This window comes from Genypterus blacodes, unplaced genomic scaffold (genome assembly GCF_046128005.1).
Source record: "Genypterus blacodes isolate CSIRO-AG114 ecotype Tasmania unplaced genomic scaffold, CSIRO-AGI_Gbla_v1 ptg000008l_1, whole genome shotgun sequence".
NCBI classification, from domain to species: Eukaryota; Metazoa; Chordata; class Actinopteri; order Ophidiiformes; family Ophidiidae; genus Genypterus; species Genypterus blacodes.
The window spans coordinates 526,415-814,772 of NW_027466822.1; the positions used below are offsets into that span (position 1 = coordinate 526,415).

At 44.2% G+C, this 288,358-nt stretch overlaps 12 protein-coding genes, 1 long non-coding RNA gene and 1 other non-coding gene across 22 annotated transcripts in view; 8 read left to right on the forward strand and 6 right to left on the reverse strand.

Annotated features, from left to right (window-relative positions):
• The first annotated feature begins 10,759 nt into the window (after positions 1 to 10,759).
• Positions 10,760 to 24,832, forward strand: ccdc80 (coiled-coil domain containing 80). Its single transcript, XM_076157009.1, has 10 exons — positions 10,760 to 12,106; positions 12,305 to 12,502; positions 13,232 to 13,794; positions 14,685 to 15,029; positions 16,340 to 16,496; positions 19,124 to 19,260; positions 20,331 to 20,482; positions 20,970 to 21,073; positions 23,322 to 23,405; positions 23,950 to 24,832. Exons 1-10 carry the CDS (start codon positions 11,467 to 11,469, stop codon positions 24,270 to 24,272), a joined length of 2,703 nt encoding a protein of 900 aa, XP_076013124.1. The 5' UTR covers positions 10,760 to 11,466; the 3' UTR covers positions 24,273 to 24,832.
• A 2,007-nt stretch (positions 24,833 to 26,839) lies between these two features.
• slc35a5 (solute carrier family 35 member A5) lies at positions 26,840 to 31,822 on the reverse strand. 2 transcript variants are annotated; one of them, XM_076157271.1, is made up of 10 exons: positions 31,746 to 31,822; positions 30,870 to 31,013; positions 30,435 to 30,533; positions 30,209 to 30,342; positions 29,916 to 29,983; positions 29,439 to 29,627; positions 29,031 to 29,231; positions 28,819 to 28,946; positions 28,264 to 28,532; positions 26,840 to 27,371 (listed from the first exon to the last, which is right to left on the reverse strand). In XM_076157271.1, exons 2-10 carry the CDS (start codon positions 30,973 to 30,975, stop codon positions 27,306 to 27,308), a joined length of 1,260 nt encoding a protein of 419 aa, XP_076013386.1. In that variant the 5' UTR covers positions 30,976 to 31,013; positions 31,746 to 31,822; the 3' UTR covers positions 26,840 to 27,305. The 2 variants fall into 2 exon arrangements, with proteins under 2 accessions (XP_076013386.1, XP_076013385.1); XM_076157270.1 differs by having other exon boundaries at positions 30,870 to 31,016; positions 31,746 to 31,821.
• A 975-nt stretch (positions 31,823 to 32,797) lies between these two features.
• On the forward strand, positions 32,798 to 46,544 carry f5 (coagulation factor V). Of its 2 annotated transcripts, XM_076155373.1 has the most exons (25): positions 32,798 to 33,021; positions 33,693 to 33,775; positions 34,463 to 34,585; positions 35,649 to 35,861; positions 36,853 to 37,008; positions 37,152 to 37,373; positions 37,477 to 37,642; positions 38,080 to 38,260; positions 38,508 to 38,604; positions 39,017 to 39,222; positions 39,434 to 39,581; positions 39,721 to 39,933; positions 40,045 to 42,550; positions 42,677 to 42,845; positions 42,986 to 43,222; positions 43,373 to 43,589; positions 43,685 to 43,864; positions 43,945 to 44,061; positions 44,171 to 44,242; positions 44,400 to 44,485; positions 44,613 to 44,768; positions 44,872 to 45,016; positions 45,110 to 45,261; positions 45,500 to 45,682; positions 45,807 to 46,544. In XM_076155373.1, exons 1-25 carry the CDS (start codon positions 32,867 to 32,869, stop codon positions 45,951 to 45,953), a joined length of 6,330 nt encoding a protein of 2,109 aa, XP_076011488.1. In that variant the 5' UTR covers positions 32,798 to 32,866; the 3' UTR covers positions 45,954 to 46,544. The 2 variants fall into 2 exon arrangements, with proteins under 2 accessions (XP_076011488.1, XP_076011480.1); XM_076155365.1 differs by lacking the exons at positions 32,798 to 33,021; positions 33,693 to 33,775; positions 34,463 to 34,585 and adding an exon at positions 35,049 to 35,129.
• A 1,637-nt stretch (positions 46,545 to 48,181) lies between these two features.
• Positions 48,182 to 53,201, forward strand: rgcc (regulator of cell cycle). Its single transcript, XM_076157272.1, has 5 exons — positions 48,182 to 48,345; positions 48,657 to 48,830; positions 51,224 to 51,331; positions 51,427 to 51,489; positions 52,439 to 53,201. Exons 1-5 carry the CDS (start codon positions 48,318 to 48,320, stop codon positions 52,444 to 52,446), a joined length of 381 nt encoding a protein of 126 aa, XP_076013387.1. The 5' UTR covers positions 48,182 to 48,317; the 3' UTR covers positions 52,447 to 53,201.
• A 15,145-nt stretch (positions 53,202 to 68,346) lies between these two features.
• vwa8 (von Willebrand factor A domain containing 8) lies at positions 68,347 to 120,917 on the reverse strand. Of its 2 annotated transcripts, none has more exons than XM_076155425.1 (45): positions 120,658 to 120,917; positions 118,586 to 118,663; positions 118,348 to 118,478; positions 118,150 to 118,260; positions 113,773 to 113,940; positions 113,377 to 113,541; positions 113,156 to 113,205; positions 112,940 to 113,048; positions 112,739 to 112,843; positions 112,199 to 112,327; positions 111,626 to 111,760; positions 111,465 to 111,542; positions 108,839 to 108,999; positions 108,448 to 108,561; positions 106,914 to 107,103; positions 106,611 to 106,688; positions 106,403 to 106,518; positions 106,194 to 106,294; positions 105,795 to 105,901; positions 105,107 to 105,178; positions 104,119 to 104,195; positions 100,904 to 100,979; positions 100,417 to 100,552; positions 99,794 to 99,913; positions 99,416 to 99,621; positions 96,020 to 96,171; positions 93,632 to 93,740; positions 93,261 to 93,399; positions 92,744 to 92,931; positions 90,412 to 90,531; positions 89,955 to 90,019; positions 89,725 to 89,850; positions 89,502 to 89,611; positions 88,604 to 88,752; positions 88,213 to 88,417; positions 88,039 to 88,120; positions 87,582 to 87,786; positions 82,035 to 82,143; positions 81,265 to 81,421; positions 77,043 to 77,151; positions 74,791 to 74,916; positions 74,154 to 74,312; positions 71,762 to 71,860; positions 71,400 to 71,638; positions 68,347 to 69,929 (listed from the first exon to the last, which is right to left on the reverse strand). In XM_076155425.1, exons 1-45 carry the CDS (start codon positions 120,797 to 120,799, stop codon positions 69,821 to 69,823), a joined length of 5,712 nt encoding a protein of 1,903 aa, XP_076011540.1. In that variant the 5' UTR covers positions 120,800 to 120,917; the 3' UTR covers positions 68,347 to 69,820. The 2 variants fall into 2 exon arrangements, with proteins under 2 accessions (XP_076011540.1, XP_076011533.1); XM_076155418.1 differs by having other exon boundaries at positions 88,604 to 88,755.
• A 681-nt stretch (positions 120,918 to 121,598) lies between these two features.
• dgkh (diacylglycerol kinase, eta) lies at positions 121,599 to 169,892 on the forward strand. 2 transcript variants are annotated; one of them, XM_076156972.1, is made up of 30 exons: positions 121,599 to 121,886; positions 123,020 to 123,184; positions 131,359 to 131,469; positions 135,232 to 135,312; positions 143,336 to 143,440; positions 145,510 to 145,642; positions 148,827 to 148,933; positions 149,115 to 149,240; positions 149,710 to 149,812; positions 151,293 to 151,455; positions 151,552 to 151,660; positions 152,861 to 153,082; positions 153,690 to 153,781; positions 154,103 to 154,202; positions 154,344 to 154,659; positions 155,308 to 155,439; positions 156,483 to 156,617; positions 157,190 to 157,307; positions 157,414 to 157,524; positions 157,970 to 158,066; positions 159,117 to 159,224; positions 160,398 to 160,511; positions 160,598 to 160,732; positions 161,219 to 161,379; positions 161,529 to 161,634; positions 161,881 to 161,973; positions 162,783 to 162,902; positions 163,102 to 163,207; positions 164,987 to 165,117; positions 167,585 to 169,892. In XM_076156972.1, the coding sequence occupies exons 1-30, from the start codon at positions 121,839 to 121,841 to the stop codon at positions 167,669 to 167,671; spliced, it is 3,735 nt and encodes a 1,244-aa protein (XP_076013087.1). In that variant the 5' UTR covers positions 121,599 to 121,838; the 3' UTR covers positions 167,672 to 169,892. The 2 variants fall into 2 exon arrangements, with proteins under 2 accessions (XP_076013087.1, XP_076013076.1); XM_076156961.1 differs by lacking the exon at positions 121,599 to 121,886 and having other exon boundaries at positions 122,924 to 123,184.
• trnas-aga (transfer RNA serine (anticodon AGA)) lies at positions 153,541 to 153,622 on the reverse strand. Its single transcript has one exon. It is a non-coding gene; the product is annotated as a tRNA-Ser (tRNA).
• Positions 169,893 to 173,622: 3,730 nt separating the features above from the next.
• Positions 173,623 to 193,060, forward strand: akap11 (A kinase (PRKA) anchor protein 11). Of its 5 annotated transcripts, none has more exons than XM_076155478.1 (12): positions 173,623 to 173,665; positions 177,105 to 177,209; positions 177,376 to 177,486; positions 177,566 to 177,619; positions 177,903 to 178,034; positions 179,222 to 179,489; positions 179,825 to 184,205; positions 184,538 to 184,678; positions 186,715 to 186,801; positions 189,446 to 189,492; positions 190,152 to 190,351; positions 190,857 to 193,060. In XM_076155478.1, exons 2-12 carry the CDS (start codon positions 177,147 to 177,149, stop codon positions 191,040 to 191,042), a joined length of 5,670 nt encoding a protein of 1,889 aa, XP_076011593.1. In that variant the 5' UTR covers positions 173,623 to 173,665; positions 177,105 to 177,146; the 3' UTR covers positions 191,043 to 193,060. The 5 variants fall into 5 exon arrangements, with proteins under 5 accessions (XP_076011593.1, XP_076011554.1, XP_076011563.1 ...); XM_076155439.1 differs by lacking the exon at positions 173,623 to 173,665 and adding an exon at positions 174,567 to 174,702; XM_076155448.1 differs by lacking the exon at positions 173,623 to 173,665 and adding an exon at positions 174,567 to 174,702 and having other exon boundaries at positions 186,718 to 186,801.
• An 11,359-nt stretch (positions 193,061 to 204,419) lies between these two features.
• On the forward strand, positions 204,420 to 213,426 carry tnfsf11 (TNF superfamily member 11). The gene is made up of 4 exons (XM_076155515.1): positions 204,420 to 204,988; positions 208,082 to 208,117; positions 211,072 to 211,198; positions 211,465 to 213,426. Exons 1-4 carry the CDS (start codon positions 204,788 to 204,790, stop codon positions 211,902 to 211,904), a joined length of 804 nt encoding a protein of 267 aa, XP_076011630.1. The 5' UTR covers positions 204,420 to 204,787; the 3' UTR covers positions 211,905 to 213,426.
• Positions 213,427 to 217,093: 3,667 nt separating this feature from the next.
• On the forward strand, positions 217,094 to 218,852 carry LOC143005655 (uncharacterized). The gene is made up of 3 exons (XR_012964078.1): positions 217,094 to 217,121; positions 217,994 to 218,081; positions 218,515 to 218,852. It is a non-coding gene; the product is annotated as an uncharacterized LOC143005655 (long non-coding RNA).
• Positions 218,853 to 234,039: 15,187 nt separating this feature from the next.
• On the reverse strand, positions 234,040 to 244,394 carry epsti1 (epithelial stromal interaction 1). Its single transcript, XM_076155503.1, has 10 exons — positions 244,116 to 244,394; positions 242,525 to 242,583; positions 242,337 to 242,420; positions 242,060 to 242,133; positions 241,802 to 241,885; positions 240,016 to 240,089; positions 239,052 to 239,136; positions 236,544 to 236,608; positions 235,896 to 236,092; positions 234,040 to 234,621 (listed from the first exon to the last, which is right to left on the reverse strand). Exons 1-10 carry the CDS (start codon positions 244,292 to 244,294, stop codon positions 234,500 to 234,502), a joined length of 1,023 nt encoding a protein of 340 aa, XP_076011618.1. The 5' UTR covers positions 244,295 to 244,394; the 3' UTR covers positions 234,040 to 234,499.
• A 576-nt stretch (positions 244,395 to 244,970) lies between these two features.
• Positions 244,971 to 250,865, reverse strand: idh1 (isocitrate dehydrogenase (NADP(+)) 1). The gene is made up of 9 exons (XM_076155491.1): positions 250,753 to 250,865; positions 249,708 to 249,837; positions 248,336 to 248,627; positions 247,027 to 247,129; positions 246,631 to 246,808; positions 246,357 to 246,508; positions 246,126 to 246,266; positions 245,846 to 246,008; positions 244,971 to 245,750 (listed from the first exon to the last, which is right to left on the reverse strand). Exons 2-9 carry the CDS (start codon positions 249,827 to 249,829, stop codon positions 245,657 to 245,659), a joined length of 1,245 nt encoding a protein of 414 aa, XP_076011606.1. The 5' UTR covers positions 249,830 to 249,837; positions 250,753 to 250,865; the 3' UTR covers positions 244,971 to 245,656.
• Positions 250,866 to 253,709: 2,844 nt separating this feature from the next.
• Positions 253,710 to 254,447, reverse strand: LOC143004018 (gap junction gamma-1 protein-like). Its single transcript, XM_076154860.1, has one exon. The coding sequence runs from the start codon at positions 254,445 to 254,447 to the stop codon at positions 253,710 to 253,712; it is 738 nt and encodes a 245-aa protein (XP_076010975.1).
• Positions 254,448 to 260,932: 6,485 nt separating this feature from the next.
• The window catches only part of kcnh3 (potassium voltage-gated channel, subfamily H (eag-related), member 3), a 95,219-nt gene continuing 67,793 nt past the window's right edge, over positions 260,933 to 288,358 (forward strand). Inside the window, exon 1 of the mRNA XM_076156027.1 lies at positions 260,933 to 261,008. Coding sequence (XP_076012142.1) covers positions 260,933 to 261,008 — 76 coding nt within the window. The remainder of the gene's footprint in view (positions 261,009 to 288,358) is intronic.

Genomic DNA, 288,358 nt, shown 5'->3' on the forward strand with positions numbered 1-288,358 from the left:
CTGAGGTCATAAAAAAAAGTTGTTCTGTAGGATCTATGGGGCAATTTCTCTGTGGTCGTTGGCTGTGCGTCCAGCTTTCACCGCTGACCTCTTTAGATCCACGTGTGTGTGCCGTCAAGTGTTTGCACAGGTGTGTGTGTGTGTGGTGTAGAGAGAGAGAGAGAGTTGGTGAGATTAAAGATGCCCGTGAAAGTGATCTTTTATTAGTACTTTAACCAGACACCAGGGGACTCACAGGGGCTTTGGCACAAGGAGATGCTGACTGGGGCAAGAGAGAGAGAGAGAGGGAGAGAGAGAGAGAGGGCTTTTGCCACGCTTGGTGATAGAGCAAACATTGGCATCCTTAATCCTCCCCAAAGTAAACTTAACCATCAGATTTGCTCAGGATACTGAGCAGCAGACAGGATGTTAGAGGCTCCAGATACGTAAATGGACTTCAGTGTCAAATTACCTCCTTCTGTTTGTTGGTAGGAGAACTCAGCCAAATTTGTCTAAACTTCAGGTTCTAAAGTTCCAGGAACTTGAACCATTACAAAAAAAAATATTTTTAGATGCTTGCTGTGCTATACTTAAAATAGTGGTAATTTGCTGCATTTAATCTTTCTTGTGACAAATAAAGCTTAACACTAACCGTCTTATTATTATATTTTTTAGTCATTTAATCAAAAACATGTGCTTCAGGTTCATTAATCCTGCCAATGCCCCTGAGCAAGGCACTTGGCTGTAGATCTGGAGCCCCTGTGGCTGCCCGCTGCTCCTCACAGTTAGAATGGATTCAAATGATTAGACATACAAATGATGTCTTTGGCCTTGGCAGAGGTTCTGTGTGCCTTCCAGCTCTGAATCGAACAAAGCTGTCAATCATTTACATCCATTTCTTTGACAAAGGCAAAATGTGAAATGAGGGAGATGAAATATAGGTATGAGAAGATCAACTGTATAGAAATCTGTGCTTGGAATTGTTGTTTGTGTGTGTGTGTGTGCCTTTTGTGTAGTGGAGATCCAATAATGGGAGCAGAGACAAACTAACACAACCAAGATGACCACAGCTGTTAATGTTTATGTTTATGTGCGTGTGCGTGTGTGTGTGTGTGTGTGTGTGTGTGTGTGTGTGTGTGTGTGTGTGTGTGTGTGTGTGTGTGTACAGGTACAGTGCGTGCACAGAGTGTATAAGTCTGGATCATTAGCTGATGGGATACTTGGTCTTATTTGTAGCAGAAGCTGTGTATGAGGTTAATGTTATTGTAAAGTCGGACTGTGGAATGTTCTATTCAAACACTGAGCCACACTGCTGCGTCCCTGAACACATCACAGCACCACCCATACAATCTATCACTGATATTGGCATATGAAAACATCAGACATCACACACAGACACACACACACACACACACACACACACACACACACACACACACACACACACACACACACACACACACACGCACGCACCATTAGCCTGTATACTGTACATGCTGGATCAGGAGCGTGGCTTGTTGTTTTCAGGGCCCACCTCTCAGTGCTGAAGATTTTTGGAGTTTTTTACATTCTTGTGAGAAGTTATTGCTTTGGCGACTGCTGGTCAGCTCAGACTGCTTGCTGCATGCTCACACACACCTACATCACACAAACAGAACAGAAAGCACATTATTTAGCAATAGTGGAAGAGAGTACTCAAGTAGTAATACAGCTGCTTAAATACAAAATCCTCTGTTAACTTTTGTACAGGAGTGAAAGTAGATAAAGAAATGCAAAAGAAAGAAAGAAATGCACTGATTGACTCATTTTGTAGTCGATTTATTTTAGTAAAGAAAATGTTCACTGACATTTATTTCCCAACAAATCAAAGCTGCTGTTTGACAGATTTGATTGATTAACAGGTCTTTAAACTTTGATCGTCACAGCTTGTGATGCACAGAATCTTGACCTCTAGGCTTTAGCCTGCGGTAAAGGTGTGTGTGTGTGTGTGTGTGTGTGTGTGTGTGTGTGTGTGTGTGTGTGTGTGTGTGTGTGATGGTGGGTCATCTGGACAGAGAACAGATGTTGGGTCATGCTGGATATCCAACAGCGACTGAAAGAGAAAAGGAATAGCTGAAGTGCACTCTGACCTTTGGCATCATGTAGGTACCTTATCTGTTTGCTTTCAATCATAACTTGAGTCCTCCTCCCCTCCAAAATCCAGAGGACGTGTGGACCCTCAGAGTATAGCTATGTACTGCACCCTTCTCTCACACTTACTGTATTTCAGTAAGACCTCCTCCCCTCACCCAGCGACCTCTCAGCTCTGCTCGGGGATGTTTAGTGAGCGCTCGCCCGACCATGACCATCGTTTACCCGCCCCCACCCTCCTACACAAACGAAAAAAGCGATTCATTCCTTAAGAGGCTCCCTTGGTATAGTCGTTAATAAACACATAGACAGACGACAGACAGTGAGATGACTTATCTGTCTGTAGTTCCCAGAGTTGTAGGCACAGACGCTGAGCACTTCAGGCAGGGGGGACAGATAAATGTGACCTACGGTTGTCTGGCTCATTATATTTCATAGAGACTAAAGATACTAAACTTTAGTTCGGATACAATAAGACAAATGTGCATCAGAGAGCTAATCTTCAATACAAATGGGATTTCAGACACTAACTGCTGAAATTGTTGAGACTAGAAGTTGGACACCAAGACAGAGATCAGAGTGCACTTTACTGGCAGCTTGGTGGTTTGGGCATCTGATGATAGCACGTCCAAGACCACAGGGCAAACCCAGAATACATTGGACAGATTGTGTGTCCCATCTGGCCTCAGGATCCTTCATTGCTATGAAATGGATAAGCAATGGAAAATGGATGGATTGATAGATGGAGACCAAGTTCACAGCTAAGTACTAATGTAAAGATGTACATTTATCCTTAACCAGTCGGCACCCACAGGACACTTTGTGGCAGCCAAATCCTCCCTGGAGTTAGAAAACCAAATCGCTTTAAAGGAGTGAACTCATCTGCTACGCTAACAAGCTGCTGCTAATGATCACACATCAACACACTCCCATGTGTCCCATCAAGTTCAAACATGAACCCCCTCACTCCTACAAGTTATTATTCACACGAGCATCTTAAATGCAGAGTCATGCCTCTCTGCTCAGAAGTGTAATGAGATCCTAACAGGACAAGTCTAACCTCGGGTATATTATTGGTGATGATCGTATAATATTGGTCAATGTTGTAGTTGATCAGTAGAATCTTTGTATTGGCAGCACAATGTATCCATGCAGACCAAAACTCAGGACATTGAGGTTGTTATAGAGTTGCTTTTGATTCCTGGAGTTAATACAAAGCATATTTTGGCACTATTTGGTACAATATATGTTGAAAGCATTCTAAAAACGTGGCTTGTAAATGTGAAACACTGAAATGTTGATGGGAAAGAATATGAATATTATCTTTTAAACATGCTGATACAGTTAATTATACAAACACTGAGGTATTAGGAAATCAAATTGAGGGCGAGGGACATTCCTTCCTTCCACTCAGTGTGTGTTGCAGACTAACACATGTACGGGCTTATTTAGATGCCAAATACAGTCAGGCTTAAAAAAAAACGTAACACAAACATTCAGCGTCCAAGCCCGGGTCTCACTGTCCTCTCAGGACCTCCACACGCAGCAGCAGCAGGGCCAGACTTCATCATCGTCATCTGTAGTCTATTAAAGATCAGCCTTTTCTTTCTAAGAGGCATAGGATTCATGTTTTGATATGGCTTTAGATTTGAAAATGGTGAATGTTGTGTGGGTGTGTGTGTCTGTGCATGTGTGTGTTCAAGGTTAATAGTCTCAGCGTGGAAGTCTGCTAGTCATTATCCAATCTGTGCTGCTGCATAACTACTAATGAGGCTCCTGAGTACAGATACACAGCACATACATAGATCATTTTCATATTTTGGGTATTTTTTTCAACGTACTTATTCCACATTCCGTTTACTTTGACTCAGTAGGTTCTATTCCTGTGTATTATTGTTCATTTTGTTCACTCTATAGGGCCTGTTTTTGAATATTCCATTTTAATTTGTTGCAGTTGAAGATAACTTTTACAACTCTGTGGTTTGACGTGGCAGGATTTAAGAAGAGTTGTGTGACTGCGACATCCACTGAGTGTGTTTGCAGATGAGTGTGAAGTGTTTGGGATGAAGATCAGGTGGCTTCATGATGCTGCATTTGCTTCACTACCTGTTGATCAAAAGAACATCCTGCAGGTTATCATCCAGTTGTTCTTGTTTATTCTTCTTGTTCAGCTGTCAGAAGGCAGCACATCTTGCTTGCATGAATGTGAAGCAATATGTGTTTACCCAGATGTTTTGATTTCATTCAGATTTGGCGTTCTGCTGGCAATGTTTTGCTTGGCCTAAATGATGACTTCAACCAGGAATGTGTCCCAATGCTGTCATAATTTCATCTAATCTAGTTACCCTCACTTCCTGTTTTGACGTTGTCGCTCCTGCCCCAAGACATTTCTGACCATGAGGCGATTGAGAGTTTTCACAAGGTTAACGTCCATATTGTTTGGACATTGCAATCTTTAGGTGCCGCTATAATACACCCCAAACAAACCTCCTTCTCTATTCTAAATTAATAAAGTGCAGGAATGTGTTTAGTCCCCGCTGAGTTTGACGATGCGGATCCCAACATTATTGCATAGAGCTCGACTATAAGTGCAGACACACTGACTGAACTGAATAACAGTATATTGCAGCTTTGACCCTGTGACCTCGCCTGAAACAGAACTTATTATATGCACAACTCAGAGGTGAAAGTTATGACATTTTCAAGAAATCCATTGCCCCGTGGTGGAATTATTAACATTTTGAGTCAGGATCTCGCCTCAGGATGCATCACAATTTAATTCCCATGTGTGATGCACATTATTGCTGTTTGCAATTCCACACACCCTTGCACTTTATGCATATAGTTTATCTTTATACAGTTTAACCAGAATATTGCTTGTAATATTGTGTATTGTATTGTTTACTGTATATTGTCTGTAAATAATGTGTACATAACAAGGGGGAGGGAGGAAGCAAAGATGAAATCAAACAAGGAAGGACGGAAGGAAGGAAGAAAGGAAGGAAGGAAGGAAGGAAGGAAGGTATATTGTCTGTTAATGTGTACATAACAAGGGGGAGGGAGGAAGCAAAGATGAAATCAAACAAGGAAGGAAGGAAGGAAGGGAGGAAGGATGGAAGGAAGGAAGGAAGGAAGGAAGGAAGGAAGGAAGGAAGGAAGGAAGGAAGGAAGGAAGGAAGGAAAAGGAAGGAAGGAGACAATGAAGGAGCAAAAAAAGTCAATGTTTGCTCTAATATTCACCTCTGAAAAGTTAGAATCTGAGCTGGGATATGGGATACGTTTGGGATACGTTTGGGATATGTTTGGGATATGTTTGGGATATGTTTGGGATATGTTCATCTCGTCCATTACTTCCTTCATCCCAATCTCCCCCCACTGACTAGTAAACAAATTATTCCTATAATATGTCTGCTGTGTGGTGCAGAGCAAACAGAACAAGTGGGACTTGATGGCTCCATATGTTAGGGTCATTAGCCGAGGAGCGGCGTCCTGAGTGGGACCATGTGGGGATTGAGTCATCGTCTGTCCTCCTACACCACAGACCTTCTATGGTGAAAGGCTCCCTATTGACACGGTGAACAGGCTCGGGCAGGAGGCGCTGGGCTCGGAGAAATGGAGTCATGGCTACGAGGTCATCAATCCCCAGCCTGGTTTACACGTGAACATAATCATCACACACATCCGTGGGTTAACACACTTACAGGCTACTTAACTGAGCAAACTTTCCTGAAGAATCTATTCACACGCGTGAATGGGCAGGCTGTCCGCCATGGAGGCTGATTTAAGTGAAGGCCGTTTCAGAATGCTGTCAGAAGATCCAACTGAGACTGAGGAGCAGCTGAATGTATTTCACTCTGTAGAAAGTAATAGGGCTCCAAGAGCATTTTCATTTCCAAGTTTTTTATGAATGTGGATATTTGTCAAATGGGATCACAGCTGAGTACGCCAATATTTTATATGAGTTTTCTTTCTGGATTTCATGCTCGCACACTGGACGGCTGAAGTGTCCTCTAAAGACCGAGGACATACTTAACACATGGCAGGAGTGGAGGAAATATGAAATATGAAGGCAGAAATCCGTGTCGGGGGCTCAAGAGAAGAGGATAAAGGATGGTTATGACAAAATGTACAGCTGCAAGGAAAGATTGGTGAATTATATTTAAGTCCCTGGATTTCTGCATGAGTTACACAGCAACTATGGTCCAAGTCACAACCACTATCTGCCTTGAATTACATAGACTTAGAATTGTACTTCCCTAGGCAATAGTGAATACAAGTTACATTTTTGGATATTTTAAATTTTTCCCCCAAGAGTGCTTCTACTGTTCTTCCTGTTCACGTGAATCATCTGATGATCAAAACAAAGTGAAGTGAACTGTGTGTGAACTATATGAAAAGCAGTGATCACGTATGACAGGTGCCCGCACAGGATACAGACTTAAGCTCCGCCTACTAATGGTCTTAAATTGAAATGAAAGTTTGTTCGACAGGAAACATTTGGTGGACGTTATTGCTGCTGAAGGTTCTACCAGGTATTACAACGTTCATATGCTTTTGAGTTAGAGTTTGAGTTTGAGTTATTATTACAAGCAGATTGTATTTGTATATTATTGTGAGTCAGATCAAGATTACAGCACATTTAAGGGGTAATTAATGCTGTAATCCATAAAGATCTCACAGCTAAATAGTCTCTGCTGTAATATGTAAACAAATAGCCATATTAAAAACAGTGAAAACAGGATATAAGTACTATAATTACTATTTAAAGACTTGCTGCTGCTGCTGCTATTACGAGCTGAGGTGCAACATTAACAGTTTGTCTGGTTAAGACTTTAGGAATTTCCCTCTGGCACCACCCAGCCCAGTCTGTCACTCAGCCAGGGTTCCATTTAGGCTGTTTGTAGAAGGTGTGCACAACAGGAGTGGACAGGGTCCTTGGGTCTCAGCAAAACACATGTGGCTAGGATTAAGCTCCGCACCCATGAAGCCATCAACGCACACATACACACACTTACAGTATGTCTGCATGCAGGTTTACGTACTCTCACGGCAGCTCTGTTTTCACGTGTAAAGCCGTGTTGCGTCCACTAGAAAGTGAGTGTGCAGGAGGAAGAAAGGAACACATCTGAACCTCTATACAAGCCGCCATCTGATTTGTATCAAACATTGCATATCGCTGCACAAACTGCTTTCATGTTCCGATCCTGCTAAGCTCTGCTAAATGATGACATGTGAAAATCATTAGGTTATTTTGGTCCAATGTAAGCGCTCTGCCCTTTTATTTCTAAACCCAGGCCCTCTCATGTTCTTCCAAGTTGCAAACCGTCCGGGGTCTACATGGTCAAGGAGTCTGCTTCAGAAGCGTGTAAGGGAGGGAAACACTCTGCTTACTGACAGACATTAAAAGCAGGCTCTTCATCTCTATAAGCAGAAAGTCAAATATTTTCTGTGCACAGTTTATTTCAGCTCAAATTGGCAAGTGTGCAGAGTTCTGGGTAAAGTGAATATGTGTGTTTGTTTCATGTACACCTGAGTACACAATCGTCTATGGAGACATTTTTACACATTTGTTTTTCATTAAATTTGTCGAAAGTGTAGAATTACAATCGGTTTTTGCAACTGAAACCAATTTTACACACATTCACAAATTCTTACAGGATCTTTTACCATCCTCTATTCAAATCCCATTAGGACTTCTTCATATAGTGACTCCCCCATTCATGTAACATCTGACGGGCTTTGCATCTCACCGACCCGTCAGACGTCTGATAAATCGGAAGAGAGAGTGCAGCGGTTACATTTAAAGGTCAAAGGTCATTTTCTTTATGAGTGGAAACCTGGACCAGAGGTGCTGGGTCAACAAAAAAATCATTTGGGTCAGGATGTCACTGTGGAGTGAGACAGTGTTTACCAAATGGACTCATGTTTCCACCAGGTTGGTCTGAAGTTGACACTCTGAGGAAATGTCCAAACTTCTGAATATAACCTCAGGAATCAAAGAGTCTGTCCGTGTGCTTCGTGTTTAGCTGTAACAGTGTGTATGGTTAATGATAAACATGTTTACTGTGAAAGTCAAAGAATCTGCTGTGGGTCAGGATCAAACACATCCTCTGAAGCCTTTAACTGAGGTTTGTAGCAGGCTGCTTCACTTTCATGCCCCACTAAGTGTTTTATATGGAATAGGAGAGAGAGACAATCAGGACCTTGACAGTTCAGTTTGACTTGCGGTCGCAAAAATCGGAGAAAGAACTCCAGTTTCAGACATATCACTCAACTCCAGAACGTCCTTTGAACACAACATGTGAAAAACACATGGCTGTGAAATGTGTGGGCTTTGTGAATGGTTTGATTCTAACAGGAGAGGGGTGATGCAGGAAATAAAACGCTTTCACGAAAGCAGATGTATCCGACTCTATGCCCAGGGTCGGCATGTTTCCTGTCCAACCAAATACTGCAACACAAAGGAAACTAAGCAGTGAATCCAGTTGGTGTGTTGGTTGGCTGGACTGACAACCTGCAGATTTTCAGCGCTATCTTGCAATGCAAAAACATCAGCTGCAATAACTAAAGTAAGCATCAGTGTGAGACTGCAGCAGACAGGAACATGCATGATATTGTCATCATATTAAAGCCTTAAAGCTACTTCTCTATGCAGGAGCAGGATCCTCTGAAGGCCACATTTGTTGTCTGAATATGTTGTTACAACGGCGAGACTTGTCCCAGTTCAAAGGCTCCAACAAATGCAGCCCAGAGATGTTGCTAGGGCTTCAGTTGGAGGAGGCAACCATCATATGCTGCACAATGGACAGCATGTTTGTGTTCGTTGTTGTCCTCAATCACTAGGAAATTCATATCAGAGAGAATATGTTGCGCTTATTAGCACCTGCACTGCCTGAACGCACCATCAGCTTTAAAAAGAAGTAAAAGAAACAAAGCTCTAACCTTCACTCTGTTGATGGACACTGTAATGTAAAAAGGAAATGGCGAAGCTACGCACAGGTGGAAATACTTATAACAAATGGCGGACAGTAGTGAGACAGCTCAGCTCCAGGAATACCAGGAAAGACTACAATAAAAGAAGTACTCCATCTTTGAAAAGTGTCTGTATGAAGGTTTCCGTCCTGCTATGTTTCTTTTTATCTCCCAGCTGCTGCCTGCTCCATAACCTGGAACATTGATAATAAGGTTTTAGACTAAATAAACACTTATCATTCCTGTTTGTGTTGCGCTCCGATCTGCAGCGTATACTGTGTGTGTGTGTGTGTATGAGTGTGGCACGCAAACATTTGCATGCAAGCATATGTTTTAAATCTCGTCTCTGAATCTGTCGCAGCTCACGCATCTGCTTCCCTCGTGCGACGGGCAGCATCTCCGTGTCTACGTGTAGATGCTCAGACCAGTTTATTGGCCTGTCTGAGCGTAATAAAGGTCTGTAATAAAAGTCTATCCGGATTGGAAGTCAAATATATTTCAGCCTGTGAAGGATCAGGATGCTGGTTTATTCTGACTGAACGCTCTCTTTAGTGGGCAGACGACTCCTGTGATTTTGCACGGAGAACGTAATTACAGAGTGAGTTGTGAAGACCTCTGTGGACTTTTGGATTTTCAGAATAGCACACAAGCAGCAATCAGTGCCCTGTAGAAATGTGACGGTACAATTAGAGTGACAAATTGAACATAAGCAGCCTTGACTACCCGGCGTGGCAGGAGCTCAGGCGCCGTCCGCTGTTTGACTTCCACACTAAAATGCTCAAATCACGTAAACATTAGTTGGTGATCTTCATGCAAGTTGCACCAGTCTGAACCCAGCAGAGATCAAAACCGAGCCGTGCCTCCCATCATGCACCTCGTCCACACCCAGAGGGTCGAAATACACCTGCATTCCCTCTATTTCTAGATAAATGATCTTACTGTGAACTGATGAACACCCTTTAAGTGCATCTTACTTTTAAAGGGATCGCTTACATGTGCAGCTCTTTCCTCAGAAGCTTTACAACACAAACCCGCAATTTTAATCTCATCTGTCTTCAAATAGCTTTTAGAGAATCATTAAACAAGAGATGCACTTACTTTTTAAACCTAGATGGCGATAGTTTGGATTGTTAAGCAAAGTGCTGACATGAACAAGTACAATTTGGGCTTATCAATAATGATTCAGTAACCTTTTCTTGCTTTCTTGATCACTTGTTTTCATGGACAGCAGCTGTATACTGGGCAGTGGCGGCACAGCTCGACATAACTCACTTTTAGCGGTTTACTTTTCTCAACTTAGGCACTAATTAGGGACCGAACTGGAAAATGCAACTGCTTTCTTTGGAGGAAATGGAAACAGATCTTGAGCCGAAACGAGCCGTCATAAAAGAGCAGTAAACAACGCAAAGACAACATTTAAGGTCATGTTTGCTTCTTCAGAAACAGTTAGTGGGTGATCAGCTTCGGCAGTTTAAACATCACCCGCAGCTGTGTTTCCCTCTGGTGCACCGAACCGAGGCAGCTGGAGGTGTATGGGAGCATGCATGGAGTCTGTTTGGAGAGAATCAGAGAATCAGAGAGTAAAGAGGGAGGGGATTGGGGGGGGGCGTCACTCTATTGGTTTTATAGGAGGATCTTGTCTCACTGTGTGGTGGTCACTCATCTTCTCAAAGGCTGCATGTGTCTAGTTTAGGAGGGCAGGATGTTTAACTTCTCTTACATATCTGAAATTAACCTTCATAAAATGTGAAACACTCCAAACAAGGGAATACAAAACTTGAGTTCGGGTTTTTTTTTGTTGAGTAAAAAAGGGGGTGTTTCAGATTCAACTGGCAGCGGATCATCCAGGGGCAGGACCAGGACCTGCCACAAGTCTGGAGGCAGGAGGTTCGTGTGTTTGTGTGTGTGTGTGTGGAAAACCTCCAGAGCTCAGATTGGCTACAGAGAGGAGAAGATCACCTCACAGCTCACTGGATTAGATCACTACACGATGCTACAGGATGATTAGAAGTTTAGTAGCGCTCCGAATTTGTGCGTGTTTGGAAATGAAGTGTTTGCCAGCTGCCTTCATCAGGGATTATTGCCAAATTGTGGATGTATAACGGAGATCATGTTTACGTGCTCGCTGCCTCGCTGGGATGATATCTGAGGATTCTGGATCTATAACTGTTGAAGAGCAACACACTCTGCTCTCTTGTTCGTTGAGGTTGATTTCCTGAGCAGGAGTCATGCTATGAACAGATTATTGTGCACCGATCAGCATTTCTTCATCTGGAATAAATTGGTTAACCACCCCCAATGCGCTAAAGACGCATCTGGATCCCGGGTCCCTACTGGATCTTTATCTTTAGTTTCACCGACTTTACATCTTGACATCTCGCCAGAATGCGGGGAGCTTTTGTACTCAGTTTAACTCTTACGTGTCTGTTAATCTGGACAGGCGAGGCCGACAAACAAACTCGCTTTACGCGGACCAGACCCGGGCTTACCCAGCTGGGCGGTTTGCGCTCCGGATCCCGGGCAGCGAGCTCAGTGGAGGAGGGCGTGCAGGCTGATGAGGCTTTGCCCAGCAGGACAGACACGACGCACGGCAGCGCACCGAGGGGTCACGGTGCCCAGGCGCCCAGGAGGAGGTTGGCCGGTCAAGTTGGCTCACCGCGCCGGGCGCACATGCTCCAGGACGATGGGGCTCCCGGACCCGGGGCCACTAGGTCCAGGGTCGCCCGCATGCCCAGCAGCGCCGGCTCGCCAAATCTGCTGGCGAGCTTCGCGGGGAAGAATCGCGTCCTGGTGATCTCCGCCCCGCACGACTCAGATAGTTACTACCGGCTGATGATGTCGCTCCTGAAGCCCGACGTGTACTGCGAGCTGGCCGAGAGGCACGTCCATCAGATCGTCATGTTCCACCAAGAGGGAGAGATGGGGGGCAAGGTGAGGAGGATCACCACGGAGGGCAAGGTGATGGAGGAGCCGCTGGATACCGCGCTCATCCCCAGACTCATGAGCTTCCTCAAGCTGGAGAAAGGTGAGGATGATTGTATTGTCCCTTCTCTATAATGTCATTGATGATGATGATGATGATGATGATGATGATGATGATGAAGAAGAAGAAGAAGAAGAAGAAGAAGAAGAAGAAGAAGAAGATGATGATGATGATGATGATGATGATGATGATGATGATGATGATGGGGCATGACTGTATCTCATGTGTTGTCACCTGTAGGTAAGTTTGGGATGGTGCTGCTGAAGAAGACCCTGCAGGTGCAGGAGAGGTACCCGTACCCTGTGAGGCTGGAGGCCATGTATGAGGTGATAGACCAGTCACCCATGAGGAAGGTGGAGAAGATGCGGCAGAAAGGCTTCGTCCAGAAGTGCAAAGTAGCTGGGGTGGAGGGCCAGGTGGAGCAGGGAGCAGCCACAGGTGAGAGGAGGCGCCAGAGCGTTTAAATGTGTGTGTGGGACACAACATGTGGCATATGTGAAGATGTCCTTTAATAAAGTATAAGAGGACTTTGAGAGTTGATTGATAAGTTCAGACCCTGTTACACAAGAAACTCAGCATGAGCTGTAATATTCTTTATTCATGTGATGTCATTTCTTCTTTGCTTTTGCACATTAACATGAGCTCATGATTTTGTTTTTCCACGTTACAATGAGCTGGTTGCTATCCATGGTGTTGAACTAGCAACCATTCTTCTCACCTGATTTGACCCCTCCTACTTTCACCTCTTAAAAACATGAAACATATTTGGAAACTGTTTTTCTTTAGATTATGGCTTCACATCAACTGTTGAGACCAGGATAAAATCTCTCCAGCATTGTTGGCAGAAGTGCGTTGAGTTGGAAGGAGGTTAAAGAGAAATTATTCGCAATTGCAACACCCGAGTTACATATCTGCTAAAAGATCTCTGAACTTATCAGTCAACCAGTATATTACTTCAAAAGTATATTCAAAATATTCAGTGACTTATTAAATACACAGAGTTTCATATTGGGACACGAATACATTTCAAACAAAACGGTTTGAATTGTTAAAGCTAAGCTACGCATCTGTACAAAATGCTCTCGCTCTCTCTCTCTCTCTCTCTCTCTCTTTCTCTCTCTCTCTCTCTCTCTCTCTCTCTCTCTCTCTCTCTCTCTCCCTTCCTAGGTGGACCAGTGGAAACACCAGTAGAAAGAAAACCAGATCGTAAGGAGGTCCCAAGGAAGCCGTTCAGGAGGCCCACACACACTACAACAACCACCTCTGCCCCAACAACCACCACAGCAACAACAACAACACGGCCAACCACCACAACCACCGCCACCACCACTACCACCACAACCAAACCCACTACAACTACGACCCGGCCCACCACTACCACAACCAGAGCTACGACCACCACCACCAAAGCCACCACTACCACCACACGAAGAATCACCACTACCACCACAAGACGAACCACCACCTCTCGCCCCGCCACCACCACCACCACCACCCAGAGGTCCACCCGGGCTCACGCCACCTCCCTCTGGCTGCCGGTACCCAGGACCACGGCCGACCCCGACTATGACCACCGCAGAGAGAGGGAGAGGTACCCACCCAAGACCACCCCAGCTGGGGATAACCGCACCGATAAGAACGGCAGAGACCCCCACAGTCGCAAGCTGGTGCCCACCACACATAAGCCCACCAGGATAAAGCCCACCAAGAAGAAGAATGGAGGAGAGAGGGTGATTCATTTATATTTTCACTGTACTGTCACTTGTACTTTGTTTCCAAGAGTCAAAGCTGGATTTTGGGGATAGAACATTTCTTAGTTTGTTAGAGTTGTGAGCAAAGACGTGTGGAGGAAGGAGAGTGAAAGTAAATGGAACTGTAAAGTAACAGCACAGTTCACAGGAAGTTATTTTAAGTCCTACAGATAACTCATAATCTCATCCCACTCTGGCACACTTGCACACTGTGATGGATGGATTTTATCCCAGAGTCCTATTTTGCTGATTTGTCAAGTCAAGTTCGTTTGTATAGCCCGATATCACATACGGTGTCTCAAAGGGCTGTATAGGAAGAAAAAGGAGAAAAAACTGTCCAAATAAACAAGTGAGGAAGGGACATGGAAGAAACCTTGGCAGAGGGAATTCATGAAGCGATTCCATCTCTTAAAATGTGCCAGGTGTGAAATAGGAGCCGAAGGTGGAAAGAGACAGAACAGATGTAAAAATAGAGGAAAATCAAATGGATACAACACTTGAGTCCAGAGGAGGATCTCAAGACGACAAAGATGTGGTCAATATGAAGATTTTAAAGTCAGTGAGACAGAGAGAGAGGGAGGGAGAGAGAGAGGGGAATGGGGATTGAGGAGGATACTGTACCTTTACAACCTGACTTATAGAATTGCAATGAATGCAGATGATGCACACAACTCCTGTTGCTTCATCTGTCATTTGCTTATGTGTCAAATTTATCATCATCAGTCAGCTTTTTTGCACATTTGGACTCACTTTAAGGATAGAACTTATAAGCCAAGCATGGTTCACACTATTGGCCTGCTGATCTGATGTAGATTCTGTTGTATGTAGGCTAATATGAATGATGAACCTCTCTGTCTCCATCCTTGTAGGTGATGACTAACGAGTATGAAGACAAGTACGAACCCAGCAATGTGCCCAGCAAGCCGACAGTGAGTGATCCTGAGGAGACCTTCACTGACGTCAGCCCCACTAAAAAGGGCAGGAGTAAGCACGACAAGCATGACAAGAAGAAGAAAAAGAACGACAAAGCTGCCAAAAAAGCAGAGAGGAGAGGAGGAAAGGTGGCAAAGACCGGAGGAAAGAAAAATGGAAAGAGGCTGTTAAAGTACAACGAGAAAGAAGAGTACCAGAAGCCCACCAAGAGGCCAACACCTCCTCCAAAGGGTTCCCTGGCCTCCTTCTTGGACTACTTTGAGAACAGGAGGCGTCTGCTGGTGAGAGATGCCATAACATATCACAGCTCATTAGACGCTGCCAGCTGCCTCTCTTACCTGGCAGAGCTCCTGTGTTTGCCGTCGGTCAGAGGAAACCGTCATTACTCACGTAGTGTTACCACATTACACACACACACTCTATTAACGCTCAGAAAAGGTGAAGTACATTTGTGCCTTTTGGGGTATAAATGTTGTTTGATTCCCCCAGCATTTGCATGTTAAACAGTGCATTCGGGTATCACAAGTACTTGTACCACAAACGGTAAACCATAATAATTTAGTTGCAGCTGTTCCTGTTTTTGTTTTCGCCCTCTTAACTTCCAGTTTGGATTTCCGCTGCAAAACAAAGTTGTTAAGCTCTGAAATTAGATTGGAATGTATTGAGGGAACCTGTTTCTAGAACTACCTGAGGTCTTTCTTGTTCCTTGCTTGCATTCTCCTCGTCTGCAAAAATAGACAAAAGGGCTTGCACCTCGTCTCTCCGCAGTTTCCTGTAGTTTTCCATCCTCCTTGATAATCTTGAAACCTCATGTATGCTGTTTCTCTGTGTACGCAAACAAGCAAAGAAATATTAGTTGCCTGACAGGTGGAGCTGGGAGAAGCTTGTGTCTGACCTATCAGAGCTCCATACAGCTGTTTTTGAACCATAGGAGAAAACCTATGAACGGTACAGGAACTATATTTGACGTACCAAACTTATACATTAAAGTGCCTCATTTAGTTTAGGATGTCTTGCGATGAGCCCTCATAACTGAAATGTGTTAGCCGTGCTTGACATGACACCACAATGATAGGTGACTGGAATACCTTGGAACATTTAGCCAGGAATTCATTTTCCAAAACAGAATGGAGGCTGGAAAGTTTGATGTCAGAGATCTCTGCACCTGGGTTTGTAATCAGTGACTAATTTATACTGGCAAACAATGCTGGACTTCCCCCTGCACATTTTGCGCGATGAGAGCAAAACTTCCACTTCTTCCCTTGCTGTTTTACCTACAATATTATCCACGGGTTTAAACTCACACTTAGATGGTATGTTATAGGAAAAGGCATCAAATATGAGGATCAGTGCTCTGCTGTCCTGCACAGCTGTGTGCTGACAGACTGTGTGTCTCTGTTTTGCAGCCAGTGTAGATTCTTATCACAGTAGTGCTGTGGGCGGAGTGGGAAAATATGCCCACCATCCCCTGCCTGCAGGTTAATGTAAACACAACCTCTGCTCACACCGGCAGTGTGTGTGTGTGTATACGTGTGTATGTGTGTGTTTGGCTTGCATATAGACATGGCTCTGACCTCCTGTCTCCCTCCAGCTGATCACCTCCCCCGGTGAGGAGAGCAACATGTATATTCAGCAGAGGGACGAGTACCTGGAGACTGTGTGTGAGATGGCCATCAGGAGAGTTTCCATCATCACCATCTTTGGCTCCTTAACCAATTCGACCATGAAAATTGATCACTACCAACTGGGTAAGTAGCTGATAGAGCTGCACACAGACTCTATCAGCTCTCTCAGACTCACTTATTGTTGTGTTTAATACATTGTTGACATTGTTAAACTGGGACGCTCTCTTGAATATTCAGAATTAATGTATGAATATATTTAAATAAGAAATAGGTGATGTAGTCACAAAGATATGCTTGATAAGTTATTCATGCAGCTCAGAGTTTTAGAGACCTGAGTCATATTTTCATAAAGCCTCTACAGTGCATCTCCAGCAGATCCATCTTTTTCCATTTTTGTGCATTTTCCCAAGACAAGTACCAAGTTCTCCCTGAACATTCCTCCATCAGTAATACCCTCACCCCTTGTTGCCCACTCCAGCAACACAACAGAAAGAAGTTGGACTGTGGAACTCTGTTGTGTTGCCACGTCTGTTATCCTTAAAGCTTTAACAGTAAACTGTCGCTGGCCCTCTAACACACTGAATATACACTGACGGTGCCAAAGCCTCAGCATTGTGCGCTGCTCTGTGTAGATGAGAGCAGGCAGCGCTGACTTCTGTGTCCACTGATCTTAGGTTCTGTGCGCTGACTTTGCCGTGGATGTAATCATGTGGTGCTCACAGTGTATTTAGATGTAGACTTATTTTTTAACTTAATTGAACGATGTTAGTGGAAATTGCTTCGGAACTAGGTCACGGACATTTCTGTGTTTTTTTGCCGCATTTTGGCAAAATGGGGCCTCACTGATCAGATCCGTACGCAAGATATGCACGCAATAACAAAAAGCTTATCTTCCGGCTACCCAAATAGAACTGTGTTACGCAATAATAACAGAAACGCCTCGTAAAAACCACATTTCTATGCTATTTTTCCTTACAATACCCTGCATGTATATCTTCACCACATTCATTATGTGGTGATTACTCGTTATGGGACAACTTTGCACAAGCTGTCAGATGATATGAGAGGACACCTGGGAGTTAGTATAGAAAATTCATTATTTCAGGGTAGATTTCATGGGAAAACAATGAGGCAACAGTGAACACATTTGTTTCTGTAACTTCATGTTCTATGTTTTCCATACATAGTGTACTGTGATTCCATGAAAGTCCATTCTACAGATTACAATACTATGAATGCCAAATAATCACCAAAAATACTCCAACTTTGGACGTAACTTTCCCAATCACAAACTGCTGCAAAATCGCTGGAGTATCTCTTAGAAGTATGGACCAACTCCATTTTCAGCATTGCGCTCTGTCAGTAAGAATAGTTTGTATATTGTTGTTCCAGTGAGACATCTGTGCTCTCATACAAACAGAATGTGGTAGAAAGGGCTGAATAGTGCACATGCCTTCCTGGTGGTATCACACCAAGCAGGGGGGTGAAATCTGCCTCCTGATGATGAAGCTGGAGACAGTTAATTCATTACGCCCACATCCACATATGGTTTCCTGACATAATTACAAAAGTGTTTGAAAGACTCTTTTATTAAACCACTCACAGCCACTTGTTCAAAAGGAACAGTAACTCTGCTGTGTTTACGAGATGTGCTTTGTCATTTGTGTTTTGGCAGTCCCTTCATATTTTGAGACATTTTATAGCCGTCTAGAACCCAACTGGGGTTATTGCGTGTTAATGTCAGGAGACGCAAACCCATTTTGAACAACTTTATGAGTCTGTCACTCCGCATGACAACAAGCTTTTATCCAGACGGAATGCTGGAAAGAGTTCTGAGGTGAGGTCACCCGCCCACGCTGTGCCAAGACTCACGCTTCGTTCCACTTACCGGCCGGTGTGTGTGTGTCAATCTGTGTGTGTATGTATACAAAAAACCCCCCTCCCTATTTCTAGAGTGACCTCATAGTGTGTCGTGTTGTGTGTATACAGTTTGAGTCTGTCTCCCTCAGTAAGTGTTGGGGTATTCCTGATATAATTGCACAAACACATTCCATAGCACAAACAAAATGGAGAAACAACCATCAGCAAACACGCTTGTCTGGTTTATGTGTGTGTGTGTGTGTGTGTGTGTGTGTGTGTGTGTGTGTGTAGGGAGTGGTGATTAAAGTCTTTTTTGCTTTGCCTTGTATAAATAGCAGCTACAGTAACTTTCTGAGTGGGGCTGAATAAGAGCTGCTCTTTGTGGATGCTGAATGCGTCCCTTAGTCACTCTGCATGTTTCCATCGTGTCTTCCCTCCACACTTTCAGTCCACTGTCATCGTTTTTTCTGAGGAAATGTGGTTTTGAGCTCGGTTATGGATAACATATGCTGCGCTTAACGTTTTAAACACTCACATTGTTATAGTTTACGCAACGGGAAACTGTAAACACGCGAGCCTGACCCGTGCACTGTACGACAGATAAATCAATATTGCATAGATATCAGCAGATATACAAATGCAAACAATGTGTGAGACTGGCAAGCGTTTGGCCTGCATCCATGTTTCATAGACAGAACTTTTGTGAAGATGCCAAAGTACTTAGTACAGTACCCAAAACGTCCAGTTTTCACTCAGTGTGTACAGTGCTGCAGCAGCAAGGACTGAAAGTGAATCAATGAGTTGCACTGCATATAAAACATAACAGATGAATCTTAGTGTTCCCAGAATTCCTCCGATGATGTCTGACCCGTGTGTGTTGCTTCCTCCAGAGAATGATAAGCCCATGAAGGGTCTTCGTCAGGAGGACCTGGTGAACCAGGATCTGATCACTGAGCTGAGGAAGGAGTTCGGCATGACGCATGAGGACTTCTACATGGTTCTGACTGACACCGACATGAGAGTCAAGGTAGGGACTCTGACGAAGAGGCCGTACAATGTTTCACCCATCTGAACAGGATTTTCATCAAAGTGTCCCTATAAGGTCAAAGTAATAACTCATTTTGATTTTGTGGAGCTTCATTTAATCCACCAAAATCAGCCTTCTATTTCTGTTTTACTAGCCCGTGGGCACAGCCTCTGCTTTTCCTTACACACACTCTAACTCCCTCTCCATTTAAAGGTAAACTAGCCCACACTTTCATCTCCCTGCCATGTCCACTGACCTGTCCTTGTGCTGCCAACACGCTGCCTTCACCAAAACACTGTTCTAATTCACGCAACATGACGTTTGCCCAACAGCTGTGTGTATAAACGTGTGTAAGTGCCAGGGTAAATCGTCAGGCTGTTTTCAGACAGGAGTCATCAAAGAGGCCAGTGTTCGGCCCGGTGCTGACACAGGCACAGACGGGCGGGTCTGTTAAAGCACAGGGAGCAGGAGGTGGGTACGGGACAGGAGAGAGCCAGAGGGGTAGAGAAAGGTGTGGATGAGTTACAACGAGCTGTGCAGCAAATTCTGCAGATTCAGAATTCGTAGGTTCTGTCTGGCAATTTGCCCAAAAATGAGTTAAGCACGTAGACTTGTTCGCTTCCTGGTGGGGTTATTTTTGTTTCTAATTTAAACAAGTAAGAAGTTGTAAATTTACTCTGAAAATGCCTCTGGGGTGGACAGAACCTTATAACACAAAGGTCGTGATTTATTCCATTTTCTAGAGGAGGCTTTTCATGCTGTGAATGCCCAGAATGCAGTCATTTAAACAGGATCCTGGTTTATGTTTAACCGACATGCTTTGTGTTGCTTCCCAGTTACTTATTATCAGGAATACGTGGGTATGGCAAAGGAGACACCACAACAAGAAACACACTCCATGTTTCTCTTTCAACACAGTTTTCCTATTGTTTGAAGCGATTATATTCCCAGCCTGTTTCTTTCACTTATGCGTTTTTCCCCCAGATTTCCACCCACAAGCATGCAGATGTGTTTATTTTGTGGCCTCGCCGTGTTGATCATTTCATTTCAAGGCCTGGCTCTCTTGACAGCAATCGTACGAGGTTCCCATCGCCATGAAGGCCGTGTTCGACTACGTTGACACCTTCTCGTCTCGCATCAGAGAGATGGAGCAGCAGAAGAGAGACGGGGTGGTGTGTAAGAAGGAGGACAAGCCCAGATCATTGGAGAACTTCCTCTCCAGGTACGGCTGCTCGCTAAATAGGCTCCTCTGTTTAGTTTCGGATCACTAACGGTTTGGAAAAACAGCTAGTGGTCAGAATGAAGGGGTGGTCACCATATTTTCCCACCCATTAAACCTAATTTGCTTCACCTAATTATCAGCTGGACCACAATTTACATTTACATTGCATTTATGAGCATTGCTTGATAGATTGACTGTTTATGTGTGTGGGTAAGTCCGTGTATGTCACACAAATTAAAGCAACATTAATCCTCAGCTGTTCCTCATGGTTGATTCACGGCACTCGATTATTTTCCAACATGTCATACTCTCTGTTGTTACCATGGAGACCTGGATTCCATTTTGATCACAGCGTGCAGAGATCTGGCACGATTTTGACCATAATTCGGGGTTGTCACTCTCTGGAGTGTCTTAATAGGGAACTTTCCCCATCCTGAGCCACAGTGCCACTTAAAATCCAGAATAACAGCAGCGCCTGTGATTGTAGGTTCCGCTGGAGACGTCGCCTGTTCGTCATCTCCGCCCCCAACGACGAGGAGTGGGCCTATCAGCAGCAGCTCTACGCCCTGACCAGCCAGGCCTGCAACCTGGGTGAGTCACGGCAAAGTAACCAGTCACCTCAGGATGCTATAGTCGATACCAGCGGTGGAATTAAGTGTGTACAAGAGTAAAAGTGTAGATGTCTCTCACAACTCACAACTTGACAACTCACCCACTCAAAGGATTAAAGTAAAAGTAAAATTAATCTAGTATAACTCAGTGCTTAACTCTATCTCTACGTATCACTCATCAGTAGGAATGCCAAAAAATCTTTGTTTTTCTGTTGTTTGAGACAATGATCTCAGCCCTGTTTGTCTGTGTGTTTGTGAGCAAATCACCAACAGACTTCAATGTAATTTGGTGGAAAATTAAACCAAGAGCCAAGGAACAAATGCAGATCTACAGTACAGCACCATGTGTAGACACTTTGTAATTTGGCTCACAACACATTTGGCACATGCTTTTTATCTGTTTTTCTTCTGGATTTATATAGTTTGAGGGCAAATCAGTACCAGCTTCATGTTGAAATATACTGTATCTTTCTGTCTTTTTCATTCTGACAGGGAAGTACTCAAAATAATAGATGTACTTTGAAATATGAGTGCTAGAAATTTTAACTAATTGCATGAGGTGCAAGTAGGGGAGTGACTAAAGATGACTTGTCCTAAAACTCTGGTTGTTGAGATCTTTGAGATTAAGGTGAATGTTTCCTTTTGTGATACAGGCTAATCATATTTGAGTAACTGTGGAAAGGCTGAAAACGTGTGCGAAGTAAAAGAGCACACACACACACACACACACACACACACACACACACACACACACACACACACACACACACACACACACACACACACATACACACACACACAGGTGCACTGACAACACTCGAAATCAACTTCATGTGATTAGCATGTTGAGACTAACAGCACCCGGAAATGTCAATTATTTCAATGAAAATTACCATTATTGGCACTTGGGAGGGAGCCGATCTTTCAGATGCAATCATCCGATTGGCTGATGGCAGCTGTGACTCTGCAGGGACATTATAATTGTATTATATTTAAGGAAACGGCCTTAATCTTGCACCCCGTTAAGCTTTCCTCAGCAGCACGTCTCCTTAATCAGCTCATGCCTCTTGCCAGTTCTGTCTCCAGGAACTGTTTGGATTTTGTTGCTCCAGCCCCCACATTTCTCAAGTGGACTTTGTTGATACAGGCATTGTTGAAATTCTTCATTGCGAAACCAAAACTAATAGTAAATACAACGAATAAGGTAAATTTGTCCAATGATTGGGTATTAAAAACCTCCATCTGTTTAGGAATTGTTCAATTTATTCCACAGCTGCACTCACTCAGTAAATTTATGTGCACTTTCAAACTTTGATTATACTCTGATTAGGGCAATAAATCCTCTTTTTTGCCATGTAAATGTGCTCAAATCAATTCAGATTGATTCAAATACCAAATATTATTAACTAGATTATTGTAAATTATTTTTTTAGCCACGTAAAAACGACTTAATCTGAGTGTAAAGCCTCCACGCTGGTTTCTACAATGGGCAGACTCTCCTCATACTGCAATTATGCAAACATTATCATGTTTACCTGGAGGAAAACTGAATCCTATTCCATCCTTGCATGTAAGCCTATGGCTCAAACACATTTTTATCTTGAATTGCATCGCATTGAGTATTGAGTGCATGTAGACGTATGTAAGATTAAACAGAGATGTCAGTCTGGACGTGTAAATCTGTCCACTGTTTATCCATGAGTGCATCAGGGGACCATGACCTCCTGCTGTAGCTTATCAGCTGGCCCGGCTCAGGTCCTGTGAGGCCTTCTTCTTCTCATGTGTTGCTCTTGGCCAGGTCACAGCTGTACGTGGTTGCTTCCCTCCCCCTCTGTCCCAGTCCCGCCTGTCCTGCAGACTGTCTGAGCGCCGCAGAGGTTTGATGCTGGTATTCAGCACTTGGCTCTCACATAGTAAAGCCAGCGTTCTCATGTGCTTGATGTGGGCTCTCTCGCTTCAGAGGAAGCAGCTTTTTGGCCCGACGCCTCAGATCACCACGCTCCGCTTCCTTCACCTAGAAACCAATTCTAGGATGGTTCCAATAATAAACAACTCAAAGTGAAATCAGCTTGGATAAGCAGAAAGATGGATGGATAAGAAACAGCTGGTCAGCATATTGAAGACTGTATGTGCTTGTTTTGAAGCCTCTCTGATTCTTGCATTTCTAAGATATTTCTTTTCTCTGTTTGTGTTGTCAATGTGTTCCATGTGTTTCCATGGCAACATAGGTCTGAGGCACATTGCCATTCTGAAGTTGGTTGGCATGGAGGCGCAGGATATGGGCGGAGTCCTGGAACTATACCCCATCAATGGTAAGGAATTTCTTTTATGAAATATATGTGAGCATTAACAGCATGTCTGCAGGATTCAAGCCCAGATATCTCTTTCAAATACCTTTATGTCCCTCAAATACAAGGCAGAAATGTAAGCACTCCTGATTCAAAGCCAGAACCCTAACTGGTACTGAAATGTCCCAGCCCAGCCCAGCGTCTCTATATCCTGCTCAGCCCTGCTCAGCATTCCACCATGTTCTCTCAGGAACACAGAACCAGAGACAGATGATCTACATACATCCTCACAGCTGCATGCCGAGCATACTGCTGCTGCTGCTGCTGCTGCTGTGAGGGGGGAGTTCATGTTCCTGTTCATGTGACTTGGTGGATATGACACTTTAGAGCTCTCGAGAGGACTTTTTTTTATCAAGCAGGGTGGGGGCTTTCCCTGGAAAAAGATGGGGGAGTTCTGCTTACTCCACACTGTAAAGGCTGGAGTTATTCCCAGTTCTCAGGGAAACTGTTGAAGATCTGTTTTTGACACACATTCATTCCTCTCTTCCTCCCTTTCTGGCCCATCCAGGCAGTGCTACAGTGGAGCGCGAGGGCCTTTCAGCCTCTCTGGTGAAGGACATCAGGAACTACTTCCAGACCAGTCCAGAATACTTCTCCATGCTGTTGGTGGGTAAAGACGGCAACGTGAAGTCTTGGTACCCCTCACCCATGTGGTCCATGGCCATCATCTATGACCTGGTGGACTCTATGCAGCTACGCAGACAGGAGATGGCCATCCAGCAGTCTCTAGGCATGCGCTGCCCCGAGGACGAATACGGCGGCTATGGCTACCATCAACACGGATACGAACACGGTTATCAGGATGCTTATCACCAGGGTTACAGATACTAACGTGTGCTGAATAAGTATGTGTGACCTGTTGCGTTGGCGCCATGCAGCTGCTGCTTGGTGCTTTCAGTGCTGTTTTCCTTTGACCCCTTAACCTTCTCCTCTATCCTCCCCATCCTCCCCCAGGCACTTGACTCGGTAGAAGTGAGGTCCTTGAATGTTTTGTAGCACTTAGTGAAAGCCTCAGTTGTTGTTTTCACCTATCTGGTTCTTTGATGCAGTATAGCACGGCATGCTGAGAGGAAACAGTAAGGGACAAGAGGCCTCGATCAGACCTGCATCCTTAAAGAAATGACGGGCGCTGTACTCTTGACTGGTTTGCGCGTTGCATTATCTGTCTCCTTCACAACTTTACACCCTCACATACTCAGTGCAGATCTTTGTTTTGTAGATAACTGGCTAAAATGAGACATATATGTATTTATTGGATGTCCAAAGTAGTTATCCATTACTTCATGGAGGAAAGCTGCCACAATATTTCTCTTTTGTAAAGTTTCTATTGCTATACAACGTTATTATTTATACTCCATTGTGCTATATGAGAAATAAACATTTGTTTATTACCAGGAGTGGGCTAAGTTCTTTTTGCACAGAATATCAACGAGTCTAAACTTTACCTGCTGAAATATCTTTTGAGCAACAGCTCCTCCTGCTGGCCCAAGACTGTTTAGGTAAATTGAGCATTTTCATTTTGTGAGACTTCCCACTTTTCCTCAGTTCAGGGGGAAATACAAACATATTTGTCGAGATCAAACACTCAAAAACACTTCTTACCTGTGAAGTTCCACTGAAATCATTCTTCTTTCACAAACATGGAACAGCAGCATGCAGGATGCTCACAGATGTTTTTTTGTTTACCTGAAAGAGAAGAAGACGGAGAGGAGCAGTGAATGAGTAACACAATGGAAACAAGTATAATAACTACACTACTACACTACTACATGAAATCAGGCAGTATTGTTTTTACTCCTATTTATCTACAGCTGTTACACACACACAGACGTTGATGTGAGTCTTGCAGAGAAATAAAGTTACTCTCATTCCAGATCTACACAGTTTTCCCAGAGGAATTTTGGAGGATGTCCTTCCTTTGCAGCCCAAAATATCCTCCACAGCCTTTTTGGTGGAACGAGGTTAAAGTCTGAATGCTCTAAATTATGTGAGTAGGTTCCGACACTGATCTCTTCCAACACCGCCTTGTCCTTTTCATCTGACACATCCAAGCGGATCTCTGGTACTTGTGCATTATAAACCGTAGAAAAAAGTATATGACATCCCAAAAAATAGGAATATATTTTACTTTTACCACAAAAACACAACCTTTTTTGTAGCAGGTCAGCTATACATACAGGTGCAGCTCAATGACTTAGAATATTGTGGAAAAGCTCATTTATTTCAGTAATTCAATTCAAAGAGTGAAAGTCTCATATATTATAGATTCATTACACACAAAGTGAAATATTTCAAGCCTTTATTTATTTTAATTTGGATGATTGTGGCTTACAGCTCATGAAAACCCCAAGTTCTGTACCTCAGAAAATGTTAATATTGTGAAAAAGTAGTAGCCTCACATTGTCACACTCAATCAGCTCATTAACTCAAATCACCTGCTGAGGTTTCCTGAGCCTTTAAGTTGTCTCTCAGTCTGGTTCAGTAGGCGACACAATCATGGGCAAGACTACCATATTCTAATTTATTGAGCTGTACCTGTATTATTACTGCACTGATGACTAATGACACTGATAATACAGCTCTGTGTCGGGCTGATCAGCACCCACAAGTGCCTAACTTATTTTCAAAAATGATAATTACATTACATGAACGTGATGACCCTGATGTCAGTAACAACCCATGACCACGTGGTGGCAGTATATGCTCAGAGACAGCTGAACTCTATTTGCTCTTTGCCAGTCAGTTCCACAAAATGTGTATGACTCCACCTATGAGCTTTTATGCTTCTTACAGATGGAGGGTCATTATCCATAGAGGGATAGATGATGACTGTCGGCTCATTGTCTTGATTTGTGCATCAAACACGCATCCACGACTACACTACAGATAATGCAGAGAGCAACTGTTGGCTTGATATGAGTACCGCTCTTCCACCAACCAACCATTCAACACCGCTGTGATGAAATTCCTCTGCGTTTGGCTCATGTGAAGTACTTTGGAAACTTCACACAGAAAGAGGCCAGCTCAGATTTTGAACCCAGGAACTTCTGGCTGTTATTCATAAGAAAAACGAGTCGGACGTTCCTTTTTTTTTTTTTTGCAGTTTCAGGCATTTATGAAACACTTTAAGCCACACCCGTTGAACTTTGGCACACGTTTGGCCACACCCGTTGAACTTTGGCAGCCAACCACAGCAAAACGGTAAGAAATATGCAAAAAAACAAACTTGTCCAGCTTGGTCTGGTAAACCTTCATAGCTTTCCACTCCTTCCTCTTCCCTTCATCCTCTTTGTAACACCCAGTCTCTTCTCCCTCCACTTTCTACTACCATGTCTCATCCATCTCCCATTTCTTGATGCAAGTGTAAAATGATCAGAAAACAAAATAAGTTAAAAAAGTTCATGTTCAAAAGTTTATTTAAGACAACTCCATCTCTCATACAGAACCTGTTAAGATGTTATGGCACAAACAACATGCTAATGGTAAAGGGAAACATGATTCACGCAGCACAGATCACCAGCCATGTCGGAAAGAAACTGGATCATGATTAAAATACTGAACCCAGAGCCAGTTTGTTGTGCTTATACGTTAAAAGAAAAATCTGATACTGAATTAATTCCCTCATTCGCGTTAAGTACAGCACTTGAACACAGACAGGCACATTACCATCAGAATTATGTACAATCAAGAAAAGTGCAATTTCCAGCAAAATTCACAGGATATGAACACAACGCTGTCAGTCGCTGACAGCTTTTCAGATAAAACGCTGAGAGACAATGTCTGTGGCGACGTGTCAGACGGAATGCACCCGTCAGGTGGTGGACAAAAAAAATGATTGACAGTTACGCTGCCACAATGCTGCACTTACAAGGAGTCCTCAGATTCACTGTCTGTGTTGGCCTTTGTCAGATGTTGCAGCTCCTCGCCATCCTACAACACAAAACACATCCCACAGCGTATTAGAACAAATGGAGAGAAGTTGATTTGTATTGATTGTAAACTTGTTTTTGCGACAGTGGAGATGAGGCGCCTTAAAAACACAGAGGGGAAATACCTTGGTTAGTCCAGCTTATTAACTGTCTTGGCTAAAAGATGTCTCGGTTGCAGAGATTCAGGCTGTTTCTTTGTTCTTTGTGAACCTTTGTCTTTTCTACCTCTGACACCTCCTCTTGCAAATTGTCGGTATATCACTTGGCTGCTGTGTCACTGGTCAGGAGCCAGCGGGTAAAGCTTGACTTTTGTTTTGGTCGAATCACTTCCTCCATCTTCTCACTGCTTTGATTGAGAAGATAAAGGAATCTTCTCCATCTTCTTTGCTTTCTTTTCAGACTGCTAAGTAAACTTTACAGTAGTCACAGCCAACTTGTCTATCTATCCGTTTTAAGGCTTTACAATACTTCACACCTCTCACCTTTCCTAAAGCAGGACAAGGGATCAACTATTTCATGAAACGACCATATAGGCCTTCAGGACCGGACTCCAGGGCAAAGTCCTTACAAAGCCTCCACAGAGACCTACTCAGTCTCATAACTTCCTCTTTCAAAATCCAATAGACTACATTGACCTAATGAGATTATGTGAGGTAAGGCACCAGTGGGAGACTCAACGCTATTTTCATTGCAGGGAATCAGGTTTCTTCAAGCAACTAAGAAATCACATTACAGGAAAATGAGAGCCACGTTTCCTAAAACAGAACGCGGTCTGTGTATGTGTGTGAATGGAAATGGGTAGGGAGGGGGGGGGGGTGAAGGATGCTGTCGAGGAAAAGGGATGTGAGGGCCCATGTGCATGACTAGTGTAGCTTAGAGGTTTTGAGCCGTACCCCTCTGAGCCTCTCGAACACCTCGCCGTTGACGACCCGCAGCTTTTCCTGCTGCAGGCTGTACTCCGGGTCCTTGGGCCGGCTGGCGTTGTAGATAAAGATGGCCAGCAGCACCATGGGCGCCTGGAGGAAGAAGTCAAGTGACGGGCGGAAGTCGAAGAGGAAGAGGGAGAGGGCTGTGACCAGAACAGTGGTGATCTGGCCTGTCAGCACGTGGAACATGTTGTCTCTGAATTTCAAAATGAAGGCCACAGACAAACCCAGAGCCGCTGTGAAGAAGACAAATGACAAATATAACCACGGTCGCTTAAATGAATTTATTTATATTTCAATATTTTCAGTTTAGCTTTCTTTTTTAGGTTGACTGACTCCTTTATTTATTTTTAATGTAATTTAGTTTTAGAGGCACCAAAAAGTCAGAACAACAACAGTAGGGCTCATCTAGTAGGGCTAATGGAATCATGTATAATTGTATAATAGAAGAGCTTTCCTTTAATACAATATTGATTAAAGCTTTTAATGAGTTATTTAGTGGTGAATAAAGGTGTTACTCACCAGTGACCAGCACCAGGCCCAGGGAGAAGACGTTGTGTCCATAGAGGAGGCCACAGTGCATGGTGAGACCTCGCGCTTCGCTGCCAAAGCCAAGGGTCAGACCGTTAAAGAGCAGACCAAAGGCATACCTGGAACACCACACGGGGAAGGACGGAGATCAGAGCTGAACAGATTTATCATCAGAGTCGTTTGTCCGGCTGTCAGCTTCTTACAATTTACTGTTCTGGATGAAGATGCTCTCGGTGAGCTGGTCTCCTTCTTTGAGGATCTTCTCGTTGTAGATGTTGGCCATGGCGGAGATGAAGCACTGGAGGAGGAGCAGGATGTGACCCACACCCAGAGTGCGAAGCTTCTCCACTACCCTGTTCCTCCAGGCCTGACCCGGCAGGGACGAGACCCACGATTCACTAGAACTAGAGTAAGAGCGAACAGAGAATTAGAATTAGAACAGTGTAGATAAATAATAAATAATTGTCTTTAAATGGTGACATTAAGTTAAGGATTGTCTGCATCTACACAACAATACAATGGCTCGTTGGATATAAAGTTATTTGTCCCATATGATAGAAGAATATGAAGTCATTCCTTCATCATTGACCTGCGTTGTGTTCTGAAGTTACCTGCTGTTCCTCATCTGCTCCAGCAGCTGTGTGTAGAGCAGGCAGGAGTTGGACGGGGTGGTCAGGGTGCTGGAGTGGGCGCCTGCAATAGCTATGGCATGCTGGCTGGCCCCTGACCCAGTTGTCAAGGAGACAATGGCCAGGAAGAGAATTATCAAAGCTGCCCACTGAACCCAGGACAGGCGCCTCCTGGAGGAGGGAGGGAGAAATAGAGATTGAGGAGCGACAGTGGCTAAGTGATGGCAACGAGAAGGTCTTGGATTTGTGTAAATGGGTCAAAAAATTACAAAACAGGCCACACAAGATGACATTGGCTGTGGAAAAGCATCAGAGACTGAGATACGGTGTAGACTGCTGAAATTTCACAGTCCCCATCTGCATTATCTCCCATCAGATTCTACATTCAACGTCAGAACAGCGTACGGAATATCATTGCAAAGGACAGAACATGACAGAGTTAGTGATTGAGCCTCTTACTTAAGAACAAGTCTGAAGAGCACCGCTGTGGTCAGGATGACAAAGTTGGAGAACAGCACTGCCATAACCTGAGAGGGATATAGATAAAAGAGAGATAGTGATGGCAGAGCTGGAATAACCGTATCAAACACCAAGATTAAACACAAGGACGTTTGAGTAAAAGCTGGTGAGCTGGTCTGGATTCAGACTCCTTGGCTTTAATAATATGTATGACAGTTATGAGCATTTGTGAGATTCCAGGTTATGGTCAAAACATGATTGTGTCTTAGGGTTAGAGAGAATAAGAAACTAACAGGCTGCAGGTAGGTCATCACATAAAAGATGATCAAGTTGTCCAGGAAGTAGAGGAAGGCAGGGACGGACCACTTAAGGGAACTGACGAGGGAAGAGGCGGTGGAACAGGCCGGATCCCTGCACGACCGGCCCTCTGAAAAACAAACCAGAGCGGGTTTAGAGGTCACCGCAGCGTACACAAACACGAGCAGGCACACAGCTGTGTCTTCAGTCTGTGACGTTTACCTCGGACTATGACCCTGATGGACATGGCCAGACAGACCAGCAGTTTGAGCGCCTCAGCAAGGAGGTTGACAGATGCGGGGAGGAAGTCATACTTGTTCTCTGTGAAGGGACAAAGAAAAGAAATCTGTCAAAGCAATATTCATATGCAGAAGCTTTAATGCAGAAGCTTATGGGGATCCGATAAAAGACAAAATGAAGTTGTTGTTTTTTCCAGAGACAAGATTATTATTATTATTATTATTATCTCATAAAATAGAACATTGTTTTTCGGAGATCACACAACATATAAATCCCTCCGTTTACATTAGAACCACACCAAGATGGATAGGTGGTCTGGGTTTGATTGATTCTGTCATCTTAGGAAAACAACTGCTATGTATAGAATACTGCTAATATGTCATATCCGTATCATATATATCTCTCAGAGAAATTCACCAGCGTTTGCGGAGTATTTGAGCAGTAGGATGCGACTGGTTCCCAGGGTGACGAAGCCAAGACCCAGGGCCAGAGTGTACACCGACGAGCGGGAGCACCACGCCATGGCTCAATGGCTCAGGCAGGAAGGGGACAGGGTCAGTGCTGCTGGTGTATTCACACAACAAACACAAACAGACACACAATTAGAACATCAAACAAAGGAAAGAATGAATCCCCACTGCTTATTGGTTTGAATTATGAGTATATGCACTGCTAGATGATGTTTGATGATTAATGCAAATGTGTTTATTAATTCATATGGTGCCTTTGTTTGTCTTTACACCTGCTTTGTTTTATGTTAGTATTTGCCTAATCTGCCGTCCTGCCACGTCAACCCAAAACAAACAGATCCCACTGTCCCTGACTGCCTTATGTCACGGTCACTGTGGTTAATTAAATACACCTGAGCGCCATTAACACACATTGAAACAGTGAGCGTGACGGCATACACACTCTTTGGTCAGCTGTTATCACATTAACACAGATTATTACTGTCCCAAAATGTTTACAATGGCCAAACACACCAGATGTTCGTTACGGAGAAAACTCAAACATGGTTATATGAAGACACGTTCACTCTCTCGGATCGCGAATTAAGCCTAATACACCAGTCAAAGCTACGGTTTATTAAAAATGTACCAACAAAAGCTATTTAGGGAAGCAGACGAGGAAGGAAGTTCATAGCTAGCAATATTTACATGAACACATCTGTATTTGTGCTTGTAAACAGCACCAATATGAGCACGTAAGAACAACCTGTACACCCTGTCACATAAGAACATGCGTATTTAAAAAACAGCAACTTTAACAGGATAATACATACATAAAACTTACGCGTTATTTATCCCTTTTCCAAAGAATGAAGCATCTCGCGCAGCGCCGAGCCTCAGCGCTTCCTGGTTAATTTACATCTGCGCACGCGTGTTACGACAGGTAGCGTGATTACGTCATCACCACCCGCATCTACCCTTTCTAAAATTAGCCCAAAGGTTTGAACACTCACAGTAATTCCGCTACTATGGAAACACGCACGGCTGACCCCCTTCAATAAACTTAATGTAAGGAATATAGGATTAGTTTTAAATGTGTGATGACTAAATCCCATTTTCAATAATTTACATCTTAAATATAGGCCAGATAGTGTTCAGAAAGTAGCTACTCCTCAAACCCTAAAGGTTTGAAAATGTCTTTGAATTATGTTAGCTGTTAACCACTGCTGTGTGTGTGTTTTGTCTAAGTAAAAGTATTTAAAAATACTACACACACACGCACACAAAGCGGAAGCCTTCCTCTCTGTACACACTGATGTTCCCCTCTGTGCACACACTCTACACACGCAAGTTGGAACAATAAGGTAAAACACTTTTTACTTTGCAAAAGCTGCAAACGTATTGTTGCTGTGACATGTGTGTAACATTTGGGAGATTATTTATATGGTGTTTTAAATCATTATAAAATTACCCAACATGTCATAAACACAAGTAGGGTGGGTCTGTATAAAGTGAATTATTTAAAAAAAGTTCAGAAATTGATAAATCATCTTAAAAATGTAATCAAGTGCAGATAGATTTCATTTCATGGGGTAGTATCTGTTTTGTAATTGAATACATGTGGATACCCACAGGTTTCCTGGGACATTTTGAGGTCAGAATACGTTTCTGTGAAGATTTACTGCGTCATCCTCACTGTGTCTTTACGAGAATGATGGGAAGAAGCCCACCCCTGGTGAGTCATATCACAACACATGAGGTTTCAATTAAAAGAGAAAATACACACACAGACACAGTTCATTGCCCCTGGACATAATGTTTAAACATGGGCATGTACGTGCGCGTGTGTGTGCGTGCGTGTGTGTGTGTCAGTGACAGATAAAGGACGGAGCAGCCCTCTGTGTCAGATCACACTGTGTTGACTTGCAGAACAGACGTCTCTCACCTGGAGGATCAACCCCAGAAATGAGGCTTTGTGTCCGGGCTGGAGCTGCACGTCTCCTGGCCGTCGTGGTTCTCCTCGCCGTCCTCCATGTCAAAGCCGAGGACACAATACCCAAAGAGAGACATTATTACATCGCTGCTGTGCCGATAGACTGGAACTACCATGGGCCACACGGGTAAGACAGACCAAAACTAGGACATGCACAAAACACACTAACTGAGTGATAAATGATTCCATACTACATTATATCTATTTTGATAACATGTCATCTTGGTATATAAGTTATCAATGCATGTCCAGCCTTTGTGCCTCTTGTTCTTCTTTTCGTTCACATTCATTTCCCAAGTCTAGTTTCCAAAGGTACTCTTAAGCAATTGGGCTTGCTGGTAAAGGCTTGAAGATGTTTCACCTCTCATCCGAAAGGCTTCTTCAGTCCCTAACCCTAACTTAACCCTAACTCAACCCTAACCAGCAAGTCCAGTTGCCTAAGATTAAATGTCCTTGTATACGACGACATGGGTGACAAGTCAAGTTGTTCTTTCTCTTGTCTTTCTTCTTTGTCTATCTTGTTTTGTCAAAATTGTGTTGCTCTTTCATTCTATGCTTTTAATGTATCCTTCACCTTACTATTATGTTTATCTATCAATTGTTTATCTTTATATTCATTTAATCATTCACTCTTGTAAAGGAGGGAACCTGAGATAATTCAGATAATGTTAAAAATCAGACAAAATAAGTGAATTGTAGTGTGAGACAATCTGAAATTCTTGTAAAACGACATGTCAGGTGAAGTCATGTGCTTGGTGTGTGTTGATTCATGGTTTGTGTTTTTCCACTCTTCCTCAGGTCTGGTCAGACCTATAGGAAAGTGGTCTTTCGGGAGTATGAGAAAGACTTCAGACAGGCTAAGACTCATCCCTCCCAATTAGGTAAATGTTCCGTCAGGTTTACATGAACCCGCTTTCTGTCCGGCTCTTATCAATTCTTCACCATTTATCAAATGCCGTTCCTACCCAGATAGAAACGTGGCAGAAATTGCAACAGTATCTTGCGGTTGCCTTGGTTTCCTAAATGTCATAGCTTTGATTTCACAGAACGCTCTTTCGAAAGCTGTAGGCTGCATGGTTTTCCGCACATTATGGAGAAAATGAAGAAGTGTTGCCACAGATGGACAATGCAACGATTTCTTCATTCTGAGAAATTGGGTGGAGAAACTGACAAAGACCCATTGGTGTTATATGAATTAATATATTGTATAGCATATTTATTCTCCATCTTTAAGGAAATGTAGTTGTTGTGTTCTTACCGAGGGTCTTGATACATAGCTGCTACAGACAGATTTGAACCAAAAGCAAGTATAGTGAGGTATTGAATTAGGTTTTGAACCCTTTTTTTGTAAGCTTTAGACCACATATCGTATTTTCCGTACCAGCTTCACTTCCTTCCTTCCACTCTGCAGAAAGGTCAGGGATCCCAAATAAATCTAAATCCTCCTCAGCTTCTTTTACATCTTTTACATCACAATAACTGGATTAATGGTCCAATTATATGTGCTTATGAGTGTCTGAGTGAATCAGGAACTGGACTCCAAATTAACGTTCTGCTCTCTCCTGCAGGTCTACTCGGGCCAACACTGAGGGGTCAGCAGGGCGAGACCATTGTGGTCACCTTCAGGAATATGGCAGACCGACCTTACAGCATCCATCCACATGGAATCGCTTACGGGAAACAGTCAGAGGGTGGGTGCCTGCTAACCCCGACACACAGGACAGATGTTGTTGCTGAACCGCAGCTTACCCAGTTGTACAGAGACCTATGGCACTCTGTATAAGACACTCTGTTACAGGAACACATTGGGTGCTTACTCTAATCCTCATTCTAATATTTAGACAGGATTGGCCAATTCAACAACAGGTTTGTTTGTCTTTTTCAAACATATTAACTAGGACGGGTAGATTATCAAAGCAGAGAGTACTGAAGTCCAATAGGAAGTATTGCTAAGCTCTAGGAAATCAATGTCTATGTCCACACGTAGGCGTACATGCCATTTAAGGCCCAGGAAATTCAGACTAAGCTGTCCTTAATGAGCATTTAATACAAAAGTCAGAGTGCAGATGAAATGTGAAATTAAAATAAATATAGAAACAGGAAACTTTTATGGACTCATTAGCCCACAAGTAGATTAGGTCGCCAAGTAGACCATTGTGGTCACCTTCGGGAATATGGCAGACCGACCTTACAGCATCCATCCACATGGAATCGCTTACGGGAAACAGTCAGAGGGTGGATGCCTGCTAACCCCGACACACAGGACAGATGTTGTTGCTGAACCGCAGCTAACCCAGTTGTACAGAGACCTATGGCACTCTGTATAAGACACTCTGTTACAGGAACACATTGGGTGCTTACTCTAATCCTCATTCTAATATTTAGACAGGATTGGCCAATTCAACAAACAGGTTTGTTTGTCTTTTTCAAACATATTAACTAGGACGGCTAGATTATCAAAGCAGAGAGTACTGAAGTCCAACAGGAAGTATTGCTAAGCTCTAGGAAATCAATGTCTATGTCCACACGTAGGCGTACATGCCATTTAAGGCCCAGGAAATTCAGACTAAGCTGTCCTTAATGAGCATTTAATACAAAAGTCAGAGTGCAGATGAAATGTGAAATTAAAATAAATATAGATACAGGAAACTTTTATGGACTCATTAACCCACAAGTAGATTAGGTCGCCAAGCTAGAGAACTGAGTCAAATGTCATTTTGACTTCTAACAGTGTTTACTCTCGTCTCTTTGCAGGAGCTCAGTACTTTGATAACACGTCGCTTAAAGAGAAAGAGGATGACTTGGTGCAGCCGAACAGTGAACACGTTTACCACTGGGAGGTGACAGCAGACATCGTTCCACAGCAACATGACCCCCCCTGCCTCACCTACACCTACATCTCACACCAAAATGTGGTCCAAGACTACAATTCGGGACTCATCGGCACCTTGCTCATCTGCAAACCTGGTAGGATGTCACATGTGGTCTATGAGGGTGATACATGCACACGGGCGCTTTATTAAGCACAGTGCACATCAGTGTGATTAGATTCTAATCACACTGCCAGTGCCACTGGGGATCAGGTGAATGTCTATATAAGGACCTTCTAATGATTAGATGGTCCTTATATAGACATTCATCTGATCTCCACTGGTCCGGGCCCCCCATTTACATTATGTTTTACAATATATGCTAAATAGGCTATACACATTTTAATCAAAATTACAGAACACATAGCAGATGTTTTCTTCTTCTTTCTACATTGGTGTTCTTAATTATTGAGAAATTGATTAAAAAAATATGACTAATAACATTAAGTAAAAGTAATGTGAAAATGTAAAAAAAAGTTGAAAGAGCTTTAAAGGGTGTGGGGTCGTGGTCTTCATATTTTTAAGGTCATAACTATTTGTAATGGGGTTTTTTGTTACTATTATTTTGTTACCGTAGATTACCACCAGGTGGGAGCAGAGCCTCAGTATTGAGCAGCCAGCATTCAAACCAAAATACTCGCTGCCAATAGTGAGCACAAACATTTGTTCACATTAGGAGAACACTCATCATAAAAATTCAACAAAAACTAAAAGAATTGAAGGATCATCAAAATAGAATAAATGTAGATATTATTCTTAGTTAAGGATAGATTTAAGGATAGATTTTCAAGAACGTTTCAGCAAAGTTAAGCCTTGGGACAAAGTAAAGGCAGAGATCCAGATTGTTGTGGAGGTGTGAATGGCTTCACATCTTTCAAATTCTAGGGCCTTGTGTTCATGGGTGTTATGGCAACTGAGAGACATATGTTCTGCCTTGGCCAAGGTTTGGTTTTCTCTTATTGTATTGTATTCTTTTCTTTTCTTTTCTTTTCTATTCTATTCGTAGTAATGATTTATAGGGTTTTTGATAGTAGTACTTTTGGACGGTGTGAAATTTAGTTTCTCTCTTTCTCTGTCTCTCTCTCCAGGTAGTCTGGATGAGTTCGGGCATCCGACCCTCTTCCACCATGAGTCAGTGCTCCTCTTTGGCGTTTTTGATGAGAAAGAGAGCTGGTACCAACCACAGACCGCAATCAACCACGTCAAATATACAATTAATGGATACACGCACGGGTCCCTACCTGGTAAGTCATCATATCAGTAAGTGAGTTTTCGTTAGTCAGCTGCCAGTGAGTCAGTTGGTGAGGTATGTGGTGTTGTCAGTGAAAAGCATTCACCAGATGTAAAACACACTCATTAACCTACAGTTTCTGCCTTCCTTTTTCAGATGTCAGTGTATGCGCACACAGCACCGTGAGCCTGCACCTGATGGGTATGAGTTCAGAGGCAGAGCTGTTCTCAGTGCATGTGAACGGCCATGTGCTGCAGCAGGCTCACCATAAGGTTCCATCGGTGGGCCTGATCAGCGGCTCAGCTACCACTGCCAGCATGATACCTGTACACACCGGACGCTGGCTGCTCTCCTCAAAAACCGCCAAACACATGGAAGGTACAATTGCATCACACTGACTCACAACTGATGAAACATCCAAAGTTTATTTAGCCAGCATTTATTTAGGTAGATTCATATTTAAACAGGTTTTTTTTTGCAGTTGGCATGTATGGTTTTGTGGATGTGAAGACGTGTGAAGACTTTCCGGCTCCCAGGCGGAGGATGACCATCGCACAGAAACGCAAAAGCACAGAATGGACCTTCTACATTGCTGCTGAGGAGATGACATGGAACTATGCACCCAACATTCCTGCACACATTGACGAGTAAATAGCACTCGAAGATGTATAACTTTGACATTTCCTTTTCTGGCCAAATTTAGTCTTTGACAATTTCATATATTCTGAATTAATTAAGATTATGTTTCTGCGTTTTGTGCATTATATTACTTAATAATTTTAAATCACGTGGATGTCTTTACCCTTCTTGCACAAACTCAATGGTTTAGAGTTGTTTGCAGTGAAAGAACAGCGCCCATCTTGCTGTTAAGTTTTGCAAAGATTTCAGAAGGTGGTGCGGTGGTCTGTGCCATGTCTTGGACCATAAAGGTTACACATGAGATTAAGAGATTAATTCAGATTAACAGAAATTGCCAATCTCAATGTGGCAATGGTCTGAATTTGTAATAATGCCTCAAAATATTTCTGCTTTGTTCTGCTCCACACACAGCAGTAGCTCTTATATCTCTTATCTCTTTGTTTAGGGATTTCAAGTCCCAGTACCTGATGCAGTCATCTAGTCGCATTGGGCGGAAATACAAGAAGGTTGTGTACACGTTGTACAAAAATGAGTCCTTCACCGAAAGACTGGAGGCCAAGCAAAGGAAAGCTGAGCTCGGAATCTTGGGCCCGGTGATCAGAGCACAAATCAGAGATAAGATCAAGGTATAACAATCATAATCAACCTATTATTTATTTAGCACATATGAGCTTTATACATTTAAATTGTAATAGCATAGATGTAGTTATAGTTTATCATTGCACCTTAAATTAAAGAGGACAATGGTGTCATTTCTGGAAGCCAAGTGCATCCATTATGTTTTGGTGTTCTTTGGTGTTTGTTTACATTTTGTGTTTTGTGTTGCGTTTATGTTGATGGTGTAACAGTGTTTCCACGTGTGCCCTTTGACAGATCGTCTTTAAGAACATGGCCTCCAGGCCCTACAGCATCTATCCACATGGTCTGACAATAGAGAAATCACAGGAGGGGGTCAACTACCCTGCAGGAGGTACTGAACACAAACCCGTCTCTCTTCAGTCCATACAATGTGAATGAACATAAGGTCAGAGATTGAAAAAAAGCTAAATTTGCTTTGTCTGAGTACATTTTTGTAGTACTGATACTTCACTCCAGGATTTCTACTTTGCTTTCACTTGTCGTCCGCTATATGTCACAAGGAATTATTGTACTTTTTACTCCAGTACACTTACCTGATGGCTTTATGTCCTAGACCTAGATACTTTACAGATTTAACATGTGGTCGTGTGAAAAACCCTCAATCTCAAATCTGTATCTCAAATTGAAACATTTTCAGGACATTTCAGGAAAATTGCTTTGTATCTCATACAGAGTAATGTAATAATATTTCCTGACAATTCAAATAATTACAACAGCCAGAGTGTCATCTGTGTGTTTCACAGGCAACCAGTCTCGCGGCGTTCTGCCAGGTGAGACACAAACCTATGTGTGGAACGTGCTTGAAGAGGACGAACCATTGGACGGAGACTCCCGATGTCTCACACGAATGTACTACAGTGCAGTGGATACGGCACGTGACATAGCCTCCGGTCTGATAGGACCCCTGCTCATCTGTAGGAGCGAGTCCCTCAATGTCAGGAATGTGCAGGTAAAGTAACTTTCCCCATCAGATCATTTACTTATGCAGCCCCACTTAAGTCACCACCTCTGAATATGGTCCCTTGTTCGTAAACACTATATCCCTGCTCCATTCCCCTCTTTTTGAGATATACTTAGCAGAGGTAAGACAGATGTTACAGTTACAAAAGATGAAACAAGGCTTTTCAAATGAATAAATAGATTTTTGTTTGTATGTTCAGCTTAAAGCAGACAAGGAGCAACACGCCATGTTTGCAGTGTTCGACGAAAACAAAAGCTGGTACTTGGATGACAACATTCGACAATATACTGATGCATCCAGCGTCACCAAGGCAGACCCCAGCTTTTACAAATCCAATGTCATGCACAGTGAGTTTTGTCAAATACTTCCACCTCATCCATATGCAGTATACTGTTTATAAAATGTATATGTATTATTCATTTACTGAATTTCAGTGAGGTGCCTATTAACGGTTTGATTAACAGTTTTTATTTTGTGTGTTTGCAGCGGTTAATGGTTACATGTTTGATAGTGGCCAGGTCCTCGGCTTCTGCTATGGTGAGATTGTAACGTGGCATGTATCCAGCATAGGAGCTCAGGATTACATCCAGACAGCCACATTCTATGGTCATCGATTTCAGCTGAATGACCGTACAGAAGACTTTCTCAGCCTCTACCCTATGACTGGAGAAACCATCGCTATGACCATGGAGAACATTGGTCAGTCATAGATAGCAGTGACTTTCTCCACAGTTAAAAGTGTTTTTAAAAAAAGGCAATGTTGGCAGTCAATCATGGCTAATGTAATTTTTTGTATCTCTTTTATTTTAGGTGTCTGGCTCATGGCCACCCTGAGTTCCCATGAGACAACAAAAGGGATGAGGGTCAAGTTTCAGGATGTGAAGTGCTTTCGTGATTACGAGTACGAGTACGAGAACCAAGGGGAGACAACCTTTGCGGGTTCCGCATGGAACCCGCAAAAGAGAGATCCCAAGGAGAAGGAGAAGGAGGTGGCTACGCCAACAGTCACACAAACTAAACCAGGGCCGATAGATAGCTTAACAGAGAATTATATAGATGAACTAGGTCTCAGGTCTTTGAAGGACCAGTCTCAGGACCCAGATGTAGAACAGCTGGACCTACAGCATCTCCTTGACTACGATGCTGTTGATGTGCCTGATGGAAATACAAATATGTTCCCCGATATCAGCTCTACCAGTAAAGCAGCAACAAATAGAAATGGGACCTCAGCTTCAACGCTAAATGACACATTGGCGGCACAGTGGAATGACTTGGATGGCGAAAACATCATGAACCAAAGCATCACTGAGAATACAACACATATACTTATACACAATTCTTCTACGTCTCAAACTGAGAATACCACAGTTGAAGCCACCATCAAGATAGAGGAGCTAGATCTCTCCACAGAGACTTATATAGATGAACTAGGTCTCAGGTCTTTGAAGGACCAGTCTCTGGACCCAGATGTAGAACAGCTGGACCTACAGCATCTCCTTGACTACGATGCTGTTGATGTGCCTGATGGAAATACAAATATGTTCCCCGATATCAGCTCTACCAGTAAAGCAGCAACAAATAGAAATGGGACCTCAGCTTCAACGCTAAATGACACATTGGCGGCACAGTGGAATGACTTGGATGGCCAAAACATCATGAACCAAAGCATCAGTGAGAATACAACACATATACTTATACACAATTCTTCTACGTCTCAAACTGAGAATACCACAGTTGAAGCCACCATCAAGATAGAGGAGCTAGATCTCTCCACAGAGACTTATATAGAGGAACTAGGTCTCAGGTCTTTGAAGAACCAGTCTCAAGACTCAGATATTGAACAACTGGACCTCTCTTCCCTTGACAACAATGACGATGTTGACGTCCTGGGTGTAAATGGAAATATCACCTTCAATAGCAGCTCTACTGGTACAAAAACAATAACTATAAATGTAACCACAACTTCAAAGACTCAGGCAAAGGACACCTTGGCGTCACAGTGGAATGACTTGGACGGACGAAACATGACAAAAATTAACCAAAGCATCAGTGAGAATACAACACATATATTTCACAATTCTTCCAGGTCTAAAACTGAGAACGCCACAGTTGAAGCCACCATCATGTTTGAAAAATATGAAGATGAACAAGCTAAAATAGAGGAGATAGATCTCTTGAACGAAAGCATCATTGAGAATACAACACACATACTTCACAGTTCTTTCAATGTTAATGTATCATTAATAAGTACAAATATGACTACAGAGACTAATCTTACCACAATACTATCAGCCAATCGGAGTTCTACGGTGGAAGTTGAAAAAAATTACATAATCCCAAATGGAGATTATCAGACTTCTGTGAGCATGACCCAGTCAGAAGAGTCAGAGGAGAGAATCACCAGAGGGGATGTGTTGTCCTACCATGAAAATGTCAGTAGTATTACAATCACCAGATCAAAATCCTCAGAGACAAACTCAGACAGTCTGGAAAAGGTGACAGCTCATGGCCAGTTAAACCACACATCATCATCGGAGAGTTCCTCCAGAGAAAAGATTAGATTGATGGATAATACTGCAATTCCAGACAATCAGTCTTTGTCAAGCAGTCCAGTTGAAGGAAGCAGCTCAGAGGAGCTGGATGCCTCAGAAAGCAGTGAAGAGGTTTTTATCTACCTAAAAGACAATTATACAGAGGTGATTAAAACCAAATCTATCAATTTAGAAGGGCATAACTGGACTTATGATAGCACACACCAAAAGGTACCAATGGAGGTTTCTGACTACATGAAGAAGTACTTAATCAAAGAGAAACCTCAAACAGCTACGCCCCCAAAAACGGTCAGGAAGGTGAACCGCAGACATTGGCCGGAGAAAGGCCTGGGCATGAAAACTAAGAGGAAGAAGGAACTCAAGCCCGAGAGCAGGACTGGTTTACCATTTTCTCCCCGTGGATTCAATCCACGTGGAGCAAGACCTATTTTCAATGCACCACAGCCGGTCTCAGATGAGGAGGCGGAGCTCATTAACATGCCTGTGATCATTGGTGTGCCTCGGCCTGACTTCAGTGACTACGAGCTGTATGTTCCTGGGGATGAACCAGACCATCTTGGGGTGGATGACACACAGACAAATGTCAAAGCAAACGAATATGAGTATGTGACTTACAAAGACCCTTACAGCAGCCACGAAGACATCAAGCACCACAGTCTGGATGATCTGGCCAAACACTACTTAAAAATCTCAGGCCCCAATATCAAGACCTACTTCATTGCTGCAGAAGAAGTGGAGTGGAACTTTGGTGGCTATGGACAAAGGTAAGTGCAGAGATACTATGGCAAAGAGGTTTCTAATATGAAATGTCTCAGACAGGAAAATCGCAGTCAATATAGACAATTGTATCTAGATGCAAACCTGCATAAATCCCTCTGTTATTGCCACAGGAGGGTAGACAGGTCAGCACACAACAACCGAGAAACAAAGTTCACCAAGGTGGTTTTCCGAGGTTACTTGGATGGTTCTTTCCAGACACCAGAGATCCATGGGGAGGTTGAGGAGCATTTGGGCATTCTGGGGCCCACCATCAAGGCAGAGGTTGATCAAAGTATCATGGTAAGACTCCTCCAAACTACTGACTTTTTAAGATAAAGATATGATTGTAAATGACCTGAGAATCATTTTGTGAAATAGCTGCAGGATTACTTTGAAACCATTACTATCCGTTTAGAATATATTAAATGTTTTGCTTTTAGGTGGTGTTCAGGAACAAGGCCAACCGTCCGTACTCCTTGCACCCAAATGGAGTTTCATATACCAAGCAGACAGAGGGACTGTCCTATGAGGACGAGTCCAAGCACTGGTATAAACACGACAATGAGGTTCAACCCAATACTACATTTACATATTTATGGAAGGCCAGTCCTCAGGCGGGACCATTGCCAGGGGAGTCTGAGTGTCGGACGTGGGTCTACTATTCAGGTGTTAATCCTGTGAGTACAGTAAATCATATTTCTTGTGACGTTTTGTTTTTGCAATTAATTAACTACACAAAACCTGCTGTTTTGTTGGCATGAACAATGCCAATATATGATTTCACATTTCACCATATGATCTGATCTGATTTATGCTTCATCAACTAGGAAAGAGATATCCACTCAGGTTTGATTGGGCCTCTGCTAGTGTGCCGAAAGGGCAGTCTGGACAAGAAGCTGGTTGACACGAGGGAGTTTATGATGCTTTTCATGACATTCGATGAATCCCAAAGCTGGTACTACGAGAAGAATCGCGAGAGAATGGAGAGGAAAAGCCGGAGGACAGTTGTGGATCCAAAGTTCAAGGAGAAACTCAAGTTCCATTGTAAAGTACCATAGATCTTTTTACATACAGTTCACTGGAGTAAAGTGTGATGCTAAAAGATGGATGTTTAAAATGTTGTCATGTTGTTTCTCTAGCCATCAATGGCATTATATACAGCCTGAAGGGTCTGCGCATGTACACCAACCAGCTGGTGCGCTGGCATCTGTTCAACATGGGCTCTCCCAAAGACTTTCAGAGCATCCATTTCCATGGACAGACATTCCTCCACAAGAAGACCACCAATTACCGTCAGGCCGTCTACCCTCTGCTACCTGGTAAGCACTCTCTTTGCACTGATCTGCTGACTTCAGACAGATAGAGAAATGCCACTTACTAAACCATGATATTTTCTCAGGGAGCTTTGCTACTCTTGAGATGCTCCCGTCCAAGCCTGGCCTGTGGCAGCTGGAGACAGAAGTTGGTTTAAACCAAAGGAAGGGCATGCAGACCCTCTTCCTGGTTCTGGATAATGGTATGGAATACCAAAAAAAGGGGGGAGGAGGCTACAGAATTAAGAACATGACATTCCTGGGACACTGGCTTGTTGTAGTAAGGTGTTTGTGTGTGTGTTTATCACCCAGATTGCTCCCATCCACTGGGTCTACAGTCAGGCAGCGTGAAGGACCACCAGATCACAGCAGACAAGACTAGAGGTAGCATGCCCTGTTCTCTCCTGCCTGTAGCCTTCTGGTCTGGCATCTGACACATCATGGTGCTGCCAGCACATTGACTTGTGAAATGAGTGCACAATTGTTGCCCTGAAGCTTGATAAACAGTGATGTCATCAATCTAATGAGTCTTTCCATGTAGGCTACTGGGAGCCCCACCTTGCACGATTGAACAACCAAGGTAAATACAATGCATGGAGCACAGAGAAAAACAACAGTTGGATTCAGGTATGTAGCAGAGGCTATGACACACAGTATGACAATGGCACATTCACACACATTTGGCATTCTATATGACAATATAGAATCATAGAATATGAATGCTATCTGCTGCCTGTGGACTCTCTTGGTTTAGGTGGACTTCCTACGGCCAGTAGTGATCAGCCAGGTGGCCACTCAAGGAGCCAAGCAGATGTTCTATTCCCACTATGTGACCTCATATGCAATCTACTACAGCACAGATCGCAAATACTGGAACATCTACAAGGGAGACAACAAAGAGTATTGGAAGGTGGGGAAGTTAGAACATCTCCATAATCAGTGAAAACAGATGTTGGCCCTAAATTAAGAGGAAAGTGTGTAATCTCTCATTTCTTTCTCTCTCTTTTCTGTAGATATTCACTGGCAACGAGGACGCCTATCAAACAAATGGAAACACATTTTTTCCTCCTCTGGTTGGACGTTTCATTAGGCTGTACCCTCTCAGCTGGCACAACTCAGCCACTGTCCGCATGGAATTCTACGGATGTGAGCTAGATGGTGAGATGTTTCACTGACGGATGGACGGAGGATGTGTGGGACAGTTTGCGGATCTCTGTAACAAGACATTTCTCCTCTGATCTCCTGAACCAGGTTGCTCCGTGCCTCTGGGTATTGAGAGCAGACTGATAGCTGACGAGCATATGACTGCCAGCTCCATAGCCACCAGCTGGTACTCTGGACCCTGGAAACCCTCTCTTGCACGTCTTAACAAGCAGGGCTCTGTCAATGCTTGGCAGGCTTTGGTAAGGGAATACATTGAAATTGAGAATGAGCATATCCTTAAACTAACTAAAAAGAGTATCAAAATCTGCGTGACACTCGCAAACAGTATCCACAGGGTTCTGACAGCTTGTGAAAACTTTGTGAATTGGGGAGAAATAATGAATCAAATCAATTAAATTAATAGCTCAACAAGGTCCTCTGGGATTTGCAACATGCAGGCACAGCCCTTACCTACAGTATCTCTTATGTCTTCCGCAGAATAATGACATGAACCAGTGGCTTCAGGTGACGCTGCCCCAAGTGAAGAAGATCACAGGCATTATAACGCAAGGGGCCAAATCTATGGGCTCAGAGATGTATGTCATATCTTACGCCCTGCAGTACAGCGATGATGGCACACAGTGGAAACAATACACAGACGATGAGGAGTACATGTCTAAGGTAAGACAGGGCAAAAGTTGTGTATATTGCAATTACGTGTCCGTTGATAGAATTTCCTCGACAGTAGCGGCTTCACATTGTAAGTCTTAACTCTCTGTTCATCTCCTTTGTGTATCCATTCCAGACTTTTAAAGGAAACATGGATAATAATGACCACGTTAAAAACTACATCTACCCTCCCATCTTCTCCCGCTTCATCCGGATCATCCCCATAACCTGGAGGGGCTCCATCACCATGAGAATAGAGCTACTGGGCTGTGACTTTGAGTGACGCTCTTAGACGTGACCACACACACACACACACACACACATAAGCCATACAACATTTTCTTATATTTAGCGTTTACGTGCAGGCAAAAGCAAATGCATTCAACCAGCTCGCTTAGGCCCTTTTGCTGAACCCATCATACAGCTTGTGAAATGCACAACTTCCACAGTAAACTAAACTGCAACATAAATTAGGATCCCTGTCACTGAGAAATCTGAGCTGCCTTCGTGCCAGGATTGAATGTTGAAAGCAAGTTGGATACTTGAACAGCTTTACTGCCTTCTCCAAAGGGAAAGCATTAATTAATATAATATAGAGTTCTGTTGCAAAAGAGTTGGCTACAGTTATTTTTTATTTTTTTAAATAATATAAAAAAATGTAATTAAAGTAAAGAAACTCATTGGTCACTGTCTATGGTCAACAGTTTTTAAAGCAATTGCATAACATTTTATAACAAATCTCACAATACTTTGCCAATTGCACACTTTTATATATTTTATTTTTGTATCATGGATGAATTTAAATGAATGTGTATATATGTAAGTAGTATTAAGAGACTTTGTAATTTATTTGTCAATAAATGAGATTACTGTTCTCAGTGTCTGTCTCAGTGACTTGTGTGTCCATAGATGAAAGGATCCAGATGGAGGTTTGATGGTGAGAACTGTGCCATGCCAAGCATGTGAACGCTCATACTGTATCTGTCAAGGCCTCTTGAAGGTGTCACCTTTAGCACCTCTTCTGAGACCAGGCCTGTTAAGTAGCACCCGTGGGCCTCCAGAGTCAACAAGCACGTGCAGCTGCAACCACATGGCATGTTGGTCCATTTGCTGGTCATGTTAAACTGGGCACTGGAGGTGTAAAGTACCAGCATGGGATTATCTTTTATGTTATAGATGTGCAGATAGCTCATTGTTTAGATAAACTAGGTCTGTGAAGTCGAGAAGTCTCAATTCAGTAAACAAACCTGACAAGGATCAGTGTGGAAAACCACTGAAAAAAGGTCACAGATGCTGCCCCTCTACCACAAAATACATTTATAAAGTTTGATAGAGTAGAGCAGGACGTGGAGTTACAGTTTTCTGAAAGTTTTTCCATAGAAGTATCTGTATAGTCATACTTTATAATAAGTTTAGGCAAATTATAAAATAAGCTGATAGATCCCCATGTGGAGACGTTTTATTTAGTTTTTTATTGTTTTTGAGCAACCTCTGGAATAAATAGCTTTTTTGATTCTACATCTGCTTCGTTAGTTTGACAATATGGATATCAGCTACAGGATAATATGAGTCGGAAACTTAAAGGGCGGCAAACGAAGATTCTGGGTTAAATTTGGCCACCGCACCATCACTCCACAGAGTTATACTGCTAATATGAAGTTGTACAACACATGGGATGCAGCTGTCACACCACAAACACGCCACCAGATGTCGCTCCAACTTCACTTGCGAGTGCGAGTGAAGTGGGTTATTAAACACACCTCCAACCGAGAAGATGTGTTGTAATAAGTAAGTGAAGGTCATGTGGAGAAACACAATTTATATTCGTGTCAATCTATCCAGATGTAGACCAAATTCAACTTTTTGATAGGATGAATAAGATGTAAAAGATGTTATTGATTGAGAAGTCTCTATTTTTTTAGAGGAACAATAAATACATGGGAAAAGTAACTGACAAACAACTTCCATCGTGGAGGAACTTCCAATATTATTTTAAATATTTAACCTCCAAAGTTATTTTAAACAGCACACGGGCATGAAGCCGCGAAGGTCACGGCCAAACAGATCATTTAATTTTAACAAAGTGTTGTTGCTGGCCCGATGGAGCTATTTTGAGCCCCGCGGGGTGTCCTCAGACCCCATATTGAACCACCGTCCCACAGTCTGAGACATTCAACACCGAGAGAATGGAAATCGCTCATTTATTCACGTTCTCGCGTGTAACACATTTTGTAGGGCTTTAAATAAGCATCAAGTTGAGGAGCCATAACTCATAGCTTCGCTCTCTCTGTCACAACAATCCGGATGGTAAAATAGGGAGAGCTCATGGTGATACAGGCTATAAATAATCTATATTACACATCAGGCTGCCAAGAGATACTGGAGTTGTTTACAAACACACTTTTAGTAGAGAGACGCCACGAAGCCCCCCCCCCCCATCGCTCACTCTCTCTCCCTCTCTCTCTCTCTCTCCGCCCCCACGCTGCGGGGCGCGTTAAAAAGCCAAACGTCCGCACGGAGGTTGAGTTCAGTGTTGCAGGAGTGTCTCAGAGCTATTACACAGCAGCAGGACAGTGGGACAGACCTGAGGACGTACACGCTGTCATCACAGGGAACTAAAGCAGATCTTAGCCTCCAAATAAGAATCATGAAGTCTCCAAAGCTGAAAACTCAAGGTGAATATCAGTTTGATTTGATTTTTTCCTTTATTATTATTTTTTTTAGACAATTTAACTTTTAATTACAAGTTTTAAAACACCCTGATTTTGTTCATAATCTTAAAAGTAACTTTATCACAACCGAAATGCTTTGATTGTTGCTTTAATCTCTTATGATCTTAATAATAATAAAATTTCTCCACAATCTCCTTTATCTCCGCTCCGATTCTCATACTAAAGTGATAACATTACACCAATATCCTTGTAGTTATTGTGTTGAAATCTCCCTTTAGCTAATCGATAATCATGTGTTGCGTGTTTCCGATCAGTCAAGCTCGTCGATGAGGACGACCTGACCGACGTGCTGGGCGAGTTCGACGCGGTGATCGAAGACTTCACGTCGCCGGTGGAGAAGCGACACTTCAGGTACGACGAGCACCTGAAGACGATGAAGAGGAGGAGCAGCGCGAGCGTCAGCGACAGCGGCATCAGCGACTCAGAGAGTAAGAGGAAGAATACAACACACAGAGTACACAACGCAACACACAACATTCAACACACACGCGTCATTCTCAAGAATACACCCGGAATCAATTGGAAAATCAATAATGTCGATGAATCTATTATTTACTTTGGAGATTTTATTATTTCTAGAACTCTTTTGACATTTATGGCATTTTACACTTGTGTAGTCACTGCAACGAAAATGGAAGCCTTCACAGACTCTGAGACTCCAGAATGGAGATCAGGCACAGTGTTCCAAGTCCCTAGTTCCAATCCTCCAGACTTCTTCTTCTTCTTCTTCTTCATCTGTAGGAAGTCTGCTCACTTTGCCACGAGCCACAAACGTAACAATGTCTGCTTAACAAGGCTGTGTACTTTGACTCCATGATGCCTCTGCTTGAGTCGCCCCATACAGCTTCTCCTTCTCCTCCTCTGTCAGAGTTGTGTCTGGTCTACAGTTTCTTATCAAGAGGACAGCTTGGTCTACTGGCAGACTGTTGCATGTACGGACACATACACACAATTCTGGAGCGATATGGAGATAGAGAGAGAGAGAGGAGAGAGAGAGAGAGAGAGAGAGAGAGAGAGAGAGAGAGAGAGAGAGAGAGAGAGAGAGAGAGAGAGAGAGACCCTTGATCGTGGTCCAGAGATCTTGGCGTTAGATTGAGTTGCTGCTGCATATCTTGGCACAACTGCTCCCATATTGAGAAGCAGTCACAGTTTAGTGGCTGTCTAAAGTTTTATTGTCATGGAAGCTGCCTGCGTGACTCTCTCCTGTACGCTCCAGCCTCTCCCATTACCAAACCATACCGTGTTTCAAAGATCCACTTGTGCAGATGTAGGCCTGACCTCAAACAGGCCATAACTGATGTGAGTGGGTTGGGGGGGGAAACTCTTAACAGTATCAAGGGTTGTGGAAGAGCAGCTGTGGAACACTTTAAGGATAGAAGTTGTCTAGTTTACTTGTCGGTTAGACCACCTACCGATCTCACACTTTGTAGAATCCAGAAGACCAAACCAGCGCTTTAACGCTGCAAACCCAATGTAATTAATTTCTCATTGGATGCAGATTATGCTGTCCTAACTGCAGCTCAGTCATTGCAGCGCCGGTGTGTTTCCAGTGGTTTTGTGAGTCACATTAGCGGTTACTGGCTTTACAACTCGGAGTAACTCAGCAACCGCCATCAGGGATTCAAACAGAAGGAAGGTGTTCCGACCTGTGTATGTGCTACTAATGAGTGTGTAGATCTGAGGGGAGGGATCAGATTCCTGCGTGAGCCCATGTCCTCTCCATGGCAGTCTAATGAAGCGGGACCTGTCCCACGCAGGGACGGCCTATTGTGCTGTCGTCTGATGGATGGACGGACTGTTTAAGGCGTGGAGAAAGGGCAGAACTGGCCTGGAAGCTTGGAGACGCACCCTGGAGTGTGTGTGTGTGCGCCCAGTGTGTGTCTGACCCCTCCTCCTTAGTGTGTGGCGTCTCCTCTCTGCACTCAGAGGTGGGAGTGGGACGGGTCAGAGAGGTGGAGCGAGTAAGTGGTCAACATCTGAGACACGACTCATGTGAGAGTAGTGAGATAGTGCTGCCTAATCTTATTCTGCTCACACACACTCAGCTCATACTCGCGCACACTCGGCTCATCGTCACACACACTCAGCTCATACTCACATCACTATCAGGAAGGTTAACACGTCAACAAGCTGCTTTGCTTCTACGACCACGTGTGCCTGGGAAAAGGTGGAGAGACGTGGAATAAGACTTCCTGCTCTCTCTCTCTCTCTCTCTCTCTCTCCTCACACACTCTCCATACCTAACCAGACAAACAAACAGTGAAATTTATGTCATATTGTGCAGCATCCTGAAATATGATCTGGCACAAACAAAGTGGCCATTATGTCATTTATGTAACCATCCGTTGCAATGTTTTGGTTTATATTGAGAAGCAGACCAACAATCCACCAACCAAACTATCCTCAGCCTCTAAAGTGTCAGGGATGAAGCTTGCTTTAAGAGCAGAGGAAGAGTTGCCTGGTTGAAGACAGACACATACCGACGCATATACAGAACACACAGAGCAGCTCAGTGCTGTGTGCAATTATATCTGCTGAGGTATTTGACCTAATATTAGTTTACAGTGTTTACACCTGAAAGTTCACCTGCAAGTACAGTGTGTGAGTGTGTGTGTGTGTGTGTGTGTGTGTGTGTGTGTGTGTGTGTGTGTGTACAAGCACATGCATGTGACAGGCTGTAAATGAAGGCTGTCATTAGGAGAGAATGCACTGAAGCTGCCCCACTGACACGGATCGGAAACACACATCGGATGCTTCGCTCGTGTGTGTGTGTGTGTTTTCTCAATTCATATCTCTCTCTCTCTCTTTCGCTCTCTCTCAGGTGCAGAGTCACTGAACAGAAACAGCTTCAGCTTCAGCGATGAGAGGCTGAATTCGCCCACCGTCTTCTCCCCCACCACCTCCTCCCCTCCTCTCATGTCACCAAAAGGTGAGCTCCACGGCTGTCTGAGGCTCCGATATGCGGCATTAAAGATGCCTGTGATAGAACGTTACATCACTTCAACTCTCTTTTGTGTTTTGCAGCCAAACTCGGCGACACTAAAGACCTGGAGGACTTCATCGCCGACCTTGACAAGACATTAGAGAGTAAGTGCTAATGCAACTTGCCTGTCAGAGCCTGTGATGAATGAGCCTGTGTGCCGCCAGCGCTCACCGCTCAGGATTAGCGCGGGGTATTTGTTCCCTGTGTCAGTTATGCTAACGGCCGCTCATAAAGTGACACAGGAGTCGCTCCCTCCCTCCACGTTTCCAAGAAACAAGTGAGGTGTCAGGACTCTGGAGGAGCCGAGACATGTTGTGTGCTCCGGGTGGACCGGGTGGGCCTCTGGGGTTACAGCGCGGAGAAAAGGCCCCGGATCTGTTTTCACCCATCACTCAAGTTTAAATAAAGTGCTGCTACCACTACCGTACAATTTGTCCGCAGCGTTTAGAGGTGTGCACACATGGCTCTGTGTTTCCAGCCCTGTCCTTTTCGCCTCCTGTAGCTGGGCAAATGTACACGCGTGTAACAGTGCAACCTGACACGACAACATGGAGCGGTTTAGTAGCTTAGAAAAAAGGGGACCTACATGGCTCAGCCTTATTTGTTTTGGACCTCTTCTTCTTTACTACAGGGCTTGTGGGTGTTGGAACTTGCATAAGAGAACATGGAATGTGCGCCGGGGCAAACCTGGCTTTGGAATTCCCACTGAAAATGTCGGGAACGGGACGAGACGGAAGAGAGAATCGAAGCCTTTTCCTTGTTTTCATGTTGAATTCCCTCACTGCTCTCTTCTGTTTTGGTCTCTGAGCGCCTTTGATTCACAGCTCACAGGCGCCCAGCTCCCCTATAAAGCAGGACATTCAATCAGCCAGTCAGGCAGTCAGCCAGACCCCTGTTAGCCCCTCAGAATGCCCTGTTTATTGGGGCCACCGGTGTTTACGATGACGAGCCTGTAAATCTGAACATCCGCCCGCTCTCAGAATAGAGCGAGGAGCCAGGGAGTCCCGTTCTAACCAGAAGCCTGTCTGTCCGTCTCTGTCTGTCTCTCCTTAGGCATGTGACGAGGAGGCTCACACTCGTCTTGGAGCGCAGCCACGAAGGAAGGAGGGAGGGAGGTAGCGGACGTCTGGCCCCTTTTTTGAGCAGGTTACATGCCTTCATCCCATCACATCCAACCGCCCGGCAGAATACAGCTGGATGGATCAGCAGCTGCCAAGCGACTCCATCAGGTCTAGCCAGATCTCTGCTAAAGTTAGCTGGCAGTCGTCTCCTCACTCCAGGCCACCTGGCGACTGGGCAGCGAGGGCCACCGGAGGAGTCCAACCCCCCCCCTTTACAGGAACAACACGGACATGAGATAACGGACTCAAACGCAAACGAGTCAAGAGGGAAGACGAGGAAGATACGCCACGAGTCTCATACCACCGCAAAACACAGACCAGGTTCAACTCCCTCATCCGAAGATTGAGCTGAAAGAGTATTTAAATATGGCTTTTTGTAATAGAAGTATATTTGTAATTTTATAGAGCTACTTATTGTAAATCTGTCTTTTATTGTGAAATATATTTTTGTATCTTGTGTAAATAATAATTGTTTTAAAGTGCTTGGTATTAAGAGGACGTCTGGAGAGAGATTTAAGGTTTAAAGGGTTAAACTCCTTGAATGGATTTAAGTTGGGTTTTATGCTTTTAACAAATGTGAACTGAAAACTTAATCATCTCAGAAAAAAAAATGGAAAGCAACATCTTGACTTAATCCTGCTAATGCCTGCCAGGGAAAATATTAAAGTATGACATATGGTTCTTTTAACACATGACGCCTCTGGTTATTACTGACTCTTCTTCACTATTTGTCCCCTGAACTGAAACGATCTGTACTTCATTTACATTACACAACATATCAGCTATGTCCCAGTTTGTTCCTCTAACACAATGTGAAACCAACCAAACAAGAGGTGACTCACTAAACCACGTCAAACTGCAGACCAGGCAGGATTTCCTTCCTCCAAAAGTGGACGTCCACACAAACTTAATGATTCAAGCTGTTTTGTCCGCTAATTTGTTATGAATAAACAAAAGAAGAGAAAGAAGGAGCCGTTCCTGCAGGTGTTGTGGCTTCGGCCCAAAGTTTCGGAATTCAAAGCTCATACAACGTTGATATTGAGGTGATTGGTTTGATATTATGCTCAGAAAACATCACAGGACACACACACACACACACACTGAAATAGACGTAACAAGCAAATTAGCCTCCTGTGCTCATTAATCAAATCAACCCCTCAACAAAACAGGTACTTATGTAACATATGTAGCAACAAGGGCTATTTCCAGAGGAGGAAGGAGACGAGGGGGCGTGACCTCTTCCTAGCCCAGCAGCAGGTGTGACTGAAGTAACACTGATACTGTCAGCTGACCATCAAGAGTCAAAGGTCACTCTCTATGAGTAGACGGATTTCCTTTACGGCCCCACAGTGGCATCGTAGCAGGTGCAGAGAGGTCAGCGACCCCAATGAAATAAAGCACTTCTACTCTTCTTCATGCACTCAAAAATAAAACAAGACTGAGCTCCTCCCTTCCCTCTGACTGATTCCATCTGCACAGATTTGAGCTGCGGGCTTTGACTTCATGTCTGATCGAATGAGGAGATGAGATTCCCTCACAGCGGCATGACGGCAGGCGGTGTGTGAATCTGTCCGGCCTTCTGTTGGGTTCCCCCCTCGGTTAATGAGGGGGCAGGAAGCTGGCGTGCACACATGGATTGGTGTAGTCTCTTTATTACAGTTGGCAGGGGGAAGCAGTGGGTGCTGTATCCCTGCTGCACGTCCCCCTATCTGCACTCGTCCCTCTGGATATGGTGTCTGCAGGACAGCTGGCACCGCTCTGACAGGCCATGTTGACACAACACATGAATCCCTCGGGAGGGACGGAGGGAGGGTGCAGTGTCTTCGGAAACAACCGTCCCACTTGGCAGGAGCAGGCACCTTTTTGGCAGCGTGGGTCAATCCTGTACAAGCGCAGGGCTTTGGCAGTGGCCCATACTTACAGAGCGGGAAGTGTGGGAAAAGCAGGAGAGCCAGGAAAATCAAGGGAGAGTAGAGGGATGGAGAGGGGAGGATACGGGAGGATGAGATAAACAGGTGAATGATGGGAAGAACTGAGGCTTCAGAGACAGAAAGTATTGGTGAAGAAAGAGACCAAGGTTTATAAGTCTTATCATGTGTCCGTCTTTCCAGCAAGATACCAGGATGGATTCCGACGGGAGGCCCCGAAAATCTACTGATGAGGTTGTTCTATGAATAGCTTGGGCAGAGACACACAGATGTGTGTCCACATCACAAAGAGACAGAAATACACAGAGCCAAATATCAGGTTCAGCTTACCACTGGGTCTTCACACCACTGGAGCACAGATGTCCCTGCTAGCAGTGCAAGGAAGGTTTGTCTGTGTGCGCGCGTGTGTGTGTGTGTGTGTGTGTGTGTGTGTGTGTGTGTGTGTGTGTGTGTGTGTGTGTGTGTGTGTGTGTGTGTGTGTGTGTGTGTGTGTGTGTGTGTGTGTGTGTGTGTGTTAGTGCTGGTCTGTGCAGCATGTGTACATGTTGGAGCCTGACAAGACAGTTTTGTCTGGGAGACAAGATAGACAAACAGGATCGCAACAGCAAGAATTCAGATTTTATCACTCCATCTTAGTTTCTGTCCAAATTGACAAGTTGACAAAACCTATAATGTTTTCATTTTTGTCTTAGATATGCTCTAAACTCTTTCTGTCCGCCTCTCATAATGTAACGCCCCCAACATGACGTGATGTGATCCTGACTGACCTTCTCCTGCATGACCACCCAAACATGAGCGTAGTTTAGTTTCACTACAGAGAAGCAACAACTAAATCAATGTTTTCAACTTTCTCAGGCTGAGCTCAAACATTATTGACAAGCAAGTATACACGTCACATTCTCGTTAACATTAGTATGGTGTGAGCCTCAAGGCCTCAGGGGTTGTCTTCTATGTTTCTTACCCCCACACACACACACACACCTGCCTGCCCTTAAGACCTTTGAACTGACAGCCTGACAATAACAAGCTCTCAGCATTCTGACAGTCCAGGCTCTCAGCCAGACTGAGGAGCAAGACGGGAGGTTTGGATGAATCTGTCTTACTGCTTCTCCTTGACCTCATGAGCACCAGTGTCGCTCCCAGCGATGATGGGATACGATGCGATCTCCATGAATCATTTTTGAACTGACTCATCAGAATCGCATCAATGCTACAAATAATCTTCAAATATTGCTGTGTTCATATTAGTAGTTATGATTAGTAGAATAGCCTCAACTTTTGGAAGGGTCGCACTTTTCTAAGAACACACACACACACACACACACACACACACACACACACACACACAGAGTCCAGTGATTGGGGTGAAGGTCTGAACACTGTGTGGGTGTGTTGGAGCTGACACAGCGTTGGATTTACTGCTGTGGGCGTCTGCGTGGGGCTCAATAGAAAGCTGGGAAGCAGGTGCAAGAACTCGCTCCTTAGGGGGGAAAATACATGTTTGGTAACTAGCAAACAATTCAGAACGTGTTCACTGGATAAAATAATACACTGACACATGAATAAGGCAGCTTTCAGTCGTAAGGTGGCAGGATATCTACAAACACGTCGCACCATTTCTCATCTCTCTACGTAGGGACGTCCACTCTCCCTTCATGCTGGAATAAGAGAACCAATTCCATCGGGTCTGTAGAATCCCTCTTGGTCTTTAAAAAAACCCCATAAAAATCCACCTCTTCATGAACACCTTCACACCTGAGGGCTTCATTATTAACCCCTGTATGCCTGAGCACCTGCTGAACCCACTGGCCTTATTTCCAATGAGCTGGAACTTTGCTCTGCAGCTTTATTATCAATAATTGCTGATCAGAAGTAGCTTGTGTTGTCTAATCCATCTGTCTATAGCATCTGACAACTTGTGATTTGTTATTATTGCAGTATTTTGTCTGAGCCTTCATGTGTACAGGATGCTGAGACACAGAGGGGAGGTTGATGCTTTGTGGCCTTTGGGCCTTTGGGCCTGTTGAACTCCCAGCCAGGGTTTCCATGCAGCTGTCTGCTCCTTCCAGCTGTGGCAGGTTTGATGCAGAGGAATCTACTACACACTGCTGAGCTGTGATATGTTTCTGTGGACATTTTCACCATTTTAACTTTGTTGGACGGTTCACTGAAGAAGCATGTAGGAAAAGCAGACGACAGAAATCATAGCAGGATGTTTTATATGTTAATGTCATTCCTAAAAGCAGCAATCTAAAATGGGAACAATTAAATCTGTGGACCTGAGGATGTAGAAGCCCACTGTCAGCTTGGGTGTTTCCTCTCTAAATGTCTCATGTCTCTCAAATGAATCATGCCTGCAGTGCTACGTGGCTGAATGTGCGGAGCTCAGACATCGTCCATGACTCACGGTGTGCGGTCAGTTTGCATGATGTCATCGTGGTCCTATATATACAACATGATGAGTCACAGGCACACGCATCATATGCAATGCAAAGTCAGGCACTGGATACCAGCTGGGATGAGAGAAAGTGTGGGGACAGAACTCAAACAAATCAGACCAAAGTTGACATGAAAACAAATAGACACATGTTCACAAGCCAGACCAGAGAGAAACATGCAAACACTGACTTCTTCCACATTTATGAAATTCATTTCCCAACGATTTGTCGATTCAAACCATTCTGCTGTGTGTGTGTGTGTGTGTGTGTGTGTGTGTGTGTGTGTGTGTGTGTGTGTGTGTGTGTGTGTGTGTGTGTGTCCCTTTTCACCAGTGTGACTCATCACCTCCTACCAGCATAGGATTGTAGTCTTAGTGTTTCAATGTTGGGAAAGTCATATCTCCATTTATTTATACTGTAAATGTGTCCCAGATCTGAATCACTGCTCTATCTCTGTTAAGTGACACAGTAAAAAACATTTAGTTAGTATTGAAGTATTTGGGGCGAGTAAAAATAAATTAAATTTTACTTTCATGCAATTACTTATTTGAATAGAAGTTAGTCGCAATTAATTAACAATCTCATACACACACACACACACACACAGAGGGGATTTGGATAGCACTCTTTATCTAGGGGCTTATCAGTTTGTCATTGTGTGTGATGGTCCAGGAGCAGGGAGGTAACACTCCGATGTGAGAGCGTTCACCAACCCCGGCTTTGAAGGAGCGATGTCATGGCTGCCTCACTAAACGACCGGCTTTGAAGCATAAGATTAGCGAGGGCTTTGGTTAAAGAGGTGGGCTTTGTGCATTGTTGCGGAAGCTCTGCTGCTTAGGGAGGAAACGCTTTGAGGAAATGGAGACGAGGAGGAGAAGAACACTCAAGATACCATCACAGCAGACCAGAGAGATGCAGTGAGTAAAGGAGTGGGTGACAGTGAATGTAACCGTACACACATTCACCCTGAGCTTTTTTTACTTTATGACTTGTATGTGGTCTTTGCTCATACTGTCCTCCTGACTGGTTGTAGTTATAAATAATAGATTGAGTCCACAGTGTTTCACTGAGACTCCACGATGTTATCCAGCGGTGCAATTAGTTCGCTTTCAACTCCTACACAAGTCCAGTTTAACCACAACAGACTCTCTCTGCTCTCTCAATGGACCTCTGTTTGGTTCAAACTTAATACATCCAACGCGGATTCAACAGGATGCAAAGAGAAGAGAGAGAGAAGAGAGAGAGAAAGGACATCATTGCTTGAGGATAGTCTATACTTTAGGCATTAGTCTCTTTTTTTTTGGGTGGTGCTCCGAAGTACAGCTGAGCCAGTGAAAGACAAGCTGTCCTCCAGAAATGCCTGTTTAATTACTCCCAAACCACGTTCCTCGCCTCATGTGGGAGCACAGAGGGCCTCTCACTGCACTGGTAAACATCCAAGCCAGACACTCTTTCATTTCTGCCACATCGGAATCCACTAAAACATGTTTCAAATGCAATCGCTGTTGTTGAGATAGAGCCGAGCCCCTTTGACAGCTATTTCAGTGTGGCCTCGAGCATTTAGGCTTCAATTTTGAGGAGAGGGTGGAGGATAGGGGAGAGGGGGACGTGTTCACAGCTTCACACACTGAACCAATGGACACAGTGTCTAACTAGACGACCACCAGGATACACAGCAGCTCTCCCCTCAGCTAGTCTGTAATACGTTTGATTTGAATGAATATTAATCCTATTCTCTATTTTGAAGATATAGAGAGATCCTGATGCATTGACAATGAGGAAGCGTTCCATTGAGAAGACAAAGGCCATTGTTAACTATGAAGTTCCAACAGATGCTGAGTCTTCATATTGCTCCTCCTGCTTTCACTCCTCCTCCCATCCTTCTGTTTTATCTCTCACTCCCTCCCCCACGGCTCCCCCTCCTGCCCTCCTCCCCCCCCTGCCGAACTCTGCTTTCCTCCTCTTCAGCCCTTCGTCTTTTACCTCTTTGTGCATCTCTTCGCCTCTCCCCAGCTCCACTCTATCATTTTTAAGGAAAGGGTTGGTTTCGTCTCAATTCATCCCAACGGGTCTCGCCCACGTCTCTCAACCTCCCAGCCCTGTGGCCAGGTTAGAGAGGTGGGTCAGGGTTCAGCACAGGGTCTGGATCAGCACCCTGTTATTAAGGCTGAAGTTACACGAGAGCAGATTTTCACGGGAGCTGCACCCTCGGGGGGGAAACAATCACCTTAACTCAACTCAATCACCTGAGGGAGTGAGTGAGTGAGTGAGTGAGAACTTTGTGCCTTGTTATGGCTGTGGACCGCTACACTGAACTGCAACATGATGAGAGATATGACACACAAGCAGACAACACCTCCTCATCTCCACACCTCATCAGATTTGATCTTTATTTGAAGGCGATGACACAAAACACAATAGTCCAACAATAATCCAACAGGTGAGGAAATGCAGGTGGGAGTGGCTTTGTGTGTTTACATGTTTGAGAGTAAGATTGAGTCAACCAGAGCTGATTTCAATTTAAGTATGGTTTTATCTATCTTTCTATATATCTTTGGAATTACTTTATGAGCAATAAGTGCTTGTATTCATTGACTGATTAAAAACAAGTACTATTAGGTCAGAAGAAGCTGTGCTGGTAGAAGAAGCGTGACAATACAGAGCCTTTAATATCTTCCTGCACACTTAAGTTGAGTGTTTGTTTTCACTCAGCACTCAATGAGAGAGAGGTCGCCTCAGCCTGCCAGCTCAGGGCAAAGTCTCTGGTCTCAGCCCAGAGAGGCTGTTTCATCTTCAGAAGAGGCTGCGAGCATGATTACTGCACACTCACACACACACAGACACACACATACACAGGCCGGGCCCTCGCTCACAAAGGACACGGGTGTTTGTAGAGCTTTGTCTGAGCCTCCTGCTTAGTGTGTGAGTGTGTGTGTGTGTGAGAGAGAGAGAGAGAGAGAGAGAGAGAGAAAGAGAGAGAGAGAGACATAGAAAGAGAGAGTCGAATCTTTGTCCATTCTTGCCCAGATTTATGTCTTTTTTAAGCTTGGTCATTTTTCTCAGATGATAAACTATCATGGGACAGGCATGAACCTGTGAAGTGTATTTGTAACTGTGTGTGTGCCTGCGTGTGTGTGTGTGCTCTTGTATGAATGATACATGTCCTTTTTAGAGTACATTCAGTCCCCTGGTTATGCCGAAGGAAGCAGGATTTGTCCCTAAATCCAGAGTTTAACTGATGAACCTGCTGAAAGTGAAGATCAAAGCTGACTGTCAGATCTAAATATTTCATCATTCCTCCTCTGTGAGCAAAGATCTCTATCTTTCTGTCCTTTTCTTCATCCTTCCCTGACACGGTTCCATCAGAGGCCTTAACAAGACACTACATGCTTCACGCCCTCACTGAACCTAAAGATACACATCCGTCATCAGCACTGGATTCTGCTTAAAGACTGCTGACAGAGTTTCTGAACAGTAGCAGTAAGTGATCCAATTATTACTCAGTGTCAGATTATGAACCAGTTATTATGAATCTGCAATATTCTATTACAAGCTTAACTAAACACAGATTTGTCTAAACTGTGCTGATCACATTTCATTCCCTTCCGTCAGGTTTGATCACTACATGAAATTTATCCTGTGGAGTCTAAAGTCATGTAGCAATTTCACTTTTTATACAATTATTCTTGATCCTAGAGAAACAAAACAATCTGTAAAAAAGTCCATACATGTTTTTAAAACTTCTAGGAAAATAAACAAAAATATTATTAAAAATTCCAGAAAATAAAGTCTAGAAAATATGACTTCAAGGAAATCTGCAATAAAAGAAAGAAATCAATAAAAAAATGTATTGATTATAAAAAATGATGGCTCTAGTATAACTGAGTTAAAAACTGAAACAAACAGCATTGAGTTAAAGGCAAATCCTTTATCTCCTTGGTCCATCAAACTAATGTTACCATGATCAATCAGCTTCTCCTTGCAAGGGTCACACTCCACCTTGCCTCCACATATGCAGCATGAACTGAACGCCACATATAAAGCTGCTTGAAGCTGCAGTTTGCTTGACTTTGCCTCCCGTTGGGCCGAGCGGTGAATCAAAAACCCGACTTTTCGAGCTGGCAGAGAAGGAAACTACCAACTCTGCCCCGTTAGAGAGGCATTTCCTGACCGCCGAGGTAATTAGACCCACCGAGCCCCAAATACACAAGAATAAATCTAAATCTGACCACGGCTCCACTAATTAGACCCATTAGCTCTCTCCCTCTCTCTATGTATGTGTCTGTGTGTGTGTGTGTGTGTGTGTGGAGGCGTGCAAGCCACCTACATTAATACAGGAAAGGAGCAGAGAGTAAAACCATATTAGTGTTCCTCTGCCGCCTATAATTTCCCGGCAATCAACCAGTGAGATAATATTAGTGACCATAATGAGAGGAAATCATCTGTGACCAACATCTGTAGTGAAGTTATCACATTCAGAGAGAGAGAGAGGGAGACTGGGGTGAAATTATCTTTCCTTGTTATTCCACAACAGGTCGAGCTTCTCTGGACTGAACTTCCTGGTCTCACTGGGATAAAGGTCAAGACACACACATACACACACATCCAACCCACACATACGTACATTCACTGTGGCAGGAATGTGTGTGTGTGTGGGTACTTTGGGTGAAGGCTGAAGTGATTTGTGTTGTCTTTGTGTTATTTCTGTGTGCCTTGTCAAATGAAGATAAACGGACAATCGGTGGACTAAACTGGCTCCACATCCAAAACATCCCTTTCTACCTGTCGCCATTTGACTCCTACATCCATCATCATTAGCGTCATTGCAGCGTCTTTCCTCCGGGTGGTTGTTGGGGGCCGTTGGGGTGGGGACACATGGCCTAGACACTGTCTGGATCTCTCAGGTCGACAGCTACAGACACGCCAATTGTTTGGATGACCGAAGACCGAAAAGGACAATAAAAGTTGAGAACTAAATTAGGAATTACTATATCGTTAATTCCTACTACCTGTTTCCTTCACTGTGAGCATTCCTGTTCCTGATTCCTGTTGTGTACATGAATGGTGCAGGAAGCTGGGGTCTGACCAAGCAGTGATGTTTGAGTTTGTGAGGTCCAGCAGAATGATTCCCTCAGAGCAGATTTTCTAACATTCTGGCTTGACTTGTCAGGTCTGTGATCATTACTCAACATTTCAAATCCTTTTCCAAAACTTTACAGGCCTGTAAGAGTTTCCAATTCCACACCTTTTCCATGATTTTTTATATCCGTAGAAACTCTCAGAGGTTCTAGTCTCACGCTGGGTTCTGGGTCTGTGGTCCAGAAACAAAGGAAAGTTCCAGAACTTTAGAAAAAAATGTGCTTTGGTGGGAAATGCACTAAAGATGAGATCAAAGCAGAGGGAGCTCCCAGCAGCACAGAATTCCTGCCTTTGTTAGTTATCAAGGAAGTATTATGGGAGGCCACATTCATCTCCATTAGCCTGAACTCAGAGAATTATAACTTATCTTTGACATGCATGAGTGAGAGAGAGAGAGAGAGAGAGAGAGAGAGAGAGAGAGAGAGAGAGAGAGAGAGAGAGGGGGGGAGGGGTAAAAGGAAAGGGAGAGAGGTATAGGGAGAGAGAGAGGGAGAGCTAGAGGTAGAGGGGGAGAGAGAGGGAGAGAGAGAGATAGAAAGATAGAGGAGAGAGAGCGGGGGAGAGAAAGAGAAAGAGAGAGAGGGAGAGAGAGAGAGAGGGAGAGAGAGGGGTAAAAGGAAAGGGAGAGAGGTATAGGGAGAGAGAGAGGTAGAGGTAGAGGGGGAGAGAGAGGGAGAGAGAGAGATAGAAAGAAAGAGGGAGAGAGAGTGGGAGAGAGAGAGAAAAAGAGAGAGAGAGAGGGAGAGAGAAGGAGAGCGAGAGACAGAGAGCGAGAGAAAGGGGGAGGGAGAGAGGGACAGGGACAGAGAGAGAGAGAGAGAGAGAGAGAGAGAGAGAGAGAGAGAGAGAGAGAGAGAGAGAGAGAGAGCGAGAGAAAGGGGGAGGGAGAGAGGGACAGGGACAGAGAGAGAGAGGTGGAGGGGGAGAGAGAGGTAGAGAGAGGTAGAGAGAGGTAGAGAGAGAGCGAGGTAGAGAGAGAGAGAGAGAGAGAGAGAGAGAGAGAGAGAGGGACGTGGGCTGGTGTCTTGCCAGAGCAGCTGGTTTGACGTGCTGGTGTGAGAATAAGAAGTAAGAAGGAAAGAATGAGAGGGTGGAAGGACAGACAGGGAGGAGAGGAAAACAGAGGAGAGGAATCTGCAAAACAAATCACTGCAGTGTTCAATGTACATGGCAACACACACACACCGTGGGTCATATGCAAATCTCCTCACAGGGAGCGGAAGGACTTACGGGCAGCATCCACAACGAAACCCAAAGAAATCTTCCCGTCAGTCACAACACGTTACCATGGCAACAAGTCTTCAGGCCAGATGTGTCTGCACACTCAGCAAAAATGCAAAATATTCTCCTCATGTGACTATGAGGTGGCCGCAGCTGGTTACTGGTCTCATTTCCTGTGTGTTTGAGGAGTGTGTGTGTGTGTCTGTTGTGTGCGTTTCCATCCAAAGCAAACAAAACAGAGAGCCAACAAGCAGGAAGTGATTAGAGGAATCAGCTGCTGCCGTGATTGGAGGGGATGAAAAGCAGCGATTGTTTTAGCCACGGTGGCACTTGGGTCAGAAATGTGGCACATCACTCTCACATGTGGAAGAATTGTGTGTGAATGTGGAAGGATTCACAATTTCAAGATCTTCTGTCACTTCAAGGTCTTAGATGCAGAAGTTGAACCCAGAGTTTTCCCTAAAATTTTCAACAAACTGCGACCAAAGAATATTGGAATATTCAGTATATAATAGTAAGTAAATCCTACAACTTAAAAAAAAAAACAATAGAGGTTATGACCTTTGCGTTCTCAGCTCTATCTGCCTATCTGAGGCCCTGAGTTTAGTTCAACAGCAAAAAGAGAAACAGCAGAAACAGACAATGTCAGCAGTATGGAGGAGGTCACTGAATCCCACAGCTCCAGGCGTGTCCTCCCTCTGTGTGTGTGTGTGTGTGTGTGTGTGTGCGCATGTGTGTGTGTGTGTCTTTTAGGGGGATTAGTCCTGCTTGACAAACACTTGGCCCTCAGAGGGGGAAGTCTCCCTGCCTGCCTCATAAATCAGAATTAACAAACACACACTCACACTTTTACTGTCACTTTCAAGCCAGGATTTTGTGTATTAGAAGATTATGATTAAACTCTTTAACTTTCCTTTAAAAGCATATCAGTGTTTGTTTCCCGTATCAAATCTTCTCCTATTGTTTGCTTCAACATAAACCACAGTGTTTACCTGTAGTCAAGGGCAACAGCATCATCAGATCTACTGATCTGAGTAACGCAGCAGCAAAGCCACATCCTCTGCATGATGTAAGACTCATCACAGGACCGTAAAAATGGGAAGTATTAGTAATGCATCTTTCACTGTGTAGTACTGAGAGTGCCCCAAACACCAACTCTTATATAAGTCTGTTACAAAATATACAGAGGAGCACTTTGTCCTCAGAATTGCCACGAGAACACCAAGAGGAATAAGCTGCATTATACTAAACACGTTATCATTAAAGCAGACATATAAGGCTGATTTTGTAGGACACTGATTCACTAGGTCAAATTAATGAAGTAATAAGTAGTATCAACATTGTTTTTATATTTTTTTCCCACTGGCTCTAGTTGTTAACTTGTTATTCAGTTCTTCTAAATTAGGATAACAATAATAAGAACATGTCAACATGGATATGACGTGAACGATGGCAGTAGATGTGCAGAGTGAAGTGTGAGTGTTGAGTGAGAGGGTTTCACATTGCTGTAGCTCAGTTTTCATTAACCCAAGATGACACACACACACACACACACACACACACACACGCACGCACACAGTTATTACTTAGCTATCTTTACTGGCTGTTATGATCTGGAATGTTCCACTCCGCTGTCATCTAAGTTAACCCCGGGTTACTCAACAACCCTGCCAATGGTTTCAGTTGACAAAATGACTTTCCAAGAGGCAGTATATGTGTTAATCTGTTGAAACTTCAAGGGCCAAGAAATGAGAGAAACAGTCAGACAGAGAAAGTGTGTGTGTGTGTGTGTGTGTGTGTGTTTACGCATATCTGATTAACTTTACAGAAGACTTCTCTCAAGGACTTCTCTCCTAAACAACAAGTTTTCAATCAAAACTGCCTCTAGTGCTAAAATGGTCGATGATAGGCAGTTAATTCTGAAAGCTCAGATGTCCGACTGTCTTTTAATGCACCATTTGATTTTTAAACCAAAGCTTGTACAAAATGAGCATTTAATAACCATTGTTGCATGAATTTATTTGTTGCCCTAACTAGGTTGATTGAGGGGTGTCTGCTCTACACATACATTATGAGGGTATGACTGATAAGTTCTGAGCCTTAACTGTATTGAGCTCAGTGTTTTATAAGTTTCAACTTTCAGAGCTCCCAAAATGCTCAGTGAGCTGTACAAGATGGGCAAATTAGGCAAACAGAGTCTTCACTCCATGACTGAGGCTTTAGTTCTGCACCCACCCGACTGACCTGATTTGACCCCAACAGCCTCTTTCCTCCTACTAAATGAGAAAAGGCTTTAGATGGACTTGTTGGCCTCTGATAATGGGCAGCAAGATAAAGTCTAAAAAAGACTATGAAACTTAACGAAAAATCCCTGCAGCATTATTGGCAGAAGTGTGTCCAGGTGGAAAGAGATTACGGTGAAACATTTGTTAGATCTCTCAAGCAAAGGTTTACAACTTCACTCCCTCTTATCACCACCAGGCCTGTGTTTGGACTCATAAATCCGCTCTACAAGGTCCCATCAACTCAAGCTGCACTCCAGTGATGTGCTGACATATCGACTTGTAATCGTGTCTTTGGAGTGGTTTGTTTTTCATCACTGCTCCAAACGGCCTGACTGGCTGCCCGGACATCTGCGGATCAGCGTGTCAGTGAGTCAGGTGCTCTGCCAGTCTGTCTCTGCGTCTGTCAGCAGCAGCGCTCATAAGGCTCTTCTCAAACTTCAATGCACCTACAATTCACTCAGGGCTTGACAGGGCCAGGTGTCAGGTGGTCAACCCTTCTGTATGTGTGTGTGTGTGTGTGTGTGTGTGTGTGTGTGTGTGTGTGTGTGTGTGTGTGTGTGTGTGTGTGTGTGTGTGTAGGGTGAATCCAAGTAGGATCTCCTTCAGCCCAATGAGAGCGCTTCCAATATTTTGTTTTTCCATGCTGACTTTCTCTTCAGGCTCAAACACTGAATTATATTAACAACCAGCCACCACACACACACACACACACACACACAGGCGCACACACACACTAACCACACGGTGATCAGTCAGTGCTATTGACTCTGGACTGTTATTACCTCCTAATGAATCTGCCATAAAGCTCTGGGACTGCCGCCGGCTGTCTGCTTATTCCACCACAGGACAGTGAAAGCCCCCGTGTGTGTGTGTGTGTGTGTGCGGGCGTGCGTGCGTGCGTGTGTGTGTGTGTGTGTGTGTGTGCGTGTGTGTGCAAGTATTTAGTTGCATAATCCATGACCCCCCTTAAGAAAATTGCAAAGGATCCGACTGAAAGCTAAACTAGTTCCTACATTAGTTTCTACTCTTCCCATCGCACAGTAGTGATGTTTTCCTTCAGGTGTAAACAGCATCCTGATATGTGACATCATAATATCCTCCTCCATACAAGCTTCCTGCACTCCTGCTTAAAGTATCACACATAAACTCACAGAAGCACATATGTCATACACATGTTTCTAAGGAATTTTCCATATTTACTGACCTCAACATTCCTGTATCACACAGTTCTCACCCACATGGCCCTGGTACTCCTCCACAGGGTGAGAATCAATCACTGAGCTACAGCAATAAGTGACAAGCTCCCGTTTCTACTGTTCAGGGAAACACAGGAACAATCCCTCTCTGCCTCGTCCATCCAGCTGGGTCGCCACAATCAGTCACAGTAGCCGGCCCACCCCTGCCTGTGGCCTCTGTAGGGATCAATCATACTGTGTTTTACCCCTAAGTTAAAACAGAGGCCACACTTGCATATTTGTGTTAGTATGTAAGTAGAGATAGTGTCGAAAAAAACAGCTAAAAATAATTATTGCACATTTTGAAATATCAGCTTGAATTTCCGCTGATTCTCCCGCAACTGCAGGAAAAGTGAATGACTCACGAGCGGAGTCGTGTAAAAAGGGGAAACACGTCGCACAAACACACTACACAACGCTGCACAACACTGACTCACCGATGTGACGTCGCAGCAGTCTAGACGTCCCTTCTCCCCCCGCTGTAAGCACATGACCAGACCAGGTGTGCACTGTGGCTGCGTGCCCAAGAGTCCATTTGTCGCTTTAATCCCACAGCGATAAACAGTGTGCCTATAAAGGAGATGTGGCACAGGAGGCAGGGTGGAACAGGCAGGAGTGTGTAATTATCGCCACCGTGCTTGGGGCTTTTCCAAAGGGAAGTCCGGGCCAAGGCAGAGCAAAACACAGCAGATAAAGTCATCAAGGAGGCCATACATCAGTCAGACATCGACATATATGTCTCTTTTTCTCATTGATTGACAGCAACGTATTGATTTTATCCTTAGACAACTTTTTTTAAGGTGTAGTAGAAGGATTAGAGCCATAATTGTACATCAATCATATGTGGATCAAGTTGGCAAATGACACTCTTCCTTCTTTCTCTCTCCTCTTTCCCCTCTTTCTATAAAAAAAATCATGTCCAAAATATCCTACAACTGTATACGCAATGTCATGTACAATGCTTGCATCAATAAAAACAAACAACAACAGATCCATATGTTTAGAGAGCAGTTATCATATATCCAATACATGAATGTAACACCCAGAATTCAAATGTTTACTGTTTCTATGTTTCAAGTTTGACATGTGACATATAGGACAAACTTTGGTCACTTGACTGGGTGAAGGGCGCGTCCTTCAGAGGAGAATCTATGAGGAGAGAGGGCGCATGTTTGACTTTATGCCTGGAGAAAGGCAGCACAGTGAAGTGGAGTGGAGGCCGGGTGAGGGCGGGTTAGAGCAATAAGGAGCAAATGGTCCGTTACAGCACGTGGAAAAAGTGAACGTGGAGGAAATGAGTGGGGAGCTGAGTGAACAGCCTCAGATTCTCAGAAGTCCTTCGGTTACTAGGAATAAGAAATGTTTTGGTCCCCCACAGAGTAATGACAACACAATGGAGCATTGTATACACGCAGTATAACACTCTGGACAGATAAAGTGCATCCACAGACTTCTGCTGTACCAGTTTAACATTTTATTATAAGTTCTTATCATGTATATTTTAATCTCCATCTATCTATCTATCTATCTATCTATTTAAGAGAAATATATGTCAATACACATTCAGTACCAAACCAGGATGTAGTCAGATGAGCACGGTTGATGATTTATTAAAATTGAATACATTATTTCCTCTTTTACAGTTAAATTCAATCAAAAGCAATTTACAGCTATAGTATATAATCCTATACATACACCTGATTTTAGAATGTCATTAACATTTATATTGTGAATTTAATACACACACATCTCGTCCCGTTCAAGCGCCATGTCACGTTTGTGTTATAACACTGAAACTTTCACTCCGTCAGCAGAGTGAGAGTGAGGCAGAGCAAAGTGAGTAAAGTAGTCTAATGATGACATCAGGTCAGTCTACTGATCAGTCCGGTTGATTGAGCTGTGAACCCTCATTAGGAGCAGCAGGGATACAGTGTGAGTCGACACAAACTCCGCCACGGACCAGACAATGGAGAACGCACAGCTTAACACACTGACAGACTATGGCAAACCATGATCTGCCACTTCTGTGTGTGTGTGAAGAGGAGAGAGAGGGGTGGGACGTCTGGCAATGAAAGACGATCTCAGATTCCTTGCAGGACTGAGAAGAGCACAGGGCGTCATGAGGTCCGCCAGCCAGGAAGGAAAAGGCTGCGTGTGTTGACATAGATGCTGTAGCAGAACACACACACGCACACACGCACACACGCAGACACACACACACACACACAGACACACTCCGCAGGGGGTTGTGCAACAGCAGCTGCCTTTAAAGAGCTTGTGCAGTCAGGTGGGAAATTCCCTGGTCACAGTCTCAGCATTCCACAGGAGCCAAGCTTTTGCAGCTCGCCACATCCAAGTGTCTGTCAGGTGGCACATGCGTGTTGCTTGTCCAGTGGGTGTGTGTGTGTGTGTGGACTGTTCTGTGTCACAGAGCACAAATGGGGGAGGAGGCCCATTTCAAGTTCATGCAAAGTGTCTCGGAAGCCAAAATAGGACAAGCACAAATGTGTGTTTGTGTGTGTGTCACTGCACTCTTGGCAAAAACATAGTTATAGAACAAGCGGGTAGGCTGTGTGTTTGAGCCCCACATGGGGTCTGAGACCTCCAGGCTCCAGGCGTTCATCTAATGTCATTGTGTTTGCCGCTGCTGTGTGTCATTTTACAGCATAACACAGTCATACTGCAAAAGATCAGAGAACACCTTTAACAATGCTACAACCCCCCCAGGGACGCCACAGAGCAGCTCCACATTATTTCACAAAGTCACACACACACACTCACACACTTTCATATTGTGCAGACAGGCCTCTGTAAATAATAACAATGAATAACACACCGGTATTCCCTCAGTGTGTCTGCATTTACACCCCACACTAACATGCAAAATGGATGAAAACACTATCTAATGACCCACCAACTGAGAGTGAAAATATGTACTAACTTAACGCAGGAAGTGGGTTAAGGACACGTTGTGATAAACCCTGACGAGTTTAAGGGGACATTTCTTCTTCATCGGAGGCTTTGAGTGTGAGAGGTATGGATTAGGTGTGTGTGTGTTGGTATCAGTCTCAGGCACTGGACAGCATGGTGGACGTAAAGATCTGCTGCAGTATTAAGGGGATCTGCTTGGTGTCCATGGCGACGAAGGATCTCCCTGCTGGTAGTGTCTTTTGGAGTCTGGAGACAAAGGGAGAAGAAGAGACAGTTTGAGGCTGGCAGATGCAGGGGGATTGAACTTTAGCAACTGAATCATGTCCCAGAGGGGGGGACAGAGGGGGGGACAGAGGGGGGACAGAGGGGGAGACGACTAACCAGCTTGTTTGCCATGCAGATTTGGGGATGATGCATTTCCATGGAAAGAGTCCAGTGTGTGCAGAACCAAAGGGACAATGGCTCCCATTTACACAGCAAAAGAGCAAAACAACATAACCAGATCCATTCCTTCTCCGCTGATTTGCATGAAATCCTGCAGAGGGTGATTTTCTTTCTCTCCTTCTTTGCTTTTTCCGTCCCGTCGTTTGCTTTTGCATTCACGCATTTAAATGAGTCGTTTGTGTTTTAAGTGAGGACGAATGCAGGCGTGAAGTTCCTGCATTCACCCCGGTTGTTTGTCATGTAAAAGTGCTTGATCTTTCCAAGAATTCAACAGATAACAGCAACTGGATTTGAAAAATACTCAAAATTGAATAATAAATAAAACAAAATAGGAAATAAAGATTGTGGCAAACTAAATTACGATCTGTACAGAAAACAGATGTAAAAACTGCAACATCTAATTTCTTCTGGCATTTCTGCTCCTATGTGAGCCGGCGTTAAGCTTTGGCAGTGAGCCAATGTGTGTGTGTGTGTGTGTGTGTGCCCGTGCTGTTGCAGCGGGGGCGGCAGCAGCAGTGTATTGCCCCAGCTGCTGCCATAAAGGTTCATTCAGGTAACATCGACGTGCCGAGTGATGCAACCTTTGTGGGATTGATCTGTTGGGACCTGAACACAGTTGGTGTGTGTGTGTCGCACCTGTGTTAACCCTTATTAACTTGATACGTGAACACATGATGGAATTCCCCTCGGATGGTAAAACAGAACAGAAACAAGGGCAGATATCACAGCAAAATGGTGACGATCCACTCTTTGTTTAAGCCGCGTTAGGCCTGATTTTAACTTGAGCCTGATCACTTGTTTGCTGGTTGAGGAGTTTGCGACCAGTGAATCCATTCAATCACAAACCAAGTCAATCACAAACAAATGAGGCAATTTGAATAGAGTGTGAGTTCATGTAAACGACTGTATAATGTCTGTTTGGCATATCTGATCCCACTCTTCCAGTTGATCCTATTCACGGATTCCATTCTTAATTGGGGCATGAAACAGGTCGGCGTCATTCTGAAGCTCAAGCATTTCAACCTTTAAGTCAGCGGGTCGTCGACAGACCTACAGCAGGTCAGAGGCCCCGGCCAGAGATTAAGGGAAGGATGGCGTTAGAGCAGAGCAAAGGATCTAGGAAACCACTGATCCCTCTTTGTCCAGCACACAAAGACTTAAACTGAGATTTGACTACAAAGGCCGGAAGGATCAGCAGCTTTGCCCTCTTACCCCTCATCCATACCACACTCAGCTTCCTCTCTTCTCCTCTTCCCTTTCCCTCCTCCTTACCTCTCAGCCTGATCGCCCAGCGAGCCGATGAAGATGGCGAAGGCGTTGACCTGCGGGTCGGCGGTCAGGGCGCGGGCGAAGCGCTCGGGCCGGATGCCGTAGCGCTCCAGGTTGGCGTCGCTCAGCACGACTACGAAGTGCTCGTCAGCCTCTTCTCGCGCCAGCTCGCGGATGCTGGCCTCCGTGCCCTCCAGGGTGAAGTCGCCGCTCATGCAGAACTGGGCATGGGCGTGCATGGTCTGTGCGGAGAGGGAGGGAGGGAGGGAGGGAGAAAGACACAGGTGGGGTCACGTTATGATGGGAAGGCATTGGCGATTACGGAACCAAGTGTTATCCCAACAAGGGGAAGTCGCAATTTGTACCTTGAGGACCTTGAGTCTCTGTTTGTTATTCTTGGGGACTTTGTGGACTGTGACCAGTTCAATGTCGTAGCCGTCACCCGAATGTCCCACGATGTCGTACTGCGGACAGATCACATGACGGGGGAATGATGAGAAATAGAAACATCAACACTACGTAGAAAGGATAAATATCAACTTAGGAGTGTTACATGAATCCTGCGTACTTCACTTAACGGCGCTCAGGACCGAGAATAGTTTTCGGACAATTTAGGCATTAGTGTGAAAGTCCAGGGTGCCGTGGTGTGGTAACGCTAGATGGTAACTTATATACAGGCTCTCCTCGCTCCAGCCACCACCCGCTAGAGTGTGTGTACAGTGAACCATCCATCATAACGGGCTTACGTAAGAGCTGACAGACTGCTCTGTGGACAGGGCAGAGACGTTATTCAGGTTATTTGTAGTGAGGGCAGTTCTGCCTGCGGTGGACACTGATCTATTTTAGTGTTGGATACATAAAAAGTGTGTTTTCAGTGAGGTTTGGAAATATTTTCACCGGCGTCAGACAAGGAAACATTAGATCTGAAATATCATCCTTGGTTGGCATCGCGACACCTTAACACTACTTTTAGTTTTTCTCAACGGTGTAAACAAAGATGGTGGCAACCGACCGAGACGAAGTCATGTCAGCTATTCTGGCTGGTAACAGTGTCAGAATGAACCTGGACCATCATGTGCACAGACTGAGTCTATGCGAAGTTATATTCTTCACGTAAAATGAACAGTGCTCAATGTTGCAGACCCATTGTATTACTAACGAATGTCATACACACTTCAGTCACCAGTGTGAAGCAACGCTAAGGTGTGGATAATTGTTTTGTTTTGTTAATATCTGATGCAATCTCATTCCTACAGGGAGCTTTCTGCTTTGGTTGACTCTTGGCCTTTTGGTCTGATCACTTCCCTCATTTCACATACAGTAGGAATGACTGTGACTGTGATGCCTTGCTTAATGGCACGCCAGGTGAGGAAATGCGTGTAGAGAATTACGATGACGATGATTATAAACTGACTGATTGTTTACATGCACTTCATGTCCCGTCATTGGTTACTAGTTTCTACCTCAACTCAGTAAACTTACATTTTAAACAAACATCAACACAAATACATCAGGATGGTGTTTCAAAGTTTCTCTGTGTTTTTAACCTGCTGGTCCTGTCACACAGGTGAAGGTGTGTGTGTGTGTGTCTGAAGTGTTATCAGATGGACTTTTATGTAAGATGGGTTACGCAAAGAAAGCTGTTGCATCGACATGTGATAAGCTGCGCTGAAATTCACTGTGTGTGTGTGTGTGTGTGTGTGTGTGTGTGTGTGTGTGTGAGAGAGAAAGCGACACTGATATGGGATTAGCAGTATCTTGGGTTGTGTGTCACTCAGGGGCCAAGAAGTCTGTCTCCTTTTTTACATACACACACTCACTCTCCCTCGCTCTCTCTCTCTCGTCCTCCATCTCTTCAACAATTTTATGAATCTATCACATTCAAAACTGACTCCTTCCTCATATAGCACACACATATGCACGGAATAGACCCTTTGTCGCCTCTCCCTCACCCGTTCTGTCATTTGGTCAGCGGCAGATGAAATTAGAGGTGGAGAGGATCAGAGGGTCCCTCGGCCCAAAGCGCTGTGTTTAACTCAGAGTAATGACAGTGCGAACATGTCAGCAGCTACAACACGGGCGACCCCTTCACACCAACATCCAGGGCACTCAAGGAGGTGAGAACGGAGAGCACGAGAGCTTAGTTAGCTCCGTGACGTCAGCGAGTCAAAACAAGCAGGAGGAAAGTGGAAGGAGAGGGTTTATTGATGCAGGAACAGTCCAGGTAAGGAGTCGGACGTAGTGAGCAAACTCTCATTCAATCCATTCTTTATTTATCTTTAGGCCGCGGACCCTTCGGCACTGTGGGTGGCCGTGGGATTAGAAGCCGTTCAAAGTCGACACGGCGTAGTATAGAATTTCAAAAATAGGAGAATGTAGAGAATCCAGTTTGGGAAATTAATCAAGTAAGCAAACGCTACTAACACAGGAACTTCATGGAGGAGGATCAGAGATACAGTGTTAGGAATTAATACTTAATATCCCTGGGGAAGACTTAGTTGGGATTCAAGCTGACATTTTAAAACATTTATGGCACGAGTCCTCTTGAAATAAGGAGTTTAAGCAAATTTGAGGCCGTTTTAGGGGCAAATCATCGAATAGTGTTTGTCCATAATCCCTGTTTTACTCTAAGGACTCCAAAAGTATGTCATAGAAACCAGGATGCTTGAGTAGGACATTTAAGTTAACTTCTGCATAAGTAAACTGGTTGCTGGTTTCAATGTTGCCGGGATCAGATGGTTGGCGTGATGTTCTCACCTTGAACTTGTCCTCGTAGCTCTCCAGAGCCTCCATCACCATGCACACGGCCTCCATGGAGCGCTCCAGCCTGCCGTCCACGCCGTTGAACCTGTACATGCTGCCCGACACGTCAGCCAGCACCCGCAGACGCTTCGGCTTCTGCTGAGGGCTGCCAGGCTGTGACACACACACACACACACACACACAAACACACAAACAGAGACATGACAGTCAAAATCTGTAGTAACCAACTTCTTTTCCTGAATCTGGTGCAGCTTAGTTGAAACCAAAGATCACAATTGAAGCAGAGACCGAAACTATGCAACACCGACAGCTAAGTACGGCAGAAAACACTGCATGCATATTATGGTTAGTGTGTGTTTATGTATGTGATTTGTGTGCAAACTGTCTTTATACCGTGTGTGTGTGTGTGTGTGTGTGTGGGCCTACTCTAGCCTGCATGACAAAGGGCCAGGTGTGTGAGCTAGAGCAGGAACAGGGCAGGACTATTATAATAACAGTAATGATAATACTCCCCCCCCCCCCACCCCACCCCACACACACACCACTGGAATGAACCTGGTGACAGATAAGGTCAGAATGATGCATGTCTGGATTAGTGTGTTTGGAGGGTCCCACACACACTGCTACGTACCTCTGGGTCCAGCTCTCCTCTGCGTTTGTATATCGCCCTCTCTCCCGTCAGCCCGTCGATGATTTTAGCGTCGTCCAGTTCACCCAGAGCCTGATTCTTCAACCACTGTCGCTCCTTCCCTTTGGCCTGACACACAAACACACAATGATACACTTCTCTCATGCTTGCCTGTGTGCGCATTTGTGCACAAACAAACACACTATACACAGAAATACATATACTGTTTATAGATGAGTGAAAATACACACACACACACCCGCGGCAAATCACACATTTCCACCTGCAAACCCTGGTAGAGTGAGCAGGACCCCGGGGTGCTCTTGTAGCTCTGACCCAATTAATTGAGTGCGACTCTCACAAGCTTGGAAGGCAGGTGGACAGACGCAGGGGCATCACTTTCTCCCGTCGTCTCCGTTTTGCTCCCAGAGGACGGAGCACCCGGGCAGAAAAGAGGCCGGACAAAAGAAGGAACACAATCCGCACCTTTGGTTTTGCGTGTCTTTACACAACGCATGACGTGTGACGGACAAAAGGATCAAGATTAGCCGCCGCGTCGCACACAGTACATGTCGTACGATGTCATCATTGATAAGCAAAGCAAATGGGTGTGTGTGTGTGTGCGTGCGTTGAGATACAATCGGTACACAGTGTACCCATCACTTAAAAGTTCATTAATTGGCGAAGACTATACCATCACAAGTGCCTCGACCTCATCTCTCTCATGTTCACAAGTGCCTCTACCGCGTCTCTTTCATGTAGCGTCAACAACATTGAACATCATCATCATCACAAACTTTGGCTTGCAAGTCTGTCGTGAGAGTGAAATCATACACTTGCATCTCATAAACTTGTAATTCCATCTATCTACAATAGGAAATGAACACAAAAGAGTAAATGTAAGGATCAAATACACACATATTGTGCGTTTCTCCTCCTTTTCTTCCCAGCTGCTGTGGAGTGGTGTTTATATCTGGCAACCTCAGGTATTGTTGAAAGATAAAGCACAAAGGAGGAAGAAGGGCTGCCCTCAGGAGACACTGGAGCCCGTGGAAACAATACACCATCAGCTTATTGAACGCTTGCCAGCTACGGAGCTCTGTGTGTGTGTGTGTGTGTGTGTCTCCTTAAATCACTCTCCAGGTATGGTTAAAGCATAACACATGACTTCATAGCGTCACGTCTGCTGTGATTGGTATAATCTTGGTCGTCTTTACAGCGGAGGAAAGGAGCCTGGGGCGGCGAGGACAAACACAAACAATAACCAGCGTTCACGTTCAAAGCCAGAGATGCAACACACCTGGATGGAAAACACAAACACATGCACACACGCACACACATAGCAGAAAACACACAGAATACAGCTTCACACCTGGAGTGGGGCAACGTGTAGCGCCTCTGCTCTGTAATCATTCTCACATGCTGCATGATTTTCCTCTCGTCGAACACACAAAGGACACAAGCACGCACACGCACACACACACACACACACACACACACACACACACACAATGTTCCCCTAAGATGCTCAGACAAAGGGAGGAAAGTCGAAGCCAAAATAAAGTAATGAGACAATATCACATCCTGGATAGTTGACCGGCGCTCCCTCAGCTCTTCGTCGCCTCAGCCAATCAGGACGTTCCGGGATGGGACAGCGCCCCCTCTTTCCTGCTCTAACGTCATGTGCGGGGTCATATGCGGTCATCCATCAACTTTTGCGGCACGTGGACTATTGCCTACTGGCTCACAAGCATGAAACTGAGTGCAATTTGAGAGAGGAAGAGGGAAGTTTGTGTAATCTCTTCAATCCCACAAATCTTTCGATAGATGCGTTATTACAAACACATCAATACCACACAGAATAGGTTCAAACCCACAAATTCCATACAAGCAAATGGAAAATAGCATCTATATTTCTTTTATTGTTTCATCATCATCATCAAGCTGTGTGGAAAAATGATCTTAACTCACTTAAGTGTAACTTTAAGGACAATATCTGCATTTGTTCCATGTGAAGTCCCTTGAATAAGAAACAATCCAACTGCAAACACACACAAAGTGGACCATAGTGCTTGTGCAGTGACAGAACCACACCTCTGAGCTATGATAGATTATTGAGATAAAATGAAAGGCTTCTTGGGCACAAACCTGAATCGTTTGGGACGGAAACCTCAGCTGCCACAGCCTTTGAGCCAAGTTAATTTATTACATCTACACGAGGGAACTGTGAGGGTTTGATTTGGCGTGAAGCTCACCTGTAAGTTGTCCAGGATGATGCGTAGGGACTGAACTTGCCTGCTGACGGCGTTGGAGAAGCGTTCGTACGTGGTTGCGTCATACTCGCTCATGTCGATCTCCTTCAACCTGAGACGGGAGGGAAAAGGAAAGAGATTTAGAGTGCAGGCAGAGACAAGAAGCCCAGAGGGTCATACACACTCTCTGCTTTGACACGTTAGAACCTCAGTCAACCAGAAGACAAACATCATCATCATTCCACTTCTGTTTCCAATTGTTTCAAATTTATAACAAGAGGCAGAGGAGAAGAAGAAATCATTCGAGGACACCTGTGGATAGACTGACACAGGGTTATGTGTGTATACAATAAGCACTGGAACACATATTTGAGTGTGTGTTTCCTTCAAAACATACTTGTGGGACAGAAGAGCACAGGTGGGCCGAGCCCCGCCAAGGACATCTTACCTGTATAATCCCAGTGTGCGGGTATGACAATCACACACACACACACACACACACACACACACACACACACACACACACACACACACACACACACACACACACACACACACACACACACACACACACACACACACACACACACACACACACACACACACACACACACACACCTTGGGTGGAGGAAGGGTCTTACTTGTTCATATAGATTAGAGCCACTGACACTTTAGATGTGTGTGTGTGTGTGTGTGTGTGCGTGTGTGTGCAAGACAGAGAGTGGCAGAGGGGAGGTGGAGTCATTTTCTTTGAAACCTCAGGTGACAATCAGACCGTGACCACAGTGGAGATAAAGAACAGCCACTTCAAAACAGCAGGAGGGATCGTGCGGTGGAGGAGAGGCCCCGACTTCATGTGTCACAGCTTGCAACACTCCGTGTGTGTGTGTGTGAGTGTGCGTGTGTGTCACCGGTTGCATGAGATCAGAGGCAGATGGGTATATTGTGTAGACTGCTACTGCATCAACCGTGCAATCGTGAAAACCTCTTTGTGTTACTGTATGAAACACACACACACACACACACACACACACACACACACACACACACACACACACACACACACACACACACACACACACACACAGCAGACATCTACGAGCATGATCTCTGCAGGTGTGTGCATTAGGCTAAACCACACCTTCACTTCAAAAGCCCTCAATAAAGGAAAACAGACTGGGAAAGCGGCTTCAGTGAGGCTGAACATCTCATAGTTATTAAAAGTTCTGAAACACCAAATTCATTAGTCAAAGAGTGATTCAGGGGCTGATTGATGAAGACTCATAACCAGTGTGGTCATAAGGGGCGTCACAGTAAATGGACCGGTCAAATCGGGTAAGAAACAAAACAGTACGACAGAAACTGTGAAACAATAGCAGCATCTGTGGGCAGTGTCGCCAAATGTGTGTGAGAACAGCTCAAAATCTTCCATTTAAATGAACACACTAATCAACTGAGTGGCTGTATTTATCAAATACAGAGGGAACGTGCCTGCGTGATGCTATCTGCCCACATCCACACCATAAATATGTGTGTATCGCCACATCTTTAGGTGTGTTTTCCATATTTCCTCACTGAAATGTCTGGATCCATGTTAAAACCCTCTAATAACTGTGTGCAATCATGTGAAGACGATTGTGAGGGTTAGTTAGTGTGGAGAGTGAGGACACAGTTGGTGTTTGGTGTCTAGACTCTGACCTCATCGCTGTAAAGCTTAGAACAATAAGTAAGGATGAACGCTCCCCCCCAGGTAAGGCTTGGATGGATGAGGCGGAGGTCATGAATGCAACAGTAACGACCGTAACAGCACTGAGTGACAGTTTAGACCCAGTGTGTCATATGTGAGCCATTTCAGACATTTTAACACTGAATAGAGTGTGTATTTTAGTGTATTTTACATCAGATAGTGTGTAGAGTGTGTCAGAGAATATCTTTAACTTACTTGTAGACAAACTTATGACCAAAAGTTCACACAGATGTTGGAAAAATGGATTTGTTGATCAGAAAAGAGTTAAAAGTGAAGATTTTCAATACAGATGATCCCAGATAATCTAGGAAAACTGAAAATAATGACACTTGAAGATAATGTACCACACTCACATGCATTCACACTCACACCATGTCAACCCACTGCACACTGTGGCTTCCTCCACACATTCCTGCGTGTGCGTGTGTGTATGTGTGTGTGTGGGGGGCGAGCAGACAGACTGACCAGTGGCCACGGGTATTTCCTCCAAATTCCTGAACCTTGACTTAAAACGGGAGACAGAAAAGCACTTAAAGATAGAAAGAGGGAAGAGAGAGAGACAGCCAGAGAGAGAGAGAGAGAGACAGACAGGGAGAGAGGGGGAGGGAGAGAGAGAGAGAGAGAGAGAGAGAGAGAGACTTTTTCTAGCTCTTGATGGACACAACACACTGAAACCTCTCCCACAACCACAAAAACAAGGAGTTGGGCCGGCACTCCCTGCCACCGACACACTACGCAAACAGCCGCCTCCCTCCAAGTCACACACACTGCGCCTTATACCTGAGTGGTTCCGGAGGAGACTCCCCATCAGCTGTGTGTCATCACCACCACAGGATAGAATGAGCTCTCTGGGATCAGACACATCAGTGTGTGATATGGACTTGAGTAATTCAGCAGCAGGTCTTTCCTCACCTATAATACTACAACCACTCACTCGTGTTTATGTATGAATTCCTTCAGCGTACAGGCCTTAATCGCAGTAGAACATTGGACTCCAGTGTGCATGTAGACATACTGAATGTTGCTCTAACTTAGTGGTTAGAACCGTCAAAGCAGGGCCAAAAGGGTCCAAGTTGAATTCAAAAGCCTGTGTGTGTATGTGTGTGTGTGTGTGTGTGTGTGTGTGTGTGTGTGCACGTGTGTGTGGAGTTCTTGCCAGTGTCTGTGGGACATCCTCCCAGCTGACATCAGGTCACGCTTGAGGTAAACGTTTTTGCCAAAAGAATCATATCTTATCAATAATTTGTCAGGCACACTTGTTTACATTTCAGTTCTTGAAATACTATTCTTTGTTTACATTGCTTTGACATTTAAGAATTGATTGTTTGTATTACATTTTGTTGCTTGCGAATCCCTGAATTCCCCTTTTATAGTAGAAACAAAGCCAGAATGTGTGTGTGTGTGTGTGTCTCTGTGTGTGTGTGTGTGTGTGAACTTGGAGGTGTTTTGTTTTGTGCATACTGGTGCCTGTTATTTCCCGTGCATGTCAGGTACTCATGGAAAGGATGATAGCTTGATTGATACTTAACCCAAAGCTAAGTAAACAAATGATTGCACCGCAAAGATCTGTGAATGAGGACATGTGGAAAAAGAACAGGACTGACAGGCGATGAGGTAATCTGTAGCAGCAAACATCCAGGTGGAAAGAAAAGGCATTCAGCCCGATCTGTGGGCATTTCTGAGGCAGGTTGAGAAGGGAGAGAGCAGTGACGGATACTTGGAAGCCGACTATCAGCGTGTAGCAACAAGATTCACTCTGAGCTTAGCGGAATAAGTGAGAGACGGGCAGAGGACAGCGGAGGAGGGCAGAGAGGGGAGACGTGTGGAGAAGCACAGATGGCGGCGGCGGAGAGGGAGAAGACAGGTGGATGGAGATGGATTGAAGAGTAAAACAAATAGAGAGAGAGAGAGAGCGATGAGCGAGAGAGAGATGAGCGAGAGTGAAAGCAGCCAGTGTGTGAGAAGGAGTATGCAGGACAGGAGGAGGGAGGAGGGTGAGAGTGTTTGAAACCAAAGAGAACAGAGGAGGCCTTCATGGTGGAGCTGTTGAAAGCAGTGCCCTCTCAACCCTCCACCCTGACGCAGACATGAGCATTCACAATTACACACACACACACACATTCACACACTGCCCTATGGGATTGACTGCCTCTACTTGTCCATTCAGCTTTGCCTGTTTCTGAGAAGGTTTACTGATCAGGATCCCGCACAGAGACACACACAGTCACACGCACCTGTTGGACATTACACACATCATCTACGTCGCACATCTGGGTCGTTCCCAAGAGGAGTGAATGCTGGAAAAAAAAACATCGGTGCTCCCTCTGCGCCCCCTGACAGCACAGAGAGGATTGTGCGCTCCGTATCCCACATCAGGAGCAAACTGAATCAGGCTGTGTTCATCTCACTGAACCTTCCTGTGCCGGAACGGAATGATTTCCCAATGTGAGCCTGTGTGATGTTTGAACAGAGACCCACCTCTCTTTGAAGGCTTTCTCTCCCATCTCACGGGCCGCTCGGCGAACCTCATCTGGAACGGCGTCCTTCTCCGCCTGGGAGACCTGGTAGACTTTGTGTCCTGCGTCCAGGCGATAGGGACCCCCTTTGCCACCCAGGCCAGCCGTGTCTCTGCCACCTGCAGGGAGACAGACGTCCAAATATTTAGGGATGTTCTGATCTGGTGCTTTTGGAGCCAAACAGACTTCCTATTAATGTACTAGAATGTTGAATGTGTGTGCTTCACCCCTATATATATCTGAACCTTGAAAGGAAGCAGGGCATTCTTCAAACTTCCAGCAAACACCCTTGTTGACTATGATGCGGTTACACAAAGTCCCAGCTGGCAGCCACCCAGCACCAACCACACTCGTGGCTTTTGACCGGGGCCACTGAGCAACTCCTCTCTTTGGAGCAGTTGAGTTATGTGCCTTGCTTAAGGGCAACTCAAATGTTGCACGCTGAGGTGTCTTGCCCTTCCAAATACCATTCATGTCCTCACCTGCCATCTATTACAGTGCTTAGACCTGAAATATTGCGATTCGTTTCATCTCAGTCTTTGGCAGATGGATGGCGTTTGAACGACAGCATTACTGAAGCGGTAAGCAACACGGCTTATTAAAGCTGGACAAAAGCGGTTTTGCACGGGAGCAACCCCAAAACAAAGCTTTGCACAAACAAATGCGTTCAGTTGCTTGTTACAGTGAAAATACCGGACAAGATTATTCAACATTCAAACACCCACAACCCACCTGTGCCTCCTGCCCACTGGTTCCCCCCGACATGAGGGTCGTTGTTGGCGTCGACTTTGCCGTGTTTTGGGGCAGTGACGTCCATGCCGCTGTCCCTCTGGATGGTGATCTGTCAAAAGATATGAGGAATATTGCTGCGGTTTTATTAATGTGTATTTGAATTCATCTCCCATTCGCTTCTCCCATATTCTTGTGGTCACACATGAGGAACATCCATGACGAACGCACGGATACCCATCAGCTTGTAATGCTAGTGATCCCACTATTAGAGCTTTTAGATTGCCGATTTCCCTTCCTTACACTCCTATATTGCTACCAAAACAGCTACCTGCTACACACTCGCTCTGTTCTCTACCTCTCAGCAGAGGGAAGATATTTAACTTTCCATCTTTGACTTTACTGTGATGGACAGAACAGACTCAGTGGGAGAGCGACAGAGAGGGATGGATGGGAGACAGCGAGCGTTGGAGGCGTTGGATATTCAGCAATGTCTCAATATCACCCCGTGAGCCAAAGTCAGCATGTTGGCTCTCACACCGAGACACACACACATTCAGACTCTGCTATACATGAGGGAGAGAGAGAGAGAGAGAGAGAGAGAGAGAGAGAGAGAGAGAGAGAGAGAGAAAAGGGGAAACAAAGAGTATGTTGGCTCTGCATATCATCTGCGCATGGTGAGGTTTTGTTGTTTATGGCGGGCGGCTGCGTTTCTGCTGATCTTCACAGGTTTCTTGCTTTGTGCTTACTCCTTCTTGGCGTGAGCGGTTGGACTGAGACTTATCTGGACAGAGCAGCTGGACAGAGCAGCAACGGTTGTGCGGGGGGAACTCCTCTCGCCTCCACTGACCCAACGGCCCACAGCTCCAACTTGCACGCCCTACTAAAGCTCTTACACGCTCGCAGCTACACAGATGAATGGCCGCAGTATCAGCAAGCGCTTTCTATGTTTAGTGCGGATTAGGAGGGTCAGTCTGATACACACAATACCAGATTATAAACACCAGATAATACTAATTGAGGGTGACAGCTCAGGCCAACTTCATCCATGTGTGAATGTCATCATAGAATAGTGTAAGAGTCATCGCAGGAGTGTCCTTACTAAGTGTCCTTACTGAAGCCATCTTGACTTTACATATTTTGCTCACTATCACATCTAAATTGGTTCATGCTGCGTTTGAGAAGAATCCAAATTTCCACCCTTTGACAAGGAAAAACAAAAGACACTAATCAAATTCAGACTCTCCAGGTTTCCCTCCTTGGAGTTTAGCATTGACATAATACCAACATTTATACTGTGATGACCCCGAGCTATGTCAGCAGTTGTCCTTAGAGATCTAGGATACATGAGGGAATCTTTATTAGCCATATTAGGAGGGATAATGGAAGAGACAGCCTCAGTAATCAGTGTCTTAAACGCAGGCAATTTAAAATGGCACACATCCCAATTCTGACATACAGCCACAAAACCACAGCAACTCTGCGTATCAGTACATACTCACTGAAATATCACCGTGCAAAGGAAGTGTGTGTGCTCACCTCGGTAACCGGAGAGAGCTAAGTGCCATAGTTCAGTGGTGAGGTAAAGGGTCAGAGGTTTTGAGCCACTGGCGTCACCACAGCTCACCTTTAGGGAGCTCATCTCTGCCATATGACCGCTCCTCTGATTACAGCCTAATGCATATGTGTCTCTGTGTGCGTGTGTGTGTGAGTCATACGCTTACATACGACTAGCACAGCAACAGAGCCGGAGCTTTGCTGTGCACATGCCTGTCCCATGTATGGCGGCCATCTGACGCACAGGAATGCTACTTCAAAGGCTCGGCTCCTGCTAGACGCATCATCCTCCGTCAGTGTTTATGAACGTGATTAAGATCACCCAGTAAACACAACACACACACACTGCTCGCCCCTGTCAACACAGCACTACCTCCGTCGGGGCCATCGCACTGATACTCATTGTGTCAATATAGGTCAATGAAATCTGCTCAGAGACAGAATCAACAACAACAACAACCCGGAATTCAGGGCAACTTTAATAAGATATTATCTAAACCAGCCTCCAAAACACACCAAATATAGACAAAACTCATGTTGGTGACCGCTTGAATTGAGAATGTGTCTTCATTCTGGTAAGGGGGCTTATTCTGGCTCAGCCAAACCAGTAAAAGAGTGACTACCTCGTTACATTTGGGATTTGAATGATATTTCACACCGTGTGTTCATTTTGGGCTCTGAGTGGCTTTACAAGCAGGCGCCCTTAGTTCGGGTTGCTACGGTGTTTGCGAGAAGGAATGAGTCATACGGGCACCGAGCACATGGCTCTGTGGTTTGTTTGTTTGTGTCACATTACATGGTTCCCAGCAGGGGGCCTGACATTGGGAAGATCGGTTTCTCCGGACTGCGTCAGAACATTTGAACACTCACTCACATGACCTTACCTCTTGTCACGAATCCTAAACTTTGATTTTTGAGTCCTCAACACGTCACAATGCCCTCCATACCTAATGGCTGAGTCATAACTTGTATTGTTTACTTAGGTCAGATATGCCGTTTAAAAATGGGTATTTATTACTTCTCTGATAAAAAAAACCTTTAAAATGTCACATTTCAATGTAATTGTTCTCCCCAGGTCAATTGGGATTCTTTACCTGAGAACTAAAAACAAATTATATTAATAACTTAATGGAAACATTTAAAATGAAGTAAAATAAAATATGTTTCCTCTTATCAACCTTTTGTCTATGTGAATGAAATGGATCAGGTTTACGTGTTTTTTTTTCCTTCTTGTTAAAGAGCGCCACAGCATTGGTTGAACAGGTACATGATTTAAAGTCATGCATCAAAAGTTCAAATGCTTAAATGCAAAGTGAAGTCATAAGTCAGTGTGTCAGCGTTTAAAGTCCACATGCAAATCTTTTGAACTGTTTTTTATCGAGTCTCAACTTGAGCCTAATTCTGATATTTTTTGGCTCTAACCATCTGGCACCACAGCGGTGAGCAGAAAATCCATCTGTAAGACCCCAAGACTACGACAAGAATCCCTTCATTTGTCTCATAACCTCATGCTCATTGTTATGTCAGATGGTTTCTTCAATAAAAATATTGAGCAAAACAAAAAATCCCTTCATACTCCTGTTAGTGTGTGTGGCAGAAACGGCATGTAAACCCAGCATGAAAGTGTTTGCTTTGACGAAAGAGCCCGGTGTTAAACTGTAAGCTAAGGACGGCACACCAATCCTGCAAAAGACAGAAAAACAGATGGAGGGAAAGAGAGAGAGAGGAAAGGGGGCTTTAGCTGAGGAACTTACATTTTTATGACTGTGGGAATCGATGGTTTCTACCACACCCTTGTCTCTCAATGAGGTCTTTACCACTCTCTCTCTTTTTTTCCACTCTGTCTCTGTCTCCCTCATCCACAGTCCATGTCTTGTCTTGCAGGATTAATAGGCTCGTAAATTTTTGATTCTCCTTTTAAATACCTATACAGAGTGTGATTTACGGATGATGGGCTGTGTGGCTTTTGTGCGAGAGTGAATCGCAAACTTCAGTGCGTATGTGTGGGAATGTGTGTGTGTGTGTGTGTGTGTGTGTGTGTGTGTGTGTGTGTGTGTGTGTGTGTGTGGCATGTGCATGACAATCTGTAAATGTGCATTTGTGTTTACCATGTGTAAGTTTGTGGGGGATTTCAAGCCTGTGTATGAACTTGTGTGTGTTTACATGAGAATGTATAGGCACACATACCATACATGCGTGAATCTAAGCCTTTACGTGAGAATGTCTGCACGCATGTGTGTGGGAATAATAAATTCCAAAGTAAATTGTACTTTTTTTATATGTTTTGTGAGGTGGGAACTTTCCATGCGTCTCAGCATCTTACTATGTGATTAAAACATGATTTACATGTTCTTAGAGCACCATCATTTGCCAAACCATGAGACATAAATATGGGTAAATATGTGTGTGTTGACTGAGATGGTTGCTCCAGCGGGGTGAGGACAGGGGGGGATCAGCGTGGCAGATGGCCAGCAAGAAGAAATCTCTAAAAAATCAGTACACAATGAGCTCTATTATATTAAGTATCAGGATGAGTGAGTGGGTACATAAACGTGAATGTAAATGCAAGATACAGCGAGAAGCATGTGTGACATGTGTTGTCATCTAGAGAATCTATTTATCATTGGATCTTTGTGCAGAAAGACGATGACTGGCGTCTCCTTTGTGCACAGTATGTGTGAGTATAGAATTGTGTGTATCGATGATGTTGGGAGGGTGATGGTAATGGAGCAATGTCCTTGAGTGATGAGAGGGGCAAGTGAACACTCAAGACAAGCGAGTAGCACATGTACCTGCGTGTCACACACACACACACACACACACACACACACACACACACACACACACACACACACACACACACACACACACACACACACACACACACACACACACACACGGAACACAAGGGGGAGAAGAACCAATCCAGTTTACATTACAACCCCGGAAATTTCACACTTTGGTCAAAAATCCCAACTCTACTCTCGTCAATCGCGTCAGGAAAACGGGGCTTTTAAAAAGCGATAAAAAGTAATGTATAGGCACCATATGCAAACAGTTTGGCCTATATTGAAGTTAGGTGTGCAAACAGCTCAGTAAAGACCAGTTAAGTGCGTCTCAGCAGGTACAGAGAGAGGCTTTTAGACGGCTAACACTGCTGTTTGCAGAGAGCTAACAGAGCACAGGGCGAGTCTGTCTTGAGTTTGACCTACAGTGGACTGGAGGTGCATCCATCAAAGCAGACTTTCTGATGAGGAATCTACGCCAGAGAGAGGCTCTGTGTGTGAAATACAGGTGTGTAGGTATGCGCAAGTGTGGGAATTTGTCTCAATTTGGCCAAGATGCTCTGCAGACTGTTGCAGCAATTGATAGGACTGAATTCAGGGGACTCACAAAACGATTCCCTCTACAGATATTGTTACGCAGGAGAACATAAATATAACTCATAACTGGATGCTGGATCCAACTTTATGTCCAGATCATATCGGTCCTTGTTACGTCTTCTCCAAGTCTGTCCTCTGTAACCACAGTAACAGCGCACGCTATATCTGGAGGGCTTGCGTTACCTAGAGGTCCTCTTTGTAGTGTGTGTGGGCATTTTAACAATGGCGTCTATATTGGTCCCCTGAGCTCAGTGTGCAGTATGACGGTTGGAATGTTCTAACCCCATGGAGAGGGTCAAACCTATTACATCGTCACCACAAAGAACCTCCATTCATAAACACCCAGTGTGGGTGCAGTCATAAATATCAGGGCCGGAAACATTCCCATTAGCATAAAATTGGAATGTTATGCAGCCAGTACTTTCCATCTAAGCAGATAGGCAGGGTGAAGCCCAGCGGAGAAGCGGTTGATAGTCCTTCAAGCTTACATAACACTGCCATCTAGCGGCCCAAAGAGAAACTGCAGTCTACAAGCGTTCAATACCCAAAGTGTCAGTTTTTTTGATTTGCATTAACTTCCTTAAAAATGACGATATATAATATAGTGTACCTGTATTGGTCTGCCATCTTCTGAGCCAATCATATTCCTCCATTCCATCAGGGAACGCTGCAGACTGTCCAGTCCCGTCTCCCACAGCCGGACGTATCCGCCCATATCCACTGTGACCACACCACCGGAACTGAGCCCAGCTATCACAACATCAGATTCTGAGATCTTGGACAACCAGTTTGTGTACGGTGACACTGTCATCGACCTGCCCGCCACAACAATGGAGACAATAAAGAGTCAATACAAATTCAATGGCCGAGTAAATGTGAAATAAAGCGGATAAATACAAATTACTGTCTGTTTCAACTTATTTCAGAGAATATGTGAATGAATTACTTATTATTTATTTACTTCTCTGCTCTGCACTCATTGCAGTGTGGACTATGACCACTAGGTGGTAGTACAGCATCAATTTATGTGTGCAAATACCACAGCGAGAGAAGTGTGTGGTGTTTACCTTGGGACGGGGATATATTTGACTTTTTTGGAATTCAGGTCTGTCACCTCCAGGTACGCAGCAGACATTGGAGGTGTGACATCTGGGTAACAAACAGGACATGATGTACAGTACATGAGTAAAAACACTTAACACTTCTACTTTAGAGCTTATTTCAGTGATGTAACCTCTGACCTTTGGGGTAGACCTCCTTCAGGGGCACCTTGCTGGGTGGGAGGGCTCGCACCACCTGATTAGCCGAGAGCAGACTGACACAATTATGTCGCTTGACTGGGCCCAAGCGGGCGCCACCTCGAAGGAACATATGAGCCCCACTGCTGCCACTACTCGTCTGTGAAAGGTCAACGGGCCTCTTAAAGCTGTACACCTCATTAGGAGACTGGGCAAGACAGGAAATAGAGAGGAACACAATGTTACAAGTCCATATGCACAACTGTAAACCCGTGTAACCTAGTGCTGTGTGTAATACTTCCAAAACTGACACACCTCATTCAACCACTGCGCCACACATTCATTCTCTCAGTTTACTTGCTCAGAATTCTTCACTCGTCTCCTACTATCTCACCATTAGGTCGGGGAAGCCTACGACGATCCGTGCAAAGGAGTCGGAGTCTGACAGGACGCGATTCGGGGAGGTGATCTTCTGGTCAAGGGCGGCGCTGAGGTTCTCATTGGGAAGCTGGTCGCAAGATAGCATCTGGGGTACACACGCCTCTGCTGTGGGGATGGGGAGGGAACACAGAGCACATTGGGAGGGAAAAGGGAGAGATGGTAAGAGAGGATAACACGGATGGGAGAGTCTGTGTGGACAGAGTGAGTTGTTAGTAGACGGCCAGGCAGAAAGTCTATCACTCAATGAGCTCACTGCAGAAAGCCTTTTTATGGCTCATATGTTTCTTTTTTAGATTACAGCCAAGTTCAATGGCCCCTGTTGGAAAATCACAAGTCCACTGAGTTATTACTCCCATTTGTGACCTTCCTGAAGTAATTCCGTTGCCGTTGTTGGACGTAACTCATGACTTCACAAGCTGTTCTTATCAGCTGCGATTAGGGGTGATGTAGAAGTCAAAATAAAAAGAATATTTAATACTGATAGGGACAAGCTTGTTTTGTGGTTTTGGTTTGACTTTGAGGGTCAATGGACAGAAGTGTTAAAGTTAAAGTGTTAAAGGTACTGAGTCTGTTTATACGAAAATTTCCCCATGTGGGACTAATAAAGGTTTATCATATCTTATCTTATCTTAATGAGAACAAAAGAGCAGCAGGATGCAACATAAACTCGCTCTTGGGATTTCCATCCAAAATGAACCTGCAGGGGGAAGAAGCTTTCCACATGCTACAGTCGGTTGTGATCGGCCAAAGAAACCAGAACCCAACACAAACTCTGACCGACAGACTAATTGAATTTTTACTTTTTTTACATAAAGAGTGTTGTGTCATCGTTATCATTTGTACACGTATACCTGAACTGCCCCCGTAGCCTGAGCTGGCCGAGTCCTCTGTGATGCTGTGTAGCTGACACACTCCGGAGTCTTCGGCTGCCATATGCATTGGCTTGGTCAGTAGGAACTTCCTGGTAAGTAACACAGATGCAGACTAAAGTTACAGTTGACTCTTTGCACAGTTGTGAGTGCATTTAAAGTATGTCAAAAGACCTCGAAAAAGGATGTGAGACATGTTTCTTACTTGTTGGTGTTGCTCTCTGTCAGTAACCAACGGTCCTCTGCCACCAGGAAGACTGACTTTAGGTTGATGGGCAGAGAGATGGAGTGAACCTGACCCTCCAGCACATCCAGCACCTCTAGCTGGTTGCTATAGTAATACCCATAGACACACAGGTGAGAGGTTAATCGAGTGTATGACTGAGCAGTATTACTCCTATAGTGTTGTTGATGGTGTAGATGAGCCTAACTTACCCATTGTCTTTATAGAAGAGGAGCCAGTTCTTGTGGGCAAAATCACTGCACATTTTATAGCTTTCCTAGAAAAGAATTCAACCAATAAATCAATTAACACCACAGATGAACTTCAAACAAGGGTCAAGTTACAAGGGTTGACTGAAAAGTTCTGAGCCAGTTAGACTTGACAATCAGCTAATTCTAATTTTTTTTTTTAAAGGAAGTAATATTATTCTTTAGGTAAACGTCCATTGCGTTCAATTGAGCTGCTGTATAATTATGCCATGCTCTTTCATTAGGACAATACAGCTGCATATACATGGGCTGACAACATGGCTGAACCATCATCGAGGCATCAGATGATGACATCATATGCAACACCTATGAGTAAGATACAATTTTAGGCTCAGAACTTATCAGTCACGCTTTGTACTATGTGAGATTTATAACGCATCCCTTCTTTGTGACCTCTGACCTGTTGTTCCTTGCTGCTCCACCAACCAGAGGCTTTGGCAGAGGGCTGATCGCTGTCTGGAGACAGCACGAGCCTCCGAACGGCGCCCGTTACCAAGTCCACATGCAGCACTGTATTACTCTGACAGACAAAAAAAAGAAAGATTGGGATGGAAATTACAGTGGCTGAGTGGAATCGGACTTAAAAATGATGTTGAAATGTGCTTATCTCTCAGGAAAGCCACAACAATAGCTTTAGCAGGAAAACACAATGGATTTCCAGTGACAATGGAAAACCCAATGATGACTCAAGTGCTATTATTTCCTGAATCTAATAAATGATCATCTAGAATGACAAAGTTAGTTATTAATGATCCCCTACTTATTTTGATAAAAGCAACCTCAACATAAATATCTGTCAACTTCTGTCTCATCTTCTTAGCCTTAATCAAATTTGGTTTAAGGCGGCACTACGGTGTTACAACCGTTACTCTTGACAGAGTCTTCATACGGCTTTTTGTAGAAGTTCCTACCTCAGCCAACAGAGGGCTCACTTGTCCAGTAAAGATATCCTGCTTCACTGTCTCTCTGTGTTAACTTTCCTCTGCACTGAAAGTTTTTTCACCTAAACCCTTTCTGTTTTGCAAGAGATGTTAACGCGCGTGTGTGTGTGTGTGTGTGTGTGTGTGTGTGTGTGTTCGTTTTACTCAGATCAGTTGCGCAAGAGGGATATCTTAGTTTGTGTGTACCCAGCGTGTTGGTTAAACTTGGCCGAGGCTTTCACGGATGACGCACTAGTTCTTCATCTTCCATTGGCTTTTATGAGGGGGAGCCACAGGGGAGCCGGCCTGGGGTCTAGGCTGCCCTGCTCCGCACTAATAGTTTCCTTATGGTCTCCCGCCGCTGACATACACTCCACGGCACTGTAGACTGGCCGAGTTATTCAGAGACAGGCTAACCCCATTTCCTGATTCTAAACATACACTGGCCTTGGTAGGAGTGTGTGAGAATGTGTGTGTATGTGTGTGTCCCCTCTGGCAGGCCAGGTTGGTTCTTTGAAGTGTGCCTTTGATTTTGTTTGTCCTTGTGTAAGTGAATGTATGTATATATGCACATTTATGTGTCTACTAAAGTCTGCATCCCAATTGGTGTGCATATGTGTGTATACGCGTTAGGAATATGGTGAGAGTGTGTGTGTTTTGTTTTATTTTTCTGGAAGAGCATTGACCTGTGAATGAACTTGCTGTTGTCTGGACCTTTTCAATCGTAGACAGACGCAACACGATCCATCAGTGTGGTATTTTTAGAAGTCCTCCTCTTGCCTAATATGCACCAGCTGTATGGAGCTCCGCTGGTCGGACCAATAGCTAACATGTATTGTTCTCGTCTCGCGCTCTCCTGTCATAAGACCAGATAGACCAGGGTCTTATGAGGTAAGAGACATGAAACAGGGAACAACCGCCAACCACCGGGCATTTAAACCCGACAGCACGCAGTAAGTGATGAATGCCTAAATTTCACTTTGGGCAGAATGTGTGGTCATCCTAAAAAAAGCAGTCAGTGTTGCAGTCGCAGCAAGTAAACATACGATGCACAAGTCACTAAACAAGGGCATCAGAGGACAAACCGATGCTTTTCTTAGCACTAACAGCGTGTGCATTGGCTCGTTTTACTACGCTTCCCTCAGACTACTATTTCCACATCATTCAGGAAACAGTAAAACATCTCTGCCGTGCGTACACATCAATGACGTGCGCACAATATTTCCATATCGCTCACATTTAGCCTGCAGATGTTGTTTTCATTCATGTCTGCTGGGTTTGTTTGATGGTTTGCAGGAAATGATTGTGGTGCGAGTTTGACTAAACCTGGTACCAAGAGGCAGAAGCAGCAACTGTGAATTTGGGCATTGTCCAATAATCTCATGACACCGCTACAAAGACTTCCAATAGATTTCTTTAGGATTCTTGTCTGGATCTGGACCATTATCCTTATCTAGATCCTGGATGATGATTCTGCTTTGCATACTAAGGGTGCAGATGTCTCTCTTTATAATACTTCAAGAGATACTGCTTGTGTACTACAGCTTCTTATTTCTCTTTAAAGACAGCACATTTTATACACAAGGACCTATAAGTATAACGACAAAGGCTTGATAGTTTTCTTTCAGGACTTTCACTTACTCTGATTACTTGTTCAGTTCTCTCTACTGCCTTAATCTAATCTACATCCCCTACAGTGACAACATCATTTCCCCCCTGAGGATTAATAAGGTTTCACTGAGTATAATCAAATCGTCATGCAATTGTAGAAGCTTGTCCTTTGTGTGTGTGTGTGTGTTTGTGTAAGCCAACCTGCTCCTCGTGCAGCACCACCTGTCCATCCAGGGGACCTCCAAGGGCAGCGATGGTCACAAATGGCTGCCAGACTCCACTGATGGTCCTGGGGAAGACATCATACAGCTCCATGCAGTGGATTGTGTCACCGCGCTCCTTCATGGCGTACAGGGACACTGGGTTACACGTGGCCACGTACACAGTGTCTGTGAGCCAGAGGGAAGTTAGTGAGACTGGATATTGTATGATGCATGTGTGTCTATATACTGTACATCAATTACAACAAGTCCTAAAGTTCCTGTTTGTTATTGTGTGGAAAGTTACATATGAATGTCCATGATTTATTTTATTAATGGGAGTGAACATTTCCCTTTTATGCTTGGATTCTTCCTTCCTATCCATCAAATCTTGTTCTCTAATATGCCCTTAAATGACTCTATAAAACCTGAGACGCAACTTTATGTGCAACAAAGCTGGAAGTGTGGAACTGTGTGTGTGTGTGTGTGTGTGTGTGTGTGCATGCGTGTGTTTATACCATCTTTGGTGGCGACATCGCAGATGATGTTAACTTCGTTCATGGGAATCTGCCAGTGGGCTTTCTCCTCACTGAAGCTCAGGGCTCTGCTTTCCTGTCTGTTGCAGGGGTAGCCCTGGACACGCAGGAAGACCGGCCCCTGGAAAACACAGGACACACATTTCAAATACACACTCCCAAAGTATGCACGTCAGCCTAGTGTTTGATGTCAGTGGTTAAGACTCTGTGTGTAAAACTTTGTTTGACCATCTAACGTAACAGCTAGTGCCACTACACAACTCCCTTAGTGTTATGCACTATTTCAGCACATGGGAGACATGTGATGGTAACGTGCTGCTCATTACCATTTGACCTCCATCAAATATGATTACCTTGACGTCTATGGGGTGTGACTCGGTAGGACAGAGGAGCTTTCGGCGCGCGTTGACTCCTTGGTTTATGGTCCAGTATCCGGTCATCTTCGCCTCTGGCAGGGGCAACCTGAAGGTTAAAGGTCATGTAGTGAACTTCCTGGCGTAGGGATTTGAGTTATTTGCCAACTAAATAACAAGTTTTACTTTACTTATGACACCACAGATATGTGCAGAAACAGTAAAGTAACCATTACAACATAAAGAGTTAAACCTGCTATGTGTGTTTGTGCTGCAGCTTAAAGAATCACAAGCTCAGAAGATCAACATACAAGCATGTTCAGGATCTTCAAATGGCTGTAGCCTTGATTCATATATTTCCAGCAGCTAAGCAGACATTATTGAAACTGCATTTTCCCGGCATTGTGACAGTGACTTGAGTGAGTTGCTCATTGGCAGTAATGATGTAGAAATAGGAAATTGCAAGACAAAACTGAGGAGACGGGAGCCGACTTTGTGTAAATCTCTGTCTACTCAGCTTGTTGTGTCTGTGCAGATGTTCACTGGTCTTCCCATGAATCATTGCTGGGTTTTGGCCACAGCCTCATGGATTCCAGGTGGGGTGAGAGATGAGACACAACCACACCACACAGCAAATCCAAGAGGATATAAAGTTTGGAGGGCGGAGCGTACTCTATCCATAAACATTTCTATGAATGGAAATGCCTGACACATGAGAGAATCTCTTTCTACTTTTCCATGTCCAAATTTGGGAAGCGAGAGGCTAAATATTTGCTTTTATGTACACACGATCCTGCGGGTAAACCAGCTAGTCCATAACTAAACTGTTCAAGATGGGTATCAAATCATAAAAACATGAATCCCAAGTAAACAAAATGTTAAAATATGTAAACAAATGTAATATCAAACAGATATGCAATATAATTACACGCATAACTGTCGGAAGGAAAATACTTGTTTCTGCTCTGCTTGGCTCTCAAGAATCTACTTGAGAGATTCATAACACAACATTTATGAAAATAGTTAGAATAAAATGACAGGAGACTGAAGAAACAAATATTTTCCTTTATTTAGAGAGAAGGCTTACATAACGACACAATGTATATTCTCTGCTATCCTTCTGTCATGGAAAAGGTGATGTAAACTGATGATGATCTAAACAGCTTCAGTTAATACTTGCAACCAATGAGGAGACTTCATGGAAGTCCAAAGGTTAAATCCAGTCTGAATGGAGCTATAGGGCCAAATACAACATCGGCCAGTTTCAAGGAATTCAGGATCTGACTTCTAAAACTAAAAATATGCGAAAATCACAGAATGAAGCCGAGCCAATAAGGGGAGAGCGACGGAACTACCTTACTTCTTAAGGCCACAACTCAGATTTCATACAATTTGTTAACTTTGATTCTTTCAACAACTCACTTAAAATTTTAGCTTTAATTATAGATGTGTGCTTTAATGTGTGTTTTAACAACACCTTGGTCAATGTGGGCTAAAAGGATTTGGATCCTGATATTAAATATTTATGGCATTTATGTAGCACTCTTCTCATCTCTGCTATAGTAATAAATTAGCATAGCTATTTTTAACGTCAATTATCTGAATTTAGTAAAAGGCTCTAAATTAAAAGTGAAATTTGAATGTGTAAACTGTGGTTAAGTATATATACTATCTACTGTTACTTGTTCTATCTAGCATAATAAATACAAGGCATCCAACAACTCCCGCTTTAATTAAAAAACATAAACCAACATATTTCATTGTTATTAACTGGATCCTTGAGTTAGGGTCGTGGTTGTATATAGGTTGAAAAAATGGACCAGCTATAGTCGAGCTGAAGAACCATAAAGGGTTCTAGTTTGCACTTCTCCTAAGAACATAGGAGTGTCCCTCACTGTCGTTCTTCACTGGACATTACAGTCACATTCGGTTCATTGACCATGCGGGGCACAAACCAGCGTGTAAAAATACCAGTAGAGCCTCTCTAGTGGCTGTAGAGGGTGCGGTGCAAAGGGACACTGACCTTCGACCTCACTGGGGTACTAGTACCTTTGAACTTGTACTTACAAGTTCAAAGCGCCCTCTACAGCCACAAAAGACTGCCTGCAGTTGTTTTCTTGTGCTGGATAGTGCTCTCCGTGATCGTTTAAACTGAATTTGGTGTGCAAAATCAGTGGACCCCCCATTAAACTGAACAATATAACTGTACAACTGAGAGATTCTTGGCGGCCTCGTAGATGAGCAGCATGACTAACCACCAGGGGAACCTCTCTGAGAACCTGAGAAAGTGGTTGCTATGTCTTATGTGTTAGTGATGTACTCTAGGTGCCTGTCGTGTGTTTTTGTGTGTTGTGTGTCATTTCAGACTCTGGTGATCTAGTGCCTTACTCCTTTGCCAGGCTGACCGAGCTGGGCTTGGCTCCTATGGGAATCCCGTGCTTGTGCAGAGCCTCAAGCAGAACCTCCCGTGTGTCTTTGTTGTACGAGTCGAAGTCGAAGACGTTTCGCACCACGTTGGCCAAACCCTCATTGGGGAATTTCTGTTGAAAGGTGAGGAGAAAAACACAGAGTCAGAGAAGTGTGAGGGAAACAGGAGGGAGGAGGGAGGAAAAGAGGGATGCAAAGGGAAAGAGAGAAAGAGAATGGAAGGGGAGAAAGAGAGAGAAAAGGAGATCAGAGATGGAGACAAAGTTAATGTGATTTACAATTTTCACGACAGGGGTCAGTGCAGGGACGCCCCGTCTGGAATTAAGCACACTAACAGGACGGTAACATATAGCTTGACCCCAACCAAGGCAGATGAGTGCAAAGTACACAATCTTCACTCCCTAGCGGAGGCCATCTCTCTGAAACGTTGTTAATGTGGGTGAGAATTAAAGAGATATGAGCATTATTGCTTCAATAAATTGTTTGTATTGTAGAGCAACTATGCTGATGAGCTAAGCTGATAACTAAGGCATGAAGACAGGGAGGCGAGGCTATACGCTTCCATCAAACTGTCAGGAAAGATTGCAAAATGCGGGAACACCATCTAGGGTGAGAAACACAAGATTCAGTAAGTTTCATTCCCATGATGGCTCACAGCTCAGTCCCATAAAGCATGCAGAAGAATCCTCCTATCCTCAGTTAAACCCAATCTTTTAAATCTCATACATACAAAGCATGTTTCCTGTTATTGGAGATGACTCAACACAACATGTTTCATCTTTATTATATTCAAAGGATCATGTTGCCTTATTAATCAAAGTGAGTGCTTGGGCTCCTTGTCCTCTCAGTGTCCAGTCTATACACTCGCAATCATCTGCTAATACCAGTGCTGCACTGATGACAGAGCCGGACTGACCCATGACTCCTTTGGAGATCACTGATCTCAACATGCCTCATTGAGGATCCAAACTAGGATGAAGGAATGCCACATTCTCCCTAACCTCTCTGAGACTGGGCTCTTTACCGTTCCAGCCACGCCTACAAAACATCAAATAAGTGTTCAGCTCCACTCCTCAATGCTTCTTCCATGAAAGACTGTGAGAATCCTGGATGTGAGGACTGCCAACTGATCACACTGCATTTGCTCCCCATAGGACCATGAAAATGAGGTGTGTGGCCTCATCTCCTTGCATAGAAACATGTAATCTCACGCCTCAATTACTGCAATGCAGCTGGTGCTTCAACTTCAAATGATCCAGAACATGGAAGCGTGTTTGGTCTTCAACCAGCCGAAACAAGCTCATGGCGCTGCTTCTCATCTCTCTCCACTGGCTTCCCGTGGTTGCTCCGAGAAGTTCAAGTCCTTGACCCTTGCCTACAAAGCAGCCACCAAGACAGCCCCCCTCCTACCAGAACTTCATTCAGGTCTACGTTAACAAATGTATAGTTCGAGTCAACAGCCCTGATTACTAAGGGCTTATTACTTCCACATATTTAAGGCCTTGATTACACTCTGCGGGCTCCATATCGTCACACAATCAATAACAGCAGCATCTCAACTGGGTTACATCAGAAAACCCCGGCTGAATGTTAAGAGCATTGAAAAGAACGTTTGTATTGAACGGTATCGACTTCTAACAAGCGAAGGTTCACTTGTGAGCAAATGTGGAATGGTAATTACGGCCAATGCTGGCCGGTGCTGGGGAAGAATCCATTTGCATTCTGACTAGATTACCCCGCATTTGTTGCACAGCTATCAATAGCGGTGGTGACTGATGACACAACAGGTAGGCCTGAAGGGAAATCTAAATAACACCATTGAATTATTGACCTAGTGCAGATCTTCCCTTCCTTTACTCCTCTCTAAGCCCTGCCACTGTGCTCTCTGAGGGCAGAATGCACATTTTCTCTTTTTCAGAACACAGGGTGACAGGGGAATGCAACTACACTGCTTATTAATTGCACGCAAAATAGAGCTGTGTGTGTGTGTGTGTGTGTGTGTGCGTGTACTGGTGCATGTAGCCATGCACTCAAACACAGAGAAAAATGCCCCTCGCCTTTCCCAGCGATGGTAATAGCAGGGCAAGTGTAAACAGGAGGATATAGATGATGGGAGGGAACAGGAGTAGGGTGAACAGACTGTATGATCTATGTAAACACTGGACGGACAGGGGACAGCATGTGCTTTATGCTTTTGAATCACGCTGCTCTTCGCCGGCTGAAGATGAATAAATGTGCAGAGAGAAGCTACGCAGCATTAAAGCAACACGAGAATCTAGGATCTAGAAAGGTTCTCATAAGAGGTCATAACTCTGCCAAGGCTCCACCAAATAACAATTGTTGTAAATTCTTCCTCAGCAGTAACTCATCTGCACTACTTCTAAAACTTTTACAGTTTTACAGCATGGGGTTTGAACACAGGGCCCTTACTACTCACTTGTCATCCAGAGTAATAGAGAGCAGAATAACCTAGAATGATAAGACTCCATTGCTTTATGTGTGAAGAGAAACAGGGGTGTATTGTGGGTTACAAAATGATTCTTTCTGATTGAGATAGGGCGTAATACTGTCGAAGAAATGGCTAAAATATGGAAAATCTCTCTGTGACTCTCTTACTATGGATTGACACCCACATTAGATGGCTTCTTCCCTGAGCGATGCTTTGCCTGATGTATTGAGCAGTTAGGAAGTAAAGCGTTGTTTACTCGCCTTGGTCGCATTTTTTACCGATCGTTTTTCCTCACTGGTGACCTTAGGAAGACCGTTTAAGTTGTTTGTAATGACTATCTGCCAATACTGATTGGAGCTTAATTGATCAGAGCAATGGTGAAAGACAGATGGTGTGTGTGGAAAAGACGGGGGACGCAGTGAAACTCTGGAGAACAGACAACTGAGTGGGAGTACTTTGAAACTCAAATGGGACACAGAGTACTTCTCTAGCAGTAGAAAATATTATCTGTTATGACGTCTTTTTCTCTATTTCTATTTATATGATCCCCCCCACCCGAGACTCATTCTTTCTCCTGATGTCTGTCTCTGTTTTCGCATCTCTCAGCTTCTACCTTGAACTCCCGTGCCTCATATTTTATTCAGACTAAGTGAAAAAGAATTCACAAGACAAAAACAGAAGAGGGGGAAAAAAGAGAGACGGCGAGGAGCTCCTACAAATAGAGCGACGGGAAATTACAAACAGAGCCCCCAAGAGAGGAACCCTGTCACAGCTGTGTTATGAGGAAACCCTTGTGTAATATCCACATTGTTACCAAGCATTCATCTAGGATTTAAATGTCAGGACTTAATGAATAATAATAGAACAACAGCTGTGTGGTGCATAACTAACCGTGTGTCGTTTGTTACCTGGAGGTGCTTGACGATGTTGACCACCTCTCGTGTGGAATAAGGATAGCTGATGGTGCCCTGGTCAGCCATGGACCTCAGCTCTCCAAAGGCAGCCACCAGCTTCTGGAGGGTGGCGTCCGGAACGTCGGGACCGTACTGCTTCAGCATAGCCAGCTCGGCCTGCGGTTTGGGATTGTCAACAGCGTGGCAGCTGAAGATGTCGCCTGTTCAGAGGACCAAAAAAACCTGTTATCCTTTTTTTATGAAGCCTAAGTTGCACACTTGGGGGTCGTCTGTATAACGATTTAAGGGCCTCTTTCAGTAGGACAACATAAAAATAGAAAGATGATGTCATCACCTGTTAGTGTGAGTATGTGTGTGTACATATATACACACCTAGAGCTCCAAAGAAGTCATTCCCCAAGAAAGGAAAGCCAGGTCGGTTAGCCAGCACCATCATTCTGAAGTCTGGATGCATGGTTATGGTGTTGGTCCTCCCCTTGGCCTCCTGCGGGTCTTAGGAATAAAGAAAGTCTTATTTAGCATAATGACAACACACACCCTCCCACACAAATAGTCCGTCTCGACTCCACTTTTGGTTTCTCACGTTTTTTGATGTGTTCTGACCTCACATTTACCACTGCTGTCTCAATAGTGTTTGAGTTTGAAGTTTGTGTTTTTGAACTCTCAGAAGGGTTGTGTTTACATTCCACAGGGAAGGGAAGAGCCTTTCTGGTTTAGAGAAGCTGTGGTTTGATGAAGTGGATAAACTATGTATTTACAGTCCAAAATCTACTGGTACCTGTCCATAAAGGCTTTTATCCTAAGCCTCCTTTAATGGAGTTCATCTGAATTTTTTTTTTAACATGTGTTTTGTCTATTGGAACATCCAATCCTGCACTCATCCATTTAGCGCACTTGTCTCTGTCTGCACACGGTATCTGGGACATGTCTACTGTCACCGTGTTAAACCGCACACGTGTGTACAAATGTGTGTGCGCGTTGGTGTGGGTTTACACCTGAGACTATTCTGCGGCCGTCTGCCAGAATCATCTCGCCGCTCTCCACCAGGGTTTTCAGAATGCAGGTGACATTTGTGGGAGCTTTGTCGGCCTCATCAATCACCAATATGTGGCCGTGTTTCACTGCCTTCACCTGGATAAGCAAGCAAAGACAAACGCTCAGACACAAACGCAAATGCAAGACAAATCCATATTAGCTGTTTGACAGAAATTGTCCCTCTGATCTCAATGACAACTCATGGAATGATCCTCATGCTGATGATGCTTGTGCTGTTTGAGCTCTGTTCTGGTTAAACATGATCCAAGTTCTGCATGCGATACTGTGGATCATCACTTGTTTGTATCTTGAAGGAATCTTTAACACCACTCTCTAACACATTGAGTGTGTGTGTGTGTGTGTGTGTGTGTGTGTGTGTGTGTGTGTGTGTGTGTGTGTGTGTGTGTGTGTGTGTGTGTGTGTGTGTGTGTGTGTGTGTGTACTGACCAGAGGCGAGTCTTCATACAGGATGATGCCGTCTCGGACTGAGGGCTGCAGGGTCAGAGTCTGCACTGTTGTATCCCTGGTAGAGCAGAAACACAATATGAAGTGAATAATACTAAAGTACATTAAAACGCTCTTTGCCTTTAAGTATCCAAATAAATAATAGGAATACAAATCTTTTTACAGCTTTACGTGGAGGATTCTGCCCAACATTGTTAAGGAGACATTCAGAAACATCTTAGATTTTGCTGGATAGATACATAGTAGGTCACTGTCGAGGCACGTCAGGCTGGAGCTGTACAAGCAGACGGTGGCTACAAATGGACTGACATGCATCTTCAGTACATTTCCATTTAAATTGTGACCTGTTTTGGTTGATCTGAATTCTGGGATGCGGGCAACTGAACAAGGCAATCAGTAACACTGCAGTGGGGTTCAACAGGTCAGGTTCAACTGAAATGTAATACTGAAGGATTCTCCCCAATGACTGATTCTCCAGTGTGTGGTTTAAGATCCCACTCACCATGAATACTGACGTAAACTCTAACCCCCCATGACTCTGTACAGGATGGACTGTCTTTTTCACTCAAAATGTCTCCTCCTGCAGCCCCAATCACCCCCTACTCCCTTTTACCCTGTGGTGTGACCGAGGGACTGTCCTAGTTTCCTTGTTGGCTGGCTGCATCTCTCGGATTTTTCTGAGCCACATCTCTGTAGGCCTTCAGTCAGAGGCTCCCAAAAGCCACATGCACAGATCTTTCTTCCTCTGCGCTAATATTAGCTACTGTAACTAACCAGGCCAAAAGCACGCTCGGCTCCACTTCGACTTTCACAAGACTTTGACAAACTGCACACAGAGGCAAGCACAAAACAAACAAAGACAATTACACAAAGGATCCAATTCAGAGTGAAGATATGCATGCGGAAGTTGGATTTAATACATAAATTTGCCCTCTTCCATATTTGGATGACAGACTGGGGTGAGTTAAGCAAACAGAGGAGTGACTGAAGCTACACGGTATCTGCCAGTCAGCATCAGCGCATGGTCCTTTCCAGCCGGGAGCAGTAGTAAATCTGTATGTGCTCGAAAACATTTCTTTCTGCCTGAAAATCATGATGATCTCAGTCTCTCAGCCTGACAAGAATATTCCTGAATTCATGGTGAATCTTTTATCCATCCTAGTTCATAAGTTTCTTTGGCTTTTCTGCTTTTATGGAGTAAAACCAAGCAAAATATTTAGATGAGAAACAGGACTATCAAATTATTTGAATATCCTGAATATTTAGCAAAACACACGCTCACTCACTCTCTCTCTCTTTTTAACTCTATGTCTCCATTTTCCTGTTCCGACTCTAAATGGAGTTCTCACACTGAAGTCATCACATTCACTATTCACGGATATCATATTAATCACACAAGATTAGACGCAGGTGCTTGTTTCAAAGGCAGGGACCGGACACATGGGCAAACTTAATTCCCAGAAAGCTGAGCACCCCATGATCCTAGCAGCCTTAGAGGCCTGGAAGAGGAATGATTTTAATAATCTCAAAGCTCCTGCACATCTCAACACTTAATACATTTTTGTTTTTGTTTTGACTTAAGCATTCCAACTAACACGGCCCAGTTTCAGACACTGAATTGGCCCAGCTTCCGTTGGCTTCCTACAGAGCCTGCTCGTCTTCCACAGTTCCACAGATTTGATCTCAGGAATGTGTCCTTGCAGTGCAGATTGCATTTGCACCTGGATACTTGTGAGAGCAAAGCCATACAATCCATTCCTCAAACATTTGAATGAAGACCTGTAATCAGAGACATCAGATACAATGCCTTCTTATAGCTGCCATGACCAGAATATAGGCTCCCTCTGGCCCTGATTTATCTACACTCACCAGCGTGGCTGATTGCAGAGCTCACACAATCATCTATACAGTTGATGAGCGAGCTCATCTGACCTTGTTTCTCTGGGCCGTGATCATTACAGAGCCACTTACTATCACACGTTAACAGGGACTTTTTTTCTTGCTTTTCATTCATGTAGATCCTTGTTCTGGTGAAGAGCGGCCTGATTTACTGAGGACCAAAATAGTGTTTGACACCCTTAGATGGAAAGGCCAAGGCTGACGGGTTAGAGAGAGAAATGGTGCTCAGGCATCCTTCAAACAGGGTCAGACCGTTCTTCCTGATGTATGTGCTTTCATTCTTTCGACGCACAAACACAAAACTGCTCCACCAAAATAGCAACAGAGTTGAGGTTCTTAACAGAGTGCAAGAAAATGGCACACGGACCAAGGAAGTCTAATTCACCTGGATGAGAGACAGAAATCCTGTGACCATTACTCCCAAACAGCATAACTGACCAACAGCAGATACAAAGGACTGTGATAGAAAGTGCTTTCATATCAGGGACACTCATGAGTATCTGACATTTAATAAAAGGTTGCAATGTGAAAATGCCAGGTAGACCAGGAGACCCAATAGAGAGCTGTAAACATGTTAAAGTATGTGGAATAAGATGTTCTCAAGTGTATTTTGGACCACAATCAAGTGGATATAATCTTATATTTGGTAATGTGCCATTGAGACACACAGATCAGAATTTACTTCTCTTCTACTTTACTTCTTCTTTTTTTTGCAATTTGTTTTTATCGAAGCAAACATTGTACATGACATTGTGCATACAGTTGTAGGATATTTTGGAGATCATTTTAATATAGAAAGAGGGGAAAGAGGAGAGAGAGTGATAGAGAGAAAGAAGGAAGGTTGTATTATCACACTATTGTTGTTGTTATACGTAGACCCTGAGGTAGAGTACAAGTAGAATGGAATTCCAATGATGATGATGATGATTTAGTGCTTTTTCCCATGCTGCATTTTGTTTATCGCCATCTTAAAAATTCAACCCCTGCAGGCACGTGCAGGTTCTTTCTTGTCCTGGATTTTGGTTACTTTAAAAAGAAGATGTGGAGAGGCAATTAAAGAAAAATGTGAATGGTAAGACATGGGTCATGACCTGAAGTGTGCGTGTAGCAAAAGTGATGTACCAGAGAATTACAACCCAACTCTGAAGCTCCAAGTGACTGCTCACCTACAAGTGTAAGAAGTATCTGGAGCAGCTTCACGACGACCATAATAAATCTGCCATTTAGACTTCCACTTGCTTGTTTTGCATATTCTTCACTGTTCTGGATGTACAGTGAAAATGCATGATCTTTCTCACCTGTGGAGCTGCAGATATTCTCTGGGTCGATTCAGAAGGTGCAGAAAGCGGTCCACAATCTTATTCTTACCAACGCCCTATGGGAGGAAGCAGGTGCAAATCAACAACTGTGACAATTTAATGAAACGCGTTGCAACATTTTAACTGCTTTCCAGACAAATGCTGGAGGGATGAGAACCACAGAAGTGTCCAATCCATCCATTCTATCAGGAGGCCCCTTTGGTGTGTCGTGTTAGTAAATATGGACAGATGCTATTTTTGTTGTTACCATCTGTAAAAGCCCCACAAAACGCTTTAATCTGTCCCTCGGTTGATGGTGCTTTGTTCTGACAGGAGCTCCTCTCTGAAGCTCCCAGTGGCGTCTTACAGAGCCTGCCTGTCTTCCATGGCTGCTGAGTCTTATGGCCTGTCTGTCATGCATAAGCTGTTCGGTCAGCCTTTAATGTCCAAGCTTTAACCCTTGCATGCTTGTGAAGTCAGATTTACATGCGGATCCGCTCTCTTTCACACACACACACACACACACACACACACACACACACACACACACACACACACACACACACACACACACACACACACACACACACACACACACACACACACACACACACACACACACACACACACACACACACACACACACACGCAGGAATACACCATGTGGGAGGAGCACAGAGGGTCCGTTAGGAAGAGATCCCCACTTCCTCACACCATATTGAGCTGTATGGGGGTGGGGCTGTACAGGGGGTGAAAGGTGGGATATAAGGGGGATACCTCAGAGGGTGTGTTTCATAATGGCCTCTCCATAGTCAATCAAAGCTAATGAGGCCTACTTCACTGTGACCCATTACAGTAAAATCGAGATAGACCCACATCGGCAAATTGGAGTCTAACCTTTGTTTCTTTTACATGACATCACATAAAATGGAGATGTTCGGGAGCTGAAGGGGAAATTGTAATTAAGAGGCATCATTGTACCACTCACCTGGTTGCCCACCAAGAGGAGGTGTTCTCCTAACAAGTAGTCTTTCAACATGTCCTCCATCACCATCATGTGCTGCACAAACACAAACACAGTAACAATCAGCAGAGCCAATAGCGATGTAGACTGAACAGGTTTATGTAAAGGATTTAGGCCAGAGCCTTCTCCTTCTCGGCGCAGCCTGTGCTTTTCTCTCAGCGTTGCTTTCCAAAGACGGGACAGAAAACAGGTCATTTTGAAATAGGGCAGGGCTCTAGTTCTCCTTGTTCTTGTCCCATCCCATCCTCTTTCACAGTTATTTCATTCTTTAATAGAAGCAGGCACAGGAAGAGGGCAGAATGAGGACACAGAAAAAGAGAGTGGGATTGAGACAGATATAGAAATCTGGGTCATGTAGCATCACCGGCATTGTGAGGCTGTAGGAGTGTCATTTCTATGGCTGTTCCTTCTCTGGGTATGCTGTGGTTAACTCAAGACTGGGCTACAGCAGCCAATAAAAGAGGGATTAAACGCCTATTAAATCAGGGATACAATTTATTGCATCAACGGAACACAATTAAAGGCCATATAACCAGTAGATCCAATAAAGCTCATTGATAAAGAATAATCAGAGCTCTGCATTGGGGCCGATTGAGGGCTGTGATTAGCAACTGTGAGAGTCCTGTGTTTGGTATAGGACCTCATTTTTTACCTGTGTGTTATCATAGAAGAGGACATCTGGAACCTTCATTTTGTCATTAGGGTTATAGATGGGAGCAGATGCACTGCCGATAGTTAACACACCATCCTTCACCACACCTGGAGGCAAAACAGGAGAGGAAGTCATTTTGTTGTGTGGGTGTTTGAATGAATGACCTATTATATCTAATCCTGCTTCTTTAACCTCTGAGATTCTGAAATACAATGTTAACATGCAAGACAGAATTCTCTCGCATATTACGGAGGGTTAATATTGATACTGATTTAGTATTTAGGTGTCGGTTCACCAATACAAAATAGCACAATTTACTTTTGTGTGTCAACTTAAACAATGGAATCATCTATAACACTTGACAAATAAATGTGATGTAGAGAGATGAGTGGAACACACAGCTGGGGCCTTGATCGTTTTCCGCAGGGTTTGGTGTGTCCTGAATGGAGCAGTTGGCGAGGGTTTTCTGGAGAGAGGCACGGGCCAGGCTGGGCAGGAACCTAACAAAGAGAACGCAATGAAACCCGATTAAAAACTATACTTTGTCCGTATGAGTAATCTGAATTTGAACATGTACATGAAACCTGTGTGTGTGCGCGTCTGTGTACCTAGAGAGACAAGCCTTATTAACAGCATGAGCCACGCTCTCCTCAGGGTACTGAGAGAGACGGCGACAGATTCTCAACAGCTGCCTGGTGGAGAGAGACGAGGCCAGAGACTGTGCCTGGAAACACAAGCGCGCAGATATTCCTTACGTCACACACACTCTCCATGATGCACACAAACATGCCGTTTAACACACACACGCAGACTTACTGTGGGGTCGTTTGTCTTGCGGAGGGTGTGTGTGAGATGCAGTAGCTGCTCTGTTGCTTCCTCTGGGACATTAGGGGCCTTGGAAATGAAAGCGAAAGAGATGCACTGATGAAAATTACTAATATACTGTATGAGAGATATGGAATGCAAGTAAAAAGAATAAAAACAATGCAATGATCTGAATCTGATTTCTCCATTTAAATGGACGTCCATCTACACAATAATGTCTACAGTGATAAATCATATGGGCAAAAAAAGCTCAATCAGATTGCCTTTGCAGAGGTATGCACTGGTGTGTCTCACCAGTCCCTGTATGAGGCTGATCTCCTCTGCTCTGGCCAGCGGTGTCACAGTATGGTAGAGGAACATGGTGAGCAGCTCTGGACCCAACCACTGCTGCCCTCTGCTGCTGTTGCTACTGGTACCAGCTCCCACAACAGGGGGCTCGGCCAGGGCCAGCACCCTGAAGGACGGGTGGATCGGGAAAATTGACCTGGAACAGACACACACCCATGAATACAGATGAGTTATTCACATCAGTAGAGGAAGACCTGTCCAGACACAGAAACAGACACACAGTTCAGTCATATTCAGTGCAGCGTGTGTGTGTGTGTGTGTCCCCACTAATCTATGTCAGAGACAAGAGCAGGACTTCTGACAGCTGGCTGTGTCATCCTTTGATTTAAGAGGACAGCAAATTCCATTTTTATATGAACCAGCTCAGAAGCACATGCGCACACACACACACAGTTGCATAGCAACTTGATGGTACATTGTAATACATTTTAACATAGCCAGGTCTATGTTTGGTATGTTCCGAATACTTTGTGTTCAAGAGGATATAGAGACGTACTGGAAATGGGAGCAGTGTAATGCAAAATCACACACACACACACACACACACACACACACACACACACACACACACACACACACACACACACACACACACACACACACACACACACACACACACACACACACACACACACACACACACACACACACACACACACACACACACACACACACACACACACACACACACACACACACACACACACACACACACACCACAGGGGTGGAGGAAGAGGAAGTGGGTTTATTTCAGCCCAGACGTCCCACCACATACATCCTTCCTATAAGCTTAGGTTGGTGTTCAGGACTAATGCGCAGCATTGTGGATGTATGTGCATTTGGAGTCCAAGCATGGCAAACATTCACAGGACATTTAAGGTCATCAACAAGGGTCTGCGATGTCCAGTATATTAGTTATACGAATTGACAAATTGATCACAATGTCTCATGCCCTGATAAGAGGCTAAGTATATGTAGGAATGTCTAAGAACACTGTCCAGTCACTATTGGTCATAATGCAGAAATAGCAGAAACAACACCGTCAATTAATTTATCTGAACACCGACTTCAGACCTGTTGATACCCTGAGAGAGGGAGATGATGGCTGTTAATGGCATCTCCTTTGAGGGTGAGAGAGGATCTCATTCTGTCTTTAGTAATGCAGGAAACAACATCTTCAAAAGATGATGTCAGAAGGTATTATTTTCTTTTTGTTTTACTAGAGTCCTTTTTCCCCATGTACAGTCAGCTCCTCACTCACTGCCTCCTCAGCCATTTGTATCCAGCTCTCTCTCAGTTCCAATTATGGTACTTATGCTGATTATAGTTGTTGTCTTTTAAAAGTCATCACATCTGTCTTGTTTTGACATTTGAAGCAAATAAAGATCTAACCACGAATAAAGTATGTGTGTGTGTGTGTGTGTGTGTGTGTGTGTGTGTGTGTGTGTGTGTGTGTGTGTGTGTGTGTGTGTGTGTGTACCTCTGCTGCAGTTGCTCGTCAGAGAGCTGCAGTTGCTCCTTCAGCGTCTGGTATCTGTCCCACCTCAGCAGCCTGGTTCCATCGTACAGATCCAGCTCCCTGTCATGGAGCAACCTGGGACACGGAGCACAGAGGGAATTAGTTTGTGTGTTTGTGTGTGTGTTGAGTGTGTTTGTCATTTACAAAAACATTTCTCTCCCTCTCAAAGGCAGCAGCGGGAAACCTTATACAGGAAAACAACAGTAGCAAGAGTAGAGAACTGATACAGAACAGTAAACAAATACACAATCAGGAATGTAAGCTTACTACAGTCAGAGCCTATTTAGTTATGGCATGCATTAACAATAATTAAACTACACGCACATGCATGTTTTCTGTGTGTAAAGTGTACCTAGAGAGAACAGCCAGAGTACCCAGATTAACCCTGTGTATGCCGTCCAGCAGCAGCAGCTTGCCCTCAATGGCAGCAGTGACCAGAGGAGACGGTCTCCACGCTGTGTCTCCGTTAGGGAGCGTGTACCGTTGCTGGAGAAGATCTCTGGCTGTCATGTCCTAGAGGAGAGAAGGGCAGAGGTGGAGGAAGAGGAGGGGAAGGAAGGATTGAAAGAAGTAGGTGAGAGGGTTCAGTTTGCTGATGTTTCAACCACCACCTACTAAATCAAAGGAAGTAATGATATCAGTGGCTTCATCCGTGGGATCTTCTTCAGGAACTAGATTTCCATTTTTCCAAACACGCACACACAGTTTAACAATATCTCAGAGCAATCTGTCCCTGCTGCTAAAATTTGACATCTGTGTTTTACAGATAACAGTTAACGTCACATTTCCATCCGGGGGGAAATGTCTATGGAGCGCGGCTGTCACATTCTGTTGTCACACCACCACATCACAGCAGAGATGGCGGGTAGAGGAGGAGAGAAACTATTTGAGGTACACAATCTGTTCCTAGGCTGCAATATCTTCACTGCTACATGTTCCTCAGCAAGAAAAAAAACCCCTATATTTTCCATTATATCCTATGACAACTCCAGCAAATTTGATTCAGAATGAAGTGGAATTGTGGAGGAGCTTCTGGAGCTTCTGAACTACTCCAATTTCCTGACATTTCTTTGCATGGTGTGTAGTTTCTGGAAATCGTGTCACAAGCCAGTTGCAGGACATATCTGCCATCAGCGTGGTCGACTCGCCCCCGTCCTGAAATGGCCTCCAATCCTGTTCGCACGTGAGTATATCCAAGAATGTTACTAGAGTCTGTGCTGCATTCTGCTTCATGCGCCTGTTCTCACTCTCTATTGTGCACAATAGAGCTCACGTGTGAAAGGGGCTTAAGTCGAACACATGCTGCATTAAGGGGAAGAGGCTGCTAACCTCTAATGCGAATTAGAGCCTCGCTGTGATGCAAATTTCAATAACTACATAGCATCTACCGAGTAAACACCAACTCTATGCCAAACTGTGTCATTTGTACATGGAGAACATTTGCAGGAAATTCTGTGAGCTTCATTGCTCTCTAATCGAGCAATAGAAACTCAAGGAAACTGGACTTGTAGTTTAGGAGCAGTTGTCCTCTGACAGTCACTCAGACTTCAGGCCAGGTGACTCTTTGAGTCGCATGGGAGTCATGTGGGAGTTATTGGAGACGTTAGAGTAGAGCACCACTGTAAGTAGATCAGTTTTGTAGCAGCCACCCTGAATTAGCTTGTTCTCCTGCAACATGTATCCATTGTTGCCAAAATGTGTTCCCTTTCTTTCAGTTGTAGGTAGGCAGACGATTCTTGGCTGCATTGATCACTGAAATTCTCATTGGTTTTTTTTTTTTTTTTTTTTTTACATTTCAGCTTGTGCTCAACCCCAATTTTGTGTTTTCTGAGACAATCATGCCACACGGATTGATAAATGACACTCTGGGTCTAACGTATGTCTAATACATGAGCATTTGTGGGTTGATAAATGCAGATTTTTCTTGCTCGTTGAATCAGCAAGAAATTCAATTTAAGCATTATACTTAAACAAACAAACAAACAAACAAATAAATGTATCCAAGTACATGTCACTCCATTTCCCAAAATTGGATTCTCAGAGTTGACAAGATGAATTGCTCCACGAAGGATTCCTCAATTCCCGAAACACAAGTCACCCCTGACCTTAGCCAGCTAAAAATAGCAGCAGCATGATGCATGAATATATAAGGCCTCAGCACACCCATTTCCTGCACAATCCTCAACCAGCTTACTACATTCCAGAGGATCACACACACACACACATGCAGGAGGGATGTTTTACAACCCAAACGTTTACACCTGGACACTTTACACACTCTCGTATTCCCCGCTGCTCTCCAGCTCTGAGTCAGTGTAGGTTACTGACCTGGCAGGCGACCCGAGACTCAGGTGACTGTCATGAAATTCAGATGTGGGTCTCACAGCCACAACTCTGTCCTGTCTGGTTGTATTTGAGTTTGGATTGCAATCATAACCAAATTAAAGAATTAATCAATAACAATTATCGATCATGTCACGTTTTGAATCTGCCAGGGAGCAACCAACCGAGGAGCTGGTTATGTAACCAAAGGGAGGTGAAGCGTTCCGCATCCTTATCCACATGCTGTAAAACCATTCTGACGGGAAAATAGAGACTAATGCTCCTCAGATGAAAGGGAGTCTATTTTAAGAGGTTTCCCCCCTTCACAAAGAAAACCTTCCCTGCCATGTGCAATTCTGTCTGCCCCTCCTCTCTCCCTATTGGCGCTTTATCAAGGGGCGTCCCCTCCTTTGTTACATAACAGGTCATACACGGTGTCAGGTCAGTACTGTGGTCCGAGTGTTCCAGGGACATTGGCTCTTGTTTTCTTGTAAGTTGCTGCATTCTGGAGATGTTTGGTCTTCAGGTATCAGGTCTGTACGTCTTTGAATGAACTAATTTTCAAGACAGTTAGTTCCTGTCACACACAGAGTGCTTGTGTTTGATGGATGCTCACAGATGCAAAACAAAAAAGTAATGAAAATGGGAAATGTTACCTGGTAGAGCATGACTGGCTCTATGCTGTAACCCAGCATCTCAGCAAACTCCTTGGCAATCACCGACTTGCCACAACCCTAGAAAATACAGAACTATGATTAAAACAAAGGCCGCATTCATCATGTCCACGTATAGTATGTATACATCAGATGTTGGCTACCTTGGCTCCTATCAGGCACATGTCTTTCACCATGTGTGACTGCATCATGTCGGCCATCAGCTGGGAGTGACTTGGCGTGCTGATGAACGAGGTGCTGCTGTTAGGGGGACGGGACTCCTTGGTTCCTGCTGGGACCTGGAGTTGGATTTAGATAAGGTAGCCATTCAAAGCTGCACAATATCCAGTAAATCAGAGCTGATAAGGTTATTTAAGTACTTCCCTCTCTTTAAAGACTCATATTACTCATACCTGATTCACAGAAATGATGATGTTAGCAAGAGAATTGTTGTTTTAATGAATTTTCATAGGAGGAACAATGCTAATGACCGTACAACATAACATTAAATCACTATTTCTCCTTTGAAAACGTCCAATTATTTAGAAATGTGACGCAATGTGGACTGCCTGTCTTGAAATAAGACTTGAGTTCCAAAACCTGAGACTTTCAAAACTGTGACTTGGTCCAACATTCAGCAGGAAGGACCCAATAAATCCATAACGCCCCAACATGTCCATACATGGTCCAAACTTAAGGTTAAGATCATTACTGACTGGTACTGATAGCACTGGTACCTGAACAGTGATGTCCTTATCTGCAATGCGTACTGCGACATCAGCGTGGCCCTCAGAGCCCCGAGCCAAGGACACACTCAGGACGCTGCTGGATGCTGCCTTACGGCCACCGTCCATAAGCTCAAATCTCTACGAGAAGAAATCAATGTCAAAAACATTTAACTGTATGAAGGATTTGGTCGAAAGTCACTTACTCACATGGGACATTTCAAAAAGACTTAAATATCCTTTTAAGTGATGCTCAAACTATTTTAAAGAACTTCATGGTTAATGTAAGCACACTTAGTCACTGATATTGTTTCTCTGCAAATTGGAACACTGTGGAGATAATTGTCATTTACGTATCAGGTCTGTGGGCTTTTAAATGGACCTTTATAGATCACAAACAGACCTGATTAGTGAATGTCAAAACAAATCATAATGCTACCCACAAGGTTATTGATCAAGATAAGATGTAAATGACCTGAAAATCATGAAATTCTGCCACTTTCAGTGCCAGCATTCAGACTTCAAACACATACGTATACTGTATGTCCTTACACTGAGCACACCCTCCACAGCCGTGCGTCCTTCCTTGCCCAGGATGCTGCTATAAGGGTAAAGTCTCTGGACAAGCTGCTGGGAGGATAGCATGGGGAAGGCATTCTGCAACGACACAAAGAAGTGGAGCATTAGACGGGGATTCTCTCGCTCAGATGGAGGGACAGTCGGAAATCGGAAGGGTCTAGATTGGGTTCTCACCAACATTTGGAGGGCAGGGAGCAGGTTGTCCACAGGGAAGTCAGGAAGGCCCAATGTGGAGGATTCCTGGGAGCACAGCGTGGTTGCTAGTGACAACAGCTGAGACACCCTGACAGGTAGAAAACAGCACAAGTCAAGCAGAGTCACAGCGACTACATAGATCACCCACAAGTCAAACAATAGAGACTGCGTTTCAGTCATTGAGTTCATATTTACCTTTCTGCAGCAATATTTGGTCCTGCTGTGTACAACAGCTCCAACTGGTCCTGCAAAAAAAGGTGAGAACAGTTAACAAACAAGTATAAATGCATAACTATGGTAACTCATATACTTGATGCCAGGTTGTCAGAATGAAACAGCAACATTAAGTCAAATAATTTCCTTCTAAATGTCAGCGGGTCCTGATTTGAGTTCAGATCTGACATTGTTGCCTTTACCTTGAAGGGCAGGTAATAGATGTCTCTGGCCTGGAAGCGGGAGCGGAGAGGAGGATCCAGTGGGTTGCCTTTGTACTTGGGGACGGGAAGACCGAGAGCAATGACCCGAAACTCCTCACTTACCCGGACAATCTTCCAGGCATCCATTTCCTCTTTGGTGTGATCCTGAAAGGCACCAAGGCATAACTGAAGTCCAACTTTACCAATCATTTTAAATTTCACACATATTGACTGACTTTTTTTTGGTTTTTGTCTCAATACAGTTAGCAGCTGTGGTTATAATGAATCACTTCATAATTGTGCTACAAAATGGCAAAGATTTCTCCTTATTTTTCAATTTCTAAACCAGATTTTCCTATAACGTGCGTTGGAGCACTACGATCTCATATTTCACACCTGTAGGAGCTTGTCGTAGCGCTCGGATGACATGAGGAAGCGTCCGTCCTCCAGCTGCATCTCTCTGTTCTCCAGCAGGTTGTTGAGAACGGGCAGGACGTTTCTCTCGGCTTTCTCCAGCCCCTCCAGGACGAGGACGCGGCCCTGCGTCGCCGCTCTCACAGCACACTGGGGACAGAGATGTGAGAGGTAGAAACCAGTAATTTCACCCGATCAATACTGCAGAAATCCTTAAGCGTGTGGGCAAAGACGTCGGGTTATCGAACAGCTCCGAATCAATTTAACCGTCGGGTGAATCTGCTACTCCGTCGTCGAGCACAACCTCTGACCTGTTACAGCACTAACTGGCCTCAAAGCTTCAGTTAGAGCATTAAGACATAGAGCGACTCATGCCAGCCAGGCTTTAAAAACAATATGAGTTTGCCATTAAGTCTTTCCTGAGGATGTCCTCAGCTTATTGTGTTCAGAATGGCCTCCAAAGTCACAAAACAAGCTTCAAAACAGTTCGTCAATGTTGTTTTTGGACGGCCTATTTACAACAACCAAATGTGGCATGGAAGTTAGTTCTACTTCATTTATACAGTGTATATTTCTTTGTGTGCGCGCATGCATGAAGGAAAGGGAGTGTGTGTGTGTACTCACGTGCGCGTGTGTACTGCATATGGGTGTGTGTGTGTCGGTGCACATTTCTGAAGAAATCAAAAAGCACATATGACGTCAAGAGGCAGGAAACCCGAGTCGTCTGGGTGGACCGCAGAGCGAGTGGCCATGTAATTAGGTTAACATGTAAATACGTGGCAGGTTGTGTGGGAAGCGGAGTCATAAAACTATAGTCGGGACCAGATGCTCTATATTTAACTCCCGATCCATTTTCAGCACCAACGCTATAATCAGATAATTGTTAGAAATGTAAGTGACGCACGATGGGAGACAGAAGGGGGAAACACAGGCCGCTCTTGTTTTGAGTCCCGACACCGACCCTGCAGAGAGAAGAACCGCATCCTTCCACATACTGAGGACTCTGACCCAGTGGCACTGACCAGATGAGGTCTAATATCTGGACCGAGATGTTTCTCCTCTCTGTCTCGCGACACATTTAGTCTCCATGACTTCGACACGCTCCACACATCCGCCTCAGTTGTTTGTGCAGCTGATAAATGCCTTGGGGTTTTGCGATTTAAAATAGACCTGTTTCTATTTTTCATCCTGCGGGTGCAGTTTTGTGTTGATTCAGTATAAACTTGACTCTTTCATGCACCCAATAAAGCATATTTGATGTTTTTATTTATACTGCTGACAGTTATTTTCTGGCCAGTTGCAATTTAACCCTTTCACCTGTAAAATATCTTCAGTATCACAAGGGAAAAGTCACACTGTATAACAATACTGTGTATTATCTGTTCCGATACTTCCTATATAAAGAATGTGAAGCTTACAGTTGGTGAAATAATCCCAGATTCTGTGTGTTTCAACGACGTTTGGCCACTCAACAGGAGTTTAATGATGCTCTTAGAAGGTGAAGCTCCATCCTCCTGACCCTATCAATTACATAAGAATGCTGCAGGGGCTAACGATTAGATTTCGCTGTGTTATCGTAGACGTTCGGCTGCGGCAGAGGTGGGAAGCTTTTTATTATTGAAATGGAGTCTACTTGCAGGGTGGGTTTGAGGTTAGCTGCCTGACATAAGAGCAGGCAAACTGAAAGGAGGAGGTTGGAGGTGGCAAGGAAGAAGACAGGGCTGTGATTACTCGCATCCTCGTGACTATATCCATCCTTTGTGTGTACTTATAGGGGGGCGGGGGGGAGGAGAGCTCAGTTTGAAGGAGGAAGGGATAAAGGAGGAAGAAACAGAGCTCAGAGAAACAGAGAGAAGAGCGGAAGAATGGTAAGCACGGGGACCGACGCGTTAAGTCTGAATGTAGGGCTGCAAATCAGCCCAGGGCCCAGAGGAAAACACGGCTGTTCTAATTAACACACACACACACACACACACACTCACACACAAACACACACCTCCTTCCACCCTCATTCCCATATACTCTAAAAAAAGAAAATTTTGGTAACATATCACTTCACGATTTAAATCCCTCACACACAAACAAGTGCAACAAGAAGAACGCACACCCACACATTAGCGAACTACATCTCCTACGGCACCGGAAAGCCGCCACGAGCCTACTGACGCCAACACACACACCAGCTCCTCGTCTCATTAGATGGCACGAAATTCCAGGCGATTCGAAAGAAACCAGAAATAGACCGTCTCTTCACACCTATTACTGTCATCGCTAAACGCTGTAAGTATTCATGAGCTGTTTCCATGGAAACAACAGACACCTGGGGGAAGGTGGGAGGCGGATAAACCTCAAAAGGGTGGGCCAGCCTTCGTCAAGACTGAATCCTTTACGTTCTAACCGGAAACAAAACACTCAGAGGAAGGTTCTAGGGTTTGAAGACACGTAACCCTGAACATCGTAAAGAACATTTCATTCCAGTTTTAGCATTAAGAGACAACAGGAGGCGTGTAGATGAACCGAAGACAATACATTTCCATTCAGATCTTAAGTAACACTAACATCATAACTGATCGCTATGGTGACTCATTCATTCAACTGCCGAAAGAGCAAATTTAGCAGCAGAGACTCTTTTTACAGAATTGAAAGATGAGGAATATACTCTGACATTTGTTTTAGTCATTTTGGTTTGGTTTGTTTTACATCAAGCAAAGGTTCTATCTTACATCAGAAGAACATACTGGACTTGACACACACACACACACACACACACACACACACACACACACACACACACACACACACACACACACACACACACACACACACACACACACACACACACACACACACACACACACACACACACACACACACACACACACACACACACACACACACACACACGGCCGTGATCAGAGCCACAAAATGCGTCGATAACTAACATCAACATCGTTACCTTGATACTAGTTCCATTTCTTTCTTTCACATTGATTTACTCATCAACACTTAACTACATTACAGTGAATTATACAGGAGTATTTTCTGCATTTGGCCCCTTTATTGAGTTTTTAGGGGCAAAAACAGATCCATTTTGCTCTTTGCCTGTGATTATTTGTAACACTGGCACATTAAGAGTAGAACCATGTTTACTTGCATATTCAAACTGGAACTCTACTCCCGATGATTGACCCCTATTGATTAGGGCAATAGATGCATTTTTTTTCTCCAGATCTCATTTAAATACAGTCAGAATACGTGGTATCAGCACACCGCAGGGTAAGAGCGTGGAGACACAAGGCAGCAGCCGCACAGATGACACTGGTCAACGAGCGGACTCTCCCCATACCGACCCATTGCATAAACTCAGTGAACCATAAAAAGCCATTAATTCCATCCATGTACGTGTATGTCTTACTCACAGTTATGCCCTAATTGCATCATGGACGAATAATCATTATTGAGGGCGTGCAGACGTGTTGAGTGATGAGTCAATGACCCGCGACACCCTTCCAAGGCATGACGTGATGATCATTGCACATTACCAACATATCTCCGGAGTTAGGCAGATTGTAGGGCTAAATCACCATAAAAAATAAGGATAGAGTTATAAAAAGGGTATTATGCTGCTGCTATTACCACTCCATTTGCTTGTGCAAGAGCCCTTTTCACAACAGCGGCTTTGGAACGCCCTCATTTAGTTTCATTTTAGCTCTAGTTTATTACATTTGTAAATAAGCAGTTTGAATTACTTTATTATATATACTAGAAGACATTGCTTGAATGAAATTGAAATGATCTGGTATAGTTTGGAGAGAACCTAATGTCACGTTACCACAAGAGTTTATATCTGAACTGTTATGCAACCGATTTATTTTTAATACGGCGACTATGTGCTAATTAGCGGCGGATAATGACATGACTGAGTAAATGTTAATTGTCACAGTTCATCTTCATCGTGTCGCTGCCGACTCCTTGAAGCTCAACAGTGACGTTTAATGATCGGGACATGGATTTATATTTCTGTAATCATTATTTTGGACCCCTGGGAACAAATGGAGATGAATGAGGGAGAGGAAAGTTCTCCTCGGAGAAATGAGGCCAGATAATGAGGAGCTGCTGGTCTCCATGGTGACGCAACAGACTGTGGAGGTGTATGTTTGCCTAAACCCTGATCAATCAACTGAGATGGACAAACTAGAAGGAAAACGGTGATGAAAACACAAGGATAATGTGATGAGAGCATTTAGAAGATAAGACTTTTGTGTTTTGTGTTCGCCCAGAAAGTTTGCACTCATTCATATCCAGCTTAGCAGACATTGTATCAACCGGGAGACATATAAGCACAGATGGGAGACGTACCTGGTCAATGTAGAAGGCTGTCCCAGAGCGGATCTCTCTCCTCTGCTTCAGGTCAGTCTCTGTGGTGTCTCTGGAGAGGGCGACATACTCCACCTCCCTCTTCGTCAGCTCCTGCTCAGCAATAAAGAAGACGCTGGCTGTTTAGAGCGTTTGACTGCACACAACACAACTTGTGTGCGTGTGTGTGTGAGTGCTTACCAGGTACTGCATGGCTATGGAGCGTCTCAGGGGTCCCGGGGGCCCGATGAGAAACACATCCTGCCCTAAAAGATCTTTCTGCATGATCCATCGTAGGTGCTGAGCCACGGTCTGAGGTAAGGTGCCTGAAACTGGCAAACACACACAATCTGTTCCCACTTTCTTCATGTCCTTTTCTACATACGTGTGTGTATTTTGGACAAACATCTAGACCCTCGCAGACACACACAACACATACTGTGTTTGACAGGAACCAGTTCTGGGTTCTTAGGTGTTTTCAGTTGGTAAGAGATGTCGCCGATCTTCACTGTGTCACCTGCAATCACACAGAATAAAAACAAGCACTTGATTTATTGCCTAAATACATAGTCCAGTGGTATAGTGAAGTTCTTTTTTTATTATCACTGGATTTATTTTTGGAGTTTTTGTCTGTGTAACTCGACACCGTTGTAAAAGAGGGTTTTTCCTCTTTGGTCTGTCAAGATGGAATTAAGGTAGAATGAATGAATGAGTGAGTTGCTTGTGTCTGGGCATACCTGGTCATTTAGTGTGACATCATAAATGTGACATCTATCTGATTTGATATGGGATATATTTACATCAGATAGTATAGCTAATATAGCAATATCTGGATCTGGGCTTAATTCCACCTGTTGAAAGTCCACCAAGTCATTGTTGACCCAAGCACTACTAAATGTACTGAATTTGCTATTTTTTGATACATCTACACAGGCATAAACATAAGGTCCTTTGCAGGGCTAATAATGGTAATGTGATGTTACCTCTTGTTGGTGGTCTCTCCTTTAAGCTGAGTCAGCAGGGTCATAAAGGTCAAATCAATGGGAACATGATTCATGGCTGGATGTTTTCCAACATGCACAGTCGTCATACCACCTCTTTCGCTTGAGGCCACTTTCGGCCTCATGCTGTTTCTGTATCTTGACAATGACAACATCGGCTGACTGACTACCAAGCCGGAAATTCTCAACCATTACATTTCACATTAACAAAGCAAACGTGATCACTTTGCAGAATTAAGAAGGAAATGTATGAGAATGAGTAGGAAAGAAATGAGGCTCCTTTCTACTAAAATATTACATTAGTATTTATCAATTACAGGTCGAATTTCAATTCCTGGTCAGATCATTGCCTTTGAATCATTGCTCATATTTTTGTTATTTTAAATATTTCTATTTCTTTTAGCATCTTGGCTTTTTCAACTCCTAAAAACAAACTATTTTCCATCTAGTTAATGGACATATCCTAGTTCCGTGGATCATTTATAGATCCTCAAATGCACCATGTACTTCTGGATAGCCTATATCATTTATTAAACTCACATCTCCGGTTGCTAAATTAACATAAATATTCCTGTGTGGGTGAACAGTGTGGGTGACTGAGGAGTCTGTTGATATTTAATCATGTTTATCTGAGTTGGCGTGCCTGACACCTTTGACACAGTAACAATAAAAACACAGCATACCACACTGCCTGGTTGAAATGATGCAATAGATTTAGACTGAATTGATTAAAAAAGTTTCTACATTTTAATTCATTTAAAGTGTTTCTCCAGGATAAACACAAGACAAACTTTGAAAACTATAACTGTACATATACAGACAATGAAACGACAGACTTGGGCTAAACCTGAGAGGCAATACTAAGTTTATTCTGTGGTTAATAATGAGGTAAAGAAGGAGTAAAAAAGATGCTGGATTTCTAAAAGAATGAATCAAACATGGTAAGGGGGACAATAATCACACATTAATCAACACAAAGACCCGAAGAGGGAAAGTACAACAACACTTATCATATCTGACACGACTTAATCTTTAATAAAACCGATGCATTTGGGCATTGGGCCTTTATATAATGAGCTGAACAGTCAGGTCGAGGTTAATAGCTACAATACTCTATTTTACGTGTCTTATCTACTAACATACAATATGGCAAAACGTGTTGAAGTTGATGTCAGATTGCTTCATCCCTCCCTCCGTACACGTGAGGCAGCGTTTGAATATAAACATTTGACATTAAAATATGTTTATTTGTGGGGTAGCGGATTTCATAACTTTGGCTTCAGGTGAAAAGAAGAGACGAGAGGGACTCGATCACCTAAGAGTCTGTGAGTGAACTGTAAGCTAATCATCATCGCTTGGTTCGCGGTCATGCTTGTAGCAGCTAACTAGCGTTTTACTACAGAAGTGCGTGTGTAAGTCAGTACCAGCTGCTAGTTCTGCCTTAAACCTTGACATGTAAACACTGAGTCTTGTCCCGTCTGTGGTGTTGTGGCTTAAACACGCCGGTTACCTGCTGACGTGTTGAGAAGTTTGACCTCATGGCTTCTCCACATCCAGCCGTCTCTGCCCAGCACAGCGCCCAGAATGTTCTGCACTCTCCGCGCAGCCACAGCCGCGGCGGTGCTCCCGCTGCATAATATCTGTGGGTGCATGTTCAAACTATATAGCCCGCAATCCAAACATGGCCTAACAGTGAGTCCAGTACGCCTGTGGTAAAGCTTTCCTCAAGGTTGCCTCATTTTGGTCCCATCGCGCCTGTCAGTGCGTTTGGGGAGAGACGGAACATAATAAAAGGGGGACAACTAGGTCCTCCACTTAAGTCTTCCGTAGTGAAAACACATGTGAGGTCAACAGTTCCGCCAACGTACAAATAACTGTTTCTATCTTCAAACGATTTCAATCAAAGTTCTATCAAAGTAAGTATTTGAATTTGAATTACATCTCGGCAATACACTAAAATAATATTAATATTGTCACAATTGTACAAGCTGCTCAGATATTAACCTCATATCATTTAAATGTGCCTTAAAGGATGCTTTACAACACAGTTACGCTTCGAGAAAAGCTATGTTTTTATTTGTTTTTCTGTTTCTCTTAATCCTAACTCACAGCACCAGCGTGTTGTAAGTTTTTTTGCATCTTTACTGCTACAGTTTTTGTCATAGATCAAAGTTTCCCCATGTTAATGCGTCAATAACGTGCTGTACTTTGTGTGATGTTGCAATTAGAACAGATGTGTTTCTACAAGATGGTTGTCATTAGCTGAGGGTGACATATACTGAAACTGTACGGACTGTAAGGCCACAACCAGCTCCCATAAATCAATTGAAATGAGGAGGAAATTAATATTCATAAGAGGAAATGTGTGTTGTAAATGTGTAAAATCCCCAAAAAACGACCAAGTGGAATGACGTCACTCCTGTACACATAGCCGTACTCTCATCCGCTGGAATTGCCCGTCGTCTCCTCCGTGGGTTTGACATTTATCACGTGGAGCGCGGAGGCTCATCCCCCGGCAGCGGAGCACGCGGACAGGAGCGGAGAGGAGCGCGGACACGGAGCAGCATCCATCCCGGCCCGGCGCACAGGAGACTGCTGCTGTGATTAGACGGGCTGTGAATTCCTCCACATCTCTTGTTCTTCATCTTCTCCTTCTTCTTCTTTTTCTCCCCGGAGCGCACACACCGATCCATGGAGGAGGTCTACCATTACATCCGGAGCCCTGCTTGGGAAGAACTGGTGAGTGAAATTCAACACGCAGGGCAGTTTTGATCCTTTTTGCGAGCCCGGCTGTGATCCCCTCAGACCAGGGGGGTAGTTATTGTTATTACCTCCGGATTATTGTGTGTGAGCTCGCACTCATCTAGCGTCTTTCCAATCGTTGGTGTGACATTTTCCCTGTCATGTTTTCTCAACCGCGGTGATTAGTAGTAAATGTATTGAATTGTTATTCCTTTCATGCATGCTTGTTTTGCTGAACGAAAACATAAACACCGTCGAGGTGCGTTTGTGTTCTGTAAATTGGAGTTTTTTTTAAATAAATCCCCAAATGTCTTGTTGTAAATTTGCTCAAATGAATCGATTAGTAGACTACGAGCACCTCTTCTCCTGTCCAAGTTACCGCTAATATTCAGTCGAAGTCAATCTTACAAGGACACCGTTTCCACACGTGGGAATTGATCCTGTTTAAGTAACATTTTTTTTTTTTTTTAACATTCTTGATGAAAAATCCAACGAACTATACGAGCGCCTGTTTAATTGTATAAGTATGCGGGGTGCTTATAACTTGTAAATTATTATATTGATAATATCCTGGGGTACAGGTGGTATATTGCGTATAACTAATGTGTATATTTTACGAAAACAGTGAATGGGCAACGTTACTCTTTTTATTTAACATTAAAACCAATGAAGTCGTAAATGAAGTCGTATTTTAGGCGGATGCATCGGTGGTGTGAAGCAGCCGCTAGGGTCTGCCAAGCCATGGACATGTCCGCCGGTGTGCGGGGTGCATGAGGCGGACTCGGGCTCGGGCTTGGGCTCGGGCTCGGTCTCGGTCAATGGGTCTCGGGTCTCCAGCCTCAGCTTGGACCGTCCGTGCAGGCTGGGCTCCATAAACACCAGCCAACAATCGGGCTTTTATACGCCGTAGAGCAGAGCGAGCAGAGCCCATCCCCACCACCGATCCGCGACATGCTCCGTCCCCTGTGCGTGTCTCATCAGCCCACACACACTTCAGCCAAACACAGCGCTCTGTCTCACACAAGCACGAAGAGATGACAGCGAGGAGAGACGCGTCCCAGCTACTGAGGAAGGGAGCGGCGGAGCAGGCACAGAATAACCCCGAATGGTCTTATTCCTCCTCACGACAGGAGCCGGAGAAAGGGCCGGCGTCCGCGGCGGGGATCCATGCCCATGTGGTGGGCGCAACCGCCGGCACCGGCGCGGCGGAGGAGTCGTCGGATAGCGAGGCGGAGCAGGAAGGCCCCCAGAAACTCATCCGGAAGGTGTCCACCTCAGGACAGATCCGTAGCAAGGTAAGACACCCGCGTCTCTCCCTTCCCCTTCCCCCCTCATCCCTGTAGGTGACTCGGATTGATCGTAGTGAGATGTGTCGCTTATGTGACTGCCGTTGGGAGCAGTGTCCAGCTCTGTGTGATGATTGGTGTTCACCTGCTGATGTGTCCTTGAGCAAGCCTTGTGATGAGATGATCAGCCCGGGCAGCAGTTACAGCGTTTAGTCCTGATCGTGTCTGAAGCTCCAGTCAAGCTCAGCTGCTGTGGCCATGTTGTTGTTGCGTGTGTGTGTGTGCTGTGTGTATTCAGGATCAGACATAACGCACGACTCTGATTGTCAACAATAATCTTAAATATTCAACCGCTACTTAGAATGAAAGGAGTGATTTAGCATCTCCGCACAGGCTGGCAGTGGGAGTGTGAGGTGAGAGGAAGGTGGGCTGTGAGATTTTCACAGAAGCTCCTCCAACCTGTTGAGCTTATATGTGCATGACCCATAATGGTATTTCAGTGTTTTTATTTTAAGAATTCCTTTATTCATTCATGAATGCTCACACATGTCCCGTGTTTGGTGTTTCTGTCTCCTGTAGTCTTTATATTGTTGACATTTCTAAAACAGTGATCACCATATAATTACAGTCTCAAATCAATTGTATGAAACAAACCAGTTTGCCGGGCCAGCCGTGGACTGTGAGCTGTAAAGGTGTGTGTGTGTGTGTTTGTGTGTGTGTGTGGGGTGGGGCAGTAAGTGGATGCTTTGCTGATCTTTACCTCTGACACATAAGCTGGACTGGCCCACTTTACCTTTAATACTGTAAATGAGTTCCCAATGGATGCACTTAATTATTGACTGCCCCGCTAAATAATGCAGGATGGGGGTGTTATGCAGTACATATGGGGACTTGGGGCTCAGGGGTGGGTGACCATATCTCCCTGTGACATGAGTAGTGCGACATTAAAGCAGATTATTATAGACTCATGATCAGTTTGAGAATATTAACTTCAGCTGCAGTATTAGTATGTTGCACTGTCAGCCAGAGGACGATTGCATAGAATGTATAGAGCCAACTGATGATCATGGTTGGTTTTGTGCGCATTCAATTGTTTGTCACTCACCTGTTGCCTCTAAAGTGAAGGCTTTTGGAGATGCGGTTAAAATGGAGATGTAACTCAAGTGGATATGAGACTTCGTGTATACTAGTGTGACTCCACTGATGTAAACAGAAGGGATGCTAATGGTGCTGGCTGGACGAGAGCCCAGAGAGATCTCATGAGCTCTTCAGGGCTCTGGGACTGCGGGCGACATGTCACACAACACAGTCACTTCATGCTGTCTTGATGACAGCCGCATAAAGGACGTCTTCTGCAGTTGCCGTCAGTGTGCACAGCCGTGTTGACATTGCGCCAACAAAACCCTCATCCAGTGTTGTTAGCGTGTAGGTGCGTGGGTTTTCCTCTGTCAGCCTCTGTGTTACTAATGGATCACGCAGGCACTGACTCACTGAGTGTTGTTCCACCTGGCTGTTTGCTCAACCCTGGACTGCGTGTGTGTGTGTGTGTGTGTGTGTGTGTGTATATGTGTGCATATGCATGTGTACGTTTGTACATCACATTGTCTATGTCCACCCCTCCGTGTCCTCTGTCTGCTGTGTCTCTGGTTCTCTGGTTGATTGCAGACAGCCATTCTTCTCTTATTGGCTGACTCCACGGAAATGTCACCTGATCCAGCGCTGATTTGGCTGAGGAGGATGTTGAACACCAGTGTACACCACAACAAATACTATCACCTCAAATATGTATTAATTTCCCCCCCATGTGTGGATCAGTAACATGTTCCATAACTGATTTGCGTTCACGTTTGAGAGATTTACTAAGGAAAATATTCATCTCCTTCCCCAAATCCCAACAAATTCTGAATCTTGATAATATCTTTGGCAAACAAATCTCAACTGCTGATCCAAAATGGTAAACAATTAAATTATCTTTGTGATCACCATCCCGGAGAATCAACCTATATCTGTTTAAACTTGGGAGTAAGTGTTGGTGTAAGATTGGCTGCTGTAGTGATGAAGTATATCCTGGTCTGCTCTTTTGAGGCTTTCCTCGTTGGTGACCCAGAAAGTAATGAGATGTGACCACACACTGAGGGAGCTGTGACAATTACTCAGCATACAATGGCATCAGAGGCTGTAGTTTGATCTCCTTGCCGCAGATAGTGAGTTTGAAAACAAGTCCTTCGCTCTCTTCTCCCACCTTCTCTCAAAGGTACAGGGTGTGCATAGAAGCTTTGGATTGCTGTAACAGGAACTGGGGTCGCTCTCCCAGCCACACACACACACGCTCATTCACCTTCATTGTATTGCATTTGGTTTCATTCCATTCCACAGAGAAACACATGGCTATAGATCGAGCAAATCAATGTCCTGACTAGCCTAACAAACTCCTTTGTGAGAGACATTATGAGATTGGGGTATGTTGTAAGAAAGACAACGCTGGAGAGAAGCGACTCCTGCTTTCTGAAACTGTAGCTACAACATGTCACCTACACCTGCGTCTATAATGCTCACGTTCAGAAATACTCCATCATCATGTACCGTGATCTTATTTGGCACAGAGGCAATGCAAAGAGGAGTGAGAGCCTTTGGAGTTTCAAATCTGTAGCTGAATCTAATTGAGGTAATTACCTGGAAATTGCAGGCCTCCACAGCATCACACTTAACGTCCCCTGAACCCACTTGACAGATGTAAAAAAAATACCCATATGCAGTATGTGGTCCATTTCTACAAAGGATGCAAAAGACAGAGGAATTACCCGTTTCCAACTACTGAGTTGTAATTTTCCCATCACCATGGTGACACTTGTGTGTGGTGAGAGGGGGAGGAAGGGTACATGGTTACAATTACAGTCAGCAGACAGGGCAATATTCCGAGAGAACTACAAGAGATGAGGGTGGGGGTGGAGGGTTGGGGAGGGGGTCGGATGACGGCGATGGCAGGGACGGAATGGAGAGATAAAAGGGAGACGCGGAGACATGGAGCACCAGTCTCTTAAAGACGCAATTGTTCTGTCTCCACAATCAGCCCGGTCTCATTCGGAGATGGTGAATGATTGGGTAATGGAGGCAAATCAGAGCATGACTGAATGGAACAATTGTTGAATGAGACAGACCGCTTCCCTCTGCAGCCAATCGGCATCCGCTAGCACTTAAGCCCGATAAAGGATAAGCAGTTTTCTTTATGGACTGGACAGTTCAGTGTTCAGTTGAAATAACCTGATGACCTTTGCTCATCTTGTGACAGTCTGGGAACACTTGGGACTGTCATTTTACGGTATGTGTGTGTGTGTTTGCAAGACTTGTGTGTCTACAAATTCGTGCAAGCGTACACCTAAATGTCATGTCTACGATCTCCCGTAAGATCTCAAGAAGTTGCATTCGGGCAGATGAACGATAGGATCTTTGTCTGCGGCACCACAGGGAAGCAGCATAGATGTACCTTCCCACAGTAGCATCACTGTAGTTATTATACCTGTGAGAAAGAGCGCCAGTGAAGGTTGAGTCTATCCTCTTTTGGAGCCATTATAGGGAATTAACTCACCAATGAGATTCTTGATTCATCCCGTTGGTGAGTTAATTCCCTATAATGGCTCCAATAGAGGATTAGATCACGTTCCCACACTTCGTCATGACGGTTTGGAGCTCAGAAACAAGATCTTTGTCTGTGTCGTGCTGGTTATCTGAACTAGTTCCGAATCAAGCGCAAAGTGATCTATTGATTGGTCTAGAAATACTGAAGGCTACACGTCTGTGGTTCACATGAAATTACCAGCACAGCAAATCAATGATGAAGATGTAAAGAAGGTGGTGACATAACACACATTTCCCACACCATCTTCAGATGAATAGACCCTGAAGCAGAGTTCCCCCACCGCAAAGGTCTCTGCAATCAACATCACCCTGATTGGCACCAGGTCATGGAAATGGAAAGTGACACGGATTTTCAAAAGAACAAATTCTTCTGACATTCAAATGTGTCCACAGCATTTAAATCCCAATTTAGCCCAAATTAGCTGCCCTGTATATATTTAAGGCTTACAGCATATTTTTAAACAGCTCTTTGCCTTAATTCCCCACAAAATAATTAGGCTAACCAGAGAAGGAGGTGAAAAGTCAAGCAATTTTCATCAAATTAATTAGATCGGAACCCCTTGTGAGACCCTGGACGGACTGCTAATTGGTTGAGGCAGTCGGACTCCAGTAAGGTGAGCGCGTGGAGTGAATAAATGAGTCCACGGGAGTTTTTGGTGGCTTGTCTTTTCACGCGATGGAGTCGTACATTAACGAGCTGTGTGGCTTTGACTGACTGCCTCTGTATCATCAAAGACAGGATGTAAGGCTGCTCTGCTCGTGTAGGGAACTCCTGCTCCTGCTCCTGCTCTTATCCACCACTCACAGCTGCTGGACTCATTTGAACTGCCTGTGCCTTTGTCCATTGTGTAGATATGTGTGTGTGTGTGTGTGTATGTCAGTTCATTGGCAGCCCCAGCTGAGTGTGGGTGTAAGGTACACGGTGCTCAGGTTACTCATTTCTCTCTGGCGCAGGACTTGCTCGGAGTTTAGCAGGCGAGAGGAGCCCGAGCACCAGGAGAGCGGAGTGCCTATTTATAAATCACTTCTGGCCTACTTGGCAACAGGAAGGAGATGAGGACTAGGAAAGGAACTATGGAGGCCAAGGAGGGACAAACTCAAAAACTAGAACATCCAACTAGAGCAAAGTCACTAATGTTGCTCAAGCTGGACAGAGAGTAAAAGTTACACTTCTGACTTTGGAAGCTTTGAAAGTTGAAGCCGCTGTGCGACTTTGTGTGCAACAGACACTTTAAGCTGTAAAACAACCACCTGATTGATTTCAAGACGATGGAAGTTATCATTCCAACCAAAGTTGTGTTAAATGTCTCTGCATAAGTCAGAACCACAAGAGCATTTTCAGTTTCCATGGATCCTTGTCGGTCCATCTACAGGCTATAGAAGCTGACGGGTAGACGTCAAATATTCCAAAAGCCTATAAAAGCTCCAACTAAAAAGAAATGTAATGATGCAAAGGGATTGATTGCAATGTGATGTTCATGATGAGTTCAATCCTAATATTGATTGCAAGAAAGAAAACATTTCCTCTGTCTCTTGTGCCTCATCTATCTGTGTTTGTGTGTGTGTGTGTGTGTGTGTGTGTGTGTAGACTAAAACAATCATAACAAGCACTTTACTGATTCAAATCCGTCAGAAACGATGCAGTCATGGTTCTTTCCTGCACTTTTACACCAGAGCACTTATGCAAATCTCACCGCACTTAATGCAACTTAATACGATTAGACCCACACAGAACTCTCAGCACCACAACTCAGCCTGTGCAACAGCATCCGGTGCAATGACTCAATTTCCCGACTTTCAGCGTACAGTAGCTCAGCCAGAGTGTGTGTGTGTATGTGTGTGTGTGTCAGAGGGTTATGGGTCTGTCTCGGGAAGTCATGAGTTGAACGTGAAGCTTCTCAGTCATCCTTGTGTTCGCCGTCTGATTGGATTAGCCGTCCAAACAGCTGATTGGACAACCGACTCGAATTGTATCTCGGTGTTTCTGCGAGTTTGAACGTGTTTGCATGTTTAAAGTGTCGCTTCTCTCGGGAGCTCACTATAGCCATCTTGTCGTGTGTTTCCACAAACAACAGGATTTTTTTTTTGTTGCACAGGAGACCCCTGAAGGCAACATTTAACCTCCACTATGTGACAGAAGCCCAGCGGTTTAGAATCAGGAGTGGAATCTGTGTGCCGTGTCTGTCCTCGAGTATTCCAAAGTATCGCAATCCTTTCCCAATCCTTTGCCGTCACAGCCGAGCGTCTGAGGCCTTGTATGGTAGTCAGGATTGAGGTATTCCACCTTAATCCACTGCAGGAATGTTGTCTTCATGCTGTACCTACGTAAAGGGAAACAGGCAATTTACGTGGACAGACAGCTGCCTCACCAAATTCAGCGTGTCACAACTTCCTCTTTGTTCTTTCCCACATCTTCAAACACACCCACAAGAATCGCATGGGAAGATTCCTGTTGATGTTGGATTAATCCTTAATTATGTGGATCGTTAAGCTATTTTGGTCATTCGTAGTGAAATTGTCCTAGCTCTGACTTTCCAGACAGAGGGAGGTGGGGGCGGTGTACGGCCCCCTGCACTGTTTGTCACCTGACCTCACTGCTGAAAGCAAAAGAGCTGCAAAGTCAAAGTAACTGTTCCAAGAGGGAATGCATGCCCTTCACCGAGTGTGACATGCTAGTGAGCGTGTGTTTGTGTGTGTGTGTGTTTGTGTGTGTGTCCACAGCGAGGCCATATTCTGCAGCAGTGTTTTCTGTGTTTAAGTTGACACAGCTGGTGGGCAGGATGTCAGCTCCAGGCCTGCGTCTCTGTTTGTAATTCTCCCCTTAGAGAACAGCCTTCCTTTGCTATAAATAGCCATTGCATGTGTGTGTATAAATGCATGTCTGTCTGTGTGTGAGTGTGTGTGTGTGCCCCACCTCTCTTCTGTGTGCCCAGTGAGACTGATCTTCTTCCACACAGCATTTCCATCTGTGTACCGTTTGTGTGTGTTTTATACTTTTTCCACATCCACTGTTCCGTGTCTCCCTTTATTTGCTCGGTCTGTTCCGCGTGGGTTTGTGTGGGTTTATGTGTGCGAGATGATGACAATGACGACGACGATGCGTGTGTGTATGTGTTCGATTTCTACAGACACACGGATGGGTTCCATGTTATTTTCACTCTACTGCTCTATCTGCCACTGTCAGCTCTGTTTCTGAGCATCTCTCTCTCTCTCTCTCTTTCTCTCTTTCTCTCTCTCTCTCTCTCTCTCTCTCTTCTCCATGTGTTATGTAGCAGTGAGGGATTTGTTTAGAACCATGAAGTATTTCCGCTCTTACGTTTATTAGGTTTGCGCATACGTGAACCGGCTGCAACTGACCCCCAAACTAAACTCCAGAGCCGTTTGTTTCTGGTGTGAGCGTGACTTCATTCGTATGTCAACAGTTGATAAACATCTTTAACATTTTATAGTCTATATCTCAGTTTATGCTGGACAAAGTGTGTGGAGTTGATAAAGTAGAGAAGAGAGGAGCTCCTCCTCTTCGTCATGTGAAGTGCATCCAGACATAATCTAATTCACATCTGATTACCTCGCCACTTTTCACCACTTAATGATTATAAACTTTCATATCAAGACTTTAGTTTTAAATTAGATTAATTGTGCGTCTCTAATTCGAAGCCATATGTGGTTCTCTAGCCCTTGAGGTGCATTGAAACCTACTCCCTCTTCCTGTTTAGATTGATGTCTCATTCCTCCCCAGTCATCACTGACCAACGACATATTTAGATTTGCTTTGAAAGTTTATGCGCAAATGCAACAAAAATAATTATTTGTGGCCTGATTTGGAACAAAGCAAACAAACAGCAGCTCTTGAAATGCTCTTAATGTTCCATGAAATGCTTCTTGTGTTTGTGTGTGTGTGTGTGTGTGTGTGTGTGTGTGTGTGTGTGTGTGTGTGTGTGCAAACATTCATTGTGAAGTCTTATGTTCTGTACCATGTGAGTCAAATTTAAAGGACACGCAAACGCCAGATGTGCATTCAGTCAAAAAGGTTAAAACTCTGTAACCTCAACAGATGTCCGAGGTAAAGGGACGCTGCTCCCCATTTCTCCCCCTCTCTCTTTCTCGTTTCCTTTTTTCATCTTTTTCTCTCTCCTTCTGTGTCACACACACACTTCTCCTGCCTAGTGAAAGACTACAAGTGTGAGTGATGTGTGTTTATAGTGTTTCAGAGCATTGTGGGTTGCTGTGTGTAATGGGTTTCTTTTCTTCTCCGCTCCTTGGCCTATTCTTTGTCTTCCATGCGTAAAATTGGTACTCAGATTAACACACACACACACACACACACACACACACACACACACACAGACACACACACACACACACACACACACACACACAAACACAGACTTTTTATCTTGATTGTTTCCTGTAGATAAATACAAGAGGGTGTCCAGAATCCAACCGCTTGATGTGTTTGTGATAGTTTGAAGCTTTGTATTTTTTCGTGATAGAACTTTAAATCCCTGTGTGTGTCTGTGTGTGTGTGTGTGTGTCCGTGTCCACAGACAAGCATAAAGGAAGGGTTGTTGCTGAAACAGACAAGTTCGTTCCAGAGGTGGAAAAAGCGCTACTTCAAATTGAGAGGACGAACGCTCTACTACGCCAAAGATGCCAAGGTAGGACCACTAACAGCTTCTCTCACACACACACACACGCACACACACACAGGCTGACATATGGGCAGATTAACCAGGTCATCAAGTCTTCTCTATTAATGAGTGAATCTATGAATGAATCTATATTTCATGTGGAACAGTGGTGTTAATATTGATCTTCAGTCTCTCAGAGTGATCCTGCATTAGTGTCTAGATGCAGGATGGAGGCGCTCACACAAAACAGCTAATGCACTTCCTGACAAGGGGTGTGTGGAAGAAAACAAGTCGTGATCCTCGAGACAAACCATCCTGGAATCACCACGCTGATGGGAAATCGATACTTTGATATTAAAAAAAACAACTGCATTTTATTGAGGCGATTATATTTTCATGTTTCGTTGCTTGCGGACAGATTTTGCTGACAGACCGGAGCAGAGGCTGATGCTGCTAAGTCAACATGAGCAGCAGCCACTCAGTGTGAATATAATGGCTACAAACTTAATATTGTTGTAGTACAAGACACACACACACACAGATTCAGCATTTTGCTATTTTCGTTTATTATTGCCTTCAGTTTTATTTGGGTTTAAGCCCCTATTTACAGAATCGCAATACATACTTCACTACTAATACATCAGCGACTACAGTAAATATTGCTGTGATATCATATCAGGAGGTCTCTGGTCACCCCCAACCCTGTTCCTGACCCCTTTAACCCTTTAAGATCCTTTATTTCAGTGGTTCTCATTCCTGGGTCTCGGGTACCCAAACACCACTCTTCCCACGCCTGATTAGATACATACAGTATGTGTAGCCAGGCAAGATCTGAGTGGCACCAAGTCCTGACAAAGTGCTAATCAGCTGTGGGAAGATCAGCATTGAAGTATTGGAGGACCAGGATTGAGCACCGCTTGAAACCCCTTGAGTTGATCTGCCTTTACCTCTTCACTTTAACTCTTCTTCTTTGATATCTCTTTACCCTTTGAACTCTAACCCTGACCTGGCCTGTGTGTGTGCGGCGCACTAGTCTGGCAGTGCGGTGGCGCGCTGGCAGGAGCGGGCGCTGCGCAGAGTGTCCAGAAGTCGCGTGTGCTGGCGAGTGCTCTCCGTGTGCTGGACGGGCGCACGGCACTCACCCCCGCCACTGGGCGCCAGCGGATCTGAGGAGGGCCTAGTGAGAATCCGGGTCAGCACAGCACAGCCAGGGGCCGGCAACTAGCCCGCAACAGCTCCGTCCTCACCCCCCTTACCTCTCAGTGTTATCGCTGCATTCTCGTCATATGGGGACATATGAGGACAGACTGATTAGAAACATGAAAATACAATGACTCAATAAATTCACTTAAAACTTCCATGCTAATAAGGCTATAAATAGAGCAAATGATAGTATCCTATTCGTTACTTCCATTTATACGGCTTTCTCTACATGTTTGCCTTAATCATAGTACAGAATAAAATGGCAGCATACTTTGTGGGCAAACACATCAATAAGACTGACAGGAGTGAACACTTTGAGGTTCTGAACTTGATTATCACCATATGACATGAATGCACTGAATGTCATAGATACTATCTTAGGTTGGGCTTAAGGAAACAGCAGTAAGTGCAGGCTTGGATCTGCTTCCACATCGTTTTCCCCAACGCTGCGTGCTGGTTGTACTTTGTATTTGCGAGTCCCTACATGTCCATGCTGACAGAATTAAGACATTGAATAAAGTGACACAATATCTGTCTTGATTACGTGTTATGGTCAGCTTGTAATTGGCTCTGCTGTTATGAATAAGAATCCTTTCTGCCATGGCCAACTGCGACATCAGCCTGTTTAGATAAGTGCTGGCCTCTCGCCCGGCCTCCTGCACACTGGTCCGCACCGGTGTCCCTGAGTTGGCCTGGGTGGCTGTGCTGTCCTGTGCTTTAAAGAAGCCTGACCTCCTCATTGATCCAACAGGAACGTTGCATCTCAGCACCCAGAACCTCCTCTTCCTTTCCTCTCCTCTCCTCTTCATCCTGATGTCACAGCTGCTACCTTTGGCATTTTTTGCAGCCTGTCGAAGGTATTTGAAGCCAGAAAGAACCTAGGTATGATTTGATATTATGGTACATTATATTATTCTACAACCAATCAGCCATGTGTAGACAGAGAGGATAAGGAGGGGACAGGAGTGAGGAAGTGGAGGAGGCGGCTGAGATGCTGCTACTGAGCTCTGCTCTGGATCTATGGGTAACAGAGCGTCTGGACTCTTGCCTTTGTCCACCATTCACTGTCAGCTTTCATTATAGTGTCCCTCAGGAAAAATAAGTCTGTGTGCCAACACTTTCACAAGTGTGTGCAGTGGGTTGGTGGTGTGTGTGGTGAGTGAGAGAGAGACTGGGAAAAACACACACGCGCACACACACACACACAAACACACACACACACACACACGTGATGCAGTGACAGAGCAGCCAAGAGCGTTGCAATGTTGTGGTGGCAGTAGTGGGGGGGGGGGGGGGGGGGGGGGGGGGGGGGGGGTTTGCATGGCACTCACACTCTCTCAGGCCCCCTTGGCTGCCTCTGCCCACACACACACAAACAGACACACACACAAACACACACACACACACACACACACACACACACATGCGGACACACTGCAAGGCACAAGTGCTAAGACACATGCTGCGACTGCACACACACGCACAACATGCTGCGACTGCACACACGCACACGCACGCGCACACGCACATGGCTGGCGTAAGAGCTGGCCAGTGTCCATCTCCAGCCAGGCCCGGGGAAAGCATCATTAACTGGGCATCCCCTCTGACAGCTGCAACAGCTCTCGCCTCTCCCCCTGACAACACACACACACACACACACACACACATACACACACACACACACACACAGGGCATTCCTTTGACCGCACTGCTTTTTGGCCTGCAGCCCTTTAAGAGCTCAGCTGCGTGCTTTACACTGATGTCACCATCAGACCTCTGTTAGGAGATCATGTTCCGTGTTGCAATCTCTGGATCTCATCTCTGTCTGTCTGCTGGCTATAAAGAGTAGATTTGGCTCCAGCACGTTATAGAAATTCAATAAAAAATATATTAACATTAAGTGCCATGTCATTCTCTATTTTCATTAAAGTCAAAACGAAGGAAACATCAATTTTAAGCCGCACTGGAGTGGAAGTTTGCAGTGTTAATGTGTTGTGGTGAAGCGAATTTCCTGGCAGCGCAATAAACTGAGTCATTGTATCTTCAAGAGGCCAATACAAATTGAACTCGTAGCTCTTGACCAAAAACCCGGCCTGGGGGATCCGGGTTTCCGCCACGCTTTCTTACTGGCAGCAGCTTCTTACCTGCTTGGCACTGACTTTATGAGGCAATAGTGGTGAGAGCTTCATTTCTTTATCTCTGTATTTATTGTTCAGCCTATCGTAAAAAGGAACGGTCTATCAAAATGCTCCACAGTCTAATCTCCTCCAGGATATGATTGGATCAGGACCAACTCCAGTCCACATCAGATGTTTCCTTTATTTTGTCTCTGCAGTCCATCTCCGCTCTCTCATGCTGGATAAGTGACGGTGGATCAGACAGTAGCTTTAAATCCTCTGATCCTTTACCTGTCCATTCTAGGTCCGCTTTACTCTTTAAGATTCTCTCACAGCCAATCGCTCCTCCCTCCATTCGCTATATGCAAGTTAGAATAAGCGAAATTCCACCTTTGTATTAAATTCCTTCCCTCCTCCCCCTCTCTCTCCCCCTGCATCTGCATCTCCGCTCCTCTCCGTCTCTCTGCAGTCCCTTATCTTTGACGAGGTGGACCTATCAGATGCCAGCGTTGCCGAGTCCAGCACGAAGAACGTCAACAACAGCTTCACAGTGAGTACCCTTTGGGGTCCTTCCATGTCACTCACACATGCAGAGAGAGAGAGAGACTTGGTTTGCTGCCCTGCTCAAAGGTACCGTTCATTGATTGTTGAGTAGAGTTTGCTGTCAGGGAGACTTAAGCTTGGTCCTATGATTGATTCCTATAAGGTGATTTACCATATGAGGCCACAGTGTGATGGTAACTGTGTATCAGGCAAGTTTAGACCAAAATTCCTCCTTCAGGTCCTCGTATTCCCATTCACGTTGCTTGCATTCGCACAACTTCTTCTTCAAGTACCCTGGAGGTTGAGGAAATGAGTGCAAGTGACGTTCATGGTGTAATAGCAATGCAACGTCAATTCCAGAGCCCAAACAAACAAACTTCCCCTGCAGTGGCGTCTTGATTCTTGTTTCTTTTTCTTCTCGGCGATGTTTGGAATCATGTCGCTAAATGTCACAAGATCGTTTTGTTTCACCGGGTAATAAACAAGCTAAACGTTATTATATACAAATGCCAGCTGTCCGACAGAGGAAGTTTGCGTTCGACCGATCAGCAATGTTCAGCCTCAGAGCTCCCACATGAAGTAGGTGAGAAACATGCTTCAGGTTCCAACACAAAAATATGGCAAAAGCAGTTTTGTGAGTTCCTGAAGGTTCCTAAGAAATTCCTGCAGTGTGAGAGTTCCTGTTGAGTCCTGTTCATTCATTCTCAAATGTGTTTGCTGTCAAGTCAAATAGAGCAATAATAATGGCTTGTGGCATTTGAACACATTTTTTAAAATACACAAAGAGAATTTTCAAGAGCTACCAAACACAGATCAATGCAGACATGATTGGATGTTGTTCACCCAAGACACCCTAACCCCCTTCCCCCTTTTCAACACCCCCTAAAAGTCAATCAAATTTGCAGGCTGCACACATGTCACTGGTGTGGCTTCACTCAAAACAACGAGGATACAAACAATGAGCAGATCTGGATATCAGTTTGTCGGCAAAGGGTTCCTTGGTCCCACAGCAGTGAACAGCTGTGTGGTAAAGTGAAACTGAAACAGCGTGTGCAGTTTCCACCGTTAATGATTAATTCCGCTGTTTATGATTAATCGCGTTGACAAAAATGCATACACACCCACTTGGATGATTCACCCAGTATATTCTACTCCTACAAAATGCTAATCCTAGTTATATTTAGATCATATTCTGCTAAGTGAACACTTTCCCCCAGCACATGTCTGATTGTTTTTGTTACCCGCTTCTCCTCGCACATGGATGGCGAAACAATAAACTGGTGTTGCTATGAACGGATTCCTGCCCTGGAAAGAACGAGCCGCTGAACGAAACGAGCAACGTGTGGGAGGTGGAAGGTGATAGACACAAGTCTCATCAGAAGCGAGGATGCAAACAGACAGTGGAAGAGCAAGCGGGGGCTCGTCCTTTCTATAAATGTCCGTCCTCTCCTCTGGTGTTGCTATAATAAGACGCAAGGAGGAGGAGGTGGGCAGAAGAACAGAGCCCAGAGGAGAGCGTGAGGCTATTTTGAGAAACGCCTTGCAGTGCTTGAACGAGCGATGCCTGGGACTGCCTGACTGCTGCCACATTCGTTAATGAGATTACATGTGCCTGCTGCATGTGTGTGTTGTTGTGGGTGCACATCTGCGCGTTTGTGTGTGTGTGTGTATGTGTCGCAGGGGTTATGCTCATGCTGTGTTTCCATGTTTAAGCTGTGGAGCCGAGCATGACCTGCCCTTATAAGTAGCATCCTAGTCAAATGATGAAAGGAAGAGGGGAGAGGGGATTGTCGAAGCAGGAAAAAGAGGAAAGGGGGGTGCGGGGATAAAGTGAGGACAGAGAAAGAGAGAAAGAGGGATGTAAGGACAAGAATGATTGACAGGGAATGAGTCCAGAGCATTTTACAGGCAAAGGATGTAGGAAGGGGGGGGAATCACAGCTCAGTAGAGCAAGAAGAGGAAATCCTAGAATGATGTCACGCCATGACTGCACACATATTCCCTGGGGAAAGAGAGAGAGGGAGAAGGGGAGCGGAGGGGAGGGCAACAGGCACGAGCCGGGGACATGGGAGAGGAAAGAAGGAAGCAGCAAGGGAGTAATTGACAGGATGTGAATGCTGGGAGACAGGACTGACGTACAAATCAAAGGTAATACAGCGTGATAGTTATGTGCGCAACCTACGATTTTTCCTCCAATGCGCATCGACCCAGACACTCTCACACCGACAGGGGGAGACCGTTTGTCATGAGCCCGTGTGGTCGTGACTGAGCGAGAGAAGGGGGAGAGAAAGAGAGGGGAAAGAGAGAGAGACCACTGCAGAGGAGGTATCGTAGAGCTCTGCTGCGACTGCACAGTTTGCGTGTCTGTTTGTCCGTCTCTTTCGTCTGTCTGGCTTCCTGTCTGCCTGTTTATCCATCTGTCTGGCACTCGTCACCTTGGCATTAGTGATGCTGGCATCCTCCTTGCAGGTTGGTGCTGTGTTGTGATGGTTTGACTGAGCGGTTGACCCATGACAATGCGAAGGCAGTGAGCAATTTGTCCTCATCATGCTTGAGCTCTGCTAATGTCCCCACTTGTGTGTTTATGTGCATGCATATGTCGTCACTGTGCACCAGTGGTTTCTCAAAGTGAGGTGCAGGGACTCTTTGGGGGTCCTTTTAGGGGGGCAAATGGGACCAGAAAGGTTTAAGTTTAATTTCACAAGTAAAAAATGATAGTAGTGCTCGAGTGACATTCCTATAATCTAATGTGGAATTGATTTTAATAACAATACAGCTGCATAAGAAATATAATTTATGTGGCCATAATACCTGTGTTTGTGTTTCTCCATGGAGGAGGTTATGTTGTTGCCTCAGTTTGTGTGCGTGTGTCAAAATGTACAGTGGTGGGTCTAAGGAACATTGTGAGATCCAGATCCTTGCTTTTGAGTTTTGGGATTTTTCTTTACATATTTTCACACCATAGACACCCATTCAGACTGCTTGTTCTGTGTTATTAAGGTTACCACTAGATGGTGGCACAGACTAAGGGTTGTACTGCCCGTCTACAAAGCAAAATACTCGCTACCATTGGATCGACATCACTAAGATCTGAATCTAATGATCAGAAATGCATTGTCAGATCGGAGGTACAAAGTATTGATCCAGGCAGAGGAGGGTGTCTTGTAGCAGGGTGTCACAGAGTCAGATTATAAAAGTTAAGTGTTGAGCAAGTTAAGGAGGAATACTTGGCCTTGAGGGAGGTTTGCATTTTTTCTCATGGGCTATGTGACATGTGTTGTTGCCACTACATGTGGGTTGAGTGTGTGTGGCCATGTGTGCCTGTTCCTGCTCTGTGTTTGTCTGTGAGCGTGTGAGCGTGTATGCTCAGCATACTCTGAGTCACCAGCAAGGGGAGCCTATGTGAATATGTGATGAAGCAGCCTAACACGTTGAGGGCGAGGCACATTGAAGCCCACGTGAGGAAGAACTGAGCCCAACCCCAAACACTTAAATCATTACAGACTGCAGGGATACGCCGCCTCTCTCTGTCTCTCTCTCTCTCTCTCTCTCTCTCTCTCTCTCTCTCTCTCTCATTTTCTCTTATTGGATTGGCTGGGCTATTACTGTCAAGTCCCTTAAATTAATGTAAGGGGAATTCTGATTGGCTTTGAATTGTGCACTGGCATCAGCACTGTGGTTTATGATGCAGTTAATATCAAGTGTTTTTCTAAAAATCATAGTAACAAACTGAGAGTGTGGCTCGCATGTGTGTGTGTGTGTGTGTGTGTGTGTGACTTTGCATGCAATAGACACAGGCAGTGAGCAGAGGCAACAGTTCCGCTCCAGCTCTTGTACTATTGTGCTACAAGTCTGACTGGACAATGAAGACGTACACACACACACACACACACACACACACACACACACACACACACACACACACACACACACACACACACACACACACACACACACACACACACAACTTTATCATCTGATATATGCTGTTCTGAAGGTCAATCATCAAGAGAGGTTTTCCACACTTGAGGGATGCCGACAGCTATTTTTGGAAACAGCCATTGCTGTTTCCCCTGGCAACGAATCTTATCACTAGCCAGATACACACGCGCGCGAAGACACATGCACACGCACGTACACACGCACACACATACAGCAGTGCACCAGCAGCTAGGCAATGATGATGTATGTCCAAAGGGATCAGTTAACACATGCATATACACACTCAGGGGTGCCCATGTGAAAGGACACACACACACACACACACACACACACACACACACACACACACACACACGCGCACACACACACAGAGTTTCTTATGATTCTTGGAGGAAATGTGTATTGTGATTAATGGCTGCAGAGAAAGAAAGGGACAAAGAGAGATTTACTCATGCTGGAAGACTGTAAATACAGCAGTTGATTGATTCGGAGTCATGTACTCTGCGCCCTCACACAAGCACGCACACACACACACAGACACACACACACACTGAACGGAGCGTCACAGTCTCCAGTTACATAATAAGGGAGGAAGAATGCTAATGTGAGCGGCTTTAATATGAAGAAGGGGCAAGGAAAGGAAACTATCAATGTAGTCACTCTTTTTGTTCCCTCTCTGAGACAGACACACACACACACACACACACACCACACACACACACACACACACACACACATAGAGATCAATAGATTTCCTTTACATCCTTTTGTTCCTGGATATGCATTTCAAGCATAATAAGATATTGATTAGACTTGTTTGGAGTGATTGATTGTAAGAGCGATGTGGTGGTGGAGCCTCAGTGTGTTCTTTGCTCACATTCCTGCCACGCTTCAAATCTGTCATTTCCACATGTTCCAACACTTTATCACAATACACAACACCAATACAAGCAATGGCAGCAATGGGAAACAAAGACATTGTTTTCTGTGTTTCATTAGTATGCTGATGTTGGACTCGAGGTGAAAAGACGTAGAGGAACAAAATGCATATTTCATAAAGAGAATTGCTGACCAATCAGAGATGATTGTTCCATGGTTTGCTAAGTCCACAATTCCAGGACCTTTCTGTGTGGATTCACGCGGATTAAATCCATTTGGTGTGGCATTTGTCCGTCTCTACTGCATGTTCATAGAGAATGTGTGGATGGACAGATGTCACAGTGTTAATTTAAGAGGTTAATTAGAATTTAAATCCGACAATAGCTGGCAATCATCAGAAATGCGAAGAATTTGTTTCTTCAGTATGTGTCAGTTTTCCAAAAATGTATTCAGGTTCCATCCCCATCCCTGCTTTCTGTTTGGCTGTTTGAATATTTTCCAATATAACATAATAAAACAGCAGGAATCCGATCGGCTCCATAAACACCACGGCCCAGTTACTCACTCACCTTGTGCCGCCCTGTAAGTGCTGCACTCTCCCCCCGAAGTTATCAGTGGAATTGCTAGAATGCTGGAGTAAAGTGGCAGCATGAGTTTCATAATTCAATCAGCCATACCTGAGATGCCACAGGCTGCGACGCAGGGACAATCACACACAGGCAGTGTGATGCTGGAAGCATTACATCACAGTGAGACGGAGCATTCGTCCAAGATTCACTCAATTATTGTCAAATATTTCGGTGTTAGTTATTATCCATTATCCATTACAACATATTGCTTTTGAAGAAATTTGCATGTATGCACAATTACAAAACTGGCCCGCAGAGGAACAAATCACTGAGGCTTTAATGTTCCCACTTTTCCTGCAAATTTCTGGCATCCATCCTTATTTTGAACCTTATTGCATCATATTGTTCTCATACTGAAGTTAGTTTCTTAACTGAGAGGCTTCATCCAAGCCTGGAACAGTCCCAGACCATTATCCCTCCCCCGAGGCACTATGCATTCGGGGTAGGAGCGTCCTCCTGGTACCCGCCAAAGCCAGATTCATCCATCAGACTGCCAGATAGTGAAGCGAGATTCATCAGTCCAGAGAACGCATTTCCACTCCAAGCACAGCTCACAGTGACCTGAGGCTTGTGTGCAGCTGCTCGGCCACAGAAACCCACGTGACAAAGCTACAGAGGCTGTCGTTGTCGTGCCTCCAGTGTCAGTTTGGAATTGTGTAACAAGTAATTCAACAGAGGTCAACAATTTTTTATAACCTGCACCTCCGCACTTCTGAGCTGTTGTTGCTTGCAGAGGCTTTTCACTTTAGAATAAGCACTTGCAGCTGACTGGGTGGTAAAAGGTGGCGTCCTATGACAGTTTCACATTTGAAGTCGCTGAGCTCTTCTTCTAATGTTTGTCTATGGAGATTGCCTGGCTAGATACTCGGTTGTTATGCACCTGCGATGGACGAAGCTCACACACCTGAACTCAATAACGAGGAGGGGTGTCCACATATAGCTCCGTTAGAAAGTGTTGGAGGGTGTGAGGGCTTTGAATACCCCTCAGATAAGTGTGTGTGAGCTAGACAGCAGCTGCTTCTAGCTGGATGGGTCAATACAAGTCTGCAGGATGAGCAGACTGTGAAACTTCACATCTATCCAATTATCACCAAATAGGGTGTAATTCTGAAAGTCTGGGTTTAAATAAAGACATGAGAAATTGAGAAACTGTGGCGTACACAATGAGGACACCATTAAATACCTCTGTGGCATTCATTCCTCTGAGAATATTAGATATTTTCCTCATAAAATGATTGGATTAGATACTTTATTGATCCCTTGTTGGAAAAGAGTAGAAGTAGTGATTCAGAGATGATGAACAGTTTTTCTTAACAACATTGAAAACAGCAATGAGTCATTCACAGTTTGGGTTCATGACGTCTGCAAAGCTGTGAAAGCATTATACATGGTAGGACACCATGGGGAAGTGTGACTACTACACTTCTAGGACAGTGGAGGATAGATGAGACAAAAGGTTGAGACTGAGGTTTCTCAACCTTTCTGGCAGAAAAGGACATTATTATGTTTTGGGGAATTGTGGCCAAACAGAACAAAAGCCAAAACATGCATAAATCAATACCACATTGGCTTTCAAAGTAGTAAAGATGTGTGTTTTGGAAAGGACATATCTATTGGAGATGCGGCGTCGTGACCTGAAGATGACGTGATCAATCTCAGAAATGTTGATCGAGTGAAGCAATTTTTAGTTCTGAAATTCCTCCTTCGGTGGATGTTGTTGCTGCTAAAAGAGTTTCCAAGCAGAGATTTGGTTTGCATATTATAATTGTGACTTTGGTGAAGATTAAACCAAATTTGAGGAGAACTTAATGGGGAAATCCAGGTAATTTCATAGAGTTTATGATACTGTATTTAAAACATGTTCCCCTTTGAGTCACATTGTGTTGACACTGTAATTAATCCCAAATATCTGAAAGAAGCATCAGTAGTACCCTTAATACTTCATAAATATTGATTTGCGTTATTGCTGTGTGAGTGTGTGTGCGTGTGTCTGTGTGTTGCTCTCTCATTGAAGTGCATTGAAAGGACATAATTGCGCAATGAGATACAAAGAAAGACAGAGAGAAAGGATGAGGGAGCCTAAATAAGTGATGGAGTGTCGAAACAATGGTGTACTTCTGTAGGGTTATCTACAGGGAGACTCTCTCTCTTTCTCTCTCTCTCTCACACACACACAGACACAAGAAGGCAAGAGAGGGGGGGCAGGTGGGGGGAAAGAGACTCTTAGCCTGTCAGCACATATCTGCCTCAAAGCGGCACAGGGAGCAAAGGGGACAGGGTGGGAGAAAAAAAACAGAGCTGGAAAAGGTGTAAAGGGAAGAGTGCGCTAGAGTTAATGAGCTAGAGAGAGACACAGAGGAAGAGAGAGAGAGAATGAGAGAGTGAGGGTAGGAGGGAGGGGGCGTCTCATCCCTCTCCCCTTAAAGACAGAGCCGATCGCACTCACCGCTCAGTGCCACCGCAGGCTGAGGAGGAAATCGCCGGGAACATCTCTTTTACCTCCCTCCCCATCTGTCTCCCATCGCTCACTCGCTCCGTCACTCTCTCACCCATCCCTCCTCTCTCCTCTCTCCTTTCCAGGTGATCACTCCATTCCGCAGGCTCATCCTCTGCGCCGAGAACAGGAAGGAGATGGAGGACTGGATCAGTTCGCTCAAGTCCGTCCAGTCCAGGGAGCATTACGAGGTAAGGGTCCTTGCTTTAAATCAATGGAACGGACCGATCAGAGTGTGTGTGTGTGTGTGTGTGTGTGTGTGTGTCTCTCTGAAAGAGAGATAGAGCTTTAGGAGGTAGATGGAGTGTGCAGTGATGGATTTGTGATGAGCCTTGACTTTTTTTTGGGATAGATTTGGACACAACTGCAGCTCTTTTTAATATCACTGTGTGTATGCAGTGTGTGTATGTGTGATGGAGGTGGGAGAGTGTAGACAGGTGTGTAAAGTGTAGGACAGGACAACGAGTGCAACTGGGGACTGGCTGAGTTGTTTATGCAGAAGCACTCGTGTCCATATTGAACGAGGCGGTCAGCCTTAAGGCAACACCATACATGCATACACACACACGCACACGCACACAGTCAAGTCTGCCTCTGCAACAGACGCATCAACTCTTTGACCTATTTCGACACATCATTCTGGAACACATGACTCCACATTTGGTGCCCCCCCCCCCAAAGAACTCGAACCAAATACCACAACTGTCATTTTAATGTTTGTCTCTTTCATCCAAGACAAAGAATCTAGTAAACAGGCCCACAGCATCGTCTGGGGCACCACTCTTGACATTTTAATACCAGCCTGTGGCACAGAGACATTCCAAATATAGGGGGGGGGGGGGGGGAGACGGAAGATGAGACCTGAATCTGGGTTATCCGTTGAGGAGCGGTGGGGAAGAAAGAGCTGCTGCATCTTAATGGCTTTGATTTGGGAGGGAAATCTTATATAAGACCCCCATCCCCTCACTGCACTGCAATGCAGCAGCACCCCCAGAGCTCACACACACACACACATACACACATACACACCGCTGGGCACACAAATATGCAAAGATGTCAACATTATTGCATCTTACTTATTGGTCCCTCTTCTCCCCCCTAGTTTACAACTACCTGTTAATAATTCTACCAATACAAACTGTAACCAGGGCGGCGGCAGCGACTGCAGATGCATCGCCCACACACACACGCACTCACACAGTTCACTGCTCGCGCTCGCCTCTCTCTCACACACACACACACACACACACACACAATATCATCCACTTTTCTTGTCCAGCGTCACCTTTGGTAGAATGACAGAGTGGCATTAACGAGTGTGTGAGCGAGTGGAGGGTTGTTGCTGCGTCCTGCTGTGCACTTTCCTTAAGCCGGCCACTTACCAGGCTCTCCTGTAGAGCAGGGACACCAGGCTAACACAACTGAACTGTGTGTGCGTGTGTGTGTGTGTGTGTGTGTGTGTGTGTGTGTGTGTGTGTGTGTGTGTGTGTGCAGGGGATGAATGTGGTGCCATTTAGGATTTTTATGAAATCCACTGTTCTGCTGCTTTCAATATATGTACATGTTTGGTTGTGTACATTATTACAGTCACTTCCAGGGGTGTGGACTTGGACTTGACTTCAGTTTGCTGGCAACTTTGCAGCCTTGAGAGTCACTATTATTAATAATAATGATGATGATGATGATGATGACGATGATGATGATGATGATGATGATGATGATGATGATGATGATGATGATAATAACAATAACAACAACAACAACAACAACAACAATAATAATAATAATAATAATAATAATACAACTTGTTACTCTACTGGGACTTGGACCCAAACAAAGTAACAAATACATGTACTTTTTCTTCTTCTTCATCTATCTGTGTTTTAATTAGCTTATAAAGTTTTTTGGGAATGTGATGAATAAAAGCATCAGCAAGTTGTTGTCCAGGTGTTATATTTAGTTTTGAGCACATTGAGTAGTTCTAAATACTCATACTCATAACAAGAAAAGAAATACTATTCAAGATTAGTAAATTAGTATTTGTATTATTATAAAGGTTCAGTAGTCGCATAATTGTTTTTTAGTGAGCCATGATTTTCTCTGGATGGAAAATGATTTCTAGCTGGATCAGTTTCTGTTTCTGTTCCATTGGTGTGAGGCTTTGACTGTGAATGCAGTATTGGTCCACGTTGTGAATTTACTGCGTCTGCTGTATTTGCCTGCTTATGAATGACGGCTTGTTTTCTCTTCCTACTCCCAGACGGCTCAGTTTAATGTGGAACATTTCTCAGGGATGCACAACTGGTACGCCTGCTCCCATGCACGGCCCACCTTCTGCAACGTCTGCAAAGACAGCCTATCTGGGGTCACCTCTCACGGCCTCTCCTGCGAAGGTGAGTAAACGCACGTAAACACGGCACGCACGCTTACAGGGATTCATCCACAGAGAATTACGCACATGCATGTTTCATAACGTTAAAGCTGCTCTAACACCTCTCTGCATCTCGGCGCTGTCTCACGTCAAATAAAGCTCTGGTGTGGAACGATAACATGCAGCATATCTGTTGGGACCATATGTCTTGGAAAAGCTTTATGGAAATTAGGCTTGTGAAGGCAAGAAGAGAAAAGAGGTAGAACTTCCTGTGTGAATGTTTGTCCAAGTGAAGCAGATTGGAAACGCTAGAGCCAGCGAGAGTCTTAGAAATGTTCTGGAGGTCTATCAAGCTGTTTGCTGGAAGAGGATGGAGTGAAACAAGCGGGTGGTGAGCTGCCATTAGCATTGCGTAGTGAAATGAGTGTATGGCAGCCTGTATGCATATGGTGTTACCTCATACATTGTTCATTAGGCACTGACTCAGACCGGTCACACTTCATTTCAGCATCTCTTTGTTCACACCGCGTGCAAAATATCAGCTCACCAAGTTTTCGAGTGACGCCACAGCTTTCGATCTCAGATCATAGGTGGGGAGTGTGCGGCTTGAGTCATCTCCTCACCTCGTCTGTGAAATGATCAGTGAGGTGGGGCGACATGAAAGGGTGCAGGGCGAAGGGGTGACACTATTTTTTTGCTTTCTTTGAACTGGTGGAGTGTAAAGTGTCAGAGACAGGCAGCGGCTCTTCAATGAGCACCATCTGCATATCCTCTCTTTCTAATTTGGCTAATGCTCCCCTGTGTGTGTGTGTGTGTGTGTGTGTGTGTGTGTGTGTGTGTGTGTGTGTGTGTGTGTGTGTGTGTGTGCATGTGTGTGTGTGTACATGCGTGTGTGGACAGTAAGAGCCTCTCCACTGAGTGCTCATTATCCACTGCAGTGAGGACCTCTCATATCTAGAGCAGAGGGCAAGAGAGAGAAAGAGTGAGAGAGAAAGCATCTTGTTAGAGCAGAGCATCTAACTTGTGATTTAAATCAGCTTATCCACAAACACACACACACACACACACACACTTAACCAACAATAGGGAAGATAATGTAATCAAGATTGCAGGACTTCCATCACATATCGGAGTCAGGAGCCTGGATCTCCGTTTAACAAAGTTACTATAAACTGTTGATTAGTTTGTTCAGATAGAACTTCAGATCCATAATCAGCTCAGAAGTTCTGATCCTGTCCATTCGGAGCTTATTGATTCTCTATTGATTGACTACATGGGAGTGGCAGAGAGTGAGGGGAGCAGAGGAACAGAGGAGAGAGCAGACAAGTGTCTCTATTAAACGTCATCCGGGGAAACAGTTTCACGGCAATCAGAGCTGCTTATATTTCCTTTCGATTTCCTGAGCAGGACGGTGGACGGCGATGGATCCGTGCTGCCACAAACACACACAGACAACAAACTTCCCCTGTCTCTCTCTCTGTTTCAGCCTCACATGTGCAGACTTGGTTTTGTTCCAGTCTGATCTGAGGACGGTAAAGGGTGGGGAATTCAGGTCCGGCCATTAGCAGGCAGCGGTATCGTGTCCTCTGCCTTCTCTTAATGTCCTACTAATGCTCGCTAACAGCATTTAGCGGTGGACAAGATTGAAACATCGATCACAGCTCCCGGATACGACCAACTTTGTTTGGATCAAACGTTTCCCTGGCGGTTTCGGGCCAAAGGGAGATATCTGTAGGACGCCTGGAGTTAACTAAGTTTTTGTGTGTGTGTGTGTGTGTGTGTGTGTGTGTGTGTGTGTGTGTGTGTGTGTGTGTGTGTGGACGTGTGTGTGTGTATCCACTTGTGGATTAAGTAAGGGTGCGGGTGGCTGGAGGCAAAGATCGCCAGAGTGCCGACATTATTCATGACTCTGCTAAGTGCCTGTCTCATTCATAATGGAGCGGCCAGCAAGAGCAATCTCTCCCCGCCTGTACTTTGTCATCTGAAGTATTATTCACATTACATTTAAATTTTGAGTTATTGGCCCAACGCTCTCCTCCAGAACTATTAGGTACTGTGAGGTGACATTTTACCCCATGACAGCCTTCTTAACGTTGGGTATTCTACCTGTAATGGACTGTCAGAGTCACAGTCAACTTTAGAGTCCAACAGGTGAGGAAGAGCAATTTGATTGTAACATCTACATACATGTACATACATGTCCACAACGCGTCTTTTGCACGTTTTTTCCTGCCAAACATTGGTTCAGTTCATTTACAAGCACTCAATACTCAGGCCAATGCAGTCTGTAATAGAAACCACAGCTTGAGTAAGTGTGATAGCGCCGGCTGTCAGTCTGTCCGTCTGTCCGTCTGTCAGTCTGTCAGTACACAGGATGCTGAGCTGTGATGTTGGTGCGTGGTAGGAAACACACGGTGCTGTAGTTTGGCGGAGCGCCCTTCTTTGACCTTCACAATCCCCCTGCTGCCTACGTGCTGGAATACACTGAAACAGCTACCGGGGCCTCATGATGGAGGTGTTTTAATTGTACATCTTCTTCCGTGCAAAGTGACTCACGCCTCACGAGTTCATGCTGGTTTTTTACAGCAGCTATCCAGACAAGTAGGTCGTCTGTTTACGTGCTCCTGGTTCAAACAGTCCTGGGTGGTCCCTGGGCTGGGGTTCCTCTCAGACCTGCTCGGGGGCCTCCTGGAGCTGGATGTAGATGAATGGGTTGAGAGCTGCAGTGTACATTAAGATCCTCAGGCTTTGCTACTGTCAGATTACTGCAGAACAGGCTTATGGAGGTTAGTAATTAAACCCTGCGACATCTCATTAGGTCTTGATTCATTAGAACAGTGTACAGTGCAGCCTGTGCCTGATCCTCCAGCACACACACACAAGTAACGCAGCTCTCATCTCAGCTACAATAACTCAATTAGAAAGTTTGGGAGTTTCAGTGGGTGTTTTTTTTTTTGCCATTATCTGGATTAATAACCTTATTTATTATATCTTGGATATAATAATAGATTCTTAGCTTAATTTTACTCGGCTATGCTGTACAGTTTTGCCACATTGTTCTCGTCCCACCAGACCAAAAACAGTCCATAACTACCATACACCTACAGGTCAAAGTTTACTCATTCAATCTATCTAACACCGCACTAATAATGATCCAGAATGTTGACACGAAGACTAACAGATAAGCTCTTTATTGTGTTTTTCAGTGTGCAAATTCAAAGCCCATAAACGCTGTGCTGTCCGAGCCACTAATAACTGCAAATGGACAACCCTGGCTTCCATAGGAAAGGATATCATTGAGGATGAGGATGGGGTGAGTTTCATTGTTTTATCTATTTATTATGTTTTGTTATTTTATTTAGTCTTAGTTCTTTACTTCTCTAACACGGTGACATCGGATTGTTGCTGCTGGCTAATCAGAGCGGAGCAGACTTTTCAGTGTGTGTGTGTGTGTTTGTGTGTTTGTGTATGCGTGCATTTGCGTGTGTCTGCAGGTTGCCATGCCTCACCAATGGTTGGAGGGAAACCTTCCTGTCAGTGCCAAGTGTGCGGTGTGTGATAAGACGTGTGGCAGCGTGCTCAGGCTACAGGATTGGCGCTGCCTCTGGTGCAAAGCTATGGTAAGATATCACACACATACACACACACACACACACACACACACACAGGCTGTAAATGCTCCACACCTAGTTAGGATATGAGAAGGGAACATCACTCTTCACGCTTAGCGCTCAAAAATCAGATACATTTTTGTTTGTTGGTTTGTTTTTAACTGCATTTACCTCAAAAATCAGATTTTATTCTGGTTTGTTCAGCCTTGGCAGATGTATGGACTCTAATGAGTAACCTCCCAGTTTTTGTAGTGCAATATAGTCATGGATAAACACACTCATCAGGTGGTGAGGCTCTAACCGAACGCCTCCTGTTTACTGTCATAATTGTTTCATAATTGTTCCCCAAAAACGAGGACAGAGCTTTTTGTTTATTTCTTTACAGTTTGACTGTGTTAAACCTTTACACAGATACATGACGTAATGCAAATTCATGCACAAAAGCCCAGGAGAGACCTTGTTGTTGTTGTTGTGGTAGGTGCACACGGCCTGCATGGACCTGTACCCACGCAAGTGTCCTCTGGGTCAGTGCAAAGTCTCCATCATTCCCCCGACGGCACTCAACAGCATCGACTCGGACGGTATGGAACACACACACGCACACACACATACACTTTGACATGCTGGCGTGTTGGTGTTGTTATGCGTTGGAGTGAATACATTTGATGGGCTGATATTTTCTGTCTGAACTCTTGACATTTTACTCACATGGTGGAAAATGGCAGCAGGAAGGAGCATAATGCTTACACACACACACACACACACACCACATGTGGAACACGTGTTGGAAAGTAGCAAATTAAACATAATATTATTGTTTCCCTCCTCCTAATATCTCATAGTATCTCTGCCCTTTACTTGCTTGCTGTGTGTGGTGGTCACTGATGGGAGGGAGGTGTGTTTTGGTGTGTGTGTGTTCCAGGAAATTGTGTGTCCTGTATGTCCAGGGGGATAAAAATAGCCTTATCTGACAGGTCTACACACACCTTGCTGAGGTTAAAATAGATCAGCGGCTTGTGCTGAGGTGTGTTTGCGAGGAGGTGTACAGGTAGATGCTTTAACCTTGCGCTGAAAGTGGACACACACAGACACACACACACACACATGCAGACACCCTGTGAAGTATACACATTCTCACACGTCTTTGAAAGGACACGAGCATGCAGACATCACACATGGAAAGATGAGCTCTGCAGATGGCTACAAAGCTCCCTGAGGCTCCCTTCAGGCTGTATGTTTGACGTGTGTGTGTGTGTGTATGTGTCTGTAAGCATTCAGGGTGTGTGTCCTATTTCTATTTCTGCCTTTGTCTTCTTACAAATGTGCATGGGGTCGTACATGTGTGTATTTGTGTGTGTGAAACCCGGTGTAGATGGAGAAAGATAGAGGAGAGTAAGATGAGGAAATATAACATAAAAAAGGAGGCACACGTCTTCCCTCTCCCTATCGATCCGTTCTTCTCTCGCTCCCTCCGCCTTTCTTCACGTGCTGGCATCCTCTCAGCCCAAACGCAGGCCGGGGAGAGGGGGAGCGTGGTTGTAATTGGCTCGGCGGGAGGGGACGGGAGGGGACGGGGGGCGGACTGGCGCACGTGCCGAAGCGTCGTGACTCCCCCTCCCTCCCTCCCCCCCTCCCTCCCTCCCTCCCTCCCTCTACTTGCCTTCCACCCCGACCCCCCCCCACCCTCCCTCTATCCATCCTTTGCAGGCGACATGACAGAGAAGGGATGGGTGGGGGGCAAAACCACAGAAAATAGAAAGGAGGAGAGACTAGAATAGAGTGTGAAATCAAAAATGAGTCGGTGCAAGTGGTTGATGACAGTGTGTTACCTTCTCTTTGATTAGGGAGTGTGTGCGTGTGTATGTATGTGTGTCTCTACGAGTGAGCAAACACGTGTTTTTGGCATGTGCTCTGTCCCTCTTTGCTGTTATCTTTCCCCTCACACGCAGGGAGGCTTTAATGAGGCAGCTTAATGATGAAAGAGCCTCTGCATCCTGCTTACTTTCCACTGTGTCTTCTTGCTGCTCTATAGGGCAATTATTTTTATCTACTTCTCCTCAGGCTTCTGGAAGGCCACCTGTCCCCCGTCATGCGCCAGCCCCTTGCTGGTCTTCGTCAACTCCAAGAGCGGCGACAACCAGGGAGTGAAGTTCCTCCGACGCTTCAAGCAACTCCTCAACCCGGCCCAAGTGTTCGACCTGGTCAACGGCGGTCCGCACCTCGGGTGAGCCCCACATAAGAGGCCGACAGCTGCCCGAGTGCTGGACGCTGCTGTTGCTACGGGTGACAATGACGGGTGTCTTTGTTGTGTGTCTGTCAGTCTGCGTCTGTTTCAGAAGTTTGACAATTTCCGGATCCTGGTGTGTGGAGGTGACGGGAGTGTGGGCTGGGTCCTCTCAGAGATCGACAAGCTCAACCTGCACAAACAGGTGACACACAAATCACACATGTTCACAGCTCAAAGGCTCCAATATGATGTTTTTGTGCATGTTGTTCCTATGTGAACAGTCAAAGCTTCATTTTAAGCCACATGTGGAAATAAATGTACTTATTTTATCACGTTATTGTTTATCTGATGGTTCTAAACCGACCAGTCAGAGAGCCTGATCTTGAAGTTGAACAGCCAATCAAATCCATTATAACATCCTGACCCTATCAACTGAAAAAGCTGCTCTAATCTTTATTGCAGAGGCTTAACAATGCGTCAGAATGCAATAGGTTGTCTAATTATCTTTCTGTAATGGAACATAAACCCTTGTTTGCACATGTGGGTCGTTTTTAAACTGTGTAACCACAGCTGTCTGATACGGATCACATGCTGTATATAAAAATAAGATGTAACGTGGCTACCAGCAGTGTAAATGTACCAAACAAAACAAACACCCACACACACGAATTTGGTATAAACTGTATGGATGGAGATGCACACAGATGATGAAGTAAACTGGTTTTAGATAAATACATTTACACACAAGTGGGTTACAGTAATCTGGTTAAGATCATTCCTGTTTGCAGCGCCTGGCTGACCTGACACACAGGTTCTCCTTTGTGTTTAACTCAGACAGACTGTTACTGCCACTGTTGTCAAGTTGATTTAATTGCCCTGTATTAGAAATGAACCACAGTCCTGCTTTTGTAAAGGTAATTTCCAGGATAATTTGTAGATCTAAATGTTCTCTACCTCTTTAATCCAAAATACTTTACAGTGACATTCCTCCATTCACACACACACACCATTCAACCATTCATACAGTGACGGCAGGATCATACAAGGCGCCAACATGTACTTCAGGAGCAGTTATGGGTTCAGAGTTTTGCTCAATAACACTTTGAGAGGCAGTAGCAGCCTGGAATCAAACCAGAAACATTGTGCTTCAAAATCACTCCCCGTCGGGGAATCGAACCCCGGTCTTCCGCGTGACAGGCGGAGATACTGTCGACTATACTAACGAGGAGGCGATGCAGATTGCCCTACAAACACATTTGATATGAATTGCGACACCTGAGCATTCTGCCTTACCGAGCTGTTCAAATGGGCAACACGAAAACACACACACACTCATATTCACCTCATTCAGAATGCAGCGGACGCTCCCTGATACCTATCAAACGTTCTGTATTGTTTTCAGTGCCAGCTGGGAGTTTTGCCCTTGGGCACAGGAAATGACCTGGCACGCGTGCTGGGCTGGGGCCCGTCGTGTGACGATGACACCCAGCTGCCTCAGATCCTGGAGAAGTTAGAGAGGGCCAGCACCAAGATGCTGGACCGCTGGAGCATCATGACCTACGAGATCAAGATCCCACCCAAACACAGCTGCCCCACCACACCCGAGGGAGTGGATGACTGCCAGGTGCCCACCCACACACACACACACACACCCACACACACAGGCACGTCGAGGCTGATAGATATTTTCACGCATCAGTAGACACAATCAAAGCCAGCAGGGCTCAAATAGAGAGACCCGAGCCAGATTTCTGACAGATATTAATATTCTGTGAGGTTGAAGCACTGGTGAGATGAATCTAGATGACACCTACTGTCATGGTTCCTATATTTGAGCTCCTCTAGCATTCATGTTACAACTTCCTCCACATCATCAAGCTGCCCACCCTGATCATCATCTTTTATCTGCTCTGCAGAACATGAACACAAACTCATCAGCTTTTGCCTTTCAATTGCAGTTTCTAAGTCGCAATTCAAAGAGGGGCAGTTCTTTGTCCACTTGATAATATAACCATGATATTACCTAATCACAGTTATCTTAGAGTTATTCTTCACACTGTTGTAAAAATTGAAAAGCTACTGCGTTGTCGGCAGGATTTGAACCTGCACGGGGAGACCCCAATGGATTTCTAGTCCATCGCCTTAACCACTCAGCCACAACAACTGCATGCCACATTAAGGCCATGTCTGCGATTTAGACTCACCGTCTCTTTTTTGTATTTCCTCTCCAGTTTCATATTTCAACCTATGAGGACTCCGTGGCTGCTCACCTCACAAAGATCCTCAACTCTGAGCAGCACTCTGTGGTCATCTCGTCTGCCAAGTGAGTGAGTCCAAACAATTGGACTAAACCAAACCTCAGGTGTAAAAACAGCTGTTGTTTTTAAAACAGCTGTGATAGGGCACTGATTAGATTGCTCAATACAATCTTATACGTTTATACCATTATTACATTGCAGACTGCAGCAGATTTGAGAAATGTATGAATGCATGTAATCGAATGTTCTGCGGATGTAAACATTGAACCTGACACAGTGCTAAGCTAAGATAACCTATGCAGTCTTCTTCACGGCGACAGAACACAACCGGGCAGAAACGTCATCATACATTACGTACAAAAGTAACTATTTCTTCTTATTTGTAGGATCCTGTGTGAGACAGTGAAGGATTTTGTGTCCAAAGTGGGTAAAGCTTATGAGAAAAGCACCGAGAACACTGAGGAGTGTGACACGATGTCTCTGAAAGTAAGATCTACACACAGCTCAGCACATGCAGGGATGCTGTTCGTCTGCCCAGATTAAATTTCAGCTATTTTGCTCTCCATTACAAACTACAGCATCTAACCATCTAACCTTGAATGTCTTTGTTCTCCTCTGTGCTGCCAGTGTGGCGTCCTGAATGAGAAACTGGACTCCCTCCTCCAAACCCTCAATACGGAGTGCCAGGCCTTGCCGCAGCTTCCCCACGCAACTCCTCCGATTGTAGAGGAGGAACAGGAAGAGGAGGAGGAGGAGGAAGAGGAAGAAGAAGCCAGCGAGGAAAGTCTGACAGAGCTGAAGGAGAAGCTGGAGGAGCATGATACGGAGAAAGGAGGAGGAAGAAACGCTCCACACCAGCTGTTCAAAAGCAGGGAGCAGCTGATGCTCAGAGCCAACAGTCTGAAGAAAGCTGTGAGACAGATCATCGAACAGGCTGAGAGAGGTGAGACAACTGTTAAGGTGGCCTAAGTCTACATTACATCTAAATTAGATTCAATCTAAGCAATAAAGACAGAATTACATCTTTGCTGAATTGCTTCTTAATAAAGCAGATTATCATATCCATGTTTTCATTTCAGGCTCTATTTTGAAACCAAAATACATTGATCCCCTTTTACTCTCCTGTGTTTCAACACTGCTATGCAAACTGAGTCAGTTTTGGGAGCTGTCCACTTCAGATTGGTCAGTCAGGGTACGACATGGTAGATGTACTTCGACTCTGGTACTCTGGAACATTATTTGCGCATTTTAAACTTGAAAACACTCCATATGAAGGAGGCTTCCGGCGCTTGTTACTTACAGTTGGTCATTGTAGAACTCACAAGCTTATGAAACATAAACCTCATGCTGGGGTCCATGTTTTCAGAGGCTATGGGACATATCGTAGAAGAGGGAAATACCATTTTGGAACCCCATAGTTTGAAGATCTATGTCCACATGCATCAGTCTTAAGTTTTAAAATACCCAATATGTCCTCATGTATTACATAAAAGAAATTAGAAAGAAAGAAATTAGAAAGAAAGAAACTTACGCCCCCATTAATCTCTGTGGTATTCGTCTTATGATGATCTGGTCTTGTTCTCCTCTCCAGTGGTGGATGAGCAGAACGCCCACACAGAGGAGACAGAGCTGCCGTCTCCCCTGGACTTCCGGAAGGACAGTGAGGAGGAGAACAGGGACAGTGAGAAGGACGAGGACACCAAGGAGCTGGAAGCGTTGCCATGTGAGTGTGTAACGCTGCCGCATACGGTGCCACCAAACAGGATTGTAGCCAGGCCCCATTCCAAACCTGACATCTGCTCACACACCTCCCTCATCTTGGCCTTATCTTCTACCTAATGACACATTTCACAACACGTCCCCTGTCCAGCACGGCCGCTCTTTCACTTTCCCAGCTGAGTATCATGAGTGGATGCCATGTATGTAAAATATCTAAAAGATCTAAAAACTAACTGTCAGTTACGTAGACAGAACAATAGAGGAAATCACTCTAGGGACACCTAGTGGATGTTACCGTCCCTGCACTCCATTCACCCAGACACACAGCCTCAGTAATGGAAAAAGCAGCGCTGACGCAAATCATGTTTCCTGTCATAAATAAACTGGAGGATTAGTGGTAAAAGTGTAAAGAGAAACTGTGTCCTGTGTGATATTCCACCTCCTGTAGCCGACTAAGCTTTATATCTCTTTATCTTCACTCCTCAATGCAGTCTGTGGCAGTGGAGAACTCTCTTGTTTAATAATAAATAGTTGTACCCATGGAAACTGCTGGCTGGGCCTGGATGAAGCGTGTGTGTGCCAGTTTGGTGTCTGCGCGTGCATGTTTATGTGGATGTAGATGTGAATATGTACGATTGCGTGTGTGTGTGTGTGTGTGTGTGTGTGTGTGTGTGTGTGTGTGTGTGTGTGCGTGCGTGCGTGCGTGTAGGTGTGCGTGTGCATCTGCCATAGGATGTGTTATTGTCTTCGGCACAGAAGTTCTTCCTGTTTATCATAGGGCTGCTTCCTTCCTTCCACACATTTTCCAGCCCACTGCACGAGTGGACGGTATCAGCAGCCCTTGCCTTTAATATCCTCTCTTTGGTTCCTCTCCTTTCCTCCTCGCTCCTTTCTGACCTCTGCACAAATCAAAAGTCACAGTGAGCAAGTAGAGGATGTGAACAGGCAGGAAATGTTACTACTGGTTCGGTTGAAATGAGTCTTTCAGTTCATGTCGAAGTCAGAACGAGCTGACAATATAATATGACCTTTGCCCTTCATGTGCAGCTGTTAAGAGTCCCTGTTCACCCACGGAAAGGAGGGTGAGCCGCAGCACCCAGTCCTACGCCTCCTTCACCATCACCCCCTTCACCACCAGCAAGGAGAACCTCCCCGTGCTCAACACACGCATCATCTGCCCCGGTAAACACACACACACACACACACATATACACGTGTCTCACACTGTCATGTTACAGTGCACACAATGAATGATTTATGACATCAGAGGCAAAATGAGCTTGTTTATTTCTGGTTTGAACCCCAACAACTGCATTACAGCCACTGTGGCAATGTTACACATTGTACTATTAGGCCGAAATGTTTTTTTGTGAGATTTTAATTTTTAATTGAAGTATAGAATTAAGAACAATGTCATTCTATCCTGCCAGAGTACAGTAAGTTCTTCCTCACTTCTGGTCACTAAACAGTTAAAGCAGGTTCAAGTAGATTAGCTCAAAACTAAAAAATACTTGCTTTGTAAAAACTAAAAGAAAACTAAACTAAAATGTGAAGTGAATTTTGGCTGTAGGCCCCTGAACGCCTCTTAATTAGCTGCTGTAATTGCACTGACATTTAACATTTCACATTCCAACGCCCACATAAATCTAAATTGCCTCCACCTGAGTTCAAACAAAAACACAAACAAGGACGGGATCACTCAGACATTCCAGCTTAACATTGCGTGACGTGTGTGTGCGTGTGTGTGTGTGCAGGCTTACGGGCTGGATTGGCTGCTTCTATTGCTGGCAGTTCCATCATTAGCAAGATGCTGCTGGCGAACATCGACCCTTTCGGTGCCACGCCCTTCATCGACCCCGACCTCGACTCGCTGTAAGAGAATCAGTCGGCCTCCACTGCAGTTTGTTTATGTTTTTCTAACTGATATATATGTGTGTGTGTTGAGCCTCCTGATGGTTTGTTCCTTTCCCTCACCCAGAGAGGGCTACATGGAGAAGTGTGTGATGAATAACTACTTCGGCATCGGCCTGGATGCCAAGATCTCCCTGGAGTTCAACAACAAACGAGAAGAACATCCAGAGAAGTGCAGGTAAGGCACATACGCCTCCACGGCCATCCAATGACATTTAAATTACCTAACAGGCTTGAAAGGGAACATGTGAAAAGCTCATTGGCAAAATAATCAAAAACATTTTTATTTTTTTTAATCAACAATTTTACAAATGCTTTAATGGTAAAAATATTTTTTTACCTTGAAATCCCAGTAGCATGAATTAAACCGATTAAAAAACAAAAAACAAAAACATGAATAGGACAGATTTGACCTGGAAATCTGATTAAAATTCAAACTTTACAATTTCATAAAAATGGTGGTTTGTTTTTCCAATTGAACTCCACTGCCCACTTACTGTCCACATTCCACAAGTAAGAAACATTTGCATCCATCATCCTTCCATCAGACCAACTACTGTAGCTACACTGCTGTGATCAGTAAAGCTGCTGTCCTTGCTCACCACCTGCTCCCTTCTACCCAGGAGTCGTACCAAGAACATGATGTGGTATGGTGTGCTGGGCACCAAAGAGCTGCTGCAGAGAACCTACAAGAACCTGGAGCAGAAGGTCCAATTGGAGGTAGCATGGCCAGATGTGCAGCATAAATGATTCAACACGCATTCAACAGTCTTGTGTGATTCAGTGTTCATTTGGTCTCTAAACTAATATAAAAATAGACCCATAAACAATTACATCATGTCCCTAAACAGTTAGTTTGTTCTTTCTCTGTTCATATATTTTATTTAGTGATGTTCTGATTCAGAAATTGCAGTTGCCAGTTCATGCATGTTGATTTGTTTCATATTGTTATTTTTTATGGGTCTAGACTAGAGCATAAATGTTAACTAGAAACATGAAAATAAAACTGGATTATAAAGGGGACTTCCAGGTTCTTTGAAATAAAAGCCATAACCCAGCTTCACGGTATGAACAGATAAGACTCTAGACTAGAAACTACAGTAACTTCACAAATAAACCTCATATTTGCACAACAAATGACAGGAAAGCACAACAAAACTAATGATCTGATGATGAGTGATTTCAGGTGTGGTACTGGCACCTAGAGCACACAGAATAAGGGGCCCAGCTGTCCTGCCTGCCACACAGGGAAGGATCACTCTCAGGAGCTGGACTTGGTTGTGAAACCTTAAAGTCATCTCACCTCTCAGTGTGGACAACTCCACAATGACCTTGATATCCACTCCACAGAGGTTAAATTCTGGGAAGGCCTGCCAGTCAGTTAGAACTGAGGAAGAGGAAGTCCTTTGAATGAAAAGTCTTCAAGCTTATACAACCAAGTCCAGTTGCCTGAAAATTGACCTTCCTTGGATGCAAATACCTGATTTTCAGTTATCAGACTCTAAATCAAGACATTCTGCACAATTCTGCAGTGTGAATGTTCTAGATTTGTTTCTGTGGATCTCCTGAAAATATGTTGAATGCCAGATTGGGCTATGTACAACAAGAAAAATATGGACATTGTCAAACTAGTAATCTTTCCGTCCCAGCTTAAGTGGTTAATGTGTCATAGTTTTAAACTTAGACCTCCTGAATTGTCTCCAATAGACGTCTGCATGTTTCCTTTACTTGTCTTTACCGTTTCACATGTCTTTTGTTTGTCTTTCTCAGTGTGATGGTCAGTACATCCCCCTACCCAGTCTACAGGGTATCGCAGTGTTAAACATTCCAAGCTACGCAGGCGGGACCAACTTCTGGGGAGGCACCAAGGAGGATGATGTGAGTACGTGTGCGGTTGGTGGTCATACTGAACACTGTGTAATGTTCCATTCAGATCACATTTGGCAAGGAAAAGGGGTGTTTTCCTTTCCGAGCTGATGTGAAAACGTGGCTCCTATAGCACCTCTCTCTCTCTCTCTCTCTCTCTCTCTCTCTCTCTCTCTCTCTCTCTCTCTCGCTCTTTCTGTTAACTATGGAAAGAGATCCCGGTTTAACATGACCCCATTGGCCCAGAGGGGTAGGGGGAGGAATGGTTGCAGAGATATCCGTGCTTGTTTGTTCAAGGCTCAAAGGGCTGCTAAGGGATTGGAGTGTCAGTTTGCTTAGTTCACCCTCTCATGCACACGCATAGACACACACAGACACACACACACACACACCGTAGTGAGCCTCGACAGAGGTTGCCCATGCACGGACACAAATTCTATGTGCATGCTGTGTTATGTAACTGCTTTATGGGAGAATAGGTAACAGGGAGAGGACATTTAGTTGAACTTATCCAACACACCGGCACAGAGAAACACACACATACCAAGCCAAAAAACTTAAGCACTTCGTCTTTAATCTTACATTACTAACTTAAATTTATTTTCAACACAAAACAGTGAGACTTATACTGATGAAGTCCAGTGATCGACATGTTACTGCCTCTCTGTGCTTCTTGCTGAATGTTCAGGTTTCCACCTAGTGGCCATAGCCTCACATGACAAGGCATTGGATCATTTTTCTCAAATTGTTTTTTCTCAGTTCTTTGTTTATGTACTGGCCTAGTTGCTGATTCATCATGACTTTGACCTTATCATGGGCAGTTTGCTGCCAGATCAATATCTGAGCTGCCGGGAGGCCTCTTCTTTCACAAACGATGCTCCTCACATTCATGCTCCTGCTGAACTAAGCTGACAAGGCAAAATGTCACCTTTTCAGAAATACAGCAAAGAGGCAAAGATGTTGTTTACAAATCTTCCACTGCTTCACTTCCAAATTGTTTTATAGCATATTATATGTTCTCTCCTCCTCTGTGTAGTGTCTTTCTGTTTAATTAACCTGTTTCGTTTTGTTTAAGTCATAGAATGTAGGACACCCCTGATTGGCAATGCTATTATCCTGATGTGTGCCCCCAACCACCAGTGAAACGTATATGACCAACCAGTGATGCTCATCATTGTCTTGCAGATCTTCTGTGCTCCGTCGTTTGATGATAAGATCCTGGAGGTGGTTGCTGTGTTTGGGAGCATGCAGATGGCCGTGTCCAGAGTCATCAAACTGCAGCACCACCGCATAGCACAGGTAAGAAGAAGACAGGCAATATGATATCAATCATAACTAATTATACATACAAAAGTCTTGACGTGTTTTTCTCTGTCCCCAATCAGTGTCGTACGGTAAAGATCACCATCCTGGGTGACGAGGGGGTTCCTATTCAAGTGGATGGAGAGGCCTGGATCCAACCGCCCGGAGTGATCAAGATCCAGCACAAGAATAGAGCTCAGATGCTCACCAGAGACAGAGTGAGACACTTGGAGTCTGGCAATTTTACTTACTAACATTTTAATATGTAACCTTAAAACATACTGTACGTCCATGTGAATGATTTTTCTATTTATTTTACCTTTTTACTAATTGTTTTGTTTAACTATTAATCTATCTTTAAAGCAGATAAACCATCTCACTGGATTTTTTTTCCATATAATTGAATGTTTTTTTTAATGTTTTTCCCCATTGTTTTCTATATTTTCTCTGAATTCCTTCAGTTGTATCTATTTTATCGTTATTGTTCTTGCAATTTCATATCTGATTAAATGTTATTGGTTTATTTTATTTTATTTTCTGTTTCAGTGATCTCTTTACTCTTTTCTTTTCTTTTCATGGCCGATTCTGTTATTCATCCGTCATAAATCTCTGAAAAGCAGTTTAAGTCGAATTTGATAAGAGGGAAAATGCCACACAGATTAAATTGCAGGATCTATTGAGCGACGGTCTTTCTAATCCTGCAGGCATTTGAGAACACGCTGAAGTCATGGGAGGACAAGCTGAAGTATGATAAACCTCCTCTGCGACCTCACCTCTACCCACAGCAGTCTGTTGATCTGGCTACGGAGGAGGAGGCAGGCATGGTCCAGATGTGTGCCCGAGCTGCAGAGGAGCTTATCACAAGGTACACACACACACACACACACACACACACACACACACACTGCTGGAAACATAACGCCCGCCAGCTTCCTGTGTTTATGAAGAATTCAGAAAACGAAAAGCCTTTTCTGTTTTGAATTGTGCCCTCTGACACTTCACTACATCTCACAGGATATGTGAGGCGGCAAAGACCAACGGGCTTCTGGAGCAGGAGCTGGCACACGCTGTCAACGCTGCATCTCATGCCATCAACAAAACACACCCCAAGTTCCCAGAGGTTAGTGGTCTGGACCAACACAGCACACAGAGCTCTTCACTCTATGTTGTGCTCTTATGATCAAATACAGCCAACAACAAAACAGGCTGATAGTGTGACTGCTGGTACATCTATAAACCAACCAATGGGAATACAGCATGAAAGGTCATGATGGTGTTGCTGAGGTTTTTGTAATAATCATGACAACTCTGTTTGTCTCTGTATGTTTGTGAATTGTCTAAAATGACTACCTTGTCTTTTGTCCAGAGTCTAACTAGGAACACTGCTATAGAGGTGGCAAGCACTGTCAAGGCACTCTACAACGAGACCGAGTCTCTTCTATTGGGCCGGGTCTCACTGGTAAGTTAGTCTTGCTACTACGTGATGATAGTTATGATAGTGGCATTTGAACTGATATATACAGACAGACAGACATGCAGGCAGGCAGGTTGACAGGCAGGCAGGCAGGCAGGCAGGCAGGCAGGCAGGCAGGCAGACAGACAGACAGACAGACAGACAGACAGAAAAAAGACTGAAGTGTGATCTTAAAGACCAGAAACAAAAGTCTCAACTCTGACATCTATTAATTAATGAGACATCCTTTATGATGTTATTCTACCGCTATAAATTTGTGACATCATTCATGATGTCAAAGGCTGCAGCTGAGATATTATCTGTGATGTCATTATTGGCTGTAGCTGTGACATCATTCATCAGCCGTAGTTTCATCATGGGGGGCAACAGTGGTTCCATTTATGTCTGTCTAATAGAGTAGAGTCAATGTCCTGGGAAAAGCTTCATGAATCTGGAACAGCTGCATTTCTCCCAGTACTACTAGATGGTGAAGAGAGAGTAGAAGCGGATCAATGTGTTTTTAGTCATTAAAGCATTACAAATGTTTCCTAATAAATCCACAGAAATATGAATAAGAAATTGTAAATCTTACTTATAAATGTCTCCTTTAAGTTTGTTAAATTAATTTGATGAATTTCTAAATCATTCTTGAACATGTTTTCACTGTATATCTGTTTCTCGGTTGGGTAATATAATCACTTGTAATGTGTTTCAGTCATGCTGTGGTGTTATAATAATATCACACTAACTGATTTTTAATTTATTTCATATTAAGTGACTAATGTCATTTTCTTCTTGTTCTTCTTCTTCTGCAGCAGCTGGATCCCCCAGAGGAGGAGCTGCTGTCTAACGCTCTGCAGAGTGTGGAGTTGGAAATGGGCAAACTGGGAGAGATCCCCTGGCTCTACCATATACTGCAGCCCAATGATGAGGAGGTGAGCAGGCCTCACACAACCACACACACACATTAGCTTCTATCGAACACGTTGACATAGATGACCTCATCCCATACTACACCCATACTTCATTTTATTCACACATAACGTGGACGTCAGTGTTGTAACATGGCACCAGGTATCGGGAGAGCTGAGTAGCTAAATGAAAGGCTATAGGTTGACTGTGCTTATGTACCAGGATCACTCTCTGGGTTATGGCAAGAGGAACAGTCGCAGCAGCATGTTCCGCATAGTGCCCAAGTTCAAGAAGGAGAAGGCCGCCAAGAAGACCAGTCCTCAGTCAGGTAGGACAACACGCACTTTCCCGCAGGAATGAGCACGGGGAGCCTGCTTACATCTGCTCACCATGAGGAATCAGTCAGTGTGTGCTGACTGCTCTGTCTGCCTCAGTGTCTCAAAAGATGTCAAGGTGAAGCCGCTCTGTTATTGCTCAAGTGAACAGCTGTAAGCACCGAATCAACACTGCATGGCAAACTGAAAGGACAACAATCACCTCTGAGGTCATTTTACATTTGATACCTAAAAAAAGCTTAAAAGTCTTAGAAGTCCTGGGAGTTGATTGAAATGTTTCTCTCTTTGCGAGGGAACTTGACCGACCAACCACGTGGAGTTACAGTTGCTAAGCTTTGATCCAACAGTATTCAGCAGAAGGATTCACCTCTCAAATGTACAACCAAGAGTCTGCCAATTTTTTAAGACATTATTTCTTATTGTTGAATACGTCTGGTGACACACTCAGGTTCATATACTGAATGGCATCTCTCTCTCACACACACACACACACACACACACAGAGACTCATTACTCTATCACAGTCCCTGCATACACAGGTGATACGGCTCCCCTGGTAGTGATACAAAGGCTCCAAAGAATGGGTGTGTGTTTGAGGTGTGACTCCCTCAGCATGACCCTGACCATCAACAAGTGCCTCTACACCCCCGCCCCCCCTCCACCCTCCATTCATGCTCTCATCCATCCAGCCAGCGTGTCGCCAGAAGGCACAAAGCCAGGAACAGAACAAGGCTGCAGCAAGAGCAAAGCCTGCAGGCATCAAAGAGACATGAAGGTTCTTTGCCTCCAGTCAATCCAATGAGTGGTAGAGAAATCTATTTTTGTTTTGGTTGTTAGTGCATAATGGAAATGATAAAATCATGGTTACAAGTGAATCAAACAACAACCGGGGCTGCTGTCCTAGTTAGAGCAGACGCACACACACATGCTTGACTATGACAACAAAAAGGATGTGCCTAAAAACCCATAACACCTCTTTAATTTCCATCCAGTTAATGTTCAAAGTTGTGTTGCACTTTCAGCATTAGTTCACTGCGAATTCCATCAATTTTATAAGAGAGAGAGAGAGAGAGAGAGAGAGAGAGAGAGACTGGGAGAGAGAGAGGTTTGTGGGAGTGAAAGGGTAAAGGCAGATTCATTTAGGGTACCTGCTTACGTGCAGGCCTGTCCGTCATGGTCTCGGGGTCAGTTAGGTCAGTGAGGTCAGTGAGGTCAGTGAGGTCAGGTGGGGTGGAGTCACAGCCACTCCACCTCCTATCCACAGTTGGTTCCTGATCAGTGTCGCACAGGCTCCCGTCTCCCTTTACCTCCACATTTTCTGTGTGTCTTCCGATCCGACTGATGACATGCATGCCCCCAGCATTCTCTGGATCGTCATTGGCCGCTGCCTTGTTCTGACCAACCTTTGGCCTCTGTCAAACCCTTCCTTCCTTCCTTCCTTCCTTCCTTTGCCTGCTGCTGCCACTGCTCGCCCTCGTCCTCTCTCCTTTAATATGTATTCCCTCTCTCAGAGACTTTTTCCCATTTACATCAACAAGTTGCCCATTTGTGGATGTGTGCACATGTGGACATGATGTGAGCTGAAGAGAAAGTGAGTGTGTGTGTGTGTGAGAGCGAGAGAGTGCAACAGAGAGAATGTGAGAAAGAGAACCTGAATGAAGCAGTAGAGTGCCTGTATATGTGTGTGCGCATTCCTGTGAGGTGCTCTGAGCCTCTCTCCGCTCTGCTCTGTGTACGTGTGTGTGTGTGGGTGCGTGTGTGTGTGTGTGCAGTGGAGAGGTGGGGCACAGAGGAGGTGGGCATCTGGCTGGAGCAGCTAAGCCTGGGGGAGTACAGGGACACCTTCATCCGCCACGACATCCGAGGCTCCGAGTTGCTGCACCTGGAAAGGAGGGACCTGAAGGTAAACACACACCACTGCGGTACTAGCACACCTTGATATCTTTGACCAAACCTGTCCTAACCTCCCCTCTCATTTCTAAAAACAAACTCTTCCTCTCCTTGGTCTACTTTGTATCCTCTTTCACATCGTCTCCCTGTTCTGCCACTCTCTGTGCTGCACTGCACTCGCACTGCTTGGCTTCTTCTGTCTGGTTGTTGCTTCGTGCCCAAAAACCAAAACCTGGCTGTAACCCACTAACACTGTGTATCCGCTCAGAGGGGGACGCCTACAGGACAGACTGGGTGGAGATGTGAGAGTGAGATGGAGCTGGGCTGGATGGGGAGGGGACAGTCAGACAGAGTGTGTGTGTGTGTGTGTGTGTCGTATCTGAAATGGCTTGATTTGTGTGATTCTGGTGAGAAAACAGAAGAAAGGCTGGGTTAAGAGCAGAATGAGTGGTTGAGATGACTCGTCGGGTCACACAGGAGTCATGTCAGGTTAGAGTCATGAAGAATCATTGGAGTAGCATGAACAGAGGTGCAAACTGTCCTGCAGCGGAACATGCTGGAACACAGATGAGGTCAGAAGTGTGATGGTCTGCAGCTTCATCTGACCTGCAACCTGTCTGACCTTTTCACAATGACCACAATGGAAGGTTTGACTTTGTGTATGTGTATGTGTTTGTGTGTGTGTGCGTGTGTGTGTGTATGTGTGTGTGCGTGTTTCTTCTCCTCTAGGATAATCATTCAGGGGTCAGACAGGGGTTGCTTAGGGGTTGATCAGCTTTTATTGTTGCATGCTGTTGAAGAAATACAGTAGCTCAGGGTCTCCTGATATAGTGAACATCGAAGCAGAAAGTCCACTGCCTTTGAACAATCACTGCTGGATATGGAAATACCTGTATGACTGAAAAGCCTCATAGATAGTCAGTACATTTTAAAGAATTAAAGCACATTAACCGATCTGCTATGAAATCTTGTTTACCAATCCAACACAAATTGGCTTCTTGATAAATTACAGCATCAGTCAAACCTTCTGCGCGCACACACACAAACACGTGCACACACACACACACACACACACACACACACACACACACACACACATACACACACACTTACAAGATATGAACTCAGACTGACCTAATCCTCTAGGATCCGGTTTCTTCCCACAATCTGAAAAAACGCCAAAACATGGATGTTAGGTTAATCTCCTGCCATTGCCCTTGAGCAAGCAACTGGATTTGGTCCCCAGACGCTGTATCGAGGCTGCCCACTGTACGTCAAAGAGGATGGGTTTATGCAGAGGACTTAATTTCCCTCAAGGGATCAATCAAGTATACAAAATACATTTTAAAAAAATCCGAATCAAACAATCTGCATCGTTATTATTCATGGGGAATTCCAGGTATTACCAACCAAACATATGATTAATTGATTAGATGCAGTTATTGCAGGAATTAATCTGTTTTTTTTTTAATTAAATCTTCAAATATTTTAATGCAAAATGTTAACGTTACACATATCGAGCTTTACACAGACAGTGTTTATTGTAAGGGTGTGTATTACATTGTGTTACAGTACACCGGGTGTACTCGGTGTGTATCAGGCTCAGAGGTTCCTCAGTCATCAGTGACCATGAGTCATTGCTAACCTTTAATTTTTTTGTTTAAAATGTCTCATTTGTAATTTGGGCCACAGTAAACACACAGTTTGGAATCATTCAGGATGTTTGGAAACTTTTGGGGATTTGAACTTGTTCCAGGGGTTTTGAGTTCTCATATTAAATTATAAAATAGCTCTTCATAGCAGACTGAATCACAGACAGATGATGAGGTTTGCCTGCAGTTAGAACTGACATACTGTAACATAGCAACAGTGTAAGTGTGTTTGTTCAAGTTTACTCTGAAAGACAGTTTGTGCAAGAAGACTGTTTGGACACACATATGTTCAAATTTTTCAAGCATGTGACTACACAAAACACATGGAGTTCATTTCTCCCAGACATGTGTAGGGCTGCTTTATTGCTGTAACTTCAAATATTTGAATATTATTTTGGGAAAACATGCAAATCGATCAGTAGAGGGCGCTACAGAGACATGGTCAGGATAATCATTCATTTCTGGGGACGACACAGCTGTACAGACGTGCTGGAGACAGTGAAGCCCTGCATCTTCACAGTATTTTAGTATCCCTGCAGTATCCCAGCATATAGACAGAGCCGTTGCTATGAAAGATACAAAAACTTAACAATAATGTCAGTGTTTAGAGGGAGCTGATTGTGCCTGGAATTCATGATCACATCCACGTTAACCACGTGTGTCCCATATTAACTCGATGCTTAAATATACTGTAATTCCCAAGAGACAGGCTAACATGAGAGTAGCATGGCTATGACAGCAATGTGACCCTGTCTAATGTTTAACTCACAGCAGATGGCGGACTTATCACGAGGTGGTGTTCATGTGTGCGTCTTCCTTTTTTTGCAGGATCTGGGGATATCGAAAGTGGGTCATATGAAGAGAATTCTTCAGGGAACTAAGGACCTGGCCAAAGCCTCCATGATTGACCTCTAACTCAGAAGCAGACGCTACCGGAGAGGGGAAATAAACTCCAGTTTGGGAGCATCCTAGGCAGTTATGCAGGGATCAGCTGATTTTATCCCTCTGATGTTCTGAAAAAGATAAATGAGGGTTTTTTGTGCTTTGGTGCCAAAATAACAGTTGAGAAGGTTGATAGCAGTGCAAAAGGAAGTCACAGATCTTCACAAAAAGCCATTCTGTAACGTAATTTACACTCACAGCACACAATCAGGTATGCAACTTGTGATATTACCGACAGTCGATTTGTTGTGATAACAAACTAGTAGCAAAACCAGGACTTCCATGTGTGTTCCCTGAGGGGCTTAGTGTGTGTTCCAGTCCAGTAGCATGTGGATTTGTGATGCTTCCTGGATCTCTGCCTGATGTTTAAGAGCCGCAGATGCATCCAGCATGCACTGGGGGTCTCAGGTGGAGACAGGAATGAACTGTAACGGTCTCTGTGGTGATCTGGAAAGTTGTAGCCTCTGAAAAGAGTGGGATGCTATTGCATGCATGCTTGCTCATCTTTAGATATGTTTAATTGCATGATTAGTGTCTTATTTTGTGTGTGTGCGTGTGTGTGCGTGTGTGTGTGTGTGTGTGTGTGTGTGCTAAAATAACACTTGAACAAGTTTTACATGACCTAAGTATTACAATGCCATTTGTTACTACTGATCGCATACTTTTTTGGTCTAACTCCTACTTTTTTTCTAGCATTTATTTATTTGCATGATAATGATGTGTCAACCACCTGTGTCAAGTGCCATATTTTCAGCCATGTAGTGTGAAATGTGCTTTATTGGTAGACATCATAAATACTTTTTGGAAAGTATTGATGAAGTAGTAATATCTGTAAGTTGACACGTTTTCTGTGGATGTGAAAATCAGTACCAAAGTGAATGTCAAAGAAACATCCAAAACTGATTATCTGACGACTTTATTCAGAGAGAACCATTTTATCTAATAGGCCAGTAGGTCATTTAATTGCAATGAATGAGGGAGAGAGATTAGTATTAGTCAAGAAGAAAGTACATTTGTTGGTCTGAAGCCAACCACATATATACTGTAGGTTCTTTTTTAAGGAATATTTAAATGGCACTTTTTACTTCTTGCTTCATGCAAGTGCAAATCCTCATATCATTACATAGAATTAACAGTTCACCTCAACTTTTTAACTTTTTGGCCTTTTATCACTCAGTATTTCACACAGTAACGTAACGACAATAGGAGTTAGATAATGGTTTTCAATATATAATAGAGCAGTTGATCTGCAACCTGTTTAACATTGTTCAAGTGCAGCTTTTTTCTTTAAATTAAAAGTGAAATGATAGAACACTCTTCTCATTAGTTTCTTTAAGACTGGTGGCATTACAAGGTATATTTCTATATGTGATGCTAAGTTTGTATATATATGCACTGTATATACAGTATACCAGTGTATGCAAACTATGTTTTTACGTGTGGTGGTCTAATGCATTTGTGGATTGCTGACATGATATGCATTGTCAACAGCTTACACATTTGATTGTGTGTTTTGCACCATAACAATTGTGTATCATTGATTTTGTTCTAATCCCTTGTATATGATAATGCTATTGTATTCTAATGACGGTGCAATATTTATCTCTTGTTTTGATACAGTCTCTGCTCTCTGCAGCTTTTTGACTTGGTGTTTCTCAGTGGGAAAAACATTGAAGAGTTTTTGTACAAGCACTCCTCGAGGTTTGAGGATCAGATTTTAGATTTAGACCCCTCGACTGATTTTTCGTACTCACTACAACATTCTTCCAGGAGTTCACCAGTTTGTAGTTTCGCTCCTCTGTGCTTCCAAAATGATACACTAACGTAGGACTGTGTCGGTCGATGACTAGAGTGGGCAGACATGACTGTACCGATGTGTTTCAATGTATCACCATGTGTGGGTGTGCATGTGTGTGTATATATGTGTGTTTACAGTGGCATCTTTGTAAATGTACCAATTAGCAATGATGTATAACAGCATTGCTGATTGGGCTTGTTTCCCCCGTTTGGGAATAATTTGTCTATATTTTGTCTTTATTTTCTACTTTTCTGACTGCCAGAGCAACATGGCTATAGTTAAATTAGTTAAAACTCAAAAGTTTTAATTAGTATGAATTACATTATTGATGTTTATCAAGGCTCAGTCCTGAATAGTCACCAAACACTCCAAATCACATCACAATGTCCAAAGTAATCATGGCTGAAAAGTACCACTAGAGGTTGCCATATCACATCTCATCCCTACAATCTGAGTGACATTGTGTTTTTAACATTACTTATGCTGACAATCAGTTGTGTCAGACTGCATATCGGGATGCACAAATCAGTAAGCTGAGTTACCAGTTCATTAGGTCGACTGCTATAATCTAATGCGATATAGAACGACAGCCCTGTTATAAATCCTACTTTTGTGACTTTCTCAACATTTAGACACTGTGTCAAACGGGCGATGATACAAAAAAATTAACACACACCTCTCTAATGTAGCCCAGCATTAATACCCACAGCCTGTAACAACTCTAATCTGAGACGGGACCAACTTTGTATTTGTGACCTGCAAAACAATGAATTGTTGCTTGGATACAAAAAAAGTCAACTCGGCTCAGTCACAGTGCTGCAATGCTGTATTGGAATTATATTGTACAGGTGTACCTAAAAGAAACTGGTATATCAGCACAAATCTTATTTTGTTCCTTTCCATGTTGTTGCACCTTGTCTAAACCAACAATCATTTGAATAACTTTAATCATGTCCTAACTTTACTGCCCTGTTTTCATTCAATAGATCTGGATTAATCTTAACCAATAGATGAGAGATTCTATTTTTAAAGAGGCCCATATATAGGGTTTGTTAAAGTCTTTGAAGCCTTCCTGTTATTATGTACTTTAATTGGAGCAGTAGTTCAGCTGCCGTACATTGCCTTGTTCTTGTAGTGCTCATCAGGTTTTGTTTGAGCTCCATCATTCCTCCGAGCAGAATCCAAGTCCTGTTTCGACACTCTTCCGTTTCCTGAGCTGCTTCTGCCTCTTCATGGTTATCTGCGTGTTCAGATTGTCTGCCAGGTTCTGTAAATCTGAAAGTGTTTTGGCCCCAGGCTCCAGGCAAGAGAATGCTTGGCTTTTCTATACAAAGTGGAAGTTGCCAACTTTCTCTTTTTATTTTGTTTCCCAGTGGTCTGTAAATAATGCTGCAAACTGCCTGGTTTCCAAAAAGAACCCCAAACTCTACCTAAACACAAGGATCACTAGGACATGATAGCATATCATCTTTGACATGGTTCCTAAAGTGATGGGAGAGAAGTGAGTTTCATTTGTTTACATTATGTTTACAATGGCACAGTTTTAATTTTAAGGATAAATAGGTATAAACAATATTGACATATTTATTGCCTAAGGTTAAATGATATGATGTGTATTGTGTTTTCACATTTGGAATATAATGTTACAGTTGTCACCTGTATTACTATCTGGATGACTTTGGTAAAGTAGTTGATCATTTTTATGACTACTAAGTGACTGTTTTCTGTGCCTTTTTATGGTTAGAATGCATGGTTAACTATTTATTACAATTTGGAGTCACCGAGATATGTATTTTTGTATTCTGAATAAATAAATGGTTCAGCTTTTGTTGTACATTTTGGAGGTGCCTTAAAAACAGGCTACCGATTCATAACTCTCTTCTTCAATAAAACCAAATACATACACAGTGTGGTTATGGGTTTCTCTGCTTTGTTTCACTGCATGGTCCAGAACCAGTGTGGGGGCATCAAGGATCATATACAATTTAAAATAAATAAAGGTACTTTAGCAATTTAAAACCATTTATGCACTTAAATACATCATTTTTCACTGATTTTATTTGTCTGCAAAATGTATGAATACATGATACACAGATTTCCTCTTAGGGGGGTAATTTAAATGTTAGTCATGTTTAAAAGCGCAAAAATACACCAAAACAAATGAACCACCATGTGCGCACCACTTGCACACTGAGTGACAACAGGAGATGTCTCTTTAAGGCCCTCCTCCAGGCAAGCCCTTTATTGGCCAGCTCCTGAGCCTCATACCTCATGGGTGTGTGTGACCAGGTGTGTAGATGAGGAGGGTTAACTCAAATATGTTAAATGTGGATGCAAGCATGTTATAAAAGAAAAGGATCATTTAAAAATCTTTGAGGGCAGTTGGAGGCCTATGAGTCTGAGTAACTGGATACTTTTTCTATAGGAGTCAACCTCAAGTTTTGCTTGTTTGACACAGTCCTTTACTTTACATTACTCTATAAAATGATGGGAAATGACTGAAATTATAATCATATGTTCCCTTTAAACAACGTATGCTTATGTGAAGAATGCAAAGCAAATATGACCTCTCAAATATTGCACTGGGTTGAATAAACAATGATTGAACTTTACTTGTGTGCACAATCGTGTTCATCCTTAATTTCCACAAAAATAGACATTTGAAATATCCAATGATCATGGGGAATGCAATTTGATTAAATGTCACATAAAACTTTGACAGTACAGACAATCAGTATCTCAGAGGGAACTATACTTATGTAACCGCACTCCAAAACCAGTGCCAAAACATGAAATAAAATAAATGTGTGTGTCTATTGGAAACAGCAGTGCTGGTTTGTGACATGGAGTCAAACAAAAAACAACAGAACTCGCCAGCTTGTATAAAAATAGCACAAGTGCTGCTTCCTGGGGAGCAATCAGCTCCTTCTCCTGATGGAAAATTCCTCTGTTCAGTGCTTCAGTATTACCACAGATTGAATCAGTTGTGGAAAACTAAATTTGAATGGGAAATCAAACACTTCAGAGTTCATTCCAGAGTGTTTCATTGAAGAAGAGACAGTTGTGAAGTATATGTGGTACAGCCATGACTTAAGCCAGCTATGAGGTCACCAAGGTCCAGACCTTCCGAGTGAAAATGAGGTGGTGGGATGCGTCTGGCCTCAAGAGCGTCTCCATGGAAAGGTCATACATGTTTTGCAGATGAGTAAACCAAGATTTCAGATGATCACAACTTACATAACGTAACTCTACATCTGACTAAGTCATTTGAGTGATAATGGTTGTATGTGTAGTGTAGTTAATGGGTTGTGGAGTTTCTTGTTTGTACTGTACAGTTTTATTTTGTACATTTATGTTGTTATGTGAATACAAATCACAATCTGTTTACAAAAAGCCAATTAATTAGCTTTTTGTAATTAGTTAGTAGTAGATTTAAATTTGGTATAATTACTGGTTGTTTTCAGTGTTGTTTAAATGGCATTACATAATATTTAAATCACCCAGAAAAGGCAGTAAATAACGTTCCATTTCTAAAATCACGTGTGTGCAGTTCAGACTCATCGGTTTTGAATCCGCTTTGAATAAATCTGTACAGTTTGATTGTTCTGTGTGCCTCATCGTTTCTCTCTGTGTGTGATTAGTGATGCCTGGGACACTCTTCATGTTTTCATGGGAAGAACAGTAGAGTAAACGCTCCACATATGGACAATTCGGCTAATTTTTGCGAATCAATCAGAATGAACACGAGAGGGTAACGTATATCCATATCACTAAATTTAATCCTGTATAGCTACATTTTATTTAATTGTCTTAAACATTTGTACAGCTTTTGTATAGATCATGTTTTTTCATTGTAATTGGTCACACGGGTCCAAAACATGAACATTTTAGACCACTGTCTTATAAAGCAGCGCTGCTTGCTGTCATTCCTATCCGTCCGTTACAGTGGCGTTCAGACGTCATTATTATTCCATTATTTACGTGCTTTATTTTAAGAAATAAAGGGCCAGTTAACATTTTGCTTCAACGGGTTAAGGGTTCCAGTCTTGCGCAAATGAATCATAGCTCGTCTTCCTAGCTTTTATCTTAAACGTTCGAAACAGACAAATCGTTCACGGACCGCCCATCCAAGCCTGCGGCTGCCGTCAGTCAGAGTGGGACGCAGAGCGGTGAGCTAATATAACTCCATAACACTTAATAATGGCCTTTTCGAAATCCCACCAATTAACCACACGTTCCTAGTGATTAGGTGTCTGCCACTGTGCGGCTATACGGCGCCGCATTCGCGTTAGCTCGAAGCTACACGCTTGCTAACAGTACTGAGGTGACATCACATATCGAGCAACCGCGGCCTGGTTCTGTTGCTAACCGAATGATTGACACCCTGTCAGACAGCCAGCAGGCTTATTTAGCTGCGGACAGGTTCGCTCTTCTTTATTCTTTTCACGCTTTAAAAGGTTTGTGAGCAACAAAACTGTGTGATAAATCTGATGCAGCCGTCCAGTTAGCAGGCATTTGTCTGTTTTGGTGAGGGGCTGCATGGATTGTTGGTGTATCTTCAGGGGGAGCGGACCAGTATCAGCATCCTCCGAGGGCCTCCACAGCTGGAACGCTGCAGCGCGCTAAGCTTTGTTTTCTTTAGTATGTGTTTGGTGGTTAAAGGGCGTTGTACTGCTGGAAGCGGTGACAGACCTGTTTGCGTTCAGGAAATGCAGAACATGGAGAACAATACGTTTGGCTGAACGTCAACAAGGCAGGAGGATGTTCTTGGGTTAAACCGCTTGGTAGCAGCACAGTGGCCCAGTGGTCAACAGCAACAACGTCTACGGGTTTACACTGGTATAAGGAATTTGAATCTCTAAACCAAATGAATACCTTTGCATGTTGGTGTGATAGACTTGCAACCTGTCCATATTTGATTAGATTTGATTGTCCTATCAGATGAGAACCAAATGTTTCACTTCCTTCTTTGATTTGCACCAATAGACTGTATACTGTATTGTCAGTTTAGGCTACACAATCCCAAACCTTAAAAATGTATAAACTTTGAGTATTCCTAGTTTTTTTTTGTCGGGTGTCCTCTGTTGCCTGATGAATGCTGGGTAGCCACCAGGTCTCATGACACTACACTAAGTGTGGAACATGGCCGGATCGAATGACAGCCTTGTCATTGAGTGGGGATACACTTATAGTTCTTTATTTAAAGGTGACATATTTCTGTTGCTACATTATTATAGTGTAGTTTACAAGATTGTATGTGTTAAACTTTGGGCAAGGTGCAAAACTAGATGGCAACACATGAATGTGAAATGATCAATTTCTGGGTGTTTGAAGCGCAGCTGTGGCGAAAACTAGCGGTTCTTCAGTTTGCTGACCATGATAGCTAGAGAAGGTGAAGGAACATGAGCTCTTTCACTGACACTGACTGACACAATATGACTGTCCTTAAACCACCAATCATGTAAGACATTATATCTATCTATTTATGTTTATTATTATTTAGCTTTCACTTATTGAGTGCAGTATTTAAAGAGACAAACAACATATGCCATTGGTTTGTTGCACAAGTCTGTAAACTGCATATAAGGATCTAGTAAGATCAAGATCTATCTTATTTTAAATATTAATTCAGCAGTTGTTGTTGTTTTTTAAATTTATTTTTACTGTAAAAAATGTTATATTCTATAGCACGAAGTAACATCTCCTTATGGCTCCTAGGAGTTGAGTTGGGAGACACTAGTCTATACATCTATATCTACGTATATATGTGAATTTCCCGGTTGTGGGACGAATAAAGGATTAGCTTATTTTATACCCAGATTACAGCAGTGTTATTTGAATGAGGGCCTTGTATTCACAATGGCCGGCGTGCTCGTGTCAGTGATTGATTATGTTATTCCCTGTCTATGGATCAACTTAAGCTACTGGATTTGCCTGTAACCTTTAATGCTACTGTCTGTCTGTCTGTCTGTCTGTCTGCCTGCTCTCAGGTGGATATTCCCTTTTATTTTTGTGCTGACTTGATCAAAGTCACCTGTGCGTCATTAGTAAGTGGTCTCTGAGTTTTTCCCTCACGTCCCCCGGGCTGTGCTTCTCCCTGTCTCTGTTTGTCTGTCATTCCAGCCACCCACAGGCATCTTCAAAACCTGCCTACATCAGCTCCCAGTCAAACAAGAACTCAGTCTACACGCTTTCTGCCCTTGACGTGTTGTTTTTCTGTCTACCTCCGAAGATGATAACAAACCCTTCCGACGGCCTTCCGGAAAATCTGTGTCTTATTGCGCAGACGGGTTTATAATTTAGTGAATGAGCTTTAAGGATTTGCTTGAACCTGAGCTTAATTTCACGCAATTCATCCCATTTGTACGTTTGCGCGTTGTATAAAAGTCGAAGGCTATTGCACTTTGTCAATGTCAAGTCTAAGACTAAATACATTTGGCATGTATTACAGAATGGCTACGTTATCAACAAAAGAAGATGTGAACCAAAACAGGAAGCACTACAGACTACAAAAAGTTGATTTGCAAATTATGTTGTTACTTCCTAGTGATGTCATGATCATGATCTGTGAGTGACATTAGCTCCGCTGCATAGTTGAGGTTAGTCAGCAGTGCTGGCCCGTGTTGTTTTTGCACGGCTCTCCAAAGCACCCGTGAGAAGCGGGGAGGTCTTGGATCACGTGAGGCAGCCAGTGGCATGTACTCTACCCCTGTGGTTCTCAGGCTGCAGAATGGGCCGATCACTTGCGCCGCCTGCTTTGTCTAGACTCGATTAGATGCTTTGGACAACACCTCAAAGGACAGGCTTGGGTTTCTTGGGAAACGTTTCCTCCTTGTGCACTGTAAATATTTTGCCTCCTTCAGTCGCTCTCTCATGCTTACCAAGTGTGTTTCCTCTAGTCCCAGTTCAGAACACACAGCCCTGTTCTCTTGCCTCGCTGTTTGATCTTTGATGCAGGCCTGACTGCATCAAAGAAGGAAGGAAGAAGGGATATCAAAGAAGCCAGGCCTACAATAGTTTATTCTCACCAGCAGGTCAAGTCCTGATTCATAGCATTTTTGCTTGGGCGTGAAGAATAATTTTATTTGGAAGGTTGGCTGTAGCTGCAGTCGTAACATTTTACAGCTCTGACCAAAAGTTGAACTGTGTTATGTCTTATCATTACGACTTAACTTAACTTTTGTCTGTAGGGAGTCTTTATAATTTAGTTAAATTACTGAATAATACAATTGCTACAAAATTCAACTTTTGACCTTTCACATTATGCTTCAGGCTTTGATTTGTTGTTGTGTGACAGTAGAAAAGGCTAATGGGTAAATCCTCACTCCTCACTAATAGCCCTGATACTTTCACTGCCTTGACATGTGATTAGTACTGCAGTTTAGGGAGCAGAATAAAGAGTGATACAGAGCAATAGCAATATGTTTTACTGTCAGGGCAGTGCGTTGACCTGCAGAGAGCTCAGTCATTATGTGACCCTAAAGACAGGCTCAGCTGTAGGAAACGTTTGTAGAATTTGTGTCCTCTGCCCGTTTCACTCTTTCAGAGAGTCGGGCCTTATATTAAATGTTCTTAACTCTCTATTTCTCCACCCCTCTTTGCTCACAGGTAAGTGGCCAGTCAGCCAGCCACATACAGCTCTTCGTTGCTATGGATGCCTGTGCCCGCATCAGGGGAGTCCCACTGAAGGCCAGGGCTTCTGTCCGGAAAGAGGTCAGTTTTTGGTGAAAATGCACAAAACTCTGACGACTCGTGATTCACATTCATCTCACATGCAAGTGCCAAGAAACACACTGATACAAAAGGTTTTGTCATGAACTCTGTTGGGCTGTCTGCGCTGAGATAAATGGCTTGCAAAATGCTGCATTTGTGTTTGCAGACTGTGCGTGACAGTGGAGCACACTATGTGAAGAGCCTTTTCAGGAACAAAAAGGAACTGTGCAGCATTGGCCTAGAGCTGCAAACCAGAGACACACTGAGACTGACAGAGGTTTGTCATGCACAAACAACATAACAAAACATATTCAATGCTTAGACATACAGAAATATGATCATTTGTTTTCTTTCAGATTCATTATGTGTGTCTGCCTGGTCAGTGTGAAGGGGAAGATGTCACTTTACAGGTTGGTATTAATAATTCCATCTATCTATCTATCCTTTCTCTTTACCAGTTTAGCCTTTCAGGGTTGCAGGGATGCTGGAGCCTAACCGAGCGGTCACTGAGCGAGAGGCAGTGCACACCCTGGATAGGTCGCCACTCTATCACAATTCATAATTCCAAATGATATGCATAATAATTGAAATAGAAAACCTACAAAGATGTTGTGTAGGTTATGTTATTGTAGATCAGTTTCCTCTTTACTAGTTGAGCCAAAGGCAAACATGCTCCTTCATCATCTTCCTCAGGCACTGTCATCTCTGCCGCCTGGGCTGTGTGAGCTACTCAGGTCCGTCCACATCCACGGCCTCAAGAATGACGAGGTCCTGCTCCTCAAAGACACCCGCAGGATGGCAGAGTGCAAGGACACTGGACCTCAGGTAGATGACACATAAAGTTATATTGAAGGAATGTGCTCAGTTAGTAAGCATATCAGTAAAAACAGAAGTGAGCAGAAAGCAGACAAGTGAGAAGGGACAATGAGGGAAATTTAGAATGAGGACATGTGCTGGGGTCAGTTCCTCTGTGCAACGCAAAGAGCATTTATTGGAAAAACTAGCGTTGTCCCAAAGCAAGGAGGATTGCTGTACTTATATCAAAATAATGTCAGCTCAGTGAATCTTTCTTGGGGCCGGGTGGTCTTAAAATCTCGCTTGTGCTAGAAACACAGATATTTGTGGGAAAACAAGCCTGTCTTTGTGTGTGAAATCTATCCGGCCCACCCCTCGTGTTGTTTTGTCAAATTGTTGTGGTCAGTTGAACAGACATTAGGGTCCGTGACAAGGAGTCGAGCATTAAATCAGTGCTATTGTGAGCACATGGCAGAATCTGTGAATCAGTGTGTATCCTCCAGCATTCACGTAGCCCACGGGCACCTTGACTGTGGGTTACTATGTGATTTGTTCTGTATCTGTTTAGTTGTTTAATGGAAAAGCAAAGGCTTTTACTGTGTGTTGCTACAAATCTTACAATTGAAGAGATGTAACATTACTTTTTCCCCCCCCTTTTGAAACAAACCGGTTTTGCCAAGCAGTATCATGGATGACTTGGTTGAGTAAAACCAGGATCTGAGAGGATTTCTTTTTCAGACCAAGATTGAAGTGTTGTCCTTTGTGGTCATGAGTTCTGTGCTCCGGTGCAGACAGGCCCTGTAGCACACTCAGCGAGTCAGTCAGTTTCTTTTGCAGACCGCAAGGTTGCCCGCCGCTCCGTGTTACAGACTAGCAGCAAAACAATTTTGTATTCAACATGAGCATATATCATCCCACAGCTTGAGACATAACAACGCACCTACAACACCTTTTTGTATGACAAGACAAACCCCATATACATTTTAGCTAGTTTGCAAATGCTGTTATATTGTTTCCTTATCTTGTTCTCGAGGATTGGTGGTTGTGACAGCTATTGACATTTTGCTCTGTTTGGCATTTCTTTAAGTGCTGTTATTTTCTATAAATAAACAGATTGCCCTTTAACAAAATGAATAAACTACAATCCAGCCAGACATAACAAATTTTCTTTGTCTTTCCATGCTCTTCCTTGCTACCCTATCTTACTCTGTCCGTAGTATTGGATGAAGGCAGTGTGTGTGTTGAGGCACAATCCCAACTCCCCAAGCCTCTACCCCCAGGCCAGTGTAGCGTCTTTGGTGGGCTTGCTGGGACGCTATATGGCTGGTGTTCGTTATGCTTTGGAACTTCAAGCTGTTCAGAGGGGTACATCTGAACCCAGCCAGCCAGAGGAGGATGACACCAACCAGTCGGTCTCATCAATCGAGGATGACTTTGTCACAGCCTTGGAGCATCTGGAGGAGGATGACACAGGAAACAGTCCCTGTAGGTTTACCTTCTTAAAGAATGTTTGTATCGACAGCTTTAAAAAATACAGAATGTTTAATTAAGCCACTTTGATGCATTATTAGTAAGATGAAATTGGACCAATATCCTATTTTCCAGAGGCGAGGCAGTTTGACGCATTTTAAAATAGATGAGTGTCATTAATTAACTAATATGAATAACCAAGGCAAAGTGGAGTGTAGAGGCACCACAATTATATGCTTTTGTCTACAATGCTGTTTTTGCTTAATTTAGCTTTCATGTTTATGGTGCCTACCGCCTCTTTGGACTTAAAATCAGTTCTTTCTCTTTCTCTCCCTCTCCTCCACATGCAGCAGCATCCATTCACCATTTTAAAAGGCGTGATGTGGCTTCACAGACAGTCCCAGCCCACAAGAGACGCAAGGACTTAGCCGGCTCCCACATTATCATAAGTTCCTTCTCTAAGAAGTGTTCAACCCAACAAAGGTCAGGCCCAGATGTGTCTGTGACAGTGCAAAGGTCATCAGGTGTGGAATCACAGTGGACTTACTGCAGCCCAGGAGCACATCTTTCCTCTCTGTCAACTCATGTCAGTGAATCAGAGGAGTCAGACGGCTCTAGCCCCAGCCCAATCATTTTCTTGGATGAAGTGGGCTATCAGAAGAGCCTACAGGCCAAGCTCGATATCCCCCAGGTACCAGGTGGACCTAGAGAAAGAGTGGAAGACTCAGACTCTGAAGTCAGTGAGTTCTTTGACAGTTTTGACCAGTTTGATGATCTTGAGGAGCTCAGTTCAGCAAGCGGCACTCTTACACTGCCTCTGGATGATGTCAGTGCCCCCATCACACAGAGGAAGAAGCCCTCTGAGACAAGCACCAGTGGGTCGCATTCCAAATACGTGTCTAGAGGCTGCTCAACTAAGGGTATGAATCCCCACCGCTTTGACCAACCCACTCTCCCTGCCAATGTGAAGAAACCCACTCCTCTCAAACCAGGCTCTCCCTACTCCCCCCACTCTGAGCTGCCTGACTCCCCTCGACCAATGCAGACAACCTCTGAGGAAAATGGTGGCCCCCTCTTTAGCCCTGTCAGCGCCTCTGCTTTCAGTCCTCTGGTGGAATCTGGTGGGCCATTGGAATATTTCTGGAAGGTGGATGGGGATGGCCAAGATAGCTCAGAGCTACGTAAACCTCAGGACCTTTGCTCTCTATATAAGACCTACTCAGACTTTGCCAGCAGTCTCTCCAAAGAGATTCTGGGATCTGTTTGTGGCTACCAGTCGGCAGTCGACATCAGTGACAACAAGAATTTGAGTTGTGTCTGCCACAAAGAATTTCAGAACCCTTCAGGCTACCTGATGAAGCTCTCAGAGATCCAAGAGACGGTAACAGTGGCCAAGCTGCAGAAAAAGTCACAGTCTCTGAAAGATGGTATTCAGAGGTTTGCCACTGACCTGGTAGAAATGAGCTTGGGCAGTGCATTTAGAGACATTCAAAAAGGTGTGTCCGCCTGCACCACCACTCTCTGTCACCTTGCTGCGAGGCTCACCTCTTCAGTGTTTCAAATGGCATTCCATGAGATTGGGATGCGCCATGCCTGTGTGCTGAAGGAGCGAGCAATCAATGGCTTGGCTAGCTTCTTGGTTGGGGAGGCTGTTTCTGGAGCAATGAAAGAGTTCCTTGCTGTCAAAAAGCAGATTTTCCACAACACTGTGACATGCTTTGCTGCGGATTTGGCTGAGGAACTCATCTTTGAAGGTATAATGGAAGTCTGTCAGTTCTCTCACCCCTCTACCCCGCACGGCTCCAGTGATTGGTCCTTTGCCCACAGGGAGGAGGAGGAGGAGGAGGAAGAGGAGGAAGTGGTTTCATCTTATGCTTCAGACTTGTCTGAGTCAGTTCTCCAGGAGGCCTTTATAGAGCTCTCCCAGGCTGATGTTGCCTTCACTAGCCAAGCAGCTATTAGTGTCTCTCTTGATAACGTCTGTTATGTCAATGCAGAGGACACCAGCACTCACACATGCAGTACTTTAGCTACCCAACAGATTGTCCATGCCACCTCAGCTCCAACTGACTTTGGGCCCTCAGGAGAGGGTGGGACCTGCACAGTGAAGAAAGCGCTTTTCACGGTATCAGGAATGGCCAGCTGTATTCCTGTTCCCCAGGCTGGCCAGGCGCTCTCAAACGTTCCAGTGTCAGAGGAGCCCTGTCAGCAAACATCTACATTAGCTGATACCGATGAGACCTCCAAGAAAGACCCGGTGACTGTATCTCCCTCTGACACCACCACATCTACGCAAACTGATCGTAATGGCAATGGAACCCAGGCAACTCTACCTAGAGGAGACTTCTCACACGAAAAGTCCCCCTTCAACACCTTCTCTGGCAACATGGTAGACATGATAGTAACTGAGGCTTGTGAGCTACTAACAGCGTCAAATGTGAAGAGGAGCTTTGGTGACTGTGCTGATTTCCTTTCAAAGACTATTGGAAGCCGAAGAGGCTCCGCTTCCAGGCCTGGAACAGTGAACGAGGATGCTCTTGATCCCACTGCAAGGCTAAATTCTGGCAGGGAGAGCTTTAGACACGACACTAAAGATTATGTTTGGAAAGAAGGCCTTGTTGAGGATGCATCATGCCTCAGCATCTCCCACACTCTGTCCAAGACAAGATATCAGAGCCACACGATAGGTACTTGTGAGACAGTCCCAAGGTCAAGAGATACGCTAGAGGTGCCAGGTACAAAGTTGGGTGGACAAAGATTGACCTCTGTCCCTAGTGATTACTTGGCCCCAAACTCTGGCCACAAATCTTGTGGAACTCCTGGCACTCCCCCTTCTACCCCTCAGCAGCCAAGTGAGGTATCTAAAGAGAAACAGATTAAACGGTTCTCCAAGAAGCTGAAAGGGAAGCTAGCTAAGGAATTTGCCCCTGCCACGCCTCCCCCAACTCCCCACTACCACCCTGAGCCTGGTCCAGAGGCAAAAGATGTCACCCCAGAAGCAGATAAGGCTGACTTCATGCTCAAACTGATGAGGTCTTTATCTGAAGAGGCAGAAGGCAATGAGGATGAAGAGGAGGTGGCAGAAGACATATACGGTGGCATTGGTGACAATAACAGACACTTAGAGATGGCAGATTGCCGGCCTGATTTGAATCTAATCTCTTCTAGGAGGATGATGAACAAGGAAGCCTTCCACTACGCTGAGCGATTGGCCTGTCACATCATCTCCATGGCAACAGAGATGGACTCTTTAGGAGTGGGAGAGGAGGAAATGGGGATAAGCAATGGGGTGGAGAAGAGGAGAGACAGTATGGCTCAGTTCTCAGAGGAGACCTTGAACACCTTGTGGGTGTATGCTGGGGAGGTGGCAGGAGAGGTCATCAATGATGTGAAGAGAATGGTGACCTCTGGACAGCAGTGTTCATATCACAGAGTTCTTAGGAGAAGGAGTCTTGAAAGATCTTCCTCTGAATGCCCTCATCACCACCTCCACCCCTGTCAACGCAATTTAGACCAGAACAAGGACTTGAAGGTGAGAAGACTTGCTGAACAGTGGTCCAATGACCTGCTTGCCTCTGCCCTCCGGTTTCCCATTTCTACTTCTACCACCAGCTCCAGTTCCGGCCTATCCTCAGAGTATCCCAGTTGTGAAAGTGTGACAGATGAATATGCAGGCTACATCATCAAGGTGCTGAAAAAGGAGGGAGGCAGTAGGGAGTTGGTCCTGGACCAGTATGCAAGCCGTTTAGCTTACCGCTCTATAAAACTTGGCCTAGCCCATGCTACCCGCAAGATTAAGCAGAGAACATCTGGTGCTCATCTCACCTCGTCTAAGTCCCTGCCAGATGAATGGAAGAGTTTTGGCAATGAGGCCTCTTCACCACACATGGTGGTTTATCTCTCAGAGGAGGAAGGACATTGTAGTTGTAGTACTTCTGAAGATCATAGCCAGAGGGAGCAGATCAATCTGGTAAACTTTGCAGAATCTTTAGCATACAACATCACCTGTGATGTCACACAGAAGTTGCATTTTCCCTCCGTTCGTCTGCCTAAATCTCACACTGACTCTTGCCTTTATAAGAAATCCAAATTAGAAGATATGAAGGAGAATCTTATCAGGAACTCCTTCTCCTGTCCGCTGTTGGCCAAAGAGGGTAAAAGCAGGCATTACCACAGTACAGGAAACCTGTGTGATGGAAGCTACAGTAGTAGGGTAATGAAGGTCATAGATCATTATGCTAGAAAGATAGTTGATGACACTTTGGAGATGAGCCTGGCTTCAGTAGGACATTTGTCCAAGGAGCACCAAAAGACCCAAGGTCATGACAGGCACACCTACTCACAGAGGTTGTCTGATGGGGCAACACTGGGCCCGGCTTTGAGGGATCGGACCTGTCGTTACCGTCAAGCTCAGGAGTGTCCTTACTGCATTAAACCTAGCAGGCACCACCAGCATCTAGTCCACAGGAGAAGGGGGGAGGAATTTCAGGCCAGGGCTGAGCGGCTCTCTGGCCTGGAGATTCCCAAGATCCACATTGACCTGGATAGCAGGGCAGCATTTGCTGATGGCATGGTTTCCATGGCAATGGAGAAAGCCAAACGTGAGCTGAGCAACACAAGCCTCAATGCTGACAGTGGAATTGGCCATGATGGAACCAGCTATGCTGAGAGCCTGACTGCTGAAATCATGACCTCAGCCCTGTCCAACATCTGCCAGACCACCAGTGCCAGGTACACACACCAAAACCCACTACCAGTTGCTATATACTGTTAAACGTATATTTTCCCTTCACATATGCTTCTGCTGCTTTATGTCAACGTCTTGTATCCGTGTTGAGAAACCCCCACTCATTATTTTTAGCTACTTTGTTCACAACTTACCATTAAGCAACCAATATTGTTTGAGTGCTTTTCTTTATGTCCTTATTCACACATGCTTCTTATCAGACCATGCCATTTGTTGGCCAGAGAAGAGTATTGTCATCATCACTCTGAAAGTGAAAATATCTGCATAATTTGTCAAAGTCTGTGTCTCTGTATCCCTCATCTCTCTGTGTATATAGCTCTCCAGGCAGGGAAGCCACTGAGTCCACTGTGTCCCAGCAACTGAGTGTAGGAGATGACAGTCTAGGCAGCTGGTCTAACCTGAGCTTTGAGGATGAGCACCCAGATGACAGCAGCAGCTTCCTCCACCTCAGTGACAGGTATACTACCACTAGCCTCTCCTTAAATAAGACATAAGGTACTTAGTGACAGGTAAACTACTGCCTAGTCGTCCCATCTGAACTTTAGTGTATACAGCAAGAAATACCAAAAATGGGCCAAATCTGGTCCTTGAAGGAAGGAAGGAAAGCTAGCTACCACAAATGTAGCATTAGTTTTAGTTATTATTATTATTATTATTATTATTATTATTATTATTATTAAAGCCTCTGCAACATTAGGTTTACAATTGAAATGCTAACGATCAGCAGGAAGTTCCAGGCCCAGTTTGGTTCAAAAATGGTATTCACTCAGTCCATCTGAAAAAAATACTTAAATATTTCTTATATTTCAGAAAGTTGTGGCTTTGATTAAGATTTGTATTCTAGAAAGGACTATATAAACATGCCATAGCTGCAATCCCCTGCATATTTCTTTGTATTGCTTTATTTAACTCTTTTCATTTAGATAATTCCAATATAATGTCAGGATAATCATCAATTAATTATTTAATTGTCATTGAATCAATTAATTCCCAGTTGAAACAAACAAACAGTGGAAAAAATGGTTTATTTGACATAAACTAGCAACTTGCGTGTTCCTTGTCTGTAGAGAAAGCTGGAGAAAGTGCAGACATGCGGTGTCAGTCTTTGTTTAGCAGGAATCTCGTGTTGTCCAGAGTCCAGTCATGAGGTTTCCCTGAGGTTAGCTCAGGGGACAATGTATGGTTTGGGAACCTCACTTAGAACCTAGGATTGCCAAGATGCAATTTTCTTTTGATTTGTGCAAATATTACATGTACGTATGTTCTGTCCTGGATATTTTGTTAAAGTTTTTATGCAGCTGTGTTCGTCAGCCAAGATATTTAGAGAGTATTTGTTTTATACACCACAGGGGTAAGGACCATGTAGTAGATGTGACAGACTTGGCTCCCCCAGCTCAGATGTGTGTGTGAAAGAGAGAGAGAGAGGGAGAGAGTGAGTAAGACAGAAAGAGGCATTTTGGGTTTCATCCTTTCTGGTGACACAGTCTCATACTGTCTCCAGTCAAAAGGGTGGGAATCAGGCTGTTGACATTTCTGGCTAGAACTGTTATCTCCATGGAAGCAAAGATGATCAACATTTGAGATTCTTTCCCAGCATTCTAAAAGATCAGAATGCTAGAAAGCTGCTAGATATTTTGGCCATCAGGGCCAAGTGAAGGTATCATAATATTTTCTAAAGGTGTGTCTGTCAGTGTTCACTTCACTTCAGGCACTATTTCTACAGCAACAAAGTCCACCATGTGTAATTCATTAGTTTCTCCTTAAAGCCCGCCCAGTCGATTCTGCTCAGCATTATGAAGTAATGGAAGTAAAATCACTTTTGAGGACTTGTTAGCATGCTGAGAATGATGATTGATTTATGACTAAGCTCTCATCAAGTGCCTTTCAGTCAAACCACAGAGAGAAAGGTATGACTGAGACACCACTGATTAGGGCGGTATTTTTAGATACAAAAGTGTTCCCTCCTTCAACCTTACTGAGTGAGATGAGTGCTACGGTCTGCAGGTTCCAGCCAGCCGTATAATCATTGACTAATTATAGAGTGTGTATTGTTTTGCTGCTGTTGCCAGCTGGTTGTCTTGGTGGAACCCACAGGATTAACAAGATCAAATCGAGACATGAATGTAATGATCTCATATTGTAGGCTTTTAGCAACAAATTGTTTTATCAACATAAGAGAAGATTCCGTGGGATACGGATTATGTGATGGAAAGGTGTGTCATCCGTGGAGAATCCTCCTGTGTTGTGTACCTAACCATGTCATCAACGTGACTTCAGATGCCTGTTATAGTTACCTTCAAATGGTAACCAGAGTTTAACCATATTACTTGTCAAAGCTACATACATCTTTGGTGTAGAAAATTAGAATATTATTTGCTGATTACCTGATAATCTCTGTTCCATTCCACTAGCTCTCGTGTGACGATAACAGGCCCTCGTAGTGAATGTTACTATCAGTGTTACAGTAGTATGTTGCCTGCCTTCTTTCTCCAGCAGCAATGGGAACAGCAGTAGCTGGAGCAGTCTGGGCCTAGAGGGGGAGGTGTGCGAGGACCGTCTGTCATTCTCCCCCTCTGACAGGTCGGTCAGCAACTGGTTGACATGGTTAAGCGACCCAAAATGCTCATTAGTAGTGGACGTTCACCTAGAATGGGACAAAGACAAAGCAGAATCATAGAATTAACGGGAAAACTAAAAGACAGCAAAGGAAGCATGCTGCACATTCATCTGTCGAAAATCTGGCAAAATTGGTCCCACAGTATTGCGGTGTCATGTTAAAGACTCAGACATGTCATTGTCTCATCCTAGGTGCCACCAACAACTTGCATGACCACACTAAAGCTCTGTAGTTGAAATGGTATGCGCATGTGCTTGTCACATCCGATTTCACCAATTCTGCATGACTTGCATGTAGTTTGTCTACTTAAAGGTTATTCTGTGATATTATTTTGCTTGTTATTTTGCTCTACTGACTTTTGTAAAAACCTCAATTTCTAAAAAGTTGAGACAGTGTCTAAAATGCTACTAAAAACAGAAAGCAGTGACTTGAAAAGTATCTTTCCCCTGTGCTTAATTGAAAACAGTACAAATACCAGATAATATTTTAACTGATCAACTTTTCCATTATTTTATAAATATACACACTTATGATGCCTGCTACAGGCTCCAAAAATGTGTGACTGGCAACGTTGAGAAATGTTCAAAAAACATTCAATAGGTTATTACTTGATGCTTTCATTTATCAAACGATTGCTGAGGCTGTGAAAGCCTTGCAGGTATCAACTTTAGAATGAGTGTATATTTAGCAACAACAATGAAGTTGATCAGTAAAAAGAACGTATTATCATGTACTTGGATTGTTCACTGCTTTATGTTTTTATTTGCAGTTTTTCACATTAACTCAATTTAATGTGTGGGATTGGGGGTTGCACTTCACCTTTTCCTACTACCTATAAACCATAGGCTCCCATTATTTTCACATTGAAAAACTCAAACACAGTCCTTGGAAAACCACCAATTTTCATGCTGGGTAATCTATATATTTTTGCCTTAAGCGAGCCACCATTTGCAGTTGATTTTTACTATGGTACTGAAGTCATCAAATCAACTTTTATATCACACTTGTGTTAAAAGAAACATTTCTTTTGACACAGTCATTTAGATTTTGTTTTTCAATACCTCATAACTTCTTAAAATGGTTGGCCTTAATGGCTGTAACACAGAATTTGCAGTGATTTCGCATGAAATAAATCTTTCAAGGTTTGGAGTGATGATCTGCTATTGGCTGATATTCGGTGTCAGATGTTTCTCTATGGAGTATGAAATCACAAGAGACAGACAGTCCAGTGCATGCTTTTCACCAGTTTATGGCAGGGTGCACACTATTTGGGTTTAGTTATTCTAAACCAACATTTTGTAATCCAGGCTCAAAATGGGTTAAATCGGTTAATAAGATTAAACTGCACCAAACGTCTTTGCATCCTCTGTGCACCCCTGCTTATCTTGGCTGGCGTGTAATGCCGGGCCATTTTCCACTGTGCTCCTTTCTTGGTGCATGCACTGTCAATCTCTAAAAAACACCGATATAAATCTCAATTGTTTTATCCGAGCACACTGTTCATTTTGTTGGCTTTGGTAGAAACCACACGCTGCGCCTGCAGTGTGTTTTGCGCACAGGGGTGATGACTGATGAAAGGGTGACGTAACAAAAGAATTCAAAGCAATCAGTTAATACGACACCTGCAGACATATGAACCGCAGCCCGGGGAGGAAGTCAAAGTGTTCTGGCAGGGGAAAGAGCATGTCTCACCATGGCTGCTCATTTTTATATGAGATAAGCACAGCGCGTCTTCATCAGTCAACGGAACAACATTAAAACAATGTCTTGACAGAGGAGACCTTCATGAAACAAATGAGCAGCAAACTAATGATACATCATAGTTTCAGTTGTAAAGGAACTATTTTCACTTGGATAAAAGAAGTAACTTCATGGCTCCATTTATACCTTGTATTTAAATGCTATCCATATCTACAAATCGTATGTAAGTGTCAGTGCAACTCTACATATGTCTGACACAGATAGTTGGATCTCTATCACACCTACAGAAACAGAGAACTCATTTGAATGCAAGCTGTAAGTGTGTATTTGTGTCTTTCCTTAGTTTTCAGTCTTGCTCAGGTTGGTAAAAACACACTGAATGTGATCCTCCTCAAAAGAAAACATCTGCACATCATATTGAACAGAGTCTTGGTGTCTGTAGCCAACAACAAAACTGTGATTAATAGTCTTATATGTGGAGAGATGACTGTTAACCTGTTGCAGTCATTGCGCCATATTTTGTTCAGTTTTTAAGAAAGGAAAAGTCTAATTTCACAGCAATTTTAAGTTCTTTTTGCCATTGTGTCTCATCTGCTGCTACAGAAGACATTAAACAGGAATGTAAATTTACTGGAATATAGAAAAACATTGACTGGAAAAACACAGCCTTAGTTCCCTCACTGTGTTGTCTCGTAATACGTCTTTGATCTGGGTTGCTTTGATTGCAGCGCTTGTGGCTTCTGATATCCTGCTATGCTTGTATCAAAGGCAGCCAGCCTTTATGAATGCTTTTAGTTTGAACCCATTTGTTGTCATTCATATCCCCTTGCATGCAGCGTCCCCACCCATGCCAATTTCTCCCCCCCCCCCCTCTCTCACTAAGCTATGGTATTTCTCATCCTACAGTGACAGCACAGAGGACAGGGAGACTGAAGTCAAAGAGGAGTCCAGTGGTAAGGCTCATTTGCATTATTTCACTTTGAAGACACTGTACTGTCAAATAGGGGTTCCTGATGAAAGAAATATAATATGAACAAGACATGCAGCATTTGGCAAAAAGGCCAAATAAAACAATCTAACATGTCACACTTCAAGACAGCAGATGGAAGCAGGGGAAAGACAGGCCCCTCTCCTTAATTGAGGTCTTGCTCTTTTCCGCTGTGAGATTCAGAACATTTGGCCTCGGTTCTGTCTGTCCTGTCTGCCCGGTTGTGTGCATTATGGTTCTGGGGATTTTTACCACCCCCACATTCAGCCACACTGATCTTCATTCATCCAGTCTCTCCACAAGCACTCACTCTGTGTTATGTGTGTGTGTCAGGCCAGAGCAGCCCCAAGTAGGAAAAGGGGGGTGGGGGGCTCCACATTTAGTCTGTTGTGCTGCGGGAGCGTGGGAATCCAGCACTGAACAGCACAGGGTCAGGGTCGGACCATCGCATGTTACCATTGGTGTATCTGTCCGTCAGGGAGATCCACTGGAGGGAAGGGGTCAGTTATATATTTGTGTGTACATTTGTGTTTTAAACAGGTTAGTATCACATCTAAAAACAAGCAGCAGGAAAGGATGTGAGAAGGACAAATCTTTAATTTTCCCCATTTCACTGTGTCACAGGGACGCTGTGCGTGGACCGGACCCAGGTCCAAACACCCAGGACGTCGCTGGTCATGGTGAACCTGGACGTCAGTGAGCACGGGCACGGCCCTCAGCACGTGACCCTTGACCCTCAGCTCAGAAGCTTGCTGCAGTGGGTAGTGGCCTCCATGGCTGACATCCCCCACATCCAGCTAAGTCCTGACAGAGAGCTCCAGCAGGTGATTGTCCGCTTGTCATTACTGTTGTCATCAGCCACCGTCTCAGCCAGCGTTCTCGTCGTGACATTTGTTAACATCCGCATCCGAGTCAACAAGAAAAAAACCTTTCTTTCCATGTCTGACAATGCTGATTTTAATCTCAGCATTGTTGCATGTGTTCCTGATTTACACCACAGAAAGCCAGAAACCAAAGCTAATGCAATAATTAGGTTAGACAATTTGTAAAATATACTGTGGTGTAATAGCTGCTTCATTTTGTAAAATTCCCTGATATGAGTTCCTTGGAGAATTTGTCTCTTTCTCTAATTTCCCAAGTTCCCCTGTATTGAATATCACTGTCTAACTTTTAACTAGAGGGGGAAAAAACCCTTGCACAGACACAGAACTCAAATATCCTGCCTGCGTACCGCACCTCTTTAAAGTGGAGAGGTCACATTTAGGCAACCTCTCCGGTCAGCGTTCAACTACACGTCGTCACATCTCTGCGTCATGTGCCTCCTCTCAGCTCCCAGCGGTGGTCCAAAGGCTTCGGGAGAGGAAGTGGAGGGTGGGAGAGCTGCTGCACGCCCTGCTGCGCTACTGTGAAGAGAGCCAGGCACAGGCTCAGCCCCAGCCCAGAGAGGAGACACCGCAGGCCAGCAGAGAACCCCACCGTGTCTCCCTCTTCCAATGGCTCCTGGAACACGCCTAGGTCTACTCTCCTCTCCTCTTCTCTCCTCTTCTCTTCTCTTCTCTTCTCTTCTCTTCTCTCCTCTTCTCTCTTGTCTCCTCTCTGTAGTTCCATACTGAGCTTTGCTCTGACCACTACCCCTAGAGGGCACCATAGAAATCCAGCTGATAAGTAGGTGGTGTGTCTTTAGCATAGCAATCTGTGATTAGGAGCACTTGGGTTGTATTTTCATTCTCTTTATGCCTCCTGTTGCGTTGTTGCGGCTCTGTTTTGTTTCATATTAGGCTGCATATTGTGTTGATTTTGTGAGCTGTCTTACAACCACCTGCGCTATCTTGTTGAAGCCCCTGCACTGATACAAAAGAAAATGATAGAATGAGCGACATAGAGAGAGAGAGAGACCGAGACAGAGGCCGGGAGACCCAGCCCATATTTTCCAGACAGATGGAGACAGAAATGCAGTGAGCTGAGGGAAAGAGAATGTGTTTTTTGTTAGGGAATCCCCATAGCTGCTGGGCGGATGATGTCAAACCCACAGCTCACCTCTGCGGTGGTGTTTCCACATGTTAAAAGACCAACCAATGCACACATGTACACACACACACACACACCACAGCACTCCGCACCCTTTATTATCCGTGCCAGGAGAAATTTACGATGCTTGGAAACAAGTCCACAGCTAATGAAAGCTGATCATTACCCGTAGTATTCTGATATTATGTGATGAATTACTTGCCTTTCAGTTTTCTCTTGTCATGTGTGTCTCTGTAGCGCTGCAAGCAAGGAAATATTAGTATTTAAAAGCTTCTAGATTTTCCAAAAACAACATAAGCATTTCGACGGCACTTTGGCTAATATGCAGCCTCGCAAACAGTCCGACAAAACAGTGTTTAAGTCGTAAAAACCCACATTGAGATTTTATGACTTTATACCCCATTGTAATTTTGCTTTGATGATGAAACCAGACATTCATTTGACAAGAGAATGATTGATAGCGCTTGATAACTTTGCCTCGTGTCAGTGTTCCTATCGTAGCTCAAATACTGTGATCGCTGCTCGCCTAGCAACAATCTCTCTGTCAAACTTAGTAAATTAGTAAGAGCGGGTGATGTTTACCCAGGCAGGCACTATGAAAGAAAGTAAAGTCTATATTTTTGAAGGTAGAGTAAGTCTAATCAAATATGAAAATGCTGCTCGATTCTGTGAAAGAAGCCACGGCGTCGGCTGAATGTTGCCAAATGTAGCCAGTGTTGCTGACTATCCTTCCCCTGCGTTGCGGGGACGTTACAGCAGCAGTATGTGCTGGCTATGTGCGTCTGGGGCCCACGTCCTGTTCGGGGGAAGATGACACAGATGAAGGATAATTTTAAAGGTGTGTCATCCAGTGCGCACCTCCAAACCACAGCCGACAGCATCTGCACAGCTCCCGGAATCGCACATTGTGTCACCCCGCGCGCCGCAGCTACCTTGTGCAATGAAGGACTCCGGAAGACCACAGCGTCCTCCCAGTACCACGCTAACACACACTTTTGTTACACACCAATCATTGCCGAGAAGCACTTTTTTTCTTGGTTTTGCCCTCGGGATCCCTCTGTAAAATTACACACACACACACACACACACACACACACACACACACACACACAGTCTGGACGCCCTGCTCTAAGCGTGCTAGCCTGCAATCAGTTAGCTTTCGTACACGCAGTACTCGCATGCTACTTAACTCCAAAGAAACATGATTGCGGTCCATTTTGGTTGTTTGTACATTATAGTACACAGTTCCATTCCAAGTATGGGAGGGACCTAAAGGATGTGACGCGGCGTGGTTCTCATATTGTTCCTCGTCCAGTTGGATACACTGTAATATACCATGGCATCTATTACTGATAAGTGTTTTGGTGGTGATCACTTGCATGGCTCAATCGTCGACTTCATCAGCTCAGCGTACTTATTATTCTTATTCTTATTATCGGCCTGTCACTGGTTGAGCTCCAGGCAGTCGTATGTGCGCACCCCCCCCCCCCCCCCCCCCCCCCCCTCTCCACACTACCTCTCCGTCCCCCCTTTGCCTTCTTCTCCTCCTTCTTCTGTTGCTAAATGAACTGGAGCCACTGCCAAGTCCTCCCTAGGTTGATGATGAGCCTCTTTCACTGCCGCTTCCACTCGCTCCCTCCTACTCGCGTTGAAGGAACTTCCAAGTTCTCGAGGACTTTGTTGAATGTGGTCTTCTCGGACGGGTTCACTGGCCTGTTCTTCTCTATGTGTGAGTGAGTTTACTGGGGCATGCACAGTATGCTGCGCTGAAGCCATGTCTGTTACTGCTACATCTTTACGCTGCCAAAACAAGGCTCAAATCTTCACATTCAGCCGTTCATCCTCTTATCTTTTTGTTCACACTGAAAACACATTTACCACCAGACACTGCTTTTATGATTCGGCAGGAATATAAAATTTGAATATTAAAAACAGCGTTCATGAAGACAAAACGGTAACGTTTCTGTTTTATTATTAAAGGTTGAAAAGTAAAATTGTGCATTTACTTGGTTTATATTAAAGGAATGTATCGAGAGTCACACACTCGACCAATGAAGAGAGTTACATCACAGTATACATCATCTTTCATTTTGAAGTTTCCAGTTTGTCCCCAGTACTTTCCCCGTTTCTTTTAATGAAGTCTATTTCACATTCCTCTGTATCCCAAATTACCTATAGCGCTTTATTGTCGTGTTGGTGAAAAGCTTAGTGTGAAACTGCAAAGATTCCATTTAGAAGCAGTTTATTTGGTTTTCTGTTCCACTGTTACTTGCTGCCCGTCTCATACTAAAGACGGACAAAGAGAAGACGAATCTTCGCTGACTTCTGTATTGTTCCATCCTGTAAAATCTTGCCAAATAAAGGTATTTAATAAATTATATAAGTTATATAACAGTGAGATCACTGCTTGTTCCCCCTGGTGGCATCGCTTAATAGTTTATGCATTCTGAGCTTGAAGTTGAAATCACCAAAGTTGTTTATGTTGAAGCTCAATGTGACAATAAAGCTTTTTCATGTGCTCTTGTGTTTGCTCTCCTTTTAATGAGCCGCACTCGTGTGGCTCTTCACTCACTTATGTGAAACTTTCAGAGATCAGTATGTGACTGAATGTATTTTGGGATAATGGTTCATAACGGAATATTTGAGCTTTCCTCTCTTCCTGAGTTTTGTTACATCTCAAGTAACTACTTTCACTGAATTTGATCATTCACGCAGATCTCCAGGTTCTTGTTATTATTATTGTTTAACATTTGAAACAACACGTGCTTCTCCCTCACACTGACTAATCCCACTCTGCTCTAGATGGTCTCCTCTCCTCCTTAGCTCAGTGATTGTAGGTGTGGCACTGACACCTACAGCACAGACTGAGGGGCCCATCTGTCCAGCCTTTTACAACAGGAAAGCACAACCTCGACAGTCATAAAGGTTAGTAAACCATTACAAATTCTTCTGCCACAGTAATCCAAAAAGACTGCAGTTTTATATGCAAAACATTTAAATGTCATCGTCCCTGAGGTGGACTTTGTTAAAATCGCCTGGCAACCCTAATGTTTTCCCTGTATGTAACTCACAAATAAAGATGTATTAACCTATAATAGAGCCATTAGTTACAACTCAGAGCTAGAAATTGGGAGCAAAATGTCATATTTGAATACTTATTGTGGCCTTTCATATTAATCCAGCCTGCAGCTACCTGCGGCCCATTTAAGTACCCATCATTTCACTGACTGAGGCGGCTCACATCCTGGCTGTTATCTTACTGCAGGTGCAGTTAAGATAACAGAGCAGATCTGTTTGTATCAAAGCAGGTCTTAACAACAGTGCCACACTGCTTCATTATGCCTTGATGGATCCTCACAAAACAGCCATTGTTGCTGCGGGATTAGACAGCGCCACACACGCACACATATATAATTAGGTCATGTTCTCTATGATGGTTAATACCTGTAAGCAAATAGCTTATAGTGCAGTGAATGAATGGAGGTGTCTGTCTGACATGGAGGGAGAGAGAAGAAGAAAGCGAGGGAGGAGAGAAGGAGGGGAGAGCTAATTGCAGGATACAGATACAGGAGGCGAGGAATGTGTCGGGGACGCACATCTCTGATCTTCAGAGTGACGGGAAGACTGCTGACAGACACAACAACAAGACGTTCCCAAGACAACCGTGTGAGGATATGGGGAGTTTTTGGGCGACCTGACTGAGTGAAGTCATTCCCAGCAGGCTTTAAATTAGCGGAAATGCGGGGGTGTGTGGAGATGTAAATCTCTGTGAATTACGGCGCCCTCTTGGTGAAGCTTCCTTCTTGTCTTGGTGACCTAAGTCCAAGGGCAATCTGGGGCCCAGAACTAAGCTGACCACGCCTGTGTGTGCCACCCACAAAACATATCAATCCTGAAATCACTTACTGTAAAAGTAGGATCTTTATTGCATATTTGACTGTTTTGACTCTTATATTATCCTATTTCTAATTCATTTTTAAATATCTTTGATGGTCTGGGTGTCCTGGTTGTGCCCCCGGTGGCTCTTCACATGTGCAAAAGAAAACATATAAATAAATTGGGAAAGTCCCGCTGCTATAGTAAGTGCTGTGGGTACAAATGGCAATCGAACAGCACCACACCCATTCTGTGTACATTTTCATCAGTATATGAAACAAATATACAAACACAAGACTATTTTGAGAGGAGGAAGTAGGAGAGCTATGATTAGTATGTTGGTTATATAAATCAGGAGCAGATGTATAATGGCTTTATTATGCTTTACCTTTCCTAACTTCATAGTATATATATGGGGGGTACTGAGTGTCTCACCGTATGGATTTTGGCACAGAATAAGTGGGTTTAGAGACTGAATAGATGGATGGATGGTGGATTACGTAAATGTCCTTATTTCCATCAGTGTTCCCTGTACATGTTCAAGTCTCCTCTCCTAACTCAACACGCTCTTCATCCCAGTTTCACAAAGGACCGTTTACCGGCTGGTAAGAAAGTCATTCACAGTTGATTTGTTATCATCTGAGGCCAAACACGCTCCAGATAAAATCCTCTACAGGTTTGAGAGAAGGTGAGAAGTGTGGCGGCTTAACTTATACAGGCGCATTTCAACAACTTACAGAGATTTGGGAGCTTGTGGAACTTGTAAGTTACGACCAAATAGCTGAAATAATGCCATGTTGACTAAACTTACTTGAAGGTAGACAAAATAATAAAAACATTGTTATTGTCTTTGTGTTCTGCACTGATCCCTTACAGCCAAATGATCTGCAGTTAAACCTCACCTACTGTGTGAACTTTTAAAATCACCACAGCACTGTTAGATCAATTATGAAAGTATTTGATCAGAGCAAGACAAAGTTTTGGATTTCTTTCAGCCTTGGCCTTGGTTATGAACGACCTTCTCCTTTTATTATGACTTTATGACTCTGAAGGCCTTTTCTACTTTGTTTTTGACTAGGGGAACAGAAATGTTGCAATTATTCTAAGTGGTTGTAACAGTGCAGGATGTCCTTGTTGTTGTAAACACACCTGCTTTCTGGTTTGAGGGGTCATGTGACACAGAGCAGCCGGAGCTTCAAGTGCGTCAGTTGATGGCCGCAGCAGAGTGAGTAGCCGCCATTAGTTTCCCATACCACAGAAACCCCGATGCAAGATTGCAGCCGCAGGAACGTCACACACGCTCAGCAGCAGGCTGGGAAGCAGACAGGCACACACACGCACGCACACACGCGCACATGCCCACATTTTGATCATTACATAGTGACTATTGTGCAGAATAGAGACAAAGTGGTGCTAAATGACACGGTCAGTCTGGTCTGTACGGCGGTGTGTTTCCCCCACACACATACACACAGACGCACCACACACGCCGTCTCTGACATCACATATAGGCTGGACACCCCCCAACCCCCCACCCACCCTGGCTCCTTCCCATCGCCCCCACGGTGTCGACCAGTGATTCAACATCGCTGACATCACTTCCTTCCCAACGGTAACAAGCGGCTGGGTTGTTGGGAGAGTCCGCTGAGGCTGCGTGTGTGTGTGTGTGTGTGTGTGTGTGTGTGTGTGTTTGAGTCAAAGCTGTGGAATCCATGACATACTGTACAGGGCTTTGTGCTGGAGAGGGGAAAACCAGCTACATCATCTCTACCAGGCTTTTGTTTACGCCGGCCTGAAGAAAATCTCCTTTGTTTTATTTTTCTATCTTCTCCTCCCTCCCCTCCCTTGATGCTTCTGCTCTTTTCTTTCCCGGACTCATAGGTGCGAGCCGGGGGGAACAGAATCGCCGAGGTGGGCCTAAACCTCTGAGGTCACTCTGGATGACCTGCTGCGCCTTTGTGCCGCTGAGGGATGTGAAGCTTCCTCGGCTTCTCAAAGAAACTAATTGAGAGATCAGAAATTTCTCACCGAGCATCGCAGGCCAAGTAGCTGCACCGTCCAACGACAACACCGAATCAATCACGTTCATGCAGCGGAACAGTTAATTGTTCAAATCTCTCTTTTTTCTGCCTCACAGGCTTTTCCTGCCGGGTTTACAAAACAAGTCATGTGTACGTAACAGAGCCGCACCACCTGCGCTGTGTGATCCATCCACTTGTGATGTGTTTCGCTGATGTCATGGTAACGCCGCTTTGATGGCATCGCTCTTCCTTAATCCTGTTGACTTTATGAGTGATGCAGAGCAGAGCGGAGGCTACGGCCGGCAAAAGATCCCACAGAGTCATCGCACGGTCTGGAAACACTCGTCTTTCAAAAAACGTAAGACGAACTCGACCTATGACACAACGCCGCCAGCTGTTTGTTTCCAGGAGTGACTGCGTAGAGATGCTGTGTGTGTGTTTGTGTGTGTGTGTGTGTGTGTGTGTGTGTGTGTGTGTGTGTGTGTGTGTGTGTGTGTGTGTGTGTGTGTGTGTGTGTGTGTGTGCGAGTGTGCGAGCCAAAACAGTAACTCAGTAGCTTCCCCTGTCACGAACACACACATGCACACATACCCACACAGAGCCTGACACAGCGAGAGCGATCAGCATGAGAGCAGGGCATTAAGAGTTCAGACGGTTAGAGATAAGAGCTCGGGGTCAGCAGGAACAGCTGAATCACATCGAAACGGGTGTTTATCTAAAAAAAAGGGATGGGAAGAGAATAGAAGGAGGCCGGGGGAATGTTTCAGTCTAGAGGGGCCTGCTTGAGTTTCCCCGAAAAACTGACAGCTCTTGTTTTGACTCGAGTGATAAGAAACAGCAGTCGGTGCTCGACGTGAACCTGGAAACGGGTAAAACACTGCGAGGTGTTGAGTGTGAACGTGTGGTAATGGATTGGACAGCAACAACAGGGATCATGACGCGTCCCGGCCCCTGCCTGTGTCCGATCCGAGGGAGGAGCGGAGAGCAGCAGAGGGAGGCTTCATCTGTCTGCGCTTCACACTCTGGTGTAAGCGCGTGTGTTTGTGTAACATTATGTTTGACAGACATCTGAGTAATGAATGAGGAGACATTTCGAAGGAATCGCACCAGGCCGGATGACTTCTCGGCTCTTCCCGTCCGCCCACGCCCACCTGGACGCTCAGCTGCTGTCTGAGTCTCGGGCGGGGGGGGCTTTGATGCGACCGCAGAGAGGAAGTAGAGATCAACCAAGGGAGATCCCGACACGTCTCCCGATGATGTCATTGTTAGTCCCAACCCGGTGTTCTTCCTCCTCCTCCTCCTCCTCCTCCTCCTCCTCCTCCTGCCGCTCCTCTTTCTCCTCTAAGCCCAGTTTTGTTGGCGGTCAAAATACTGGCCACAGATGTATTTTGGAGATGAATGAAGGAGGAAGAGGTCACCCAAGATGTCAAACACACTTCACACAACAAGTCCAGTCACTTCTTCAGATCCTTAACGTGCAGCATGCAGACTTTATTTCCACGAAAGGCAATTTAACAAGGTGGATTTTGGATGGAAGTTGCATCGCATGTGGCACAGCTCTCCAAAACGTTTCGCCAACAAATAAAAGAAAGGTCGAACCGTGCAAAACTTGAGAAATGCACATTTATACTACTTAAGAAAAAGCATTTATTATAGTTAATGTAGCAGATTTCGCTTTGGAAGCAGACGAGATGGAGCTCCTCTGTAACCTGGAGCCGATTAAGTTTCATGAAGTCATTGTCCTTCAAATCAGACACAACAGCCACAAACTTTGAAGATTTGTGCAAGAATGTAAGAAGATAAATGCACAAACCCGGAGAAATTGAAATTAGAAAGCTTCAATGCTGCTAAATGCATTTACACAAAGGAGAGGAGGAGGAGGAGAAGAAGGGAAGCGAGGGAGCAAAGATCAAGGAATGAGGAGGCGGTGCTGACAGGCCGTGTGTGTTTAACTTTCAACAAGTGTGTTGGGCTTTTACTGTTAAACACACAGACATCCATCCTTTTTCGCAGCTGTGCATGTATCAGTGTTCAGTGTGTGTGTGTGTGTGTTTAAAAATGTGTGAGTTATTATCCTTCTCTTTCTGTTCTCAGGAACTTCTGCTTCTCCTCCAAAACGCTTAGCTCTGTATAACAGGAGTCACCCAGAGGTCACGGCCTCCCCTCCGTTGGCGGCGTTTGTGTGTTGTGACCCCTCCCGCCGCTGCCCCGTCTCCACGCGCCGTCGCTCACCAGGAAACCAGAGCAGCGCCATTAATACCAGAGCAGTTAGGTAAATACTTAAAGAGTCAATAATACGTGCTGCGTCCAAACTGGGCTGCCAGTTTGCGGTGGTGTCACTTGTCATTTCGCTGTGCTTCCCTTCCACACACACCAGAAGCGCTCGCTCGCTTTGATAGTCTGCTCAGTGTTCACCCCGACTCTCCCACACTCCCTTTTACCCGCACACACACACACTCAGCTGAAACGGGATCTGCCTAATGGTCTGGAATATCCCGGCTCGGCCTGATCACCTCTCCAATTTTCTCTTCAAATGTGTAGTTTTGATAAAACCGCAGGTCGGCATGATGCGATGGGAGAAGTGGGGGAGGAGAGGAAGGAGAGGAGGGGAGGAGGAGGAGGAGGAGGAGAGGAGGAGACAGGGGTGTAAACACTGGGGTTGCTATGGAGGCGGGAGAGTGCAAAGCTTTTTGAACAAGGAGCAGGAAACTCAAAAAGGCATATTTTGCGTGTGTGTGTGTTTAATAGAAGACATGGGGTGAGCTTCTTACCACAGGATGTGGGAGTGTGGGGGACGGACGGACGGACTCGATTCTCCGCTCCAAAGCAGCCTCTGCCTCTCATTCAGATAAAAGCAAACCGATAATAAACAGTGGAAAAATCCTCCGGTGTATAATTCCACTCTCACGCACGCAGAGAGTCTAATTGTTTCAGAATGAGCCATTAATCAAACGCTAATAACAGGAGCTGAAACCGTGATCAACGCCATCAAATATCAACACCACGCAGCAGCAGCAGCAGCTCCACCTCACCTCACCTCAGCCATGTCCTCACATGTGGCCTCTGACCCCAACATCTCCTTTGTTAGGAAGCAGAACCCCGGAACTTTCACCTCTGACCTCCGCCCCCCCCCTAGCCCCTCCGTTGAAGTGAGAGCTCACGGGCCGGTTTGAGGCGAGGGTGAGAGCGAGGGCACAGCGGAGAAGGAATGCTCTTAGAAACCAGAGATAAGTCGCTGGTAATAACGCTGGAGGTGAACACGGCATGTCGCGTGTGGATTTTTTATCTCTCGGCTCCAGCTTCCTCTCTCTTTTTCCCCTCTTCATCAGCTTTGGGGCTTTTGGCCGTCTGTCATCGCATGAATGAGCGTCGGGTTCCATTCTCTGGCAGGTCTTACATAGCAAAAACACAGGGCATGGAGACCATCCAAACACACACACACACACACTGTCTCTTCCTCCCTCTTCCTCCCTCTCTCTCTCTCTGTCTCTGTCTGTCTGTATAGGCTCGTACATGCACGCTTCCAAGTCAACCCGTCGCGGATCAAAGTGTGCTCGCAACCCAAACAAACGCTCGCTAAACCTGAATACCACCCAACTCTTTCCTCCGCCGGCCCCTGGCTCTTCTTCTGTGGTGGTGGGGGGGGGGAATAGCTGAGGGCACAGGAAACCCACAGCTAAACGTGGGTTCTCACGGTGTATTAACGACCCCTGACCCAGAGAGGAGCACTTCGCCGTACCACATCTGCGCCCGGGTGCCAAGACCGGGGGGTCACGGCGCTGATGTTTTTTCCTAGCCAAAGCGATGTTTTGGCTAATCAGGCACTTTTCGGGAGCGAAGCGTGGACACGGGCGAGGTTCTGTGCTGGTACGGGGCGAAAAACTAGAGCGATCGCAAAGGGGCAATGTGGTCGTACGAGAACATAACTGAAATCATGTGTGTGGTTTTATAAAGTTTGAAAGCCATAATGATGGAGTATTAAATGATTGTAGCGCCATGAGGTTTGATGGTCTGGGGAGGGGGAGAGGGGGGGGGGGGGACACACACACATATAAAAAGCCTGCTTTCTCCCATGAACTCCTCTGGCACCCAGAAATTCACTTAGATTTCGCAAACTCGCTCAACCTACTACAAACCGCCCTCCTCTCCCGTTTGTCACTCGCACCGGCCTAAAATAACTCTCCCCTGTTCCTGGAGGAGGTTCGTGGAACGGGTGGGGAGGGTGTGTGTGTTTGTGTGTGTGTGGGGGGGGGGGGGGGGGGGGGGGGGGAGGAGGTGGAGGTCACGCTGGGCTAGCAGGAGCTGCTGCCATGCTGCGACGGCCGCTATGTGTGATGTGTGATGTTTGATGTTTGATCAATATGGACATAAACGACTTCATCACACATCAAAATAATGCTGTAACCTTATGGAACTCATCAATCTTACCTCATGTCTTTGGGCTATTTGCACTAGAGGTCTTCATCACATCATCTGAAGCACTGTGCAGGTTTGAAGAAGTTAAGCATTCATAGTTTTGCTCTTTATGTGGCCCAAACCATGACTGGGACTGGAAACAAACCTCAGTTCACTTCTTCTTCTTCTTCCATGTTCTGTAGTTATTCCAACATCTTCCTGTTGTGTCTTTGGAGGAAACACAAACCTGTTCCATTTGAATTCCCCCTGATTTGGAGCTGCAGGTCTGGCGGTGGTTCCACACTTGAACTTAAACTAGAGTGCACTGCACTGCACGTCTGCATGTCTTTGGTTTGGTTCCCTTTTCTCAGCACATGAAAGGAAGCGCGATTGATTGCTCTCCATTTCATTTCATTACGACACTTGTTGAAACAGATGTTATGACACATTATGATGAGTTGCTCGCAGCAGATGTAGAGGAAGTGTTCACATTATCATAGCTACAGCCGCACACTCTTACAGACTCAATATGCCTCAACACGCATGCAGAACAGAAACACATTTCGCTTGGATTGCTTTCAAACTTGAGCTGAACCAAATCAGTGCGTGCTTGGTACGGTCCTTGGTGTGCAGGCCTGAGAGGTGAGTAACACGCTAAACACTGTTGCGTGTGTGGTGCTAGACTAGATGTACTGATGAGCTGACTTTGTTGGCTCTCTGGTCTCACACATGTAAACCCAAAGCTGTTCAGGATTATTATTGCTTAATCTACTAATGCGCTTGCTGAGAACCCTTATATCGTGCTTTGACTTGTGTTGCCTCTGTATGATTGTCCATTGATCACTCTTACAGCTTTTAATGATGCGATCCTTAACCATAATACCTACATAAGTAATACACAAGTGCTCTGATCCTTCTCCTCAGAACAGAATCACCCAAACTATACACAGGCAAAACCCCCGACATCATCAGGAGCTGCAGCATCCATGTAGCCACAGAAAACCCCTTTCTTATTAGCATTGTTTCACTGATAGTCAGTTCCAATGAAGTGTGACAATGAAACTCATCATCATCATGACACCTGCATTTTTATCATGGTTTCACACTGATGGAATGTGTGATGTGACAGTAAAGGAAGGTGCAACAAACCACAACAATGAACTAATCCCTGTATTTAATTCCATTCATGCGGGTGTGGTGACATGAATGACATCTTTTCCTTTAACTAGGGGATAAAACAGGAGGGTATAAAATGAAGCGATTGTGTGTGTGTGTGTGTGTGTGTGTGTGTGTGTGTGTGCGTGTGTGCGTGTGTGTGTGTGTGTGTGTGTGTGTGTGTGTGTCTGTAATGAGATGTTTCCTTCTTCTGAATTTTATGGTTAAACCTGCACAAAACCACAACACTATGAATCATTATGATGCTGCTGCATTTTTTGTTAGTTTTCTTCATTTGCCGCAATAGTGGAATTCTACTTGAAGTTTCTGATTTACTTTTACGACTCCCAGTTATGACATTTAGCATCATGAAGAGAGTTTAAGTTCACTTTAAAACATATTTCCCCTCACGGAAAGGAGCTCTGGGATACGAGCATGTGGTGCAGATCTTATATACTGAGTTTCAATGAAAGTGATTGGACATAAGTCATATTTATGTAACAATACTTCTACTTAAATGGCATTTTTAAATAGTTACAGCAAAGGGGAGGTGTTCCTGCTTACATGATGTTAAAAAAATCAGATTAAACAATGAAAAAATAGAACATAAATACACATGTGATGAGAAAAGCATGTTGGTTAAAAGGACGAGATATAAATGTAAACTAATGTAGTAACTCGTGATTTGATGCTGAAGCAGCTGGAGGAAGACAGAGGGACTTTCATTCCCCTGCTCATCCCAGAGCTGAGCTGGACTGAAAACCAACAGGGGAAGATTAAACATTCAACATCATACACTCAAGTCTGTGGATATTCAGTTTATCTAGTAAATGATCCACGCAGGAAATGAGATTTAACATCATTATGACGTCAATTGTTGAATGATTTCACACTGACGGGATCTTTATTGTGACTACAAGGTGCAACAAACCATTACATGTGTGGTGAAATTAAATTTAAAAGTCTTCCTTTAACTCATGCAGGGAGGCAGTGTCTTATGGTTAAGCTTGCACCTGCACAGAAAGTACACACACGCACACACACACACACACAAAATATGTATTCCTACTGATGCCTGTAACTTGCATGCATGAGGTTTTTCTTGAAGTTGTTGGCTTGATTTGATCCAAAGCGTTTGAGAACCAATATGAGCGATGTCCTAAACCAACAGGTCAATTATAACTAAAACAACTTTACATAATTGTAATTAAAGCGTGTAAACAGCAAAGATATGCAGTGAAAGCCCGCACATTAATGAAATGCTCTCATTATCACCACTGGGCTGAACACAGGTTAACCCTTTGTACTCCATACAGCGACTTGTTGCCCGGGTGCTGGTGTGTGAGTGACACCGGCGGGGGTGTGGACGCTCTAAGGGGGAGGATGACGTCATGAAGGGCCGCTGGAGCCATAAAGGGCCGCTGGCTGTACCTGTGTGTGTGTGTATGTGTGTGAACTCAGGACTGTCTGTCTCTCTGCGTCTCTCTCTCTCTCTCTCAGTCTCTCTGCCTGTCGATCTGGGGATTCCTCCTCCGTGTGTGTGTGAGTGTGTGTGTGTGTGAGCTCTGCTGCTTGCAGGAGGAGCCGCTCGGTCAGCCCACCCACCCTCATTATAGAGGGGCTCCTCGGCCGCTCGCTTGCTTTCCTTCCCTTGCATTGAGTCCAGGACCTGGCCCCGGGGCTGAACGCTCACTCACTCCTTCACTCACACACACACACACCAACGACACATATACATACACACACAAGCGCACACACACACACTCCGCCAGCCAGCGCGCAACCATGGCAGCTACCCACGGCGAGTACAGAGGCTACCTGCGGAACAGCGTCGACATGGAGGCAGCGCAGCACCGCTTCCACCCGGTGCCGAGTTCGGAGCCCACGTACCGGCCGCTGCTGTTCGGGACCCTGGCTGTTATGGGATTGCTCCAGGTGGCTTCCAGCGTGGCCATACTGCTACACCTGACCGGGTACCTGCAGGAGGTAAGCGGGCTCACGGGTCGCTGCTTGGGTTCGGTTCGGGTTTCTTTACGGTTTCAGTTGCGTTTGAGAACTATTTCTGGCGTAAACAGCCATTGCACACACACACACACACTCTCTCTCTCTCTGTGTGCGTGTGGTAGATGTTTCCAAAAGTTGACAACTGTTCCGTAACAGCTCTTACGCGAGATGAAAGGTAGACCGACGATAATTACGCAATTTTATAGCGCCATAAAAACAGCAGATTGGCTCCAAAACAAGCGTATTGATTTCACAGTCTTGCTTTTTATAAAGTGCAGCGGGGCTAAAAGTGCTTCGGGAGGGGGAGAAAAAGCGAAAAAACAGCGATTTTTTCGTGCCAATTGTGCAGCTTTTTTTCTGCGGCAACATTGTTTCTGCTTCTGCTTCCCTTTGAAGCCGCTGCGCCTCAGAGCAGCTCATTCCCCTCTCTGCTCAAACATTCCGACCGATAACATCTCTCAAACACACACACACACTTGCACAACAAAACCCCTGACGGAAAGTTTCCACGGAGATGCAGTGATTTGTAACATTTTCGAGTGTTTGAGGGCGATAACATCAGAAAAAAAACAAATGTCATCCTGCAAAAAAAAGATGTTTGCAAAGTACAGATGGTTTCACTTGAGGCTTCGCAGGGCTGCACCGTGTACTGTGTGTGTGTGTGAGTGTGTGTTTACATGCCAGTGAGGATTTATCATACATTTATAGAAACACAGAGCCAAAGCTTGAAGATTCTATTGACGACCCGGTCCTGTTAAGGGCAGACACGAGTCCCCTCAAACACACAGGCGGATGATCCCAGAGTGTTTATTGCCTCTGTCAGGTCATCCTTGTCATCTTTATCAGCTCATCTGCGTGCCAGAATGTTAGAATGCGCATCTGTGACGGGCTGGAATAATATTTACACTCCGCTGTGATAGCTGTTATTACTTTGTTGAGGGTTTCTGACATGAATAATTGTCTTGTTCCAACAAGCCAAGAAGCACCAGACCGCATGTCTTGATGCTTTAAGTTCACCTGAAGAGCATCCCAAACTCTCTCTCTCTCTCTCTGTCCCTCTCTCTCTCTCCCTCCCTCTTGGTGGTTGTGTGTTAAGTTTCTCTGGCTTGTTTCTTGGCGTAAACACGTTGCAGTGTGTGGTAGCTGTTAGTTATGCAGCGTGGACCCGAGCCAGAGAAGACGAATTAAGAGGGGGGAGGCCGAAAGAGTAACAAACCCAAACAGAAGAAGAACAGAGGGATGGAGATGGAGAGAGAGGGAGAGAGAGAGACCTTTCCCCCCCAACTGATTGATCTGGGATGAGCTTTGGTCTGACCCTGTGTCTCCAATCATGTCTCTCCCGGACCCGCTCGCAGCAGCATGTGGTAGCACTTTGGGCCTGAGTCACGGTTTTGTGCCCACCGGAGTTTGGCACGGAAGCCGCCGTCACCTGTAGGACTTACGGGAGATGGAGAGGAGGGCAGGAATCGGCTCAGTGCCGTGCCTGCAGAGGAATGTGCTGAACACACAGAGAGCTGCGCAGATGACTTCAAGGCCAGCGTGTGTGTGTGTGTGCGTTGTTGTGGGGACGTGTGCGGAATAAATGACAAATACATAAACTGAGGGAGGATATTTTATAGCTTGACCGTAAAGGTGATAAGGGCGAGATCAAGATAAAACATGAAACGCTCAGCTTTAACATCCAGCAGAGACAGAGACATGATAAATAACTACCATTAAAAAGTCGTATTCAATAATAATAAAAGCTGGGGTCAAATAGTCACAAAATTACAGCCTTCGTATATTTACGACTGCAATTTCTCCATGTAGATTTGTCAAGTAATGTAGCGTATCTGCTGATATATTGGTCTGGCTCTGCTATCGGGTTTTTTTTATTATTGCTGACAGGCGTTATGGAGAGCAGGGAGACGGCAGAGTCATGGAGGGAGACGGCGAGGCGTTTAGAAAAAGGCGTCAAGATGTCAGAGAAAGGAGCTGGCCGTTTAGCAAAAGGCAGTTAAATCCTGGCTCAGGGTGGTAGAGTCGCCCTGGTCTTTGTTACAGTTCGATCTTGGCGCTTACAGAGCCTGTTGTAAGTGTTGTTGAGCAAGGCACTGAATCCCTGACTGAATCCTTAACTGCTCCTGATGTGCAGTTTGGCTCCAGGCCTGGTTTGACCCTGCCATCAGTGTATGAACGGGGTCATATAAGTACAGAATTATTGATAAGCAGAGGGAGAAGCGACATGTGTACATTTGAGCTGTAAATCAGCGTAGTAGGTGGTTTACGGGGACGTTTGGACGTTTTGATCCGACAGCAAAGGAAGTCGAGAATGAGCCAGAACAAAAAGTTGAAGTTTGGATCTTTGGACTGGTTATGATGCAGGGGAGGAAGCCTTAATAGTGATCAAGTCTTTGCTCATCTAAATCGGGTGGCTGAACTCAGTAGAACATCCAACAGGCGTTCCTTGATGGTTTAGTTAGTCATCATCATCATCATCTTTGTCGTGTGCCATGCTTGTTTGTCAGGCTGCACCCTTGTAGATCGCAGGCCTAAGGTTCCTCCCTAAGTGTCCTACAAAGCCTCCTCCATGCGTGTCTGCTACTGTGACATTCATCCAGGAACTCATAAGGGAACTATCACATCAGAGAAGCTTTAGACAAAAACAAAGCCCTTTTTTTCAGGCTGTCTGAGCCAAAAACCTGATGATCTTTGCTCATCAATCCAAACAAATCAATCCTAGATCGCAGCTCAATGCACACATGTAGACATGTACAACCTGATGTGTTTGTGCGTGCATAGTTCCCTCCCTCCATGTGGAAAAGTCATTCATCAGACTTGCACGCGGCTTGAAACTGTACAGTTTGACACAGATTACAATGATGAATGATCCGCAGTCACCTCAGAACATTCCTGTTATCGCAGGCGTGAAACACTTTGGACTGTGGAAACACGTTACAATGTCACGGCTTAATGAATATAGATGTTATTAGACAAGCGTGTGTGTGTGCGTCAATGCAACTTTGTTCTATTCATGACTTCATGTGGGTTTTAAAGTGTAACCTCTGACCTCAGTCCCTCTGTTTCTGTCTCCAGGTAGATCTGTCCACAGCCCCTCATCTCCCCATAGAGGTGAGTCCACGTCTCCACTCACACACGCTCCACTTCTCCTTCCCATTTGTCTGTCACTGTTTTGTCAAACCTCACACGTGCTAATATCATTAGACTTTGACGGATGTGCCGCAGTTAGGCATTAACGTGTCCGCCGCAAAGGGAAACAGTGGAAAATGTCTCCAATAAATCCGAGTCAAAAGCAATTCAGTTGGATAAACATAGCTGGGACTTGGACAATAAGCTGCCGGCCCTCTAAGACAGCTTAAGAGGCATTTCCTCTTACGACTAAAACATAAACCATTCTCACTTTTGTACAGAGTAATTCTATTCCCGTGGTTTTGTTACATACCACAGCATCTGTTAAGCCTCTATACGGTCGCACAGACTTGGAAAGACAACAGACCGCAGCAGGAGAAATACCTTTTTGTCACTGATAAAGGATCAAATATTTGAAGTAGCGAGTAGATTTACCAGAATAACCCGAGCGCCGTTTCCCTCTCAGACTGCAGAGTTTAAAGCGTGTGTGTCGATTTCACTGACCGCTCGCTCAGTGCTCCTCGGCCTACGGTCGTCAGGAGCACGAGGAAGTTGTAAAACTGCCATTCGCTCCGTGTTGAAGTCCAATTCCATTTTGCAAGTCGTGGCCAGATTCTTGGCAGCGGATTTTTGCTAAGCGAGAGCAAAAACTTTCCAGGAAGTAAAAACAACAAAGAGCCTTACTGGTGTTTGGTTTCCCATAATGCTTTAATTTCTTTTGAAATGATGTATTTGTATTTGCCGTGGGAAGCCCCCGGTCAACTACTTGCGCAAAACCACCCAGCCGGCCTCCGGACTGAGGAGCTCATTGTGGTGTTATCCGTCGGCTGGTTCCCATGCAGGGGGGGGAGGGGGGAGGCGCTTTGGGGGCTTTTATGAGGTGTGAGGGTGACAGGTCCACTTGGCCCACGCCGTGTTGTGATAGGGTCTGACCCTCCGAGACCCACGGTACTCTCCACTGGACCTCTCCGCTGTGTGTGTGTGTGTGTGTGTAAATGAAGCAGAACTGACAGCTGGTACTCGGGGGGGGGGGAATGAGGGGATCCGTACGACAGGGCGAGGAGGCCTGAGTGATGCAGGAGTAAACACAGAGGGACAGGCCGCTCTGGTGGCCAAGCATTGTGCGAGAGGAGTTTTGTTCCATTGTAGCCTCTCTGAAACCACTCATGGAGATTATAGAGGAGCTGAATGATGTATGCGGTGGGTAGTTACAGGGCTGGAACTGAAGCCTGCATGCTCTGCGGTAATCGCCCCAACCAGAGTCATGCATGCAGGCGGCGCTTGCTCAACGTATATTCCAATAGCTTTTCACCTCCTTCTGTGTGTGTGTAAAAACAAGAGCGGCTGTCACAGCGTTCCCTCCCCCCCCCCCCCCCCCCCCCCCCTACAGCTACAGCCTGCAGATCAGGAAGCTGCCAAGCCGTCGCTGCTTTGTTTAAATAATCTCTCCTCTCTGGTTAAAGAGGTATGACGCCGGCTCACCACAAATCAAGATAGATCCCACAGCGCAGGGCCATTTGGGAGCACGTTCACAATTGCATTACAGCCTTTGGCGAGGCCTTTGTTTACGCCCGCCTCATTCCGACTCGCTGCCCCGTAAACATGTTTGTGCGGCAAATTGTTTTCTGGGGACAGACGGGTTGCTAATCTTAGCGCCAGAGTAAATACGCGGTAGTAATATTAGCACAGCACAGGTGCAGCATTCTAACGCGCTCGTCTGGCGCGGCGGCGGAGGTTATTGTTTGCGCTCCGATGTGTTCGGTGTGGTTTTGATGTTGCCGTGTTTCAAAATTGCCTCCATTTCAACACTTTCCATTTTTCCCCTTTTGTTTGTCTTCTCCCCTTTTTTTTGAAATGGTTGGCTCAGAGGCGGAGTGGCTCTGCTTTGAGATGACGTTGCCAGCATACCTGAGATAACTGAATCAGAAGACATTACACTGCAAGGATGAGACATGTTGTAACACCTTCAGGAAAGCAGCTACATCAGCCCAGGAGAGGCTGACGGGGCTATGAACCTTTAGATAGACGGCTGCGTGTGGAACTCAATTAGAGCCGTTTGGAATGAACTTCCTGGAGAAGTCACGGAAGTGTTTTCCATGCCGGGGAATTTTCCAAGATAATTACACGTCTGGTATCGACTCTATTTGCCAAAGATAGATCGATTAGGGGTAAAAGGAAACGTCATACAGGATGTGCAGGGTGACTTTGATCTCAGTTCTTTTATTTTATGCTGGCATAGTGAATCGTGAAGTTTGCTTTGCTTCGTGGGAAAGTCATTGAGAAGTTTTTGCAAAAAAGTGCAGAGGAGCTGAAGTTCCAGCAGCACATCCTTTAGATTTAACAACCAACCATGAAACTGTGAATAATGTAGATTTATTGAAGTGGGTGGTAGAGGAGTGACAGTAAAAAATGCACTATTTCATCTCTTGCCAAACGCATGAGAGAGTTGGCAGGAAGTGTTTCACCTGCTGGCAGCACCCGCGTTGGCTCCGTCTCGCCCTGGGAAGAAGAAGCTCAGCGTATGTCAGCTTTTGAAAAAGAGTCGACTCGGGGAGAATTCGTGACACGTCCGTGAGAAGAGAAGAGCAGAGCAGAGCGGCTGTAACTGTAGCAGCGAGTCGGCGGGCAAGGGAGGAAGGAGAACGTTCGCTGACACGCACTTGTTCACTCACACATGCAAGTCATCAGACACGCACATACAGATGGTTCCGTACAGATCCGGAGTTATTCTAAGAGACAGCAGAACAAAGCCGTGGTTCACTCTGCATTGTTGTTGCTTTATGAAGAAGCCGTTTGTGGTCACGGCTGAACCGTCCGTGTCTCTGAAGTGGATGTATGTTTGAAACTTCCTAGTATAGGATGACACACACGCGCAAAGGGATTCCTATCCTTCAGTCACTTGTCGGGGCTGATGACCTTTCCCTGTTTTCCTGCAGGAAGTGCAGACGGAGCCGGTGCTGAACGCGTTGAGAGACCCGCGGAAGAACCGACGGTGCAAGATTCCGACAGACAGCCTGCCATCGGCTCACCTCCCGATCAAATCGCAACGAGAATACGGCAAGAGTGAGTAACCGTCTTCTGAGTGTCTCACATTTGACGCTAAGATATGTCACGATGCTGCTGTGACCCACATATGCAAGTGGATGAGACATTTCACTCGCATCGTTTTTGTTTCCTCTCATTCATCACACAATTATGCATAGATACACATCTCACACTGTTTAACGTCTCTTTCTGTGCCATGCTGTAATCATGGATAGATTCATTTGAATTTATTGAGATTCCTTTTGTTCCCTGGTTATATCTAATCCGCTCTTGTTGCCATGCAGAGGGCGAGGCAAAGGCCATCACCATTGACTGGGACGAAGTTCCTCGCCACCGCCACAAAATGGGCTACGAGAGGGGCAAGCTGGTGGTGAACGTGTCCGGTTTCTACTACGTCTACGCCAAGACCTGCTTCCGCTACTACGTCTTCAATCCGACAGACAGCGGCGACGCGACCACCACGGGGGTGGACGTCAGCAACGCCCAGCTCATCCAGTACGTCTACCACGAGAGCATCAAACAGAACAGCAAGTCGTCGGTGCTGATGAAGACGGGCAGCACCATGCGCTGGGAGGACACAAACTATAACATGTACTGCGCCCAGCAGGGACGAGGGGTCCAACTGGAGAAGGGGGACGCCTTGTACGTCAACGTGTCCAATGCCTGGATGCTGGACCCGGAGGGGGAAGGGACATATTTCGGGGCCATAAAGTTAGGGAACTGAAAATGGACATGCTACTGAACTTTTTGATATGCCAAAGAACCACTGTGCTAGCACTTGTCATTTTAAAAGATTAGTGATTTATGACGTTGATTTGTCAAAAAAGTATTTTTTTTTTTATTATCAATGTCTTTTATACATCGCTCGTCACCAAATAGCCTTGGAGTGCTTTACGGGAACAACGCGTTAGTCACTGAGGGAGCGTTTGTTTCCCCACTCAGCCCTAATTAAAGATGGGACATAGTGTAGGACTTCATGAAGCTCTACACTCTCCAAAATAGCACTGGAACTGTTTTTTTTATGATTCTGCTCTGATTTTTTTGTTCAATTCAGTATATTTCACGACACGTTTTTTGAAAATGCCCCTGCGCAGGACCAACGGACCCGTTTATGTCTTTCACTTCTCCACTGACAGCTTCGTAAATGTTACTCTGTAGAAACAGAACGGCAGACTTTTTCAGATGAAGTCTGTGAGTTAGAGATATACTGTATAGACACGCACACACACACATATAGAAATATACTGGGATCTTCATCACAGGCTTTTACTATAGACAAGTCGTCCACTAACCAAATAAACCACGAGGGAGGAATCTGCTGCCAGGAAGCGAGCAGAGAAGATTCATCATGGATGGTTCTTGGAAATTTCCAAAAAGAATCTCACTGATGAATCATCTGCTTGTGTTCAGCAGATTATCATAAAATCCTAATAAACTCCCTACTTGTGACCAGCAGCAGTTTGTGATCAGATGTGTGAACACGGCAAGCAAAGAGGCGTCACTCTGTCCCATTGCGTGCGGTTAGATTATGATTTACAAATTTGTTAGCGCAAGAGTTAGCGCAAGAGTTAGCGCTGTGTTAGCGTTAGAGAAAGGTTGCATGTGAGTTCCAAAAACTCGGGACACCACAGTTTTCTGTCTTTTTTAAATAATGGAAATTTTACTGAAGGCAATGACGCATGTGATGTCATTTCAAACTAAATGACATCTATTTGTTTGTCATGACAATCAATACACGTGAAAAAGCAGATAGCTGGACTGTCTGACCGTAGATGACACGAATGGACTCTTGTCTTCTTTAATTAGAGGAACCAAGTTGAGTTTGGTTCATCTTTAACTTAAATGTTGTTTTTCATTTGGCTCTTCAGTGAGGTAAATGGGAATATGCACTAAATATTTATTTATTAGTTACAGAAGTACAGAGACAGGTCATTGTTAAAGTGACCTCTCGGCTGTAAAAAATCATTTATATTTTATGTCTGTATGACATTCATTATGCAGCACTTAGATGAAATTGTAGACACGCTTTTTGTTATTCAAACACAGGGGCTTCATTGTAAAATTCATATTTATGTATCTTGGTCTCGACAATTCTGTGTGCACTTGCCTAGCCAAAAGCAGAACAAATATGTTGTTTCTCCTTCAAGATTGTAGCATACCTGTAAGATCTGATAGATTGTTTTTCCATTCAGTGTTCTTTTTTATTTATGTCTGTGTATGTTTTAATAAAAACATTACTTTTGTAACTATGTTTGATGTGTGGTGACATGAGCTCAATGGGGATTAAACTTCACTGCATCCTGATTTAACAACCAAGGCTGTGATGTGGGATTTAATAATCTGCACAATCTTTGGAAAATTCAACACTGTCTCGTCCAGAGAGTGAAGTCATGCTGTTGTTTTCCCCCCCGACTCACTCCACCGGCTCGTCACACACATGTACGGTTGTATAGAGAAACCGCCCACTGTAGCTGCAGCCCCGCTAACTGGCAGCAGACGTTTGGATGCAGCACAGAGCGACCTGCAGTATAAACACCAAACTGACTGCATGGGGGCAGAATAATGACGAGAATTTTATGACTTCACTGTAATGTGTGTGAGCCGTTTTGATCACTGAGATGACGGGAGGACTGAGGGAAACAATTGTAATTTTGGACCCAAACTCGAACAACAGCTCCTCTATTGTCTGTACTCGCATCCAAAGCACGACTGAGGTTCACAAGTGTGTGCTGTGTGCTCGGACCTCACACATTCAAAAGCTGTTTAGAGTTTGAAATGAAATACGTGGGTTGATGATAAAGACTTGGCTGAGGTGCGCAAGGGTCTGATTAGTTTTGGAAGGTTTGATATGATTTTCAGAGCCAATTCTGTGGTGTGCAGCCTTGATGGATCAGATTGCAGAAGTGTATTATTTCCTATAATTACACTTGATGAAATGTCATCAAAGGAATTTAACTTTGAAGGAGGTTGTGTTGTCTGTCAATGGTGATGAAACCTGGTGGAAGGGTGAGGTGGGCCAGGGGGATCAAACTGTGGTGCACATCTAGAGCCATCAGCAGATCCAAAAGTGAGAAACAAATATGCCTTTAAAAGCATTGTGACATGTGTTGAGGGGTATTTTGTGAATTTCCACAATAGCTAAACATAAATCTATCAAAGACTATCAACAGGTGCAATTTGGTTGCGATCCCATTACATTTCTTAATAACGCTTCTAGTTGTTCGGTACATAGGAGCAATGTTAAGCACAGACACCCGACCGTTTCTTCCCATGCCGGCTTTGCTTCTTTCTATGTGCAGTTTCCACACACTTCCCTATCGGAGTACCCAGGACGAGTAGTACAGGAAGAGTTCACCTGAAAAGTATGGGAACAATGACAAAGATAATGTTGTCTAGGCTTGTTTGCCCTTGGGGATGGTAAGTAAGGAGTGTCTGTCTAGGTTTCATAGTTTAAAACAGCAGGAAATATGTGTTAACGGTATCCAGTAGGACAAAACCCGTTGGACCTGAACGCCCTAAAAGCTTAATTTTTACTCCTCTAACATGTTGCTGAATGGCGGGTCCTCTATGCAGTCGCCCAGCCTCTCTCCCAATGCATGCTGGGAAAGGCTCCAGCCCCTCCGTGACCCATGAGTAGGATAAGCGGGTATAGAGGCTGGATGGATGGATGGAATCTCCCCGACATAAGTGTGGTATTCATCAAGAAAACAGATATTATTAGAACGAGACAAAATTCCTTCTTGGTTTGCTCGGCCCTGGCTGAGGTATGAGCTATAATGTGCACCATTTTACTAGGAAACGGGGGGAAAAAATGATGTTTTGCAACTTATGAACAATTGAGTTGTGGTGTGTAAAGCTAAAAGCTGAAACATTGTGGATTTCTTTAGTGTAAAACCATTTTGAAGTGTCTTGATTTCTCAATACTTGGCCCCAAAAAGAAACCATTAAAATGTGTTGTGTCAGTAAACATTATGGAAGTCTTGGCATCTGTTGTAGCCCCTACCCCTAACACACACACGGTCACACACACACACACACACACACACACACACGCTCCCACTCAACACATATACTCACACACAGATATTTCACTTGCCTTCTGCACTTAGTGGCACAGAACCAGAGACGTTAGCGGCTTATTTTATTACTCACATATGTAAAAACACAAAGGGAATTGAAAAGCAGTGGCCCCAGCTAAATCATGTCAGATTGGGTACGGGATTTAATTTACACTGCAGGGCATAAAGTGTGTGTTGCTGACTTGTATTTTCAGTCCTGCCTACACGTCTTCAGATATTCCATGATGATCTGTTGCAGACGAGCTCCAGTGGAACATATGCCGAGTTTGACTCACGTCTTTCTATTTATTCCAGATCATGTTAATGATACTACGTCTCCATCAGACATTATTTCAGAGTCCTCTCCCTCTGGCTTGGCTACGAGGTGGAGCTGCTGATTTTGAAAAACAAAGTCATGTGTTGGAAACTATAGCAGGGTGTTTTCCCCCAATAAGCAGCACCAGAGGCATCAATACAGAAATTAATGCCATTAGTGAACTATGGGTGTTTAGCTTTATGGGCTTTTGTGGTTTGGAGGAAACGGAGCGCTGAGAATTCCGATTTACTGAGCAGCTGGAGGGCTTTGTTACGCACAGTCAGGTTGCGTGATGATTTGCATGCTTACACTCTTCACACACCTTTGTGTACCCATGCACTTACACACTTGCACTATTGATATGTTCATTTGTGCCCACGCACATAAACAAACTCATGTACAAGTTAAACGGCTCATGTGAGAGCGCATTTTAACATACACACACACACATACACAGACTCTGCTGAGTCAGCTTGGCCGGCTATTTTCACAAGCTGGGCCATCGCCCTTTGTCTTCACCCCAATATAGCTCAGATGTTTCTGGCTTTTGATGTCTGACATTTTTACCACTTGGCTAATACTAACATTCATGTTATTAAAACAATAACATAGAGAGATTTACAGGCTATGCTGCAGACATATGGGCGTAAGATAGCAAGAGGGTCATTAACCAGGTCCGTCATCTCCTGCATGAGCTGTCTGCAACGTGTGTGCAGACTGCAGACGCTCTGTGTCTGTGTGAAAGTGTGGAAGTCATCAGCGATTCTGAGGAATCCAATCTAAGGAGACAGACGTTTGAAAAATACACACACAGTTAAAATAATTCCACAGACGGATGTCCTGCTGGGTCAGTTGGTTCAGACACATGAATGTTTCATTCTGTTTCTTTCATCTCAATTTTTTTTCTTTCAAAAGGCTAATAAAGAAAAGGGGTTAGATGATATACTGATTTACTTCAGTATCATTGGCCCATTCAACCTTTGACCTTTTCTTTTGGTCCTGGCTTTGCATCAGGACCATGGATAGCACATTAAAGTGTACTTACAGAGACAAAACTAAAGCTGACCCCAAGTGATCAAGTATTCACATTTTTTTTACATTGGCACCCAAGTGCAAAATGATGAATTATACTCATTGGCTCTGCAGTTTGGAAAAATATATGTTCTTCTACAACACAGTCTTCGTGAATTCAGTTGTAATCAGTTTTTTTGTCTAGTCACTTACAAATGAACAATGGCTTTGTTCAACTACAGCCAGCTAACATCGTTGTTAGCATCCCAATGCTACACCTAGCATCACAGAGCCTGTTACAGAGCCTGAGGCAGCCATGTTCACAGCTAACGCCAATGCTAACAATAACATGAAAGGACTGAGTGTCAGCCAAACAATTAAATGCAGTGTTTTTGTACTCAAGAATGACTCAAAGTTAATGTGGAGTGAAGTAAATGTTCAACAGCCTCCAGCAGCCTGAACGTTACTCCCCCACACTCACCACTGCATCCTGAAACCTGCAGAAAGACCCTTTTCATCTGCGTCACAGTGCTGGTGACACGACATTACAACTGCGGTAGGTAGAGTTCGGTGTTTAGTCTGTTGTTGCTATGGCATTTGTTGCTTGTTGCCATATTTAATTCATTGTAACTCTGCTGCGGTAAATGATTTGTACACAATCATGCCCATTACTTGTTTTGTTGTGGGATGCCATAACTGTAAAAAAGGGGCCTGGCTGGTGACATTATCAATGCTCTCTCTGGGAAATGAGTTTGGGTCCACTCGTAAACTTCACTTTGTCATAATAAGAAGCCTAACATGAGCAGATAGTTTCAGAAAGTCACCAGATTTCATTTCTGAAGGTATCGGATCAGTGTTTTTTTCTTAGCTCTGAATTTGTCATGTCAGTAACTTTTAACATGCTGCACATTCATGTCTGGGTAAAGATTCTGCTGCCTTTTACCTTCAAGGAACTATCCAGTTAAAATAGTGTAAGGTTATGCTGTGACCTGTCCATCATTGAGTGCCTGTGTGAAGAATGGAGGCACTTGAAGAAGGCTTTCAGGCTCTGTGTGACCATTCTATCGTTCTATCTTGTTGGTCAAGTAGAAACTGAGCAAATGTTCAATCCAAAATACTGAGGGCACTTAGCCACAGCTGTCCCATCATGAAAACACATTCCACTGACACAGTGGGTCTCCATGGGAGGGATAATTATCAGATTAAGTGTTTCAGCATTTTGTGAAAATGATGATTGACTCTGGAACACAGTGTGGCCAAATCTATAATTTATCAGGACACATCTTATCCCATAATTCACTGTCCAGTATGTACCCGTATAACTTTTCTATGGAACTCAGCACAAATAACATTTTTCCCTTTAGCACAACAACATTTGCTATGTTATTAGCCTTTCTCGCTTCCTAAACTGTTTGTCTAACTATCTAGCTTACAAACTTCTGACTGAAGCCCTGAAACACTATGTGTCTCGATCACTGATCAGCCCACAGACTTGATCATTGGCCAGTGGAAAAGGGTATGTTAATAAAGTCAAAAACAGGAAAGATGATGGTTTTACAGATGGTAATAGACAGAGGCAATACGAGTCCAGGCAGGCACACATTGGCCCACATGCTCATAGACATGGAGGGAATCCCCACTCAAGTCGCACACAAACACAGATCAGCAGTCTGTAATCCCTGGATCAAATGTCTCAGATGGATCAAGTTGCTTCCCTTTAGATGGACTCTTGGATGTAGTCATAGGGAGCACTGACTAAGATCTTAATCCTCATGCGGTAACTTGCAACTCTGTGCCCCCATTCTGATCCTCCTAGAAGGTCATGAAACAGTAACATTTTATTTAACTGCCTCATGAAAATGTCACAGGGATATTTAGCTCACCAGCTAAAACATGCTGTGTTACACACTGTGTCCTCTCTGTCTGTCACTGTCTAACCTGCAATCCAGTGACGGTGGGGGGATGACTCAGACCCAGGGGTTGTGCCAGGACAATGTCAACATCTGAGACCTCAATCAGCAGAGGCTCCCAGACTTCCCAAACCACCAGCAACAACAAGTAACACACCCAGAATCAAGACGGGCTGGAATGTCATTCATATGGTCCTGATTTCTCTCCTCCCTCCTGCCTTCCTTTTTCCATCTAATGGGAAGGAGCCTGGTCGGTCAGTCGGTCTATCGTATCATCGTCTGTTTGTCTTGTTGGTCTTGTTGGTCTATCGGTTGGTTGGATCGCTGTTTGACAGGATGTTTTGTTGGTCAGTCAGCTGATTTTCTAGGTGGTTTGTTTGTCGGATGCATCATGGAATTATTCCCAAGAAAGATCTCTGATGTATAAACATAGATTTATTGAAATTTGACTTGTTGATCAGTCCCTTGGAGGGTTGGATAGTGGGGAAAAGGAAGAGAGTCTTTTCTCAGCTCACTGGATTGTCAAGAATTTGTAATGGTTATCCCCAAATCGGTTGTTTTTGTGTCGATTAAGACGGTTATTACGGCCAAGTGGACAGAATTGAAAGCCTCTTAAGCCCAGACGTTAAAGTTGGACGAGGCCACAGGCAACTTTCCAGCATGTTCTACTTTCCATAACTCAAGCATCTTGTTGACATTTAAGGAAAAACCTGTATCGTGATTGGCAATCTCTATTTCTTCGTGTCAGAATGGGCCGATGTCAGCTGTAATGCACTGCATCAGATCTGATCTTAATACACTTCCCCGGTCTAGAACACACAGAAGGTTTCTGTCAGGCTGGCCTTCATATGACCACACAGCACAACAGAACCGCCAAGACGTAGCACTACCAGGAAGGCCCTTAACCTCAACCACATTCTTGATCTGTCACATCCACATGGTTTTATATCTACAATCTCATGTCATTAAAACTGCTCGTGCTGGTTTTCCCCTGTGCGGCACTCTGAGCTTGCAAGCTGTCTCTAGAAATTTGGCCTGTCAGCTGCTTTGGCACAAAGAGACACAAATGCTCATGTTACATTGCAGAAAATAGGAAAGGACAGAGAGCCAAAAATCTGTCTGTGGTGCAGTAGCCTGTTCTCACCAATACCATACGATTGTTAAGTAATACCTTGACAGGGCTTAACATTAGTGTCCAATAATGTTACACTGTGTCCAATGAGACTAGAATGAGCAAACCAAAAGCTGAAGACTCAAGGCCCGTTTGTGAGTTGTGTCACATTTGGCATCGAGTTTCATTCTCTTAAAATGTGCAGAGAACATAACAGGTTCATCAGGTTTATAAAGGAAAGCTGTGGTTTTCAAAATGGACTTGGAACGAGATCAGGAATGATGAGCCATCTAAACATCAGCAGGCACAGATTTACACAGTTACAAAAACTCCAACTGCAGTTCGATGTATTTACCTTGAATGTTTTTCTTGGCACTGTAGACAATCCGACCATACGCTAAATCCTTAGAAAATCATTCCCTTTTCCTGAAATAAACCCATTGCAAACATTTCATCCCATCATTTAATCTCATTTAGCATTTTCCTTGATCAGATCTGTTGCAGTAAATGGCAATGTTGTTGTTTTCACTGTTTTAGTGATACTGGGACCTGGACAGCAATACAATTGTACACTCAAGCTTTTATTCATATTCAGTTTATTTTGGTAACATTTCCCCCAAAGTAATTTATTCTAATGTTGTTTAAGAAAAGTGCAAGATTACAGAATAAACAGACAAACAACAAGCCTTATTCTGAAATATGCCACATAACAAATACATAAAACAAAATGGAAAAGGAGATCTGAGGATTATATGCTTGTTTGGGGACGATTTTTCCATAAAATATGAAGACACGCGTAATGAATCCAGTTAAGGCAGATATAGGTAAACAAATGGTTGCTGGGACGACCTGATTCACCCAGATGACCCCATTCACGTCCTGCAGCAGGGCGCCTGTCATCCATTTGCAGGAACAAACCTTGCAACCCACACTCATCCCTGAGTGGCAGACAATTCCCCTGTGCCATAAACAATGGAATAATGCTCCGGCCTCAGTCAAGGAATGCTGTAGATTCATTGCATTTGGGAACGTTGACAGAATAGAAACTGTCATTTTCATTACTGTATGTTTTTCTTTGCCTTAAATCATAGTTATTTGATTACATTCACTGTCAGGCATGGCATTTCCTAGCTTTATAACCAAGTCTGCAGTTGATTGCAGGTGATTAGGTGGAGCATTTAAGAATTGTCTACATTTATAAAGTAGACATTTATGGCTCCTCGTTTTGATCATTGAGCAGGATGATGTGAGCGCCTCCTTCATCAGTCCCTCCTGATTCTGTGTCTGCTTTGATTTGCTCTCTCTCACTCTCTATTTCCAAACCACATTTCTGTTTGTACTATGACCCTTGATAACTTGAATGTTTATGAAGCTCTGCAGATAAACAAGGCTGTTTTTCGAGCCAGAGCGAAGTCAAAAGTGGCCCTTGCTCTGGAAGCAAACACGGCATTTGAACAAAGTACTGTGAGAGCGTGATGTTAAAAGAAGCAAGCACACATATGAGCACACAGTTATACAACAGGACACACACAGAGAGCTAGTAAAAACCTCCACCCACAGGCTTATTGACAGGAGATTGTGCACCTTTGCCAAACATCCTTTTACCAGAATCCAACCAGCCTTGGGACAGAATCAAACTTGAATACCTCACTTATTCCTGGATTAGCCCAGAGCAAGACCACATTTATGAGTTGCAGGCAAAGTGTGTATGTTCGCACAGATGGATCACCCGAGAAGGAAGACCCTATTTATTCTTAGTTAATCCATTGATTGGAAACAAACATGTTGAGTAGAGAGTTTCCCTGCAGCAACCCGACAGTTTGTCTGCTGTAAACCACGGCAGCGGTAGCAGATTAGAGAGAGGAATCAACAACTGTCTGTGTGTCTGTGTGTCTGTGTGGTGCGGTGCGCTGAGATCTGGGAGAGGATCACACACGTACACACACACATACACATACGCACACATTTGAAGATAGACACATGATTACATGCATGCACTGACACATTTAAACACACACAAACCTCACACACAGACACACAAACAGCTGCTTAGAATTATATAGTCAGAGTGATGAACTCGCTGACAGCGCTGCGACTCATACAACACAGAGAGATTGAAGACATGGGAAACACATCATATTCATAGGTTTCTTGTAATCTCTCTTTGATGTGTCCATGTAAAAGTGTCAAATACTGGCTCACTGTTCAGACCATAATGTAAAAATCCGGTATCTATTCCTTTAGATCTGCCCTAAGGGTGTACTTCAAGTTTCAACATCAACAAAGCAGTGCTGCTTACAGGAAAGCTTAAGTCTCAACAGGGAAAACAGTTTGAGGTATCAATCAATCTCAATAAGTGTCACTATGTATTTCAAGCATCCCTGAACTCAAACTAATTCGAACTGAAGAAGTTCAACCCCTGCTGGACGCCTCTGATCCCCTGCTGGTTTGTTTGTAAGGACTGTCATCTGCAGAGATGCTGATGGGAAACCTCACTCTCCCGAGAGACACATTTGGCAGCGGAGTTGATTCCGGCCCGATAGCCGAGCTGCTGGTAAAGACCAACGCAGTAAGTGTCCAATTTGCAACCCATCAGTAGTCCGAGGCTTGTAAAACAGCAGGTCGGTCGTAAAACTAACCTGAGAGTGTTTAGTGTCGGGAAGTTAGTAGAAGTGAATAGATGCAACAGAGTCCTGGCTCAGTCCATCCGTCAAAATGCAGAAAAACAACACCACAGGTTGTTGTTTGACTAAGACCAAGAACAGAAGCTATATTGACTTCACGAATAAGCTTTCATACACAAGTTCTCCCTCTTTAATCACAAAATGACTTTGTGTTTGATTTTGGAGGTTAGGTTAGGTTGCAACGAAACCTGAGCTGTCGAGCTTGAAGCGTTCCATTGCAGCATATAGGCCACTTTGGGGATGTAGGAGGAAACAAACACGCTGCAGTTGCTGAGAAGTGAGTCGTTGAAAGTGCATTCGGTCCAAATGTGCCAAGGCAGTACATGGAGCAACACATAAACCAGCTGGCCCCTTCACAATACACTGTCGCATTGCTGTGGTATTTGATGGAGGGTTAGGAAACTGGACGCTCTCAGTGGTCCATAAGTGTGAATGTGAATGAGTTTGTCCATCTGTGTGTGTGTGCGCGTTCTCATCTTCAAACATCAAAGTTAAAAACCTTCACGAATGAGTGTTGATAAGTAATGTAGTCCAGGTAACAACAGGAAACGTTTTCAGTAACTTCTTCTGGGTGTTGCAGGGTGGTCGAGACGGGACATCGAGTCAGAGACATTATAGTAGCAGTGACAAAGAGAGAACGCACACAAAACTGAATTGTCTTTTCCACGGTGTGGCTGGAGGGATACAGTGCCTCATGTTAGTGCAAGAAAAGCCTTTGTCTAAGTCCATGGGTCTAGGTGGGGGCCGTCCTGTGTGTAGTCGTGCATGTTCTCCTCTCCTTGCCTGCACTCCTGATCACACCTTGATAATATGCTTGGGCCTTGAATGCAGCGAACCTTGAGATTGGGAGTCACCAATCAACTCCAAACGCACAATAACAGAACAGCTTGTTAGGACTGTGTGCTGTGGCAGGACGGATTGACTAATGTTGCCACCAGTTATAGCCAAGTGGCTTTCTGCCACAAGTGAATAGTTGTTTATTTTTCACAAAACGAACGATCAAGAGCTCCCATCCACACTAAAAGACTGTTTCTATTCACCTTGGAGAGCATTTTCTCATTTTCAGTGGTTAGAAATGATATTGTTGTGTCAATAGAAGGCCGAACTGGTGAGAAAAACGGATCCAGTATCACATTTATATGCTTTAGTGTGGATTTGATACCATGGGAAAACTGTTCACGTCTCACAACTGGGGTTAAGACCAAAACAAAACGATTCATTTCTACAGCCAAATGGAATTCATATGATATGTGAAAAGTGTGAAAAGGTTGATGCAGTAGTTTTCCTGAGCCCTAATTTGCCTGATACCGTAGGAAAAGTATGTTTTAAGCCTCCTCTCCAGTAGTTGGCCTCTGGTTTGATGCAGATCCAGTAATTGTTTGTTCCACAGCCAGTCAGAAGTAGGCAGTAGCTTTACTGTAAACACAATTATGCTAACTGTGGCAAGATTCGGTGACCACATGAAGAGAGATCGACTCTCACGCAAAACACTCGCTCAGTCACTCTCACACACTATACTTACTCACTCACTTACACACTCATAAACCAAAACACGGCATGCATCCGCACCTGCAATCTCACGATACATAGACCCACCGGCTACTCACATGGACACACACCTACACATCATAAACAACTTCCTCTGCGGTCAATGTGATTAGAAAGCGCGCTGAGAGTTTTGAAGGAGGCCGACCCCCACAGTGCACATACACTCATACACACATACACACACTTGAACCACAACAGAGGAGGCCACGCTGACGGTGTCCAGCTAAGCGCTCACATTCATACAGAGATAAAGACACATACCTACACTATGAAAAATAAACATTTTGACAGCTAACTGCTGCACACACGGTGATTCACACAGGCATTTGATTGCTGTCTCACACACACACACACGCAGACTCGCACACACACATACAAAAATGCCCAGTGTCTCACCTCAGGCAAGCATCTGTTTGGTCAAAAGTGTCATTTACAGAATAAGGCATCATTTTTTCCACCGTGGGAGTGGGCTGGGTTCTCTTTGGTTTCAGAGTCACTGTACTCCCTCCAGCCAACACACACACACAGAACCATATGCAACCTGACACACACCCATCCACCACATCGCTGTTATTGCCCTGAACTCTGAGTTTTAAGGGAATCCTCAGCCGCCACGTTCCATGGACATTGACACTCCTGCCTCACTTCGTTGACCGCAGGAAGGCGAGCTGACAGATTGATCGCCATCTCAAGTCGTTTCGACAAACGCTCAGATTAAGGTTCATGCCCTGGTTGTGGTTGTGTGCATGTGTAACTCTGCAAAACCCCTTTTCCTCTGCCCGTTTGACGCTGACCAGACATAGATCTGGATCGGTTGGGCGTTAGTTGAGCATCAGTTGCAGGCTTGACGTTTCCCACAGCAGCAGTTGGGCATAATAGATTTACAACTCAAATACAAGTCAAGTAAAGGGCTGCGTTCTATCAAACAGACAGGCATGACGATTCTATGTAAAGACGTGAGCAAAGCATATACATGGAGGGAATGAATAGGATTCGCAGAGGATATATGACTCATATGGTAATGGGTCCATGAGAGAACATGCACCCGGGGAAGAAATGCAGAATATAAAGGATCATTTACATGCTTGAGTATATGAATTTACGATTGCATAATCTAGATGTGATGCTTGGCGTCGGTGAGAGATTTATAGCAATTTGATCGTTTCTGGTGTTTATTGCCTTGATCAAGTTTTAATGTGCATGTAAATGTATTGAGTATGCTTCAGGGCTGCTGTTTCTTTGTAATGTTGTTGTCGTTACATGCTGTTTACAGGGAAAAAGATATAGATCTACCTCACAGTAACTGGTAACACGACTTGAAAACAAATGTATGTGATGCTGTGTTCCAATAAAGGTCATGAGGCTGAAAAACACCCACAGGTACTGGCCTTAGCATTTCCCCTCTTACTTCCTGTGCCTCTGAGATGCGGCTTTGATAGTGAATGAAGACGAGATAAGAAATAGCAGTTCGCTCTCGGGGGACAATGAGTTACTGTGTATTCTGTGTGCTGTGTGACCTAAAAATGCTGTTGCAAAGCCACCGCGCCAAACAGCTGCGGCAAGTGCAACAATTTCCAACTAACAGAAATCACTACATCTCTGAGAGGCTAGGAACTGAGTAAGTGAGCATATTCATTTAGTCTCCCTGTTGTTTGTTAAAAATATCTCTTAAATGATTCTTAATAGTTAATTTGTTGAGGAGAAGGATATTTTTAAATCAAATCAGACCAGACCTGTGTCCAAAACATGACTCTCCATCCATCAATGTCTAGGAGACACTCTGCAACAGATTGAAACTCTGCTGCTCTCTGCTCTCAGAAACAACTGGCAACATTCTGCACAAGCAACTGGATAATGACCCTGAAAACCCCAATTGCAAATCAGTTTACTGGGTCAAATTCTGTTTCTGGGTAAATGGCAATGAGAGGCCTTGTGCAAGCGGTTGTCACAGCTTCAAATGCCAACAAGCAGCATACTGGCAAACACATATCTGGCCTGTCAATACACGCTTAGACCTTAGGATTTGATTTGTCTTCCCAGTAATGGCATCAATTACCCAACATTAGTTACGCTTGTCCACCCCAATTTTTTTTTTCACCAGGCTGCAGACAGACTTGGGAGAGGACAAGACACACACTGTAGGAAAAGACGGAGGCAAATCTAGGTGTCACATGCCCGACCTCAGACAGATTTGGTGGATCTCAGACGGACACATTTTGGGTAAGGCTCCGTTACAGATGAGCAAAAGGCCAGGAAACACTAACTCATGCAGTCGTCATTTGTCTGTCTGCATGTGTGACCGTGTGTGTGTGTGTGTGTGTGTGTGTGTGTGTGTGTCTGTGTGTGTCTGTGTGTCTGTGTGTCTGTGTGTCTGTGTGTGTTAAAGGGTTTGGCAATGTGGTTGTGGTATAGATCTCACTTCTGAGAACAACATTGGGCATTAATCCTCACTGTGGGTGTCACATTCCTCTGTGCTTCTGTTGCAGATGTATTGTGTGTCTATGTTTCTGGTGCAAGCATACACACACACAGCATCTCTCACTGCATCTCTCCATGAATATGCAAGCTCAGTAACTGGACACATCAACTAGAATAAAAAATAAAATCTGTGGGCAGCCATTGTATTTATACCTTGTATCAACATGTGTTGTCATGTTTGATCTTCATCTATTTTAGTTTTCCAGATTACACCCACCGACTGAATCTGGGTGAAAAGTCCTTGGAGCAGAGGCACATTGCCGTGCACAACAAAGATCCTTCCCCATCTGTGTCAATTTTCCTGCCATAAAATGTAACTTTTGTGAGATTTTCCAATGTGAGATTTCAAGACGCGTGTCTGGGATTTCTCCTGGAGACAGGCCATTAGGTTGGTGTCCCAATGTCACTCTTGTAAGACTTAACACCTCTTGAAATCTACTCACTGGAAAGCAACACAGAACTATTAAGCATCTGAAGACTTGGTGTAGACATATGAACAGCACACAGAAGGCTTGGTTGCTTCCCTGCTCTCAGCTTCAGGACAGACTGGTCATTAATCCATGTCACGTCAAATCGTGTTCAACAGGCACCATAGTCCATGTGACGGCTCCCATGTCTGTGTGTGGAGATGGAGTGTGTGGTCTGTGAAAGCACACATTCCACCTCCAGTACGGTCAGATTGAAATGCCTTCAGTCTTCAGTATCACAGTGGCTTTGCTTCCTCTCTGGATTAGTGGTTCATCAACAGACTGGACTGGAGGAAACCAGTACACATGAGTTTGCTATGTAAGCAGAGTGCTTGCATTTCCCACACAGTGTTGGTGTAGGCACTGCATCTGAGACGTTCTCACAATGGCAGATGGTAAAACAAGTGGAGCGGTTATGGAAAAATACTTTGACATGTTGACCCTCTTAAGAAAAGAAAAAGCACCAACAAAACAGCTGATGTGCAACAGAACCTCATGGTCTGTTTACTATGAAACAGCAGTGTTGGTGATCAGCTACCCAGAAGTAGCTAAGCTACTAGCTCAACTACTTTGTTCAATAACTCGACAGTAGCTCAGCTATGTAGTTTGTCACTATTACCTTTCTCCCACAAGTAGCTGTGTGGCTTGGCCACAGTACACCACTACTTGGTCAGAGCTACACCACTGATGGGGAGTCAGTGCTTAACTTTATTTAAAAGCACACACTCCCACTGAACTAAACACACTGCTAGCAGCACCACCTGGACTTCACCCAGCATGCATCGCTCTACCCGGTCACAGTGCTTAATCTTAGGAGAAATGTAGTGTGCATATATATACAAAATACATTTTTAATTATTTAAAAATTTGACAGGTTACATTTCTTGTCTGTGATTTTTTTGGGATATACTGCAGAAGATTTGCATATTGCTCTAAACATGTGTGGCAGGCGGGACAGCTGGACCCCTCAATTTTCTTTCATACCTTAAGTCACTGACCTTGTTATCCGAGTAGAGCATCTAAAGCAGAGTGAGACCAGTCAGTGTGAGTGAGCAGCAGGCAGAGGGTCTTTAGTCCATCAGGGCACACGGCTTGATGAAGGTTTTTTTTAAAAATTGGGATTGTTGATTGTTGGCTTCTTAAGATTTGGTTTCTCCCTCTGTGTGCACAGAGCGCTGAGAGTGGGTCAAAATATTCAAGCGACGCGATTTGTCAGGTTTTCCGTCATTCAGCTCTGGCTCGGCCATTGCTCGGTTCTTAACTGTGCATCTGGATATAGTTTCAGGACAAGCTTCCAAATGACAGAACATGTCCACATTTTTTCCATAGTTTGGCGTTGTTATGTCTGAGAGAATGTTATAACTCCATGTCAAAGTTTAAACAAAGACAGAAAGCTTTGATTGCAACATGTACTCTGAGAATGTTAAGTGGATGGAGCACAGGCAAAGTGAAACTGGACTGTCCCGCTGGCTCAATGTGAGCGTACAACAGCTCTACTCAGAGATGTTATTATCCAAAGTCCTCAGCCAATCCGTACCCCTTATTCCCTCATTTTAATCTCTTGTAGCTACAAACTTCCCAGGGTTCATGACCATAGTTGAGGCTAACTCAGGCTCAGCTCTCAGCTCCTCACAACAATCGTATTCAGTGTCCATATCACTTTGCAACCCCACAACTTATCTGATCTCCCCTCACTTGTGGGTAGCGGCTCCTTGCTTGGTACCATGGCCTTATATTTGGAGGTGTGATAATTATAGAAAATGTCCAACATGTTTATCTGGAACCACATCCATACACTCTGACACTCTCGTTCCACAAGTGCAAGTTTCTTGACAGAAAATATTTAGCAAAATGTATCCAATCCATTATGGTGGGATGTGACCACAAACAAATATACATCACAATTACACCGTAACATCTATGATTTATGGCATGAGATGGATTCAGTGAAATAAAACTCTTGTTCAGAGAAGTTGGACAGACCTTAAGAGACCTGTTTTGGTAGGAAGACCATAATTGTTTTGAATTGGCCATTGCGAAATGTAGCCATTATGCTGCGAAAGCATCATAGTCTGCAAACGTGTGTGAGTGAGCAGAATCATGTTTGTATTTGTGTGTTTCTCTACATGCATGTGTGACCGTGCATGTGTGTTGCATGGTTCGCCTCCTGCATTATCCTGACTTGATGAAGTGGGTCCGCTGAGCCCAATGGATCTGAGTGAGACAGTGAGTGACCACAGGTCTGGTCAGCGCCTGGTCAAGCCTGGGTCAGGGCAGGTCCAAAGGGAATGGCTATATTAAGGCCCTGAGTTTGTTTCAGTAAATGTTTTGAGGGAAAGGAGCTGACCCGTGTTTTTAGGTTCAGAGTACTGTAAGTTGTTTGTGTTATTCCTACTGATACTCCTGAATAGAGGCTTTTCTTGGAGGGCTACAAACTGGTTTTGTTTCCAATGTGAACAATTTGGACGCCTGGAAAAGCTTCTGTACAAGAGCATTTGAACGCTTCTAAATCATTTCTAGGTTTTACCACAGAAACTGGGCAAATAGTTTTCCCACAGGCTTTTCCATATTTCATTAATCCCTCGTAATATGCAGTTTGATACAGATTATTTTCTATTACTGGATAAATTTGTAACATTTGAAGACAGCAGATATGCCATTTACCTCCATTTAGTTTTATTTAATGTTCACTTTAATGACTCGGAATTGTTTGGGTTGCGTCACAAAACTTGGATTAAGTGAATAAATATACAGTGTTCCAGTTTACATTGTGGAACAATCAGCTGTGTGCCTCACGGTCACGTTTGTAGCCCCGTGGGATTTTCCCAAACTTCTTTCCCAGCGAGTGAGACAATCTGTGTACACCAAGCAGGACAGTAGGTATAATGCCTGTCCATTCATGATGAAGACCTCCAGTGTTGTCCTAACCTCCCATTACGCACCATCAATCTGTCACCGTCACAGCCTTGTTACTGCACGGTCTGTTCTACTTGAAACAAGCCTTTAATTATACTCCCACTGGACCACATACTGTATGCTAAACTAACCAGCGCTGCACTGTAGGTCTGCAGACTTGATCATCTCCCGCTGTCTCTTTCTCTTTTATAACCCCAGCCAGCCTCCACATATAGAATCCACCACAGCAGACTGACACCCGGCAGCTGATGACATCGCCGCAGAAAGGACATATGCAGAGACGGAGAGGTAAACATGACCGCCACTCCTATGTTTGGGTCTGGTGGAGCAGCTTAGGATATGATGCTGAACCCTGAGTAAACAAAACCAGCAGCTCTCTCTATCTCTCTCTCTCTCTCTCTCTCTCTCTCTCTCTCTCTCTCTCTTGCTCTCTCTTTCTCTCCCTGGGAATTGACAAAGTGACCCTGAAATAATTAGTGGCTCCAGTTGTTTTCATCCCACTGTGTGCGTGCATGTGTGTGTTAGTTAGTGGATGTGTTTGTTTGTGCCGGCGTATAAGCAATAAAATAGAAACGTGGCACCGGGCAAACCATTCTGTGGGTGGAGCACTCTAACCAATGCGATGATGACATTGCCTTTGGTTGCACTGTTGACAGTTGCTAAGCTGGAAAGCTGTTATTTTGGCTTTTTTTGCATGAGCGTAAATTACCAGAACATGTGTTATTCCAATAGCAGCAGAGCATTATGGGCTGAGCACGTGTGTGTGTGACATGACATCCTGCTGTGAACCCAGCAGCCTCTCACCTCAGCCTCACCCCGGTATCTGCATGTGAACTTGTAACCTGCCGCAGTGCTGCGGATAAGACTGCAGTCTGCCATTACAAACACAGTGACTCATGTTCATTAGACCTGGATGGATACACAGATCAGTCTGAGGTCAGCGCATTGGCGATCGAAAAAACACAACGTTAACACACACACATGCTGTCTTTGTCTTCATCCACACACAGCAACCATCTAAGCGTTTTTGGGCATGTAAATAACTTGATGTATTTCTGTGGGTTTGATTACGTTTCAATTTGAGGAAATGCTCTTGTTTTGTTTACTTTGGTCACATTCTTATATCCGATAGATCTGAAGTGCAAGTGGAGTGCAATCGAGCTGAAAAAGTGTGTCATGGCCTGAGATGAAGTGTGTGTTCGGGCTGACAAAGGGAATCAGCTACAACACGAGAGCGTATTATCTTACTGCTGTGCAATCTCTGCAATGTCATCGAGTAATAAATCAACCCATAAATCCTCATTACAGGGCAGGATCTCTGCTTTGACCCGGACCTCGTCTTTGTAATAGATGCGGGATGGTGTGTGTGTGTGTAACAGTAGATTTGGACCACACAGGAAACTATTGCGAATGGGAAGCCAAAAACTCTGCATACCTTTACCCTTAGGATCTCTCCCGACTCCTAAACAGACCTACGGGTGTGTTTTCATGCTTAAAATTCAGTTTTCTTTCAGGCTTGTATGCAAACCTATGCATTTCTTTCTCTGTGGGACTGTTGAGTGTGTGTGTAAACCCATGCATGCATTTGAGTGTGAGCAGAGTGTGTGGGAACGCACAGGATAAAATACTGTTGTCAGCGCTATGGACCAACGTTGAGGAGGTGCCTTCACTGCCCTGTCCCTGCTTGTGGAGGCAATTTTCCCTCAGGAAGCAAAGTGACTCACTTGTGGTTTGACATTGTTTGTGAGTGCGTCTGCGTATATACTGTATATATACACAGTATATGCAAAGAGCAAGCGCCACCGGCTGTGTACGCTGCATGCTGCCATAATTGTGTGCTGGAGTGCGTGTGTAAGTCGGAGCGTTTTTTGACGGTGGTTACATATTTGAGTCGCAGCACTGGCATGCTTTCTCAGGTCAGTGCTGTGGCTTACCGGTGTCCTTAAATACACCCCTCATGCCCCAAAGAAGGAAATACTCTGTGACAGCTGGCACAGACATCACACCGCTGTGTCGTGTAATGTAAAGTCTACCAAGAGCCAGAATGCAACCAGACATCACGGAGGAGGATTTGTCCCTTGAATCTGGATGGTGGGAACATTTAGGTTGTGTGCATGTTTGTCCAAATCCAGCGTGATGGAGCTCAGTCCACCTTGCTCTGAGTACACCGAGTACTTGGCATTAGTATCAAGAGGATGATCAAAACTCTCCCATGGCTGGATCACAGATGAGCTCATGGTGTAACTTGATGCAAGATAACCTTTCAAATGACCAAACTCAAAAGCTTTTAAAACAATGGGGGTGATTTCCGGAATTTCAAGATGCTTTATGCTCTTCAAACAGATATTTAATAGCCTCCAGAGCTTCACGGTCTGGGTGTATCTGAGATGGATAGATTTGATTTTATTGTATTTTTCCCCTCCATTTTGGGGTGTGTGTGCAACACTCCAGCGTGAGGTGACCTCATTCTGACTGGGAACCACCCACGGGGAATCCCCCAACTCAGACCCATTCCTGGGCCTATAGGCATCCATGTATGTGCCTGTTTGTCTGTGTGTGTCTGCCACATGCTGATGTCATGGCCACCCTCATGGGGACTGCTCATCCCCAGAAACAACCAATGGGTGGTCCTGTATTTCAAACAGGCGCAAAATCGCTGGAGGAAACAGCCCTGCAAGGGAGTAGAAATAAGACTTTGCTCCATTGTTGCTCCAGTAAGATTCCTGATTCCTAAAACAGGACAAAGTGTTTGTCTTTGCCTTTAGGTCACACTGGGAGCAGCTCAGCTACGATGGTTTTTGCAGCTGTGAAGTCTGGCAGTAATGTATGTATGTAATAAATGCAAGTTCAAGCCTTTGAGTTTATTCAAATAAATTCCACTTTGTTTTGATCTCACTGGAGTCCATTTATCACACACAGGCACAGGCGTACATGTGTACACACACCTAGTCGCTACCAGGAGGAAACCAAAGGCCTGTGCGGAGTGTATTAGCATGAGAGGGTGGAAAGGCAACGCTTCCTGTTCGCTGTGATCTGACTCATCTCCAGTCAAGATCAACAGCCACGCACACAGTGATCCAACGCTGGTGAGCAGACAGGAAAGGATCAGTATCCATCACACCGGTGGGACTGATGTGGTCAAGAGTGAGCTGTGTGTTTACGTCCACGTGTTGGTGCATTTCCACGCAAACATGTGTCTGCGTGTGAGTGTTTGCTTTGTGCAGTTTGTGTGGTGTGCGAGGGAAAAAGATTCCCACTTTGAAGCTCTGGGAAAGGACCCGATCCTGCACCTGCCCCCTTCTTCCTCTCTCCTACTGGACCAACACCCCTCAGCCCCCCCCCACCCCAATCCCCCTCCACCCCCCCCCCCCCACCCCCACCCACGCCAAATATTTTCCTCTTCCTGATTCACTCTGTTTCTCTCTGACTGGGACAGGGAAGAAAGAATGGATCACAGACATAAACACACATCTGCAGCAGATAAGAGGAAGAAGACAAGTATGCAACTCCCACCCCGATCAATGCTGTTCCCAGAAGAGGGATAGTGAGTATAGAGTATACTGTGTACCGCAGCCGGGCCCAACCCTGTAACACACACACACAGGTCCAGATCTGCTGCTCTGGGTCCCATTGCTGTTTCCATTTGGTCTGATTGAACTGTCCTGTAACGGAGCCATATAGCCGGAGGAGTCATCATACGATACCTCACTGTCACATTCCCTCATCAGAACTCAGACATTTCACTGTATTGATTAGGCGACAGAGCAGCGGAGTCCCCACCTCTTTATGCTCACTCACACGCACATACACACAGTTGTTTCACTTCCAGGACGATTTTTCTGTTAACTTGATGCAATGATACACACCAAAGGCACTCACGCTTTGTGGGAAAATACAATACTTGTGAGATCTTACCTATTAGAATGAGGAGCTGCACTGTGAGAATCCTGTTTTTTGATTCTTTAATACCATCTAACTACTGATTCTGAGAAGCTGCTTGAGATGGTGTGAGTTCATCCACAGTCTCCTGGATTACTAACTACCTGGGGGACAGGTCCCAGTTTGTGGTGGTAGATAAGTTGGTCAGTAACATACGAGCACCCAAGGGTTCGTTCTGACTCTGTTCCAGAAGTTCTTGGATAGATTTGTTGAGCGGTGGAAGATGAATCACCTGATGCTTGAATGCCAACAAGACCAGGTGGGGTGAAGAGGTTATGAGAGGTATAGAGGATTCTAAGTGCTACAAGAGCAACAAGATCCTGGAGGTGTGATGTGGAGATGTGGAAATGAACAAGTTTTAACCCTGAGCCCCCTACAGACAGAGATACTGTACATTATTGCTAAGGAAGCCTTCCATGGATACATGAGATTTGATTTTAATTATAGTTTTCCAAAACAAACAAACAAAGGCGTCATATATTTGGGAAGCTTGTTTCTCTATCTACACACACTGATTTAATTAACAAGCCTTAAAACGATGATGAGTCATGGCGATGATCCTCAACTGCTCTGGTGAGGGAACATCAATTCAGCCCAGAATCACGGCGAAAACCCGCCATGACTCATTCCAGCATGCAGACAGATACAAGACAGCAAACAGCTTATTCCAGTGATGAATGGTACAATCAAAAACAGATTACAAGCAACGCATAATGTTACGTAGGTGTATATTTAATGCAGATGTGTCGGGAAGTACCAGCTCTGTATTTACCTCCACCACAAACACACTGAAGGTTACTAACACTACTTTGCTGTTACACCCAATGAAGATACATTTCATTCAACCAAACGCATGGCGTGTTGATCACGGTGTAAGCTGATCAGCTGAGTAGCATGACGACCTTCTCATAATCTCCATCGCACTGGTCGATGATGTCTTCGAGGAAGATTCTGCTGCAGTTGGGGAATTCCATCACCAGCTTCTCCAAGTCCCAGTCGTAGTCTGCAAAACACAAGGAAGACTTCATGAGGCTCCTGCTGTTAAATTCTCCTTTGACATAAATAACATAAATTACTTAAAAACCTAAAGAAGAGGAAACTTAAAGAAGCCGCTTGACTCGGGCCTAAACCTGTAACCCAAGGGTGCTGAGGCTGACTTTACCCAATACATACCAAAATGTTTTAAAACCCAACCCCATTGCGGTCTGACTAATTGGTGTCCGTGTCGTGACACATCGCAGAGAGTTTTGAATCTGAACCCCGGATTACCGACATCTGTGCTATCCCACTTCCCTACAACTACCCACAGCACCCAGGGTGGGACGCCTGGTTGTTTTCCCTGGCGCAGGCCGGTCCGGCTTTGGAGACGGACCATCAGAGATCGAGGCCTGGATAAGAGTATGAGAAAGAGAGGAGAGGCCATCCCTTAGCCAGGCAGGATATTGGCCCAGGCAGGTGATGACAGAACGGAACGACCAGATTAGCTCACTGGGGAAATGACTGTGGGCAGCGGATGCAGCCTGACAGATGGATTAGAGATATTGCTGAATTCTGACATTCAAAACTTGCCCACAACAGCAATGCCAGGATGGATGGTTTGGAGGATTGAAATAACTTTGGGCATTTACACTGCATACTTGACTGCAATGTGGCTGCTGAGCTGGTGGGCAGGTAGTCAAGCTAGACATGCTAACATATTGAGGACGCTGCTACATGTTAAGTGACAATTAAGTGGTTATTCTGAAGGGGCTGGAATGACAGAGTTTATATGAACTATACAAAATGGATTGTGACTGCATATGTAGCAGGAAATGTTGTCTTTCTGGTGTTTTGAGTGAAAGATATTCCTAGGTAAATGTCTAGCAGTCCTCTTTCCGCATGTCTGAGTGAGAGGCAGCTGCTGTTCCTGCTCCTGTTAGTATGACAGGAAGCCAAACCAGATTAACATGAGCCTGAATAGCCTGAATATACTTTCTTACTCACTCACTTCCAGACATGTTACACATAAGTGAAGTATCAGCAGGGTCTTTAAATGTCAGGAGCTACAATAGCACTTCCTGCCTGCATTTTTGAAGCGGGTCCAGCCTTTGATTTGAGGCAGACTAAACATACAATCACAGTCCTCTGAGAAAGGATGAGGTGGGCAACTTGCTTGTCAAAAAGCTTGATTTAGCTTTGGTTAACCAGGGTTGAGCTGGACTATAAAAAAAAAAGGCGTGAGAAATAGTGAAGTGAGGATTATTCACACATCCATTCTCCCAAAGCAGGTCAGCTCACCGGCCTCGTCTGCCCAGCCTGAGGCGGTCTGCTCTGGGTCGTCCGTCGCGTCTTGTCCAGAGCTTTGGCGCGCTCGTTCTCCAAGTTCCGCAGAGGAAAGACATGGACGCTCTTCCTCCCAAACGGCTTCTGTCTTCACCTCTGTCTTGCTTCCTCTGCTTTGACCCTCTAGTTTGTCCAGAAAGGCTGAGTTCACCCTGCCAGGATATAAAACATGTGACTCTGCATGTTGGGTGGCTCCACATGGCAGCGATAAAGGGAAACAGCTGAGTTCTTGTAATTTAGCCACTGAAGGATGATGAGGTCAGTAAAATGAATTCAACACCGAAGGAGTGAAAAACTTAAAAAATGAAAATGTTCATGTTGAGGCCAGTTTTTAGAAAATCTTTCAAAGTTGTCTGCTTTGATATTGTAACTGGACCCTTTTCCCAGGATGCCGTGGGTCATGTGATAGCTTGTTCTGGCTCACGCTAGCTGCATTAGCATTGAGGCCGGCTAAGGTCTGCAGTCAGTCTAACACACTAGATGTTTCCTTCTCTCTCCAGAAATGTGGAGTTATGTCTTTGTCCTCCGTTTAGCTGCCACTACTTACCTCAGCAGCTACATCACAGTAACGTAGTAACATGACATACGTGTTGTTTTACATACCTTGAATGGTCCAGCTGTAAGTCTTTCTGGCTTTTCTTACTCGGCTTGTTCTCCACAGCCTCACTCTGACATGAAAGAGAGTTCAGTCAAACCCAATGTTAGTCACTGACACTGTAAGGACTCGTCTTATGCAATGCCGTACGCCCTTGAGCAAAAACGAGGTACAATAGCCGCTTATCAGTAACAACCTTTGTAGGTATTATCAGGTAAATACTTATTACACCTCTACAGCTTGGAATGGGAAATGTAAATAGTAGCAGGTCTTTCATGTGGTTTTGTGCTTTTAGATTTATAATCCAGATTTATAGTGTGATGTAGGAGGGACGTGTCAGCAAGTGAGGGTCACAGCTCCTGCAATGTATCCATGACAACAAACCCTGAACAGACCCAAGAAATGTAGTTTGATTGGTCCTTAAATTCTGTAACACGACATCAAATGAATGCGCACACACACACACACACACACACACACCTGTTTAGACACACCCACTAAGTACAGGGCAGGTGGGACAGATCACATGACCCACGGCATTCTGGGAAAAGGGTCCAGCTACTTTCTGAGTTCTTAAAGAGACAGTGACTATAATGTTTTCACTCAGTAAATAATAAATAAAGAGTGTGAATGAATTGCTATATTTTTTGTCAAAGCATGGCATAGTTTTCAAATGAGACCCAAAAGTGCCTGAAAGCTCTGACCATGATTCTGCAACAACAAATTGTGGTCAGATCCCAACAAATTTTAAGGAGGAGGTGTTGACAATGATATTGTTATAATATAATATAATGATTAATATTATTATGGTGTACATTAATAGAAAATATAATTCTGCCCCGGGGAGGTCAGGACCGACTCTGCCCACCTGCACTGCACTCTGCGCTCTGGACTCCATCATCAAAGCTTTAAATATGAGCTGTTTTATGGAGTCACAGTGAAAGAACAACAGATTCCTGGATCCCAGTCAGAACCACATGAAAAAGTTTGACTTTTGCTGCTCTGTGGCCACAAACTTTCAACTCCTAATCTTGGGAGAGGAGGGGAGGGGAGGGGAGGAAAGGGGAAAGGAGAGCAGAGGAAAGGAAGGGAGAGGAGAGGAGAAGAGAGGAGAGGATTCTTTCTCTTGCTTTCTTGGTATCATCCATTGAACCTCAGTTTCATCAGTTTTTCCAGACTTAGACTGACTACAGACTGACCGGTTTCCTCTCCCCTCCATCCTTGCGCCCACCTGATGATTTGCATGCGGCCCTACGAGAGACAGAGGCAAGAAAGAAACTGCAACAACAATGAGAAAAGCCCCAAAAAGCAAACAACCCTCCTGTCCACAGAGGAAGCTGCGTGTGCACTTTTCACAGTGTTGTCAGTCGCCACATAATCCGTGTAGAGCGGAGAACGGAGAGGAATGCTTTCCTCAGGCTGCTTCCTGCTTTCTCTCTCTCTCTCTCTCTCTCTCTCTCTCTCTCTGCTGTCTGCAGACAGACGCTACACCGGCGCTCTGTTAACACCGTGTCTGACTAACTGAGGAAGCTGTCAACACTCTGCAATAAGCGGATGATTTCTGTGCTAAGAATAACCTCTTCACCTTCTTCAGACTTCAAGCTTTCACACGCCTTTTTTGGTACGTTTGAGTTTGTAAAGCAGGTTTTAATTTATTCTTTCCTCAGATAGAATTGGAGGTCTTCCTTTTAGGTCATTGATGGGTGTAACCGTCTGACATCTGAGGGCAAGGCGGGGTTGCACCCCTTTAATCGACAATGGATCCTGTATTCCCAGGATGTTCCTCACACAGCCTGGCTTTGCTCCAGGTACTTTTAGCGGCTACAGGTTCTTCCACTCTGCTCTGTCCTCTGCAGACTCCTCACAGTACTGTCTCTCTTTGTGCCTCCGTCTCTGTCTCCGCTCACACATGAACTCTGGGAAGTCCCTTGAACTCTGCTCGCCTTCCACTTATTCCCTCACGGAAAACCGAGAGAGACAGCGAGAGAGGACGAGAGACTGAGAGGAACGAAAAAGGAGGGAAGGAAGGGAGAAAGAGGGAAAACAAAGGCGGCGGCGGCAGAGATGCGGAGCGACGGCCTATTCATCTGTGTGTTTACACTTCATTTTACTCAACCATGAGGCTGCTGTACTGCTGCTTGCCCGAGCTGTGACCAGGAGATAATTGCAGGGGGATCGGGCTCCGACATTCGTTCGGGCTGCTGGGGCTGCTGCTTAATTCCCACATGGTCTCGGTCGTTGAAAACTCCGCACCCAAAAGTGTTTATTCAGAAAACACTATTCAAAGGCTGATGAATTGGTGTGAACGACCGCAATGTTTAGCTCTCTGACCCCACAGCCACAGATATGAGACGCCACAATGAACCACGGGACTCACAAGAGCCGGAGAGCAAACGTGCGTCTGCGCAGAAGGCACATACGGCGTCTGCAGTCACACGTACGGACGCGCGCAGTGAAGTGTGTACAAACAAAACACGTGAGAAGCGCAGACGCACATTATGCGGTCGCTGGCTTACCCAGGGTGACGTGTGTGTGGCACAGCTGGATGCTAGTGGAGCTTGGGCCGTCCTCTCAAACTTCTGCAGAAACATCTCAGACTTCCTGTATGAAATATACATGTTAGTCTCTGTCTAGCATGTACAGACACACACACACACACACACACACACACACACACACACACACACACAAACACACAAATCACAAAGGTATGAAGGAGTATTAGTTTCCTCCACAGGCCAGGGACACTGACAGTACTACAGTCCCACAAGGTTGACTCAGTTTGTCTGTCCTTCTGTGACTCGACTCGTCTTGATCTCCTCTGATTGGACTGCTCTTCGCTCCTTCTGCTTCGCCGCATCTCTAAATACTTTCATTGTTCCCTCAGGTTCACACTTTGGTTCACTGTCTCCTGTTTTTGTTTCTCTTGTAAGAAAGCCAGAGATGCTACTTTGACAAGCCATCTCCCTCCGAGCGGGTTCATGAAGAATATTTACGTATCGTCTTCACTGTCAGGGAATATGGTCTGATAGAATGTTGAGAGGATTGTGAGCAAACCTCATGCAGGCACATTCCAAGTCCTGATTATCTCTCCATCTAGACTCATTTGAAAAAACTGCAGTTTCTCAGGGAGTCTTTTTTTTCCGTCTTCTCCTTCTTTCAAGGAACTCCTTACCAATGTGAAAATGTAAATACGGGCAGTTAGAGGTGAGCCACATGTCACCTGCCCACACTTTCCCCTGATGCTTACATCTGATATTTGTCTGGCGACTGAATACACACACTTGCTAAAGCTCCAATAGGAATTATAGGTCAGCGCAGGATCAGACATTGGGCGCTTCCTTTGTAACGGAGGTGGTGTCATCTGACGCTACGCCTACGACTGTGATTCACAGCTGAACAAGAGATGACACAAAAGCAAAGCACAATGCCACGCGGTGACGGGCAGGAAGACTCCGGTGAACCCGATCCGGGCCTGACCTGAGCTGATCCTGTCTGAACTGCTCCCTCCTCCGCCGCTCCTGCTCTTGGTTGCTCTGCTCCAGGCGCACACCCTGCAAAGCATCACAGTCACTGCTCACGCCGCAGCTGCACACAACCAGATGCACAACATGCAGCCACCACACAAGTCCTACTTCTTCTAACATACAAGGAGACGGATTTTTTTGCAACCGCCTGTATATATAAGGAGTGACTCTGTGGTTATATGGTCACATGTACAGAAGAGAAGGTTTACTGTCTGTAACTGCTACAGGATACTGAAGCATGACAAAAGCACATGTGTGCGATTCAAACATTGCAGCAAATGAAGCTTTTAGTGACTTCAGTGATTTTACTATTCTATATATTTCAACACTTGAAAACTAGAAGGTACCCAGAGAGTGCATACCTCCGCCAAGGCTGAGTAGTCCTTAAATTATGGCTGTTAATTCGTTTGGCAGGTTATTGACTACATCATGATTTTATCTTATTTAAATCTGCCCTTCGAGTTTCCTCTGTCACTCCATAACCCTTTTAGATATCCAGCTAACATAACCTCCTTGGCAGATGTGAGCGTTGTACCAAGTTGTAAAGTGAGAGAAACTCACCCTTATGACATCACAAGAGTTATGTCCTGTCAGTGCTCAAACCTAATAAAACTACAGCACTAAAAATCCAATACAGCCACTCCTAATAATAAATTCAACTTCTAAGAGTGGTGTTTAGTTTTCAATCTTTGTCAGGATGATGTCATAGAGATTCAGTTTCCTTGACTTCGATGTCGTCCTCTAATCTTGCAAAAGCCTTCAGTTGTTCTCAATAATAATAATAGTAATAATGACGCACAAGGCCAATAAACTGAACTTCGATGATATACAAAGTGTGAGGTTACTAGTAGTAAGTGAATAGTGTAGGGCGGAAAGTAAACAATACTCTTTTAGTGCATTAGTCTGTTTGTATGTAATATTATGCAGAAAATCCTAAATGTAGTGTTATAACTGGGATATGATGGACTCAGTCACTCTCCACTCAGTTTTTATCTGCACATGCACTTAAATGGAGTTCAGAATAGTTTCATGACCCAGATCCATGTTTTATACATTAGATCACATCTATTGGCTGGAGTGCCAGAACATTCCTATACATTCTTACGAAGGTTGTGCCGTAACAGGAGCAGATCTGCGGGGTACCGCCTTGGTCTTGATCATTGGTCAGCCTTCCACACAGCTAACCCATTTACCACTATTAGACCAAGAACAGAATCAAGCAAGGAGCAGAACATGTCTGAGAGCAAAGTAAGGAGCTGGATTTGATGAATGGAAAACCACCAAACCATAAGTCAAGTGAATGTCACGGCTCTCAGTGTGAGTGTGTGAGGGACTGACTGGCCTGTGCAGCTGCCCAGGAGGACGCTTGTCTCTACTGACATCTAGAGGCTAAACATGATGCTGTTTGTCATTGAGTGAAGACTGCTGCAGTGTGATATTTGTTGTTTATTTTTGGTATTCTATTTGTGTTGTTATGAATTGTGATGTTATTGTAGCTATTGGTGCTTATTTAAAAAAAATGTTTGCTTTGTGTTGTTATGTTATGTGTTTTTGTTTATTAGCCAATTTATTTGTTGACGTTTTTTATTTGTTGATGTCGACTAGTATACATAATTCATGTTATTTTCATTTGTTGTTTATCGATCTGATTTTCCTATGTATTATTTGTTTCTTCAGTGTTAATTTTTGGTTTGTTTTTCACGTCATAAATGAACAATGAAAACACCGGGCCATCTCACCCTCCCTCTCTGTATGTCTTTCATCCTCTGCAGCTGCTCTTCCTCTTCTTGTCTCTTCTTCTTGTCCAAATCCTGTTTTTCTATCTTGAAACAACAGTTCACATTAAAAAAATCACACAAAAAAAACAACTTGTGCTAACAAACTAGCAACCAACCAAACAACATAACCTCCTTGATAGGAAATGATAAAGTGCATTTGGTGAACCGAGTAGGTAACGATGAAGCTGTTTTGGCTGTGTAAGTGTGTGTATGCTGTACCTTCTTCTGTAGTTTGGCGTTGCGTGATGCTCCAAACTGTCTGTTCCTGGCTTCAGCCATCGTCACATTACCACCTACACACGTAAAACAACAAAGTGGCACCATTTCAGTACACGTGCATGTGTGCTATCATGTCTAATAGTGGATAATAAAACAATGATGGTAGACATTTCAACTGTGCAACAGGTTTGCATTGAGTGAACTTGTGCTGTGTGTGTGTGTGTGTGTGTGTGTGTGTGTGTGTGTGTGGGGGGGGGGGGGGGGGGGGGGGATGTACCCAGCCTCTCCGGGGTCTCCTGCACAGACGTCACTCTGTTTGCCTCTCTCCATTTCTGGAGATCTTCCTCTCCTTTCTGAGCCACTGCAGCAATAACATGTAAACACATAGGTGGAAAAAAATTCAAAGAATGAATGTGAGAATACAAAGCATACAGGGACAGAGAAACTGTTGCATAATCACCATACCCTTCATCAAGTTGGTTCTCCGAGACTCATTGGGCGCAACCATGGTGAATCCACTTGCGCTAAAACAGAGGCAAAGTGAAATACTTCAAAAGTGAATCAGTGAATTATTGATCATATTCTTAATCCTGTTGACTTGTTTTGATTATTTGTTTGGTTGTTCGCCTACTTGTGTTCACGTTGTATGGTTCAATAGTTCAAGGTGTATTGTGAATTTGATATTATTGAAAATAGTGACCTATACTGTACAAAGGCAACATTCCAGTCCAAGAGATGGATTAATATGCAATATATTTATGACGTCAGAATTGTTGGTATGGAAACAATATCATTGGCAAGCCGCAAACAAAGTGTGAGTAAGAAAGACTAATTAGCTGGCAAGCATCTGAAAGCAAAATATATAGAATAGAATAGCTTTTATTGTCATTGTATATGATGATACAACGAAATGCATTTGTGCTGTGCCTGAATCTTTGAACAGTGATCAATAACAGCAATAAACTATAAATAAACAACTATAAATAAATAATAAATAATAAATAACAATAAATAAACAACACACAGTTCCATTCATACATTAAAACGTAAGTAGTCCCACAGCTCAAGATGTCCCAATAGCTCAAGACGTCTCGTATGACATGTCTCGACATCCCATATGACATCATGACATCACAACATCATACCCCAAATGACATCACATGACCCTGGCCCCATATGACATCCCATGACATCATAGCTGAAGATGCCCAATATGTCCCAATGTGTCCCAATTTGTCCCAATATTGCAATTGACTTTTGGGGTACTAATTTGTCTAATGTTTGATTTTGTTTAGCTCATTTATGGCCCTTACAAAGAAGCTGTTCTTCAGTCTGGTGGTGAGCGTGTTCAGTGATCTGTATCGCCTTCCAGAGGGTAACAGACAGAACAGGGAGTTACAAGGGTGGGATGCATCTTTCAGATATATTATAATGTAGTATAATCTGTTCTTGTTTTCAATACTCCAGCTTGTAATGATTTCCTAATCATCATTCTGTAACAACACAAAGCAGCTCTGTGCCAAATTATACAGCTACCATAACTATGCCTTTTGTTAAAGGGTCCACTGTCTGTTATCAGTGAACAAAGAAGTGTATGGTTGGCCTTTACATAATTACAGTAGAGATAATCTGAATTATAAAAATTCACACTGAAAGTTGTGCTTGTATTGCAATGCCTACAAATAAAGTTCGTATTCAATTCATCGTTCATTATTCTCTGCCATGCCTTCGAAGTATGTGCTAGAAGAACTGTGTGGTTTCCGAGGCGCAGTGAACGCAACATGTTTTTTCCTCACTTCACATGAAACGAAAGTGAAAGTTAAAGGAGTTCAATTCGATTGATTTAACAGCATACTTCTGACTCATGATTTATAATACTAATCAATACTGATAGATTATTGATTGGATGAAAATAAGGGCTTTGAAGACACTTAGTTTTGATATTATTAACAATTAGAACATAACTGCTACTCTGTGTTTATGTCTAAATACAGGCAGAATGTACACACTATTATCAATGACGACTCTATCGTGATGTTTTTAGTTCTTTACTTACTACTGCGGAGTCTGCGGCTGATTCTGCCTAGGTGTCACCGGCGGGTTCCGGATGTCAGGTTCGGTTCTGTTTGGATTCTGATCAGACTCATCCCCACTCACATCATCTTCAAACTGGTTCTGGTTTCTGCTGGTGGTAGGTTGTTTGTTTGTTTGTCCGTGGTTGTGATATGGATCCATTATCCAGGAACAGAAAGATCCAGGAACAGGTGACTTGACTTTCCTGCTGCGGTTCACACTGGGAGAAATTGTGAATGCGTTCCTAAAAAGAAATAATCACGATCAGTGACTCGTGTACAATGGCTCCACCTAGTGGAACGGCAGAACACAACAGTTGGGAGGGATGTCCTCTTTCTTTTGTTTTTCTTCTCTCCTCTTTACCATAGCCTATGATGCGATTTGTACTCGCCTACATTGCTGTTTGAAATCATCCTGTAAAAACTGTACATATGAGATCATCGCATCAACATCACTGATGTCATCCAGCATGTCATGTAAGAAGTTTGCTTCAATAAAAAGTAATAGCAAAAAAAAGAACAAGTTTTATTATTTCATGCATCAAGTTTAGTGATGACTTTTCAAAAGAATGAGCAAACTATTGAAGGTTTAAGATTGAACACTTGGAAAGCAGAACAAATATACTCATCACGTTTGTGTGGTTCTCCTCCAGGTTGTTTCCTCCCACCTCTAAAACACACAGATGGATAGGAAACAGTGATGTGTGGATAGGGAGTCACCTGACATCAGCACACAGGATGCGCAGGTAGGCAGGGTGGAATTGAACTGAACCCGTTCAGATCTTATGATACTAGGCTCAGAACTTATCAATCAACCATCATATCCAAAAACACCATGATCTCTTTCATAAACTGTTTATTTATTATGAGTCAACATGTCAGACGTTAACAAGCACAATGGTGAAAACATGATGGGTTTTTTTTTTAGGCAGGATCACTGTAACGATGTTAAAAACAGGCACACACACACATAGAAATAACACAAATCCATAACATGAGTCTCATAAACAGCTGTGAAAGAACCATATTTTAGTCTAAAATATCATTAGTTGAATTGGTAACCCTTGATTTCAGCAGTGATAGACAGGCTGACACCGTCCAAAACAACTAAGTCAAACTAAGAGATGAGGCAGGTGATGACTTTGACACCAAAACGAATAAGGCAGTGAGGGTGGAGGCTCCGTCAGACGACACAAGACAGAGAACAACACAACACTCACTTAGAGGGAATACGCCTGCAGTAAACATGATCAGAGGACCATCATATGTCCAGTTGTGTGTTAAGTGTGGCTTTGGGGCACTCGTACTGAATGCTGGATTAGTAGTGTTGACCTGTGTGAACTCTCAAAATCTCCTGGACAAGGCATCCTGCTTTATCAGGACACCCACAAGGGAATGATTATGTTTCAGTGCAAAATCTCCTACGACTTTGGAGTCCCAGAACTGCGGCGGCCGCTGTTTCCGTGTATCTACTGATGTGTTTCGCTTCCTTGTGTTTCTGTATTTCGCTGCCGGGTCGGTCGGATCACAGCTTGGGAGGGTTGGCCAGTTTGCATTTCAGGTTCTCCGCCAGCTTGTCCAGGAATTCGAAGGTGTTCAAGTAGTCGGCGCGTGTCACTCTGCAGACGGAGGAGAGGAGAGGATTTAGGGATACAAGCCTGGTTTGGTTTGTTTTGAGAGGAGGTTCTTGTGAGGTAAGATTTGGGACACTTACTTTGGCAGGCCTTTGATGCAGATAGCCAGGTCCTTGGTCATGAAACCGGCCTCAATGGTCTCGATGCAGACGGCCTCCAGCGCCTCGGAGAACACCCGCAGCTCTGTGTTGTTGTCCAGCTTTGCCCGGTGGAGCAAACCCCGTGTCCACGCAAAGATGGAGGCTGTGGGAAAAATGTGCAGTTCTGTTTCAAAACCCTTGAAGCTTTGTTTACATTTGGGACTCTGAGGTCTGATGTGAGTGCGAATAAATGCAAAATGTTAGTGCAGTGATTTGCTACCGATAGGGTTGGTGGAGGTTTCTTTCCCCTGCTGGTGCTGCCTGTAGTGGCGTGTCACCGTGCCGTGGGCTGCTTCAGACTCCACCGTCCGGCCGTCAGGACAGATCAGAACGCTGGTCATCATACCCAGAGAGCCGTAGCCTGCAAACAATCACACAAAACAACATCAGCACCAGAGACCCGAAGATTTATCGTTTTGTCATTTTGGCTTTTAAGGTCGTTTCCACCCACCTTGGGCTACAGAGTCAGACTGCACGTCTCCGTCGTAGTTCTTGCAGGCCCAGATGAAGCCGCCCTCAGACTTCATGGCCTGAGCCACCATGTCGTCGATCAGGCGGTGCTCATACCAGATGCCCTTGGCCTCAAACTGGGAACGGTACTCTCTGGATGAGACGAAAAGGTGGACGACAAAAACACAAGAAGCTTGAGTCACGAGTCACCTACGTCGGGTGTTTGCGTTCAGGACGGACGGGCACGGACAGCGGTTGAGGTCGGGGTTACTTACTTTTCGTAGATTTCCTGGAAGATGTCTTTGAAGCGTCCGTCGTACTTCTTGAGGATGGTGTTCTTGGTGCTGAGGTAGAGAGGCCAGGCTTTAGTCAGACCCATCTGGAAGGAGCTGTGGGCAAACTCCCTGATGGACTTGTCTGTATTATACATCCCCAAGGCCACACCACCTGTGCCTGAACACACACACACATATACACAATACATGTACATTCAGACAAAGCAGCACCACCTATAGCTGCTCAAGTGAAGGTGTTATCTGTCACATTATATTGACCCACTTCTATATTGTTAAGGCTGGCATGTTTGTTTTGGAACACCTTGAGACCGAATCTCTTAAGATACCGTGTGTGTGTGTGTGTGTCCTTGGGAGTGACTTTTTTGTGTAGCATACCCTCAAATTCGTGGACGACAAACTTCATCGGTTCTCCGTTTGCAGGCGTGTAGGTCATCTCCACCTTCCCGGGGCCGGGCACCACAAAGTCTGTGGCTTTGTACTGCGAGGAGGAACACAGAGGAAGACAAAGAGTTAAGACACGTGTCAAACTCGAGGCCCGCGGGTCAAATCTGGCCCGGCGCATTATTTTATGTGGCCTGGCGAGAGCAAAACAAACATCTATGCTGCTTATAAGCTTAAATTGTCTATAAGCTACATTTCCCACAATGCTTTGCTTTTGTGACCCGCGATGTGACGTCATCATGCCACTAATATGCAGCGTTTCCACATCAGCGCCAGATCAGCATTTAACACAGGGGATTTTGCAACTGTCGTTCCGAGTGGTGTTGAGAAATAGGCAACCGACAGACGACCCTAGAATGTCCAAGAGAAACATTGTTGAAGGAAGGAAGGCAGTTTCAAGAAAGATGGGAAAGCGAAGATGTTATGTTTGTGCGTCAAGGACACTTTTGTTTTGGAATAGATTCTCTGATATTTTAGTAACTGATTCTTTCATGTAATCTCCGTCTGTGAGCGGCTTTCCGTGCCTAGCTATCTTCTTGAAGTTATATTTGCTCGTGCTGCGTGTTTGCCCTGGAAATGTCTTTAAACATCACATTGATTGTTGTTTGCTATCATTATTTCTTTACAATTTCTCTCCATATAGCAAGCACATTATTATCAATTATTAGTATTTCCCTCCTGTAAAGTTGGCAGTAAAAGCCCCACACGAGGAATGAAACTCTCTATGTTCCTCCAATACTTTATACTTTTATACATAGTGTATTGTTATTATTGTTTAACGGTGAAGTTGCACTTGTTTTTCTTTTACTGGTCCGGCCCACTTGAGTTTAAATTGGGGCTGAATGTGGCCCCTGAATTCAAATGAGTTTGACACCCCTGAGGTAAGAGATTATTGCACAACCTCAGAGACTGGAGGGGACAGCAGATCCTTCTACACGTGTCTGTGAGGGATTATGGAATAGCAGCTTTCTGACATTTCACCTGAATATCTTCCCTCTGAGTTGTGAATTATTGATTTGGGCTCAAGGCCACAGGCGGAGCTATGATTCAAACCTACGCGTTGCTTCATCGTGTCCACGCTGGGCACGCAGACAGCACATCGCGTTATGGTCCAAAGGCCGGCTGATGAAATATAAATATTGATAGAGTCTCTCCTAAATGACACCGACTGCTCGCCAACATGACGGTAAACCAGCGGGCGGTGGTTTCCTGTTGAATGAGCTACAGCTTCGGCGCTTCCTACCTGGTCTCCGTGCGCGTGCCTGCCGATGATGATGGGCTTGACCCAGCCGGGCACCAGGCGGGGGATGTTCTTACAGATGATGGCCTCCCTGAACACGGTGCCGCCCAGGATGTTACGGATGGTGCCGTTGGGCGAGCGCCACATCTGCTTCAGCTTGAACTCTTCCACGCGGTTCTCGTCCGGCGTGATGGTGGCGCACTTGATGCCCACGTTGTGAAGCCGGACCGCCTCCGCCGCTTCCACCGTCACCTTGTCGTCTGTGGCGTCCCGGTTCTCCATACCCAGGTCGTAGCTGCGGGGAGAAGAGAGAAGAGAAGAGAGAGAATCACTTTCAAACTTTCAAACAGACCCAGGCTGGAAAAACAAATCTATTTTATTTAGCAGAAGAGTCAAGAAGAGTTATTAACCTCCTGTTTCACTGTCTCAATACTGCACTTCCTCATCTCTTTCCTCTTCTATTGCGTCCCTTAGTAGAGCAATTAGTAAAACGCTGCAACTCCACAAAGACAAAGTGAAAGCCTTAATCACGTATGTAACCTGCTGTCTTTCTGCCAAGATGATTCTCTAGATATCTGGGAGAGTGGTTGAACCTTTGTCCTGCCTGGCAGCTTCACAACAAGCCGATAAGAGGAAGTAACTACACTGAAATATTAGACCTGGGCTCTCGTGCTCTCTGCTGCTAAGCTACAATGCATTGTTCAGAAACTGCCACTGTCACCTTTCACCCACTTCTTATCCTCTCCTCCCCCACCAGACGATAAAAATGCCACAATTCTGGTCCAGCTGATGAGAGAAAAGGTCGTTCTGTCTGCAGCGTCTTTGCAGGAGGTTTCTCCACGTTAATGTTTGTGCGTTGGTGTGATTGTGTGCCATCTGACGTCTTTGTGCGTCGTGTAGGTAATTCCAAAGAAAGCACCCACATGACCCTTATGACCTCTCACAAGGAGGTCACATTCTCAGACCTTTTAGCTGTTTGGTTGTCAGTGTGTGTCCAGGAGTCACAACACTCATTTACTAACTGAACATGTTGTACTTTTTTGTCCATTTCCAAATTGTGAATTATAATTATTGGAATAATAAAAATAGGGTTAATGCATCCAAATATTATCTCATCATTGTGTGTTTTGTGATGCAGATCCGGAATGGATCATGTGGAGATGATGTCACCCTCCCTCCACAGGGGCAAACCAGTACCTACAAGTCAAACTAGAAACGCCAGCTGAGCAGGGACCGCCAAGATCCTTATCCTGAGCTCCAGCTAGAAAACAACACAAGTCCCTCAAGTGGACTCTGAGCACATTGAAAACACCCACAACAAGGGAACTGATCACATGTTTAAAACAATTTGTACACGCTTCCAAACCACACTCACCTGTGCACATCCAGCTCCAGGTAGGGGAAGATGAGTTTGTCCTTGATGAGCTCCCAGATGACCCGGGTCATCTCATCTCCCTGCATCTCCACCACAGATCCTGCTTTGATCTTCGGAGACATCTTTGAGCCTGGATGGTTAAACCAGAGGACACACACACACACACACACATGGAGATTTGGGGAAAAACGTAAGAAATGAAACCCTTCAGTGATTCTACACTTATATCAACAAATATGATTTATAAACAAAGCACTGTAAGATACTGTTCAACTGACAATGCAAATGAATGACAGTGATACTAACTGGTTACACAAGAGGCCCAGTGTATCCTGAATGAAGTTCATTCATTCAGGATACACTGGGAGGTTCCTCAGCAGTGACTCAGCATTTCATTTTCTCAAGCCACAAGTCCTGCAAAAAGCCTGTCAATCAAACTCCACAATGCAGAACGTGGATGATATAACGTCTGAACCAAACTGCCAACAAGTCACTATCTTCTGTTGCTTCTGTTTATATTTATAGATGGATTAAAAGTTCATTAGATGACAGTTCACACTTCACATCTGACATCATCACTTCATTACGGTTTGCAGCTTTTCTGTGATTTTTTTTTTTGGGGCGATTACATGATGTCCTCTTAAGTTACGTAACCCCTCCAGGCTGGTGCTCGTATGATGGGGAGGAGACTCTCTGCAGACTCCTATAGGCGCTCCAGCCCCCTCAGCTGAATATGGGAGAAAATCCCATAACAACCCATTTATATGCTTTACACTGGGAATTTACACCAAGTTCTCTATTGTACCGGCCGTTTCACCTGCATTTAACTACATCACTGTGTATCAAGTAGTGATATCACGGAGAAGCATCTTATCTTTATGGAGTTCAAACGAAACCCCTCAGTTATTAGCCTGCCGGTGGCTAACTACTTTAGCGTGACAGGGTGTCAAACCAGATAAGCTAGGGATGGCGCATACTTTACAAACGCCACCGTTGTTCCTACTTGCTGCAACAATTTTTGTATTTCAACAAATAGATACTTTACCTTGGTGCGTTTACAGGGTCTGACAGTCGAGGAGGAGGAGGAGGAGGAGGCGGTGTGTGTGTGTGTGTGTGCGGAAGCGTACAGGCTCCGGCTGGACTACAGAAGTGAAGTGGTTCAGCCTGCTTCCATCTCCCACACGTCAATCAAAAGATAACAACCAATCAGAACAGAGGGTGTAATATTTCCACTTATCAGCTTAGCCCACACAGTAAGGGGCGTGTCTTATCCGCTGAATGGGGCCCAGGTCTGCTCGATGATTGGTTTAAAAAATGTTGCCTTATGTTATATAGCTTTTTATGTCCCTGTACTTGCAACTTTGCAGGATTAAGAGGATTTGTTCTAAAATACAGATTTGTGTGTTTGAGAGTGAAAATCTGTCAAATCCCAAGCTCTAAAAGGCAACATTCCTGCCTGACAGTATAGCTGCTTCACAGAAATATAACCTATTGAACCTGTTCACAGTATATTTAATGTTATTACGGGCCAACAACAAGCCACCCTTGTCTTGTCTTAAGGGTGGGTTTCTCACAGCCCCCTCTACAGACACGACATACAGTCTGAATATTGCTTAATTTGACCTGTGAGTCCACATAGGTACAGTAAGAATGTTGACAGTTATAACACAACCACGTTCCATCTCAGCAAATGACATAAATCTCATCTAACAAATATGTTTTGGATAACCAGGCTGGTTTTCTGATATCCACAGAACACTGGTGCAAAGATTATAGCAAAAACTGACCTCCGAACTGCAGATGTCTAACAAGCAAAACATTCTTGGGGCAGTGTCTCACGTGAAGAATTCTCTAATTGTAATGAAAACATCAGCGCATAGTTCAAGGTTAAACATTGAGCAACATGTGCAGGTTATCTGATAATGATTCAAAGGGTCCTGGATGGGAAGTGAAGAGGCTGCTCCTTCCTTACTGCCATGTAGGAGGGTCAAAGGGTTTCACTCCAGAACTCATGTTAAATAAACTTTGTTGAAAAAAATGTGATAATAAACACATACTCAAAGAAATTCAGTTTGGTGATAAATGTTAACTATTCACAGAAGTAACTCAAATAACAAATAAACATTACAAATGTATCATGTATCATGTATTATTATGTATCATTATGTATCATTATCTAGTATGAGTCAATGATGAGTCAATGATCTGTTTTCATTTTACTGATGTACAACTTTACACTTGTATGTGCACTTAAGTGGGTGTGGGTGTCATTTGTTTCACTTCACACATTCACTGGGATCACAGTGGTAAGTGGCAAGATTACAACCAAACATGTTTGAATGGATACTTTTCCTTGGAGAGAATAGAAATTTTGCACAGTATCTCTATACCTGATCATTTGTCTTATCCCAAGCCATCAGTCAGTCAACATTACACAAAGCAGAACTGTTACCGCTCAACAGGAAGCAGCTACTCAAGCATGTCATCCCATAAACAATGAGCTGCACATGAAAACAACCTCCACTTCTTCTTTATGCTTTTCTTCTTCTGTCTTTCCTTCTTTCTTATGCTTTGTGTCTCAACATGTTGACGTCATTTGATGTGATCCAGTTTGTTTTTAGGTAGAATGACTTGATTCTGTGGTATCAATTGCATCACTCACTCTCTTTTCCTACACCGCATCAATCACAGCAGATGTACATGAACTATTTCCTCGCGAAAATTGCAGTGGTATATTTTCGTCGTCAACGTAGTGAAACGACCTCAGTTTGGTTTGTGGTACTTCCTCAAACCACGGGTAGGAGAAAGTGTTTTTCTTGAGCTGTTCTGCTGAGGGTACATTCAGGTCAGAGTTCACCTTTCTACAATACAGTATCTCATCATTACAATGAAAGAATATTGTTGTTTTTTGGCTCCAGAGATGTTTTGCAACTTTCAGTTGGGTTTAATGAATTTCCTCAAAAGTTTATTAAAGACAGAGGTAAAAAATGTGTTTGGATATATTCCATTTTCACTGTTTTCACAGTGAAAATGTGAGACAGCTAAGGTGATTGACCACAGTCTACATCAATGTGGGCATATAAGCAACCTAGACAGTGGGTCGGTTGTTGCCAGGCAAAGTGGCATCTGATTCTTACTTTTCATTGACTAATAAATCTGAAATGGTACGAGAGGCCTCATGGGTAATGTTGAGGAGGAAGGGTGTGGGGCTGGGTGCCATCCCATGTGCTCACCAAGCCTGCAGGCCACACTGCCCCACCTCACGTTCAGCCTGACATCTAGTGGACATATTTAACATTGCATCGGCAAAATAGAAACCAGTACAGGATAAGAGAACACACTACAGGACATGGAAGTCTGATAGCTTTATTATTAAAGAAGGAAGATTGTTTCATGAGATGTTTTTAAAGGCTTAAATCAAATGATTGATTTATCAATAGTTAATGAACAATATGCACAACAAAGCGGTGATTAATTGCATATTGTGCAGTTTTTCCCTTTTCATTCAGTAATTTCAGATCACTCCTTTTTAATTTTTGCAGAGGAACTGGTTTTGTACAGATTTGTTTGTACAAATCAAGACTCAAAAACAGTTTCTTCCCCCAGGCCATCAGGCTTCTCAACCAGTGACTTTGGTTGATAAGTGCCACTATCATTGGCACTCATGCCACCTTAGATTTATTTATAGGTAATAGTCTGTACATTGTATATTTTTGTCTTGTTTAACATATATTTTTAGTCTGTATATATATATTTTATTCTGCTGCTATTCAGTCTGGTCTGCTTTCTGCAGTTCTATTTGACTTTAAAACCTTTTGCACTAAATTCAATTTTGCACTAAATTTAAATTTTTGCACAGTCAATTTCATTCTCCATATGCTGCTGCTGACGTCTCGTCACAAAGAATTTCAATGTACAGTATCAACCTGTTTTTCTGTGCAAATGACAATAAACTCTTCAACCTGAACTTGTTATGGTGTGAAGATGCAAAGCTCACCTTTCTCACACATACTCCACTACTGCTCCGGGTCTCTTCTGCTCAAACACAATGGACTTCAGCTCGGCCACGGTTGTGGGGTGGGACCGCGGTGTGCAGCAGCAGTCGCGGATGGCGCTGATGCTGAGGTGGAGGATCTCCAACAGCGTGAACAGCAGACACAGAGCGCTGGCAGCATACATGATGCGGAGGCAGATTGTCTTCTCTGTGGGACGGGACACGAAACATTCCACCGTCTGCTGGCAAGTTTCAACGCCTGTGCATATGTAGGAGGGTGCCACTTCCAGCCCATACATGAAGTACTGTCCAATGAGGAAGGAACACTCAAAGATGGCACGCATCAACAGCTGAAACACGTAGACCTTCATGAGGCCATAGTGCTTCTTGCTGCTTGTCTCCTCTAGGATCCTGGGGTTCTCTAAGTTATCTCCCGCTTCCTCATAGTCACCACAGATCTTATGCACAGCATAGACCAGGTACATGATGGTCGGGGTTGCGATCACCAGCACCTGGAAGACCCAGAAGCGACTGAGCGAGAGCGGCGAAGAGGCGTCGTAGCAACTTTTCTCACAACCCTGCCGATGCGTGACACACACAAATTCACTCTGTTCATCGGAGTGCACCTCGCCGCCTACGGCCAGCAGCGCGATGCGGTACACGATGAGGAGCGTGAGCCAGACCTTTTCCACAAACGTGTGGTTGGAGAGCTCATCCAACAGACGTATGAGGAAACTCCGCCTCATTTTGCCTCTGGAGTCGGGACAGACCTCTCAAATCTGCACAGAGAAGACAAACACATTTAGTTTAGTACATAAGTCAGTGTGCAAATGTGCATTACATTGACCTCGACTCCTGCAAACTAGTGCGCGCAAACCCGGGACTGCACTGGAGCTCAATGTTCCGAGTCTGACTCCGTGAGCGGACAATGATGAGGCTGAAGTTCACAGAAATGTTTCCAAACGAAGGTTGGAGAAGAAGTTGGAGAAGCTTAAACGTGTGTAAACGTTGAGTTGTTAGCCAAAGGCTACGCGGTGATGCTGGAAGTGGCGTTAGTTGTGCGGGTCTCACCTTTGTTTGGAATCCCCGTTTCCGCCGAAAAACTTCTTCTCTTTTTTTGTATTGTCCCCCAGCAAAGAACCAAAGTCCGGCTTTAGTATGTATCAATCCAGGTCCGTGTTCCTGCTGCAGCGTGTGTTCTCCTCTGGATCAGGGTTAGAGCTCATCATATATATATATATATGTATATGTACATATAAATGGCGTCCTAAATGGCGCCATCCTAGACTGTGCGCCCACACTATTGCGTCATGTTCTCACAACCTCCAGCGGCCGTGGCTCCCTGCTGTTTCAAGTTTGTTTCAAGCCTATTTTTGCCTATTTCACCTCAGGGTCTACAAAAAAGTTAAACAACAACAATAATAACAATAATACAACCTCCTTGCCCTTTTCTCTATTTCTCGCTCCTTTCCCCGCTTTCTGTATAAAAAACGATCTTCAAAATGTCGTATAACTGTACACTGTAACAAATTTGCAGCCACATTCTGACAGTATAATACTGTTTAACATTAATACAGTACTTTATTGTAGAAAACAATGCATTCTGGGCAATACTTACCGTTTTCCGTAAATTACAGTAATATACTGTGAATCGCATTGCATTGTAATTTGAATCAAGGCCCGGGAATTACGGATTTCTACAGTATTTCCAGAGGAGACGTTGTCGTTGAACGGAGCGGCTAAACCAACTTCACTTTCAACGATTATCCACCTGAATTCTGCACTTTATGAGCAAGTGGTGAGGTAAGATGATAGGTAAGTTCAATATTTCGGCGTTGTTTTTTTTTTTACTATCGTCGACAAAATTCAACTTTAGTAGTAAACGTAGAAGTTACGTTACGAAGCTAGCTTGCAGCACGCTAATGCTGCTTTATCGTCAAGGTTTTTGAATAGTTAAAAAAAGTTCGTCATATTCGGGGTTTTATTTTCAGCTGGCTAGCAGCTAAAAGCATATTGTGCTTAGGGTTTTGGTCGTTTGGTCTCTTTTTTTGCACGTTTACCTGGATGGCTATTCTTAGTTTTAGCTAACGTTCGAAAAGTAATTTTAATAGAGATATTTCATGGTTGTTTTTTTGTCAGTATTGATGCTATTGTGTAATTGTCATGGTATAGACGGAGCTACAACATTTGTGTTTTGTATTGGCAGCTGTCATTGTTGTTGGACAACATGTACAGAATGTACCTCTGTATTGGCATATGTAAGGCACATGAGAATTCATAGGAATGTTCCAAACTCAACTTTTAAATGTCTTAAGTGTCTTGTCTGACTGCAAAAGGACATTCCAAAAATGTGCAGCCTTCAAATCCCATACATACAAAGTCAGGAAAGCTACAGCTGTGTTAACCAAGAACATCTGCTTGATTACTAGCCTGAATTCACTGTGGCATTAATAGTTCTTCATCATTCTCTCCTCTTATTGTAGGTCAATGTCTATGTTGGTTGAAGAAATCTGAGGTATCATCCTCAAGGCATTGCCAAATCTCAGTTGCAACTCATTGGACTTCAAAGCTCTGGCCTATAATCAATAGAAGACCTGAAATATGTATGGCAAGAAGAAGCGACTGACCTCCTACCTGTTATTCACCTCCGGAAGCTGGAGGTATTGCAAATGTAACTCAATGTTATATTCAAAGCTGGAAATGAACACAAGCCGCCAGCTTACACAGGTAAATTTTCACAATGTTCAAAGTTCAAATGTTTTTTTCAATCAAGCTACTCTGTCACGTCATCATCTTAACAGTGACTTACTAATGTGTTCTTTTTCTTTGTTCTAGAGACAGAGATGGTCACTCCAGATCTTCAGATTCTTCCAAGCCCCACACCAGTCTCCAGCCCAACTCCACTGGAATGCAGCTCACCACTATCAACCTCATCATCCTCAACAGCCACTACATCCATAGACCTATCCTACTCCAGCAACACAAGTAACAGATGGCCAGAAACATTGAGCATATCAGAAGTAAATGGCCTTATCTCTTCAATTATGCTAATGTTGAGCTTCTTACAGACCTTAATGTGCTGCGTCTCCTGGAGCATTCCGTGGAAGAATGTGTGACAGCGATCATACAATACTGCCGGTAAACCTACCAACAAAGAAGTCCAGGGTGTCCTCTCCCAGGGTGAGGGTGCTGAAGTAGCACACCATGTTGTCCAGCTACTGTAGGCCCACTTCAAAGAGACCCCAAACGGGCTCATCCTTGTGGCAGACGTAAGTTTGTATAAATTGTCTTAAAAATCATCTATGAAACTAGTATTCTCACTACAGTTTTACTATCTGTGCCCTACAGTTGTCTGCCGCAGTGGCTGGTGTTGAGAGGACTCTCACCCTACCCCTGACTCCTCGTCTAATACTGCTCGGTATATATTCAGTGGATTGACATACTCTATATTGCATATCAGATGAGCTTTTCAAGAAGAGTTAGTTTCCAGAAATAAAGTCATGAATGAATGGACGCCGGATGATCAGCCTTGAGGATCATGTAATATGTGAGGGAATCCAACCAGCCTTTGTGACAGGGCTTGCTGCTCTGTTTTCCCTGTACTATACTTCAACCTACAGTACCAGGAAAGGGCCACTTGTAAGGTGAGGCTCGTCCAGTGTTGTTGATGTCCTCTCTCTCTCTCTCTGACCATTTCATATATGTGCAGATTTTTTCTATCCAACTTCTAATTTCAGACTACTGAGTTTTACAGGCACTTCATTGTAATTAATCCATAAGGGGGGACAAAGTCCAGCCGAGGCAAGATCATCTCCAAGAAGACTGAGACTGAGTCGTCCAGAAGAAGTCTCTCACAATCAATCCCCATGTCTCCACTCTTGATGTTGTAAGAGACCTGTTTAAGTTAATTTAAAACAACTTGTTTTGAAATGGAGAGATAAACTAAAACTTTTGAGTCACTTTTTGTAAAGGGTATTCTCTTTTTTGTTGGTAATTGTTCATGTGTACTTCAAATAGGTACATTTTTCCCCATGCGATCAAATCGTAGGGCTCCCTTTGTGTGACACCTCTTTTTAAAAGTTTTTGTGATGAGTCTGGTGTACCTGTGTTCTAAAATGTATATCCTCAACCACAAATATTTGTGTTGCCTTTTTTCTAATAAATGTTAACTAATCGTATATTTTCTAAGTCTCTTATTTTCAATAGAATAATTTATTGCTGAATTTTAGTGAACTTGCGAGTACTGCAGGCACTGTTAATTGTAATAATATACAACCCTTTACTGTTAGTTTACAGTAACTGACAGTAATCTACCGTTAACTCAATAAAATACAGCACTGTACTGTAATTCAGTAGATTTCAGTATTACGGTAACATACTGTTATGTTGATTACAGTATGAGAACTGTAAATTTACAGTAAAGAGCTGGCAACACAGCTGCCAGCTCTTTACTGTAAATTTACAGGACAATTTGTTACAGTGTACAGGATCTAAATATTACTTTGAGGACCTCCAGAGCAGAGGGGTAACCCACTTCAATTTGCCACTGTCACGGGCTCAACTCCTACCTACAGGCCTCCCCAGCCAGTCACAACAGGCTGTGCTTACCTGTTACCAGACCCTGTGAAGGAGCTGAAGGAGCTAGTGGATACAGGCCTCCAGCCTCTGGTTGTCCTCCATGGATCCACAGTTCCAGAAGCTCTAAGATTAAGGTACGGAGGCTCCGTACACCAGGATGATTTCACAGTTGTGTCTCTCTTTGTGCAGTTCTACATTGGTTGGTTTGCTCATCCTCTATTTAATGGAGACTGCAGTGACATGATGAAGACAATAATTCAAGAGCGAAGTTTAGCTGCTGGTCTGCCAAAATCTAGGTAAGCTGAAATCTGACAAATAATGACAAATAGTTGTAGCACTGTGCAGATTTCTCAGAATGCATTTACTCATGCCACATTCAACTTTTGTCCAGATTGGAACAGATAAGTTTGATTGATAATCCAGTTTCCTCAGTGCAAACAGCAGCATTATTGAGTCACAGCAGAACAGGGAGGAAGGTTTGCATTATGCAGTCATCATTGCTCAGACACTCTATCAATTTGTTGTTGTTCCAATTGTTTTTGTTGAAGCAAACATTTGACATGACAGTGCTCATATGGGATGAGTTCCTGGTTAGCTGCTTTGTCAAAGGGCCTGCAAGAAGCACAAAATTTTCTCGGCCATTCACTTCAATCCCCCAACAGCCGATTAGACACACACTGCACAAAGAAAGAACCCACAATGAGTGCTTCATCATGACTTCAACAGAATGGACTGAGATTATCCACTGATAGCCACAGGCTTCAAAGCAAGAGAGTTTCTCATCCCGAGCCCATCAGTGTTACCGCTGATGGGACCTGGACGGATACATACGTCCCGGTATGACGTCCAGGTCCAGAACGGAATACATACATTCTCACTGTATACTTAACCACCTGTCGTACCATTTCAGATTTATTAGTCAATGAAAAGTAAGAATCAGATGCCACTTTGCCTAGCAGCAACCGATCCAACGTCTAGGTTGCTTATATGCCAATAAAAGTGTTTGGCCACAGTGATTAATTGATATCAATTAACTAAGCTAAGCTGTCATATAACAGTAAAAACAGTGAAAATGAAATATATCAAAACTAATTAACAAATGTTGTTTTTTAATCTTATTTCCTTTTGGGCCTTACCTCTTTCAAAAGCAGATGTAAACAATGATTTACAATTAACAACATGAGAAAATAACAATGGTTTTACCTCTGTTTTTGATAAACATATGAGGAAATTCATTAAACTCAACTGAAAGATATAGATATATGTGATTTCACTTTAATGTATCATTCCTCTCATATTGGCTTTGTAGGAACTTACAGTTAGGGTTGAGGCCCCTTCAGTCTGCTGCTCTGACCAAAATATGCATACAAATGGCACATATGAGTCATTTACTGTCAGTTTGACAGAGAAGTTAAACTTAGGACACAAGTAGGACCTACTCATGTTGAACTTGGGTTGAAAAAGTCTAAATAAATACTGGGGAAAAGATTCAATAATTCTAGAAATGTGTTTTACAATTTCCAAGGTAGTTTGGAGGTGGCACATATAAGCAAACTTCAACATGAAGTTCAAGAGCAAAAATGACTGATGAATGAAAATGCTGTCTAAAACTATATTAATAAGCTGTAACATTTTTCGTATAGTCCCCCAGATAATTCTTTAATTTGCGAGGAGCTCGACGTGTAACAGCTGTAGTACTACTTGTGACCGCAGGGTAGCAGCACTTTCATATATGTCACAAAACGCTGCAGCTTTCTGTAGCTCGAGCCGTGGTCCTTACGGAAGGCTGGTAACCATGGTTTCTCAAATGTTACAGAACCCTAACAAACCAAAGCCTCAGTCTCAAATCTCAAAGAAACTCAACGAGTACTCCATATTGTTAACCAGCAGAACTTAATACCCTATATAAGGTTAGCGTTATTCTTTTTTACGTTGTTTTGAAATCTCGCTCGGACTGTCTTCGCTGTCTTTAAAAAAAAGGCAGCCCTTTATTGTGTCCCCACCTCCTCAACAAAGAAGAAGAAGGCACAAAGCTTGGCAATCAGACCAGAGCCCTCAAAGGCGTCATGTGACTCGGCATCTGCTCCCGGTTGTAGCGAGATAACCACGCAACCGGAGAGAGAGAGAGAGAGAGAGAGAGAGAATGAGAACGTGAAGGAGGAGCTTGCAGCTTCTGTAGTCTTCACTCTCCGCACCATCAGCACCAACTCTATAGCACTCTATCCATCCATCCATCCATCCTCGCCTCCCTCCCTCCCTCTCTCTCGCTCTCACTCTCTCCTCTCACTCTCTCTCTCTCTCTCTCCCTCTCTCTCTCTTACGCGCAAAAAACAAACTCCCCTCTAGATCGTTCCAGAGTCCCCACAGTCCTGCTTTGTTTGTCCCCGTGGAGAAGGTGCACAGGTGAGCCACCGGCGCGTCCCTGCCCTTGCATGCCCGCCTGATGCGCCCTCGGTGCTGAGTCGACTATGCCCACAACCCCCGCGGTGCCAAAGTGGAGCCGCCGCGCGTATCTCGTATCGGTGCGCTTCTCCAGGGGCTGGGATGCGCACCGGGCACCTCTCGCTTCCTGCCTAGTTTCGGGTCAGACGCGGATTCGAGCGCCGCTGCTCCGGGGCGCAGAGCCAGGAGGAGCCAGTCGACCCGGAGCAGGATGCCGGTGATGAGAGGGCTGCTGGCCCCGCAGAACACCTTCCTGGACACCATCGCCACGCGTTTCGATGGCACCCGTGAGTACAAACTCCCCCCTCCACATCTCTGACTACATATAAGAGAAGATAGTTTAGATCGTGATGGACTATTTATATCCAGAAAAGGAACAATAAGGTCACCAGAAACGTTTTAGAAACAGGCACATCCACACAAATCCCATCAAGTGTTTGTTTGAATATTACTGGAAATCCCTTTTAAAACTTGAAAACTTTGACTGAACACAAATAAGAGAAATGGTTGTTCTCTCCTTCATTTCTCTGTCTTGATTGTGTGTTGTGTTGCCATGCGGTCAGTGTTGATGGTGAGGAAAACAAGTGTGGAAATGAGCATCACAAGTGTTCAATCGTCTGATATCCTAACTACATTGTGTTGCTACAGGAATGCGGTCCCTATTGTTAAAAGTGTTATTGTGTTTGCAAGATAATCTGCTGCAGTTTTACGACTGAAGCGTCTCCCATGCTCACTTCGCTGTGGCCGTTATGTCCTTTTTCAGCTGTCCCCCCCCCCCCTTCTTAAGTTTTAAGCTTAAGACTCACATCTTTGGTGCTCCACTCTTCACTCACTCTACACACACACATAACAATCCTATTCTATTCCCAATCTCATCAAAATATCATCATGCTTCAGCTATAATAGCTGCGATGATGTTCCAGAGGGGGTGGCAGCGAGATTTGTTTTGGCATGAATGTCTTGTGAGCAGATGCAGCGAGCAGCCCATGTGTGTGTTAGGGCCCATGCTGGGCACGTGGGTGGGTGAGAGATGCTGATAACACGTTTGGGTCGTCGCTTTCTCTTTCTGTGTTTATTATTCAGTGTAATGGGAGTTGGTTTTGAGTCTGAGAGTGTCTCCCTAAACCAGTTATTGCATGACAGCGTGAGATATACGATTATCATAAGATGCGGCAAGTCGCTTAAAGGCAGATCCTCTCCTCTCCTCTCCTCTCCTCTCCTCTCCTCTCCTCTCCTCTCCTCTCCTCTCCCCCTCCTCTCCCCTCTCCTCTCCTCTCTCCTGGTAAGTAAGTGTACCTGCATTTGTTTCTCAGGACATTCAAATCCTTTTAATTTGGAAGTCAAATCGATTTGTGAGCTTTAGTCAATCTCTTCTCGAGGCCACAGTAAATGTATTTCCTGGAGCTTTTGAGGAACCACAGTTTATATCTTTGGAGCTGATAAACATCTAAGGGCCAGTTTTCCTTCATCTCTGCTCTCGTCCGTCTGCTGTTACTGTACCGAGGCCAATGGAAGTACGACACATTTGCTCCCGGTCCAACGTTACAATCATGTAGCATCTATTATTCATAGGAAACACTTATGCACGTACACACACACCAAAGCCTAAAGCCACACATACATTCACACACGTGCACCCTCATCCACCCCCCCACCCCCACCCCCTGCTTCCACACACCACACTGACATAAATCAAACAGCAGAATGAGAATGATCGCGGCTCCTTTCATGTTCTGTAGATTAAGCCCGCATCACGTAAAGAAGAAGTGCTCTGATTTGTGCTTACTTCTCTCGGAGCGGTAAAAACACAGGCCTTCCATTTGCTGAGCCGCTGCTAATTACACATCTGCAGCAGCATTGTAATTAACTCGCATCGGATGTCAAGAATTCATCGTGGCCTTACAGCTTGTCAGGCGAGGAGGAGGGTAGAGAAAAGCGGACGTGGGCAAGGGGGGAAGGCGTGAGCGTGTGTGTGTAGGTTGGCGGGAGAGCGTCTGTAAACCCCGCCGTGTGCCTGACATTTGTTCCAGGCAGAATGCGCCGGCACTCAGAAGCCGACACTTAAAGCGAGAGGGAGTCGGCGGGCGATGCTCACGTCTGCGGAAGTGATGCGAGCTGAGAGCGAGTGTGTTTTGCTTTGATACAAATTAAGGGATCTTCCTTAGATATGAACTAAAAGTAGTTATTACTTTGAAAAGAGAGTCATCTCTGTCTAACATATAACTTGTTATGACTCTGGTGACTGCTCCAGGGATCAGGCTGCGTCATGTTGACGTCTGAGGCCCTTAAGTACCATTTCAACTCAACGCACCCTTCGCCAGCAGACGAGACCCACCCACTCAACTCACATGCACACCTGTGGCTGATGTCAATTGGCCTCGAATGGCACTTTTGCTCCGCGGGCACTTGTGTTAAACCTCCAATCTCTCCACTTTATAGTTACACTTCTCATCGGATCCCACAGCTCGATGAGATGTGCTGCTCTCACTGCGTGTGTCGTGACTCGCTGCGTACAGTGGGGGGGGGGGAGGGGGGGGCTGTCAAGTAGCTATGGGTGAGCGGTGCTTTGAAAGTTGATAGAGATGGCATGAAAACTGCATCTCCCAGAGAGGAGGTGGTTATTATAGCATCCAACCAGGTACAAACAGTAAATATAGAACGCTTTCATCCTTCCCCCTCCTCTTGGGGGCGGCGCCTCAGCCCGAAGGTGCTCGCTCATAGATTCCCCCCCTCCTTCTAATCCTGGAACAGATAGTCTGAACTTCATCCACAAACTTTCAAGTAGCCCTATAACTCCTCGTCTCCAGGTAAGAACATTCCGCGAGTGCCGCATGGAGACGTGGTAACACACACCAATGGCAGTTAAAAAAAAAAGGCGGACACACTTTGCTCTCATGCATATTCAGCAGGGTATTTCTGACAGTCTGGACATTGATGCCCTAATGAGGACCTTCATTAGCACTAACCTGTACAGAGAAGGTCGCATTTGAAGTTGTTTGGTGAAGGAATTACATATTCTGCGCGGGTGTTTTAAGACATCATTTGAATTTGGAGGATGGGGGCTACATATTTATTTGTGATCAGAGCTCTGGGTGTTTATGTTAAACCTTTAAAATCATAATTATATATCAGAGACCTCTTGTATCTGTTATGCACGCCTGACAGATTATTATTGCCATACATTTTGCAAATGCTGCATACAGTCAAACATCACAATGTTATATAAATGTTGTTGTTAAGTGTCTATTGTGTCACAGCCCCACTCGTTCCCTAGCCTTCCATGTTCAGAATGAGCTCCTGCTGTCACGGGGCATATGTGACTCTCCTGCAGAAGAAGAATGAGCTTCAATAATAGATGTAATAGAAATTTTGGAGTTAGAGCGTCCTGACATTATATCTATCTGAGTGCAGATCGGTCATATATGAGACTTACAAGCTTGTTGGAGAAATATGAGGAAAGACAGACACACACACACACGCACACGCATGCACACACACCCCATCATTGTGTAGTTTGGCATTATTCGCAGCCACGTGAATCATACATTGGAGAAACGTTATTATTTATAGACCCTCCTCATGTAGTCAACACCCCTTAGAATAGCTGGGAACAGTATGAGACACACACATATGCACACAAACGCCATAATGTAATCAGTGTGTACATGCAGAGTCCCTGTATAAACGAGGAAATAAGAGTTATCAGGTCCTGTGGTCACCATAAGCCTCATGTGTGGATCAGTCCATGTTCATTTGGTGGTGAGTTCCCTCCAGAGCAGCAGCAGCAGCAGCAGCAGCTGTGTGGCTCTCCATGAGTCAATCGCTCCTATTAATTGAGTGGGTCTTGGCTTGGTCTTAATCAAGTTACGGGCCCAACCTTGCTGGTCACGTGGACCTCTGGTGGTCCGGCACGCCTGCGGAAATGGCACCGACCTGCTGGCAACCTCTGTGCTTCATTCTGAAAAGGAGACGCGGCCGTATGGAAAAGAGCCATCAAAGGATCCCTGCTGTGACCATAAAGCTCATTACTGCTGACCGCTCCGGGCCTGAGTCAGCCTGAGTCATCTTAGGACCTTTGCTGACAAAGAGGTCATGCTAAGGATAAGTTGGGTTGTAAAGTTTGAACATACATATTGCCGTATCATGAATCGCAGCTATTTAACCCTTTAGATACATTAGTTAAAAAGTCCATTTTTAAGTCACTCCAGATTCAACTTCTAACTAACTTACTACAGAGTAACTGACCACTAAAAGTGACACAAGTGCTCTTTGAGGGTTTATTACGTTAACAAAATGGAAAGCACACAAGCTCCTCAGCTTAGTGAGTTAGTTTCTGACTTTGAAGGCTTTCCTTTCCCCTTCTGAGTCTTATCATGCATAATATTCACACTCCACAAAGCCCAGTTGATCCTCTCTAAGGTATATTGCTCTGTGTGTGTCTCCAGCGTCTTCGATAACTTCTTCCCTTCTCCTCTCCTCATCCCTCACTTTCTTAACCTTTTGACACTTTGTCTTCCCCACTTGACTATCATGAAAGGGACGTATAATACATGTGCATGTGTGCAAGTGGGAGAATAAGCGCAGATCGGCGTCAGGCTGCTGGGAGAGAGGCTGTCAGCTCTACCCCGCGTCTGTGTTTGTGTGTACCTGTGTATGTTTGACAGCACAGATTAGTGGTGAAGCATTATCTTGTCTCAGGTGTGTGTTTCCCCTATGGCACTTTCTCTTGGATGCCCTGCATGGCTTCTCTTCAGGGAGGGACAGATGGTAATGATAGGCCTGATAATGGCTGAGGCTCTGCTCTGTCACCCAGTTACTCTATTGTGTTAGCAACCTGCTTCTAATCTGAGCAGAAGAACGACAATCTAATCAAGCCTGTGATGTTCATAAGAAACGCTGGTGTACATCGACTACATCCAAGGCCTCAATACCACTTCAGAGAGAGACATTTCATTTTAGTGCAGAGCTGTGATCAGTACTATGACATTAAACCTCAGCCCATCGATCATGGATGCAGCCTGAGGAGGTTCGGCTCACTGTAATAGACTTTGTACTTTGGAGTCCTTGTGGTTGCTTGATGCCATTTCATTCTCACAAATATTGACATTAAAGATGCAGTAGCCTCTGAAAATAGATTCTGAATGTTTTGTGCTATAAAAATGCGGTATTGTGCAAATGCTCAGCCTCTCTGCGGAGTGTAATCAGTGTAATCATGGTTGTTAAACAATCACCACGTGCTAATGATAATTTAGGTTTGAGGTGTTTTCACACCTAAGTGCTTTAGTCCTGTTGAATAGGACTTTGGTTTGTTTTCCCAGTAGTACAATTCAATTCATTGGGGCGGGTCTGAGAATAGTGTGAACCAAAACAACTGCAGCAAGGCTCAGACTCAGCCCTAGAGGTTGAATTTTGTTATGTTGTATCTTTTTTAGTTGGTCCTGTTGGACACAGTGCATTAAAGGAAGCAAAGCAACCTGTGGAGTGTTTTCATCCATTCATCCCCAAAATGTTACTTTTCAAGTTCACTCTCTTGCAATCATGATGCTGCAACTGTAGGAACCTCTGGACAGATGACTGAGTTGCTCTGTTTTATGCTGAGTAATACAGCACCAACGTGTTGTGACGGTGTTGTAATCGAACTCACTTGTAACCACACGACACCAGCATCTTGCCATAGTACTTGCACACAAATCCGCTAAGCATCGTGTGATTTGTTATGCAGCTCGATGAACAGATGATAATCAGATGCAGGTTCAATATTACACAGGGACAGAGTCAGCAGATTTTTGAAGAAAGATGAAGTCACACACAACGACAGAATGCAGGGCTGTCAAATCCTCTGCTCAGATGAGATCAGATCAAGCATTCACGTTACCATAGCTACAGTCGCGCACAACTCACTGTCAGGCTCACATCGCAAGAAACAGCCACGAGGCTTAAGAACAGGGGGGTGATGGAGTGTAGGACAGACTGTTTTGGTCTGCAGCCGAGTGTGAATGTCGCTTTCTCACCTGAAATGAAACGCACCGAGGCGGGAAAGGCATTCAGGTAAATGCTGCAGGTGTGAGACTAAACCTGAGGAAGAGTTCTGGTCCTCCATGCTCCTGTTCAGCCACCTCAGGGACAAACACCTCTTTTCCACATCATGTCATCTGGAGCAGTGTGTGCTTTTCTAGATTAGAGTCTTGCAGTTCTTTCAAATTCTGCTTTCCACTGGCATAGCGGTATTGGTATTAGGCCCAAATGGAGACTGCAGCTTGGAGCTTCCACTGCTAACTGCTAACCACCTTCCTGTTGTGATTTGAGCAGTGAGCAGAGCAAATGACCTCACCTAGCTTTGGTTGATATACTTTTGATAGCGTTACTGTTTTTTGTGCCGTAAAAGGCAACAAGTAGGGTAGACTCATTATGACACACACTGCTATAGGAACATAAAAGAGCTACACTCTCTTTCTGTTGTGGAGACATCAAGCTGCATTTACATAAGTTTAATGTCAGCATTCATAAAATGTCATCATCATGTGAAAGGGTGTGTTACTAAAAACTAATATGGTTACCTAATGGTGTGTGACTGTGATTGTACTACGGCCCAGGGCACAACAACAGCCTGCAGGTCATAGACAATCTGCCTCTTATTATCACCACGGGCGGATAGAGGGAGATAGAAAAAGAGAGGGGGGGGGGGAAGAGAGAGAGAGAGAGAGAGTTGAGAGGGGGGATTGCAATTGCGAGAGAGGGGGAACAGAGATGGGAGGCGGGAGGTTGGAGGAGACCGTAGAGAGTGATAAAGACATATGGACCGGCAGCAATTAAACAAGAGTAAATGCTGAACAATGTGACTGTCTGTAATACAAAAATGTGTATCGATTCAACCGCTTCTTGTCAAACCCTAAGTGATGGTATCGCCGCCGGTGTGGACCCAAACAGTGGTGCTGCGACGTCTGAAGGCAGCGCATGAAGCAATGTGAGGTTTTCCCAGATATTGTTTTGATGTCAAATTTAGCATTCTGTCGCTTGGTACACGAGCCAAATTATGACTACGACCTGGAACAAATGCCAGTTCTGTTTTGATCCATCCTCCAAGGACCGCGAACGTCTCACAAAAACGACAATTGACGATGCATCCGGCCTATCTTTTTACTTTTTAAACCGTAGCACGGCGCTGACAGATTTCACCTTAGATTGGAATCAAGGCTGCTGCAGCACAGCAAAAACATCCAAGAGGCAACAGAAGAAGAGTGACACAGTGGGATGTGATGAGGCGTGACGGGGTTGTGGTTTTGGTGGACTTTTTTGTTCAATGGAGCGAAAGAAGTACAGATATGTAATTTACACACACGTTCACACCCACATGAATCCAAAGTGCTGCATTGCACTGACGGTATCATTTATCTAATAAGGTTCTATGCGGCCAGGTTTATTTTTCACGAGAGTGACTGGGGAGGGGAATTAATAAGTCCATCAATTAGGGGAGCTCTCCGGCACATTCATAATCGCAGGCTTTATTGAGAGCTCACTTCATTATTTCTTAATTTAAAAGTGTTTTCTTACACTTCTGCAACACCCGGGGTGAGATGGTAAAGCTCATTATCAATGATGAAGGAACTCAACTCCCTCAATGACTTAATTTCTGTAGCAGACAGTTTATGTTTACAACTCAAAAACTCTCAGGATGGAAATCAGGTACAAAGCAGCTTCTTTATACCTAAAGAGGTGGACGCATCACCGTTCCTTTCTCTCACTCACACACAGACACACGTGCACACACACACACACGCACACACACGCACACACACACACACACACACATGCGCACACACAGACACACACACACACACACACACACACCCCTCTGTCTGCAGTAGGTTGCGTGCGTGCAATAACTCACAGTCATATATTATTTACAAAGGCTGTCTGTTTGAAGTAATCAATATGAACACTTTCACCAGCCACCTGTTAGTGACAGTCAGTGCACTTCTGCTGCAGCTCAGACTGTGATAGAGTGACGTGCCAAAAAGAATCAGTCAGTCAGTCAGTGGAAAGACAGGATTATTGAATATTGGCTCGTTATCACTTCTGATTGATTCTCTTTAGGTGGATGTTTATCCTCCATCTTTAAGAACAGCAGCAAAGCACACTGAGAGTAAACAGAGAGCAGGATTTATTCCAGAACGGGTCACAGATTGCTCTCCTGAATGTAACATAATAACAGGATGGATGAATACAGAGATATGATATATTACATGTTTTGTTTTTCGGAAAGATTAAAAAATCTTCATAGAATTTCATAAATTGTTCTTCCCCAAAGTGCCAAATGCAGCTGTTAGACTGGATGGAAATGGTGTGTTTGGTGCTGAGTCATAGAATGAGCTCAGTAAAATAACATTTCAGTCCAAGTGCCTGTCACAATGGTACACCTCAAAGTGTTACATATTCATTAAGATCATCCATGCCTGCTTTCACCTTGCAAATTTCAGAAAACAGGTGCAAAACTGTCTATAAATGAACACTTAAGCCCCTAATTCCCTTGCAATATGAGTAGAAAGGGGGGGGAGACTAGAAGCAGGTGACTCTGTGATGACTCACAGTTTTTCTGCTTTTCTTTGGCATGGTCATTACTGTATTGTTATCTGTTTTTGAGGACAGGTTGAGTGTATCTCATCATTTCTTTCCTCCCATGTCGTCTCAATAGAATGTGTCTGCTCCAGATGACCTCTCAGTACTTACCGCTGCAGACTGTGCCCTTACAACTGTTATAAAATAAACATACATTTTTAAACAGTGTGGTTACATAGCAGGTCAGGTATCGTTGTCTAACAGCACCTTTGTGCAATGGTTATATTCAGTGATAACCAATATAGAGGGGAGGTTATGTTATTGGATAGCATTTGTGCTGCCTGTGGATCCATGGAGTCTTAAATTGAGCCCGAGGACGCAGGTGTGAAAATGTCAGGTTGAATTTTGTCACCTTATCTCGACAGGGAATCATTTGGATTTAATGTGCGCTTGCTCTGACTTATTTTAGACCCTCCAGGTGTTTCACGTGAACAAGAGTTAGTTGAGTTTTTTTCTATTTTCTTAGGAGATGCAATGGTCAACACACAGAGCAGGTGCAGGAACAGGCAGAAAACATCAGAGACATAAACATCAAACCAGCTGGTTAGTGAGACTGTCACCGCCAGCACAAGACACACAGGAAGCAAAAAAGCTTGTGAGTGCAGGCGACAGGCCGGGGACTGTAATGGCAGTAAATGAAGGGGATGGAGGCAAAGCGACATGCGGTGCATTAGGCAGCTCAGGAGCAATACGTTTAAATTAGAGGCAGCTGAATCTGCGCCTCCATTATATTAGACCCATGGAGCCCTACAGGACATCAGAGAGGACTTAACATTCGATAAGTGCCTCATGGAATAGGGCAAATAGAGGAGCTATCAGATGCTTAAACCTTACAGCTTTGTGGAAAATTAACCTAAAACACACTGTGAAAAGCTCAGTCCTATCCGGGTTAGTGTGGATGGAGCCTGAGTCACTGGATACCATTGAAACAGCTCAGGTTAGCACTGATTGAGCTGTAATGTGTGTGGGGCTCTTCAGTGGACAGCTACATACACAATGTCAACAAGGCCTAAACAGATGCCTGAAGGGAAGTGGACGTATACGTCTCATTTGCAGCTGTGACTCACGTCCCTCAATGCAAAGAGAACAATGAAAACCAGACAAACTGATGTCATCACAGTTTTTTAAATGTGCTAGCTAAAGTATTTGAAATCTTTCCCTATGTCATTATTAAGTAACTTTAGGAATTAAGTCTAGGGGGTTTCTGCTGTCGAAGACTTTTTTTCTTTCCTCTTCATGTGTACCAATACCTATGTTGCATCATTATTTTTTTTATTTATTTAATTTTTTTTTTAAATGTTGAAGCTGCTGTACAACTACGAAGTAAATCTCAAGGCAGAGAATTGCTGCTTGTTGTTTCCTCTTCTGGATCAAGTGTGACGTGCCTGACAGGTTCAGCCCATAGGGGGCGATACAGAGGGACTGGGTCCTTTATAATTGCAATGACGTGAACATCAAAACTCATTTCTCTGAGATGATAACAGACTACAGGCTTTGAATACGGTGCATTAACTAAGAATGTGAAGCTCAAAGTGGCTGTGAGCTGAAATATAAAATGACATACAGTATATATATCTATGTATTGTATTACTGGTGCACATTTTATGAAGTAATTCAAGGTTTCCCTCTCATACTCATCCACCTTATACCTCACAGCTGAAAGGCCTTGGTGTGTAATCGGCCTTTGTGTGTGCTTGACATGCGAGTGGGGGATTCCTCTGAGCATTCTGCATTCCTCCCACATCACCAAGGCATTCAGGCTGGAATGGATACTTGAAATTACCTGTATGGGAATATGAGTGGGAATGAGTTTTTCGATCTGTGTGTGTGTGTGTGTGTGGGTGTGTGTGCGCGTTCACCCTGTGATAGACTGGTGACCTGTGCAGAATGTACCCTACCTCTCACCCAATCATTGCTTGGAGAGGCTCCAGTCTTCCTTCAACCTGCACAGGATAAGTGGGTATAAGAGAGTGAATGGATGGAATACATTGGTGTTCAATGATATAGCTACAAATAAATGATTCATTGATTTTTGCCAATCACGATCACGCGCCTAAACCTTTGCACACAGTCTCAGCTAAGGTTCTACTCTTAACCCCAGCTGTGCCATACACCAAATACTGCACATTTTGGCAGCTATGACAAATAACTTTTAATAACAATTTGTCATTTTAACACGCCCACATGTGACCATGTAGCCTGAAGCTCACGGCTCCATCCACACTGTAATTACATCTTTTCCAGCTATACACACACAAACATATGGGTTTGTCCCCTGCGGCAAAGCAGCAGCGGTGGAGATGAAGGAGAGGATACGGCAGGATGTTCTGTACTAGACGCTGAAGGCTGTGTGTGTGTGACTGAACTATAGAACTACAGTGTAGAAAGAGCTTGTGTTTTTAGAGTACATGTTCTGCTGATGAGGTGGGAGACAAAGCATATTTACGTTATTAAAGTGGGCCATTATTTCTATCATTACAATTATATTTTTTCTGACATGTTAAACACACAGATGACGCCCCCTGGTGGTTTTTGCTGTTGGCCATTATTCGTTCACGTCATTCCAAGATGCCAAAGTTCAATTTCTGCCCACAGTTATAAGAGCCACACACAGCAGTGCGTTGGGATGTACAGCGCCCTGAAGTCACCAGATGGAGCTTGATGTCCCCAAGGACGTGATCCTGTCTCTCGATACAAACTCACGCATATGGATGCGTATCACATATGGATACACAGTCCTCCTATAGCCTTAGGGCGAAGTTCTGTCTGAATATATCCATACAGAAGGAGGAGAAGAGGGCACAGAGTCATGAGGTGAACTCTCTGAAGTTGTAAAGGGACAGAGAGAGACCTATAGACGGAGAAAGAAATGATTTATGGGTATTTATTATTCTGCTTCGAGGCATGTGAATGTCAGGTCATTGTAGATCATTGGAATGAGAAAGCAGATGTCTTTTGTCTGGGTTTAGATCTCACATCATCAGTAAAATGGCCCATAAGCAGTAATCGATGGTTCTAATTACTTCTAGGACACGTGTCAGGCCATTAGTAACACAGAGGTACATGATATCTGCCAGCGTGGTTTAATGCTTCCCCTGAGAGCGACCTCAAATACGACCTCAGCCAAAATATATTCTCAATAAAAAGGTTTTATTAGCGACAAGTGTGTGCTGTAACTCCACAATAGTAGGAGTAATCATCCAGAATCAAGGCTAAGCACCTGCAACACTCAACATGTTAAATGCTAATAGGAGGGCCTGTACCGCTTCTGGAGCCCACATTTGGGCAAAACTGAGAAAGAATATTATGTAATGGCCTGACATCTCAGAATGCACCCTGATGGATATAGAATATATTTCTCCAGCATTAAGGACACAAAAGTGCCCCATACTTGGAAGAAACTGTTAGGCAAAGCCAGCGGGTCAGTTCCACACAGAGTCACATACTGTATAGTGGTTGTGACATTGTCAAAAAGTATGTCAGTCTGACATTTCAGTGAAAGGAAATTTTGCAAGTCCTGTAAATTTGTCTTGCTCCACATGAGCTTATAAAGATGGAACCACTGTTAGAGCCATTAGAGCTCCGCTTAGAGCTAATAACAAGTAATGCAGACTGACCTTTGAGTGTGTTTTGTGTTCACTTGAGTTGAAAAGCCTTCAGCCGGGGAAGAGACGAGTCGGTGCCATATGGCCGGGAGGAGACTTTAACAGTGCAGTGCAGGGGAGCTGGACTCTCTTCAGTCAAACAGACAGACAGACAGGCAGACAGACTGGAGACGGAAGCCAAGTGACCCAAACCGGAGTTGTCAGCGAGTGTCTTGGGACTGTCACTTTCTACCTCCAACCTGCTCATTCAGGATGACTGAGACATTGCAGAGCCCTTTCAGACATGCGGCTTGGTTTGAAGTGTCACCTTGTCTCAAAGCATCTCTCTTCCCTTCATCAACATGTGCGTGTGTGTGTATATTTGTATGTGTGTTTGTGTGTGTGTCAAATAGCCATCCTCATATTTTAGTATTATATATTCAAACCCAGTTATTTGTTTACGTACTGGCAGATGAGCCTTATATGACATCACGAGCTCAACCGCTACTCTCTGTTTTGCCAACCTGCTTTTTTGTGTAATGGTCACAAATATTGACTCTGGAGAAGGAGATGTGCCCGTCCCTCTTGTCTGGCATAGAAAAGCCAGTAACTGAGCCGTGTTCTAGATAAGAATAAAAACAAAGCTGATTTCATGGCTCCGGGATGGCAGCTGGTCAGTGTTGCTGGCTGCACCCGTTACTGAAGGAGACAGGATTGACACTTGAATAGAAACAAGTAGACAGAAAACAGGGTTGTTGTTGTCGTTCATTCAATTCGTATGACTTGAAAAAGTGGAATATAGTGGTGGTGATTGATTTTGAACCAAGGAGGGTCAGATGTGCGTGGTTAACACAAAGTAAAATACATGTTAGATTCGCCAAAGCAAATGGAAAAGGCCAGCAAATGGTGTGGTGCTATTCTGATGAAACCTGCTGCAGCTGTTCGTCCTCCAGGTTTAGGAGTATTAGACTTGTGACAGTCGGCCCACCTCATATAAATCTCATGTGGATCAGATCTGATATCATTAATATAAGTCACCATGGGATAGGATAAGTCAGGGCTGCATCCAAAGCCTTTTTTATTCGTGGCAGTTTGTGGCCCATTCTATAGGAGGATGTGAGCCGAATAAACTATATAAGTGCCTCATTTAACACATGGATGATGCCACCTGAATCTTAACCTCCGTGGGTGTTTTATTCTGCCTCACCCCTCTCATCCTGCCCTGCCAGCTGCAAGGAGATGTAACTGTGACTGACTCGTCCTCGAACTCCACGGCTCTCCCCTGTCAAACTAATTGGGTGTACTTGTGAATCCACCTTTCAGATTGGTAGACAGTGTATCTGTGTGTGAGTGTGTGTCTGTGTGTGTGTGTGTGTGTGTGTGTGTGGGCGTATGCACGCGCCTGCCACGCGTTCACAAGCTTTATTTGTGGCCGCAAGGTGTTCGTTACAGCGCTCCTAATATAGCCTACGATAGCCACACGGTTATGTAATTAGTGTATGAAATTGATGAAACCTTTCTGCGTGATTGTCCTTATCGTTTACTCGCCACAGGCAGCATGCAGCTGATTGAGGCTGTGTAATAATTTGAATGCCAAATGTTATGTTTTGGTAGCTAATATTGTTGTCTTGTTATGGAAGGAACCAACTGGCTCATTTTCAGTGTTCAATTTAAATCCATGTGGTTTCACTGCTTCATTCTCACAGCTTCTCAACCTTGGCTCCCTCTGTTAGCCTTGAATTGGCAGTGCTTAGGTTCTTCCCCAGCAGCAACTGGTGGGGCATTAATAGTACTCTGGTACATCAATCCAGTCCATTCAAGATCATGATTTTTGTAACCATTGAACCAACAGGTATGTCACTTTCACATCTCTATGGTCGGTTGGACATATCATGTTTCCTCAACTCAGACGTGAGCTTTCTAGACCTTTTTTCCTAGAAGCCTATGGTAATGAATTAATTTCTTAATAGATAAATCACTAAATTGTCCACCCCCATTGGTGCTAATCATCTTTAAACGCATAATAATTTGTGTTTCTCTCTGTAGATATGAGGGATTTTTTTCCTTTTGCTTGCTGTAGCCAAACCAGCAGCAGCTGTGACGCTGTATGGTTCCATTCCCCCCACATCGTTCAGTGTGGCTGTCAGCATGACTGCGTAGATCTGGTGCTCCTTGTGCCATCAGGGGTGGGTTTGTGAATGCTGGAAGGTTCCACAGGCATATCCAAAGCTTTCTAAGGGAAGACTTCTACCCTGGATATGTCTTTGCCCTTACCGGTACCGGTCTGTGGATCATTTGCATTTCAGAAAGAATAAATAGCTTGTTTTATTTCAATTTTATTAACTAGCCGAGTCTGCGGGGTGTCTAATTAAAAAAAAAAATTCTCTCCCTTTCACATCGGTGTGTGCCTCTTGACACATATCTGTCTGTGTCACAGCTTTGATGCCTGACACATTTAGCCCCCAGCTAGCTACAATGAGTCAAAAACAAACGTCTCTGCAGAGCTCTTTGAAAACGGGAATAGGCCCAATGATGAGACAGCAGAAGTGGCAACAAAAAGAAAGCAGCCTTTAAAAGAAAATACCAGCACTTCTACTTTAAATACGGTTTCATGGCAGCAGGTGATTCACCTGTTCCAAGCCCCTCAGCATAATGTGGCGACAGGCTGTCACATGAGGCAGTGAAGCTTTCAAACCTGCTCGCGCTCATGGACACCAAGCAGCCTGCATTAAAGACAAGCCTGTGGAGGTTACTGGAAGAAAAGAACGTGAACGAGAAGGACAGAAACAGATTCTTGAACGCCACTACATCAACACATTTGACCGCACTAACAGCATCACGCTTATGCCAAGGCTAAGAAGCTGCTGATCTTCTACAGTGACAGCAACCAAAATTATATGACGGAGTAGCCTGGACATGAAGACAAACTTCCAATTCACTCATTCCTAGATAGGATCGTGATTCTGCCTCATGGTGAGGTGTACTGTATTTATTACGCACTTTAAGTTTGTTTGTTTTTATGACTAATCTATATCCTGGCAGTTGTTTTAACAGTCCAGTAATTTAGAACAGCCCGTGGTGCCAACAAGCTTGCTGCTGTATTGGGATGCACTGAACCATAAAAACAACATCAATATGTTTATGAAATCACTCTCTGATGGGGAGATACACATCTTCCATAATAACAACCGGCCTCTACAAAAGTGGAACAAACTAGTTTGTCCTGACACAAAGGTAATGCCAGCACGAGGCTATCAAGTAGTTAGTTAAGTCAAAAGTGTTTAAACAGATTTTTGTGTAGTTTGGTAGAAAATGTAGGTCCATGATTATTCTAACAATTACTGCACAATTTGGACTACATGTACTGATCTGATATGTGCAGTATACAAGTCAACAATCCAAAACCAAACTGCAGCTGCAAATTAAACATTTTCTATGTTTCAAAGAAAATGTTGCATTTAAGATGACAAACTATGAGCATTGTGCAGACTTGGTGGGGGCATGAAGATTGACTGATACGTTGTGGTAGAGGTTTCTGAGGTATCTGCTCATAGATGGTTTAAGTCATACCTATCTGACAGAAGGTTCTCTGTTCGGTTGCGTGAGCTTTCATCTTCTTCAACTCCTCTCATCTGTGGGGTCCCCCAGGGGTCCATTCTAGGTCCACTCCTTTTTTGTTGTATTTGCCGCCTTTAGGTTCTATCTTTAACAAAGATGGCATTTCATTCCATTGCTACGCAGATGACTCACAGCTTTATCTGCCCCTGAAAAATCAAACCCACGACCCTGCTGGAGGTCTTATTGGATTGCCTGGATGTTATTATATTAAATACTAGATGGACATTTGCTGAATTTAAATGGACAGAAAACAGAGGTTCTGATGTTTGGAGGGCCTGGCCTCCACCCCACCCTCAGTGGCGACCTCGGCCCTGTGAGTGACAAACAAATGAATGCATTTGTCAGAGCCAGTGTCTTGCAGCTTTGGATCCAAAAGGCTAAGCCTGTTCTTCCTGTCATTGATTTTGAAAGGCTGATTCACACCTATATTCTGTCACGCCTCGACTACTGCAATAGTCTCTACTAAGGTGTTAGCCACTCTCCGCTTTCTCGCCTGCAGATAATCCAAAATGCTGCGGCTCGACTCCCAACAGGCACACGCAAGCCTGACCACATTTCCCCTATATTGCCTTCTTTGCATCGGCTTCCATTTCGTTTTATAATTAATTTTAAGATTTTACTGTTTCCCTTTAAATCCTTGGGTTATTGCCTTCTCACCTCTCTGATCATTTAACTCTGCATATGCCCACAAGATCAATGAGGTCTGCTGATTGACAGATTTTATGCAAATTTTGCAGATATTTTGCTGTAAATGTGATTTCTTTCATGTCCTGTATTGTAAAATCTTCACACAAAGACAAACCACTCTTGAATCTTCAATCATTTCTCTTTCCCATCCATTTATCAGTATTGAGCCTGGACACATTATACTCAAGGTTACCAGAAATAGCTTTTCAGCAAGGCACATGTATGTGCGTATCCATATGTATGGTGACCTTGCTTATGCTGGGAATATGAATTCAGAAGTAAAGTCTACGTCTAAAAAGCTGATGGGCCATATACTCAATGTGCACGCTACTGTCCACTATAGACCGTCAGTGAATAGACCACAGAATGCTCAAGCTCAGGCTGTGTTGGAATAAATTTGCTTCATTACCCCAAATATAAGGGGGAAAAGGGCGTCACTGTGTGTGTGTGTGCTTCTGGGTGTAGTGCTATTGACATCCCTCTGTAGGCTTCCTCCTAATAGTGAAAAACTACAAGGCAGCCATGGCTCAGTTTGTTTACAATCCATTTTTACATGGCACAGATTTTCAATATTATTGTTTTGGTAAACAACCCCTAGAATGACATCATCTAGATAGAAACATGTTAGAATGAAGAACATGTTTTCAGATAGAAAAGTTACATAGTGCTGTAACAAACATGTTCAATGCGTCTTCACATTCCAAACTGTAAAGCAGCAAGGGTGTTAAATTGTATCTTTTTCATGCCCTCGATGCAGGAATTCAGCTGTATTGCTTAACAAATGACTCAATGATCCAAGCTCGCAGCATTACACAGCCTTTTCAGCCGCACTGCCATATTATAATTATCTGTTGATTGCTTTTTGTAGAAATGAATGAATCATTTAGTCTGTAAAACATCCAAAAATGACAAATTAAAATTACACTTTGAAGACAAATGTTCATCAAAATGGCTTAACAACTTTCATGCTTTTTAATTACCCGTTGTTAGGCTTTTAGTGTTTGTGTTAAGCATTTTAATTAAGTTAAATTAAGTTATTATACAGCCTTCAGTGCATTAATTATTAATAATGTTTGGATCTTAACACTTTCGCCTTCTATATGTGTTGTTTTATGTTGCGAAGGTGATTTTATGTCTCGGTGAGTTATGGCGAAATCGACGCATCACAAAACGTTGTTGCTGGCTCGTCCTTGACAACTCACGAGCTATGAGCAGGGATTTCACACGTCAACAGAGCCGGTATTACATTTCCAGAGAAAAGGAAGGAAAGGAAAACAAAACTGGTTGAATTCTAAAATATGGTTCAGACAATCGACACGTTCACGCTGTTAAATTATTCACACATTGTTTCGTTGTGGGACCATAATGTCCATGGAAAACATGTGGAAAAACACTTTGAACCCATGTTAAATTAGGCGCAGGAACACAGTGAGGAGAGATGGATCTGCCAGGCATTGCTACAGATGGCTCAGACAAACCCAGCCTAGTGTTGTACAGGGGTGACAGATAGGTCTGGGTGTTGGGGTTGAAAGATTTAGTAAATGTAGGAACAGGCAGCAGGTAGCCTTCCCTGACAAGCCACGACTGTCTCGGTGGGTTCCATTTGCATGTATTAATATTAACACTGTCTCTTGGCTGGTCCGTCAATGCAACATCAGCGTCTCTCTCCTTTTATCACTACTATTATTTTCCTCCCCTGTAAGCCACCTGCCAAAGTAAAGGCCATCAGTCAGGGATGAGCGTGAGTGATGTATTCTGTAGTTGGTTTTGGGAGATGCACTTTGTCTTCGTGTCTGCCATGTAGAATGTGGTTAATGTTGGAACATTTTGTGATTTATTCGTAGTCTTGAGGTCTACATACTGTACGTGGTGTAGAATCGGACTTGTGTGTGCTTTCTCCTTTGGTGTTATTATTATTATTATTATCTGTGCTGGTCTGAGTCCACTGATCTCACTTGCAGACCAGAAAAAAGGTGGTGAACTCACTCAGGAGTCGGTCACTAGATTTGACCCACTGGTCGATCTATTGATTGGTCTGAAACCAGAAAGTGTTAGGTGTGCATTGTTAATGTGAAGTAAACTGCCTCTTCGTTGTAACGTGTCACCAAACCTGCCTAACACATCTTCAGTGTAACCGTTTGTTTGTTGAGTCTTCTGTCTGAATCAGCACATCATCTCCACATAATGATGAATGAACGAATGCTACATGGTTTAGCTTGAAAACAATCTCAGTGGGAACAAATCACACTTTGCCTCCATTGGCCGTGTATATATGCCAAAATCCCTGTCTGTGTCACACACTGAATCGTTCCCCATGTGACCATCCATTCACACAAGCCATTAACCTGATTAACGTGCACTATCTGATGTGAAATACCTGCCGGGGTATCAAACCAACAATGGGGGTCGATGTACCCGGGTAATTTTCTGTCAGCGTGTGCGATGAACTGCTGGTGGTAGAAACACCTACCTGTGTGAGCGGCCGTGTCAAATGCAATCCTTCCCAATTAAGAAGTCGTATTGTGTGTATGAGTGTGTGCATGGATCCCTACAGACTGTGAGAGGCAGGGAAGTCATTTGTCTTTGTCCACTCTGTGGTCTCAAACGTGTCAAGACTAAACAGAAACACGTTACATGCTGACACTTCCTGTCAGCTTCTACAGTACTTACTGTAGCAATTTATGTGTAGTATACACCGATCAATGAAATTAAATATTCATCCTTGACTGTATGTCAGAAGAGAGAATTTTGTAGACATACACACACACACACACACACACACACGCTCGGTCGTTTCTAATGAATATTGGCATGTCAGTGAATATCGATTGGAGCTTCTCTTGTGCATAAATGATGATAGAGACAACAAATCTGTATATATCTTTAAACATCAGGGAACTACGCCATCTAACAAGTGGGACATAAATGTGAACAAAACAGTTTTTCACAATAAAGAGACAATTGATTAAAATTGATCCAGCAAGTTAAAAAGTTTTTGGTTATTTTCATTTTTGTTATATTGTCGGAAATGAAAAGCATGACATTTTGTATCATCAGTATAATTTTAAGGTCTAACAAAGATGTTCAGTGAATTACGTATCTGATTCGTAACTGCAGCTAATTTTTTCTAGATGTGAATAATTCATTTTTATCAGTGATGTTCTTCAACTTCTTTAATTATGCATCGAATCATTTTTAACAATCTACTCTGTTCATTCTCTACCTTTTGTATTTGCATTACAGCCCCCTGTAGGTGAAAGAAAGTATTTCGTACTAGGAAAACAGAAACCTGCTTTGTGAAACATGACTCTATAGCACCTCTAGTGGTGGACAACTCCACAACACTGATTTAATGGCTGCCTTTTTCACTTTCATCCTCTGAAAGTTAAACCTACAACATTTTTCTTCTCGAAACATCAAATTATTAATTGCATGCTGCTGTTTCACAAATTGTTACACACGCTCAAGTCATGCTGGACTCTTGTTGCTATAGCGACAATGTGCAGTGTTGCTGAAGTCAAAAAAATGTGCAACAAAGTATGGCTGACAATTTATACTCGGTAATGTATGAATTAGCCTCAACTCTCTCCATTGTTGCACGTGTGTGTGTGTGTGTGTGTGTGTGTGTGTGTGTGTGTGTGTGTGTGTGTGTGTGTGTGTGTGTGTTAGTAAGTAGCATGCTTGGGGCTGGTGAAACGCTGCCAAATGATTCATCAGGTCTCAAATGAGCCTCAACTAGCAATCTCTCAAATTCTGAATGGCACTGATACAGGCATACACACATACACATGCGCGCACACACACACACACAAACTGTTTGCAGATTGGTAGACCCCCCAAAATAATTAGCTGGCGTCTTTGTGCAGCAGCAGCAGTGGAATAACACCCACACCAGTCTATCTGCCTTTCTGTCTGTGTATCTATTTATAAGTCTGTCTGTCCGCGTATCTGTATCTGCCTTTATGAGCTGCAGTAACAGTCCTGTCTGCCTTTCTGTCTGTCCAACTGTTTATCTATTCATCTGCCACTCCATCCATCCAAACTGTCGCTCTGTTTATCCACCTGTCTTTCCATCTGTCTGTCTCTGTCTAACCATTATATTTGGTTGTCAGTCTTTGATTGAACAGCAGTAATTACAATGGCTGCACTAAGCAATACAATACACTCCTTGGAGCCTCGTGCATCCACAGCTATGAGGACAATTTGCTGTCAGTTGGGTCCACTCGTCCTTTTCATGAATACCTTCCACGCTGACGTCTGACTACCAACTGCAGTCTACCGCAGTATGGATGTGTTCTTATACAATGCACACATATCTACTCTAATGCAGATCTAATGATTCCAAACATAAAGACAGCATCATGTACTGTATATGCCTATTGGCTGTACTTTTTAAAAGGTAATGCTTATCTTCTCTCTGCCCTTTACCAGCATATACTTACTTTATATGTAGCAAATACACACAAAGAGATGGAAAAAGTAGCAACCTTAGATTTATGAAAGATTATTCAACTGAAACATTGAAACGCCATTGATATGTTTAAACTTTAATCATGTGTGACTCTGATCATATTTATCTTTAGCTCCATGAAGAACAATACTGTTTAGCCCTCATCTACTGATTGGTTGGTTTGGTTGGTTGGTTTGTTAGCAAAATTATCTGTTTGTTGTTGTATTGTATCTTTATTTTGAAGGGATCAAAGCTTTGCTGTGTCTTATTTTGTCAAATGAGTAGGGTAACATTAACGCCTTTAACAAACCTCTCTGTGCTGTACTGCTGAATCATCTGTTGGCTCAGTCTATCTCCTGAAATGTTCTCCAAAATAACCCAGCAAACATTCTGATTCCGGAAAAGGATTGGGTATTTTTGTGAGCGCTGACCAAATCTTGTCGGTGACAATATTAGCCAGCGAAGAAGCGGACAACAAGCAATTTCGGTAACTAGGTGTAGTGTTTCCTGTTTGCATCATTTACTCTCTGCGTTTTTTTTTTTAGCTCATACTTTGCTTTTATTCTTTTATTTACCTCTGACTGAGTGAATCCTTGCAGACGCGAGCTGAGCCATCTGCTTTACTGTAGCTTTTAATAGTGCCGATTTTAAGACTGTGTGTGCTGTGTGTGTCAAACTAAATGGTGTGAATGTGTATTGGATTGGTATTTTGTTTTGGAGCAAAAATGAATTTGTGGAAGAAATTGCCAACGCTGAGCAGATTTTGTGCCACGTGTGTGTCAGATGATGGATGGTCCAAGCAACACCAGCCAAAAACAAGAACACTGAACTCAACAAATTGAGTTTATTCACTGGAACTTTCTGCATCTTCTCATTAAACTGAAAATCTGCAACGATCCTCCTCCAGCTTGATGACAACAACAGCTTTCACTGAGTCTGCTGCTCTTTTTCACCACGACAGCGACTCATTTTCTCAGTCTCTCCTCTCACCTCCGTCCTCGTCTCTGCTCCCTGACCCACTCAGCCCCCCCTCAGTCTGTTCATTTCTCCTCTTCCTCCTCTTCTACATGGCTCTTCATCACACCAGTGTGCATTATCACCTTCTCCCGCATCAGACCCAGCTTGCGTCAGCGTGAGGTGACAAATCTTAGTCACGGCAGTGGCACAGCTGAAGAAGTAATACGGCGTCAGCTGCAAGTGGAGCTGCAGCAGGTAGCGTGAGAGCACGTTGGTTTGTTGTAGTAGCGCGAGACTGCACATTTGCATGTGCGAGTGTGCTGTCGCGTGTGTTTTTTTTCTCTAATTAACATTTAAAATCAACAACAAAACAGACCAGTTTTCATGTATCTTTCTGAGTGTGTGAGTGTGCCCAGGTGTGTGTGCCTTATTTCCACCCACACGGTGCCGGTGCCAGTGTGAGTGCTGAGCTCAGCCCTTCTGAAGCTGCTCACACATAAAGCACTAAGTGATTTGTTTGACGCTCACCTTGCTGACTGAACTTTCAGGGTGCAATTTGCTCAGTGTAAGGAGTCGACACCAAACCAAGAATAACAAACACCACCAGGAAACACCATGTTATTTGCCTTTGGTCCAGGATCATGCTGCGGTTTGACTTCTGTGTTGTGTCATCGCTCTACAGCAGCAGAACTGCGCTGTGTTCTGAGCTGTTTGTTTGTGTTTTAATTGATTTTATTGTCTGTATTGGTTTGTCACTTTAAGTCCAACTGAGGATTTAGCTCGACGCTGCTTTGATGAGTCTTGTTGTGTCGCTTCTAATTTCATCAGCTGCTTGAAGTTTTGAGTGAAGCGTCAAATTGAAGAATCTGGGCCAAAGTATCAGCAGCATGCGCTCCTCAGCTGTGTTCACACTTTGCATGGGTGCCGAACGACATGATGGCAATGCTTTCTTCTTAGATTGCATTGCCTGTCAGTGTCTTTATTGGCCGCTGAATCGTTTTAAATGCTGCTAATGGCTGCTGTTGGACATTACAAACATGGTGGTTTGCGTAAGCGGCGCCAGGTATCTGGTGCCTCCCGGCCTGTGATGGTTCCTTGGCTCCACATCAACCAGCAGTGCCGAGCAGCAGTGTTTTTTTGTGGTGGATTCCAAATTTGACTCCAGTCTCTGTGGGAAAAGGCCGTGTGTGTGTGTTTATGACGGGAAACATCCGTCTGTATTAGGAATGCTCCAGATCAATGACCGCAGTAATGAATAAGCGTGATGAAAAGCGAATAATGGACTGGGTCAATATGGCATTAGACATGTGTGGTCGATATGGCAATATGCATGTAGTGCATATTTAAAGACTCATGCATACACGCAAAGAACCACAAAGCAAAGTGTCTCACTATTGGGGGCAATGAAACTTGATGAACGTATTTCTCAGCAGTAATTCAGCCTCTGGTGTAAAGAATGAGAGAAGCAGAACAGGACAGTCTCTCTTTTCACTCCTCTAGGAGACAGAACACTTTCTTTTCGTAATCTCGTCTCTCGCAGTGGGTGGGGCCACAGCCAGCAGCAGGAGAGCATTGTCATTTACCATGGCACCTGTTGTGGCGGAGTGACAGACGTGTGATGTCAACTGTACGTGCTGCGGCGCGGCACAATAAAGACACAAATTGGGAAATCACATTGATTATCTGAGCAAATGGCTACAAAATGGCATCCCGGGGCCCAGCACGGTGTGTGTGTGTGTGTGTGTGTGTGTACGGGAGCTGGGGAGGGACATAAAGGAGCAGGCGTGAGGAGGCAGCAGGTATCAGCTGGACAACAGAGACGGCGCATGAAGGCTTAGGCACCATGCCAGGGCTTTATAGAAGTGCAGCCCTGTAGATGCTGAAAAATACAATTACTTATATGCATGCTTCACTATCATGCAGCGTCGAGAAGCTGAGTCTGATTTATGTCATTGCTTTAAGTGTTGTAATTGGGAGACAAGACATTTTATTCGTCCTTTCCTTCTGGAACAGGTTTGAATTTTCCTCCCTATTCAAGCGGTAAGACACACACACACACGCACACACGCACACACACACACACACACACACACACACACACACACACACACACACACACACACACACACACACACACACATCAAGCTCAGTCGTCATGCTGCCAGCTCGGGGCCCTAATGCACTGAAGTGATCCATGATTTAGAGAGGGTTGTTATCGCCCAGTGTGCTCAGCAGTGCTGCAACCAGAAACACTACAAGTGGATCAGTGTGGGCTTTTCTTGTTCATTAAATGAGATGTGTTGTGTGCTTGCCTGAATATCGATGACTTTAGCTTGTAATCCCAGTTTTACACACAATGTATCCGTCATCTTATCCGTGTATTACTGTTACTGTTACTCCCTAAGCCTGCTTATGCATTTCATTGCGCTATAAATCACTTAAAATGATGATTGAGAGTCATTTAATAGAAAGATTGACACACAGATGAACCACCAGAGCCTCCGAGGTCCCAGGTGCTGAGAGTCAAATTGTTAATCCAGCCACCTTCATGGTCTCCTTCTCTCTCTTAAAGAGCAAATGTGGAGTCAATTCCATCAGGAGGGAGCCAGGCCAGGCTAATTAAAAGGCCCAACATCAATATTCACCGTGATGCTTACCAGATAACAGCGCCTGGAGAGATGGGAGGGAGGTGAGGAAGAGGAGGAGGTTAACGGAGGAGGAGAGATATGGGGCAAATTGACACATGAGGAGGGGAGATGAAGGGATGTGATAAAAATGCATCTCTCTCTTTGTCTCAGTCACACAAACAACACACACACACTCGCAGCGACGCACCAACAGACAAACGACCCGCAATTTATTACGCCGGCAGTGAGGCAGGTGGTGGAACAATGGGTAGGGGACAAGGGAATAAAAGCTGGGGGACTAATCTGTCTTTTTCTCCCTAATCGTTACTGTGACAAAGACATGTATACTGCTGACAGAACATAATGTGTGGTCCACAGCAAAAGCCATTCAGCAACGTTATTATTGCATACAAACAACCTTCCTCAGTGTTTCCTGGGGACTTGTAATAGTTCCCCTGATGACTGAGAACACACCTGAAGCTCATATCCATTTGTCTTTATTTCGTTTAGGTGTTTATTGAATGTGAAAAAACAAATCAATCCTTTTCTACTGCCACTTGCTCTGCCCTGTGCAAACTAAATGAAAAGCAAAAATAGCTATGTGTGTGTGTGTGTGTGTGTGTGTGTGTGTGTGTCGGCGGCCAGATTCAAATGTGTTACAAGTTTCCATTGTAGATCTGTGAGTTTGTCTTAATGGTTGCGTTTCTACATGTGTGAGCGTTGAGTTGAGTAGTTTTAAGTCGCTATGTCTGAGCTCAGAAATGGTTTGCTGTAATTGAATTGTCTTGGGCTCCCTGGGCCTGACGGCGTCAACAGCTTTCTGGGTAAAGAAAGTCTCGGGGGCGTTAACATAATGCTGAGGAAATTGCTTTGTGTCATGTGTAAAAAAGGTCAGAAATCTGGAGTATTGTTTTGGATAGTTCTGGATTGTTTGGATTGGATTTTCCTTTTGCTGAAGAAGCCGAAGCGATTGCAGAGAAAAGAGTTCTATTAAAGCCTAAGACTGATGCATGAACGACCAAATCCTTTTCAGCCGGGACTAAATCAGTCCACATTATGTGATTTCATGCTGGGGAGCAAGTATCCATCCATCCATAGGTCTACACCCATCCCCCCCGCTGCAGGGCCATGGGAGCTTGGAGCCCATCCCAGCATTTACTGGGTGGGTCTCAAACCCAGGACGGAGCCGCTGCAAGAGAGAAGCAGTGGATCAATGCTTTTTGTACATTAAAGCATAGCAAAGGTAGCAAAAGAGACTCTGAACTGACATTAAGAGCATGGAAATGTGGGAAATATGTCACTTGGAAATTTGTAAGGGCAGATCTAATTTTACACCATGTGTGTATGAGCGAGTGCCAGAGAGATATATGGGGTCTGCACCTCGGGGCAACAGAAGAAATGTGCACACGTGCCTCACACAGCAGCTCCAAGAACTTTGAAGATGATCCAAAGTGAAGAGGGGCCAATGATGGAGGGATTTACGTCTCAGTGGGTTGTCGAGCAGAGATGACATTCCCACCACCCGGCATCCACGGGGCATGTACGCCGCCGTGCTGCGCGTCGCCCACACATCACGGAAATGTCACAGTGGGGCTCTCCTCTCCTTCCTGCGCTCCCTTTTTCCGGCCTCTCACTCCTCTGCACCCATCTTTTTCTGTTTTCTCCTCACGTTCGTCGCCTCCGTCTGCGCCTCCTCTCCGTCATTAGCGCTCGCTCTTCTCTCTCCTTCCTCTGCACCTCCCCCCATCGTTGTGATGTAACAGCCGCCGTGATTGTCTGTCTGAGCTCTGTGTCAAGTGACAAACGCAGTGGGACCACCCGGAAACTCTGCTTTCTCTATGTGTGTGTGTGTGTGTGTGTGTGATAACGTGTATACAGGTTGGAGATAAGAAATGTAAGAACTTGTAAAGAAAGTTTTCACGCTCAGATTTTAGTATTTGTACACCAGATTTCATCATTATTATTGTTGAATAGAGGTCAAAAACCTGGATCAGCATCATCTTAGCTACACATTGGTTGTTTATAGCATTATTGGTTCATATGTATGTTTTATGCACATAACTGCAAGCCGTTGAAAGTCCTTCTTCAGATGAACATGAGAGAATCTTATACACACAGACATAAGTGCGACAACAAATGCTCTTTATTCTGAAATGCCTGAGAAAGTAAAAAGAATCTATTCTATATCTGCAACTCAATCTGGACCAGAATCAAATTTGAATGACCTAAATTTCAGCCATAGTTCACCGAAAGCAATTTGACAGACAGACAAAGGCAACGAGGACCAGCAGCAGACAAGATGTGGACAAATTAAAGGACATCACTGTTAAATTAGGTTTGACAGAGCAATGAAATGCCACAATTTACACTCAGTTACAAACGGCCCGCCGGCTCTTTCTAATGATATAATCTAGTTTGAACCTTTTCCAATCAAATAGTTGCATGGCAGTGGCTAATAGGCACATTGTGATTGGATTTTAGACCTTTAGAACACGCAACAGGTGGAATTTAGACTTTAAAGCACGTAATTCAATGGGAAATGCCATCAGCCGGAGAGCAATTAGGCATGCCGATCTTTCATGTAGGCTAAAAAATCTACATCGTCACACACACACACACACACACACACACACACACACACACACACACACACACACAAACGTGCAGGCATACACACACATGCAGCACACGGCCTCTGACATGTGTGTTCCTTCACCATTATGACCAGGGCAGATATCTCTGAACTGCATCAGTAAAGGTCACTGGAATGACATCATGCACACACACACACACAAACACAAACACACACACACACCAGGTTGTGTATATTGCGAAAGTGTGATAAGCACAGCAGGAGGATGGGCAGAGCTATCATAGTGTAGTCATGGGAACAAGCCACCAAAGGGATGAATATAGTGCTGTGTGTGTCTTTGTGTCTGTTTATCAGAGATGGACTGATAACAATAGTAGTCATTCTGGCTAGTTGATGTGTTGTGATAGTCCAAAACAAATCCAGGTACAATAGCTGAAGTGTCCCACAGAAAAGAGAGAGAACACGAAAACATGAATTACTATAAGGCATTAAAGTGGACAGAGAC

Excerpts from the sequence above, each read along its gene's own strand:
- LOC143004018 (XM_076154860.1), bottom strand. The coding sequence starts at position 254,447 with ATGAGGCGGAGTTTCCTCATACGTCTGTTGGATGAGCTCTCCAACCAC.
- akap11 (XM_076155439.1), top strand. The coding sequence starts at position 174,652 with ATGACAGCCTTGTCATTGAGTGGGGATACACTTATAGTTCTTTATTTA. Across the intron at positions 177,620-177,902 it reads GGGAAGATGTCACTTTACAG|GCACTGTCATCTCTGCCGCC; the intron begins GTTGGTATTAAT and ends CATCTTCCTCAG. Across the intron at positions 190,352-190,856 it reads CTGACAGAGAGCTCCAGCAG|CTCCCAGCGGTGGTCCAAAG; the intron begins GTGATTGTCCGC and ends GCCTCCTCTCAG.
- rgcc (XM_076157272.1), top strand. The coding sequence starts at position 48,318 with ATGAAGTCTCCAAAGCTGAAAACTCAAG. Across the intron at positions 48,346-48,656 it reads TCCAAAGCTGAAAACTCAAG|TCAAGCTCGTCGATGAGGAC; the intron begins GTGAATATCAGT and ends GTTTCCGATCAG. Across the intron at positions 48,831-51,223 it reads CGGCATCAGCGACTCAGAGA|GTGCAGAGTCACTGAACAGA; the intron begins GTAAGAGGAAGA and ends GCTCTCTCTCAG.
- epsti1 (XM_076155503.1), bottom strand. The coding sequence starts at position 244,294 with ATGGATCCATATCACAACCACGGACAAACAAACAAACAACCTACCACC. Across the intron at positions 241,886-242,059 it reads ACGCCAAACTACAGAAGAAG|ATAGAAAAACAGGATTTGGA; the intron begins GTACAGCATACA and ends TGTTGTTTCAAG. Across the intron at positions 240,090-241,801 it reads AAGACATACAGAGAGGGAGG|GGTGTGCGCCTGGAGCAGAG; the intron begins GTGAGATGGCCC and ends GATGCTTTGCAG.
- idh1 (XM_076155491.1), bottom strand. The coding sequence starts at position 249,829 with ATGTCTCCGAAGATCAAAGCAGGATCTGTGGTGGAGATGCAGGGAGAT. Across the intron at positions 247,130-248,335 it reads GGCACGCGCACGGAGACCAG|TACAAAGCCACAGACTTTGT; the intron begins GTAGGAAGCGCC and ends TCCTCCTCGCAG. Across the intron at positions 246,509-246,630 it reads TTCCAGGAAATCTACGAAAA|AGAGTACCGTTCCCAGTTTG; the intron begins GTAAGTAACCCC and ends CGTCTCATCCAG.
- ccdc80 (XM_076157009.1), top strand. The coding sequence starts at position 11,467 with ATGCGGGGAGCTTTTGTACTCAGTTTAACTCTTACGTGTCTGTTAATC. Across the intron at positions 13,795-14,684 it reads AGAAGAATGGAGGAGAGAGG|GTGATGACTAACGAGTATGA; the intron begins GTGATTCATTTA and ends CCATCCTTGTAG. Across the intron at positions 19,261-20,330 it reads ACACCGACATGAGAGTCAAG|CAATCGTACGAGGTTCCCAT; the intron begins GTAGGGACTCTG and ends CTCTCTTGACAG.
- vwa8 (XM_076155418.1), bottom strand. The coding sequence starts at position 120,799 with ATGCACCCACAGATATTATGCAGCGGGAGCACCGCCGCGGCTGTGGCT. Across the intron at positions 106,689-106,913 it reads TCAGCCTCATACAGGGACTG|GCCCCTAATGTCCCAGAGGA; the intron begins GTGAGACACACC and ends TTCATTTCCAAG. Across the intron at positions 92,932-93,260 it reads CGATGTCGCCACCAAAGATG|ACACTGTGTACGTGGCCACG; the intron begins GTATAAACACAC and ends TCTGGCTCACAG.
- tnfsf11 (XM_076155515.1), top strand. The coding sequence starts at position 204,788 with ATGGCAGCTACCCACGGCGAGTACAGAGGCTACCTGCGGAACAGCGTC. Across the intron at positions 204,989-208,081 it reads TGACCGGGTACCTGCAGGAG|GTAGATCTGTCCACAGCCCC; the intron begins GTAAGCGGGCTC and ends TTCTGTCTCCAG. Across the intron at positions 211,199-211,464 it reads GCAACGAGAATACGGCAAGA|AGGGCGAGGCAAAGGCCATC; the intron begins GTGAGTAACCGT and ends GTTGCCATGCAG.
- dgkh (XM_076156961.1), top strand. The coding sequence starts at position 122,924 with ATGACAGCGAGGAGAGACGCGTCCCAGCTACTGAGGAAGGGAGCGGCG. Across the intron at positions 151,661-152,860 it reads AGCTCAACCTGCACAAACAG|TGCCAGCTGGGAGTTTTGCC; the intron begins GTGACACACAAA and ends TATTGTTTTCAG. Across the intron at positions 161,635-161,880 it reads CACACCCCAAGTTCCCAGAG|AGTCTAACTAGGAACACTGC; the intron begins GTTAGTGGTCTG and ends TCTTTTGTCCAG.
- slc35a5 (XM_076157271.1), bottom strand. The coding sequence starts at position 30,975 with ATGGCGTGGTGCTCCCGCTCGTCGGTGTACACTCTGGCCCTGGGTCTT. Across the intron at positions 29,232-29,438 it reads GAGCAGATGAGGAACAGCAG|TTCTAGTGAATCGTGGGTCT; the intron begins GTAACTTCAGAA and ends CTCTTACTCTAG. Across the intron at positions 27,372-28,263 it reads TGTTCGAGAGGCTCAGAGGG|GATGGCGAGGAGCTGCAACA; the intron begins GTACGGCTCAAA and ends TTTGTGTTGTAG.
- f5 (XM_076155373.1), top strand. The coding sequence starts at position 32,867 with ATGAGGCTTTGTGTCCGGGCTGGAGCTGCACGTCTCCTGGCCGTCGTG. Across the intron at positions 44,486-44,612 it reads AAAACAACAGTTGGATTCAG|GTGGACTTCCTACGGCCAGT; the intron begins GTATGTAGCAGA and ends CTCTTGGTTTAG. Across the intron at positions 45,262-45,499 it reads TCAATGCTTGGCAGGCTTTG|AATAATGACATGAACCAGTG; the intron begins GTAAGGGAATAC and ends TGTCTTCCGCAG.